Source organism: Loxodonta africana, chromosome 2 (genome assembly GCF_030014295.1).
Source record: "Loxodonta africana isolate mLoxAfr1 chromosome 2, mLoxAfr1.hap2, whole genome shotgun sequence".
Lineage (NCBI taxonomy): Eukaryota > Metazoa > Chordata > Mammalia > Proboscidea > Elephantidae > Loxodonta > Loxodonta africana.
The window spans coordinates 134206226-134494583 of record NC_087343.1 but is presented as its reverse complement, the minus strand read 5'-3'; the positions used below and the strand labels follow the sequence as shown (position 1 = coordinate 134494583).

Genomic DNA, 288358 nt, shown 5'->3' with positions numbered 1-288358 from the left:
CAATCTATAGGCACAATGCAATCCTGATCCAAACACCAGTGACATTTTTTAGTGAGATGGAGAAACAAATCATCAACTTCATATGGAAGGGAAAGAGGCCCCAGATAAGTAAAGCATTACTGAAAAAGAAAAACAAAGTGGGAGGCCTTACTCTACCTGATTTTAGAACCTATTATACTGCCACAGTAGTCAAAACAGCCTGGTACTGGTACAACAACAGATACATAGACCAATGGAACAGAATTGAGAATCCAGACATAAATCCATCCACTTATGAGCAGCTGATATTTGACAAAGGCCAAAATAAGTTAAATGGGGAAAAGAGAGTCTGTTTAACAAATGGTGCTGGCATAACTGGATATCCATCTGCAAAAAAATGAAACAAGACCCATACTTCACACCATGCACAAAAACGAACTCAAAATGGATCAAAGACCTAAATATAATATCAAAAACATTAAAGATCATGGAAGAAAAAAAATAGGGACAACGTTAGGAGCCCTAATACATGGCATAAATAGTGTACAAAACATTACTAGAAATGTACAAACACTGAGAAAGAAACTAGATAACTAGGCGCTCCTCAAAGTCAAACACCTATGTTCATCCAAACACTTCACCCACAGAGTAAAAAGATTACCTACAAATTGGGAAAAGGTTTTTAGCTATGGCATTTCCGATCAGTGTCTGATCTCTAAAATTGACATACTGCAAAAGCTCAACAACGAAAAGACAAATAACCTGATTAAAAAATGGCCAAAGGACATGAACAGGCACTTCACCACGGAAGACATCCAGGCTGCTAACAGATACATGAGTAAATACTCACGATCATTAGCTATTAGAGAAAGGCAAATCAAAACTACAATGAGATTCCATCTCACCCCAACGAGGCTGGCATTAATCCAAAAAACACAAATTAATAAATGTTAGAGAGGTTGTGGAGAGACTGGAACACTTAAATACACTGCTGATGAGAATGTAAAATGGTACAAACACTTTGGAAATTGATTTGGTGCCTCCTTAAAAAGCTAGAAATAGAACTACCATACTACCAGCAATTCCACTCCTTGGAATATACCCTAGAGAAATAAGAGTCTTCACACGAACAGATATATGCACACCCATGTTCATTGTAGCGCTGTTTACAATAGCAGAAAGTTGGAAGTAACCAAGCTGCCCATCAACAGATGAATGGATGAATAAATTATGATATATTCACACAATGGAATACTATGCAACAGTTAAGAACAACGATGAATCTGTGAAACATTTCATAACATGGAGGAATCTGGAAGGCATTATGCTGAGTGAAATTAGTCAATTGCAAAAGGACAAATATTGTATGAGATCACTATTATAAGAACTCTAGATAAAGTTTAAACACAGAAGAAAATAATCTTTGATGGTTACGAGGGCGGTGAGGGAGAGAGAGGGATATTCACTAACTAAAAAAAAAAAAAACTAGATAGTAAAAAAAAAAATTTTTTTTTAGGTGAAGGGAAAGGCAACACATAACACAGGGTTAGTCAATACAATTGGTCCTAACAAAAGCAGAGAAGTTTCCTGAGTAGAACCAAATGCTTTGAAGGTCAGAACAGCAGGAATGGGGGTCTGGGGACTATGGTTTCAGGGGACATCCAGGTCAATTGGCATAACAAAATATATTAAGAAAATGTTCTTCATTCCACTTTGGTGAGAGGCAACTGGGGTCTTAAACACTAGCAAGCAACCATCTAAGATGCATAAATTGGTTTCAACCCACCTGGAGCAAAGAAGAATAAAGAACACCAAAGACACAAGGTAAATATGAGCCCAAGAGACAGAAAGGGCCACATAAACCAGAGGCTCCATCAGCCTGAGACCAGGAGAACTAGATGGTTCCCAGCTACCACCAATCAGTGCCCTAACAGGGAACACAACAGAGGATCCTGAATGGAGCAGGAGAGCAGTGGGATGCAGATCTTAAATTCTTATAAAAAGACCAAGCTTAATGATCTGGCTGAGACTGGAGGAACCCTGACAGTCATGGTCCCCAGATCCTTAGATAGCCCAAGATTGAAATCATTCCCAAAACCAACTCTACAGACAGGGATTGGTGTGGACTATAAAACAGACAATGATGCTAGTAAAGAGTGAACTTTCTGACTCACATAGACATATGAGACTGTGTGAGTGACTATTGACTGGTGGCGAGATGAGAAGGAAGAGGAGGACAGGAGGTGGCTGAATGGACACAGGGAATAGAGGGTGAAAAGGAGCAATGTGCTGCCTCATTAAGGGGAGAGTGGCTGGGCATGCATGGCACAGTGTGTATGGCTTTTGGTATAAGAGACTGTCTTAATTTGTAAACTTTCACCTTAAAACTTAATAAATAAATTATAAAAAGAGAGAAAAGGACAAAATCAAAATACTAGCTATACAACTCTACAAATAGAAAGAAAATAACAAAAGAAGCTCACAGCCACTAGAAGAAAGGAAATAATAAAGATCAGAGCAGAAATAAATGAAATAGAATAGAAAAACAATAGGAAGAATCAACAAACCAAAAGTTGGTTCTTTGAAAGAATCAACAAAATTGACAAGCCACTGGCCAAACTGAAAAAAGAAAAACAGGAGAGGATGCAAATAACCCAAATAAGAAATGAAATGGGGGATGTTACAACAGACCCAACTGAAATAAAAAGGATCATAACAGAGTACTACGAAAAACTATATTCCAGCAAATATGAAAACCTAGAGGAAATGGACAAATTTTTAGAAACACACTACCTACCCAAACTAACACAAACTGAAATCGAAAATCTGAATAGACCTATAACAAGAGAAGAGATTGAAAAGGTAATTTAAAAAACTTCCAACAACAACAACAAAAAAGGCCTGGCCCAGATGTCTTTACTGGAGAATTCCACCAAACATTCAGAGAAGAGTGTACACCAGTACTACCCAAAATATTTCAGAACATAGAAAAGGAAGGGATACTTCTGAATTCCTTCTATGAAGCCAGCATAACCCTGATACCAAAATTTGGCCAAGACACCACAAATAAAGAAAACTACAGATCGATATCTGTCATGAACACAGATGCAAAAATTCTCAACAAAATTCTAGCCAATAGAATTTGGTTTGATATTAAAAAAAAAAATACACCACGACCAAGTGGGATTTATACCAGGTATGCAAGGATGATTCAACATTAGAAAATCAATCAATGTAATCCACTGCATAAATAAAATGAAATAAAATAATCATATGATCATCTCAATCGATGCAGAAAAGCTATTAGACAAAATCCAACATCCATTCCTGATAAAAACTCAAAACAATGCCTATAGAAGGGAAATTCCTCAACACAGTAAAGGGTATCTATACAAAACCAACAGCCAACATCGTTCTTAATGGAGAGAGGCTGAAAACATTTCCCTTGAGAACAAGAACAAGACAAGAATGCCCTTTATCACCACTCCTATTTAATATTGTCCTAGAAATCCTACGTAGGGCAATAAGGTAAGAAACAGAAATAAAGGGCATCCAAATTGGTAAGAAGGAAGTAAAACTGTCTCTATTTGCAGATGATATAATACTATACATAGAAAACCCGAAAGACTCCATGAGAAAATTGCTGGAACTAATAGAAAGATTTAGCGGAGTAACAAGATACAAGATAAACTTAAAAAAATAAGTTGTATTCCTATACACCAGGAAAGAGAACTATGAAATGAAATCAGAAAAGCAATACCATTTATAATAGACCCTAAAAATACAAAATACTTAGGAATAAATCTAACCAGGGTTGTAAAAGACCTATACAAAGAAAACTACAAAAAACAACTGCAAGAAACCAAAAGAGACCTATAAATGAAAAATATGCTGTGCCAATGTATAGGTAGACTCCACATTGTGAAAGTGTTAATTCTACCCAAAGCAATTTACAAACACAATGCCATCCAAATCCAAAGACCAACAGCACTCTTTAAAGAGATGTAAAACTAATTATTAACTTTATATGGAAAGGGCAGCAGCCCTGGATAAGTAAAGCACTATTGAAGAAGAAGAATAAAGTAGGGAACTCACACTACCTGACCTGAGAACCTACTATACAGCTATGGTAGTCAAAACAGCCTGGTGCTGGTACAACAATAGACACACTGACCAATGGAACAGAATTGAGAGCCCAGATGTAAATCCATCCACCTACAATCACCTGACCTTCAACAAGGGCCCAAAGTCCATCATATGTGGAAAAGACAATCTTTTTAACAAATGGTGCTGGCAAAACTGAACGTCCATCTGCAAAAAAAAAATGAAACAGGACCCATAACTCACACCATATTAAATTAAAATGGATCAAAGACCTAAGTATAAAACCAAAAACAATAAAGATTATAGAAGAAAAAATAGGATCAACACTAGAGGTCCTGATGCACAGCATAAACAGGGTATAAACTATAACTAACAATACACAAACATCAGAAGATAAGCTAGATAACTGGGGTCTTCTAAAAATTAATCAGGTACGCTCATCAAAAAATTTCACCAAAAGGGTAAAAAGAGAACCTACAGACTGAGAAAAAAGACTTGGTTATGACAAGTCCGACAAAGGTCTCATCTCTAAAATCTACAGGAAAGCTCAACACCTCTACAAAAAAAAAAAAAAGACAAATAATCCAATTAAAAAATGAACAGACAGTTCACCAAAAGACAGTCAGGTAGCTAACAGACACATGAGAAAACGCTCACAATCACTAGCCATCAGAGAAATTCAAATCAAAACCACAATGAGATGCCATCTCACTCCAACATTACTGACACGAATAAAAAAAATAGAAAATAACAAATGTTGGAGAGGCTATGGGGAGACTGGAACATTTATGCACTGCTGGTGGGAATGCAAAATGGTACAACCATATTGGAAAACAATATGGCACATCCTTAAAAAGCCAGAAACAATATATGATACAGCAACTCCATTCCTAGGAATACATCCTAGAGAATTAAGAGCCGTCACACAAATAGACATATGCACACCTATGTTCATTGCAGCATCATTCACAGTATCAAAAAGATGGAAACAACCTAAGTGTCCATCAATAGATGAATGGATAACAAAGTATGGTACATATCATACAATGGAATACTATGCAATAATAAAGCACAATGATGAATCTGTGAAATATCTCACAACACGGATGAATCTGGAGGGCATTATGCTGCGTGAAATAAGTCAATCACAAAAGAATATTGTATGATACCACTATTATAAAAACTCATGAAACACACATGCACAGAAAAGATTCACAGCCTTGGAAACTCTATGGGGCAGTTCTACTCTGTCCTATAGGGTCATTCTGAGTCAGAATTGACTCAATGGCAGTAGGTTTTTTTTACGCTAGAATTTTCTTATTCAGTAGGTTTGGAGTGGAGTCACCAAAATTGCATTTCTAACAAGTTTCCAGGTGACATCAACCATGCTGGTCCAGGGACCACACTTTGAGAACCACTAGACAAGAGCCACACAGCATAGAGCTATCTTTATCTGTTTAGAATGTAAGGTAAAGTAACTCAGAACCCTGAGAGTGGGAACACAACTGATGAAGCTAGTCATTTGATTGTCTGTATATATGTGCAGAGAAGATTTGGGAACAACCAAGTCCAATCAAGGTACAAAGGTTATATCTTTAATGAAATTAAATTACTAGAATGTGATGGAGACAAGAAAATCTGAAACCTAATCAGTTAAATTGCAATCTTTCTGAAGATAAAAGGTATATAAAAAAACCAAACCAAACCCATTGCTGTCGAGTCAATTCTGACTCACAGCAACCCTATAGGACAGAGTAGAACTGCCCCATGGAGTTTCCAAGGAGCACCTAGTGGATTCGAACTGCCGATCCTTTGGTTAGCAGCTATAGTACTTAACCACTACGCCACCAGGGTTTCCAAAAGGTATATACAAAGAAGAAATTGCCTGTATAGATTCTGGAAAAAGGAAATTCCCTCAAATAAAATTTGTGGGTATTCAGCTTATCCAGAAGAGAGGATACTTTCACTAGCTGATATGAATATTCAACCTGAAATATTATGTAAAGTGGTCATAATATATCAGACTTGATGGCACTGACCATTGAGAACATTTAATTATCTCTTCAATTATTATGTTTGATTTGCATATGAGGGAGAGACTGTGATTACCTGTCTATCCTGCAAACTTTTGACCTGCTTAGAAATTGCATTTTTCAATAAAAATAAATAAATCGGCACAATGTATTATATATCAGTTTTGCTAGTGTCCTGAACTGTGTCAACTCTGAGGACCCACAAAATGTAAAATTACAGGATTTGCAAGGTTGAGGGACATATTCTAGACTATCGTGAGAGCACTGGTACCTCTAGGGACTTATTGGTGTGGTCACTCAGGTTCCATACACAGGTCTTTATTTCTTCTCCATACGACAATAAGACTATTGTTTACTCATCACGAAAAACCATTCGTTATAAGCACAAAGTTTTTCCATTACTTACCAAAACTCTAGAGAAAAAACCACTATTTTTCCAAGGTAATTACCAACATCAGTATTGTTGAGAACTACAAAGGGTGTGGGATTTTTACCCTACTGGCTAGCTAACAGAAACCCTGGTGGCATAGTGGTTAAGAGCTACAGCTGCTAACCAAAAGGTTGGCAGTTCAAATTCAGCAGGCATTCCTTGGAAACCCTATGGGGCAGTTCTACTCTGTCCTATAGGGTCACTAAGAGTTGGAATCGACTTGACTGCAGTAGGTTTGGTTTTTTATCGGTTTGGCCAGCTAACAATTTAGCCTGCTACAGTTTCATGTATGCTGGTTTAAAAAACACCAGACTCCTAGATCAGAGATGAAGGACAGTTTATTACAGCAGTAGCAGTAGCCAGAGTGTCAGCATTTTTGCCCCGATCTTGTGAGTCCCATTTCCCACTGAGCAACTCAAAAAGCACACAGATGATTGTGTTACGTGAAATGAACCTTTAGCTTCCAAAAAAAACCCAATGCCGTCGAGTGGATTCTGACTCATAGCAACCCTATAGGACAGCGTAGAACTGCCCCATACGGTTTCCAAGAAGCGCCCAGTGCATCTGAACTGCCGACCTTTTGGATAGCAGCTGTAGCTCTTAACCACTTCGCCACCAGGGTTTCCAACCCTTAGCTTAGAGAACCAGAATCTTTTACAAAGGGCAGTAAACATGTCTGCCCTTTACTTTTGAGGAAGACATTATCTTACAATATTCAGAAAGCCTGTCCTTTGCTCCACAGGCTGATACTATCTCTATCTTCCAAGGCTGTAAGCAAACCTGCCTTTTGCTCTAAAGAGACACTTCCTCTATTTTCCAAGGCTGTTCACTATCCAAATAGTTTTGAGATTGTCCAGAACAAAGAACAGTCACTGCCTCACTCATGATACTTTAAGAAATGCAGGAGAAGCATGGAGAATTATCTTCCAACAAGTATGTATTATAAAATTTCTTAGTCTTCAGAACATTAATTAATGGATTAATGGTTTTCTTCTAGAAATCTTGTTCTTCCATGATTCTCTTCATATAAATTTGAGCTAGATAAAACCTATTACCCAGCCTAATTTATTTTGAAGTAAATACTGATTTGTTGCTAACTTTTGCATCTAATTGTTAAAGTCATTATATGAAATATAAAATGGCTCATATATTTTTTCATTTTCAATTCCTGTTCATTCAAATACTGATAATTTCCCCCTTGGTAGTCCCAATGATTTCCATTGGTTCAAATTTTCATAATGATTATTTGGTTCCTATTTTTGTCTTCTTTACAATTGTTAGAAAACATTCTGATTCTGATTTTATTTTTGCAAAACAACTCACTACTTTAGAGTCACTGCTAAACCTTGGAAATTTTGAAAGGTTAGTAAAATGTTATGTTGTTTCATTATTACTATGGTAGTTAAAGTTTTCTTTTTCCCTTCTGCTTTCTGTGGCTTTGTTTATGCCATGCTACAAAATACATTTGATCCTTTCTTGATATTTGTACCAGACATAATTTTCCAATCAGAGATCTGGGACTGCAGTAGAAAAGAAAATATCTGTGGTTGAATTATGGTGGTTGAAACATACTGCTTTGTTCTCTCTCTTTTTTTTTTCCAATAAGATGTAGAAAATAACTATCTTACGTTGTCTAAATTTTTAAAAAATATTTAGCATTTTACACAGAATAAGAAACTGGTTGTATTTGAAAATAGAGCAGGTAACCTTGTAGAAACTCCCTTTCCCATATGGTTAAAGTCTGAAGGAGAATTATGACAATCATTCCTAATTTTTGTAACTGTAATTGTCTATGGCAGATTCATTTGATGTGAATATTAGTTTTGTAGGGAACGGAACACTCTTAACTTGGAGTCTGGTATTCTTTATTATAAGCAAGCTGTTTGCTGTAAGAATAAAAACTGTTTTAGCCACTTCAAAAGCTCATTATTTTGAGGGGCAGGCTTTGTTTTCATAACTAGAACAAATCCTGGCTCATGGCCAGCTTTGTCTCCTTTCATACAAACGTTCAGTGATTGACTAGAATCACAGAACCTTAGTGTGATGCATCTGTCTTAGTTATCTGGTGCTGCTATAATAGAAATACCACATATAGGGGACTTTAACAAACAGAAATTTTTTTTTTTTCCATGGGTTAGAAGGCTAGAAGCCTGATTTCAGGGTGCTGGCTTTAGGGGAAGGCTTTCTCTCTCTGTCCGCTCTGGGTGAAGGTCATTGTCTCTTCTAAGCTTCTGCTCCTGGGCATTCTTCCTGTGGCTTGCTCTCTCTCATCCCCCAACTCTGCTTACTGGCTTGCTTGTTTAATCTCTTTTGTATTTCAAAAGAGATTGAATCAACATATACCCTACACAAATCCAGTCTCATTAACACAATAAAGACAACCAATTCTCAAATGGCATTAAAAGCACTGGCATAGAGATTAGAGTTTACAACACATATTTGTGGGGTGCACAGTTCAATCCATAATAGCATCTTAGTATAAAAGGTACATTAGAGATTGTCTAATTCATTGGTTCTCAACCTCTTACATGGTATAAATCTGCTAAATTCCTGAGTCCCAACATAATGGGGGGAGGAGGGGGAAAAAAGCCACATAATTTTTTCTGAGAAGTTTATGTTTACTGCTATTATGATAAAGTATAAGAATTTGGTCAGAAGAGCCAGGTATGCCATTTATGCTAGGGTCGCTCAGAGTCGGAATCAACTTGATGGCAATGGATTTTTTTTTTTACTTGTTGGTTGAGAGCACTGTTAGTTTCTAGATTAGGAAACAGGACTTGAGCAACAAGGTCTCTCAGTAGGTTGGTGGCAGTCAGGGTTAGGGCCCACATCTCTTCATTTTCAGACGTGTTTTTCAATATCCTGTCTCCTGGAACATTGTGCAGATGCTCCATTACCTTTGGAGTGATCCAACCCTGCTTTTCATTATGCCTGTACCTGTGGACAGGATGTCATTTGATAAGTGAGTTAGCATCAGACATATATTAGGCAGTTTTCATGAATGCTTGTACCATTTAGTAAATTAGAGTTTTAGTTTAACTAAAAGGCACTCTAGTAACCTGAAAGAATTTATGTAATAAGCATTGAGTGAAAAATGTAGATTCTAAAATAATTTTTGAAAGGGCAAAATTATTTAGATTATTTGCTAAATTACTAAATTAAATTTCCTCCAATCTAGTCTAATATGCTTAAACCCCCAAACCAAACCCACTCCTGTCAAGTCAATTCTGACTAATAGTGACCCCAAAGGGTTTCCAAGGCTGTAAATCTTTACAGAAGAAGACTGTGACACCTTTCTCCTGCAGAGCCCCTGGTGATTTCAAACTACCAACCTTTCAGCTGGCAGTGGATCACTTTAACCACCATGCCACCAGGCCTCCTTTAATGTGCTTAAACCAAAACCACACACGTTGCTGTCGAGTCGACCACCAGCCACTCTGCGAGAGAAAGATGTGGCAGTCTGCTCCTATAAAAATTTACAGCCTTGGAAACTTGATGGGGTGGCTATGAGTTGGAATTGACTCCACAGGAGTGGGTTTGGTTTTGGGGTTTAAGCACATTAAACTAGAACGGAGAAATTTTAATTTAGTTATTTAACAAATAATCTAAATAATTTTGCCCTCTCAAAAATTATTTCAGAATCTACATTTCTCACTTGATGAAACTTATGTCATACTTTTGTCACATATTCATGTTGGTGACTATTAATGAATCGCTGATTTGTTGCATATTCATCCACCCATGTCCACTTTTTAATAATATTTTATTGTATTTGAGGTAAAAGTTTGCACTGCACATTAAGTTCTCATTTAGCAATTTCTACACAATTATTCAGTGATATTGGTTACATTTTCCACAATGTGTCATTATTCTCATTCATTCTGTTCTGGTTAATCATTTCCAGTATTCCATTTTCCCTGTCCTCTTACCTTCTCATCTTTGCTTTAGCATAATTTTTTCCCACTTGGTCTCATATAGATGATTTTTTAAAAGAGCTCATTACTGAGGGGCGATAGTCTTCATTTTATGTGCCAGTCTGTTATTTAGCTAAAACGTTACCTCAAGGAATAATTTTGGTTTAAGGTTTAATGAATATCTTAGGGTAATAGACTTGGGGAGTCCTCTAGTCTCAACCAGTCCAGTAAATCTGAATTTTTAAAGAATCTGAGTTCTGTTCCACGTTTTTCGCCCATTCCATCAGTATCCATCTATTGTGGCTCTGATCAGAACGATAGGTAGTGGTAGCCAGGTACCAGCTAGTTCTTCTGATCTCAGTGTAGATGAGGCCATGGCTCATGTAGGATATTAGCTCTGTAGACTACTTTCTTCTCTGAGTCTGTGGTTTCCTTCTTTCTCCTTTGTTTCCAACAAGTTGAGGCCAGTAGTTGTATCTTAGATGGCTGCTCACAAGCTTTTAAGACCTCAGACACTACTCACTATATTGGGATGTAAAACATAACACTTTATGAACTATATTATGCCAATTAACTCAGATATCCTAAGAGATTATTGTCCTATGCCTTCAAATCCAGAAAACCAATCTCACAAGGTGTTTGGTTATGTCTAAGAAGATGACACAACCTTGCTTGCTGAAAGTGAAGAGTATTTGAAGCACTTACTGATGAAGATCAAAGACTACAGCCTTCAGTATGGATTGCACCTGAACATAGAGAAAACAAAAATCCTCACAACTGGACTAATAAACAACATCAAGAAAAATGGAGAAAATATTGAAATTGTCAAGGACTGCATTTTACTTGGATCCATAATCAACGGCCATGGAAGCAGCGGTCAAGAAATCAAACAACATATTGCTGCAAAACACCTCTTTAAAGTATTCAAAACCAAAGATGTCACTTTAAGGACCAAGGTGCTCTTGATTTAAGTCATGGTATTTTCGATAGCCTCCTACACATGTGAAAGCTCCACAATGAGTAAGGAAGAGCAAAGAAGAATTGATGCCTCTGAATTACAGTGTTGGTGAAGAATATCGAATATACCATGAACTGCCAGAAAAACAAACAAATCTGTCTTGGAAGAAGTACAGCCAGATGCTCCTTGGAAGTGAGGATGATGAGATTTTGTCTCACATATTTTAGATATGTTATCAGGAGGGACCAGTCCTTGGAGAAGGACATCATGCTTAGTAAATTATAGGGTCAGGAAAAAGAGGAAGACCCTCAGCAAGATGGATTGACATAGTGGCTGCAATGATGGGCTCCAGCATAACAATTGTGAGGATGGTACAGGACTGGGCAGTGTTTCATTCTGTTGTACATGGGGCCACTGTGAGTCAGAACCAACTCTATAGCACCTAACAACAACAAATAAGTATCCTTAACTGTGTCTCCTTATGTGCTTTGTCATATATATGAACATACATGCATGCACACACATGCCTGTATGTGTATATGCCTATAGATACATCTATCTGTGCACACATAAAAAAAATATGCACACATATATACCCACATATTCATACCCATACACATATACATACACCTATATACATATTTGTGCAACCACACACACATTTTTGTTTTTATTGTGCTTTAAGGGAAAGTTTACAACTCAAGTTAATCTCTCATACAAAAATTTATACACATATTGCTATGTGACATTAGTTGCAATCTTTATAATGTGACGGCGCTCTTCCCCTTTCCACCCCTGGTTTCTGTGTCCATTTAGCCAGTTCTTGCCACTTCCTGCCTTCTCATCCTGCCTCTGGACAGGAGCCACCCATTTGGTCTTGTGTACTGATTGAACTAAGAAGTGTACTCTTCATGAGCATTATTTTATGTTTTATAGTCCAGTCTAATCTTTGTCTGAAGAGTGGGCTCTGGGAACGGTATTAGCTCTGGATTAACAGAGTGTTCAGGAGTCTGGCTCCAGGGATTCCTTCAGTCTTTGTCAGACCATTAAATCTGGTCTTTTTACATGAATTTGAGTTCTGCTCCACACTTTTCTCCTGCTCTGTCAGGAACTCTCTGTTGTGTTCCTTGTTAGGGCAGTCATTGATGGCAGCCAGGCACCATGTAGTTCTTCTAGTCTCAGGCTGATGGAGTCTCTGGTTTATGTGGACCTTTTGTCTCTTGGGCTAATATTTTCTGTGTGTCTTTGGTGTTCTTCATCCTCCTTTGCTCCAAGTGGGTTGGGACCAATTGATGCATCTTCGATGGCTGCTTGCAAGCTTTTAAGACCCCAGATGCCACTCACTAAAGTGGGATGCAGAACATTTTCTTAATAAACTTTGTTAGATGACCACCAAAACCATGGTCCCCCAGCCTCAGTTCCAGCTATTCTGTCCCTCCTACTGTCTGGTTGTGTTCAGGAAACTTCTTAGCTTTTGTTTTGGTCCTATACTGGGTGTTGTCCTTCCCTTCACCTAAGATGATTCTTGTCTCCTATCTAGTAAGTGAATTCTCCTCTCCCACCCTTCTCGCCCTCATAACCATCAGAGAATGTTTTCTTCCATGTTTAAACCTTTTCTTGGGTTCTTATAATAGTGGTCTCGTACAATATTTGTCCTTTTGGACCAACTACTTTCACTCAGCATAATGCCCTCCAGATTCATCTGTATTGTGAGATGTTTCATGCATTCATCCATTGTTTTTTATTGTTGTGTAGTATTCCATAAAAAGTGTATATACCGGAGGGCCAAGATGGCGGACTAGGTAGACGCTACCTCGGATCCCTCTTGCAACAAAGACTCGGAAAAACAAGTGAATCGATCACATACATAACAATCTACGAACCCTGAACAACAAACACAGATTTAGAGACGGAGAACGAACAAATACAGGGAAGCAGCGATTGTTTTCAGAGCCTGGAGCCAGCGTACCAGTCAGCGGATTTTCTGGAAAAACTAGTTTCCCAGTGATGGCTCAGAGACAGCAGTCCATATCAAACCACATAAAGAAGCAGACCATGACAGCTTCTCCAACCCCCTAAACAAAAGAATCAAAATCTTTCCCAAATGAAGACACAATCCTGGAATTATCAGATACAGAATATAAAAAACTAATTTACAGAATGCTTCAAGACATCACAAACAAAATAAGGCAAACTGCAGAAAAAGCCAAGGAACACACTGATAAAACTGTTGAAGAACTCAAAAAGATTATTCAAGAATATAGTGGAAAAATTAATAAGTTGCAGGAATCCATAGAGAGACAGCATGCAGAAATCCAAAAGATTAACAAAAAATTACAGAATTAGACAATGCAATAGGAAGTCAGAGGAGCAGACTCGAGCAATCAGAATGCAGACTGGGACATCTGGAGGACCAGGGAATCAACACCAACATAGCTGAAAAAAAATCAGATAAAAGAATTTTAAAAAATGAAGAAACCCTAAGAATCACGTGGGACTCTATCAAGAAGGATAACTTGCGGGTGATTGGAGTCCCAGAACAGGGAGGGGGGACAGAAAACACAGAGAAAATAGTTGAAGAACTCCTGACACAAAACTTCCCTGACATCATGAAAGACGAAAGGATATCTATCCAAGATGCTCATCGAACCCCATTTAAGATTGATCCAAAAAGAAAAACACCAAGACATATTATCATCAAACTCGCCAAAACCAAAGATAAACAAAAAATTTTAAAAGCAGCCAGGGAGAAAAGAAAGGTTTCCTTCAAGGGAGAATCAATAAGAATAAGTTCAGACTACTCAGCAGAAACCATGCAGGCAAGAAGGGAATGGGACGACATATACAGAGCACTGAAGGAGAAAAACTGCCAGCCAAGGATCATATATCCAGCAAAACTCTCTCTGAAATATGAAGGCGAAATTAAGATATTTACAGATAAACACAAGTTTAGAGAATTTGCAAAAACCAAACCAAAGCTACAAGAAATACTAAAGGATATTGTTTGGTCAGAAAACCAATAATATCAGATACCAGCACAACACAAGGTCACAAAACAGAACGTCCTGATATCAACTCAAATAGGGAAATCACAAAAACAAACAAATTAAGATTAATTTAAAAAATAATAATAAAAATAATACACATAACAGGGAATCATGGAAGTCAATAGGTAAAAGATCACAATAATCAAAAAGAGGGACTAAATACAGGAGGCATTGAACTGCCATATGGAGAGTGATACAAGGCGATATAGAACGATACACGTTAGGTTTTTGCTTAGAAAAGTAGAGGTAAATAATAAGGTAACCACAAAAAGGTATAACAACTCCATAACTCAAGATAAAAGCCAAGAAAAATGTAACGACTCAACTAACATAAAGTCAAACATTATGAAAATGAGGACCTCACAATTTACTAAGAAAAACGTCTCAGCACAAAAAAGTATGTGGAAAAATGAAATGGCCAACAACACACATGAAAAGGCATCAAAATGACAGCACTAAAAACTTATTTATCTATAATAACGCTGAATGTAAATGGACTAAATGCACCAATAAAGAGACAGAGAGTCACGGACTGGATAAAGAAACACGATCCATCTATATGCTGCCTACAAGAGACACACCTTAGACTTAGAGACACAAACAAACTAAAACTCAAAGGATGGAAAAAAATATATCAAGCAAACAATAAGCAAAAAAGAAGAGGAGTGGCAATATTAATTTCTGACAAAATAGACTTTAGACTTAAATCCACCACAAAGGATAAAGAAGGACACTATATAATGATAAAAGGGACAATTGATCAGGAAGACATAACCATATTAAATATTTATGCACCCAATGACAGGGCTGCAAGATACATAAATCAAATTTTAACAGAATTGAAAAGTGAGATAGACACCTCCACAATTATAGTAGGAGACTTCAACACACCACTTTCGGAGAAGGACAGGACATCCAGTAAGAAGCTCAATAGAGACACGGAAGACCTACTTACAACAATCAACCAACTTGACCTCATTGACTTATACAGAACTCTCCACCCAACTGCTGCAAAGTATACTTTTTTTTCTAGCGCACATGGAACATTCTCTAGAAGAGACCACATATTAGGTCATAAAACAAACCTTTGCAGAGTCCAAAACATCGAAATATTACAAAGCATCTTCTCAGACCACAAGGCCATAAAAGTGGAAATCAATAACAGAAAAACTAGGGAAAAGAAATCAAATACTTGGAAAATGAACAATACCCTCCTGAAAAAAGACTGGGTTATAGAAGACATCAAGGAGGGAATAAGGAAATTCATAGAATGCAACGAGAATGAAAATACTTCCTATCAAAACCTCTGGGACACAGCAAAAGCAGTGCTCAGAGGCCAATTTATATCGATAAACGCACACATACAAAAAGAAGAAAGAGCCAAAAGCAGAGAACTGTCCCTACAACTTGAACAAATAGAAAGTGAGCAACAAAAGAATCCATCAGGCACCAGAAGAAAACAAATAATAAAAATTAGAGCTGAACGAAATGAATTAGAGAACAGAAAAACAATTGAAAGAATTAAAGCCAAAAGCTGGTTCTTTGAAAAAATTAACAAAATTGAAAAACCATTGGCTAGACTGACTAAAGAAATACAGGAAAGGAAACAAATAACCCGAATAAGAAATGAGAAGGACCACATCACAACAGAACCAAATGAAATTAAAAGAATCATTTCAGATTACTATGAAAAATTGTACTCTAACAAATTTGAAAACCTAGAAGAAATGGATGAATTCCTGGAAAAACACTACCTACCTAAACTAACACATTCAGAAGTAGAACAACTAAATAGACCCATAACAAAAAAAGAGATTGAAATGGTAATCAAAAAACTTCCAACAAAAAAAAGCCCTGGCCCGGACAGCTTCACTGCAGAGTTCTACTAAACTTTCAGAGAAGAGTTAACACCACTACTACTGAAGGTATTTCAAAGCATAGAAAATGACGGAACTCATTCTATGACCCAACTCATTCTATGAAGCCACCATCTCCCTGATACCAAAACCAGCTAAAGACATTACAAAAAAAGAAAATTATAGACCTATATCCCTCATGAACATAGATACAAAAATCCTCAACAAAATAGAATCCAACAACACATCAAAAAAATAATTCACCATGATCAAGTGCGATTTATACCAGGTATGCAAGGCTGGTTTAATATCAGAAAAACCATTAATGTAATCCATCACATAAATAAAACAAAAGACAAAAACCACATGAGCTTATCAATTGATGCAGAAAAGGCATTTGACAAAGTCCAACACCCATTTATGATAAAAACTCTCACCAAAATAGGAATTGAAGGAAAATTCCTCAACATAATAAAGGGCATCTATGCAAAGCCAACAGCCAATATCACTCTAAATGGAGAGAACCTAAAAGCATTTCCCTTGAGAACGGGAACCAGACAAGGATGCCCTTTATCATCGCTCTTATTCAACATCCTGATTGAAGTCCTAGCCAGGGCAATTAGGCTAGACAAAGAAATAAAAGGTATCCGGATTGGCAAGGAAGAAGTAAAGTTATCACTATTTGCAGATGACCTGATCTTATACACAGAAAACCCTAAGGAATCCTCAAAAAAAACTACTGAAACTAATAGAAGAGTTTGGCAGAGTCTCAGGTTATAAGATAAACATACAAAAATCACTTGGATTCCTCTACATCAACAAAAAGAACACCGAAGAGGAAATAACCAAATCAATACCATTCACAGTAGCCCCCAAGAAGATAAAATACTTAGGAATAAATCTTACCAAGGATGTAAAAGACCTATACAAAGAAAACTACAAAGCTCTACTACAAGAAATTCAAAAGGACATACTTAAGTGGAAAAATATACCTTGCTCATTGATAGGAAGACTTAACATAGTAAAAATGTCTATCCTATCAAAAGCCATCTATACACATAATGCACTTCCGATCCAAATTCCAATGTCATATTTTAAGGGAATAGAGAAACAAATCACCAATTTCATATGGAAGGGAAAGAAGCCCCGGATAAGCAAAGCATTACTGAAAAAGAAGAAAGTGGGAGGCCTCACTCTACCTGATTTCAGAAGCTATTATACAGCCACAGTAGTCAAAACAGCCTGGTACTGGTACAACAACAGGCACATAGATCAATGGAACAGAACTGAGAACCCAGATATAAATTCATCCACGTATGAGCAGCTGATATTTGACAAAGGACCAGTGTCAGTTAAGTGGGGAAAAGATAGTCTTTTTAACAAATGGTGCTGGCATAACTGGATATCCATTTGCAAAAAAATGAAACAGGACTCATACCTCACACCATGCCCAAAAACTAACTCCAAGTGGATCAAAGACCTAAACATAAAGACTAAAACAATAAAGATCATGGAAGAAAAAATAGTGACAACCTTAGGAGCCCTAATACAAGGCATAAACAGAATACAAAACATTACCAAAAATGATGAAGAGAAACCCGATAACTGGGAGCTCCTAAAAATCAAACACCTATGCTCATCTAAAGACTTCACCAAAAGAGTAAAAAGACCACCTACAGACTGGGAAAGAATTTTCAGCTATGACATCTCAGACCAGCGCCTGATCTCTAAAATCTACATGATTCTGTCAAAACTCAACCACAAAAAGACAAACAACCCAATCAAGAAGTGGGCAAAGGATATGAACACACATTTCACTAAAGAAGATATTCAGGCAGCCAACAGATACGTGAGAAAATGCTCCCAATCATTAGCCATTAGAGAAATGCAAATTAAAACTACAATGAGATTCCATCTCACACCAACAAGGCTGGCATTAATCCAAAAAACACAAAGTAATAAATGTTGGAGAGGCTGAGGAGAGATTGGAACTCTTATACACTGCTGGTGGGAATGTAAAATGGTACAACCACTTTGGAAATCTATCTGGCGTTATCTTAAACAGTTAGAAATAGATCTACCATACAACTCAGAAATCCCACTCCTCGGAATATACCCTAGAGATACAAGAGCCTTCACACAAACAGATATATGCACACCCATGTTTATTGCAGCTCTGTTTACAATAGCAAAAAGCTGGAAGCAACCAAGGTGTCCGTCAACGGATGAATGGGTAAATAAATTGTGGTATATTCACACAATGGAATACTACGCATCGATAAAGAACAGTGACGAATCTGTGAAACATTTCATAACATGGAGGAACCTGGAAGGCATTATGCTGAGCGAAATTAGTCAGAGGCAAAAGGACAAATATTGAATAAGACCACTATTATAAGATCTTGAGAAATAGTAAAAACTGAGAAGAACACATACTTTTGTGGTTACGAAGGGGGGAGGGAGGGAGGGAGGGAGAGGGTTTTTTATTGATTAATCAGTAGATAAGAACTGCTTTAGGTGAAGGGAAAGACAACACTCAATACATGGAAGGTCAGCTCAATTGGACTGGATCAAAAGCAAAGAAGTTTCCAGGATAAAATGAATGCTTCAAAGGTCAGCGAAGCAAGGGCGGGGGTCTGGGCAACATGGTTTGAGGGGACTTCTAAGTCAACTGGCAAAATAATTCTATTATGAAAACATTCTGCATCCCACTTTGAAATGTGGTGTCTGGGGTCTTAAATGCTAACATGCGGCCATCTAAGATGCATCAATTGGTCTCAACCAACCTGGAGCAAAGGAAAATGAAGAACATCAAGGTCACACGACAATTAAGAACCCAAGAGACAGAAAGGGCCACATGAACCAGAGACCTACATCATCCTGAGACCAGAAGAATTAGTTGGTGCCCGGCCACAATCGATGACTGCCCTGACAGGGAGCACAACAGAGAACCCCTGAGGGAGCAGGAGATCAGTGGGATGCAGACCCCAAATTCTCATAAAAAGACCATACTTAATGGTCTGACTGAGACTAGAGGAATCCCGGCGGCCATGGTCCCCAGACCTTCTGTTGGCACAGGACAGAAACCATCCCCGAAGACAACTCATCAGACATGAAAGGGACTGGTCAGCGGGTGGGAGAGAGATGCTGATGAAGAGTGAGATAATTAAATCAGGTGGACACTTGAGATTGTGTTGGCAACTCTTGTCTGGAGGGGGGATGGGAGGATAGAGAGAGAGGGAAGCTGGCAAAATTGTCACAAAAGGAGAGACTGAAAGGGCTGACTCAATAGGGTGAGAGCAAGGGGGAGTACAGAGTAAGATGTATGTAAACTTATATGTGACAGACTGATTGGATTTGTAAACGTTCACTTGCTAATAAAAGTTAATAAAAAAAAAAGTGTATGTACCATAATTTGTTTAGCCATTCATCTGTAGATGGGCACCTAGATCGTTTCTATCTTTTTGCTACTGTGAACAGTGCTGCAACGAACATGGGTGTGCATATATCTATTCGTGTGACAACTCTTCTTTCTCTAGGATGTATTCCAAGGAGTGGGATCGCTGGATAGTATGGCGCTTCTATTTCTACCTTTTAAGGAAATGCCAAATCGATTTTCAAAGTGGTTGTACCATTTTGCATTCTATCAGTGTCTAAGTATTCCAGTCTCTCCACGCCCTCTCCAATGTTTGTGTTTTTTGAACTAGTACCAGCCTTGTTGGGGTGAGATGGTATCTCGTTGTAGTTTTGATTAGCATTTCTCTAATGGCTAATGTCACCTTGAAGACTAAGGTGCCCCTGACCCAAGCCATAGTGTTCTTGATCACCTCATATGCATGGGAATGCTGTTCCATGAACAAGGAAGACCGAAGAAGAGTTGACGCCTTTGAATTGCGGTGTTGGTGAAGAATATTGAGTATACCATGGACTGCCAGAAGAACGAACAAATCTGTCTTGGAAGAAGTACAACCACAGTGCTCCTTAGAAGCAAGGATGGTGAGATTAGATCTCACATACTTTGGACATGCTATCAGGAGAGATAAGTCCCTTGAGAAGGACATCATGCTTGGTAAAACAGAGGGTCGGTGAAAAAGAGGAAGACCCTCAATGAGATGGATTGACACAGTGGCTGCAACAATGGGCTCAAGCATAACAAAAATTGTGAGGATGGTGAAGGATCTGGCAGTGTTTTGTTCTGTTGTACATGGGGTTGCTATGAGTTGGAACCGACTGGACAGCACATAACAATGACAACAATGGCTAACGATCCTGAGCATTTCCTCATGTATCTGTTAGCTACCTGAATGTCTTCTTTGGTGAAGTGTCTGTTCACATCCTTTGCCCATTTCTTAATTGGGGTATTTGTCTTTTTGTTGTTGAGGTTTTACAGTATCTTAAAGATTTTACAGATTAGACCCTGATCAGATATGTTGTAGGCAAAAGTTTTTCCCAGCCTGTAGGTTCCCTTTTTACTCTTTTGCTGAAGTCTTTCAATGGGTATAAGTGTTGGATTTTTAAGAGCTCCCAGTTATCAAGTTTCTCTTCTGGTGTTTGTGCATTGTTAGTTGTGGTTTGTATTCTGTTACGCCATCTATTAGGGCTCTTAGCATTGTCCCCATTTTTTCTTCCGTGATCTTTATTGTTTTAGATTTTGTATTTAGGTCTTGGATCCATTTTGAGTTAGTTTTTGTACATGGTGTGAGTATGGGTCTTATTTCATTTTTTGCAGGTGGATATCCAGTTATTCCAGCGCCATTTCTTAAAGAGACTGTCTTTTCCCCATTTATCGGGTTTTGGGCCTTTGTCAAACATCAGCTGCTCATAGATGAATGAGTTTATGTCTGGGTTCTCAATTCAGTTCCATTCTCCTATGTATCTGTTGTACAAGTACCAGAATTTTGACTACCATGGTGGTATAACAGGTTCTAAAATGAGGTAATATGAGGCCTCCCACTGTTCTGCTTCTTCAGTAATACCTCACTTATTCAGGGCTTCTTCCCTTTCCATGTGCATATGCATACTTTTTGGTTGTTGTTGGTGCTGTTACATAATTATATTTGTCATATCCTTTACCAAAAACGTCCGTTTCTCTTGTGCACTTCTTAGTGGCATAATGTACCTTGGTCAAGCTGTGTGCACTTCATCCGCAACCAATGCTACCTTTCCCATCATCAAAAATAACAAGTGTTTACTATCTCAAGAGTGCTCACCCCTCTCCCCCATGTCACAATTTTTTATTTGAGTAACTGTTAAGTGACAGAAGCTTGAGAATGGAAATAAATCCAGCACACTCCATGAACTCAAGTCACTTAAAATCTAATAAGGAATTAAAAATATATAAACAGAAAATGTTTTAAGTGCAATGATGGAGTCATTTGGCTTGAATGGAAATGCAAAGATAGTGTCATAGACCTCTTCTTTCTTAAAAATATTGTAAAATTCCTGCTTTTGCTACAAATAAAGAATATAAAGAAAATCATTATAAATTAAAGGCCACAGCAAAGAAATATAAAATTATATTTCAATAATAACTGCTCATTAGCTAAATATAAAACAGCTTTACAGTTTTCTAAGAACTTACATGTATACCATTTTATTTATTCTTCAAAACGACCCTCAGAAACTAAGTAGGATAGACAGTCGTATGTCACTTAACATCCACAATACATCCTGTGAAATACATTATTGGTTATATGTCTGTTGTTGTGTTAGGTGCTGTCGAGTCAATTCCGAATCATAGTGACCCTATGTACCACAGAATGAAACACTGTCCAGCTTTCACATGCATATGATGTGACTGAAAATACCATGGCTTGGGTTAGGTGCACCTTAGTGTTCAAGGTGACATCTTTGCTTTTCAGCACTTTAAAGAGGTTCTTGCAGCAGATTTGCCCAGTGCAATCCGTCCTTTGATTTCTTGACTGCTGCTTCCAAGGCTGTTGATTGTGGATCCAAGTAAAATGAAATCCTTGACAACTTCAGTCTTTTCTCCTTTTATCATGATGTTGCTCATTGGTCCAGTTGTGAAGATTTTTGTTTTCTTTATGTTGAGGTGTAATCCATACTGAAGGCTGTGGTCTTTGATCTTCATTAGTAAGTGCTTCAAGTCCTTTTCACTTTCAGCAAGCAAGGTTGTGTCATCTACGTAATGCAGGTTGTTAACGAGCCTTCCACCAATCCTGATGCCCCATTCTCTTCATATAGTCCAGCTTCTCATATTACTTGCTCAGCATACAGATTGAATAGGTATGGTGAAAGGATACAGCCTTGACACACACCTTTCCTGACTTTAAACCACTAAGTATCCCCTTGTTCTGTCTGAACAACTGCATCTTGATCTGTGTACTCGTTCCTCATGGACACAACTAAGTGTTCTAGAATTCCCATTCTTCCCAATGTTATCCATAATTTGTTGTGATCCACACAGTTGAATGCCTTTGCATAGTCAATAAAACACAGGTAAACATCCTTCTGGTGTTCTCTGCTTTCAGCCAGGATCCTTCTGACATCAGCAGTGATAACCCTGGTTCCATATCCTCTTCTGAGTCCGGCCTGAATTTCTGACAGTTCCCGGTTGATATACTGCTGCAGCCGCTTTTGAATGATCTTCAGCAAAATTTTGCTTACAAGTAATATTAATGATATTGTTCGATAATTTCTGCATTCAGTTGGATCACTTTTCTTGGGAATAGGCATAAATATGGATCTCTTCCAGTCGGTTGGCCAGGTAGCTGTCTTCCAAATTTCTTGGTACAGATGAGTGAGCACTTCCAGGGCTGCATCTGTTTGTCGAAACATCTCAATTGATATTCCGTCAATTCCTGGAGCCTTGTTTTTCGCCAGTGCCTTCAGTACACCTTGGACCTCTTCCTTCAATACCATTGGTTTCTGATCATATGCTACCTCTTGAATGGTTGAACATTAACTAATTCCTTTTGGTATAATAACTCTGTATTCTTTCCATTTTCTTTTGATGCTTCCTGCGTCATTTAATATTTTTCCCATAGAATCTTTCAATATTGCACTATTACAACTCGAGGCTTCAATTTTTTCCTTAGTTCTTTCTGCTACTTTACCATTATACACCTGGCAGTGCATTCGCTTTGTATACAAGACACATGAGATGCACATGTTGTATATGGGAAGCTGTTGCTTCTGTTTACGTCTGCTACATTCCATTGGGCTTTCTGAACTTTATTATAACCTTATGAGACCACAGGCGTAAATGTGGTCAGATGTTGCCCAAGCAGACATTATGTGGTGCACGACTGTATAATATTTCATAGGTGGGAAACAGAGACTCAGAAGTTTGGTAAATTCCTAGCAAGTGGAACCAATTAAAAAATTGAAAAGCCATTGGGATTTCTCATTCTTCTAAGCTACATTTGCTTAAGGTCCTGCGAGTTGCCTTGAGTTCTAGACAATATTTGGGACACTGAATACTTTCCTCCTTTGCCAATCATGGAAAGCCAGAAAGAAATGTAGTCTTTTTGCCTTTCTCCTTTAAGCCTGGAGTAAAATATAACAGAATGCAGCTCAAATTAGAAAGTTAAAGAAAATCCCTAATAGGCTGAATTCTCAAAACCCAGAGCTGACTAAGAAACCTTTCTCTACAAAGCTTCTCTGTTTCTCCTAACAGTCAAGTCAGTCCCTTCACCAATAGAATCCAAGTACTATCCTTGAATTTCGATGCTGCTGCTTTTAGAAGGTGTTGTTGTTGTCGTTAGGTGCTGTCAAGTCGGTTCCGACTCATAGCGACCGGATGCACGACAGACCAAAACACTGCCTGGTCCCGCGCCATCCTTACAACTGTTGTTATGCTTGAGCTTATTCTTGCAGCCACTGTGTCAATCCACCTCGCTGAGGGTCTTCCTCTTTTCCGCTGACCCTGTCCCTGTACTCTGCCAAGCATGATGTCCTTCTCCAGGGACTGATCTCTCCTGACAACATGTCCAAAGTATGTAAGATGCAGTCTCACTATCCTTGCTTCTAAGGAGCATTCTGGTTGTACTTCTTCTAAGACAGACTTGTTCATTCTTTTGGCAGTCCATAGTATATTCAATATTCTTCGCCAACACCACAATTCAAAGGCATCAACTCTTCTTTGGTCTTCCTTATTCATTGTCAAGCTTTCACATGCATATAATGCAATTGAAAATACCATGGCTTGGGTCAGGCGCACCTTAGTCTTCAGGGTGACATCTTTGCTCTTCAACACTTTGAAGAGGTCCTTTGCGGCAGATTTGCCCGATGCAATGCGTCTTTTGATTTCTCGACTGCTGCTTCCATGGCTGTTGATTGTGGATCCAAGTAAAATGAAATCCTTGACAACTTCAGTCTTTTCTCCGTTTATCATGATGCTGCTCATTGGTCCAGTTGTGAGGATTTTTGTTTTCTCTACGTTGAGGTGTAATCCACACTGAAGGCTGTGGTCTTTGATCTTCATTAGTAAGTGCTTCAAGGCCTCTTCACTTCCAGCAAGCAAGGTTGTGTCATCTGCATAATGCACATTGTTAATGAGTCTTCCTTCAATCTTGATGCCCCGTTCTTCTTCATATAGTCCAGCTTCTCGTATTATTTATTCAGCATACTGATTAAAGAGGTATGGTGAAAGAATACAACCCTGATGCACAGCTTTCCTGACTTTAAACCCATCACTATCCCCTTGTTCTGTCGGAACAACTGCCTCTTGATCTATGTAAAGGTTCCTCATGAGCACAATTAAGTGTTCTGGAATTCCCATCCTTTGCAGTGTTATCCATAGTTTGTTATGACCCACACAGTCGAATGCCTTTGCATAATCAATAAAACACAGGTAAACATCCTTCTGGTATTTTCTGCTTTCAGCCAGGATCCATCTGACATCAGCAATGATATCCCTGGTTCCACGTCCTCTTCTGAAACCGGCCTGAATTTCTGCCAGCTCCCTGTCGATGTACTGCTGCAGCCGTTTTTGAATGATCTTCAGCAGAATTTTGCTTGCGTATCATATTAATGATATTGTTCTATAATTTCCACATTCGGTTGGATCACCTTTCTTGGGAATAGGCATAAATATGGATCTCTTCCAATAGTTGGCCAGGAAGCTGTCTTCCATATTTCTTGGCTTAGACGAGTGAGCACCTCCAGTGCTGCATCTGTTTGTTGAAACATCTCAATTGATATTCCATCAATTCCTGGAGCCTTGTTTTTTGCCAGTGCCTTCAGAGCAGCTTGGACTTCTTCCTTCAGTACCATCGGTTCCTGATCATATGCCACCTCTTGAAATGGTTGAATATCAACTAATTCTTTTTGTGTAATGACTCTGTGTGTTCCTTCCATCTTCTTTTGATGCTTCCTGCATCATTTAATATTTTCCCCATGGAATCCTTCACTATTGCAACTCGAGGCTTGAATTTTTTCTTCAGTTCTTTCAGCTTGAGAAACGCTGAGTGTGTTCTTCCCTTTTGGTTTTCCATCTCCAGCTCTTTGCACATGTCATTATAATACTTTATTTTGTCTTCTCGAGAGGCCCTTTGAAATCTTCTATTCAGTTCTTTTACTTCATCAATTCTTCCTTTTGCTTTAGCTGCTCAATGCTCAAGAGCAAGTTTTAGAGTCTCCTCTGATACCCACCTTGGTCTTTTCTTTCTTTCCTGTCTTTTCAGTGACCACTTGCTTTCTTCATGGATGATGTCCTTGATGTCATTCTGCAACTCGCCTGGTCTGTGGTCACTAGCGTTCAATGCGTCAAATCTATTCTTGAGATGGTGTCTAAATTCAGGTGGGATATAGTCAAGGTCATATTTTGGCTCTCATGGACTTGCTTTGATTTACTTCAGTTTCAGCTTGAACTTGCATAAGAGCAATTGATGGTCTGTTCCACAGTCGGCCCCTGGCCTTGTTCTGACTGATGATATTGAGCTTTTCCATCATCTCTTTCCACAGATGTAGTCAATTTGATTTCTGTGTGTTCCATCTGGTGAGGTCCATGTGTATGGTCGCGGTTTATGTTGGTGAAAGAAAGTATTTGCAATGAAGAAGTTGTTGGTCTTGCAAAATCCTATCATTCGATCTCTGGCATTGTTTCTATCACCAAGGCCATATTTTTCAACTACTGGTCCTTCTTCTTTGTTTCCAACTTTCACATTCCAATTGCCAGTAAGTATCAATGCATCTTGATTGCATGTTCGATCAATTTCAGACTGCAGCAACTGATAAAAATCTTCTATTTCTTCATCTTTGGCCCTAGTGGTTGGTGCATAAATTTGAATAATAGTCGTATTAACTGGTCTTCCTTGTAGGTGTATGGATATTATCCTATCACTGAGAGCATTGTACTTCAGGATAGATCTTGAAACATTCTTTTTGATGATGAATGCAACACCATTCCTCTTCGAGTTGTCATTCCCAGCATAGTAGACTATATGATTGTCCAATTCAAAATGGCCAATACCAGTCCATTTCAGCTCACTAATGCCTAGGATATCGATGTTTATTCATTCCATTTCATTTTTGATGATATCCAATTTTCCTAGATTTATACTTCGTACATTCCAGGTTCCGATTATTAATGGATGTTTGCAGCTGTTTCTTCTCATTTTGAGTCGTGCAACATCAGCAAATGAAGGTCCCGAAAGCTTTACTCCATCCACGTCATTAAGGTCGACTCTACTTTGAGGAGGCAGCTCTTCCCCAGTCATCTTTTGAGTACCTTCCAACCTGGGGGGCTCATCTTCCAGCACTATATCAGACAATGTTCTGCTGCTATTCATAAGGTTTTCAGTGGCTAATGCTTTTCAGAAGTAGACTGCCAGGTCCTTCTTCCTAGTCTTAGTCTGGAAGCTCAGCTGAAACCTGTCCTCCATGGGTGACCCTGCTGGTATCTGAATACCCGTGGCATAGCTTCCAGCATCAATTGGTGGCATAGCTTCCAGCATCACAGCAACACGCAAGCCCCCACAGTACGATAAACTGACAGACACGTGGGGGTTTAGAAGGTAGAATGATTAAAAGAGAGGCAGGCTGCCACCACTCTATCCAAACTTTGGTGTTATTCTGCCTCCTTTCAGTTGTTTCCTAACTAGTCCAGTATTACAAACATTGTTTCCATGTTCCTGATGGGGTTCTTTGGAGTTCTTTTTTTTTTTTTTTCTCTCATTGACTAGAGCCTCTCTTTGAGGAAATTAGAGTGAATATGGTAGAAATTGTGGTTAAAAGATTAAATATTGAATTTGGTGCTTCTGACTCCATGTTCATGTCATTCATCAAGCTGTTTTAACTAACCTGTATATTGGGGTTTTTTTTTTTGTTATATATTTTTAATATGTACTTCACCAATTTGATAGTTATTTATGAGTATTTTGATACAATTCTCAAATTAAGACTTAAGTAATGCCAGTGTTTTTCTATACTGAGCAGCCACCCTTAAGTGAAAGAGCCATTTATCTTTCAAATCAAACTACACCTAGACATATTTCAATACAAGTAATTTATAATAATATAAACAGTCTCCAATTTTTCCTTAGGTTTATAAGGGCTAGATGACGTTCCTAAGACAGAAAATTGCATATGTAACCTGATTATTCTCAAACTTGTGGGTTTAATACTTCAAGACAGTGTAGTAAAGGGGTGAGGAATGGAGTCTGGAGTCAAACTGCCTGGGTCTTATTTTAGGCTCTACTATTTATTATTATTATTATAAATAATATTTTCTTGTGTTTTCTGTGTAAGTTTACAGGGCAAATTAGGTTCCCGTTTAATAATTACTACACAAAGTGTTTAGTAACATTTGTTACATTTTCACTTGTCAACATTCTCATCAACTCCAGTCTGGATGTCCTGTTTCCAGTATTCTAGTTTTCCTGTTTTCTTACCCTTCCATCTTTGCTTTAGAAACATTGTTGACTTGTTGGTCTCATATAGATGATTATTTAAAGGTGTGCTGTATTCATGGGTGATCCTCTCTATTTTATCAACTAGTCTGTTACTTAACTAAAAGATGACCTCAGGGGATAGTTTCGGTTCAAGGTTCAAAGAGTATGTCAGGGCAATAGTCTCGGGGAATCTTCTAGTCTCAACCAGTCCAGCAAGTCTGCACTTCTTAAGAATTTGGGTTCTGTTCCACATTTTTCTCCCATTCTGTCATGATCCATCTATTGTTGCCCCGATTAAAACAGTAGCTAGTGGTAGCGGGCACCATCTAGTTCTCATCTCATCTACTATTTATTAATGATGTAGATTATTTAACCTCTCTGTACCTCTTTCTTCTCATCTAAAAATGGGTATAATAATACGTATTTCATAAGGTTGGTAATTTAGGACAGGTAAGACACTCAGAAGAAATGTTGTCTGTGGTCATTATTGCACATGAGCTGATATTCATGGAAGAATACCCGTTCATTCCCCTGCCTAATATTGCAGCAATTCTGACTCCACTTCAGTTTGCCAGTTATGGCTCTCATGAGCTCACAAATACCTGTATTCTCCTGCTTTGATCTAAGTCACCCAGGGGCACCTTTTGTGTGTGTTTTAGATGAAGGTTTATAGAGCAAATTAGTTTCTCATTAAACAGTTAATACACATATTGTTTTGTGACATTTGTTGCCAACCCTGTGCCTGTGTCAACACTCTCCCCTTCTTGACCTCGGATTCTCCATTTCTGTTCATCCAGCTTTTCTGTACCCTGCTGCCTTCTCAGAGCCCTGGTGGCACAGTGGTTAAGAGGTCAGGCTGCTAACCAAAAGGCCTAGCATTTAGAATCCACCAGCCACTCCTTGGCAACTACAGGGCAGTTCTTCTCTGTCCTATGGGTCACTATGAGTCAGAATTGACTCGACAGCAATAGGTTCCTGCCTTCTTGTCCTTGCCCCTGGGCTGGTGTGCCCATTTAATCCGTATACATGGTTGATTTGTGTGTATTATTGTTTGTTTTAGCGGCCTGTCTAATCTTTGGCTGAAGGGTGAACTTCAGGAGTGACTTCAGTACTAAGTTAAAAGGGTGTCCAGAGGCCATACTTGGGGTTTCTCTAGTCTCTGTCAGACCAGTAAGTCTGGCCTTTTTTGTGAGTTGAATTTTGTTCTATATTTTTCTCCAGTTCTATCAGGGACCCTCTCTTGCGATCCCTGTCAGAGCAGTCAATTGTGGTAACTGGGCACCATTTAGTTGTACTAGATTCAGTCTGGTGGAGGCTGTGGTCTTTGTGGTTCATTAGTCCTTTGGACTAATCTTTCTCTTGTGCTTTGATTTTCTTCATTCTCCCCAAGGGCATCTTTTGACTCCCTGCTTCTATGTCTATGGCAAGGCTAATGTCTATCTGTACCAATGGTGCCGTTTCTAGACACTTCCAACACCACATTCTCAGCAGTCTGACTACACCAAAGCCAAAGTCTGTTCTACCCAGAAGAGAGAGGGATACTTCTCCTGCCTCCTGTTATCATGTTCTGCTCTCTTGAGTGCCTCAGGGAATTTACTTCTGTACGTCTTGCCTACTGCCTCTTTCTCCATAAACCCTACACTTGGGACCCTGGCTAGAGGAACAGTGATATCTAAAGCAAAAAAATAAAAAAGCTTTTCCCAACTACCCCCTCCCTATTTTTCAATGAAAAAGTCTCCTATAAATGGACTCATAAAAGTCCTGCCCACCAATTTCTCAAATGTGCTTGGATGGGCTTGAATATTACCTCAGGCTCAATTCAGGACTCTGACTTCCTATATATTGTTACGCAAAGGTGTTAATGAAACCCTGCAACCTTCTTTGAACAGCCAGTGGGTAAAGCCTCCTCTTGGTGCTCTCTTTTAGGCAATTCGCATTCCTGTACTATTTTCAATAAACATATTTTTTATGTGGTTGCTTTCCATATGGTTTTGTGATTTTTAGCAGACCACTAAGTAAGCAGAATAAAAACCTGAAATATGTGCGGTGCTGATAAAACGGTCTCATGTGTTTTCCTAAAACAACTTTGCATCAAAAGTGTTTCTCTGTGATATTGACTCTTAATAAAATTTTCAACTCTGTGTTATAGCAGTTGAGGCAAGCAAGTGATTTAATATTACCCAGAATAATTTTTTTTTTTAAGATTCAGAATGGTAGATAGAAGGGGAAATTAATACAATGGAAAGATTAGTCCAAGAGACTAATGGACCACATCTACCCCAGACTCCAACAGACTGAGTCCAGAACAATGAGGTGGTGCCCGGCTACCACCACAGACTGCTCTGACAGGAATTACAATAGAGGGTCCCAGACAGAGCTGGAGAAAAATGTAGAACAAAATTCTAACTCAAAGAGAAAGATCAGAGTTGCTGGCCTGACAGAGACTAGAGAAACCCTGAGAGTATGGCCCCCAGACACGCTTTCAGCTCAGTAATGAGGTTACTCCTGAGGTTCACCCTTCAGCCAAAAATTGAACAGGCCCATGGAACAAAACAAGACTAAAGGGGCTTACCAGCCCTGGGGCAGGGACTGGAAAGCAGGAGGCAACAGGAAAGCTGCTAATAGGGAAACCAGGGTTGAGAAGGGAGAGTGTTGACATGTCGTGGGGTTGTTAACCAATGTCATAGAACAATGTGTGTACTAACCATTTGATAAGAAACTAGTTTGTTCCGTAAACCTTCATCTAAAGTACAATTTAAAAAATTAAAAATAAAAATAAAAGATTCCATAAAAAAGACCAGACTTATTGATCTGATAAAGACTGGTGGAACCTTTGAGACTATGGCCCTTAGACACCCTTCAAGCTTGGAACCGAACCTATTCCCGGAGATCACCTTTCAGCCAAAGAGTAGACAGGCCTATAAAGTGAACAATAACACCCGTGAGGAACGTGCTCCTTGGAACAGTCAACCATACGAGACCAAAAGGTCAGGAAAACAAGGTTGAGAAGGCAGGGAGGGGCAGGAAAGACGGGCAAATGGAATCGGGGAACTCAAGGAGGAAGAGTAGAGCACAGCTACATTGAGGGGCTTGCAACTAATGTCAGGAAACAAAATGTGTATAAATTGTGGAATGGGAAACTAATTTGCTCTGTAACCCTTCACCTAAGCCACAATAAAATGTTAAAAAAAATTTTTTTTTAAGTAGGAGAATTTAATATGCATAAAGCTCTGGGGAAAAAATGAAAGTTTTTATGGTAATAGGAATGAAAAACCATTTTTTTTTTTTCTGCAGGACATTCCTCATTAATAATGTTTCTGTGCACAAGTATATACTCCCACTGTTACTACAGGCCTAGCAGAGGTATGACTGGCTGCAGACTGTGTGCAATAATGTGAAGGCTAGCTGCAAGCCCCTGTTCTTGTCTCTCATCAATCTGCCACACACTAGTGGTGAGGAACCTTGCTCCCATCTATAATCCTTTCTGTTATGAACATGCTGCCCTATGATTTGTGATTGCAGTTGCTAATATATCCTGAAGTGTATCTAACCTCCAGTTGATATCCTACCTCGTGGTGTTCACAGCTTGTTGAGTTTTATCTCCCAAGTCAACTTTAATAGAAAATGGCAATGTCCTGAAATATTATCAACAACTTGGTTCTGGAGTCCTATCCATCTCTGCATTTCAATAATGTACATTTTTGTTTAACTCCAGTGGGCTGGGAATGTTTAGAGAAAGCTTTACAACAGGATTCTGTAACATTTGCTTCATAGCAGCCGCTAAGTATGTGCCATTCAACTGTCTTATAAGTAAAGGGAGTGGATTAGTCTGGAGTGGGGCAATTGGAAACAAGGCAGCTTGCCTGGAACAAAGGTTAGGAAAGACTTTTAGAGACACCTGCTTGCTATCACAGCCAAATTCTACAAATAGTAGTGGTAACGTGAAACCAAAGAAATAATAAGTACAAGGTGAAAGAACTATTGTTCATGTACAAACTTTTCAAAACCACCACTGTCACCCCATTATTGTTACTAATATCACTTTGCAAACATTTATGTTTTTAAGAAATCTGTATAGAAAAATCAGAACGCTTGTTTTAACACAAAAAGCGTTTATGACATAGAGAAAGTATATATTATTAACACATTTTAAAAAGCAGAAAACCCATGAAGGAACTACTCCATTCACGCCCAGGATGGTAATGTTCCTATTTTGGTTATCTGCCCTCTCAAATACAGCTCACAGGGACTATTAGAAGCTTCAGGTGGCCTTTCTACGGCTAGGAGCTAGAGCACATAAACAAATATTCACTTAGCCTCCTATGAACAACAGAGCTAAAAACAGTTTGAAGTTTCAAAATTTTAGAAGAGACAGTCACCACCCCAGAAAACCATAATGCATCTGGATATATGCAAGGGATGCAAATTATAATCATATTTCAGTCTTGTGCAACTAGAAACGGAGGCATTGCACCAGACCTGCAAACTTCATTATTGCATTTCCATTAAAGAGGGAGGAGGGGAAGAGGGAAAGGGAAGTGAAAGGAGTGCAAAAGCTTAGCCCTTGAAAGTATGCTCATATATTTGCAAGTAATATTTTCTGTGCTTTGATGATTTCACAGGTGCCAACAGGAAAGACAGACTCCAACTTTGATATTTTTTTGTTTACTGTTTGTCCCCAGTCACAGACTAAACTGGAAGCGCCATACAAAGCATTCTATGATGCAAGCATCTTAAGCCAATGTGCTACCTTTTGTATGTGAAGATGTCTCACTAAAAGAATAACTTCTTATTTATTGAGTTTTTCTTTCCTAATGAAGTAATAGCTTTCATTTAATCATCTATATACACTCATTGTTCCTACTGGTGATAAAGGCTATAATACATGACCACATGGACAGAAATTATTCTCCATGGTGAGAGAGCAGACCCAGACCCATATGGAGAGTGAACCCTTGACCTATAGTTCATTAATGTAATATACCTGTCAACTGAACTTACTGGCTAAAAAAAATAAACCATCTGCAGTCAGGAAATAAAGATGGTTGCCCAATGCTATCTATTGAATATTAAGTTATCTGCAGAATTTTTCCACAGGTTACATAATTCTATCATTTTCCAGCTTCAAAAATATCTCACATCCAAAGACCTAACAACAAAGCACAGCTGTGAACCTTGGTTGAATCCTAATTTGAAAAAAAAAAAAAGAAAACCTGTAAAAGACATTTACATTTAGAGATTACTGAAGAAATTTAAAAATGACTAGGGAATCACTGTTAGTTTTCTGGTACAATAACGCTATTATAATTTTGTACAAAAAATATTCTTAGAATTTGCAGGTGAAATATTTAAGGGGGAAGTGTGATGTTTGTAATTTATTTTCAAATATCACACGCATACACAAATAAATATTGCAGATTATTAATATGGTGGTGAGTATCTGGGCATTCTTTGTACTATTCTTTCAACACTTCTGTATTTTTGAAGATTTTCATAATAAAAATTTGGGAAAAATAATTTTTCTTTCCCAAGTTAGGACAGCTGGATGAAAGCCAACACCCCAGGCAATACCAATGTTAAAAATTCAGTACAGTAAAATGGAGACATGAGTTACCTCTCCCAAGTTAGGTTGCAAAGGAAAATAAATTTGGTTGAATTAATTTCATTCATTTATTCAACAAATATTTATTGAATGTTTACTCCGTGTTATATAATGCAGGGCGCTCTGGTGGAGCAATGGTTAAGAGCTATGGCATAAACAGTTACTAACAAAAAGATCAGCAGTTCAAATCTACCAGCCACTCCTTGGAAACCCTATGGGGTAGTTCCACTCTGTCCTATAGTGTAGCTATGAGTCAGAATTGACTCAATGGCAATGGGTTTGTTTTTTTGTTTCTTTGTTTATGTAATGTTGGGGGAGGAGAGAGTAAAGCAATAATCAGAAATTCCTCTAGGAATTTGTGATTCAGTAGAGAAGAGCAGCACTAAATATTGTCAATTCTGCCTCCAACACCCATCCCCTTCTCTATTTAACCATGGTCTAATGTTATTTTTTTTTTTTTAATGCTATTACAAACTACTGCTTATAATCTCCGCCATAACTCAGCTGTATCACTGCAATTGCTCCAAACCTGCTTATGCTGTTTCTCTGCTTTACTGCCTTCTCATTGTCCTCAGGCCTCTTTGATTAATTAGGTCTGTACTTAACTCTCTTTACCTCAAAACGTACACTCAGTACAGACTCAAGTGCTTTCATTTTGCAGATATCCCATGTTCTGTCTCAATTATATGATTTACACATGAGATTTCCTCTGCTTGAATCATGTTTCTTTACCCCTCTCCTTCTTGATGTTTTCCTGTCTAACTATAAGGAAACCTTTAGCTCTCAGATTATATGTCACAACCTGCAGGAAGCTTTCCTTGATCTTCAAAGTCCTAACCTTGGTAATAACACCCTTTACTTTCCCTATCATTCCACTTATCATACCATATTGTAATTGCCAGTTTAATAGCCTAGTTGGTACTTAAAAATTAGCATGGTGCACTTTTCGCTATGACCACTGGTATCATTGATATGATGAGGGTAATAACACTGACTGGAAATGTATCAAGTAAATATCAGTAGAGCTTTTAGTTCTTTGTATACGGGTAACCTGAAAGTAATAGTTATTATCGTACGTTGCCATGTGAAAAATGCCTAATTAAGAATTTCCAACAGAGACTAGATGGTAATATATTAGCTACCTTTTTGTTTGGAATTGTAATATTCTTAGGAGCATGTAGGATGTCAAGACTCAATCCCATTATGCCTGGCTGATATGGCACCACGTGCTTTTAAAAGGCACACAAACACACAAAAATAATATTCAAAATGAAATGAAAACTCATGACTTGACAGTACACTTATCCATCCTCTCCCCTTATCCTCCCCTTACCCCTCTGCAGTTATTTGTTGAATGATTCACTAGAGAACCTTTCCTGGGTCCTCTGGTAATACAAAAAATTCTAATTATAGGACACGTTATATCTCACTGTGTGTTTTCTTACTGTATGCTCTCTCCTACCTTTCTCTTTTGCCTTCTGTCATGGACTATTAATGATGGTCAGCTGTGATTTATTAGCTTTCTTGCACAGTGTTTCTTAAACGTATCGACATTAGCTAATTGCCAATGCCATAACCCTGCCATAATTTCTGTCACACTGTTTTCCATTTAAACTGCTGTTTTACCCAACCTTCATTTATCAGTGATATCCTTTTAAAGACCAAATAAATATAATGCTGCCCTATTGATAGTGCTCTGATTCAACATGTTTAGCTTCAAAGTAGCTCAAATATAGTATTACATATTGGCATGCATGTGTCCTTACATATTCCTTTACATTCTTAAAAACCAACTGATTCACATAATATACCAGTTACTAGGGTGAAGTGATAATTCATTCTTATCTTAAAAACAAGAAGTTACCCTGATTTATAGTTTGTACTATACAATTAGCATGTATGTGTCACAAAAGCAGGTCTACCCAACGTTCTATTTTCTGATACTTCCAAATATCTATAGTAAGTGGTGTTCATAATGATAAAGTTGAGAAATCTACAAGATCCTAGATATTAAATCACGGTCAGTGTAGTTTTAATGTTGAATGTGTTTAATTGCCAGACTTTTTAGAAATGACAGTGCAATGATGCCCTTCTCACTACGAACTCTGGCATCATTGATATGAGGATAATAACATTGAAACATCAAACGGATATCAGGAGAGCTTTCAGTTCTTCTACACGGCTAATGTGAAAACAATGGTTGTTATCGAACATTGCCATGGGAAAATTATCTATTAAGACTTTCCAACAGAATCTAAACCATAAAACTCAAACCCATTGCCACCAAGTCGATTTTGACTCATAGTGGCCCTGTAGAACAGAGTAGAACTGCCCAGTAGGGTTTCCAAGGAGGCTGGTAGATTGAACGCTGGCCTTTTGGTTAGCAGCCATAGCTCTTAACTACTGTGCCAGCAGGGCTCCCCAACAGAGACTAAAAAAACCAAAACCAAACCCAGTGCCATCAAGTTGATTCCAACTCATAGCGACTCTATAGGGGAGTAGCACTGCCCCATAAAGTTTCCAAGGAGCGCCTGGCAGAATCAAACGGCTGACCTCTTGGTTAGCAGCCCTAGCACTTAACCACTACACCACCATGATTTCCAACAGAGGCTAAACCCACCCAAAAATCCAGTGCCGTCCAGTCGATTCCAACAGAGACTAGATGGTAATATATTAGCTAATATAACAGAGACTAGATAATAGTATATTAGCTACCTATAGGTGTTCTGGAAAACCTGGTGGTGTAGTGGTTAAGAGCTACAGCTGCTAACCAAAAGTTCGGCAGTTCAAATCCATCAGGCACTCCTTGGAAACTCAATGGGGCAGGTCTACTCTGTCCTTCCTATAATCGCTATGAGTCAGAACCGACTCGTCAGCAAAGACTTTGGTTTTTTTTTTTTTTTTTTGGTATAGGTGTTATGGAGCCCTGGTGGTGCAGTAGTTAAGAACTCAGCTGCTAACCAAAAGGTCGGCAGTTCTAATTCACCAGCCACTCCTTGGAAACCCCACGTGGCAGTTCCACTCTGTCCTATAGAGTCACTATGAGTCGGAATCTACTCAATGGCAACAGGTTTGAATTTTTTTTTTGGTAACTTTTAGTTGTGTAAATTTAATAGCAATATGTTAGCCTTGCTAGCAGTACCTTTAAACTGGATTCCCAGCCAACTGATAAACTCTAGTGGTTCCTCCCAGTTTCTGCTTTCTTCCTTTGGAGGAACTAAGGAACAAACTGTTCATGATCGTATATAATGAGAACATGGGACTTGGCTTTGCATCTTTGAGTTTCTTAACTAGTGCTTAATTTATTGTTGTTCTTGGAGCCCTGGTGGCACAGTGGTTAAGAGCTTGGCTGCTAACCGAAAGGTAGGCAGTTTGAATCTACCAGCTTCTCCTTGGAAACCCTTTGGGGCAGTTCTACTCTGTCCTATAGGGTTGTTCTGAGTCCGAATTAACTTGATGGCAATGAGTTGTTGTTGTGCGCCATTGAGTTGATTTCAACTCCTAGTGACCCCATGTGACAGAGTAGAACTGCCTTATGAGGTTTTCTAGGCTGTAATCTTTGCAAGAGCAGAACCTCCAATCTTCTGATTAGCAGCTGAGGACTCAACAATTTTATCACCAGGGCTCCTTGCTTATTTTACTAAACCAGGTACCATCATGCCTATTCAGCTCATAGTGACCCTACAGCACAGAGTAGAACTGCCCCACAGGGTTTCTAAGGCTGTACTCTTACAGAAGCAGATTGCCACATCTTTCTCCCATGGGGAGGCCGATGGGTTTGAACCACCTACCCTTTAGTTAGCAACCAAGGGCTTAAACACTGCTCCAGCAGGCTTCCTTGCTTATTTTACTAGACTCCCTATGAATCTATTCTTTAATTCACATGCTGTTAGAATTTTCAGTTGTTGTTATTGTTAGGCACCGTGGAGTCAGTTTCAACTCATAGTGACCCTATGTACAACAGAACTAAACACCACTGGGTCCTGCAGCACCCTCACAAACTAAAAGGGACCTACATAAGTGGAAAACATACCTTGCTCATGGATAGGAAGACTTAACATAGTAAAAATGTCTATCCTATCAAAAGCCATCTATACATACAATGCACTTCTGATCCAAATTCCAATGACATTTTTTAATGTGATAGAGAGACAAATCACCAACTTCATATGGAAGGGGAAGAAGCCCTGGATACGTAAAGCATTACTGAAAAAGAAGAAGAAAGTGGGAGGCCTCACTCTACCTGATTTTAGAACCTATTATACAGCCACAGTAGTCAAAACAGCCTGGTACTGGTACAACAACAGGCACATAGACCAAGGGAACAGAATTGAGAACCCAGATATAAATTCATCCACATATGAACAGCTGATATTTGACAAAGGCTCAGTGCCAGTTAATTGGGGAAAAGATAGTCTTTTTAACAAACGGTGCTGGCATAACTGGATATCCATTTGCAAAAAAATGAAACAGGACCCATACCTCACACCATGCACAAAAACTAACTCCAAGTGGATCAAAGACCTGACCGTAAAGACTAAAACGATAAAGATCATGGAAGAAAAAATAGGGACAATGTTAGGAGCCTTACTACAAGGCATAAACAGAATACAGAACATTACTAAAAATGACGAAAAGAAACCAATGGGAGCTCCTAAAAATCAAACACCTATGATCATCTAAAGACTTCACCAAAAGAGTAAAAAGACCACCTACAGATTAGGAAAAAATTTTCAGCTATAACATCTCTGACCAGCGCCTGATCTCTAAAATCTATATGATTCTGTTAAAACTCAACCACAAAAAGACAAACAACCCAATCAAAAAGTGGGGAAAGGATATGAACACGCACTTCACTAAAGAAAATATTCAGGCAGCTAACGGACACATGAGAAAATGCTCTCGATCATTAGCCATTAGAGAAATGCAAATTAAAACTACGATGAGATTCCATCTCACCCTAACAAGGCTGGCATTAATCCAAAAAACACAAAATAATAAATGTTGGAGAGGCTGAGGAGAGACTGGAACTCTTATACACTGCTGGTGGGAATGTAAAATGGTACAACCACTTTGGAAATCTCTCTGGCGTTTTCTTAAAAAGTTAGAAATAGAACTACCACACAACCCAGAAATCCCACTCCTCGGAATATACCCTAGAGAAATAAGAGCCTTTACACAAACAGATATATGCACACCCATGTTTATTGCAGCACTGTTTACAATAGCAAAAAGCTGGAAGCAAACAAGGTGTCCATCAATAGATGAATGGTTAAATAAATTGTGGTATATTCACACAATGGAATACTACGCATCAATAAAGAACAGTGATGAATCTGTGAAACATTTCATAACATGAAGGAACCTGGAAGGCATTATGCTGAGTTAAAATTAGTCAGATGCAAAAGGACAAATACTGTATAAGACCAGTATTATAAGTTCTTGAGAAATAGTATAAACTGAGAAGAACACATTCTTTTGTGGTTACAAGAGGAGAGAGGGAGGGAGGCTGGGAGAGGGTTATTTACTGATTAGTTAGTAGATAAGAACTACTTTAGGTGAAAGGAAGGACAATACTCAATACAGGGAAGGTCAGCTCAACTGGACTGGACCAAAAGTAAAGAAGTTTCCAGGATAAACTGAATGCTTTGAAGGTCAGTGGAGCAAGGGCAGGGGTTTGGGGACTATGGCTTAAGGGGACTTCTAAGTCAACTGGCAAAATAAATTCTATTATGAAAACATTCTGCATCCCACTTTGAAGTATGGCGTCTGGGGTCTTAAATGCTAACAAGTGGCCATCTAAGATGCATCAAATGGTCTCAACCCACCTGGATGAAAGAGAATGAAGAACACCAAGGTCACATGATAACCATGAGCCCAAGAGACAGAAAGGGCCACATGAACCAGAGACTTACATCATCCTGAGACCAGAAGAACTAGATGGTGCCCGGCCACAACTGATGACTGCCCTGACAGGGAGCACAACGGAGAACCCCTGAGGGAGCAGAACAGTGGGATGCAGACCCCAAATTCTCATAAAAAGACCAGACTTCATGGTCTGACTGAGACTAAAAGAATCCTGGTGGCCATGGTCCCCAAACCTTCTGTTGGCCCAGGACAGGAACCATTCCCGAGGACAACTCATCAGACATGGAAGGGACTGGACAATGGGTTGGAGAGAGATGCTTATGAAGAGTGAGCTACTTGTATCAGGTGGACACTTGAGGCTGTGTTGGCATCTCCTGTCTGGACGGGAGATGGGAGGGTAGAGAGGGTTAGAAACTGGCAAAACGGTCACGAAAGGAGAGACTGGAAGGAGGGAGCAGGCTGACTCATTAGGGGGGAGAGTAAATGGGAGTATGTAGTAAAACGTATATAAGCTTACATGTGACAGACTGACTTGTAAACTTTCACTTAAAGCACAATAAAAATTATTAAAAAAATAAATAAATAAATTGGAATTGCAATAGAGGAAGCAGAGCCAAAATGCTTTGTTTGACTTTCACTCAATGAACATTATGCCTTTTCTAGTAACAAAAGTCTTTCTTGAAACAGAAAGTTTGAAAACTAGAAAAACAGCAAGGATAAAAATATAAAATCACTTATAATCCTTGATTTCTGGAAATAACCTCTACTAATATGTTGGGTATATATATATATATATTAGTAGAGCTTATATTTTGGGTGGGAAACCCTGGTGGTATAGTGGTTAAAAGCTGAGGCTGCTAACCAATAGGTCAGCAGTTCGAATCCACCAGGCGCTCCTTGGAAACACTATGGGGCAGTTCTACTCTGTCCTGTAAGGTTGCTATGAGTCAGAATTGACTCAACAGCAGCGGGTTTTTTGGTTTTTAATATTTTGGATTGCTTTTTTTCAATCTCCTGTTACAAGTTTATATAAAACCCAACCCAGTGCCGTCGAGTCGATTCCGACTCATAGCAAGTTTATATAGCACCTAATGTTTTGTCTTTGTAATTTTCATCATGTTTGTAACGTTAGTGCAATGTTCGCTTTTCCCTATAGACTTCAGGACTCTTTGGGAATCAGGCCTGTCTCTGCCTCATACATTATAATAGCCAGAGTGCCTAGCACAGTGTCCGGCTCATAGCAGGCATTAAACAAATAATCAGAAATGAAATTTCCTGTGCATTTGTATGTATACATTTTTTATTTCCAAAAACATATTACTATACATTACATGTAGTGTGTGTTTTCAAATAAAAATCATTTAGGAACAATTTTAAATATTATTTCAGGTGATACAGTGATTGATACCTTACTGTTCTTCTAGTTTGAAAAAAATATGTTTAATTAATCTTCAGGTAAATACTTCACAACACAGTACGTGTTCCAAGTCAGAGCACACTCACATAGCACAAAATCAATAGAGCCAAGTGTGGATATCCAGCAGAAAACATTTATCTAAATATTCATGATGCTGTAGTAGCTTTTCCAAATTTATGGAAGAGTACATCTTCTTTGTGACAGTTTCTCGCTAGGAAAGCGGTTGGATGCCAATGCTCCCATGAAAATAACCTAATCTAAAGAAAATAAAACTAAATAAGGTAAATATGATAGAACAAATCACTAGCCTATTCAGAGGAGATGGAGGCTTTTAAAAAAAATTTTAAACCAATGCACAATCATAACAGTGACAGATGTTTAGCACGGAAAAAAGAGAGAGAGAGAGGATCTCTCTTCCTGTGTCTGATAGCTATAGTTTCTCAGATCTGAAACAAGGAAAAAATTAAAATAAATTAAAATATTGGATTTGATGCCTTGCATTCATTTCCTATGAGGTTACCAAGAACTCATGAATTACCAACTATAATCATCATCTCTTTCAACCCTCTACTTCATTGACCTCGTTTTTTCAATTTTAACGTGTGCAAGGCACCAAGTTTAGGCATATTCCAAATACTAGCTAATTTTATCCTTATTGAAGTGGTACTACTATTCAGGAGAAAGATGTGGCAGTCTGCCTCCATAAGGATTTACAGCCTTGGAAATTCTATGGGGCAGTTCTACTCTGTCTTGCAGGGTTGCTATGACTTGGAATTAACTCTACAATGGTGGGTTTTTTTTTTTTTTTTTTTAATTATTAATTCGATTTACAGATAAGGATATCTCTTTGCCACATTGGACTTGTTAAACACCTTTCTTTACTTTTACAATACCAGTTTGTGTTAGTTTAACTCTCCGGTCATGCTTTTTTGTCTCTTCAATGGACTGGGGCTCCTTTCTTTGCTCTGTAAATATTGGTAGTTTTTTCTCATTTTCTCAGGCTCTGCTTAGGAAGTTTCATTTACTTTCATAGTTTCAACTATAACTTGACCTCCAGAATCATATTTCCTACCTTCTGGCCACTCCCCCTTCCATGCTATGAATTTTTGGGCATCTAGCCAAAATTTGGCAACAACCTAAAAGCCCGTTCTTAACGATATTGATTAAATGAAGTGTGATATATCTGTACAATAAAATGCTATAGAGAAGTTTTAAAAAAATAGTAATATTTATCTATATGTATAGCTTATAGCATACATAGCATAGAAAGGTGTCCATAATATAGGCAAAAAATATCAAGTTACTGAAAGATGTATATGATCAAGGTTTTTTAAAAAACAAACCCGTTTACTTACCCAAAATAAAAGTATAAAAACAGACACAATGAGAGGCACAAAAATTACTTTAGAAGGACACATAATTGTCTTAGGCTGAATTCTGTAGAGAAGAGAAACCACTAAAGCATATAAATATATATAGAGAGAGATTTATGTCAAGGAAATGGCTTATGAGGTTGTAGAGGCTGGAACATCCCAGGCCAGTGGGTCAGGATAGAGGTATCTCCTGATTCACATAGCTGCAAGGACTGGGGAACCCAAGATCAGCAGGTCAGGGAGCAGGGCCCTTGCTTATAGGCTGCGATGATCAATGAATCCCAAGATCGGCAGGCAAGACTGAAGGTAAGCTGCTAGCTCAAGTCCCAAGAACCAGAGGTCAGAGGAACAGAAGCCAGCTACAGATTTAGCAAGGGCAAAAGCCCCTGAGCCTTGCCAGAATGTCCACTTATATTCAATGCAGGCCACATGCCAAGGAAACCCCCTTTCAACTGATTAGCTACTTACAGCAGATCCCATCATGGAGGTGAGCACATTATATCAAATCTCATCATGGATGTGATCACAATATCATAGGACTGCCAAACCACTGACAATCATGGCCCAGCCAAGTTGACACACAACCTCAGCCATTACAGTAATCAAATGTTAGATGCGATTGCGAGTGGAATTGTCTAGTTTATTTTTGCGAGTGAATCTTTGTCTAGTTTATTTTGTTTGTTTATATTCTCTTTGTATTTTCTAATTTTTTGGTAGCCAGTATATATTGTTCTCATAAAGAAAAAAATGTTTAAGTTTAAAAATGCAAACCTAAATAATTTGGGATAATACATACCTATGTTTCTACCTGTCAGCACACATAATGTGCTATCCATAATAGAAGGGAAAATAAATGGAAAATTCGGAGCTAAAATGAGTAAATGAAAAGCCATTTTGTGCTTGGGACACTGGAGGTTTTTTTTTGTTCTTAATGTGGTACTATGCTAAAAGGTTCTCTAGAGACTTAGAAGTGTTAATGCATCTCTCTAAGTACGTAACAGAAAGTAAGATGCAGCAAGTTAAAACAGCGCTTCTAAATTGGGAGGATGCCCACACAAAATTCAGTTAGTGGTATCCTACTCCAGACTTGTGACTAAGAATTTTTTTTTCCATTAGAGGGATCCCTCCGGTTCAGATTAGAGGTCATTCTTTTAGAAATTCAGGTCTTTGCATTATGAAACCAGCTTAGTTCAGGATTTTGGGGACCTTAGTACATAATGTACCTATGAAAGTGCCTTTCACTTAGAAAGCTCACTGAACTGAATGAATTAATAAAAGAATAATTAAATAATCATGTGGCCAGTGGAGTGGCGCAGTGGTTAAGAGCCCAGCTGCTAACCAAAAGGTCAGGAGTTCAAATCTACCAGTCACTCCTTGGAAACTCTATAGGGCAGTTCTACCATGTCCTATAGGGTTGCTATGAGTCAGAATCGACTAGATGGCATTGGATTTGGGTCTTTTCTTTGGTTGACCTAATAGTACAGCCTGAGCATCAGAAACTTTGAGAAGCTAGATATGACAAAATAATAATAATAGTTGCTACAAGGTAAGACAAATCCGTAGTTCTAATAAAAGCGAAACCAATGAAATCAGAAAAATGCCAAGATATCTTATAGAGGCAGAATTTCTCCTTGATCACATTATAACTGGTTGTACATTAATCAATGGCATCATTTTTATAAAGAAAAAAATGGACAAACAGAAGGCGAGTTATCAGCATAGAAGACTAGAAAAAAGGAGAAGAGAGTAAACCTAGGCAACGTTCAGTAGACATGTCCTAATTCGGGGTGGAGGGGTTGATCTGACACTAAGACTGCTCTGTGGCAGGTGACCCTTTTTAGAGGCTGATAATCAGGTTATTGTAGGGTGATGTCATTAGGCATTTAAATATTAAGATTGTCTCCCCTCCCGTCTCAACTATCACCACTCTTTCTCTCCTTTTATGCCCACTAAATAGCTTCTCCTTGTAATGTGCCTTCCCACACAGATTTCCTACAGGGAAGGAATGTGCTGCTCTTGCAGACTTAACCAGTCCATGGGATAGCTACATTTCTCTTCTTAGCTAACTGTCATTGTCTTTTACAAAAGCCCTCTTCTATGAGCTCATCTGGTGTATGTTGAATATCTAGAGACTAAATACGGCCTAGGAATACTAGCTAAATACGGTGAAACCTCCCACTTATTTTACTCATTCATAGAATTTGGCCTCAGGCTCATAGTCTTCTTTTTCCCCTCAATCTCTGCCATCTTCACGGGTGATTTAAATATCCATATGGATGTCCCATCCAGCAATCTGAACTCTTTGTTCTTTGAGATGCACATATTCCACTAGCTTTTCCTTCACTCCACCTCAGCCCTCTGCTCCCTCGACCTTGTCACCACCTGAAACTCTCTTATATTCCAAATCATTAGTTTAGATTTTTTGTTCCCTGACCACAACCTCTCCTCTTTCTAGCTAGTTAGTTGGATACTTTCTTGTCAACTATCTCTTTAGTTTCTTTAAGGAATCAGAACCACGCAAGAATTTTCTCACGGATTTTTATAGTCATTTTCCAGAGATTTTAACTCTTTCATCTTCCTTGTTGCTGTCTATTTCAGAGGCTCCATAGCTTACTAGTTTATGAAACAGATCAGTATTAAAATGGGTCCTTAAATATTTCCCATTTATCTTTCATCTTTGGTTTTTCTGGAAATGTAGTAATAATTCAGACCTACTTTGTGATGAAGGAGAGCTGGTAGCCCAGTGGTTAAGTGCTTAGCCACTAAACGAGAGGTTGGTGGTTTGAACCTACCAGCCACTCCATGGAAGAAAGATAGGGTAGTCTGCTTGCCTAAAGATTACAGCCTTGGAAACTATATGGGACAGTTTTAATCTGTTCTATAGGGTCAATATTAGTCAGAATCACCTCGATGGCCATGGGTTTACCTTGTGATGGTACTTTTGACTAAACTTGTTAAATGATATTCATTGATTGGATATTCTATTAATGAGCATGCTAATGTATGTTTATTGATTATCTAAAGTTATGTGGCATAACTCCTCAACAGGATTTGACTAATACTACAGTTTTTCAAAGGGCTTTCTAATTCATTCCATGGCCAGTTCTGCTCTCCTTCAGACACAGCCGTGGTGGTGAAGTTAAGTGTTAGGCTGCTAGCTGAAAGGTGGGCAGTTCTCCACCAGCCATTCCTTGGAAACCCTATGGGGCAGTTGTACTCTGTTCTGTAGGGTCGCTATGAATCGGAATCAACTTGACAGCAACCGGTTTACTCTCTGGAAACAGGAAAGGCCATGAAACTAGTTCTGGTAAACAGGTTGCAAGAAATGTGTGTCTCTTTCAGGCTACAGCAATGCAAGTTTACTACCGAGCTAAAGTGTTTATATGTTGCTATTAGATTATCCAATGTTCTCTTCTTTTGCTGCGATCAACCAAGGCAAATTGCTCTAGATGGTACAGTATAAGATCAGGAAACCTCTAGCCACATAGAAGATATTTACCCTTAGCAATTGTCCAGAACCTCAGCAGATATTTTGAAAACAAGAAATAAACCTCTGAGATTTATGGGATTCTTTGTTTCTGCAACATAAACTATCCTAACCTGACTAATATAATAAATGACTGTTTAAATAAATTGTGGGCTTTATATATCCATTAAACATGCAGCTATTGAAAGTAATTAGGCAAATATGTGTTGATGCAGATAAATTCCCAAGATACATTGACTTTAAAAAGGAAGATAACAGAATAGAGTGTATAGTATGTTACCATTTGTATAAAATACAAATATACACTTACATTTGCATTGATGTCTGTCTGAATACACAAAAAATGGTAAGAGTGTTTGCATCTGGGAAGAGGAAGGGAGCACAGATGGGTATAAGAAAGAGACATTTTACACTGATTTTGTTTTTAATCATGTGCATGAATTATTCGGTCATAAATAAACATTAAAAGCAGTCACGAAATTCTAAATTAATCCAATGGTCAGGAAATGAGAAAGATAACAATAAACTTGAGAAATCATGCAGAAGTCAGATTGACAAGATATGATACCTTGTGGGTATTAGCAATATGGGGAAGGAAGTAGTTATAGATAACTATAATGTAAGTTTCATGAGGGCAAGTATTTTTGTGTTTTGTTCGGTGATAGGATATGTGATTGACTGATTGAATAAGATATCATTGGGCTTTTTTTGTCCTTTGCAATTTTCATTATGATTAGGAGTAGGTAGTATATTTGGTTTGTATTTAATGAAATTTCAATAAAACGATTCCTCTGTTTTTGTTTTGGCATACTTGTTACCTCAATTGCAGGTGACTACTTAATGAGAATTTGTTAGCAATAAAGTCAGGCCATGGAAATAGGGAATCAAACATAATGTTTGGGGTTTATCAGGTATTTAATGGTTGGGGTTTAAAGTTTGTTTTAACCTACTTGGTCTCTACGAATTGATGACTACCTAAAAAAATGTAAGCTATGTTAAAATTTAGAAATCACTTTATGGAAAATAATTTTGCCTTTGAGTTTGAGATTCTTCATTATAAACTAATGTGTAATTGTCTGTAGGAAATTATAACAATCAAATGGTAAGAGATTAATCTTTAGAAAAGTTCTGTTTAACTTCAAATTGTTATCTTATTCCACATAATTTGCCCATAATACAGCATTGGGAAATGATTTCAATTTTCATCTGTGATAAAACAAAAAACCAAATCAAATCCATTGCTGTCCAGTCGATTCCAACTCATAGTGACCTCATCTATAGGACAGAGTAGAACTGCCCTATAGGGTTTCCAAGAAGCCACTGGTGGGTTCTGACTGCCGGCCTTTTGGTTAATAGCCATAGCTCGTAAGCACTGCTCCACTAGGGCTCCTTATCTATGACAGCATTTATATAAAATTGTTCCTGAATTTTTGTTTAGAATGAGCACACAAAAAAATAAAGCAGCGAAAAAACAAACAAAAAAAAAACCCTAGTTGCCGTTAAGTCAGTTCATGGCCACCCCATGTGTGATACTTTGTCTAACCCATCCAAGTTTTGGTTACTTTGTCTTTTCTTGTGTTTCGTTGGAATTTTGCAATGATAATTATAAGCAGCATTGCCCACAAGGAACATTGTCTTTTTTTTCTTGAAAATTTTAAAGATTTTTCAACTGTGTAAAGCCACTGGTAGTTCTGTCATATTTCACACAACAGTTTCTAACATCTCAAATGTTCAAGAGGAGAACGAATTGCTTGGTGGGGGGGAAACCCTTTACATGTAAGCAGCCCACTTCCGTCTCTAGAGAAAGGTGCCAGAGGTGCTGAAAATCCTCATGTAACCTAATGAGGCAGAGGGAATCACCTTTCTTCTTCACAGCAAAGAGCACATTGACCCAGAAAGGGAGGCATCCCCCAGTAGCAGAGCTCTGCCTCCCAACAACTGAGCTATGGGCACAGACACAGGCAATGTCATAGCTGATTCTATGAATTACTATGTTCCCCAGTAGCTGCTGTCTGGGCTAAAATCAAGAGACTCTACTATTCTAAACTGCTACCTTTAACTTATCCTCCCTGCTCTGGTCCAGAAGATTTCTGACTAGCGCCTGGTCCTGCGTTGTCTCTTTAAATTTTCTATGCCGTTCATATATCATGTAGCTGCTACTGTGGTATTGCTAGTGAACTCCACGCTGAAACATTGTTCTCCGACCCTTCCATTTTCAGATTTGTTCCTGCTTCCTCAGTGTCTGACCTCAGTCATAACTTCTGCTTTGTCTTTGTCATTCCTCCTCCACCGTGGCTTATACTCGCCCCTTTGACTATGCTGCTTCTGGCAGATTAGGGAAAACACTTCACCTTGTGCTTCTTGGCTTCTCCCTCCTCTCAGCCTTCTGCAGCCAACACCTTGCAGCATACCCTGATCCTTTGAATGCAATCTAGACAAGTAGAAAGAGAGATTTCAAGAGAATGCATTTGGGAAATCATATAATTAATTCATTAACCTCCCGCTTCGTTAAGAAATATCAGTCAATTTCTCACTGGGTTAGTCAGGATTATATGATATTCTGCTCTCAAAAGTTAAATCTCATTTTAATAAATTGTAAGGGATTGTCAAAATTCTTAAGCAATATTGAAATTATGTTGTATTGAAAGAAAAAGGCTGTTTTAAATCTAAATTGCTGTCATAAATCACAGATTTTTAACAAAAAGATTTTCCTTTTTACTTATAGGTTGACTTAATTATTTTAATAAATATGCTACATATTAATTATAGTGATACTAGGTAATTGATTTTTTTAATTACCTTTTTTTTTAGGAGGGGGTTCCAGGATCTCAACCCTCTTACTATTTGGACAAAATCCCCCCCTTGCGTGATCCTTTTCTTTTGTTACAGAAGCCATAGGAGCAACCCATCTTCATGTTCCTGGCAGCTTTTGTTCAGACATGTAACCAAGACTCTGTTTATCAAAATTTTTTGCTGACAGATATGTTGACATCTGAAAGTTATTTTTGGTGATTTCCTTGAGGAATTTATTTTACAAGAGAAAGGCAATTCTCTTCATGTTCCATCCTCATCTAAATTCATTTCTCCAAACTTGTAAAGACAGTCAGGTCCCAGAATGCTTCGGGGGAAGTTATAAGGATATGCACAGAAGGAAAGTACAACACACCAAAAGATTTGCGTGACTAGGAAGCATCTTAGGGTATTCTTTGTCTTGTATCTACACACCTCCTTATTCCCTTATGTAGCAGCATACTGACCATAATATAGTCAGAATCAATTCCCCTAACCATCCCTATAACCAGGGACTCCACTAGCCTAGATGGTGCCTTTGTACAAATTAGGAAAGGATGCCTCTTCTTTAAGATACTTTACCGACATCTGTCAGAAAATTGTAATAATATAATGATTTTGTTAGAATAAGATACTTTACTCCCAAATATTTGTCTCTTGTTCAGACGGCATATTACATTCACAGACTTGCACCCCAGCCTGCCAAGAAATTGTTTCTTAAATGGCTACATAATTAAATATTCAATAGGCATTCTGCCATTCTACAAGGCAAACTGCTTTAAGTGATGGTGCATATGATGAGACCTATGATCTCATGGCATTCATATATTGCCTTATTTCACTTAAAAGTGAACCGTTTGGTCAACAGTAATATTTTGAAAGAGAAGTTGCTAATGAATAAAGTGTCCATTAAATCCATAGACGGTGGTGCTTGTAGATGTATGGCAATCAGGAAATGCAAATTCAAATCCAAAGTAAACGCCTATTTTAATGATTGCAAATAACTGCTTCTCCACGAAGAAATGTAATCAGCCTGACACTCGGTGACTTTTGGATCCCCCTAAAACTGAATACCACAAAGGAGGTTTGTGTTTGGTTACTGCAGCTGGTAAGTTGAGCATTCAGCAGTAGCAATAGCCAGACCAGCCTCGGTGAGGGGAAATACATATTACTAAGCCCATATAGCTTCTGTTTATCCCATTGTGGCCACTTTATTCATGAGCTCAGGAAGCAAGCACAAGAGTGCCTCCAATAATGTCCAAGTTTATTTTAAATATCTTATTAAAGTTGGGCAGCTCATGAATGGAGCCCTAAGGACAGCTGGTCAGTCTCTACCAGAACTCAGTAGCAATTCAGAAGCTGTTTCAAAACCCAAAACCCAGTGCCGTTGAGTCGATTCCGACTCATAGCGACCCTATACGACAGAGTAGAACTGCCGCATAGAGCTTCCAAGGAGCGCCTGGTGAATTCGAACTGCCGACCCTTCGGTTAGCAGCCATAGTGATTAACCCTTCGGTTAATCACTATGCCACCAGGGTTTCTGCTGTTTCAAAAAAAGACAATTATTACTTAGCAAGGGGGATGTGCTTATGCTCAAACACCCTAAGGGGGTATGCTGTTGTTCTTTTATTGGAATTTCCATAGTTTTGAGAGATTATGCCAATCCGCTACAGAAAATTTGATTCTGTAAGTATAAAAGTCAAGTAGCAGAGTTGCCTACAGTGAAGCCTGTACTGCCTAGCCCTCTCCAGTCCCAGGTCCAAACCTAAGCTTGGGGCCATTTGGGTCAACCTGTAAATAAATCACAGAAGCACATCATATATTGCTTCCAAAACCAGTTAAGCCCATCAAGTGTTATGCCTCTTTATTTAATAATATGGGGTACAGGTGCAGTAACTTGTCCTTTATATTTCAGAGGATATCTTTAAGTGCTTAGATTTCATCTAAAATCACTGGCATTTTCTATTCATGTGTCTTATGAGCATGATATAATACTGAAGTAGACTAGCATGATGCCCTATGAAATGGGGAGATAATCAAGTACCCTATCCACCAAATTGTGGCTCAGAGCTCAAAAACTGATATAATCCTGAGACATAATAAGTATACTACTCTCCTTGCCAAGTAAAAGTAAACATCTCCAAGAGATTCTCTGTTTACTGAAATAAAACATTTGTCAGATCAATAGACGCAAACCAAAAGCTGTTTGATTTGCTCTAATAAAGAATCTAATCTGGATTGGCCACTACAATTTGACAAGTAGATCAAGTTTATCATAATCAATTGGACAAGGACGTTACGAAACATTTGCTGAATTCTAGGTGATTTGTACAAACAAGCTACTTATGCGTGTATTAAGTCTTTGAATGTGGCACTTAACTTTGCATCTCCTTCCCTTTTTGTCTATCACCTTCCCAAAATGTTATGGTAGAGCTCCTTTTTTTTTTTCTTAATTGTGCTTTAAGTGAAAGATTACAAATCAAGTCAGTCTTTCATACAAAAACTTATATGCACCTTGCTATGTACCCCTAGCTACTCTCCCCCTAATGACACAGCACACTTCTCCTGTTCACCCTGTATTCACCATGTCCATTCAACCAGCTCCTGTCCCCTTCTGCCTTCTCACCTCACCTCCAAACAGGAGCTGCCCACATAGTCTCATGCGTCTACTTGATCCAAAGAGCTCACTGCTCACCAGTATGATTTTCTGTCCTATAGTTAATTTTATAGTTACGGTATAGCTTTTGATTTACTCTTCTGACAGAAGAGTTCTAAGAGTTTTCTTTGATTTTTCCTATCATGATATGTAAGGTGATCATATAATTTTTCATTAAAATCAGGATACTTTTGATAGTGAAAAGGCATACTATGCTAATTATGCTGTAAAAACAGATACAAACTGGAACTCCAGGGATTAGGAATCCATTGTAGTAATTTGGTCATTTGCTGAGGTTATCTATACAATACTTCATTTAGGAACTAGGAAAATAATGACCAAATTGCTCCAGGGACCCACTGGACCTCTATGAGGTGGATTTAGATCACAGCTCCATTTACTACTTTATCTTTTTCAGCCCCCATTCTAACCAATGAGCCATGTTAATAGTTTACCCTCCCACCTCTGAAATGAGTGTTAGCTCAGAACCAGTGTTCAATGATCCTTGAAAAGTTTATGTATTTCCTTTTCTCCAGTGCACAGTTACTCTGGTAAATGACTGCAGTTTGCTTTGGGAAAAGCTAGAAAGAAAATTCATAATGCACACTAGTGAAATTATTACAGCATCTTTTCTTAAGTGTGCCCAGCCTCCTCTCAATGTTCTGGGGCTGTGTATGGACTCAAGTCTGAGAATTAGTTGAGGAGTTGTGACTGATACGGTATTTCAAGACAGGCTTCTCTAGGTCTAGGAGGATGTTGTTGTTATATGAATCCAGCAGGACCTCCATAGACTACTCTCTAGGGACTCATTATAGGCCTAGAGACAATCAGAGTTTTTGGAGGTAAAGCATGTGGACTAAAATTTCCCTTGCTTGGTAACTTCCTCAGGTAAGGCCATTACATGCTGTTCAAGCAAGGCAGGAGCAGCCTTATCCAAAAAGGGAGAAGAGACTATTCTTTGTGTCATTCAAATTCTTCCACATACCCTCATTACTGTCCTTATGGTTCCACTTATTTTTCCTCCAGTAATTGCTCTGATGTTCACACAAGAAACCTAGAGAAGTTATGGATTCAATTGATCTTATTCAGCAAGCCACTGGATCAAATTTTGAGTTCAATTTTTGGCTATTTTTAACCCAGCAACTTTAAGAAATAAAAGGTTTTGAGTATTTGCTTGTTTTTTTTTTTTTTTTTTTTAAGCACTGCCATAGAAATCTGATGTCATTCACTAACTTTAGGCTGTCTGACACTAACTGAAGCATCTACTCTACCCACCTTTCCTCAGTCTCATCATCCTAGGTTGATAATTGGATTTATTGTCCAAACCAGGACACTTCAGAGAGTGAAAGGGGATGCTAATGAAAATTATGCTGGGATAATATGTATAAACTATCCAGAAGAAAATGGGCATATAGTGACTCTATTCATGGTCTTCATATTGTCTTATGGCATTAGCCAAGAGGGTTCCCAAAGTCTTATCTTCAATTGACCAGAGACGATAATTCAATTAAATTCAAACAAATAGGCTGCCAAAGTAGCGTTCCTTAAAGTTAATTTAATAATTTTATTGTCTTTAAGCCCAACTGTATCACATCAACTAATCCCAGATTCCTTACATTTCTGTGAGAGTCTATTCTCAGAAGTTTCTATACATTCACTCATCTTACCAATTTCTTATTAGTCAGAGTAATTGGTATTAAAAGACACCTTATAGAGAGTGTTTGGTCACCTGGATTCCCATTAGGTAACTGTTTGCTTCATTGAATGGCATATTCTGTACTGTCTGGTAGATCTGATGTAGGGTTGTCTAGTTCAGTTGTATGTTATAATCAACATCAGATTTACCAGGAAGGCTGCACAATAGCTCTTGTTCAGTTACATTTTTGAAATCTAATTATTATCATGCACTCTAATGGTCTGTAGTCTATTCAAAAAATTTTACATTTTTTGGCCACTCTGACGGGAATCACAATAGAAGGTCTCAGACAGAGCAGGAGAAAAATGTAGAACAAAATTCAAATTCACAAAAAAAGACCACACTTACTGATCTGACAGAGACTGGAACCCAGCTCCCCCCAAACTATGGCCCAAGGACACCCTTTTAATTCAGAACTGAAGACACTCCCAAAGTTTACCCTTCAGCCAAAGATTACACAAGTCTATAAAACAAAGAATAACACACATGAGTAATGCGCTTCTTAATTCAATCATGTATGCAAGATCAAATGGGTAACACCTGCCCGAAAGCAATGAGGAAAAGACAGGAAGGGACAGGAAATACGGACAGATGGAAACGGAATCCAGGGTCGGAAGGGAAGAGTGTTGACACATCGCGGGGCTTGTAACCAATGTCACAAAACAATTGTGGCTAAATAGTTGGATGAGAAAATAATTTGCTCTATAAAGTTTCACCTAAAGTACAATAAAAAAATTTTTTGCTTAAAGCTTTTTTTTTTTTTTTTACTTTTCTTGCTTTGTAAATTAATGAACACACTTACTCAGCCGTTTAAACGAATGCTTTAGCCAAGGGAATGCATTTGTGTAAGTTGAAGAGCTAATTGCATAGGTTAGAGTTAAGGCTTTTTTTTAATACCCAGAATAACAGAGAGATGTAAAAAGGGAATAAAGGACAACGCTAATGGAGTATTGAATGTGGCAAAAGCAATCATTTCTAAGCTTTGGGGGAGAAGAGAACTAGGACTAATCCTCTAGCTCTAGGACAGAAATTTGTCTCATCAATAAGTGAAAAGTTGTATTAGGTGAACTCTAAAGTCATTTTCAGCTCCTTTATTCTACGTGTCTATAAAACGCCAGCATGGAGAAAATAGCTGAATAATTACATGTTACTCAATGTTAGAAAAGGATAGTTACTGTAGCTGATTAAAACGTGTATTGTTACAAAGTTCAGAGTTTTGATTTGTTTTGTTTTTCTGCTAGCAAGAGAGACGGGCAAAAGGGAAAAGACCTGTTTGGCTTATTCCATGCTTTGGCAGAAGGAAATTATTGTGGGTGAAGTTTAGGAAATTACTCTGTCACTGGACTAGAGTATTGTCAAAGGAGGCCCTTGACCAAAGGAAAGAACCAGCTGGGATAGATGGAGACATTTATGCAGACACTGCAGGTTTCAGTGTGGGTGTGGTGCTATTGGCTCTTTTTTGATGTGGACTCCACCCTTTACACCCCAGGGTGGCTTTCAAGCCTTTTCCACTATGGGACTCTCAACAATTTGCAACAAGGTGCATATTTCCTATGTGGTTACAAGAAGTTTTGCATTGCGCAAATAAGCATGACTCATCTCTTAAATGTTTTGCACCAGAAAATTAAATGATCTTTTCACATCACTATCTTGAAAAGTCCTTTGAAAGTTATTTGAATGACTTCTCTTAGTGCCTTTGACGCCAAATAATTGGAGCCTTCCTTTGGACTAAAGGCTTGTCAGACAGTAAATCTTTCCCAGAAAACACATTTTGAAAAAGAAGCTGAAGAGATGTTTAAAAGCAGACGTTGTGAGGCAGATGTAGTTCATCTTCTACCACATTTGCTTTGTGTGTGTGACTCTTGGATTTGATTAAGACCAGGAAAGCATAGATTTGTCCTCTGAAAGTCATTTTTATTGAATTACTTAAAGCTACTGAAATTACATTTATCAAATAACGCTCTGTAATTTAATGTTCCTTTATTTTGAATCCAGTTTTCCCAGTTGAAAATTTGGGCTTTGATCTTTACCTGTGAATTACTCAATATAGGCCTCAAAGTGTTCCATTTTGTAAGAAATCATTGTGTTCCACTTCTGGAATGAATGTCTCCAGGGCTTTTTTAATGGTCTATGCTTTAATGCATGATAGTTTTAAAATTTTCCAATTTGATCAATTCCTTTTAAATTTGAATGAGATTCTGCTTTTCCTCCTGTACTCAGATAATGCTATTGACTAGGGCAGTAGGGCATGCCCTTTGAGTGAATTTTGCAGCAGTCATGATGGGAATCCATCTAGACACTCTTGGCCACTTTTCCATGTGACTAAAGATGTTCCTGACTGGCTAGGATACGCACATAGTCTTTAGCTGTGGAACAGAGTAAAACCTGGAAGTTCTCAGGCTGGGTCACCTTGGTGCTATCTTCTCACCAGCAGAATTAACTGACAACAGACAGTGATTTTCACCTCTGAAGTGTATCCAGGCTTTCGCTGCCTTGTTTTCTCTTTCCATTTCCTTACATTGGAATTGCTTTATTTGCTAATATTTCCTAACTTAGGTTGAGTTTCAAGTCAAGGACATTACTGCAAGAGTGGCAAGAATAGAAAATCAATACCATATTGATTGTCAGTGAAAATGGTTATGAATAACTTCAGTAATTTCTTTGTAGTTTAATGGTCATTGTTCTATTTTCCCCCATTTATGTCTCTCTGAGTTTTTATAATGAAAGTATTGAGATTGAATTAAAGACCTATAAAAGTTTATCATCTCTGTACAAGTTTATAAATTCCTAAATGGTATACAATTTTTCTTCCTTCATCATGCACCTAAAAAGAATCATTTCCTCTTTAGCTTTTCAATGAGAAAAGTGACATTTTCTTGGGCAAATTGGTAATAAAATGGCCGTGTTCAGTCTGATCTAATTTAAGGTAAAAATCTTTACCTGTCCATAGTATTTGCACTCAATTTCAGTATGTCAAAAATATATTGTTTGTAGGATCAGGTATTTCTTTTAGATCTAATATTTTAAACTTTGAGCATGAAAGATGGTATTTAACTAACCTTAAAAATGCTTTAAATTTTAGAGAAAGCACAGAGAGCTAGGTCATGCTCTAAGCATTTTGGGGCTTAGGAAAATGTATGTTAGCTGTCAGAAAGTGGGGTGAAAGGTTATGAAGAAGGAAGCTGCCTGGCCTAGTAGGTTTCTGGAAGAATACAATTCTGTACATAGAGGGCAACTCTCTGGGGCTCCCCAAACTGCAGAATCAGGGACATTGATCCTGACTACTTTTGGGAAAGCCGATTCTGAAAAGAACCAGAATCTTGCTATATCGCTCAATGGTAAGGGTGTAAAGGAATGCCTTCTTCCCCATTTTCATCATTGCCGTCTGTACCTTTTGGTCTTGGCTGCTGCATCACATAGGATACTGTTATGGGTTGAATTGTGTCCCCCCAAAACTGTTGTTGTTAGGTGCTGTCAAGTTGACTCTGACTCACAGTGAGCCCACAACTGCCCCACAAGGTTTTCTTAGCAATAATCTTTACAGACGCAGATCACCAGGCCTTTCTCCTACAGAGCGGCTAGGTGGGTTTGAACTGCCAACCTTTTTGGTAGCAGCCCAACACTTAACCATTGTGACACCCAGGCTCCTTCCCCTCAAAATATATGTTGTAAATACTAATCCCTTTACCTATTGAAGTAATCCCATTTGGGAATAAAGTTTTCTTTGTTGTGCTAATAAGTCCATATCATTTTAGGTTGTGTTTTAAGCCAATCAATTTTGAGGTATAAAAGAAGCAGATTAGGCATAGAAGCACCAGTTGCTGTCTGACTCATAGAGACCCTATAGGACAGAGAAGAACTGCTCCATTCGGTTTCCAAGGAGCAACTGAAGGGTTAGAACTGCCAGCCTTTTTGTTAGTAGCTGTAGCTCTTAACCACTGTGTCACCAGAGCTCTGGCATAGAAGCAAGCAAGCACAAATGGGGAAAGATTGATGCCATGTGGAGATCACCAAGGACCCATGGAAGAGAAGCTGAAAGAAGCAGGGTGTTCCCCAGAGCAGACAAAGAGAACCTTCCCCTAGAGTTGGTGATCCAAATTCAGACTTCTAGAGTCCTAAACTGTGAGAAAATAGACTTGTTCATTAAAGTCACCCACTTTTCATATTTCTGTTATAGCAGCACTAGATAACTAAAACACTTTGGTTGCAAGCAACAGACATATCTATACCCTTCCCCCCGCCCCCCCCGCCAAAATTCCTTCTTTCATTTAAATTAGCTTAGAAATGACCTTAGCTAATGTAAATGAAAGAAGGAATTCTTTGGAGGGATATAGGTATTTCCAATATCCAGGAAATATTGAACACCCAGACTTCAGATAGAACAGGAACCAGAACAACTTTGGGGATTACAGTGTCCATTGAAGTCCAGGCTCAGGAAGGAAATAACATTGATCATTTTCCATCTTTGTCTTCCTTTCTTTGAGATTCAAATTCTTGGGAAGCAGCATACAATTGACCTAGCTAGTGTCTAGGGACACTCTTAAATTAGGCTGGGCAAGTCTTCTCGCTATGGGACGTGTCTGGAGGGAAACTAGGAAGCTATTACCAGAACAACAACAAAAAAAAAAACCAGATCCATTGCTGTGGATTCCTGCTCATAGCAACCCTATAGGACAGAGTAGAACTGCCCCATAGGGTTTCCAAGAAGCACCTGGTGGATTTGAACTGCTGACCTTTTGGTTAGCAGCCAAACTCTTAACCAATGCACCACCGGAACACCAGAACAAAGGCAGGAGAAAAACAACAGATATTCCTTCCAGATAGTATTTTCCTCATAGGACTTGTCTTATTCACTGTTCAAGTACCCTCCTCTCTCCATAACCTTATGCTGTTGACATTCTCCTCAGCCCTTCCTCAACCCATTGCATTATCGATCACCCCCTAGAAAGGATTTAAATACTCAAGAGGACTGTGTATCAAGGAGTTCTTACTTTGGTTAGGCTATGCCTTAAGATTAGTTCTAGCATGGGCTCTACCTGTTCCTGAATCCTAACATTCTTGTTTATAAGACTCCAGTTATAGTAACCAGGACTTTGTTTTAGTTCTTGAATCCAAGTTGAACCGAAACCCTGCTTTGCTTATTGCGAGGCCCTAATCCCCACCTGAGGCACAGATGCTTTCCTGAACTTCCAGTGGTGCCTGGTGCCCTACTATCAAATTTCCCTGGGGTTCGTTGACTGATTGCTTCAGATGTTTCCTTAGCAGGTGATTATTCCATCAGAACACTTCTGGTTTTCCTGGTGGGATCCTGTTGATGCCAACTGATTGTCTGCCAAATTTTCTCTTTTAAATTCAGGAACACCTCTTTATACAGCTCTGCTCATTCAATATTCTCGTGTCATTCTATTTTAAAATTTATTTAGTAAATATTAAATAGATTAAAAATCCTAAAGAGAATACGTGTAAGGTTTTAAAAAATACAAAATAGTGATCCCCTATGGAGCCCTGGTGGCTTAGTGGTAAAACTTTACGGTTGCTAAACCAAAAGGTCAGCAGTTCGAATCCACCTGCCACTCCTTGGAAACCATATGGGACAGTTCTCCTCTGTCCTGTAGGGTCGCTATGAGTCAGAATTGACTCGATGTCAAGGGATTTATGGAGCCCTTGTGGCACAGCAGTTAAGAGCTCAGCTGCTAACCAAAAAAGTAGGCAATTCAAAACCACCAGCCATATCTTGGAAACCCTATGGGGCAGCTCTACTCTGTCCTATAGGGTCGCTACGAGTTGGAATTGACTTGATGGCAATGGGTTTGGTTTGGTTTGGTTTTGGTGGCTCAATAGTTAAGTGCTGGTGCTTAAGGTTGGTGATTCTAACCCACCCAGTAGCTCCATGAGAGAAAGACCTGGTGGTCTGCTTCTGTAAAGATTAAAACCAAAAAACCAAACCCATTGCCATCGAGTTGATTCCGACTCATAGCGACTCTATAGGACACGGTGGAACTGCCCCACAGAGTTTCCAAGGAGAGCCTGGCAGACTTGAACTGCCGACCTTTTGGTTAGCAGCCGTAGCACTTAACCACTACGCCACCAGGGTTTCCTATAAAGGTTACAGCCCAAGAAAACCCTACGGGGCAGTTCCACTCTGTCACATGGGGTTGCTATGAGTCGAAAATCAACTCAGTGGCACCGAACAACAAAAAGCAACAGAATCTGAATAAATATTTGTTTCTGGAAATGTGCAGAGGCAAGGTAATCCTTCCCTGCCTTTCTTAAGCAATTTTGATCTAAAAATAACATTTAAGTATTACATGTTGAAAGATGCTAGCTCTAAAATTGCTGCTTTGATACTTAAAAAGAACCAATAATCAAACTTGCACGTATGATTCATGGAAACATATCATGGTGCCAAATTGCCTTTTTGTTTAAACTTAAAAGTCTTTAACCTATATTTCAAATTTTGTATTCTTTTAACATTTTCCTCTCCCTAATTCTGACTCTCTGTTTCAGGCTGGCTTTGTCTGTTCTTGATTGGGCAGGGAGAATGTTTATGTCCATCCTGAAACAGTGAGCAGGAGCTCTTAATGGGAACAGGGCATCTTCCACCTCCCCACCCCCCTTTCCCCATACCCCCCACTCCCAGTGTGCTAGGTATCACTTATGATTGTAAGGAATGCTCTATAAATGCCGCCAGACAGCACCTATAGACCCGTAAGTTAGTTAATTTCAGTTTAAATGCATATGTCCAAGTGAATTGCCACCCACATCTGAAATTCCCTGGTTTTTATAGTACTAGAATTTTTTTTTTTCTTAAAAGAGACCCCATTCTGCTAGCAATAAAAATTATTCAAAATTTCAACAATTGTGACATTGTTTTGTAAAGATCATTAAGGGCCTTTAACTCCTACTTTGGAAGAAGTCCATAAATATGTACAATGTTGCTTTCGATTAGGAAAAACAACAAAATTTAACATATCAGATTCTGAGAAGGACATAATGAGTACTTTAACAGTTACTGTGTGTGGGCGGATTCTGTAGTGGCTGAACAGCTCAGAATATTGAAAGGGCGGTATTTCTACTTGTGGGTGGTAGGCGGGAAGGGGTGTCCTATATACAAGCAGCTAAGTGGCAAACATGTTTGTGATTGCAACCCAGAAGAAAACACTGGTAAAGTTTATGAGCATAAAACAATCACAAGTAGGCTTCATGTCAGCTTGCACGCATTAAAGCAAGGGTCAGTAACCGAGAGTCCACAGTCTAATTCTGGCTTGCTTAAGAGACCCAAACAACCCACACTCCAGCTCTCACCAGTCTAAACTAGATCTGGCCAGACACATGCTGGCAGTTTGAAGTGTTGTAACATTCCTTTTTCCATACTGTCTTTGTGACCTAACCAACACAGTAGCACTCAACTCCACCCCAGCCTCCTGAATTTAGAATTCAACTGGGATTGGCTTTCTACGACTAAAAAACAGCCAGTTAATATTTTGACAGACAAATCCAAAATTTTGTTATTCTTAAAAAGATGACCTCCTAGTTTTTAAAGGTATAATGTGATTTTAGCCTTTCTTGTATTATCAGTTTATATGTGTTCAGAGGTCTTAAAAACCTGAAATTCACTTGTTTTACTTGGGGTGAGGGTGATAAAATTCCATTTTAAAGCAATTGGAGTTCTGGAAGTCATTTCAAAATGAGAATAATTGTTTTCTTGCTAACTGTAGTACAGAAAAACACAATCTGAAAATGAAAATAGCCTCTGTCATGGATGGAATTGTGTCCCCCCAAAACATGTGTCAACTTGGCTAAGCCATGATTTCCAGTCTTGTGTGGTTAGTGATGTAATTTTCCTATGTTTTTGTAAATCCTAACCTCTATGATGTTAATGAGGCAGGATTGGAGGAAGTTATGTTAATGAGGCAGGACACAATCTACAGGATTGTGTTGTGTCTTAAGTCAGAGAGAAGGAGCAGAGAAGAGGGACCTCATTACTGCCAAGCAAGAACAGCCAGGAGTGAAGGTTGTCATTGATAGGCTCAAGCCAATCACTTTATCCCATGGCCTGTGATCCTATTTAGGCTGAAGCTGTATGAAGACATATTTGGGGGGAAAAAAAAATTTTTTTTTTCCCCTAGGATATAAGCTATTAAAAGATACAACAACTAAAAGATACACTGTCTATCCTTATGTTTGATGGGAGTCTTGCTATGGTTGCAGTCATTTTGCTACCACAAAGGAAGCCAGGTGAAATTGAATTTGACATATGAAAAGGGCAAAGCTGAGTGAACAGCAGAAAAATTGAAGCAGAGCAGTGTTGTAATTGCATCTGTAACTTCAACTACCGCTGGACTTTTTAGTTATAAGAGCCTTTATTGTTGAAACAAGACTTTGATTTAGATTATTTGCAACCAAAAGACTGCTAACTAATAAATCTCTTAATTTTTTTGTGAGAATTATATAAGATTTTGGCCCAAGGCAGTGCTTGTTATATAAATATAAGTTCGAATAACATTTTTCCATTTGTTCCTTTTAAAAATTTAATTTAACAAATAAATTATTGAACACCCACTGTGTACAAGACATGGTGCTATGCTCTAGGGCTGTGAACGTAAATAGGACTACGTCTTTGTTCTTAAAGAGTTCACAAACTTTTGACTGGTGTATATTATTTTTTTAATAACTGGAAACATACAAGCAGAAGAGCTGCGCTCTTTCATCTGGAATAGAAGTTAGGTTACCTACAGCTTAAAAAATAATTCCTGAATATATTAGTATTCACTCTAGTAAATAAAGAAATCTAATCATTTCTTTAAGAACTGATAGTGTATAATCAAAGAACCTACAGACCTTTCATAACACAGGAGCATTTTTCAAGATTTCCAGTTGAACTTCTGCTGCTGCTACTAGTGTTTTCTGAGTGGAAGAGTGCTATTTTTAGAACCAAAATATAGTTGCTATTATGAGCATTTTCTTGAGAATAGTAAGAAAAAAAAAACCCATTGCTGTCAAGTCGGTTCCAACTCACAACAACCCTATAGGACAGAGTAGAACTGCCCCACAGAGTTTTCAAGGAGTGACTGGAGGTTTCAAACTGCTGACCTTCTGGTTAACAGCCGAACACATAACCACAAGAATAGTAATACTCATCAGGAAATATTACTTATAATCCAGTTGGCCTTTGTAATGCTTTAGATTTGCTTGGTAATAGTTCTGGGAACACTACCTGGTACCTTGTTATATTCCATCCAAAATTAGAAAGTTTAATACGCACCACTTCTTACACTAGCATCACTTTGAATTGCACATTATGTTATAACAATCATTTGCATAGTACAACTTTGCAAGACTGACCACAATGATTTCCCTCCATTCTCTCATTCTTCGGAGCCCTGGTGGTGCAATGGTTAAAGTGATCCACTGCCAACTGAAAAGGATGGCGGTTCAAACCCACTGGTGGCTCTGTGGGAGAAAGATGTGGCAGTCTGCTTCCGTAGAGATGTACAGCCCTGGAAACCCTATGGGGTCACTATGAGCTGGAATCAACTTGACATCAGTGGGTTTGGTTGGGTTTTAGTATCTCATTCTTAGGAGCCCTGGTGATGCAGTAGTTAAGTACCCAGCTGCTAACCAAGAGGTCAGTGGTTCAAACTGACCAGCTGCTCCATGGGAGAAAGATGAGTCAGTCAGGTTCTGTGAAGATTTACAGCCTTAGAAACCCTACGGGGCAGTTCTACTCTGTTCTATAGGGTTGCTACAAGTTAGAATCAACTCAAGAACGACAGGTTTGGTTTTTGGTAATCTTGTTCTTTACAAATGGAGAGCACCTACCCTAAAGTGGGTGAATCATTCTCAAAAATAAGTTTATGATATAAAATGCACCAATAAGGAGTTTTTAAATTATCATTGATCTATTAACTGGACAGGTCAAAACTAACAAGCACGGGACACAAACTATGTCTAAAACCACGTTCCCTATTATTTCAATGCAATCCACCTCAGCCAAAGGATGTAATACTGTCTGTAAGAATCTCACATGATAAATGTTGGCCAATTTAAATGAAGTTTCAATAAATAGCACCCAGTTTTTTTTTGACTTAGGCAGGCAGTAGTTGATAAATAATGAGTGTATGGAATGGAAGTAGTTTCTCTTAAAAGTAGAAAATCCAAGTAATGTTTCTTAAGGAAAAAAATATATCTTTTCTACAAGTAATGATTGAAAAGAAAGAAGGAAGATAAAGTAGCAAGATATGGAGCAAACATGTTACTGTTAATCACCACCCTGATGTCTCGTTTACTCTATGGCTGATGAATGATAAATGTTCTGTGCTTACCTAATAGTTTGAGCTAAACTTCTCTTTGTTTCTACTCTTTGAGCAGCAGTACAGTTGCTCCCAAAATTTCACAAATTTTTCACAATGTACAAAATAAAATTTCTATATGGAAAACTTTTTCTTTACAGTAAAAACATGAAGCAGAGAGATGAAATACCAAGAGAAAAAAGACAAGCTATTACAAAAGAAAGGCTTTTTCCCCCTTGTTTCAAATTGTTGTTGGTTTATATTTTTGTTTTCGTCCATTCGCTCTGCATGAGCTTGAAGTCAATTCCAGTGATGTAAAATCTGCCTTCTATTCTTCCTCATCTTCCTATTGAGTCCTTATCCACTTAAGTAGAATTCAAGTAATTCACAATCTTTTGGAACTAAGTGAGTCCACAGGCATCTATAATTAAAAGTGCAGGTCATTTCCAACCCAGACAGGATGGTGTAGACCTGTGTTTTTTGGCTCCTCCCTGCTAAGCACAAGTACAAATCCTGGAAAAGATGCAAAATGCAACCAAAGGAGAACTCTGAAAAGTGGTTACAAGAAAGCAAGGTGGTTTGGGACTCCAGGACTGGAGGAACAACATGCTGGCAGGACATCTTATGTACCCCTACCCAACAAGAAACAGGTCACTATATATTCAGCATTTCTCACCTCCCAACCTAGCAAGAGAAGGCAGCTCATGTAGACTCATTCTACCTGCAGATCACACAAGAATCTCTCTAACATCATCAGGTGAGCTAGACATCACTGGCAAGAGGGATCACTTGAGAACCTCACCAGAAATAAGTGACCAGGAGAGACATGTTCCTTCCCTGCTGGGCCTGAGACTCCCCCTTTCCACTGAGAGATACTGAGGAGGAAAGGCAGAGCTAGCAGGAGAGACCCAGGTATGTTAGGCAGACCAGCCTAGAAGCCTCTTTGTCATCATAGGCACAAGAATTTCCTCCCCCGCCCAGAGACACTAGGGTGAAGAGGGAAACCACCAATAGTAGTGCCTCTTTTGTTACCAATAGCCAATCTGACTTAAAGGGTCCTTGCCTTTTCTCAAGTAAAAATATAAGCAAAAGACAAATTTTATCTTCAGCAAGCTTTATTTTGCTTGAGTCAAGCAAAAGGAGTCAACAGGGGACTAAGCCTCTCTAAAAGACTGATTCGAAAAGGGAAGCAAGGCTAAGGCTTATATGGGTTCTGTGGAGACAACAGAGCAATGGATATTTAGTGGGCTTCTTTAAGGGGCAGGTACTTCTCAGAATGGTGGTACATGATAATTAGGTTTCTTGTGCATCTGGAATTCAAGATGGAACCCACTGACATTCAAGATGGAGTCCTCTCAGCAGCCCTTGGCATCACCTATTATGGAATATAGAGCAAGGGCACTGATCTTTGACACTACATCGTCAACTTTGGAGGGCTAAGAAAGGTTAAATAGCTGTCACACTTTGTTCTTCTGCATATGCAGGAGCCCAAAAGGAGGAAGGGACTAGAAAAACACTAAGAAGGAGATAGTAATTCATGGGTTGTTTCAACCTCATCTCCTGCTGACAGGGTGTGGTTCCTGTTTACTTCTAGATGGTAATCTTTTAACAGCTCTATTGCTCTGCCAGCACAGTTAATCCTATCTCACTTTCAAAGAAGAATTAACACCATTTTTAAACAATCTCTTCCAGAAAATAGGAGAGGAGGAATCTTTCTCAATTCGCTTGGTGAGATCAATATTACTCTGAAGCCAAAACCAGACAAAGACAGTACAAAAACAAAACAGAGCAAAAAACTACAGACCAATATCTCTCACGAACTTAGATGTAAAAATCCTCAATAAAATATTAGCAAACCAATTCTAGCAATGTTTTTAAAAATTGCAAACCATGACCAAGTGGGATTTATTCTAGGTATGTGTCTTAGTTTCCTAGATATTTTGCTGTAACAAAGTACCACAAAATGAGTGGCTTATAAGAACAGAAATTTGTTGTCTTACCGTTCTGGAGGCTGGCGTCTGGGATCAGGGTATTAGCCATGCTGATTCCTTCCAAGGCTTTAAGAAGGAATCTGCTCTATGCTTCTCTCCTATCTTCTGGTAGTTCTAGGCATTCTTTTGGTTGCAGCTGTAGCATTTTTTTTTTGTAGCATTACATGGCATTCCTTCCTCTTTTATAAGGAATCACTTAGATTAGACTAAGACCCACCCTACTCTAGCATGTTCTCCTATCAACTGATAACATCTTCAAAGACCCTAGTTACAAACAAGATCACATTTACTTCAACATATTTTTTTGAGGAATACAATTCAATCTATAATAGTATGCAAGTCTGGTTAAATATTCAAAAATCAATCAACATAATCCACCATACCAACAAGCTAAAGAAAAACCATAGGGTCATATAAATTGATGCAGAAAAATATTTTACGAAATCCAACACCTGCTGATGGTAAAAACTCTCAACATGTTAGCTATGGAAAGGAATTATCTCAACTGATAAAGATCATCAACAAAAACCTACAGCTAACATACTTAATGTTAGCAGGCTAATTTTTTTCCTAAGATTGGGAACAAAACAAGGATGTCCCTTCTCATGACTCCTAATCAGCATAGTATTGAAAGTTCTAACCACTGCAATAAGGTAAGAAAAAGAAATAAAAGACATACAGTTTAGAAAGGAAGAAATAAAACTATTTCTATTTGTAGATGACCTGATTGTCTACAGAGAAAATTCCAAGAAATCTCGAACAATCCTCAAACCTCCTAGAACTAGTAAGATAGTTCAGCAAGGTCACAGGATACAAGATCAGCACAAAAAAATCAATTACATTTCTATGTACTAACAATTAACTTGCAGAAACCAAAATTAAAAGCACAATACTATTTACAATTGATCCAAAGACAATTAAATACTTAAGTATATACTTTAGAAAGTGTGCATAGGGTCTATATGATTAAAATTACAAAATGCCGATAAGGGAAATCAAAGAAGACCTAAATAAATCTCTATGCATATTATATATCACACACACACACACATACATTTAAAATGTAGATAGCTACAAACTTATACTAACACCCTTCATACCTGCCCTACCTGTGGATCTTGGTTCAGGCCTTATCGGCCTGGGACCAGGCTAGCCCAACAGTGTGATGGCAGTCTCTAGCCACTTTAGAAAATACATAAAACATGTAATCTACTAGCAGACAGTAGAGAGACATTAGGAAAACCCATATTATTGAGACTACATAAGGAGATCATAAGGGGGAAAATACATTTGACTCAAGAATAAGAGGGCGTCAATTAGGACTTTGGTGGGAATGAAACGTCTATACCATGCTGTCATTTTAAACACGTTTTGTTTTTTAGGAGCAGGGATTTGGTAACCCACAATACATTTATTTATGTTCCTTAGGCTGGAGGCCTAGTGAAAATTTATGCTGATTCTTACATTATCACTTCAGACTTTACAGACTGTTGGAATCCGCATTGCTGTTAGTTTCTTTACACGTGAAAGCTCTGTATTTAGTGGAGGAAGACCAAAGTCAAGAAATAACTGTGAAGTCTTGGACTCTTAATATACTTCCAAGCTCTTTTTGTTCTCTAACTGTTCCCCTACGTACTGCTCAAAGAAGTGATGTGGTACTCACCAAAAAGGAACAAAATAAGGAAGAGTGGCAGTTTTCTCCCTCTCTTCCCACAACAAAATCATACCCTTTTATGGGAAGGCAGCCTACATGGGTAGCATTGAATAATTAGAAAAAAAGGCCCTTGCTTCACAGTCAGCATGGACTGGAATGACAAGGGAAATTCATATTCTGATTCCTCCACAGGTGATAATTTTCATTTAGCCTACTGAGAGGATATTGGCTTTTAGAATTAAAAAGGGTGTGCCATAAAACACACCCCCACACACAAATATGTTCTAACTCCAACACATCTCAGCACCTCTGTTATTCCTTCTCTGGTTCTAGCCATCATTTTATGCCTATGCTATTGTAATCGCCTCCTAAATGACTGCCTCTACAGTCAAATCTGTATATAACAGCCACAGACAACTTCAGGTGTATAACAGATATATCAAATTCCTGCTTAAATCCTTCAGTGGCTTTCCTTTACATTTTTATTTGTAAAGATGAACTTAATAATAACCAGTTGCTATGGAGTTGATTTCAACCCCTGGTAACCCCATGGGAGTCCGAGTAGAACTGTACTCTACAGGATTTTCAATGGCTGTTTTTTCAGAAGTAGATTGCTAGGCCTTTCTTTTGAAGTGCCACTAGATGGACTCAAACCTCCAACCTTTTGTCTAGCAGCAGAGTACATTAACTCTTTGTACGTCCCCGGGGACTCTGAACTTAATAATAGTACCTAGGTACTGGGGTTATGCAAGTAAACAAAATTAGGCAGGAAATGGACCTGGTACTTTGATGGCATACAGTAGGCACTCAATACATTTTAAGTAGTATGATTGTTGTTATTGTCATTAGTATATTTATTCCATGTGTAATGAGCTGGCAGTTATTTTGGACTTTGTCTTAGGCTGCGTTCTTCAGAGAAGGAAAACCAGTGAAGTATATATATATATATATATATATGTATATATATATATATATATATATAAGAGAGAAGGATTTATCTCAAGAAAATGGCTCATGCAGTGGTAGAGGCTGGCAAGTCCCAAGTCCATGGGTCAGGTGTCAGGCTGGAGGCTTCTCCTTGCTCATGAAGCTACAGGGGCTGACAAACCCAAGATTGGCAGGTCAGATGGCTCATAGGCTTTGGAGGCTGACCAACCCCGAGATCGGCGGGCAATATGGCAGACCACTGGCTCAAGTCCCAAGAACCAGAGATCAGATGATGATGAGCCAGATGCAGGATCCAGAGTGAGCAAAAGCCAATGAGCTTTGCCAGAAATCCATATATATTACATACAGGCCAAATCCCCAAAGAAACTCTCCTTATAACTGATTGGCTGATCACATCAGATCACATCATGGAAGTGATTATATTATATCACAAAATGGAGGATAACTACATCATTGCATAACTGCCAAATTACATCATTACATAACTGGCAAGCCATTGAGAATCATGGCTAAGCCAAGTTGTCTCACAACCTTAACTATCACATACTTGTAACGGTTTTTCAATTACTAGTGACTTGTTTTATATTGGGAGAATAATTAACTGTTGCTCTGCTAATATATAGAGTGCCCTTGTGACAAGTAGTTTGATATGCAAATGATTGCCTGCCCTTGTACCTTTCAAGTTTGGGCTTGTATTTAAACATATTGTTTGTGTTCTCTGACCACAAATCACCAAATTCAACAACACATTTCTCCTTATTAGTGGTCATATAGGCCTCCTTGTAGCTCAGGTTTGGCTGCTTGTTTTAGTTTCCTAGGGCAGATTCACAAACAGCTTGGCTTAAAGAACAGAAACTTATTGCCTCATAGTTCTAGAGGCTGGAAGTCCAAATCAATGTGTTAACAGGGCCATCCTCCCTCCTTAGTCTCTATAGGAATGTGCTTTCTTGTCTCTCCCAGCTTCTGGTAGTCCCAGGCATTCCTCAGTACCATGTGTCTTCACATGGCAGTACTTCCTCTGTTTGTCTCTGTGCCTCTTCTCTTTTATAGGGACATGACTCAGATTGAATTAGGACCCACACTACTCCAGTATGACCTCACATTAACCTAACAGATAACATCTTCAAAGACCCTATTTCCGATCAAGATCACCTTCACAAGTACTGGGGGTTAGAACATATCTTTTGGGGGGAATTAATTCAATTCCTAACACTGCTATAGAAGATGAATACATTTTTCCTCAAGGTGCCCCTCAGAAATTCCTAACGTGGAATTCAGGTGTGCCACTGCCATCTTTATGTCAGACTAATCCAAATTGATTCTCCCAATTTGGAAAGACACTAACGATTTTCAAGAAAGGTGATAAATAGAAAAACAGAAATTTAATTTTTTTGACATATTTTCTACACTCTGCTACATTATCCAAAGGAATCAAGGCAGTTTACAAAATACATAGAGTATAACAAAATAAAAATAAAAGGGGGAAATAAGAATAGATAAAACAAGAATATACCAGGGTGTGTTAATCAAAATGCATGTCATAACGTACATGAACTACGTAGAGATAGGCCACAAGGTTAGTCCTAGGCTTCCTACAAATCAGCACTAGAAGTAAATATAATAGTTAAATGATTCATGGCATGTGTGAGATTAAAATAAAGCAGCTGTTTAAAAGAAACATAGCTCTTTCTGGTATTGTAACTTAAAAGAAATTTGTTCTTTGTGCCCTCATGTAGAAGATAACGGTATGATATACCCAGAGGTGGATTACCAAAAAAGCAAGGCAAGCATGGGTTTACTTAATAATCTGCGGTAAGCAATTTCACACGGGTTTCACATGGGTAATCCATCCCTGTCAGGGACCGTAAATTTGAAAAGAGGCTTTGAAACTATAGGAAGGTGCTGTGGGGTTGGGAGAGAGACAGGTGCCAGCCGTACCTGGAAGCAGAATCTTTGATGTGTTGAGAAAATGTGAAATTATTCACTACAGATGATCTGGTAAGCAAGGTAAGCACTGTGCTTATCTTGACTATCAGATAATCTGCCTAATCTGCCTGAGGATATAGTAAATATTATCCTTAAAAATACTTCTACAGTAATTACTATAATGAGTTCCATAGGGTTGTTTCTTATAATGCCCCTTAATGTAGGCAGTTGTCATAAAAGAAAGGCACAGTTTGGTAAAGCAAGCCTATGCAACATGTGTTTGTTGGCGCAGTGGAGGAGACACAAAACACTGTGGGTCAGATATATCATACTGAATCTAAAGATAAATTTAGAAGTGTCCGTAGAAATAGATGGACTGCGTAAATTCTCCAAAAATATAATTTTCTAGAAATGAACTTTTGATAAACATCACGTGACAAGGTAGCTTATTGTTACACTCTTAAACAAGCATCTCTCTTGTTAATTAATGGCAGGTTCATGACTTAAATTGATATCCTCTTATCAAAGCTAAGGCTAATCAGAATACGTTAGAAGAGACCATACTGAATTTTACACAATGCAACTTCGTATTGAAAACACAAAAATAAACTAGTTGAAAAGAGTACCAGATATATACAGATAATAGCTGTACAGTTAAAAGTTGAAGAACAGTTATTAAAAATAATTATTAATAAATATGTGGGTACATATGTGGCTTAAAAGATATATGTATATGGAGCACTGGTGGCACAGTGGTTAAGAACTTGGACGCTAATGAAAAGGTTGGCCATTCTAATCCACCAGTCACTTCTTGGAAACCCTATGGGGCAGTTCTACTCTGTCCTATAGGGTCACTATGAGTTGGCATTGGCTCCATGGCAACAGGTTTGGTATATATATATATATATGTATATATAAAATAACTAAGTCAATAGCACTCAAGTAAATACTAGTTCTTTTGTTTAAAGAATCCGTTACTCTTTGGGACTTGACATTTGAAAATGGAGTTGTGTTGATGAAAAAGTATCTGACTACAGATCATAGTAATTCTCTGATGTATGCTGTTTCCTAAAGTGAGTGCCATAATCCTCAAAGCTGTGCGCCAGAAAACTCTGAATTTTCCTTCAGAGTTTCTTTCTGCTTGCCGTTCTCCACCTAATCCCAATATGCAAACTTGCAGTTGCTCTAGTTCAACTTGGGATATGTCACCAATTCAGATTCTCTTTTCCTTTTCTCCGTGAGTTCTGGTGGTATGATGGTTAAGCCCTCAGCTGCTAACAGAAAGGTTGTGGGCCGGAACCCTCCAGCCGCTCCATGGGAGAAAGATGTGGCAGCCTGCTTTAATAAAGATTACAGCCTTGGAAACCCTATGGGACGGTTGTACTCTGTCTTATAGGGTCACTATGAGTCAGAATCCACTCTACGGCAAAAGGTTTGGTTTTTGGTTTTCCTTTTCTCCTTGCTTCCCTCATTTCCTCTTGCCTTTCTTTCTTCTTTTACCCAAGTGGGTTCAAATTAGAAGAGTGGTAATATAATAAGTAATCTCTCAGTCTCATTCATAGCATATTCCAGTTAGTCACCTCTTCTATAAAAAGCAGCATAGATACATGGACTTTGGAGTCAGACGCTGTTGTTTTTGTTGTTAGGTGCTGTTGAGTCAGTTCTGACACATAATGATCCTGTCAAGTCAGTTCTGACACATATGCTGGCCTTTTGGTTAGCAGCCGAGCTCTTAACTACTACGCCACCAGGGCTCCGGAGTCAAACATACCTGGATTCAAACCCTAGCTCTATCATTTACTAACTGAATGACTTAAATTCTTTCTGAGTCTAATTTTCTCATCTATAAAAAGAGAAGAATGATATCTATGATTAAAAGACATGTTTTATAGAAAGTGCCTGATACATAGTAGGTATGCCGTAGTTTCATTCCATCCCATTTACCATTATACAAGTCTCATAGGAAATAATGATAAAATTATTCTAAGAGCCAGATGTGACAGTTGTAGGTATTTCCAATTCAATTTCAAGACTGCAGACTCTTTACTTTGTCTCTTCTTTTATTTGTGTTTACATCAGACATAGCAAATTAGAGTATCCCATAATTGCTAATTTTGCTTTACCCCACATAACAGTCTCAGAAAAATAATGTTAACACTGCCCTCAAAATAGGACTATTGAAAAGTTAAAAAAGAATGGCAATTTTTTCTATTCTTACAGTGTATCCCACTAGGAATTTACAGCCAACTTACTTTGTTGCCTTACTATGTTTTTAAGTCACTTAGAATTATGACCTTTTTAAACATCATTTAGCTTGTGCAGAATAAAATCATCATTCTTTATTTACCAATCATCATCCTGGTATCTGCTAATTATTTTCATTGCTTTGGACAATGTTTTAGTCTGTTGAGTCAACTAACAATAATAATTAACATTTATTAGCACTTAATCATAGACAATTGGGTATTCTGATACCTGGAAACGAATTCTAAAGCCAACCTCTATTTCATTTTTTGCAACCTGGATCATGACTCTGTAGAGTAAGCTGTTGAACACTACAGATAACAAGAAATAACAGATTTCCAGTGAGATAATGATGTCTTGTTTAAAGGCACGTAGGAGGAAGCTGAGGACTGCAGCTTTAGTTGGCAGCCCAAACATTTCATAACTCGATTCCATTTAATGCATCAAAATCAGGACCTAGTTAATTAAGCAGCTTGCAAAAACAATGGCTAACCCCCCTGTACCCACACATCTATAGTAAATACGGAATTTATTTCATTGCAAAGAAACCAAATTGATTTCTCTCTACTGATATTGATATGAATCAACAAGCTCAAAATAGCACAGGCGATACAGTTATGTATCATCACTTAACGTCCACACTATGTTCTGTGGAATAGGATGTTATGTAATTTGAACATGTGCGAACACCATATTATATTAAGGCAGTCCCTGAATTATGAATGAATTCTGTTCCTAAGTCTGTCTTCAAGTTGAATTTTACCTAAGTCAGAACAGTTAGGTACAGTTTGTATCTAACATGAGTGAGTCAGATGTTTGTCTTAGTATATAGTGTACCTTTCTATGCATAAAAAGCATTAAAGAAACTTTCAGATACACTAAAACATCTTTAACATAATAATACAGGAATTTACAGTAATAATGTTTCGATGCATGTCACGAAGCAGCAGCTGTTTGTTATTAACCATTGTAGGTACCTTGAATTTTTAATATAATAGGCTTTACGGGGTTGGTTCATAACTGTGGATTATAAATAAGTCAGGTGTTCATAACCCAGGATTGCTTGCACTTGGTAAAGCCTTATGGAATATCGTACTGTACTGTACAATTACACACCTGCCAATGCAATCACTTTGTATGCAAGAGACATGAGGTACATGTGTTGTGTGTGGGAAGCTATTTTGTTCATTATGTTCAGTTACGTCTGCTATGACCCATTCTCCAGTCAGGATTTCTGAACTCTATTATACCTTATGTATTGGATCATGGATAGATATGTGGTCAGACATAGACCAAATGGTCGTTATGTGACACATGAGTGTATATGTAAAAGTAGTGAGATACAGAACTATATTGGCTTTTATTATGAATATAAATTGACAAATACAGTAAAACCTATGAAAGCTGGAATCTGTGTAAGGCAGAAGACTGTCAGAGAAGAAAAACTGAAATATTTTCCACTAAAACGAATGATAGAAAAGTGGTAAGACGACACCCTGTCAAAGGCAGAAAACCTGTGAGACCCAGAAAAACAAGGCAGTTCCATCAAGTTCACAGGTTTCACTGCTAGAAAGCAGCAAGTATTGGCATTTGGTTGAAGTTTATTCCCCGTTAGATCAGGTCACTCAAGCTGGCAGAACGCAGAGCATTAGGTCTCAGTTTAAAAGATTAGTTCTGCAATTGGCAGAGTTTCGGCAGGCAGCTGAGGTACGGCTGCCTGGTGATAGGAGGTGTCTACACTGAAATACAAAGCTTTGGCAGGGTGTGGCCAACTTTGTCAATTAGGAGAACTGAAACCCGAAACCAGAGGTCCTTCTAATAAATCAGTCAGAGATTATGTTAGGGTGAAGCCAAAAATGTGGAATAGGGTTGAACTACAGCTTTGAGTTCAGATGTCCACAGAGTCACAGAGTAGACACAGAGTTAAGCCACACAAGGAAAGGATACCCAAAGGATAGACTGAGAGTTGAGCTGGACCAAAAGCCAGGAATAAGAGTCTAGTGATCAGGATTCTTTAGCTGCAAACAAAGAAATACACTCCAAGTAACTCAAGCAAAATGAAAGGCAACTGGGGTGTCTCACAATAGTGACAAGAGCCTGGAGGACCTGCTTCAGGCAGAATCCAAAATGCTCCAGAGGCTGGGAAGCAGGGTTATATCTACTGTCCTATAGCACTGGCTGTGTTTAGTCTCTGTCATGGATTGAATTATGTCCCCTAAATATCTGTGTATCAATTTGGCTAGGCCATGATTCCCAGTATTGTGTGATCATCCACCATTTTGTCATCTGATGTAATTTTCCTGTGTTGTAAATCCTACCACTGTGATGTTAATGAGATGGATTGGTGGCAGTTATGTTGAAGAGGTCTACAAGATTGGATTGTGTCTTAAGCTACTCTCTTTTGAGATATAAAAGAGAGAAGAGAGCCGAGAGATAGGCGACCTCATACTACCATGAAGCAGCTCCAAGAGCACAGCGCATCCTTTGGACCTGGGGTTCCTGTGCAGAGAATCTCCTAGTCTAGGGGAATATTGATGAGAAGGATCTTCCTCCAGAGCTGACAGAAACAGAAAGCCTTTCCCTGGAGCTGACACCCTGAATTTGGACTTCTTGCCTACTTTACTGTGAGGAAATAAATTTCTCTTTGTTAAAGCCATGTACTTGTGGTATTTCTATTATAAAAACAAACAAAAAAAAAACCCATACCCATTGCTGTTGAGTTGATTCTGACTCATAGCAACCCTATAAGACAGAGCAGAACTTTCCCATAGGGTTTGTAAGGAGTGTCTGGTGGATTCAAACTACCGACCTTTTAGTTAGCAGCCAGAGCTCTTAACTACTATGCTACCAGGGTTTCCATTTCTGTTATAGAAGCACTAAAAAACTAAGACAGTCTGTACGTCCTCCTGCACAAGATTCAAATTCTAGGGAGGAAGTGTCCAGTTGGCAGTGTTTGGGCCACATGCCCATCACCATCCCCCCCTCACCTCATACCACACCTATAGGAAAACAGAGTTCCTTTCATGAGTAGAGTTGGAAGGATAAATTCATCAAAAGGAAATCTGGATGTTATAAGGAAAAACAGATTCCGGACAACCAATATACCGTAAAAGTCCAATATAATTGATAAAACCAAGAAAAATAGGGCCTGGAACAAATTCAAATACTGTTTTGCCCCAGGGCAACCAATATAATTCTATGGGTCTTGGGCTTTAAAAGTTAGGAAGCAGTTTGGGACTAGATGTTTTCAAATTTGATCACTGTTTATGTTGATGCCAAATGTAGGTTCCTAGGGTTTTTTTTGGGTAGGAGTTACATGGTAGCTAAAAACAACCATTTGTTTAGTACTTACCATGTGCCAGATATAATGGTAAGTTCATTACATGTATATACCTTTGAACGTAACCTTCATGATATCACTATGATATTACAGATGACCCAATTAAGTTTCAGAATACTTAAATAGCTTGTGCAAGAAAAGAATATAGATGACTGAGAAGTTGTATAATACTAATTACAGGTTAAGGAGAATGAGAACTAAATGGAAGTGAGTTCTAAGGTATCCTCTCCCAGCAATTTTTACTTCTGTTGACCTTGTGATCTTGTTCCTTAAGTTAACAAGATACGGCATCAATAGCATAATGGGAACAGGTGGAAAAATGGAGTTGTGCCAGGAATTTAGCAGTACTGGCTGATGAGGAGGAGGATGAAGTTTAGACCAAGCATGACCAAGTTTCCTTGTCTAATTAAGGAAACAAAATTAGACACAGAGGCTGACCCCAACATAGTAGTTCCCTGTTCACTGTCCAAAGGCACATGAAGTTCAGATACGGTTTAGGTAAGCTTTGGCACTGGTGTGTTCTTACCCGGAAGAAGGAACAGTAAGCTTAATCAGCGGAGGATATTTGAAGAAGTTTAATTTTGGGGGTAGTCCATCATAGCGATACACTAGTCAATGAACCCAGATCTAGTCAGAACTGGGACTAGTGAAAAAAATTCCAAACCAACTTTTACAACTTTCAACATTGTTTGAGATTCTGGGCGAGGCCCCAGTCTCAATCAGGAAAGAAAACCAAAATAAGAAACCAAAAGGAGAAGTACATGCTGAGAAAACATGAGGCTGATAGGGGAGTGGCAGTGTTTGAAGTTCACACTATAATCCAGAGCTCTTATTCTACATCTTCAGCCAGAGGACTGCATCATTCCTATGGGCAGGGGCTGATGAGACACTTGTCTTGGTCAGATTTGGCTTGTCAGGTAGACTAACTAAGGGGAAGGAAATGGAGCTGGGGCTAATAACTATGATCATCTTTAAACATGATATTCATCTACTACCCAGAATTCAAGCTGCTCTTAAAACTATCACACACACACACATCCCACGGATGCAGCTAACTCTTGCATTTATCATAAAACAGCATTCTTCAGATAGCCATAATTGCATAAAAGCTGCCCAAATTCAGATCTGCTAAAGAAAAAAAACAAAAATTAAATTGCCTAGCTAGGGATTTAGCCACTCTCGGCAAGAAACTTTACCTTTTCCATGGTGTCTGTAGTTTTTCTCTATAGACTGTTTTCTTCATTGAAGTTCTTTCTGTTAAGAATGCAATCTTTTTCTTTATGAGATTTTCCCCATGATGTTGACCATGACTTGTCTTCCCTTAACATCCTGTCTAACCTTTTAAAAAAAAAAAAAACCTTTACCTTTTCTTTTATTCACAGACTCTATAATCTCTACACAGAGTATGCTCTTTTGAGTTAAACTCTTGGTTAAGAGCTATGGCTGCTAACCAAAAGGTTGGTGGTTCAAATCCACCAGGTGCTCCTTGGAAACCCCATGGGCAGTTCTACTATGTCCTATAGGGTCGATATGAGTCAGAAACAACTGGACAGCTCCCGGTTTGGTTTTTTTTTTTGATTTAGTAAATCATGTTTCTCTGTTTTGGCCCCAGGTTACTGCTACAATGTCTCATTTTTCATTCTTCCTGTTTCTACTTGACCATTTACTTTTTTCTTAATTATATCTTTCTTCCAGGCACTTTTCCTTAAAGGTAATGTTGAAATAGGAAGAAATAGGTATCATGTGGTGATGTCTCAGCCCTCATTCCTGTGTCAACTAGTAAATTACCATGTTAGGCTCCCCATTTCAGTTAAAATGAAAAAAAAAAAAAAAAGAAGAAAAATGTTCCTCCCGTTTTATCTGGAAAAATTTTAGTAAATAACTTCACACTTTTAGTATTTTATTATTTAACAGGTTGTCACTTATCACATCATCATTTCAAATAAATTCATATATCAGTCTTGTTTCTGGCACTGAATTGTATGTAACCTTGGGGAAATCATTTAACCTATTTGAGGTCATTGTCCCTCATTTCTAATAGAGGAGTAACAATAATTGTTGCCCAATTATTTCATAGGGTCATTGTTAGAATCATATGGAATAACTTAACTCAGCCATATTGGCCACATATTTAATACCAGTATAAGACATCAACAAAGTAGAGTGCTAGATTAATCTTTCGTGCTTTTTTGCATTTTTTGTTGGTTTTTTACTTTTGCTATTTCTTGATCAATTTGTGCAGAACAAGTTTGGTTTGTTGTTGTTAGGCGTGTCTTGTCTATTCTGACTCAGAGTGACCTTATAGGGCAGAGTAGGACTGCCCCATAGGGTTTCCAAGCAGTGGCTGGTGGATTTGAACTCCCAGCCTTTTGGTTAGCAGCTGAGCTCTTAACCGCTATGCCACTAGTGCTCCAAGTTTGGTTTAGGAGAGCATTTTAATAGTATAAACTGGGGTGAGAGGGAGGGGGGAGAAAATGATTATAGTGTAAACCTGTGGGTTAATGCTGTCGTATTTTTAGGGTACATTGGGAGCTTGTATTTATCAAATTTCTCTATTGACAAAATGCTTTCTCTGTATGTCCTACAAGTGCTTTGTTTGAGAGAACGGTATGTAGACTCTGTGGCAAGTAAAATTGGCCCTTTTCCGTCCTCTAAAGCTGTAAGGAAACCCTGGTGGCATAGTGGTTAAGTGCTATGGCTCCTAACCAAAAGATAGACAGTTTGCATCTGCCTGGTGCTCCCTGGACACTCTATCAGGCAGTTCTAGTCTGCCCTATAGGGTTGCTATGAGTCAGAATTGACTCGACGGCAGTGGTTTTGGTTTTTTTTTTTTTTTAAATAAACTAAGATTTTAGGTGGGAGAAAGAGGAAATGGAATTGTTTTCTTCCTTAAAAACCTAATCAAAGGCCTTAATCCTGTATTCTTTCCATGTCTGTGTGTATGTGTGTTGGGGGGCAGCTGGGTTAGGGAGCAGAGCAGTGAGAGGGAGAGAAATAGTGAAAATGAAGAAGCAAAACATGTAATAAATACAGTGGAATGTTTACATAGGCTCAGAAGTGAAGTTAAGGGATTTAAGACATTCTGCAAACCTTCCCCCCCCTAAGAACTTCATGATAATCTCAGGCTGTAGTCATTTCGAGGTAACTTTTTAAAAATTTTTATGCAAATATATGGGTAAAGCTTCTGTTGTTCTTTTTTCCTGTTTTCCATAGTAATCATTACAGTTGTTGCGTGCCTAAATGATGGAGCAAATATTTACTTATGGTGGTTAAACATTTGGCTACTAACCAAAAGTTCAGAAATTCAAATCCACCAGCTGCTCTTTGGAAACTCTATGGGACAGTTCTGCCCTGTCCTCTAGGGTCACTATGAGTCAGAACTGACTCAACGGCAATGAGTTTTTTGGTTTATAACCATTGTCGTCGAGTTGATTCTGACTCATAGCGACCCTAGAGGACAGAGTAGAACTGCCCCATAGGTTTCCAAGGAGAGCCTGGTGGACTTGAACTGCTGACCTTTTGGTTAGCAGCTGTAGCTCTTAACCACTGTGCCACCAGGGTTTATAGAGCTATAAATAAATTCAACCAAATAAAGTTCTGAGTACTAAAAAATGTAAGAACTGCTTTGGAAAAATTAATGAAAAAATATTAATGAAATATAAATACGTGAAGAATGGCAATGCCAGGTATTTGCATCTGTAATTTGTACTGTAGGAGATGGAAAAGTATGATCTGTCTGCTTATGTTGTGACATCATGGTATAATACAAAGAGTTTTGGTTGAGACGACTATAGTTTGGCCTTTCCTCCATTTACATAAACTGTTTTCATGTTGCTAATTTTTTTTCTTACAAATTAATGGAATTATATGAAAATTTAATTGGGTTCCTACCTAGTATACTTACCAATCTAATCCATAGGTGTTTCTAGGCCAAATTTTAATTGGAAAAAAAAAATCTTTACTGAGGTGTAAAAAAATGTAAGCACTTATTTCCATTCATCTAATTTTAGAATGTAATTTGATCAGATATTTATATACTCATATTTCTTAAGCATTTACCGAAATTTTGAGGGGTAGGTAGTTGTTTTTTTATATAAACAATTTTTGGAAGCAGAGAGTGAAGGATGGTTTGTTGAGAGTTGATGGCAGTATTTGGATGTTTATATATTAGAGTTCCCTGTATTGTAGACATTTCTTCATCCTGTGAGATAGGGCTAACTTTGTTTCCTGCCTAGTATTGGGGTCTGGGAGAGTTCAAAAATGTTGGAATTGCCATTTGACTAGGCAAATTATTCCCAAGTCTAAGCATGCATAAATCTTAAGTACTTTTGGGTCTGTTGTACAATGATGGGGATGTGCTAAGCACAGGACCAGTGCTCTTATTACTGCTTCCTCTAAGACTGGTGCTACCAGTTACTTGTTAACGTCCAGTTGGTTAAGAGGATTAAAAAATAAACAAACAAAAAAGGCATCCCTTCAAAGGTTACAATTTCGTAAAATAGGGAGGGAGAATGAAACAAGTCCTTTGTTATTTTAAGGTGTATTTGTTTCATGGGAGCTTTTAAGTTTTTCATCTTTGTGTGTGTGAAAGAGAATTTCAAGGCTCAAGCTTCTTGATACAGTGAGAGAACCAAGAATATAAACATATGCTTAATAAATGAATGGACATTTTTAAGAAAGCATGAGGCTATGGTTTTTCTTCACACATTCTTTAATGCTTGATTTTTGGCAAGTGTGATGGTTAGGATTGTGTGTCAACTTGGCTGGGCCATGATTCTCAGTGTTTATATGTGATCACCTCCATGACATGATCTGCTGTGAGTAGCCAATCAGTTGAAAGGGAGTTTCCTTGGGTGTGTGGCCTGCATCAAATATAAGTGGACTTTCTGGCTTTTGCCTGCTCTGGATCCTGCAGCTGCCTGCTGTTCGTCTGACCTCTGGTTCTTGGGACTTGAGCTAGCAGCTTATCTGTCAATCTTGGGATTCCTTCACAGCCTGGGAACAAGAGCCCTACTCTCTGACCTGCCCAGCTCAGGTTCGCCAGCCCCTGTGGCTATGTGAATTAGAAGAAGCCTTTATCCTGGTCCATGAACTTGGGACGTTCCAGCCTCTACAACCGCTTGAGCCGTTTTTTTTGATATAAATCTCTCTATGTGTATACTTTACTGGTTTTACTTCTCTAGAGAACCCAGCCTAAGAGCCAAATAACAATTAAAAAATACTAGTTTCAGAGTCTTCTATAATGCTTCCATAGTGGATTTAGCTTTCACAGACAAGATCTTTCAAGAAGACCTATCTTTTTTCATGCCAGTCAACCAACTACAAGGAGAAAAGGACCATAATCCGTCTTTTTTTTTTTTTTTTTACGTGGGCAGTGTGAACTGCAAAGTGGAGTCATAAAACATCGGTTCCCTTGAGTTCTACAACTTGATAACCTGAGCGATGCATAACATCTTGGAACTTCAAGTTTATCTGAAAAACTGAGATAAAGCTATCATGTTATGTAATTCAGAGGACTACCTGAGCTCACACGGGGTGTTCGCCAGACAGCAAGAGAGTATGAACACGTCAGCTACAATTCTTATTTCCAAGCAGTTGAATCCCTGATACAACACTGAGGTCACAAAAAAAAAAAAAAAGGAGGGGGCAATCTTAGTGTATATTGATATCACACTTTCTCAGGACAAGCCCTACGAATCCTAGGGACCTGGAGCCCTGTGCAGACCCTGGAAAGCTTGGGCACCTTCTGATTTGGCAGAACGGCTCTCTGCTCTGTCAAGCGGCGGATTTTCTAATCTCTTAAATCATGGGAGGATTTTTTTTCCCCAGCATTATACGTAGACCTCGGTACACGCCCCTCCCATGGGCTCATCCACGGAAACGCACCCGTACCTACTACTACTCACAAGCCCTCAGGAACTACTCGTGCGGAGCAGGAGTGGGTGGGTGGATTGGCTTTTATAGGCCTTGCCAGCCAATGAGCACGCTGCCTTTCTTCCGGTCCGGGAGCCGACCAATCTGAACAGGTCGGTGCAATCTTCGGCTCTGCTCGGCTCTTTTCGCTGATGCGGGCAGCCTGGGGGCCGCCGCCGCTAGAGAGACGCTTTCCTTTTATACATTTTTTTTTTCCATGTGTTCACTTCCGGGTCCGGCGACGATCCGGATGCCCGAGGTAGAAGGATGTTTGACCTCCGGATAAGTGAGGCGTCGCTGTGCATTCATTCTCGGCTGCATCGGTGGCGACAGCGGCGGCCCGGGCGGCGACTCTCCGGCCAGCGGCGGCGGTAGGAGGCACCGACGCGAGCGCAGAGTACGAGCCCGAGCCGAGCTGCGTTACCTCTCTAGCTGCTTCCTTCCCCCCTACCTCGCTCGCTCCCTCCCTGCCTGGCTCGCTTTCCTCCCCGGGCCGTCGGCGAATGTGATGTGCTGCCGCTGCCCCGCCGCGGCTGACTGACTGACCCAGGGGCGCCGCCCGCGCCCGGGACCGACCTCGCTCGTGGCCGCGCCTCTAAGGTAAAGCTTCCTCCGCGTTCGCGCCCGGGCGGCCGCTCGGCTGCTCCGGCCCGGCGGCAGCCTCGGCACGGCCGCGGCTTCCTCCTTCGCGGGTGGGGCTGGGTGGGCGAGGGTCCCCGGCTGGGTGGGTGGGGTGCGGCGGGGGCGGCGCCGCGGATGGGGACCTCGGGGTGGACGAGGACCCGGGCGGGCGGCGCGGAGGCGCGGACTGGAGGGGCCGCGGTCGGGGGATGAGGGCGCGGAGGGCTCGCTGAGCGGGGAGGGGGACCGGGGCGGCGGGCCGGGCTCGGTGCAAAAGTTGCCTGAGTGGGGACGGGTGGGAGGTGGGCGAGCTGGGAAAAGGCGGGGGCTACTTTCGCGAGGGGTTTGTTGGAGTGCAGCGCCCTGCGCTCCTTGATTGTGTTCAGACAATTATCTTCTGAGTGGGAGGGAGCTTTGGGAAGGAGGGGGACAGGCATCGGTGTGCTGGAAGGAGGTGACTAGGGCCAGCATTCAGTTCAGGGGTAAACTTCCCGTTGGGGTGTTTGTTTTTAAGGGGGACAGGGTCTTGCCTATTGGGTAGAGCTTTTGATTTAGCTCAAAACTTAACCAAGGCATTAGTCGGGGTTAACAAAATTACTGTGATGGTTACTGTTACAGTGCAGGTTTGTTTGTTTATCCTACATGCGGGGAGGGGGGAAGTGACAGAATTGTCCGCTCACTTGGTACACAGCCCCCACATTTCTTTTCAGCGGAGTGGTGATGGAGATTTGTGTGTGCTCGTGGGGGTATTAGGCCTATGTCATGATCATTCCAGTTCTCCCACCTCATGTTTCACGGAAGGAGGATAAGTTAATGGGTGGGAGAGGCAGTCTGGGAGATAACTACTGTTGCTACACATTGTGAACTAGCTTTAACTCTTTTGTAATGAGTACCCCAGGCTGGTCAGGCAGTGTCCCCTTTTTAACCTTTGTAAGAACATCTGCATTGAAAAATTAGAAGTCAACTTATTTTTGGTAAGTTAAGAAATTAATGGCAGGAATGACACTTGCCCACAGATAGTAAGAGATGTTGAGGTAAACTATAAGTTGCAATACTCTTTTTAATTAAAAATGTTTAATTTTTAAGGTCATGTGTGTTTCTTTGGAGAATATTGGTTTTTCTTATAAATAAATTGTGAAAGAAAAATATCGCAAAAATTGTAATTATAAATTGGAATTAGGTTTGAGAACAGTTTAAGGAAACGTTTTTCAACAAAAGTCAGATCTGGGTTGTGACATTCTTAACAAGCTGGGTTTTTGTTTGCCTTTTTTAATTTTGTTTTTTGAAAATGTGCTTAATGTATTTTATAATTGTCCCAAACTTTCCTTCAAGTGTATATCCTGAGCTAAAGTAAATGATCTTCATATTGTATATGTTAATCTTTGTAGTTGCACAAAAGGTGAAAGTTTTATTTACAGGCATTGGAAGAAAGCTGTTATCAAACACATTGCATGGCTTTGGCATAGATTTTTTGCAGAATGTATGGACACTTTTGGTTCCAATGAGCTTACATTTCCGGGTATGCATCAGGTAGAAGTAGTACTTTCCAGAGTGGGGGACAGAAAGTTTAATGTTGAGGTGTAGGAGACTTTCTTTAGAAGGGATCTTGGGAAATGATTATCTTTTACTGATGACTTATTGTACTCAGTGACATTCTCTGATACTCATCAGCTTAAACATTAATGCATTACGTAATTATTGCATTGTTAGGTTTGCAAGCATTAACACTATGTTAACAAACTTACAAAATTGAAAGTCATTTATTACTTTCTTCAAAATAAAATCGGAATTAGAATCAAGGACTAGCTTAATTCGACCAGACTTTTAATATGTGCGAGGGCCCTTTACTCCGTTGACGATGGAGGAGGGGGTAGAATATAAAGATGAATGAGACCCAGTAGCCGCCCTCAAGGGAGAAGCAGACATGTTAAGAAATAATTGCAACGGAAGACACCTGTGGGATTTATTAGAGGTGCATGGAAGCATGTGTGTGAAATACTAAGTTTTAAGCAGGAGTTTATGAACGAGTTTTGAGCTATATCACCCCAACTGGGCTTAAAATATTTTAATGTGTGTAATGGGACTGGGGAGTGAAAGTTTTCTAGGTGACTGGAAGAGCCTGAGCACAGGCATGGCGGTTGGGTATTTCGAAGCCTGTTGAACTGGGCATAAGTCTGCCGTGCTAGGAGGCCTTTGTGGAATAGAGGAAGCTGTGAAAGTAGGTGGAGATTAGGCCATGGAAGTCCAGATGCCTTGTATTAAAAATGAGTCAGTTGAAGGTGTGAAGGTGCAAGTGTATGTAGATCCTATACCCGTAGAGAGTAAGTGGAAAAATAAGGATAGCAAGGTTAAAGAAACAGAACAGTCCATTTGCTATTATTCATGCTAAAGGAGGAAAGCAGAAAAGTCTATCATCTAAACAGTTTGTCCATGGCTTTGTTTCGTTTCTTTACCTGCATTTGAATATGGGTGTGTCTGGTAATGAGTGTCTGATGATCTGATAATTGGGTTTGTATGAAATAAGCACAGACTGTAAAAACGTGACTCAGAAGAACGAAGCTCTTGGTTACTTCACTGTGTTCCCCTGATACGTTTTTTAATCCCCTTCATGCTAGAAATAGACTATAATTCTGGTATAGTTTATTGGTTCAGATTTTTTTCCGAATGGGACAGGTGATTAAGTGTTTAGTTTCAAAGCGTTTCCCAAAAGACTCCCCAGGAGGGAATGCTGAAATATTAACTAACAACACATTGGATCATTGGATAGTTACATTACTGTTAGTACATTTTAAGTGACATTTGCTGTGGATAATGTGAAATGGAAGGAGCCTGCACATGAAGAAAATTGACTATAACAGGGGGATGATAAAATGAGAAACTTTCAAATTTCCGGGTAAATATGTATAAGCTTTTTAGTCATCTTAAGTATCAGATGTCTCTAAAATAATTTAACTTAGTCATTATCAAAGGAGAATATAGAGGAATATCACCCTAACTCACCAGTTTTTAAATCCTTGTAGAATTATGTTACAAGGAAGGTTGAGTTTTTTAAAATTAATTATTCTCCCCCTATAATTCAAACAGCACTTACAACTAAATTTTGTTACCATGAACCTCCCAATAACAGCATTAGCTGTTCTGTTTACACCAGGATCATAAATGGTAGTTTTATGTTTTTACTGTTAAGTCTGTGAGTTAGGTGGTGTAACCCCATTTTGTGGGTAGGAAATAGAATCTTCTAGAATTTAAGCTGTTCAAGATCTTGGAAGTAGCAGACTGCATGCTTGAATCTGGTTTTTCAGGCTTGAAAGACTTGAGCCACCAATGATCTCCCCCCCTGCCCCCCCCCCCCCCCCCCCCGTCTTTCACTCTCCTCCTTTTTTGTCTTTTCTCAAGCAAATGACACAGGTATTGATTGGCATTGTTAATCTGTGAGTGTTGGTTCTTTAAGGTGTAACTTTTCTGAAAGTGGCAGTTTTGGGGCATTTTTCTAATTGTAGGGATTCTGCAGGAGCAGGAAGTATGGTTCTGGTAATTTAAACTACCCCAGAGTATTGTGCTGATGTGCGGGACAGAACCATACTTTGGATCCTTAATGTGTAGAAATTGAGTAGGTATCCATTAATGTGAAGGGACTTTGGAGTGTCTCTGAACTAATCAGAAAGGATATTGAATGAGAGAGCTAAGCAGGGATAGATAACTTTTAGAGACACAATGGAGGCTGCAGTTAGCCAGGCTTTTTTTAAGCTCCCTTCTCAAAGCTGAGATTCGGAAGCGATAAAAGTTTGGAATTCCCTGTTAGTATGGGACCTATGGAAGGTGCATATTGACTTCTTGTTAGGCCATAGTAAGTGATTGCTTCTCTCCTGTCACCTGCCGCCCCCATCTTAGTTATAAGAAATAATTCTTAAGAATGAACTTGAAGTGTCTGTATTTGGGAGATAAGACACACTTTTTGGACATTTTCCTTATTAGTAATATTATTACATCATTGTAATTTATGAAATTTCATGGCTAAATCATGCCCACAATTTCTATAGCTTTCACTGGCATTAGGTAAAATCTAATGATAGATCTTTTTATTAAACAAATTTGTAACCTTTTTTCTTTAGTTTAATTTCAGATTTTAAGCTGTATTTAAGTTTATTACATTTCTTTAGCTGATTTTGTTACCTTGAATTACTTCCTTTAGCTGAGCTGCATTTACAAAAAAACATGAAAATTATCTCTGCCATTATGCTCTTCATCAAGGTATTCAGGTGAAGTGCCAAGGTGTGATGCCTGGCACATATTGGGCAATGTGCAAATCATCCTCTTTTTTTCCTCCCCCGTTCAGAAGTTGATGAGGTATATGCATTGTTAGAGGATTGATTGATGGGTAGACTAAGCAAAGACTCTTCGGAAGAGCCTGTTACAGGAGAATCTCTCTTAAATGACCTCTGCTCATCCCACTCACCAGATTAAGTGATATTCTTCACTCCCTGTATAGAATTTATTGACTGATGCCCATGCTACGTTGAGTGCCAGTAGATGCTAGTTTGCTCTTGAACTTTTATCCCCACCAGTTTTTGTTTACTTACTGAGATTTATTTGTGTTTGTATCTAGCCATTTATGGAAGTTGTATACAGTGTTGTAATTACATGTTGTTGTTGTTAGGGAGCCCTGGTGGTGTAGTGGTTAAGAGCTACGGCTGCTAACCAAAAGGTCAGCAGTTCGAATCCACCATCCATTCCTTGGATGAGGCAGGGTCCCTATGAGTTGGAATCGACTCGATGGCAGTGGGTTTGGTTTTGTTTTGTTAGGTGCCATTGAGTTGGTTCCGACTCATAGTGACCCCATGTGCAACAGAATGAAATATTGCCCTGTCTTGCGCCATCCTCACAATCACTGAGGGTCTTCCTCTTTTTTTGCTGACCCTCTGCTTTACCAGGCATGATGTCTTTCTCCAGGGACTGATCTCTCCTGATAACATGTCCAAAGTATGTGAGACGGAGTCTTGCCATCCTTGCTTCTAAGGAGCATTCTGGCGGTACTTTTCCAAGACAGATTTGTTCACTCTTCTGACAGTCCATGTTTAATGAAATATTATTCAGTGAAATATAAGGCAAAATGCTGTTTGTATGAGAACTTAGTTGGCTGCTTTGAAAATGAGTATCTAAAATCAGTTGCAATTGAAACAGATGTAAGTGAAAGAACTGAAAAGAAAACAATTAGGAAAATAATACCTGAAATTCTAAAAGGATTGTACAGTAAGCTTGCACTTCCAGTGTGAGATTTTTTTCCATGTTAAAGAAATAGAAACTGGAAATCACAGGTGATGTGCTGTGCGTAGTTTTTGTAAGAAAGAAAATAGAACTTCAATCATTACTCATATTTGAAGAAGAAAAAATTGTCTAATGAATGCATATTTTTATGTTTAAGTTTCAATAAAATATTTAAGGTATGTAGGTTTATTTTATAATTCCCTTTTTTAAGTAACTGAGCAGCTACTGGTTAATACATATTAAATATGTGTTAATTTTAATAACATGTTAAAGAGGGTATCATCTTTCCTAATTTATACCCCCGCCTAGAGATTGAAATAAATAAATAAATGAATGCATTCAGGTATTCCTGAACCTAATAGCCTTTCATGCCTTAGGTTAATTATCTAATCAAGTGATCACACGTATTTTCTGATAATGTCCCTGATCTGATTCCGTGTTACCTTTCAGCTTTTATGCAGCATCAGGGTTGGAGAGGAGCTACTTTATAATTCCAGCATCTCCTGAGCTTTAGTAGGGACTGCTGGGATGAATGGTAGAGGACGTTGTCCCTTGGAAGAGGAAATGTTGCACCCTTGATGTATACCATGAACACCTGAGCTTGGTGCAAAGCAGTGCTGGTCTAACAGCTTGTACTGTCTACCCTCCTATCTTGCCTTGCTCAGCCTAAGTGGAGAGGATATGTAGGAGATGGAGGTCTAGGTTGGGGAAGGGGAGGAAGATGGTATATACTATTCATCTTAGTGTCACCACATTGCAATACCTGAAATGCATTAGATGCTAAAATGGCACATTGAACTATGGAGACAGGGTGGGTGGCTCCAGGCTAGTACTTCAGAGCTCTGGCCTGTCTTTGCAATTTTTCTTGGCTCTCCTCTGTGTATTGGATTCATTCTCAATCTGGTAGCAAAATCACATCTAGAAATGCATTGCCAAGAGGATGGAATAGAGCATTTTCTTGTTATGTATGTCTCTTTTTGGGAGACCGAGGAAATCTTTTGCACAAGCCTACCAGAGTGCCTTTCCCTTTGTGTTGTATTAGATACGCACACTTCCCTAACTAGTCATGGCAAGGGGAATGGGGTTATCATGGCTGGTTTCGACTAATCAGGATATACCCTTAATAGTGGAGATGGGGTCACATTTTTCTGAGTTACATGGTGATGGGAGAATATTTTTTAAAAGTTGTGGGAAGGAAGAATATGGGGGAAATGGATGTTAGACAATCAATAGTGACCATTACATCTACTTGTTTTGAGAGTGAAAATAAATAATGCATGCGAATGCACTTTGAACTTTTAAAGTGTGCTGTAGATGTAACAAATAAAAGATTAAAAAGCTACGTCCATGTTGCTATCTTAAATATGCTCAGGTATGAATACTTTAGGAGCCAAAAACCCTGTTAGGTTTCTTATTGACTAACTTTCAGTCAATAAAATAGGTTAACTCGGTTGTAAGCTTATACATTTTTCCATGGAATGTGTAAAGCTGTGTTAATTTGACTTAAAAATTTGTATCTGTAAATGTCTTAAAATTTTTTCTGAGTTATGTTCCTCCTTCCCTGTGAACTTGTCCATAACTTTGATCTCATCAGATTGTTCTACTCCTTATACATAAAAAAAAAAGTAGAGAATAAATGCCTTGAGGAAGTGGAGTTTGCCAAAAGAGGGGTTTATTTTCAATCATGGAGTCCCAGTGAAATGGGAGAAAAGGACAGTTTTTAGACATCTTAAAGGCAGCAGAAAGATATTTGAAGGATCAGGAAGAAGAGACGAATCATAGAATTTTAGAATTGAAAGAAATCATTGGAAGGTTGAGTGAAAAGCTCAGTCACACACCTGGTTAGTGTTGTTAGGTGCTGTCGAGCTGTTTCTGACTCATAGTGATCCATAGGACAGAGTAGAGCTGCCCCATAGGGTTTCCAAGGAGCAGCTGGTGGATTCGTATTGCCAACCCTTTGGTTAGCAGCCAAGCTCCTAACCACTGTACCACCAGGGCTCACCTGGTTAGTAGAACTCTCTTATTCTGGTTACTGGTATGGTGCTCTTTCTGACCAAGATGTAGGAGGCCGTAAACAGTCAGCCAGCCACCTTTTTGTAAAGTATCTGTGTTCTCAGGCTTTGGAAGAGTTTAGCTAGAGTTATTTATTTATTTTGTAAAGTAAAGCAAACAGATGAATCCTTTTACCTCTCTTCAAGCAGTGAACGACAATAACAGAAATGCACACTGTGTGCATGCCTGCACACTATAAATAACTTTGAACCTGATCTGGTTAAATGAAAATGTAGAAACAAATGGAGTGCATGAAACAATTTAGTTTTTATTTCCAAGAAAATTCTTATCTTCAAAATTTCTGTACCTTCAATATATGTGAAAGAAAGGAATATATGTGTATATATAACCAAAACCCAGTGCCGTCGAGTCGATTCTGATTCATAGTGACTCACATACACATATATATGTTCTTTTAAATTTGTACATTTAATTTATATAATTAATATATATTTATACTTACGTATTTTATATTTTACACGTATTGAAAGTACAGAAAATTATATACACACATGTATATTCTATTCTTTCACGTATATTGAGGGTACAGAAATTTTGAAGATAAGAATTTTCTTGGAAACAAAAATGTAAATTGTCTCAAGCACTCATTCTGCTTTTTCATTTTCCCTGGTGGGTTAGTGGTTAAGCGCTTGGCTGCTAGCTGAAAGGTTGGCAGTTCAAACCTACCAGCCTCTGCAGGAGAAAGATGTGGTGGTCTGCTTCTGTAAAGATTACAGCCTTGGAAGCCGCATGGGGCAGTTCTACTATTTTCTGTAGGGTCACAATGAGTTGGAATCAACTTGACAACAATGGGCATGGTTTTTTTTGGTTTATACATATTCATACCTTTGTGTACGTATGCATGGTTTTAAATATATAGAAATAAATCCATCTATCCTCTGGAAAGATACTCTTGTTAATGACAGTTATTTCTAAATGATGATGTTTGGAATGATTTTTATTTTTGCAGTTTTTATACTCCTGTGTATTGTTTGGGTTTTTTGCAGTGATAATGCATTATTTTTACCATCAGAGAAAAAACCTGTGTTCTTTGGAGGAAAAAAAAAAAAAAGCAAAACTCCTGGAGTGGGCATTTCTACCAGCTTTGATTTTAACATGTAAATTCTGCTTTCATTGTATGTTACCTTGATAAAGTATGCTTTGAATACATTCATATTTTGCAATTTTATTTTGAAAATTGTTTTATTAAATATTAACTATAAAATTTTAAGTTGAAACTAGATATATACTTTCTGATATAGTGTACTTTATAAAAGTAGCAGATTTCTGAACATTTTATAATTTTTGTGATATCTCTTTTTTTTAACTTGTTTGGTTTCAACTTCTGGCAGTATACTTGGCAGTGTATTAGAATGTGATATATTTGAGTTAAAGTTGTATTCAGAATTTCCTTTAGTAAAAAGGGAAGTGAAAATGTTTTTTGTCTTACATCCAGTCTGTGTAATGTTTATTTTCTATTTCTGTGAAATACATATTTTATATTCTAGCAATGAATGGTACTTTCATGGAAAGCCAGACCAGAGCTCTGAAGCTTGTTGCAAAGTATGTAATGTATACACTGTATCACCTGTCTAAAATCCCCCCAAGTACTGAATTCTAAAACATGTTTGGCCACAAGAACTTTGGAAAAAGGACTGTGAGCCTGCATTAGTTTGCATTCATCCCTTGTTTTTTGATAGAAAATATTCAGCGTCTTACTCCCCTGAGGTGGAGTTTCAGTAAGCTGCTAATACGTTTTTTTGTGGTAAATAATGTACCTACCAAGAAATACTTTAATCTGTATCCATTTCTTTAACAGTTGTTGAAAGCTTTTCTGTTTTTTTTGACATGAAGTTATAAACCCTGGTCCTATGGGCTCCACTGTGGTCCCAGAAGACTTGTGTTATTAGGTTGCTTGAGATGGAAAACTCAGGTAACTCTGGCATATTTAAGTATTCATCAAACGTTCTTTCGTCCTCTGGGAGCCCCTGTACGTGATAACTTCGTGGCAAAGTACCTGCAGACAGCCTCCTTATTACACATCCTGGCTTCCTTTTTCATAACAAAAAGAAGCAGGGGTGTGTTTGTAACGTCTCTTTTAATTTCTTTAAAAGTTTTCTTTAAAATTTTTAAAGACTTCATTGCAAGAATCTTTATTCAGATCCTGGCTTATTTTTTGCCTTTAGTTTCTCTTCCCATCTTCTCTCATTTTTTTTCTTTTTCTCACCTTTCATTTTTTCCCTTCCCTTCTCTTCTTTCATTTCTCCCCATTCCCTCCCCCCACCTTAAAAAAAATAATTTTCAGGAAGAGAAACTTTTAATTGTGGTGTTCTGTATTGGAAAAATTTCTTGCTTGCTGGAAAGGTGAGAGAAATAAATCTGCATATTCTAATATTTTCTTAAAGAGGACCTTGCTTTAGGGCATTGATTATTGCATGGCTTATGTATGGTTAGGCTGTTATGTGTATTTAGCTTCCTTGCTTTCTTTCCAGCCTTAAACACTGAAGGGTAATGGGGATTGTGCCTTGTTGAGTACTGGTGGTGCATGCCTTTTAAACTATGGTTTTGAGTTCACCAAAATACCAAGCACTTTAAGGCATAGATTATAATGGGAGCGTATGAACTGCGTAGACAGCCATTCTTCTGCACCTCAAAGGCACAAGGTTTAGATTTTGTATGTGTAGGTTATGTGCATTTGCTACCTGCTCCCAAATCACTGTAATTCTATTGTAGTATGTACCACACTTTATACTATTGCTTGTTTAACCTGTATGATGGCAGAAATTATGATTGTCTTGTTTGGCATTTGTATTTTCTCCTTCGGGCACATAATAGGCTTCTAATGATCACTTATTTGTTGATTGGATGGATTAATTATTGTATCTTTTTTTATTAGGGTATATTTTAACATAAAAGAACCTTGATTAAATACCTTCTGAGGCATGGTGCTCACCCCAAACCAATTTAGTTTGCATTGTCATAGTTGTTAGAGACAAATTTGAAACAAATAAATTGGTCTCAATTTAAATACATTAATAATCACAAGCATCTAACTTAGTTACTCAGGCTTAAAAATGGAGACATACATATAGTTTTTTTTTTAAGTGTCAGAAGTTGTACTTAAATACATTTATGGGCTAACCAGAAAAATTTTTCAAGGAAATATTCCTGTTTTGTTTTTTTAGCATTTCAGTTAGTTATGGTTTTCTTATAGAATATTTTTTATATTGAACAAGTTTTTTTTTTTTTTTAATCTTTTTCAGAATTTACATGCAGTAAATTGGGGAGCGCAATTTAATCCAATTTACTCCCTTCACATCAAGACACAAAACAGTTCCATCACCCTCCAAAATTCCCTCATACTTTCCCTTTGTAGTCAATTCCTCCTTCTACCCGTAGTCCATAGCAATCACTGATCTATTTTCTGGTCTTGAATTTTGCCTTTTCCAGAATATCATGTAAATTAAATCTTGTGGCATGTAACCCTTTGAGCCTGGCTTCTTTCACTTAGCATAATGCATTTGAGATTCATTCATGTTGTAGCATGTATCAGTAGTTTTCTTTCTATTGGTAAGTAGTTCATTGTACAGATGTACCTCAGCATGTTTATCCATTCACCAGTTGAAGCACTTGTTTCCAGTTATCTTCATTTCCTAGTGCTGCTGTACAAAAATACCATAAGTGGGTGGCTTCAATGAGCAGAAATTTATTTTGTCACAATTCTGGAGGCTAGAAGTCTGAATTCAGGGTATTTGCTCTAGGGAAAGGTCCTTCTTTGTCTCTTTCATTTTCAAGTATCTGCTGGCAATCCTTGACCTTCCTGGGCCTATCCCACAACCTAGAGGCATATACCTCTTGTCTGTCTTCCCCCTGTGTGTGTGTCTTTCCACATCCCTATTTTCTTTTTTCTAAAAACACTCAGAAGGGATTAGATTCAGAACCTACCCTACTCCAGTATGACCTCATTAATATAAGAACAACCCTGTCCAAAAAGAGTCACATTCACAGGTACAGATGGTAAGACTTCCACATATCTTTTTGGGGGGCACAATTTAATCCATAACTTTTGGTGATTATGAATAAAGCTGCCACAAACATTAATGTACAGTCTTTTGTAAACTTAAATTTTCCATTTCTATTGGGTAAGTTCTTAGGATTGGATAGTTGGGTCAACTGCAAGTGTATGTTTAACTTTGTAAGAAACTCCCCGCTGTTTCCCAGAGCCGCTGTACCATTTTGCATTCCCACCAGCAGTGTACGAGAGTTCCAGGAATAAGCAGTTCTTAAAATTTAAATGGGCTTTATTGAATTACATTGGCTTGTGAGTTTGATTGCACACCAGCAATATCATGACAATAACATAATTCTCAAAATGATATTTTTATTACTGTAGATCTGTCACCTGGAGATAGTCATTTAGGGATGCCTCACTTTTCAGTGAATGCAATCTGCAGTGTGTTATGAATCTGTTCTTTTTGCTCAGGTAACGTGGCATTGATCTCTGTAAGAAAATCTAGGCTCTTAACCCTGCTGCTCATATTGAGGATTAAGGTACCTTTAGATCAATTCTGTGTCTACCTTCAGTAGCACTTACTTTAAGATTCTCTTGATTTGGGCTGGGCAAAAGGAAATTCTGTCTTCGAAGAAATGATTGTGCTGTCAGCTTGTTTCTATCACTCACTGCATATTTCATTCTAGAATTTTGTAGTTGTTAACTTTGTTGTTTATGGCTTACTGCAGGGCTTCCAATGGTTGGTCCGGTTTGACCCTCCTGCTGAGAATTAGCGTTTTCATCTCAGATATACTGAATCTACAGTTTAACAAGAGCCCCAGGTGATTCGTATGTATATATAAAGGATCCGTAAGAATCACCTGGAGCTCTTGTTAAAATGTAGATTCTGACTCAGTATATCTGGGGTGGAAGGGTACATTCTCAGTGGGAGGTCAAACCAGACCCAACCAGTTTGAAGCCCTGGTTTATTGTCCGTTACATTACTAAGTCCTTTTCTGTGGTGAGAGTTGGCAATATTAGCTTTACAATTAAAATCCCCAAACTTCAATACCCTTGAATGGACCTTTAAAATTTGTGATATTTGCCTGCAGTAGACTATTATATGTTGTTTTGTATATATGGTTATGCACATATATATGAGTTAGAAAATTAGAATTGTAGTTAAGAAGAAAGAATGTAACTTTTTTATGAGAACTATAGGTAAGGTAGCCTCTGAATTCTGAATTTCTTTCATACTTTCTTATTTATCTGGCATTATCAGAGAATGAGCTGTATAGGTGCTAGGGACCATAGCCTTTATACCCAAAATTTTTTTATTTGTTTTTTTAAACGATAAACTTTACAACATAGTATTCCCCTCCCCCCTGTGCTTGCTAAACATATTCAAAGCTTTTCTTGATGGGTTAGAGCTCTCATTTTGGATAAAAATTATGAAATGTGTTGTTATGCAGAGAGATGTACGTTATTTATGGAGGTCTAAAAGGTTGTTTGTCTTGTTCTGTCATAGTTTTACTAGTCACCTCAATTTTTCCATTTTAATTTGAATTCCAATATTAACATATTAGAATTATTTTAAAATAAGAGTAAACTGATTCCAAATGGATGTTTTAGGAACCCTTACTACAAACATACCAGTGATCATGAACATGGCACAGGACTGTGGGGCCGTGTTTCATTCTGTTGAATGTAAGGTCGCCAAGAGTCGGAGCTGACTTAGTGACAACTAATACTGTTTAATGAACAGAATGTGGATTTTGTGACCTCTTTTAGTGAATTTTTTTTCTTTTGATTCATAGCTATATTTTGAAAGAGTTGAAATTACAGTAGAGATGACCTTTAGATTGGTGAGATGTTACTCCACTTCTTGCGGTATCTCTTAGAGCTGTAAATTGCCGACCTGTACCTCTTCCTCTTTCCTCCTTTATTTGAACAAGAGATGATCATATAACTTAGCTTTCCTAAACCTCTAAGTGATTCTTGATTCATTCTTTTGTTCATTGTCTTATTTATTCAGTAAACTTTTAATCAGTGTTTACTCTGTGCTATGTATTGTGGTAGGTACTAGGGTGACAGAGTTGAGTAAAGCATGGTCCCTGACCTTGAGGGCATCAGATTTAAAAATTGTAGTGTCTTAGGAGCGCTTTTGGTGCAGTAGTTAAGAGCTAGGTTGCTAATCGAAAGGTTGGCAGTTTGAATCCACTAACTGCTCCTTGGAAACCCTGCAGGGCAGTTCTACTCTGTCCTGTAGGGTTGCTATGATTTGGAATTGACTCGATGGCAATGAGGTTTTTTTTAAATATTAGATTAAAAAAGTGAAAACACTGTCCGTTGCCTTTCTTGTAAATTGGTAGTGAGATACAGAGGTTTGATCAGATTGTTTTGATTTTTTTTTTTTTCCTTCTATCAGGAGGATCAAAAGTTGTCTTTTTTGGTGATGTTAGCAACTTTAGTTGATCCTTGCCTAGTTCCATTAATTCATTAGGAGTTGCATAATGGTGATATTAGAATTCTGTCATTTGTTACTCATTTATTAGCTGGAATACTTTTAAAGAGAACATTCCCCTCATCAATTACTTGGTTTTCTTGAGGTACAAAATAATATCCTTTATAACCGATTTGAAAAGTACTCTACAGAAGGTTGTGGGTCATGGAAGTAGATAGCATATTAAGAGGCTTGGTGATACCTTTTCTGAGGCGAATTCACTCTTATATTGCCAGCACCTAGGACTGTGTCTGGTACATGGTAAATGCTCAATAAATATTTGTTGAATGAAAATAAATGCCTAAAATGGAACATGGCTTTTTGTTGATGACTTGCAGTTTACATTTATATCATTGTTTTGATTGGGGTTTGCAATCAAGTTAATGATTATAGTTATATGACTTGCTCATAGATGTTGGTATGGTGAATATTTCAGTAATATGAATTTAGCATGACCTCTGTTTTAATTTTTGACTCCTGTCATTCTTAAAGGGGCAGAAGATGACGGCAGTCTGTGTTTCTTTGGGTGTACATATGCTACATGCTTCTGGGGCTGGGGCGTCTTCAAATTAAACATTTCCTCCCCCTCCAGCTATTGAGACTCACTGGCTGTGATAAGGTGATTATTATTGGAAGTGTAAATTTTCTTGTGAAGTTGAAAAGAGGAGGCACAAAAGACCATTTGAAAATATGTGAAACAGTCATATCCTAGTTACTGGGAAATAGACCTAGACAATTAGAATATTTCATTAGATTTTTGGTTATGTTTATGTATACAGAAGGAAATTTGATTTTAATAAAGTTTTTTCACTTAAGATTGACTTAATTAATTGTTATAATATGAACATTCATATAAAACAAAATCTTATTAAATAGTACTTATCCTTATTTTCATAGCAAGTAATGATAATCATAAAATACAGGGTCACTATGGGTTGGAATCGATTAAACGGCAGTGGGTTTGGTGTGGTTTATCCTTATTACATGCATGTACTCCGCTTTCTTTTCTATAATACCTCATTTAAAAACTGATGCTTAAGACCTATTAAATTGATTTAATGACCCACTAATGGGTCCTGGTCAGCAATTTCAAAAACACTGCTCTAATAGAACCTGGAGGCAAATTTTAAAGCTAGAGTTTCCTGTATCTTAACAGGAGTGTATAAGTGGGCATCACTGAAATCAGGTTTCACAAATGGGAAGTGTTGCAGATGATAGTTACTAAATCTTTCTGAGACAAAGTAAGTTTTTGTAGTATGTCTTTAGAGAAATTGATGTCCATTTTTGACATTGCAGTTAATGATTTAGCTTTTAAAAGTAAATATTTAGTCTTTTCTTAGACAACCACAGCTGACCTAATGCCAGATACCAGTAACTGGGACACTCGCTGCTAATAGAAGCATGTGATGTGACAGCTAGCCATCACATCACAAATACCCTTACTCATTTAAATTTTGGAGAAACCTGAAGACATGTAATTTTTATACAGACTTAATAAAGCACTTGAAACACTGGTCATTTTATGTATTAAATATGGGTGTTTCATTTAAAACAACAAAGTCATGGGAAACCAATGCTATGGCAAGTTACATTTAAATATAAAATTTAATTTTTATATTTCTATTCCTTGTAGTTTTGTATTTGCCAAGATCATTGAATAACATGTTAAACATGAAAAGTATACCCATAGAAACTGAATATTTTCAGGGATATGTAAAAATTCCATATTTATTGCAACAATATTTTGGAAGTTTTAGGATACTAATAATCATTTGTAAAAAAATTTACAACTCCTTGTGTTTACTTAAAAGCTTTAGCTGTGTCTGCTTTTTTTTTTTTAAATGAGGTAGAACATACTATACTGGTATGTTCTCAGTCTACTTTCTGTTTTATCTAGTTTTGCAACTTTAAGGAGGTCATTTGGCTCTGTACAGCCCTATATTATTGGGCCATGCAGATTAGAGAATCTGATTTTCTATTTTATGTCCTGAAAGTTCATCAGTGGTCATCACATTAGAAGTATGCCACTGGCCTACATTTCTGCTCACATAATCGGATTACATCTAGTATTTTCTGTTTTTGGCAACTCATTTTTATTTTTATTAGTGAATCAAAATTGTGTTTGTTTATAAAGCAATTGATTATTTGTATTTATCCTCAAAGATGATTTTATAAAGTATCCTTTTCATTAATTTTTTTAGTAAAGATTTGTAAATAAGTCAGTAAGCTGAGAATAATTATAGAATCAAACAATTTGTAAATAGTCTGTGCACACTCATGTAGCTTTAATCATATTAAGTTCATGTCCATTATTTTTAGTAATGGAAGGTTTAAGGTTTCAGTTACTTCAGTTAAAGGGGTAATATATCTTATAAAAATTAAAATATGCTGGAGTAGTATAAATCATTGTTTTATCTGTGTTATAAGAAATTGTAAGCAGGGCATATTTCTGTAAATTTTTTTTCTCAGTTTATATTTGTATGGATGCCTAATTTTTAAGTTTTCTGTCTGTATTTTTTCACTTTCTTCTTCGTAATTTTTGAATTCAGAACTTCCCTAAGAGAAATTTTCAGTAATTGTTGACTGTATCTATGGATATAGTACTAGAGTTATTTGTATTTCTTTAGTAACTGGTTTAATTTTAATGGACACTTTGAATCTTGTATCAAATCATATTTCTGTTTTTGCTTGGCTACTAAAAAGGTCAGAAATAATTTATTTTGTTTACCATGTGTACTGAACAACATGGTATGTGTTTGTTATACTATTTCATAGTTTAATTTCTAAGATTATTTTACTTACTTAAAAATTTTTTTCAGTTCCTTTGTAGTATGCGGGAAACTCTGGTGGCAAAAATATATATATATATATATATATAGAGAGAGAGAGAGAGAGAGAGAGAGATTTATATCAAGGCAATGGCTCACGTGATTGTAGGGGCTGAACTTCCCAAGTCCGTGGATCAGAATAGAGGCTTCTCTCAGTTCACATAGCTGTGGGGGCTGGTGAACTCAAGATCAGCAAGTTGGAAAACAGGAGCCTTGCTCACAGGCTGTGAAGATCGATGAATCCCAAGATTGGCAGGCACGCTGATAGCTTAAGTCCCAAGAACCGGAGGTCAGACAACAGGAGGCGGCCGCAGGATCCAGAGCAAGCAAAAAGCCAGAATGTGTGCTTATATTTGAATGCAGGCCACACTCCCAATTAAACTCCCTTTCAAATGATTAGCTACTCACAGCAGATTCCATTATGGGAGTGATCATGTATAACACTGAGCATCAAGGCCCAGCCAAGTTGACACACAGTCTTATTCATCACAAAGGCTATGAAGTCTTTCTTAAGAAAATGCTCAGGGACTCTGTGGATTTCAAATTAAGAACTCCACAACAACTGTCTCAAGTATTGGTGGATTCTATTTTCATTCAAAACAAACAAACAAAAAAATAAATAAAAACTATGATTTGTAGAGCCACTTAATGCTTTACTATTCAATCATTTGACGTATTCTTAATCAGTTCGTTGTTAGTTGTTAGGTACCTTTGAGTCATTTCCTAGTCATAGCAACACTGTGTACAACAGAACGAAACACTCCCTGGTCCTGTGCCATCCTCACAATCGTTGCTGTGCTTGAGCCCATCTTTGCAGCCACTGTGTCAGTTCATCTTATTGAGGGTCTTTCTTTCGCTGACCCTCTACTTTACCAAGCATGATGTCCTTCACCAGAAACTGGTCCCTCTTGTTAACATGTCCAATGTATGTGAGATGAAGTCTCGCCATCCTTGCTTGTAAGGAGCGTTCTGGCTGTACTTCTAAGACAGATTGGTTCGTTCTTTTGGCAGCCTATGGTGTAATCAGTATTCTTTGCCAACGCCGTAATTCAAAGGCCTCAATTCTTCAGTCTTCCTTACTCATCGTTCAGCTTTCGCTTGCACATGAGGCGATTGAAAATACCATGACTTGGGTCAGGTGCACCTTAATCCTAAGTTTAACCAGTATTTTATTTATTTTTAGGATGACAATTATCTGTTTGTTGATAGTAGGATTAATATTTTTATTAAGTTAATGTCTATAAAAAACATGTATATAGATGGTAAGAAATTAAAATAATACAGAAAGGTACATAAGCCTTGTATTTCTAATCTTTTAATTTTTCAACAGATAAAACTACTTCTAATTATTTCAGTTTTCAAAGCTTCAGGTGGTTACTTTCATAATTCTTGATAATATGTGTATGCTTTTTTATTATGTCAAAGATTTAATTTAATTCTTCACCAAGAATGATGAGGTTTTAGTTCATGTATTCCCACTTCCCCTTCTGTCTTAAATGTCTAGATAGGGATTATGTTTACTTTTGCCACTTTAAATAATGTTCCTACATCTCTATTTCTTCTTCTGTCAGATTTTTATAGTATCTCTTAACTCTGTACTAGGTAAAATGCAGGTATTCCTACCCCTATAACTCCCTTTCCTCTCTTCTGAGCTTTTGTCAGTTGTAGTCTTATTTTCTAAAAGAGAAAGAAAGAGAGAATTTCAACATTGTCAGTGATTGTTAAAACTTATATTTTCTGTAATATTTATCTGTCATGTTTCTCTTTTGTTAGATTGATTCTAAAAGTTGAAAATCAATTAACAGTGCTTACGCTATTTGACTCACTACAGAGCCAAGCAGTATGCTGCGGTTACCTTTTTTTCTTCCTTAGCACTCTCTGGGCCCCTTTTTCTTCAGCTCAGGAAAATTTCCTTTGACAGTTTTTTTCTCAATTTTCTCTATTAGTTTTTGTTGGAGATACTGGGTTGGTTCTCTCTATCTCTTTCCCCCCTTTTTTTTTTTTTTTTTAAATATTTCTTTATAGTTTTGTTTTAGATATTAGGATTATTCTACTAGTTTATCTTTGATTATTCCATTTAATGCAGCATTGTTTTATTTTGTGGATATATTATTGTACTTCTCAAAAACCTTTGAGGATACTACTTGGCTTTTTTATTTTGTTTGTTTTTAAGTTCTCTTGAATGACCTGTTTCCCCCAGATTTTTTTTTTCTATTTGATTATTTTATTTTATATTGTTAGCTTTCTTCATATATCTAGTGATTCTTAATTGTCAGTTCATATTTGTGAATGAGGGACTAGGTTAATATTTCTGGGTGAATGGTTTGGATTTCCTCTGTTGTTGTATATATATAGGTCTTTTTCTTTATAAATCTCCTGGAGCCCTGTGTACATGGATGGGGCCTGTTGACTGATGGGTTTCCCCCTTTCCTGCCCCCCTACCCACCCCCCCCCCCACACGTCTCTTTCTATCTCTTTGTATAGTAATTCTAGGGCAGTGTTGGCCAGGTTGGTCCAAAATGAGGATTCTGGTAACATTGAGTTCTTGGATATACTTATAGCGTAGGCTAGCAAGAGGGAGCAGGTAGAAGCTAGGTCCAGATGGAAAGGCACAGACCACAGATTGGGAGGTCAGAAAAATAGCAAGAACAATACTAGAGGTAAAGTGGTTAAGAATCATGCCCTCTAATCATATTCTCACTATACTACTTAGTTACTTTGTGATACTGGTCAAGTGATATAATTTTTCTAAATTTTAGTTCCCTTACTGGTAAAAAATAGGGATTATAATAGTACTGTCTTAGTCATTTAGTGCTGCCATAACAGCCATACCACAAGTGGATGGCTTTAACAAAGAGAAATTTGTTCTCTGACAGTCTAGTAGGTTACAAGTCCAAACTCAGGGCGTCAGCTCCAGGGGAAGGCTTTCTCTCTGTGTCGGCTCTGGAGGAAGGTCCTTGTGATGCATGTCTTCCCTTGGTCTGGGAACTTCTCAGTGCAGGAACCTCAGGTCCAAAGGACGCACTCTGTTCCCGGCACTGCTTTCTTGATGGTATGAGGTCCCTATGTCTCTCTGCTTGCTTCTCTCTTTTATATCTCAAAAGAGATTGGCTTAAGACACTGCCTAATCTTGTAGACCTCTTCAGTGTGACTGCTGCTAATCCATCTTATTACATCTTAGTGATAGGATTTACAACGTATAGGAAAATCACATAAAATGGTGGACAGTCACACAATACTGAGAATCATGGCCCAGCTAAGTTGACAGATATTTTTGAGGGACACAATTCGATCCATGACACATGCTGTCTTTTTTTTTTTTTGTAATGCTTTTCTTACTCTATGCCGTATTTCCATATATTTTTTCCCCTCTCATTTCTCTATTCTTCTTCTGTCTTTTCCCCACCCCCACCCCCCAAAGATATGTTTTTAATTTATATTTAGCATCTTATCATGCCCTGACATCTTGCCATTCCTACATTACTTCTTCTTTTTTTTTTTCCCCCCAACATTTTCTTTTTCCTGGCTCTTTACATTTTATTTTGCCTGGGGGAGTAACTTGATATGTGTGTGTGTATATGTCTGTGTGTGTGTGCATGCGTGTTCTACTCTGTCCTATAGGGTCGCTATGCGTCGGGATTGACTCAACGGCACTGGCTGGGTCTGGGTGTGCATGCGTATGTGTTTGTGGGGTGTGCTTGTGTACGGTATGTGCTTATCAGGCTTTGACATGAGGATTTTGTTGGCTTTCTAAAAAGAATTACAAAACTTTCCTTCATTCTTTGTATCATGTAACAGTTTACATAGTATAGTATTTTAAAAAGAATTGCATGTGAAACTGTGTGAGCCAGGTCCTTGTTTTTTTGTGGGAAAGGGAGGGTTAGTTCTTTGATATCTTTCTCCATTTTATTCATAGATACTATTGTACTTAAATTCTCAAATTGTCCTTGAGTATATATATATATATATATATTTTTGTTAGTATATTGTGTTTTCTTAGAAAATTGTCTAATTTCATACAGGTTTCCAAGTTTATAGAGTTGTAGAATTTCTTCTGTAAGTATGCTTTTTCCTAATATTTGGTTATTTGTGTTTCCTCCTCTCTGATTGTTCTCCTATCCTCTCTCTCCTTCCTTAATCTTGTTTTGTTTAAAGACTTAGGATAGGGCTAACTCATAACTACTTTTTAGCCTTTTTATTTTGAAATAATTATAGGTATGTAGAAGTAGCAAAAATAGCACAGGGTTCCCCTGTATTCTTCATTCAACTTTTCCCAGTGACAATTTTATATAACCATGATGCAATGATCAGAACTAACTAGGTAGTTGACATTGGTACAGTACTATTAACTAAATTACAAACTGTGTTTTCCCAGTTTTGCATGCATTTTTTTCCTTTTTTTGGTGGTGGTGGTATAAAAATGCTATGGATTCGAATAACCACCACCACAATCAGGATACAGAACTGTGTTCTGTCACCCCAAGAGAAAATCCCTCATGCTGTCCAAAGCTTTATGGTCACACACTCTTCCCAACCGTAAACTGTTAGACCACTGCTCTGTTCTTCATCAGTATAATTTTGTCACTTTGGAAATGTTATGTAAAGGGAATCATACAGTGTGTAACCTTTTGAAATTGATTTTTTCACTCAGCACAGTGTCCTTTATATCTAACCAAGTTGTTGCATGCATCAGTGTTTCATTGCTTTTTATTGTTAAGAATATTCCATAGTATGATGTACTGCATCATGTTTAGTCATTCACCTGTTGAAGGACATTTGTGTTGTTTTCACTTTTTAGCTATTACAAATAAAGGTGCTATAAATGTTTGTATATAGATTTTTTTGCGTGTATCAGTTTTTTTTTTTTTTTTTAGTTTTTAATTTGTTTTGTCATCCTTAATGTCTTCTTTTCCTTTTTTTCGGTTTCTTGAATTTTTCTTCTAACTTTTTGAGTTGTAGGCTTTATTTTCATATTTTCTTCTTTAGTAATGAAATGTAGAAGGTTATGGCATTAAAAAATTTTTATTATAGCTTTGGCTACATCTAAGTTTTGGTATAATGTTCTTTTTAATATAAAATATTTGATAGATGAGCGTGTGTGTATATATATTATATACATAATATATATTGCATGACATGTAGTAATAAAACAAAAACCTGTGGGCAGACTTAAAGCCTAGAACATAAAGACTAGAACGTTTAGTTCTAATTGTGTATACCTTCGGTGTTCCTTCCCCTTGCCTCTGCTCTAGAGGTGATTAATGCCCTGAATTTTGTGTTTATTATACACTTGTCATTTTTGGGTTTTTGCCATTTTTTTGAGTTCGATCACGTGTCTATATCCCTGAACAATACATTGTTTAATTTTACTTGTCTGTGAGCTTTATGAAAATGATCTCTTGACACATGTGTTACCAAGCAAACTTTTTTATTTGACACCATTTTTGCACTTTGCTGTGGTTTAGTTAATTTTTATTGCTGTATGGTAGTCTGCGGAAACCCTGGTGGTGTAGTGGTTAAGTGTTACGGCTGCTAACCAAAGGGTTGGCAGTTTGAATCCGCCAGGCGCTCCTTGAAAACTCTATGGGGCAGTTTTACTCTGTCCTACAGGGTCGCTATGAGTCGGAATCGACTCAACCGCGCTGGGTTTGGTTTTATGGTAGCCTACTGTGTGAATATAGGTAAGTCTATTTTTTGTTTTTTGACAGAATGTTGCCAGTTTTATCTCAGCCATTATAAATTATATTGTGGTAAGCATTATTGTACATGTCTCCTGGTACATGTCTCCTGAGTCACAGAGTATGCCCACTACATTTTACAATGTAACATCAAATTGTTTTCAAAAGATGTGTCAGTATTTATTTCTAACATTAGTCTACTTTGTCAACCACTGGTATTGTCAGCTATCTTAAATTCTGCCAGTCTAGTGTGTAAAGTGGAATCTCATTGTGGCCTTAAGTTATATTCCCCTGATTATTACTAGGGTTGAAGATCTTTTTAAATGTGTATTGGTCATTTGTGTTTCTTTTATGAAATGCTTGCTCGTATTTTTTGCACATTTGGCAGTTGAGCTGTTTAACATTTTCTTACAGATTTTACGTATCTTTGTAGGTTATATGTGTTACAAAAATGTCTATTCTTTCTTTTTGATGTCTATTGACAAATAGAAATTCTTAATGTGAGGTAGTTATATTTACCAGTCCTTCCTTTCTTGCCTAACTCTTTGTAAGTTGATGGTCATAAAGATAATTCTTTTGTATTTTCTATATTTCCTTTTAATTTGAAAGTTAAATCTTTAATCCATCTGCAGGTCGTTTTTGCTTATGATGTGAGGCAAAGATCCCATTTTTTTTTTTTCTCTTTTCTATATGGGTAGCCAGTTGCCACAGCACTATGAATTGAATCATCTTTCTGCAGTGATCTACAAGTTTCCACGTATGTGTAGGTATGTTGGTAGGCACTTTATTCTGTTCCTTTGGTCAGGTTTGGCTATAAAGATACCAAACCAAACCCACTGCTGTTGAGTTGATTCTAACTCATAGTGACCTTACAGGACAGAGTAGAATTGGACCATAGGGTTTCCAAGGCTGTAAATCTTCATAGAAGCAGACTGCCATTTCTTTGTTTCTTGGAGCAGCTGGTGGATTAGAGCCACCGACCTTTCGGTTAGCAGCTGAGTGCTTAGCCATTGTGCCACCAGAACTCCTCAGTTTGTCTACACATGAACCAAATAGCCACTGTTTTAAATACTGTAGCTTTATGATAAGTTTTAATATCTGGTGAGACTGGTTTCCTTTTTTTTTTGTGTGTGAGTTTCTTGACTATTTTTAGGCCTTTGCTTTTTAATATAAATTTTTGAATATATTTATCAATTTTTTTGAAAAATTAAATTGAGGTTGTGATTAGAATTGCATTGAATGTGTAGATCTTTTTTTTTTTTTTTTTGGCGGGGGGAAGTGAGATCTGTCTTATATTGAGTCTTCCGGTTATACTGTGGTTGTTATTAGTTGCACTTGAGTCAGCTCCAACACATAGGGACCCCATATACAACAGAATGAAACTTTGCCTGGTCCTGTGCCATCTTTACAATCATTGATATGCTTGAGTCCATTGTTATGACCACTGTGTATTTTGAGTGCCTTCCAACTTAAAAGGCTCATCTTCCAGCGCTATAGCAGACAATATTCTGTTTTGGTCCATAGAGACTTTTGGCTTATTTTTTAAAATAGTTTGTTAGGTCTTTCTCCTAACCTTAGTCTGGAAGCTCTGCTGAAATCTGTCCACCATAATATTTGAAATACTGGTGGCATAGCTTCCAGCGTTATGGCAACACTAAAGCTACCACAGTGTGACAGACTAACAGACATATGGTAGATGTGGTATACAGCTCCTTCTAAGTCTTTTTAAAGCTTGTTTCAACAAGGTTTTAGAATCTTTTGCATATTTTGGTTGATTTTTTTTTTCTTCCTAGGTAGCCTAATTTTGTTGTTGTTACTATAAACGATGTATTTGTTCTCAACTTTTTATTTTGCAAATTTAGAAAAACCAGAAAAATTGAAAGAATACTATAATGAATACTCATATAGTTGCCATTTGGATTTAACAGTTGTTAACATTTTGCCACATGTGCTCGCAGGCTTTATCATTTACCTATTTGTCTTCCTGCCGTCTGACCATCTATCTTTTTGCTGAACCATTGGAAAGTAAGTTTTTCTTTTGTGACTGACTTATTTCACTGAGCATAATGTTTCCACAATTTGTCTATATTGCAGCATGTATCAAAACTTCATTTCTCTTTATTAATATTCCATTGTATGTTTTTGCCACATTTTGTTAATCCATTCGTCTGTTGATGACGTTTAGGTTGTTTTTACTTTTTGGCTATTGTGAATAGTGCTGCAGTGAACATTGGCATACAAGTTTCTGTTTGCATTCTTGTTTTCAATTCTTTTGGGTCTATGCCTAGGATATGTATCATAATGAATGAAGAAAAGATTGATTTAGTTTTACTTGGATCCACAGTCAACACCCATGGAAGCAGCACTCAAGAAATCAAACGAGGCATCGCATTAGGCAAATCTGCCACAAAAGATCTCTTTAAAGTGTTAAAAAGCAGAGATGTCACTTTAAAGGACTAAGGTGCGCCTGACCCATGGTGTTTTCATTTACCTCATATGCATGGGAAAGCTGGGCAATGGATAAGGAAAACAGAAGAAAAGTTGATGCCTTTGAATTACGGTGTTGGCGTAAGGTATTGAATATTCTATCTTGGAAGAAGTACAGCCAGAATGCTTCTTAGAAGCGAGAATGGCAAGACTTCATCTCACATACTGTGGACATGTTTCAGGAGGGACCAGTCCCTGGACGAAGACATCGTGTTTGGTAAAGTAGAGGGTCAGCAAAAAAGAAGGAGACCCTCAATGAGACAGACTGATACAGTGGCTGCAACGACGGCACGTAACAACACAATAGCAACCTAGGATTGGAATTGCCGGATCTTAACGGAAATTCTTTGTTTAACTTTAGGGAACTGCCAAACTTTCTACAGCGGTATACCATTTTACGTTCCCACCAGCAGTAGATGAGGGTTCTGGTGTCTCTTCATCCTTATCAAATGCCTCCATTTTTTTGATCATAGTTATCTAGTGGGAGTCAAGTGGTATCTCATTATGGTTTTGATTTGGAGTGACTAATGCAAATGAATTATGGTGTTGGTGAAGAATATTGAATATACCATGGACTACCAGAAGAATGAGCAAATCTGTCTTAGAAGAAGTACAGTCAGAATGCTTATGAGAAGTGAGGATGGCAGGACTTTGTCTCATGTACTTTGGACATGCTATCAAGAGGGACCGGTCCCTGGAGAAGGCCATCGTGCTTGGTAAAGTAGAATGTCATCGAAAAAGAAGGCGACGCTCAGTGAGATGGAGTACAAAAATGGCTGCAACAGTGTTCTCAAACATAGCAACCATCGTGAGGATGGTGCAGGACCAGACAGTGTTTTGTTTTACATAGGGTGGTTGCTGAGTCAGAAGTGACTTGATGGCATGTAACAACAACAGCAGGGGACTGATGAAGGAGCCCTTATGGCTCGATGGTTAAGAGCTACTAACCGAAAGATGAACCCACACAGTGACTCCACAGGAGAAAAGATCTGGCGATCTGCTCCTGTAAAGATTGCAGTCTAGAAGACTCTACGGGGCAGTTCTACTCTCTCACTTGGGGTCACTATGAGAGGGAATCAACTTGATAGCTCCTAACAACAACAGCTGACTAATGACATGGGACATCTTTTTATGTGCTTGTTGGCCATTTATATATCCTCTTTGGTAAACTGTCTGTCCAGTTTTTGCCCATTTTTTTGATTGGGTGGTTTGTGTTTTTGTTGTTCCCTGTATTGTTTTATTTCATAAATTTTTATTGTATGCATTTAGGTCTCATAGATTTACAGCTTATTCATGTGTTTGGTGTGAGACCTGGATCCAGTTATCTTTTTTCAAATCACTGTCCAATTGTTTTAACACAATGTACTCTAAAGCCCTTCTTAGTGAATCGAGATGCCACTTTTTATATCAAATTAAGTCTTTTTGCCCATCTTTTTTATATTTTCCCAGAGCTGTGGTTTCTGTATAGTAATACGATGTATTTTCTTTATGTTGATTTAATATTTAGCTACTTTGCTAAAAAAATTATTAGAATTACTAATAGTTCCAGTAATTTGTAGCCTGTTTTGAATTTCTGGGTAGACATTTATGACTTCATGGTGTATGACAGCTGTTTTTTTCTTTGCAATCCTAATATCTATTTCTTTTTCTTGCCTGTATTGGCTAGGACTGATGATAATGCATTGTTAAATAAATGAAATACATGTTGTTATAGTGCGTGCTCTTGTTTTATTCCTGATTTTAAAGGAAACTCTTCTAACATTTCATCATTCTAAAGATTTTTTTTGGCAGATATTTAGCAGACAATTAAAAAAAAAAAAAAGGTTAAGGATGTTCCCCTTTATGTTTCTAGTTTGGTAAGGCATTTATTTATTTAAAATAATGAGTGCATATTGAATCTTTTGAGATACTTCTGGTTTTATTGCATTTTCTTGCTCTTTTTTATTCACTATTAGATTGGCTTTGATAAAAGTTTAAGATTTTTGCATTTATGTTCATGAGTGAAATTGGCTTGTAATTTTTTCAATATTATACTGTTTTTCTCTGCTATTGGTAGCCTAGTTATACTGACCACATAGAATTAGTTTGAGGTATTTTTAATTCTATTTTCTGGAAGAGTTTAATGAGATTGGAAAGATTTCTTCCTGGAAAGATTGATAAAGCATGTAAAGCTATGTGAATCAGATTTTTTTTTGTAGCAAGATTTTTAAAAGTGCTATGCTATTGACAAAAAGGCCAAATTCTCTGAAAAATATAATTTATTGAAACAGACACAAGTAGAAATAGAAACTGAATAGTCCTCATTTTTGGAAAAAAAAATGTGGGAGTCTTGAAAAACAATCTGTTCAATATACAGTCTCTTTTCTGAATCTAAATCATTCAGGTTTTTATTCTTTAATTGCCTTAGTTCTTCCTCCAGGCCCAACTACGGAAAATTTTGAAGGCTCGTAGCACATCTTAACAGTATAACATCAGTTGCAACATATCTTAGCAGATTCTACTTGACGTTTTACTGAATTAGTGTTTCTCAATTTCTTTGAAACTATTCTTTCCTGTAGTTATTAGCCTGCTGGCGATAGTTTGCTGACCCCTGGCAAGATAAACATATAGGCAATTCTAGTACTATTTGGTAGGTGTTATGATAGGGAAGTGGGGGCAGTGGTGCTTCAGTGGCAGGATTCTTGCCTTCCAAGAGGGAGACCCGGCTTTGATTCCCATGCAGTGAACCTCATGCCCAGGCACCATCCATTCGTCAGTGGAGGCTTACCTGTTGCTATGATGCTGAACAGGTTTCAGAGGAGTTTTCAGACAAAGTTGGATTTGGAAGAAAGGCCTGGTGATCTACTTCTGGAAAATCAGCCAGTGTAAACCCTATGGATCACAATGGTCTGAGCTGCAACGAATCATGGGGATGGTGCTGGACTGGGAAGTGTTTCGTTCTGTTGTGCTTTGGGTTGCCAGCAGCTAACAACAACACGATAATGGAAGTACTAGCACTACCAGAGACTCTTAATAAGAAAATATTTTAATTAGAAATCTGGTTTATTAAAAAAATTTTTATTGGTTAATGACAGTTAGCTTCTCATGACTGTTTTTAAATATATTCTGATTATCCCTCCTCCCGCCTCACAAATGACATCTTATTCAGTCATTGCTTTCTTGTCATGTATAAGAATAAATTGTAACCATGGACTCATTTTGAGGTATTAAGTTTTTTCATTCTTGCAGTTTGATTTTAAGCTAATTCATTACTTCTTCTCACCTCTGTTTCCCTACCTCACACTTTCAAGGTTGGCCTCTGGCTCTGGAACCACTATTTGGAAATTGAGTTAGGGCTATTTCTTGACTCTTCTTCCCCTATTCATTGTGCTGCCATTTGCTCCTCTATGGTTCATGTGGGATGGAGAGGTATTAAAGGGAAAGGGTAAAAGTTCTTCAGTGAACTCTGTTATGATACGTTTTCAAATACTGTTGCTGTTGTGGGGCACAGTTTTAGTACTACAGTGGCTTCTTATTGACCTATTACATAATTAAAAAAAGACAAAAAAACCCAAATCTTTCTGAAATTTATAGGTGTTAAAAAAAAGTCTGGAGTATACACACTAAACTGAAAGTAATGGTTATATCTGAGAAGGGACGGGGGTTTGGGGACAGTAGGTATGGGCATCTAAATGGTATTTTTAATTTATCTGTATTATTTACATTTTCATTATACGTAGAATGTGTTTTTGAATATTTGATTAAATTAAAATAAGTAAAAACCATATATTAAAAATAATATGAAAAATTACAAAAGGAAAATTACTTTTTCCTAAATAGAAGGAAGTATGGAAGGGCTCTTTTAAAAAAGCTTCTAAAATCAAATACTGTTACGTTCTTTAACTGTTTTTACAAAAGTAACGTTTTATTTTCAGGTAAGTTTTATGGTAATGTTATCATGGAGGAAGAACATGTACTTTGAGATAAAGCATTCAGGGTTTGTTTTTTTTAATCAAACATTTAGGTGTTGTCTTAGTTATCTAGTGCTGCTATAACAAATACCGTATATGGGTGGCTTTAACAAAGAGAAATTTATTTTCTCACACTTAGGAGGCCAGAAGTCTGAATTCTGGGTGCTGGCTGTAGGACTTTCTTTCTCTGTTAGCTCTTCCGAACATCTGCTCCTGGGTGATCTTCATGTGGCTTGGCATCTCTCTTCCATCATCTCTTCTCTGCTGCCTTGTTTAATCTCTTTTATATCTCAAAAAAGATTGAGTCAAGATACACCCTATACATAACAAAGACAACCCATTCCCAAATGGGATTATAACCACAGGCATAGAGGTTAGGATTTACAGCACTTATTTTTGGGGGACATAATTCAATCTATAACAAGTGTAATTTACATACAATAGAATGCGTAGATATTCAGTGTAGTTTGATGAGTTTTGACAAATGTACATACTCATGTAATCTCCCAATCAAAAAACTGAACATTTCTTTTCCTAAGAAAGTTTCTTTATGCTCCTTTCTAGTCAAATCTCCCACTGCCCCAGGCAGCTGCTGATCTGATTTCTGTCACCACAGACGAGTTTTGTCAATTCTAGAACTTTTTATAACTAGAGTCATATAATTTACATTCATTTGTGCCCGACCTGTTTTACTCAATCTCACGTCTAAGAGATTTATTCGTATTATTGCATGTATTATTGCTGAGTAATATTCTGTGTGGATGACACAGCCTTGCTTGCCGAAAGCGAAGAGGACTTGAAGCACTTACTGGTGAACATCAAAGACTATAGCATTCAGTATAGATTACACCTCAATATAAAGAAAACAGAAATCCTCACAACTGGACCAATAAGCAACATCACGATAAATGGAGAAAATATTAAAGTTGTCCAGGTTTTCATTTTACTTGGATCCACAGTTTACGCCCATGGAAACAGCAGTCAGGAAATCAGACGACATATTACATTGGGCAGATCTGCTGCGAAAGACATCGTTACAGTGTTAACAAGCAAAAATGTTACTTTGAGGACTAAGGTGCACCTGACCCCCCAAACCATGGTATTTTCAGTTGCCTTATACGCATGTGAAAGCTGGACGGTGAAAAAGGAAGACTGAAGAAGAATTGATGCCTTTGAATTGTGTTGGTGAAGAATATGGGATATACCAAGGATTGCCAGAAGAACAAACTCATCTTTCTTGGAAGAAGTTCTGCCAGAATGCTCCTTAGAAATGAGGATGGTGAGACTTTGTCTTACATACTTGGGAAATGTTATCAGGAGGGACCAGTGCCTGGAGAGAAGAACATCATGCTTGTTTAAAATAGAGGGTCATGGACAAAGAGGAAAACCCTCAATGAGATGGGTTGACACCTTGGCTGCAATGGTGGGTTCAAACATAGCAACAATTGTGAGGATGATGAAGGACTGGGCATTGTTTTCGTTCTGTTGTACATAGGGTTGCTATGAGTCAGAACCGACTGAATCGCACGTAACGACAATAGTATTCTATCGTATGAATATACTACAGTTCATTTATTCTTCTTGTGTTTTCGGATTGTTTCAAATGTTTGCTGATTTTGAGTAAGCCTGCAATAAACATTGGTACAAGTCTTTGTGTAATGTGATTGTTAATTTTATGTGTTAACTTGGCGAGACTGTGGTACCCAATTATTTGATAAGACACCCTAATGTAGCTGCTGATATAAAGTAGTTAAAAAAAAAGTTGCCATCTAGTCAATTTTAACTTATGGCAACCCTATATGTGTCAGAGTAAAACTGTACTCCATGGGGTTTTCAATGGCTGATTTTTCAGATGTAGGTTGCCAGGCCTTTCTTTTGAGGTGCCTCTGGGTGGATTTGAACCTCCAACTTTTTGGTTAGCAACCAGGTGCATTAATCATGTGCACTGCGTAGATATTCCATTGTTGAGGAAGACCCTCAACAAAATGGATTGATGCAGTGGCTGCAACAGTGTGCTCAAATACAGCAACGATCATGAGGATGGTGTCAGACCTGGCAGCATTTTGTTTTATCGTACGTGGGGTCACTATGAGTCGGAACTGACTCAGATGGCACCTAACAACAACAAAACCAAAACCAAACCTGTTGCCGTTGAGTTGATTCCGACTCATAGCGACCCTATAGGACAGAATAGAACTGCCCCATAGTTTTCAAGGAGCGCCTGATGGGTTTGAACTGCGGACTTTTGGTTAGCAGCCCTAGCTCTTAACCGCTATGCCACCAGGGTTTCCTAGCAACAGCAGGTACTCCATAACTTAGTTATATGTGATTAAATCAGGTAAAGCAGATTACCTTTTATAATGTGGGTGGGCCTCTATCAATCAGTTGAAGTCCATAGGAACATAAAGGGACTTCCCCTAGGATGTGTTCTGCCTCCAGAGTGTAGACATTTTTCCAGAACACTCTTATTCTTTAATTCTCCTGTTGGCTGACTTACGGATTTTGTATCGGCCAGGTCTTCAGAATCACGTGCAGCAATTTCTTGAAGTAAATCTTTATGTGTATCTCTGGTTCTGTTTCTCTTGAAAACCCTAAGACATGTAGGCGTATGTTTTTATTTTTCTTGCCTAAATACTTAAGAGTGGTATTGATAGGTGCATATTTTACCTGAAAATAAACTGTCAAACTTTTTTCCAAAGTTGTGCTGCTTTATACTCTCACCAGCAATATGTAAGTTGTAGTTGATCCTCATTCTTGCCAACACTTGATATTGCCAGTTTTTTAATATTAACCATTCTAATGGGCATGAAATATTTTGTTTTTTTAATTACTATTTCTTTGATAAGTGATGATATTCAGCACTCCATTTGTTTATTTTTTGATAAGCAGAGGTTTTTAACTTTGATGAAGTTCTAATTATCAGTTTTGTTTTTGTTTTTTTTTAATGGCTCGGGCTTTTTGTGCCTTCTAAGAAGTCTTTGCCCACCGCAAGATTGCCAGATTTTCTTCTTTAGTATTCTAGCATTTATGTGTAGATCTGTTATCCATTTTGAATTTTTTTTTTGTTTACAGAATGAGGTAGGGGTCAAGTTCATTTTTTTCCACCAGACAGGTATGCAGTTGTTCTAGTGCTATTTGTTAAAAACACTTCCTATTCAATTTACTTGGTGCTTTAGTAAAAATGAATGGATACGTGTAGGTCTGTGTCTGGATTCTCTTTACGGTTCCATTGATCTATATATCTATCTTTATGCTAGTTCCACACATTCTTAATTATTTACTTCTTTAGTAAGTCCCTGCAGTCAGGTAGTGTATGTCCTCTGACTTTTTCTTTCGGAGATTGTTTACCCTAGATTCTTTACATTTCCATGTACATTATACTCATTAACGTTGAGTCGATTCTGACTCATAGCAACTCCATAGAGTTTCCAGGGCTGTAAATCTTTACGGAATCAGACTGCCACATCTTCCTCCTGAGGAGTGGCTGGTGGTTTCAAACTGCCGACCTTCTGGTTAGCAGCTGAGTGCTTTAACCACTGCACTTCCGGGAGCTCTCATATACATTATAGAACTGGCTTTTCAAATTAAAAAAAAAAAAAAGCCTGTTGACATTTTCTTTGGGATTGTGTTGATTCTGTATATCAACTTGTGAAGGATGGACAAAGTAACAATATTAAAATTTTTGATTCAATAACATGCCATTTATTTGTGCCTCTTTAGTTTCTCTTAGCAGTGTTTTATGTTTTCTGTGTACCTGGTGTTACACATGTTTTATTAAAATTTTACAGTTTTTTAAAAAGAAAATTTGCTTTAGATTTTTATTAGTATTTAATAATATTCAACTTTTCCACTGTTCTTTACGTAGTTTTTGTTTTAAAGATTAATTTTAAAACTTCTCACACAAATCAGACATGAATAAAGCTTTTATAATGAACCTCTTAAATAATCCTTCTTGGGATGATAATAGCATTATTACAACAGTATTAAATTTTCTTATTCGTACTAAAATTAGCTGTTTTCAGTGTTAAAAATAGCTAAAACTTAAAGAAATTGAAACAAAATTTATTCTGAGCAGTTACCTTATATGTTTATAGGAAGACCATTCTGATTCTAAAAAAAAAAAAAAAGTAAATATCTGGAATTAGGCTAGTTACAATGAGGCTTATAAAGAGAAGAGGAAGGAGCAAAACAGAAGACTAACCATTGGCTAATCTTAACATGATTGATGGAACCCTGCCCTCCCTCTTGTACTGAGATCTGCTGGTAATGAGATTACTAGGTGGTCTGTGGCCTGACTGCTAATAATTTTGCTCTCCACTCATGATTTTTTTTGAGATTTACATGAACCTGGAGTCTTTTTCATTAAAACCATAAGGCAGTGCTTTTCCTATTGCGTGCTCTTTGAACAGGAAAGTTGATTAGCAACTCTGGAGGAAAAAAACAGGCCAGTGAAGCTGAAGCTGCATGCAGGATTAATTCTGGGTCAGGAATTCTTAGGTTCATCGATAAAAAGATCTCTTGCAATAAAAGTAAAATATCTATTTTTAATAAAAAAACATATTTCACATCAGGATTAAAGGTTATTCAGAAACCTTGACTTTTATTACTCTGCTAAGGTGATATAGAAACATGATACTTTAACTTTTCAATTTCATATGAACTATTTGACAGTTCAGAAAAAACTATTTGGACTGTAAAGGGTGTTTCTTTGTGTGTATACCTTCTCCAACACACACAGACTGTAAATCTAACTGTAAATATCCTCTCCAACACGAACTGCTAATGTGGTACTTCTTCTGATCCTAACTACCCTCTGGAGCCAGGTCAGTCATATCTTACAGGTTAAAGATCATAGTTCTCCAGATTGCTAAATTTGCCTGTCTTAGTTTCCTGGTGCTGCTGTAACAAATACCACAAGTGGGTGGCTTTTAAAAGTCAGAAAATTATTTTCTCGCATTTCTGAAGACTAAAAGTCCAAATCAGGACTTGTCAGTTCCTTCCTTGTAGCTAGCCTAGTGTGTTCGTTGGTTCTTTGGCTTGTAATCATCATCATGTGGTGGCTGTCTTACACGCCCCCCCATCTGTGAGTGTGTCTCTGTGTCTAATCTCTTTTTTAAACTCAAAAGTGATTAGTTTTAGAACCCACCCTACTCTGATATGATCTCATTAACATAACAGAGAAAGTCCTATTTCCAAATAGGATTGTATCCTCAGGTATAGGAATTAAGTTTCCAAGACATATTTTGTGGGGACACAATTCAGACCTATTTAGAAGTAACTAAATCTAATTTCTTTTCTTTATTTTGTTAGATTTTTGTGATCTGTTTGGTTTTAAAGTGCAAAAATACAGGGTAATTTAAGAGTGTTGTGGCTTGATTTCAGTGGGCATCTATAAATAGCAATAATTTATTGTCTAAATTTGTTACCTAATTTCCCAAACATTTTTTTTAGTTAGTTGACTAATTTTCTTTTCTTAATATTCTAGCTCTCTATCAGCATCAGCTAACATTGAAAGGAGCGTTCTGAAGACATGTTTTGCTGAAAAGACAACTGAGAAAAATCATTTTACGAATGGGATGAACATGTGCCAGTTAATTGACTACCTACTGCAATTTGAATGTTAACATTGCGCACCTGGTACAGTTACCTAGTGATGTACCTGTTCTCAGAGTACCCCATTTCAGCGTGCTTGTCTTGATTAAAGAATTCAAAGTGGAGTACCGCAAACTTGATATGGATAATAAAAAGAAAGACAAGGACAAATCAGATGATAGAATGGCACGGCCTAGTGGTCGGTCGGGGCACAGCACTCGAGGAACTGGATCTTCATCCTCTGGAGTTTTAATGGTTGGACCTAACTTTAGAGTTGGAAAAAAAATTGGATGTGGCAATTTTGGAGAATTACGATTAGGTAAGACTATTTTGTTTATCACATTATGCTAGAAACCTTTTTTTTTTTAACGGAAGATATTTTTTAAATGAAAATCATTTAGTTGTTTAGTTGCTTAGTTGTGGTAATTTTAAAGAATAAAGATGTTGGATGTGTCTTCTTGTGTACTTGTTTTTTTATTTTTAAGAAATTTCCTAGTATGGGAATGTCTAGTTACTTGAGATTAATCCTCCAAAATCTGAGAAAATAAGGAAGTAAATGAAAAAAGCCTACATAGCCATAGTAGCTACCAGAAATCCCTTTACTGCAGTAAAGCCTTTGTAGTATGTATCTTAGGAATGATATTCAGGTGGTTTTTTTCAGACTTGAAGACATTTACTAACTTATCACCTTAGAAACGTGTGGTTTAAAGTCAAGGCAATCTACTGAAAGTGCATAAAATGAATGAAATTCACATTTTTGTAATTTAGCTCTCACTGTCTTCAGCAGTGTGTCTGGATTGGGGCTGAGGAATCTAGTTTTAACAAGGGACTCAAATTATTGATTCAGCTTATTCTTATAATCAAGGAGCCCCAGTGGCACATTGGTTAAGTGCCCGGCTACTAACAGAAAAGGCAGTGGCTTGAACCCACCAACCCTCTGCAAGAGAAAAGACCTGACGATCTGCTCCCTTAAAGATTACAGCCTAGGAAACCCTATGGGCCAGTTCTGTTCTGTCACATTGGGTTGCTATGAGTTCAAATCAACTCGATGGCACACAACAACAGCAACAACAACAATGACATTCTTATGATCAGGCAAATTTGGGAAACACTGGTTTAATTTAACCTCCTATCTACATTTAATGCAGTTGAAACTCAGATAGGAAAGGTTACCTGCCAAATGTCACTCAGCAATTTAATGACAGATTTAGGGCCAAAATCCATGTCTTTGAACTCCTAGTGCTGTGGAGATGTGGCTGTTTCCATTAAAATGAAAGGAGGAGGAGTGGCATGAATATATAGTGGTCAGCATACAGGTCGGTTGACCAGAGTGGGAACTTCAAAAGTAAAAACAACAAAACATGGCTTCACAATTTTCCTTTTATCCAACCTTGCCGTTATAAATAAATTCAGTTGTATGTTTATTTACTCAAATACTTCTTTTCATCTTGCAAAACACCTTAATTGGTAGTTACTTCTTTATTTTATGATTGTTTTGTGTAGTTATTTCATTATTTCAATAAAGCAAGTCAGTAAAAGGCAAGGACATACTTTGTACATAGCTATAACATGATATGGCTGGCAGACTCTTTTGCATTTAGCAAGAATGCAAATATTTAAATGGATTAATGTTTTACATTTTATTCTTTGAGGATATTGAGCTAGATACTTTAAAGTTATTAAAGTGTTTCTGACTTTGGACTTAGAGAAATTGGAATGTTTACTGTTTAACCCTGAGCAGTATCATCCATGCATCCATCCATCCAGTTTTTCTTGCATGTTCATCAGGTACCAGGCATGATTAAACCCACTGCCATCGAGTTGATTCTGACTCATAGTGACCCTATAGGACAGAGTAGAACTGCCCCAGAGGATTTCCAAGGAGTGGCTGGTGGATTCAAACTGCCAGCCTTTTGGTTAGCAGGTGAGCTCTTAACCACTACACCACCAGGCATGATTAGGCACTGGTAGCATACTGGAAAAAACAATATACAGTCCCTGCTGTCATGAAACACGTAAGTCGCTTAACCACTTGGGGCTTTAATGTCCTCAGCTGTAAAATGGAATTATTTCCACTTTCTAGGTTATTATGAAGGTTAAATTGAGACTGTAATATAAAAGAGCCAGCACTGTACCTGCATATATCAGTAAAATAATGATCGTTCTTTTAAAAAGATACCAAGATACTTATTCTTTTTTGTGTGTACATAAACAAACCTGTTGCCATTGAGTTGATTCCGACTCATAGCTACCCTATTTGACGGAGTAGAACTGCCCTATTCAGTTTCCAGGGAGTGGCTGGTGAATTTGAACTGCTGACCTTTTGGTTAGTAGCTGAGTTCTTAACCACTGTACCACCAGGGCTGCGTTATGTATATGTATATATTTATTTAGATTTACGTTGTATATAAATTAGCTCTACAGCTGTGTATTATTTTATACACACACAGAGTCATGCACCACAAAACATCTGTTTGGGTAGCATCCAACCACCTATACATCCGTGGTCCCATAAACTCAGAAATCCCAATCGGAAAATGGAACATAGCAGATGTAACTGGATGTAATGAACACAATAGCTTCCTGTGTGCAAGATAGCGCCCGTTCGTTATTAGAAAGTATTGTATGTACCTTGAATTTTTATTATACTTGGCTTTATGGGGGTTGGGAGTTGTTTTGTAGCTATAGTTGTATGTAACAGATGTTCATAACCCAGAGACTGTATAATACGGTGTTCGTACAGTATTCAAATCACATATAGTCCAAGTTCATAGAATGTATTGTGGATGTTAAGTGACACATGAGTGTATATACACTGTGTCTTTTGCTCTGTCTCTTTCTGTATGTAACTATAGTACTTTAGCCATTTTTTAAATTAAAAATTGGTTTCATATTGTAATATTTAATTTCAAAATAACCACATATATAGAGATCTGTGGAAACCCTGGAGGCGGTTGGTTAGGTGCTGCGGCTGCTAACCAAGAGGTCAGCAGGTCGAACCTGCCAGGTGCTCCTTGGAAACTCAGTACGGGCAGTTCTACCCTGTTGTATGGGGTCGCTATGAGTCGGAATCGACTCGATGGCAGTGCATTAGTTTTGGTTTGTAAATATATATGTATACATGCATATGCATATATATTTCTATAAAACCAAAAACCAAACCCACTGCCTTTGAGTCGATTCCGACTGATAGCGACCCTATACGACAGGGTAGAACTGCCCCTATAGAGTTTCCAAGGAGCACTTGCTCGATTTGAACTACTGACCTTTTGGTTAGCAGTCATATCTCTTAACCACTACGCCACCAGGGCTTCCATATATTTCCAACAGAAAATAGACCTAGTGGACCATTTTTGCCAAGGCAATATGAGAAACTGTGTATGTTATAAACTGAAACTGTATTTGTTAAATACTCAAAAATGAATAAAACATCCTTTTATTTTGCAGTCTGAATAAGCAGAAAGATGACTAACTTAGCTGTACATGCATCCATTCATCCATCCAGTTTACCTTTCTGTGGGTGTGTGATGTATATAGATACACACACATGTTGTATATATATTAATATTTATTAATGTATTTATCTGAATCCATATATGTGTTTTGTGTATGTGTAAACATACATGCGTATATATGTAACTGTAAACTTAATTTGGTCATCTTATTCCTCTTCCTGCCTTTTTTTTAGGCTGCTAAATAAAGGGTAATTTTACTTCTTTTTTTAGGCTCCACATGGTTTCTCTGTTTAGAAAAAGTTATTCTAAGCATTATTCTTTCTATACTTGGATAAACAAATGGTGCTGTTCAAAGCTGGTTTAGGTCCTTACAGTACTTTCTCTAAAACTGCATTAATAGGTACATCTTGAACCTTTGATTCCTGGTACTGAAATTTTTTGTAGTTAGCACTTGGTGGGAAAGAATAAAGGTGTACATGTTATATAGGTAAGTGATTTTCAATAAGAGTGTTATTGGCATTTTCTAATGGGTGTTTGGTATTTCTTTTTTTGTGGAGGATTGTCCCACAGCATTGCAGGGCATATAGAACTTGAGACCCCTTGGGTACTAAACAGGAGTTGTACCCCCACACACAACCCAGAATGCTGCCCCCACATATTTAAATACCCAAGGAGAGACAGTATTACCTGCTGTTGAAACCACTTTTAAAAGTAATTAAAAAAAATGAGTTGGACATAAGAAGATTGGCTGTGAAGTATTTTAAAAACTGGTAAAAAAATTATAAACAATAATTTAAAACTAAATGTAAGTGAATGTTATTTATTTTCATTTTTATGTGTTCTCTTTTTATATTGTGAAGTGAAACATTGGTGTATTTGTGATTTTATTTTACCTTCATGCATTGGTGGTAAGGCTCTCATTTTGCAAGTTGGTAAACTTAATTCTAGCTTAGACAGTCAACTGAAAGAAACCCCAGGAAATGTTTTTGGCATGCACTGAATGAAAGCAAATACGGTTAACTAAAATACAGAGTGTTATATATTGCATTATAAATTGCCGTATCAGAAATAAGGTAGTCTTGTAATTTATGACATTATTAAATATACCTCAGAAGTTGCTATAACTTCTATTATTTTTGTCTATTCTCTTCCTATTCCTATTGGCTCATAACTCTCCTTATCTTGTTTATATCTGAGAATTGTTTTGTTGAAAATTCTGCATGTCTTACAATATATATCAAATAAATATGCAGATTTTGATGGGTTCATCATATTTCAATTTATTGATTTTCTACTGTTTCTAGCTGAAGCATATTATAAAACTTATCTGAAAAATTTAATAACTAAGGAATAGGCTACGATACTGTAACAAAGAGATGCCACAATATAGTGGTTTTAAGCAAAATATTTTATTTTTCTTTCACATAACGCAGACCACAGGGAGAGAAACTAGGGCTGTCAGGTTACCTTTGCACCTCAATATATGGCTTTGCCCTCTGTGTCCAGTGATTGCTCTAGTTGTTGCCGTCTTCCAGCCAGCCATCAACAAGAAGAAAAAGGACCAAGACAGTACGTGTTCATTTCTAGAAGTAGGGAGTAGGGACATGACATGCTTCATGTTCACTTATATCTAGAATTTAGTTACGTGACCACATCAAGTGGGGAGTGACATATCTCACATCCACTCCTATCCAGAACTTTCTCACATGGCTACACCAAGCTGAAAGAGAGACTGGGAAATGTAGCTTCTAGCTGGGCAGCCATGTTAAAACGTGGGCATTCTTTTATTGTAAAAGGGGGAAAATGGATACTGCTGGATAAGTAATAGTCCTGATATAAACATTTAATGTACAGTTTCACTAGAACATAGTTTTCTGTGATCTAAAAGTAGATATTTTGCCATATAAAGAGGAACAAAAACAGTACTATGAGAAGTATTTGGTGTATTTTGGTTGTATAGCATGGATATTTAACCTAACTTCTTGTTCTGTGGCTTTTTTTCTCTTGTGTACTTTTGAATAAATGTCATATACAGAATAGTTACAAATAGATGCTATTGACTTAAGGAAATACAAATTCTATCTCTGATCTCAAAACCAGGATTGTTCCTTTGTTAGACACCAGTTTCTCAAGATTAAGTTTCTTATTGTGAACACTTGTTCACTATAAGCTTACCAGAGGAAACCTAAAATTTCATACATTCAGAATGTATATGATGGCAAATCTAAATGCTGAACTACTGACTATAAAAATATGAAGTATTCTGTAATTTAAAAAAAAATATCTATACTTAGTTTAGTCAGTAACTGGAAACAGCTTAAGGTTCAACACTTTCGGTATTACTATTGAGTTTCATCTATGTGTCAATAATGTGTTTATGAGACCTTGCTAGATAGAGGAATGACATCACATTCGTCGTCAGAAAGAACATTTCAAGATCTATCCTGAGGTACAGTGCTGTCAGTGATAGGATAATATCCACAAGCCTATAAGGAAGACCAGTTGATATGACTATTATTAGAATTTACACCAACCACTAATGGCAAAGATGAAGAAACTGAAGATTTTTGCAGTCTGAAATTGATCACACATACCATCAAGATACATTGATAATTACTGCTGATTGAAACATTAAAGTTGGAAACAAACAAGGCTTGGTAGCTGGAAAATATGGCCTTGGTGATAGAAATGATGACAAAGACTGCATGATAGAGTTTTGCAAGACCAGTGACTATTCATTACAAATACCTTTTTCAACAATATAAATGACGATTACACTTGTGGACCTTGCCAGGTGGAATACACGGGCATCAAATCGACTACATCTGTAGAAAGAGATGATGGAGAAGTTTAATATGAGTCAGAACAAGGCCATGGGCAGACTGTGAAACAGACCATCAATTGCTTATGTTCAAGTTCAAGTTGAAGCTGAAGAAAATTAGAACAAGTCCATGAGAGCCAAAGTACGACCTGAATTTAGAGACATCTCAAGGATAGATTTGATGCATTGCACACTAATGACTGAAGACCAGATGAGTGTGGAAGGATATCATACATGAAGAAAGTAAAAGGTCATTAAAAAGACAGGAATGAAAGAAAAGACCAAAATGGATGTTAGAAGAGACTCTGAAACTTGCTCTTGAACGCAGAATAGCTAAAGCGAAAAGAAGAAATGAAGTAAAAAGAGGTGAACAGAAGATTTCAAAGGGTGGCTTGAGTAGACGAAGTATTATAATGAAATGTGTAAAGACCTGGAGTTAAAAAACCAAAAGGAAAAACATGCTCGGCATTTCTCAAGCTGAAAGAACTGAAGAAAAAATTCAGGCCATGAGTTGCAATAATGAAGGATTCTATGGGCAAAATATTGAATGGAGCAGGAAGCATCAAAAGAAGATGGAAGGAATATACAGAGTCACTGTAAAAAAAGAATTGTTAGGCATTCAGCCATTTCAGAAGGTAGCATATGATCAAGAATCGATGATACTGAAAGAAGAAGTTCAAGCTGCTGTTGAAGGCACTGGTGAAAAACAAAGCTCCAGGAATTGAGGGAATACCGATTGAGATGTTTTAACAAACAGATGAAGTGCTGGAAGCGCTCACTGCACTATGCCAAGAAATTTTGAAGATAGCTACCTGGCCAACTGATTGAAAGAGATCCTTATTTGTGCCAGTCCCAGGAAAGGTGAACCAACAGAACCTGGACATTATTGAACAGTATCATGAATATCACACATGAGTAAAATTTTCCTGAAGATAATTAAAAAATGGTTGTAGCTGTACATTGACAGAGAACTTCCAGAAATTCAAGCTGGATTCAGAAGAGGACATGGAATGAGGGATATCATTGCTGATATCAGATGGATCTTGGCTGAAAGCAGAGAATTTCCAGAAAGATGTTTACTGTGTTCTTTGACTATGCAAAGGTATTCGACTGTGTGATCATAACAAATTAAGGATAACATTGCAAAGAATAGGAATTCCAGAACACTTAATTGTGCTCACAAGGAACCTGTACACAGACCTAGGAGCGATCGTTTGAATAGAACAAGGGAATACTGCGTGGTTTAAAATCAGGAAAGATGTGTGTCAGAGTTGTATCCTTTTGCCATATTTATTCAATCCATAGGCTGAGCAGATAATCTGAGATGCCGGAGTATATAAAGAAGAATGTGGCATTAGGATTGGAAGAAGACTCAGTAACAATCTGCAATATGCAGATGATAGAACCTTGCTTGGTGAAAGTGAAGAGGACTTGAAATACTTACTGATGAAGATCAAAGAGTACAGCCTTACGTATGGATTACACTTCAGCATAAAGAAAACAGAAATCCTCACAACTGGACCAATAAGCAATATGGCGATAAATGCAGAAAACATCGATGTTATCAAGGATTTCATTTTACTTGGATCCACAGTCAGCGCTCATGAAAGCAGCAGTCAGGAAATCAAATGACGCATTACATCGGGCAAATCTTCTGTAAAAGACCTCTTTAAGGTGTTAAAAAGTGAAGATATCACTTTGAGGACTAAGGTGTGCTTGACCCCAGTCATGGTATTTTCAGTTGCCTTATAAGCATGAGAAAGCTGGGCAATGAATAAGGAGGACTGAAGAAGAACTGATGCCTTAGAATTATGGTGTTGGGGAAGAATATTGAATATACCATGGACTGCCAGAAGAACGAACAAATCTGTCTTGGAGGAAGTTCAGCCAGAATGCCCCTGGGAAATGAAGATGACGAGACTTTGTCTTATGAACTTTGAACATGTTGTGAGGAGGTACTGGTCCTTGGAGAAGGACATCATGCTTGGTAAAGTAAAGGGTCAGTGAAAAAGAAGACGACCCTCAATGAGATGGATTGACATAGTAGCTTCAACAGTGGGCGCAAACATAGCAATGATTGTGAAGGTAGCACAGGACTGGATGGTGTTTTATTTTATTGTACACGTGGTCCCTGTGAGTTGGAGTCGACTGAACCACACCTAACGGCAACAACACACTAGTTAGCATTAATATGAATTTTTTCACTAATTTCTACAAAATACATGGAAAGTTGAGGAATGTATCACAATATGCATATGAACAAACACTACTATTCAAAGATGACAACACATCTAATATGAAATGTTGCCTGGATGTCCTACTGCCATTTATCAGCTGCTGTATAAAAGGAGACTGAGGGTATTATGCTGGAAAATAATGTGTAAAAGTTGATGATTGCCTGTTATGTGTTTCGTAGCCAATGCAGCCAAGGCCATTTGTACTCAAACAGGTTATTATGAGAGTAATATAAATTTATTGAAAAAATATTGGAAATTCAGAAGTCACAGGTTGCTGTTTCTTTTATTTAAATTCTTTTTAATTGTAAAGATATACATAAATTTCTTTTATATGTCAGATTACCTTAATATATTTATTGATTCCAAAATTCGACATAATATTCTACTTGGGCTGTAGATTGGAATTCTCATTGAAATTTTCTAGATCATTTTCAGTTTGTTGGTGCCAAAGACTGTTGTAATTGATTTGACGTCTTTATGTAGTAGGTGTGCTAAATCTCTGTTGTGGTTTGTCGTTCAGCTGTTTTTTGTATATGGTAAATTTTTTCCACATACAGAAGCTTAAAATTTTTTCTGCAGTCAAATCTATATAGAATCTTCTTGGTCTTCTTTTTTTCTTATTTTATTGTCTTTATGCTCAGAAAGGGCTCTATATATTTGGCTGATATTTTTTCTTGTTTTATAGTTTATATTTAAGTTTAAAATATCAGGAATTTAATTTGGTCATGAGATGAGGCACTAATAATCCCCCTTTTCCCTTAAAGTACTTAGCTACTTTATCAATTATTGAATAATAGTTTCTTATTTTAAATGTGTTCCAGGTTTTTTTCCTATGTATTTGCTATATTTAGAAGATTAAATAATGAGTTCTAATAATAATTTACAATGAAGTGCTGCTTGGGGAGAAGAGTCTTATATTCCTGTGTTCATACACCAGTTCTGGTTTTGAAATTTAGCGTGTATTTGACATAGTTTTCTAAGTTGTATACATTATTCCAACAAAATCAGAATCTCTGCATTTTTGTAAGCAGATTAAAGTATCATTTGTGACTTTAAATCCAGATGGAATACTCAGCCAGTCATTGAGTTGATCATAACTTTAAATATTTTCTTGTCGTTGAGATTTTTGTTAGTTAAAAGGGAAAACCAGTGCTTTTTTTTTTTTTTTTGCCTTTTTGACCTTGTAGTTTCACATAATGTATCTTTAAAAAATAATTACTGGCAGAATCTGACATTCTTTCTTTTTCCCCCCCCCAAGGGAAAAATTTATACACGAATGAATATGTGGCAATTAAGCTGGTAAGTTCATGTTTCTTACTTTTCTTATTTTCTTGTTACTTCCTTAATTATTAACTTATATTTTAATTATCTTTTATTTTCATGTTACTTATAACTTGGCTGTTTATTTGAAGAGAAAAAGTGATGCACATAGCTGATCTTTTGTTATTAAGCTCATCACGTCATCTGGTCCCTTAAATATATGACAACTCAGTCCTTTTGCCTTGGTGACATTGTATAGTGAGTTTTTGAATTTTGGCACCGTTTTTAATTTAGGGAAGCTAGCATATTTTCATTTTTAATTAGATAAAAATTAGCAAGATTTCTCTTTCTTGATCCAAGCATTTACATTCAGGATTATACTCTTTGAAAACATATTTTCAAGTAGCTTCCAAAATCTGTTTTACTATTGATACTTCATAGGTGATAAAGCTGGCTATGGCTTGACCTTTAGGGATTCAAAAATGCTTGATGTAGATAGGGGATAGAAGGGGAAGCAAACTCTTATGGGACTATTCTAAAGTCCTAAATATGCCTGGTAAGGCAGCTGTAAGACAGAGATACCTCTTTTGGAAGAGTTGGGATCTGGAAGTTGTTTCCATAAAATATAACTTTCTTTCTTCTGGTACAACTTTTCTATCTGGCTTGCCAGCTAGTTTTCCCTGAGGTTAAGCAGGGTTTGGTTTTCCCAGTCTGTCTGTCCTTTTCAACCTTGACTCTGCCATTATAACCTGTTATCAGGACAATGTGAGATTATTATTATTAAACATTAGTTAATCCATTGAAGGAAGAGGCAAATGGAAGGATATAGAAAAACTTGGAATGAGATGGAAAAATTGCATTACTTGATTTTAAATATTTTTGTGAGTATAGACCAAGCTTCACTGCAACCAATGCAGTTTATTTTCCCTGGGAAATGAAGATGCATGGTGAGATCGTGGTGCCACCAGGAAAGACTGGCTGGCTGACATTAGACTTTGGACTATTATTTATCTAGTTGAGTTCACCATGGTTTTAAGGTCTGGACCTTGGCTTTATGACACAATATCTAGTTAGGTCATCTCACCTAGGTTACCTCTTTCTCAGAGGTATAAATATTTACAAAGGGTTAATTTCTAATAATTTATAATAAGGTATTTTAGTATTATAGGTCTAGAATGCTGAAATTGGTATAAACAGCACGTTTTCTTTCTGTAGGCTAATCTACATGGAAAGCCAAATTAAAATTACCAAGTTCTTTTGTGAGCGTGGTATCAGGATGAGGAAAGTTAGTTTGTGTGACTCACTATAGGAAGGGCCCAGAATGCAGGGACTGGGCAGTATTTGAATGGGCACTGCTGACTGTCATTTCTTTGGAACTCTTCCTTCTTCTGTGTTTTTAGGCCAGTGGTCTAGAATATAGTTTGGGTATTGGGGAAGGGAGTGGTGCACAGTGTGGTAAAGCCCATCTTCTGTGTTACTGATGCAGCAGCCTATAGTGAGCAACTTCTGGGAGTATGTCTTGCATGTGAATGATATTTATCTGGTATGTTTAGGCAAATAAACCATTGTGTCAAGGCAAGAGCCATTGCTCTAGGCTGACCACATCTTGTCTGCTTCAGTAGTTAAATGGTACCCTTGGGTCCTATTATTTTCAGTTTTGGAACTTATTTATTCTGTCCATACCATTGCTGCCTTAGTAAACATTTGTCATGGCATGTTTTAGCCTTCTTTTTTATGTATACATATGTATCACTTTTTTCATCTTATCTTTGTGCCCTATCACTCTATCCCTTTAATTTTCTCCTCTTTTCCTTCCCTTCCACTTTTTTTCCTGTTCTGATTTGCCTTTTAAAAGCACAATGATCAGCACTACATATAATTATCATGGTTTTTCCGGTGTTCTTTGGAGGAACTGGGAATATTTTTGGATCTATGTCCCTAGCATTTTGAGATTGAAGCGTAGTATGCGGTTCTGTTCTCCTCATATCAGTCCCAAAGGCTATATTGGGATGTCAGAAAAATTTTCACATGAACTGTGTTGGAGCATAGTTTGGTAGTTTGTAGTTTCCTTATATATTTTTGTTTGTATCTGTTGTACCTTTTTGCAACGAATAACATAAAATTTTGTTCAGAACCTGCCATAAAAGTAATCACTTGAAAATATTATGTTTCCGTGATGTCCGTGCTGTCTGATTTTTGTACCATGGTACAAATGAAAGTGTTATTTGATAACATGGTGTTCAGGGAGTGGATTTTATGACTGCTTTCGGCTTTGCTATCTTTTATAAAGACTTTTACATTCATTTAATAATGTTACCCCTAGTTTAGACAGTTGTTTTGTTTCAGGATATTTTGTTAATCTGACCTTAGTCATTACCCTCATTTATTGTTATTTATGCTTATATAACAACCTGTTGTCCACGAATAATTAAAATGTTATCATGAGGTAGGGAGATTTTGTTATATGGTAGTATAATAAAATTTTACTGCTAGTAAAGTACTGGAGTCAATTTGAACTGACTAAGCTAAGTTAGATCTGAGTTTCTGTTTTTACCTAGGCAATATTATTGAGTAAATGATGTATTTAATTTCACTTGTGATTGCGTAAGTGGGCATCTTTTATTGTATCTTAAGTTTATGTACTTTTAGATAGTTCACTGAAGGAGCATAGGTAATATAGCACTCACTATGTGGAAAGTAAGGAGCCCTTGTGGCGCAGTGGTTAAGCGCTTGGCCGCTAACGCAGAGCTCAGCAGGTTGAACTCACCAGCCTGAACTCACCAGCCACCCCATGGGAGAAAGATGTGGCAGTCTGCTTCCGCAGAGATTACAGCCTTGGAAACCCATGGCCAGTGTTACCTCTCCTGTAGGGTTGCTATGAGTCAGAATTGACTTGACAGCAATGGGTTTAGTTTTTTGGATGTGGAAAGTACTATTTTAAGTACTTTATATATACTTTGAGAAAAATACAATTTTTTTTATCCCTGTTTTACAGATGAGGCAACTGAAATACAGAAAGGTTAAGTAGCTTTTTGAAAGTCACACAGCTAGTAAGTAGTAGAGTCAGGATTTGAACCTAGTACAATCGAATTCAGTGTATATGCTCTTAACTACTGTACTGTCCTGCCTCTCAAGAACTAAGCTGAATTGTTTTCTCATATAATAATTCTTAGGGTTATAATTGTTCTAATTGGATTTTTAAAAAATTGTGGTAAAATATAATAAAATATTTGCCAGTTTGACACTTTTTACATGTGTAATTCAGTGACATTGGTTATGTTTACATGTTGTGCAACCATTACCACTATTCTATTCCAAATTCTTCCACCAACATTAACAAAAACTCAGTGCCTCCTGAGCAATGACGCCCCCTTTTTCCCTTCCTCCCATTTCTGGTAACTGCTAATAAACTTTGGCCTCTATACATTTGCATATTTCATATAAATGATGTCATATAATATTTGTCTTTCTGTGACTGACTTGTTTCATTCACTGTAATATTTTCAAGGTTCATTTTTGTTGTGGCATGCATCAGGACTATTTCTGGTTATGGCTGAGTAATATTTCATGATATGCATGTACTATATTTTGTTTATCCATTCATCTGTTGATGAACATTTAGATTGTTTCAACCTTTTGCCTATTGTGAATATTGCTGCAATGAACACTGGTATACAGGTTTCTATTTTTGTTCTGCCTTCTTTCAGGTATATACCATGGATTTGGATTGCTGGGTCATATGGTAGTTCTATGTTTAACTTTTAGAGGAACCACCAAACTGTTTTCCACGGTGGCTGTACTGTTTACATTCAGCAGTGGAGGAGGGTTTTCCACTTTCTCACCAACACCTGTTATTTTCCGTTTTTTTTTTAAATGATAGCTATTCTTGTGGTAGTGAGGTAATATCTTATTGTGGTTTTGATTTGCATCTCCCTATGAATTGGAATTCAGTTGATGGCAGTGGGTTTTGGAGTGATTAAGGGGAGTTTCAGAATGGTGCAAATAGTTAATGTGCTTGGCTGCTAACCAAAAGGTTGGAGGGTGAAGTCCACCCAGATGTGCCTCAGAAGAAAGGCCTGATAATCTACTTCTGAAAAATCAGCCATTGAAAACCCTGTGGAGCACAGTTCTACTGTGACACACATGAGGTCACTATGAGTTCTGTGGCAGCTGGGGTAATGATTAATGACATTTCTAAACAGATTTTAATAGTTCCTTTATCTGAATTCTTTGTAGTTGATCATAGTTTCACTATCATGTGTCTAGCTAAATTTATTTTTAGTTATCTTGTTTGGAATTCACATTTCTCTTAAATCTGTGATTTGTTGTCCTTTATAAATTCTTGAATTGATTATTACTTCAGATATTACTTCTGCCCACTTTTCTCTCTAAGACCCTTATCAAATGTGTATTAGACTCTGTAACTCTATTATATGGGTCTCTAATCTTTTGTGTTTTCCATTTTTCTCTTCCTTCATGATGCATTGTGCATAATTAAAAAAAAATTTTATTGTGCTTTAGGTGAAAGCTCACAGCTCAAGTTAATTTCTCATTCAAAAATTTATGCACATGTTGTTTTGTGACATTGATCGCAATCCCCACAATGTGACAACACAGCCTGCCTTTCCACCCTGGGTTCCTGTGTCAGTTCGTCCAGCTCCTGTGCCTTCCTGCCTTCTCTTCTTGCTTTTGGGCAGGAGTTGCCGATTTGGTCTCCTGTATTTGATTGAACTAACAAGCACATTCCTCATGTGTTGTTCTTTTGCTTTATAGGCCTGTCTAATATTTGTCTGAAGTTAGCAGAGTGTCCAGGGGCCAGTGTCAGGGACTCTTCCAGGCTCTGTCAGACCACTAAATCTGGTGTTTTTTCCACGACTTTGAATTTTGTTCTACATTTTTCTCCCATTCTTTATGGGACCTCTGTTGTGATTCCTGTCAGAGCTGTCATTGGTGGTAGCCGGGTAACACTGAGGTCTCAGGTTGGTGGAGTCTCTGATTCATGTGGTCCTTTAGTCCTTTGGGCTAATATTTTCCTTGTGTCTTTGGTGTTCTTCATTCTCCCTTGCTCCAGATGGGAAGGGACCAATAAATGTGTCTTAGGTGGCCGCTTGCAATCTTTTAAGACTCCATACACTACTCACCAAAGTGGGGTGTGAAACATTCTTTATGAACTGTGTTATACCAAATGACCTAGATGTCCCCCAAGACTGTAGTCCTCAGCCTTCAGCCCCAGCTACTTGATCCCTCAAAGTGTTTAGATGTGTCTAGGAAACTTCTGTGCTTTTGTTTTGGTCTTGTTGTGCTGACTTTTCTTGTATTGTGTGTTGCCTTTCCCTTCACCGAAGTTGACACTCGTCTACTATCTAGTTAGTGATTTCCCTTCTCCTTCCCTCTGTGTGTAAACTTTTCTTGAGTTCTTATAATAGTGGTCTCATACAATATTTGCCCTTTTGTGACTAACTGACTTATTTCACTCATCGTAATGCCCTCCAGATTCATCCATGTTCTGTTTTGTGGATTCATCATCGTTCTTTATCATTGCGTAGTATTCCATTGTGTATATGTGCCATAATTCGTTTATGCATTCATCTGTTGATGGGTACCTTGGTTGTTTCCATCTCTTTGCTATCGTGAATAGCGCTGCAGTGAACGCAGGTATGCATATGGCTCTTATTTCTCTAACATATTCCCAGGAGTGGGATTGCTGTATTATATAGTATTTCTATTTCTAGCTTTTTAAGGAAACACCATATTGTTTTCTAAAATGCTTGTGCTACTTTACATTCCCACGAGCAGTTTGTAAGAGTTCCAATCTCCCCAGAACCTCTCCAACATTTATTTTATTTCTGGATTAGTGCCAGTATTGTCTGGGTGAAATGGTATGTCATTGTAATTTTGGTTTGCATCTCTCTAATGGCCAGTGGTCTTGAACATTTCCTCATGTGTCTGTTGACTGCCCGAATGTCTTCTTTGGTGAAATGACTGTTCATATCCTTTGCTTATTTTTAAATTGGATTGTTTGACTCTTTGTTATTGAGGTTTTGCAGTATCTTGTAGAGTTTAGAGATTAGACCCTTGTTGGATATCGTAGCCAATTTTTTTTCCCGGTCTGTAGGTTCTCTTTTTATTATTTTTTTGTGAAATCTTTTGATGAGCATAAATGTTTAATTTTTATAAGCTCCCAGTTATCTAGTTTCTCTTCTGGTGTTTGCATTGCTAGATATGGTTTGTGTACCATTTATGCCATGTGTTAGGGCCTCTAGCATTGTCCCCATTCTTTCTTCCATGGTCATTATCATTTTAGATTTTATATTTAGGTCTTTGATCATATGGAGTTAGTTTTTGTGTATGGTGTGAGGTGTAGATCTTGTTTCATTTATTTACAGATGGACATCAAGTCATGCCAGCACCATTTCTTAAGAGACTGTTTTTTTTCCTCATTTAATGGACATGAGGCCTTTGTTAAATATCAGCTGCTCATAGGTGGATGGATTTATGTCTGTGTTCTAGATTCTGTTCCATTGGTCTATGTGTCTGTTGTTATACTAGCATTAGGCTGTTTTGACTACCGTGGCTGTATAATAAGTTCTAAAATCATGTAGTGTGAGGCCTTCCACTTTGTTCTTCAGTAATACTTTACTTATTCAGGGCCTCTTCCCTTTCCGTATAAAGTTGGTGATTTTGTTTCTTCATCTTGTTAAAGAATGCTTTTGGAATTTAGATTAGGGTTGCATTGTATCTGTAGATCTCTTTGGGTAGAATTGACGTTTCCACGATGTTAAGTCTTCCTATCCATGAGCAAGGTATGTTTTTCCACTTACGTAGATCTCTTTTGGTTTCTTGTAGTAGTGTTTTGTAATTTTCTTTGCATGGGTCTTTTATGTCCCTGGTCAGATTTATCCCTAACTACTTTATCTTTTTGGGGCTATTGTAAATGGTAATTGACTTGGTGATTTCCTTTTTGAAGTTATCTTTGTCAGTACAGAATGAATCCAAGTGATTTTTATATGTTAATGTTGTTTCCTGGTATTTTGCTGAAATCTTTTATTGGTTCCAGTAGTTTTCTTGTGTTTTACTTATGGTTTTCGTTGTATTACATGTCATCTGTATAGGAATAGTTTTACTCCTTTGGATTCCCTTTGTTTTTCTTGCTTATTGCTCTAGCTAGGACTTCCAGCATGATGTTGAATAAGAATGGTGATGAAGGGGATATTTGCTTGGTTCCTGTTGTCTAGAGGAATGCTTTCAGCCTCTCTCTGTTTAGATTGATGTTGACTGTTGGTTTTGTATAAATGCCCTTTATTATGTAGAGAAATTTCCTTTCTCTTCCTATTTTCCTGGGAGTTTTGTCAGAAATGGGTGTTGGACTTTGTCACATGCCTTATCTGCATTGATTGATATGATCATGTGATTCTTTTCCTCGTTGATTGATTTTCTAATGTTGAAACATCCCTGCATACCTAGTATGAATCCCACTTGGTCACGATGTATTATTTTTTTGATATGCCATTGAATTGTACTGGCTAGAATTTGTTGAGAATTTTTGCATCTATGTTCATGAGAGATACTGGTCTGTAGTCTTTTTTTGTGGTGTCTTTGCCTGACTTTGGTATCAGAGTTATGCTGGCTTCATAGGATGCGTTTGGAAGTATTCCTTCCTTTTCTATGCTCTGAAATACCTTCAGTAGTATTGGTGTTAGCTCTTATCTAAAAGTTGGGTAGAATTCTGCAGTGAAGCCATCTGGGCCAGGGCTTTTTCTTGGTTGGGAGGTTTTTTTTTAAATTACGTCTTTAATCTCTTTTTGTTATGGGTTTGTTTAGTTTTTCTACCTCAGCTTGTGTGTGTTTAGGTAGGTAATGTGTTTTTAGAAATTTGTCCATTTGCTCTAGGTTTTCAAATTAGTTGGAGTACAATTTTTCGTAGCGTTCTCTTATGATCCTTTTTATTTCAGTTGGGTCTATTGTAATATCACCCATCTCATTTCTTATTCGGGTTATTTGCTTCTTTGTTTTTCTTTTGTCAGTTTGGCCAGTGGTTGATTTCCTTGAACTTTTCAAAGGACCCACTTTTAGTCTTGTTGATTCTTTTTCTGTTCTCTATGTCATTTATTTTTGCTTTAATTTTTATTTCCTTTCTTCTGGTGCCTGAGGGCTTTTTTTTGCTGCTCTCTTTCGATTTGTTTGAATTGTAGGATAAATATTTTTATTTTGGGCCCTCTTTTGATGTCTTCATTTATTGCTATAAGTTGACCTCTAATCACTGTTTTTGGTGCATTCCAAAGGTTTTGGTAAGATATGTTTTCATTCTCATTTGATTCTATGATTTTTTTTTTTCCATCCTCGATCTGTTCTATTACCCAGTAGTTTTTAAGCAAAGTGTTGGTCAGTTTTCATGTCTTTGATTTTTTTCCTTGCTGTTTCCGTTTATTGATTTCTACTTCATGGCATTATGACCCGAGAAGATATTTCGATGTTTGGATTTTGTTAAGACTTGCTTTGTGGCTTAAAATGTTGTCTATTCTGGAGAACGTTCCATGTGTGCTGGAAAATAATGTATTCTTTGCTGCTGTGGGGTGGTGTGTTCTCTATATGTCTATGAGGTCAAGTTGGTTGATTGTGGCATTTAGATCTTCTCTATCATTATTTAGTTTCTTTCCAGATGTTCTGTGCTTCACTGAAAGTGGTGTGTTGAAGTCTCCTACTATTATTATGGAATTGTCTATTTGTTTTCAACGCTGTTAAGAGTTCGTTTTATGAATTTTGGAGCCCTGTCATTGGGTGTATGTATATTTATTATGATTATGTCCTCCTGGGGTATCGACCCTTTAATCATTATGTAGTGTCCTTCCTTATCTTTTATGATAGATTTTGTTTTAAAGTCTATCGGAGGTTAATATTGCTACTCCTCTTTTTTGGTGGTCTTTTGCTTGATACATTTTTTCTCCCATCCTTTGAATTTTAGTTTATGTCTTTGTGTCTAAGATGTGTCTCTGGTAGACAGTGTATAGCTGGGTTGTGTTTTTTTTTTAATCTATTCTGCCTCTCTTTGTGTCTTTACTGGTGGTGCATTTAGGCCACTTACAGTCAGTGCAGTTATTGATAGGTATGAGTTTATTGCTGTTATTTTGATTTTTTTTTGTGGCATTGACAGTTTCGTTGTTCTGCTTAGTTTTCTGTGCTGAGTTCTTTTTATGTATTTTCATCTCCTTCACTGTTGTTGATTTTGTGGCTCCTGAGTCTTTATGTTTTCTTCTTTTTATTTTTGATGGGTGTAGGTTTGTTAGCTTCCTTTGTAGTTACCTTGAAATTTACCTTTATTTTTCTAAGTTTTAACTGATCTTTTATTTCTTGATATTGCCTTAATTTCCTCTCCGTATGCAGGCTCTTTGATTACACCATTTATTCCTTCTTTTTTGTTTTGATGTCATCATTTGCATATTGACATCTCTGGCTCCCTATTTTCAGTCTTTTAGCTTTGATTTGTTTTTGTGAATTCCCTGTCTGGGTTGGTAACTGGTTGGTATGTCCTGTGTCTTGGATTGTTGTGTGATATTGCTTCTCTGATCAGAGGACTCCCTTCAGTATTTCTTGTAATTTTGGTCTGATTTTTACAAATTCCCTTAATTTCTGTTTATCTGGAAATGACCTAATTTCACCATTGTATTTGTGAGACTACTTTGCTGGATATGTAATTCTTGCTTGGCAATTTTTTTTCCTTCAAGGCTTTATATATAGTCATCCCATTACCTTCTTGCCTTCATGGTTTCTGCTGAGTAATCAGAGTCTAGCTTTATTGGTTCACTTCTGTAGTTGACTTTTCATTTATCCCTAGCTACTGTCAAGATTCTTTCTCTGCCTTTGGTTTTGGCAAGTCTGATTATGATATGCCTTGGTGACTTTTCTTTTGGGGTCTGCCCTGTATGGGGTGCTTTGAACTTTTTGGATAGATATCTTCTCATCTTTCATGATGTTAGGAAAGTTTTCTGCAGGCGAATCTTTAGCAGTTCTCTCTGTATTTTCTGTTATTCCCCCCGCCCCAGTTCTGGTACTCTGATCATTCATAGGTTTTTTCTTCTTGATAGTATCTCACATAATTCTCAGGCTTTCTTCATTATTTTTTTCTGATTTTTCCTCAAACAAATGATGTCAAGGGATTTATCTTTAGTCTCATTAATTCTTACTTCCATTGTCTCCTTCCTACTCCTCTGTCTTTTTATTGAGTTGTCTGATTCTAAATTTTACTGTTAATCTTTTGGATTTCTGGTTGCTCTTTTTAAGATTCCTAGCAATCTTTTTATTCTTTTGTTTTGTCGTTGTGTTGTTTTACTGAATTCTTCTGTTGCTTTTTCTGTGTGTTCCATGACTTGGTCTGCATTTTGTCTGATCTCCTTTCTGATATCTTGGAGAGCTGTATATATTAGTCTTTTGAATTCTTTATCAGGTAGTTCCATTGCCTCTTCTTCCTCTGGAAGAGTTTCTGGTTCTTTATTTTAGTTGCTTGTTGGAGTTGCCTTGTCCTGCTTTATGTGATTCAATGTTGACTGTTGTCTCTGAGGCGTCAAAAGGTTATTACATTTATTTATTGTATTTGTGTTTACTGTATCCTGAATTTCTTTGTTTTGTTTTGATATGTGCAAATAGGCTGGGCATGTGTGCTACTCTGTTTGTTATTCTGGCCTTGTTGAAACTCTCACCTACTCTCTCCAAGTTGCCAGAGCAGCTACTAGGTGCATGTTCACTGTTTTTGCAGGGGTGCTGAGGATGTAGGTGGTGTTTTTGGTGAGGTGATGAATCTGTCCTGCTGGTTACCTGGCCGTGAGTACAGGAAGTGTTCTCCCAGGTCATCGGGTTGGGTATTGTGTGTGTGTGCTCCACTGCTTGCCGTTTGGTCAGGGCACAGGTCAGTCACTGAGTGCATGGTACGGAGACAACCACATACAGGCTTGGGTGGACAGGGTTGCGTGGGGGTGTTTGGAGCAGGCACGTGTCTCTGGTAGTAGTGGGGGTGATGTGGAGGGCAAGGCAGTGGGCTGTCAGCTGCCTCCAGGTGCCTGGTTAGAGGACATGCACCTGACTGCTAGAGCATGTAGTGTGTTTGTGCAGGTACCAAGTCCTTAGGTGCTTGGTGCCATCGCCTGGAAGGATTGTGGGGTGCCACTAATTCTCAGGCCCCTGTCATGGGCAGCTATACGGAGTAGGTGGTACTGCCAGGTCTCTGGTGTGGGTGGTTGAGGCCCCTTCTTAGGAGGCAGGATGGTGTTGAATGTCACAAATATGTAGCTCCCACTTGGATGCTGCAGGTGAAAATGGGCTTCAGGTGGAAATCTTGTCTGTTTTGTCCTAACGAGGGCGTGCCATGTCAGGATGGCCAGCAAGCTACTGGTACAGGTGATCGGTGGAGGTGAAGGATGCTGCAAGTCTGTGGACCTCCTAAGGCAGTGGCTGGGTGAAGGGGTGGGTGTCTCTGAACCTGGCAGTGAGTTCCTGGGTTAGGGGTAGGGAGCGTGGCAGTGGTGAATGCTACTAGACGAGTGTTGTAGTGGGGAGGGGAATGGATGAGGAGAAGGGACTGCTCCCCAGCTGCGAACCTTTGGTGTGGGATATGTTATGGTACACACGTGGTGGTTTGGGAGCTTGCACTTTCTCAGGTCTGATGTTGCTCCTGTTTGGTCCTGGAGATGTATGCAGAACCGCTGCTGCTTAGCTGCACCAGATGGGGGGCGGGTTTCAGCCTGGGATGTTGCTGCTTGCTTCAACCTGTGTGGGCTGTGTAGATTCAGCTAACAGGATGCCGGTGATCCAGTGAGCCGTAATTTCCCATACCCAGTGTTTTTGAATTGCCTCTTCTTCCACCTGTCGCTCATTCTAATTCTTCAGCTTTGTCTTTGATGCTTTGGGTTCCTAGATTGTCATATATATATCTGATTCATGTGTTTTTTCGAGTATTTGTTGTAAGAGGGACGACACAAAGCATCTGAGTATTCCACCATCTTGGTCCAGCCCTGTATAATTTTAACCTACTTTCCGGTTCCCAAGTTCTCTCTTCTGTTATGCTAATCTGATGGCAAACTGAGTTTCTAATTTTTGGTTATTTTAGTTCTCAAATTTGTGTTTTATTTAAATTTTGTTACCTTGTTATGCTCTCCTATTGGCTGTTGTTCAGATTTCCTGTTATCATGTCCTTTCCTGTTCTCTGAAGATAATTTCACATTTATTATTTATTGCTAAATCTGCAATCTATATTGCTTCTTTTTATGTTGTCTCATTGTGTGTGTATACATGCCTGACTATCTTTGGCTGCTTGCGGGTCATTTCCCTTAAAAAAATTATTTGTGGGGATTTCCTGAGGCTTATAATGGACATGCCCTTTTCTAGACATTTTCTGCTTTTGCTCCTGCTAGGAGCTTGGGACGCCAACCATAGAAACCCTTCGTACAGCTGCTGGTAAATTTTTTTTCTTTTTCTTTTTCTTCTCTTACACTGTTCAGTGCCAAGAAGCTTTTCCTTTAGTTTTCTGGGGTTAGGGAATGTGAAGCTGCTTACTTTGATGGCCTGGCCCTTTGGGGTCCCAACTTAAGATGAAGGAGGTTTTCTATAAGACAGCTCACCTGTGGAGGCATTGGGCCTTGGTTTTAGAATCGCTTGCCCAGTTTGGCCTGGGAACCCAAGTGGAGCTTTGGTGCTCCAGTAGTTTGGTGCACCAATACTTTGTCTGTTCCAGGCTTTTTTTAAAGAAAAAAAATCTACAAGTTGCAAGTATCGTTTTAGATCTTTAATGCTTTAAAGTTTTTTGTTTTTATTAAAAAAATCCAGCATTTTTTCTCTCATCTCAATGGAAGGATTGATAGGAATAATGAATAACCTAGCCTGTTATTACTGGGAACCAGAACTCACTGGCAGTACTTTTTCACTCTTTGAACTGCAATTTATGATACATTAAGGACATCGTTTAATCCCCATAACGCTCTGTTTTCGTAGTTTTAAAACTAAATATTGATCCAAGGTCAGTTGTCCTTACCCAGAGGTAGCTCAAAGTGGTCCCTAAGAAGCTTTGCTTTTCAAATCTCCAGCAGGTTTTCCTTTTCCTCTTTAGAGGGAATACTCACCCTCTTTCCTGGTTCACAGCCTCCTCCAACCCTCCTGGTCATGCCCAGGTCAGTTAAGGACTGAGGGGTTGTTTGCTGCAGAGCAGGATCTCTCGAGGTTTTTTCGATTTTTCTACTCTGCCATCGATGGTATGATGGTTTTGTGTTTACGCTAACATCCTTCCTTCTTAGTCAAAAGGTAGATGTCGAAGACCCAGGTTTCACATATACTTAACGCAATGTCCAACTGAAGGAAAAGGAACTCATTTTTTCATCAGTAATTTAAACACTCTTAAAAGCTCTCCAGCAGACTTCCCTTTAGTCTCATTGGTCAGTTTTGTTACGTGGTGTTATTGTTGTTATTGTGTGCCATCGAGTTGTTTCCGACTGATAGTTACCCTGTAGGACAGAGTAGAAGTGCCCCATCAGAATCAGCTTGATGGCAGCTGGTTTGGTTTGGTTTTGAAATCTTTATGGGAGCAGATTGCCAGGTCTTTTCTCCCATGAAGCCACTGGTGGGTTCAAACCACTACCTTTTGGTTAGTAGCTAAGCACTTAACCCTTGTGCTACCAGGGCTCTTTGTTTTATTACATACCCATATCTAAACTAATCCCCCACAAATGTACCAATCTGGAATCACACTAGGTTTCAGGCCTCTCAGCTGGAGCTGATGGCTGTTGGAGAAGGGTGGATCCTAGGACCACATTAGGAGTTTGTTAGAAAGAATTAAAGGTGATAAATCTTAGTGCTCACTACCTGTATAACATTATCTATACCCATGATTTTCGAATTGGGTTATTAGAGCAGTATCTTCTAGACTTGTGCAGGGATAGAGGTAGTTTAGGGGGCATCGGCCTATCCCTTACCTCTTCAAGTAGATTAGTATCATTTTTACCTTGTCTTTTATGTATATATTTTTAAATGCTTCTGTGCAGGATTTCATTTGGAGGAGAGAAAAAAAGTTGTGCTATCTAAACAACCTTCTTTCCCCAAATGAAAAATAATTTGAAAATTATTGCTTTCTCTGCTTTCTTTTATTTTGTTTGTTAGTTTGTAACCAAATTTCCTTCTTTATTGCAGTTGTGATTGTGTCAGTTACCTGAGAGGCTGGATATTATACTGATTGTTGGGCGCCTTCTAGTTGATTGACTTATAGTGGCCCCATGTGATAGAGCAGAACTGCTCCATAGGATATCCTAGGCTGTGATCTTTATGGAAGCTGACTGCCAGGCCTTTCTCCTGCAGAGCTGCTAGGTGGGTTCAAGCTGCCAACCTTTCTGTTAGCAACAGAGCTCTTAAGCGTTGCACCACCAGGGCTCCTTAGCATAGTGATTAAGACTATGGTATTAAAAATTACAATTAGATAAACCTGGTTTTAAGTCCTAGTTCTACCACTTACTATTTATGATACATTAAGGATGTTATTTAATCCCCGTGGGCCTCTGTTTTCTTATTTTTAAAACTAGAACACTGTATCACAGGATTCTTAGAAAACAGTAATAATATAAAACACTTAGCATAGTACCTGGCACATAGCAAGCTCTTCTTAAGTGGTCTTATGAATAACAATAATAAATTTTTGATTGAGTGGCAGTTTAAAGCTTACAGAATAGTCTCTATTCTTTAGCGTGGAATTCAAGATTTATCTCATTCTTATGCCAATTTCCCTTACTAGTTTTACTAACATTTCGTTGTATACATTACTCCTTTGAATCAAATAGTTCATTTATACTAGATCATGGGAACAGGAAAGGCAGCTACAGATAGGTCATAGTTTGATTTTTCACATTATTTTTTTATCTGTTGTTTGACACTGTTTCTTTCATACTTTTTTCTCTGTCACTCCAATGGATAATACTTTCCATGGTCTTTTTGATAGAACAGTTCTCTAGAGGCAGTTAAGTGGTCTCTAAAAAAATTTACACAGCTATCCTGACATCAGAACTGTTCACACTTTATATATAAGATAAAAACATTTTAACAGCGTTTTCCCTTCTACCCTTAAATAACTTACATTGCAGTTCCCGTGTACTTATGTAATGCTCTCCTTTCAAAATAAGCATAATGGCACAGCAGGGAAGATTCCCAACAAAAAATTGCTTCATATGGAAGGTATTATTTCTTTATCATAAGTTAATAAATGTCATATTAATAATATTTGAAATATCATTGCGTTTATAACAAGAATAATTAATTCACAATGTCTTTGTAAATAAGAAACCTCTGCCATTCACATCTTTATTCAAAATATTTGTTCTATTTTCGGCCACCTAAGATACTGCACTTCAGGAGCAAGGGAGAATGAAGAAAACTAAAGGTACAAGGGAAAGGTTAGTCTAAAGGATTAATGGACCACAACTAGCACGGCCTCCACCAGACTGAGTCCAGTACAACTAGATGGTGCCTGACTACCACCACTGACTACTCTGACAGGCATGACAGAGCTGGAGAAAAATGTAGAACAAAATTCTAACTCACAAAAAAAAGACCAGACTTTCTGGTCTGACAGAGACTGGAGAAACCCTGAGAGTGTAGCCCCGGGACACCCTTTTAGCTCAGTAATGAACTCACTCCCAAGGTTCACCCTGCAGCCAAAGATTAGACAGGCCCATAAAACAAAACAAGACTAAAGGGGCACACTAGCCCAGGGGCAAGGATTAGAAGGTAGGAGGGGACAGGAAGGCTGGTGATAGGGAGAGTGTTGACATGTCCTGGACTTGTTAACCAATGTCATAAAACAATATGTGTACTAACTGTTCAATGAGAAGCTAGTTTGTTCTATAAACCTTCATTTAAAGTACAATAAAAAAAAATTAGCTTTATTTTATAAGCTTCAAATGCTTTTGTTTTACTGATGAGAAGTACATTTGGTCAGTTAATTCTTACAAAATATTTCCTGCATATTTAAAATGTTGTAATTTGATTCCTGAAATATGTCAAGTATATCTGTATAAATTTAAATTAATGAAGAGGGTATCAATGAAATACCCAATTGGTGTTCTAAGATTCTGGTTATTAGCTATTTGTGGTTTAATCACTAGTTGATAATTGATTGACTTTGAAAAGAAGGTTAAAGCGATTATAAGTTTGGTTAATAGGGTAGATGGTTATGCCATTATCTTAAAAAGCCTTATGAATTTGATTTTAGATAACTTCGAAGACATGCAAATTATCTAGATGGGCATATCCAAAAGGTAGTTGCGTGTAAGAGATTGAGACTCAGAAGTTGGTGTTGCCAGTAATAGAATTTAATGTGGGGGAATTTTGGTTCCGTATCTTGTTCAGCGTAAAATTATACTTAGAGGTGTGGGGTGCCTGTATTTGGAAACATGAAACTGTTATTTCTGACGGCTTTACAGTGTCTGAGATAGTGATAGCTAGTTTAACTGTGATAGTCTGTAATGGAAGGTTCCCAGAAGGACTTGCTGAGATGCCCCTGTGATTGTAAGTTTCTGCAGAGTAGATTTTTTTTGTTTGCTTTTAATTTCGTACTTTTTGTTCCTCGCTCATTGGTTTGTATTGCAGCCCTGCTCCAGATGTAAATGTTTTGTCAAATTTTCTGTGTTGTGAAACTTAACTTAGCTAATTTAAACCTACCATGGCCACAGAAGAACTTTACTTCAGCTCAGTGGGAACATGCAGCATTTAGAAACAGATTAGCTCGGTTTGTTTTAGATTAGCTAACAATCTTATTTTTCTTAACTAAGGAGGAATTAAAAAAACCCGCATTATTGGCTTTTTCAGCATAGAAGTTATTTTTCAATTAAAACAAGTATAAACTAATAGAATTGTGAATTATCCAGGATCACATGTCCTCTGTTTTTCTGTAAGTGAAAGGTTTGAGGAGAATTACAAGCAACAGAAGTAGAATGAAAAATAGCCACCTATATAGCAAAACTTCTCTTTCCTTCCTGTTCTCCTGTCCATAATTATTGTCTTGAAGAAGAAAGCTGGCAGGCTGTGTATAGATAATTATTGACTGAGAGAAAAAGAGATCTGGCAACTCTAGAACTTTGTAAGATTGGGTTGACTGTTTCCTTCTATTGCACTAAATGGAATAATAGGAGAATGTATTAGTTTTAATAAACTGTGGATTATCAATTCTTGAAAGTTTTTTTTAACCAGTGCTCATAATGTATATTCATTTTTTTTTGTGCTTATGTAAATCCTGTGGTGTATTTTAAAAAGTCTAGCTTTGTAATTAAAATGGTACTGTTGTGGAAGACAAAGATTTCTTGGACAGGATATTAAAAGAGCTATCATAAAAGAAAAAAATGATAAATAGGACCTCATAAAACTTTAAAAATTTCTGCTAATCAAAAGATAACATTAAGAAAATTAATAGTCAAGCCATGTGCAGGAAGAATATTCATAATATATATATCTGACAAAGAACTTACATATAGAATATATATAATGAATTCTTATAAATTAATAATTAAAAAGATGAATAACTCAATAAAAAGTAGACAAAAGTCTTAAACAGATACTGCACAAAAGAATATATGTAAATGGCTAGTAAGCACATGAAAAGGTGCTTTTAACATCATTTGTCATCAGTAAAAAGTAAATATCACAATGAAATCTCATTTCACACCCACTAGAGTAGCTAAAAATACAGCTGAAACTCTCATACATTGCTGGTGTGAGTGAAAAATGGCATAACCACTTTGGAAAACTGACAGTTTCTTAAAGCCCGCAACTATCCAGCAGTTCCACTCAATAGCAATGAAAGTTAAGACTTGCACAAGAATGTTCATAGCAGCTTTATTTATAATAGCTACAGCCTGGAAATCCAAATGTTCCCAATAGGAAAACAGATAAATTGTGTGTATTCAGTCAGTGGAGTAATACTCAATACTAAAAAGCAGTAAATTATGGCAACAGCATGGATGAATCTCAAAAACATTATGTTGAGTGACAAAGGCCAGATACACACATACAAAACATGTACTGTGTGATACCATTTATGTGAAATTCAAGAACAAGTAAAACTAATCCAAATGTATTAGAACTCAGAAAGTGATTACCTCTGAGGGAGGGAAATGTTCTATAGGTTGTTTGGGGTGGTCAAAACAAAACAAAAAACAAAACAAAACAGAAACCAAACCCTCTGCCTTCGAGTCAGTTCCAACTTATAGCGACCACGTAGAATTTCTAATGCTGTAAATCTTTACGGAAGCAGACGGCCACATCTTTGTGCTGCGGAGCCATGGTGATTTTGAACTGCTGACCTTTTGGTTAGCGGTTGACAGTGGTTGTAGGGATATATGCAGTTAAAACTGGTGAACCTAACAAGATCTGTGTTTTTTGTTATATGTAGCTTATACCTCATTTTAAAAATTAAAAAAGACATGTTGCTGCTATCATAGTGTTCCTATCTCCATCTTTGTTCTCTCTTACTTTTCTCTGACTTGATTTTGACCTTTACATCAGAAATACACATGTTCAGAAGACAATTTCTGGGAATGGGTGAAATGGGATAAGGGCTGCCATATCACAGTCATGAATGTTTGGAGTGTACTTTTCTTGAGGGGCAGTGAGTCAAACAGAATTTCCTAATGCTTGATCTAGTAGCCACTTAACCATGTATATATTTATGGCATCAGTTTATTTTACCCTAAATGTAAAAATGATTTTTATATAGCTCTAAACTTAGAGCAGAACCCTGGTGATGCAGTGGTTAGGAGCTACAGATGCTAACCAAAAGGTTGGCAGTTTGAATCCACCAGCTGCTCCTTGGAAACCCTATAGGGCAGTTCTACTCTGTCCTATAGGGCCGCTATGAGTGGGAATCAACTCTACAGCAATGGGTAGGTAGGTAACCTTAGAGAGACAAAGATGCTTAATGGAATATTATAGTCTACAGATTTGACACCAGGATTTTGAAATCTGAAATGAGGTCCTGGTGATCTTTTAATAATTTAAATATTCTCTCTCTTTTTTTAAAAAATTAGGAACCCATGAAATCCAGAGCACCACAGCTACATTTGGAATACAGATTCTACAAGCAGTTAGGATCTGGAGGTAAGATCTTATAATGAATTTTAAATTTTCAATAAAATGGATTGTCATGATACTACCTTTTTAGCTTCAAGGAATAGTATTCTAAATTTGTTAAGAAGAATCACTTTTTAAGGCTTTGCTTACTAGACGTTTTCTTTCTAGAGTCTTAATGTTGTTCCCTTTTTACTTTAAATATTACATTTTTGGAGCATCTTATTTATTTTAGTGCTAATGTAAAAAAATTAAAAAAAAATTTGAGATGAAATGTATATGATTTCCATATTTTTAGCCTTTTTGGCAAGATTATAGCTATTGAAATGACTTACGGTATTTTGGTAGTCTGAAAATAGCCCCCGAAAAGATATCTGTAGCATAATCCCTGGAACCTGTAAATGTTACACCTTATGGCAAAGACTTTGTGAAAAAAATATGGTTAAATAAAGGATTTTGATGTAGGGAGATTATTCTGGATTATCCAGGTAAGTCCTAAAATGCAATCACAAGTGTCTTTATAAAAGAGAGGTAAAGGGAGATTTTACACACACACAATAGGAGAAGGCAATATAACCATGGAGGCAGAGATTGGGGTGATGCGGCCATAAGCCAAGGAATGATGGTATTCACAAGAACCTGGAAGAGGCAAGGGACATATTCCCTAGAGTCTCCAGAGGGAGTGCGGCCCTGCCAACACCTTTTTTTGACCCAGCGAACTTGATTTCAGACTTCTATTAAAGAATACATTTCTGTTTAAGCCGCTAAGTTTGTGGCAATTTGTTAACAGCAGTGGTAGGAAACTTAGGTATGTTCACATAAACTCTAAATCTAAGTGAGAGTGGCTATTTTGTGCTAACTGAAAAAACTAATGGAAACATTTTTTGTTGTATATTTCCTTCACGTTAAAGCTTTTTACGGTTTTGCCTCTTTTTTGTTCATGCCTATCGTACGGGTTCCTACAAAGTAGAAGTATCTTGTTTGTACAGGTTCCTACGAAGTAGAAGTATTTTGTTTTTGCAAGTGTGATAAAATATAATCTTCTCATGTATCTTTTTATAAGCACATGTTTGCATTCTAATTGCTAGGACTGTTTATTTTTTAATGGGTTATTGCTTTTGCTTCCCGCCCCTGCCCCGAGAATGTACTTTCCAAATGAGTAGTCAGTATGTTTGAATTTTGTATTAATGCATTTATCATTGTATAATTTTTATAGTGTTCATTTATGTCATATCAGACAGCCTCAGAGATTTAGCAGGATTATCACTGGTAATTCATTACTGTGCATGAATACTTCTGGACCTGAGAATGGGGGAAAAATCATTATTTCTCTTAATGATACACTTAACTAATACCCACATATAAGCAGCAGAAGTACTTCAAGATCTTCAAAGGAAGATTCTGGCACAAAGCACTAAGCAGTGTTTAAGAGTGCTAGACTTTCTGCCTATGTGTTGTTTTGTGGTTTAGAGTCACTTAAATGGAATGCTGAAATAGAAAATGAAGTATTTGGTGAAATTAATTTTGGAAGAGTTAAAGGGTGAGATAGTATTTTTAACTAATACGTGAATTTTGTATTCTTATTCATTCTTGAACTTTTCTTGAAAATTAGGATGCTAGTGAGCATTTCTGGAAAGTAGGGATTTTAGAAATTATTAGAATTTATTTTCATGAATTAATGGCGAAATCCTTTTTAAAGTAGTCTCAAACAAAAATAATTTTAGAACATTGAGAGTCAACGGGTTGGGGGTGTGGATAAGTTTATACTGTAGATGTAGATTACTCTGGATTTAAGAACAAATACATGCAAAAGCTTGCCTTTGCCCACAAGTAGAATTACACCACAAAATAGCTGAATACTTTGATCTGTAGACACAGCTAGTAATTTGACACCCTTATTACCCTTCCTCTGAGTGGCTCCTCTCTTGCCCTCTTTTATTTCATCTCTCCAACTTCAAAAAAAAAAAAAAAAAAAACTCTTCCTGTGGCTTTGCCTACCATATTTATGTTGCTGTGGTGGTTTTGTTTTGCTTTGTTTTGCTTAGGGTCCCCTCCTTCCCTAACAACAAAGTTTGCTCGTTGCAACTTTTCCAACTCTTAACAATTTAATTTGTTTGCTCAGTGTTAGAAAACTGCCGTGACTTGTCCTGGGAAATGAAATTATACTTTGGTCTTTATAATGTTTGCTTTACATTCTTGACTTTTTTTTTTAATATCTCTTGAGTCTATACTTCAGTGACACTAAATTTCTCTTGAAATACTTAATAATCATCTAAGAAGTTACTGCAATTATCAATTCATAAAACAATCTGGATCTCAAAGAGTGATTTAGAGTTAGACTACCTTTTTTTATTTTATTTTTTATTATTATTTTATGGTACTTTAGATGAAGGTGTACAGAACAAACTAGCTTCTCATTAAACAATTAATTAGTACACATATTGTTTTGTGACATTGGTTATCAACCCCTTGACATGTCAACGCTCTCCCTTCCCTTCTCGAACTTGGGGTCTCTGTTACCAGCTTTCCTGCACCCTCCTGCCTGCTAGTCGTTGTCCCTGGGCTGGTGTGCCTCAATAATCTCATTTTGTTTATGGGCCTGTCTAATCTTTGGCTGAAAGGTGAAAATCACCAGTGATTTCGTTACTGAGCTGAAAGGGTGTCCGGGGGCCATACTCTTGGGGTTTTTCCAGTCTCTGTTAGACCAGTAAGTCTGGTGTTTTTTTTGTGAGTTAGAATTTTGTTCTATATTTTTCTCCAGCTCTCTCTAGGACCCTCCATTGTGATCTCTGTCAGAGCAGTCTATGGTGGTAGCCAGGCACCATCTAGTTGTACTGAACTGAGTCTGGTGGAGACTATACTAGTTGTGGTGCATTAGTCCTTTGGACTAATCTTTCCCTTGTGTGTTTGGTTTTCTTCATTGTCCCTTGCTCCAGATGAGGTGAGACCAGTGGAGTATCTTAGAGGGCTGCTCATAAGCTTTTAAGACCCTAGACGCTACTCAGCAAAGTAGAATGTAGAGCATTTTCTTTATAAGCCGTGTTATGCCAGTTGAACTAGATGTTCCCTGGGACCATGGTCCCCACAGCCCACAGCTCAGTAATTCGGCCCCTCAGGGAGTTTGGATGTGACTATGGAGCCTCCCTGACCTTGCCTCGTAAAAGTTGTGCTGGCTTCTCCAGTATTGTGTACTGTCTTACCCTTCACGAAAGTTACCATTTATCTATTGTCTGTTTAGTGTTTTTCCGCCCCCACCCCATCCCTCCCAGGTAACCATCAACGATTGTTTGTTTGTGTATGTAAATCTTTTCATGAGTTTTTATAGTAGTGGTCTCATACAAAATTTATCCTTTTGTGACTGACTTTTTTCGCTCAGCATAATGCCCTCCAGATTCATCCATGTTGTAAGATGCTTAGCAGGTTCATCATTGTTTTTTGTGTAGTGTTCCATTGTGTGTATGTACCATAGTTTGTTATCCATTCATCTGTTGATGGGCATCTAGGTTGTTTCCATCTTTTAGCTATTGTGAACAATACTGCAGTGAACATGGATATGCATATGTCTGTTCGTGTGACTGCCCTTATTTTTCTAGAATATATTCCTAGGAGTGGGATTGCAGGATCATATGGTATTTCTATTTCTAGCTTTGTAAGGAAGTGCCGTATCATTTTCCAAAATGTTTGTACTGTTTTTCATTCCCACCAACAGTGCATAAGGGTTCCAATCTCCAACATTTTGATATTTTGTTTTTTGATTCATGCCAGTAATGCTGGGGTGAGGTAGTATACCATTGTGGTTTTGATTTGCACTTCTCTAATGGCTAGTGATTGTGAGCATTTCCTCATGTGTCTGTTAGCTGCTTGAATGTCTTTGGTGAAGTGTCTTTTCATTTCCTTTGCCTGTATTTTAAGTGGATTATTTGTCTTTTTGTGGAGAGGTGTTGGATTTTCCTATAGATTTTAGATATTAGAGATTAGAATTTTGTCAGATTTTTCATAGCCAATTTTTTTTCCCCCAGTCTGTAGGTTCTCTTTTTACTCTTTAGATGAGCTTAAGTATTTATTTTTTGAAGATCCCAGTTATCTAGCTTATCTTCTAAAGTTTCTCTGTTGCTAGTTATGGTTTATAGCCTGCTAATGCTGTGTATTAAGGCCTTTAGTGTTGATTCTGTTTTTTCTTCTATGATCTTTATAGTTTTTGGTTTTATATTTAGGTCTTTTGATCCATTTTGAATTAGTTTTTGTGTATAGTGTGAGGTATGGATCCTGTTTCTTTCTTTTTTTGTGTGTGATGGACATCTAGTTTCGCCAGCACTATTTGTTAAAAAGACTGTCTTTTCCCCGTTTGATGGACTGATCCTTTTCGTTTGGTGAATGTATCAGTCATTGTGTCAGTTCCACCCTGTTTTGACAACTGTAGCTGTATGGTAGGTTCTGAGGTCAGGTAATGTGACTCTTGCTACTTTATTCTTCTTCTTCAGTAGTACTTTACTTATCCGGGGCCCCTTCCCTTTCCATATAAAATATAAAGTTAGTGATTAGTTTTTCCATCTCTTTAAAGAATTCTGTTGGTATTTGGATCAGAATTGCTTTGTATTTGTAGACTGCTTGGGATAGAATTGACATTTTTACAATGTTGAGTCTACCTATCCGTGAGCATGGCATGTTTTTCTATTTATGTAGATGTCTTCCGGTTTCTTGCAGTAGAGTTTTGCAGTTTTCTTTGTATAGGTCTTTTATATCCCTGGTTAGATTTGTTCCTGAATATTTTGTATTTTTAGGGGCTATTATAAATGGCATTGTTTTCCTGATTTCCTTTTCATCCTTTATTGGTGTATAGGAATCTAACTGATTTTTGTATGTTTGCCTTGTATCCTGGTACTCTGCTGAATCTTTCTATTAGTTCCACTAGTTTTCTCATGGAGTCGTTTGGGCTTTCTGTATATAGTATCATATCATCTGCAAATAGGGACAGTGTAACTTCTTCCTTACCAATTTCGATGCCCTTTATTTCTTTTTCTTGCCTTATTGGTCTAGCTAGGACTTCCAGCACAATGTTAAATAGAGGTGGTGATAAAGGGCATCTTTGTCTTGTTCCTGTTCTGAAGGGGAATGTTTTCAGCCTCTCTTGATTAAGAATGATGTTGGCTATTGGTTTTGTATAGATGCCCTTTATTATGTAGAGGAATTTCCCTTCTATATCTATTTTTTTAAGAATTTTTATTAGGAATGGGTGTTGGACTTTGTTGAATGCCTTTTCCACATTGATTGAGATGATCATGTGATTGTTTTATTTATGTGGTGGATTATGTTGATTGATTTTCTAACGTTGAACCATCCTTGCATACTGGTATGAATCCCACTTGGTTGTGGGAGACATTTTTTTTTTAACCCCATCAAAAAAATCAGTGCTAATGAGTCAAATTTTAGTGTAAAATTATGTTGAATGATAAATCTTAGGCACTTTCATTAAAATTGGAGATTAAACATTCGTTTAATTTACTCAATTGAATGTAGTGCTATTTATGGAATTTCAGCTGTGTTGGATGAGATCAAGATACCTAATTTTGAGAGATATCGAAATCATTTAATGAAAATAAATTTTGGAGAAAATTGGAACATTTCCCTTTTGTTTCCTTTAATGATCTTTCTCACCATTATTTTAAGAACCCAAAGGTATATTATGTATATAATTTGAATGTGCCATATTAGGTATACAGTAATTCTTCTTCTGAAAATGAATCTGCTTATTTGAAAGCCTGCCATAAGCAGATTACTCATGCATACCAGTTCCTTACCTGTGAGAATGTCAGTGTGAATGTTATGAATTTTAAGTCATGCTTATTGGGGATAGTTTGAAAAGTGGAGACTTGAATGTTGAGTAAAAATAAAAAAAGTTGACAAGTTGGATGACAGTGGTAGGGTAGAGAATTTTCAAATGTAACATTAGAATAGCTTAAGCAAAGTGAGGCAGAGTAAATCTGGGCCTTAGAACTAATCTATTCTTCTGTTAGAAAGGTGTGGTGGGGAGGGAAAGGAAGCCAGACTTTCATAATAGATGCTCACAGAGTCAGGGATAGTATTCTTTGTTCCTAGGAGCTTCAGAATGAAAATAGGTTCATAAGAGTAGAGATAAGGCTATGTAACTTTGAACATTAGTTTCAGAAGTAGCTGCTCAATTAAGGTTGTTATACGGAATCAATCAATTGAATTTTTCTAGTTTAAGCTTTTATTTGTGGTTCCAGAAGAATTTTCAAATGTGCTTTTCCCCCTGATTGTATAAATAGTATGTGTTCACCATAAAAGTCTAGAAAAGTTAAAAACATATTAAACAGTAGAAATCATCCTCTAGGAATCTTTGTTAGCTTTCTGGTTTTTCTTTTTAGTATTTTTTCTATTCATTTGTTCATTTAATAACTTATTTAATGCATTTTATTTTAAAAATAATGTATGTTTGTTATACCCAGATGAGCAAAGTCAGTTCAGAATTATAAGACATAAATAGTAAAAATTTATCTTCCGCAGTTTTCTCCAAAGGTAAAGAGACTGTATTGTATTCCATAGAATGGGTGTGATATAATTTGTTTAGTCCAGGGTTGATGAATACTTAATTTCCAGGTTTTTTTTTTTACTGTTAGAAACAGTATAGCTTGAACATCATGTTATGCATATTTTTGCTTGCTTTGAAAAATATAGGGCAATTTTCCTCCAAAAATATATCAGTTTATATTCTCAGAAACAAGATTTTAACTCACAGCCTTGTCAACCATGGCTAATTAATTAACTTACAAATTATGAATAATACGACACCAGAACTGAAAGGTTGCGTACATTGTAGAAACGGAATCTCTATCAAGGAGGTTTCTCCATTCTAGCGTTAAAATCCATTGTACTTTGAATGGATCATTTAGCTATGTGTGATTTTGTAACAATATTTATTTGTCATTTAGAAAATACTGATTCACTGAGTTATATAGATATTTCAAATATTGACACATTTCATTATACAAAATTAAGTTAGTATACTGCTGATCTTAGCAAAGTCTTTATTGGGAAGTTGTTGATGTCATGGTACCATATACAAATTTGACAAAATTTTAATTTCCACCTGGCAGCTTGAATTTTATTGTTAGTAACAAATAATTGTCAATTTTTCTTTGAAGTAACATCTTTCTTCATTTTAGAGAATGTCTTTTACTTATTTTTCTTGCTTCATTGTACTGTTAAGCAGAAGAAGTGAGAGTAGGAGAGGCTTGCTCTCAGTTACAGGGGAGAAGCATTCAATCTTTTGCCATTAAGTATGACATTTCCATTACCTGTTGCCACTGAGTCAGTTCTGACTCATAGTGACCCTGTAGGACAGAGTAGAACTGCCCCATAGAGTTTCCAAGGAATGCCTGGTGGATTCGAACTGCCAACCTTTCGGTTAGCAGTGTAGCTCTTAACCACTATGCCACCAGGGTCCAAGTATGGCATTAGCTGTAGGTATTTAACAGATACTATTCAGAATGAACAAGTTACCCTCTTTCTTAGTTATCTAGTGCTGCTATAACAGAAATACCACAAGTCTGGGTGGCTTTAACAAAGAGAAATTCATTCTCTCACAGTCTAGGAAGTTACAAGTCCAAATTCAGGGTGTCAACTCCGGGGGAAGGCTTTCCCTCTCTGTCAGCTCTGGAGGAAGATTTCTTGTCCTCAGTCTTCCCCTGGTCAAGGAGCTCATCAGGTGTAGGGAGCCCAGGTCCAAAGGATGTGCTCTGCTCTTCGTGCTGCTTTTTTGGTGGTATAAAGTCCGCAACTCTCTGCTTGCTTCCCTTTCATTTTCTGTCTTGAGAGAGAAAAGGTGGTGCACACCACACCCCAGGGAAACTCCCTGTACGTTGGATCAGGGATGTGACCTGAGTAAGAGTGGTGTTATAATCCCATCCTAATGCTCTCAACATAAAATTACAATCACAAAATGGAGGACAACTACAGAATACTGGGAATCATGGCCTAACCAAGTTAATACACACATTTTTTGAGGGGGGACATAATTCAATCCATGACACCCCCTCTATTCCTGATTTGCTAGAGTTTTATCAGATGCTTTTTCTGCATTAAGGTGCTTAAGGTCATCATATAACTTTTCTTCTTTAGCCTGTTAATATGATGAGTTACATTGATTGATTTTAAAATGTTAAACCAACTTCGCATTCCTAGACAAATCCCCGTTGGTCATGGTATGTTGTCCTTTGTATATATTTCTGGATTTGATTTGCTAGTGTTTTGTAAAAGGATTTTATTCTGTATTAATGAGGCATAATGGTCTTTAGTTTTCTTGTAATATCTTTGTCTTGTTTTGATACAATGTAATACTGGCAAATAAGATGAGTAGTAAAGTTTCCTCCTCTTTTGTTTTCTTAAAGTGTTCATATAGGAATGGATTGGTATAATGGCTGCAACAATGGGCTCAAACATAGCAATGATTGTGAGGATAGACCAGGACTGGGCAGTGTTTCGTTCTGTTGTATGTAGGGTCACTATGAGTTGGAACTGACTTGATCGTCCCCAACAACAACGATAGGATTGGTGTTACTTTTTCTTAAATGTTGAATAGAATTCACTAGTGAAGCCATCTGGGCCTAGAATTTTCTTTGTAGGAAGATTTTTTATTATGGATTCAATATATTTAGTTGCTATAGGGCTATTCAGATTTCTTATTCTTATATAAGTTTGGGTAATTTGTACCTTTCAAGAAGTTTTTCCATTTGATTTATATTATCAAATTTATTGCATCAAATTGGTCATGTTATTGTTAGGTGCCATGAAGATGGTTCCAACTCATAGCAACCAAAAGGACGAGAATGAAACACTGCCCTGTCCTGTGCATCCTCACAATTGTTGCTAATGTTTAAACCCATTGTTGCATCCACTGTGTCCATCCATCTCGTTGAGGGTCTTCCTCTTTTTCACTGACGCTCTACTTTACCAAGCATGATGTCTACTCCAGGAACTGGTCCCTCCTGATAACATGTCCAGAGTATGTGAGACAAAGTCTCACTGTCCTTGCTTCTAAAGAGCATTCTGGCTGTACTTCTTCCAAGACAAAGTGTTCGTTCTTCCGGCTATCCGTGGTATGTTCAGTATTCTTTGCCAGCGCCATAATTTAAATGCATCAATTCTTCTTTGGTCTTCTTTATTCATTGTCCAGCTTTCGCATGCTTGTGAGGCAATTGAAAATACCATGGTTTATGTCAGGCCCACCTTAGTCCTCAAAGTGACATCTTTGCTTTTTCTAAACACTTTAAAGAGATCTTTTGTAGCACATTTGCCCAGCGTAATATGTTGTTTGATTTCGTGACTGTTGCTTCCATGGATGTTGATTGTGGATCAAAATGAAATGAAACCCTTGACAGCTTATCATGATATTGGTTGTTGGTCCACTTCTGAGGATTTAAAAAAAAATTTTTTTTTGTTGAGGTATAATCCATACTGAAGGCTGTAGTCTTTGATCTTTAGTGGTGCTTTAAGTTCTCTTCACTTTCAGCCAGCAAGATTGTGTCAACTGCGTGTTGCAGGTTGTTAATTAGTCTTCCTCCAATCCTGATGTAGCATTCTTCTTCATATAGTCCAGCTACTTGGATTATTTGCTCACATACTGATTGAATAAGTATGGCGAAAGGTTGCAGTGACATCAGCAATGATATTCTTCATTCCACATTCTCTTCTGTACCTGGCTTGAATTTCTGGTAGTTCCCTGTTGATGCTCTGTTGCAGATGTTTTTGAATTATCTTCAGCAAAATTTTACTTGTGTGTGATATTAATGATATTGTTTGATAATTTCTGCCTTCTGTTGGATCACTTTTCTTTGGAATGGGAACAAACTTGGATCTCTTGCAGTTGGTTGGCCAGGCAGTTGTCTTCAAAATGTCTTAGCATAAATGAATGCTTCCAGCATTACATTTGTTTGTTGAAGCATTTCAGCTGGTATTCCACCAATTCCTGGAGCCTTGGTTTTTGCCAGCACCTTCAGTGTAACTTGGACTAATTCCCTCAGTACCATTGGTTCTTCATCGTATGCTGCCTTCTGAAGTGGTTGAATGTTGGCCAGTTCTTTTTGGTACAGTGACTCTGTATTCCCTCCGTCTTCTTTTGATGCTTCCTTCATCGTTTAATATTTTCCCTGTAGAATTCTTCAGTATCGCATCTCGAGGCTTGCGTTTTTTTTCTTTAGTCCTTTTAGCTTGAGCAATGCTGGGCATGTTCTTCCGTTTTGATTTTCTAACTCCAGGTCTTTGCACATTTCATTGTAATACTTTACTTTGTCTTCTCTAGCCACTCTTTGAAATTTTCCGTTCAGATCTTTTACTTCATCGTTTCTTCCTTTTGCTTTAGCTATTCTACATTCAAGAGTAAGTTTCAGAGTCTTTTCTGACATCCATTTTGGTCTTTTCTTTCTCTCCTGCCCTTTTTTTTTAATGACCTCTTGCTTTCTTTATGCGTGATGTCCTTGGTGTTGTCCCACAACTTGTCCGGTCTTCAGTCATTAGTGTTCATTGAGTCAAAAAATTGGCTAATTTGTTGACTTTGTCAGTCTTTTATTTCATTGTTTTCTGCTTTTATCTTTATTATTTTCTCTTCTCGCTTTCGGTTTTATATACTCTTTCTTTTCTAACTTGTTAAGGTGGATACTTAGGTCATCGATTTTAACCTTTTCTTCTTTTCTGATCTAAGCATGTATAGCTATATATAATCCTCTAAGCTCTACTTTAGTTGAGTCCCCATAACATGCCTTCTGCTTTAGTAGATAGAACATATGGAATTTTCTTGATGGCTTGGGGTCATTATATGTTTTAATTACATATCATTTAGTTGTAAATAACAGAATCCAACTGTACTGATTTAAGCCAACAAGAACCAGGAGAATCTGAGGAATGAAAGGGCAGGAACATAGCAGGTCCAAAGGTAGAGTAACTTTGGCAGCTGCTGACTTTCTGGTATCAAATGGCCTCTTATTTCCTGCTTTCCTGGCATACACTCGTACCTCTTCTTTCTTGGCTTTTATGTACACATGGTTTCCCTTGTAGCTACTTATTATATTTCCTTTCATTACAATTATTTGCACAGACTGTGTGATTGCCTTTGAATCCCAGCTGTAGATTCCTAGGAGAAGGAAACTGATAAGCCTAATTTGGATCAGACCACACCCTTTCCCCTATTCAGTCAGCTTTAGCCAAGGGGTAGGGGATGGTCATTAAAAACATGGCTGCAGGGGCCCTGTTCCCTTATATATATAAACGAAGGGCATTTATCTGAGAAAGAACCATTATGAGACCAGTAGACATCTCTAATTTTTTATGTTCTGGGAAAATAGATTACTCACCTACCTTGTTAGATTTGTCAAATGTGAGTAAATAGGATTGATGTGGAAATACCAGGGGCATTCCTCTAGCATAGTGATACATATTAAAAAACCACTGCAGTGAAGTCGATTCTGACTCATAGCGACCCCATAGGATAGAGTAGAACTGCCCTATTGGGTTTCCAAGGAGCGGCTGGTGGATTAGAACTTCCAGCCTTTTGGTTAGCAGCTGAACGCTGTGCTACCAGGGCTCTGTGATATTCATTAGTGCTTGCATTTTTGAGAAATCTTTTTCTTCTTTTTGCTGCCCACATACTGTTCTTGTATCTTTCCTGGTTTTGATTGCTGACTTTAAACCACCCAGTATTCCCTTGTTCTGTTTGAACAGCTGCCTCTTGGCCTATGTACAGGTTCCTCATGAGTACAATTAAGAGTTCTGCAATTTTCATTCTTCTCCACACAATCCATTATTTGTTATCATCCGCATAGTCGAATGCCTTTGCATAGTCAGTAAAACACAGGTAAACATCTTTGTGATATTCTCTGCTTTTGACCATGATCCATCTGAAATCAGCAATGATATCCCTCGTTCCATGTCCTCTTCTGAATCTGGCTTGAATTTCTGTCAGTTTCTTGTCGATGTATTCCTGCAACCACTTTTGAATTATCTTTAGCAGAATTTTTCTTGAGTGTGATATTAATGATATTGTTTGATAATTTCTGCATTCTGTTGGATCACTTTGCTTTGGAATGGGTACAAATATGGATCTCTTCCAGTCGCTGTCTTTCAGATTTCTTGGCATAGAGGAGTGAGCACCTCCAGCGCTGCATCTGTTTGTTGAAACACTTCAGTTGGTATTCTGTCAATTCCTTTAGTCTTGTTTTTCGCTAGCATCTTCGGTGCAGCTTGGACCTCTTCCTTCAGTACCCTCGATTCTAGATCATATGCTGTCTCCTGAAATGGTTGAACGTAGACCAATTCTGTTTGGTATAGTGACTCTGTGTATTCCTTCCACCTTCTTTTAATGCTTCTTTTAAATTATTTGGAATTGTCTAGCTTCATAGTTTTTCTATACTTTATGATTGAGTAGTGTTATTTACTCATACACTAAGGATATACACTAGTGATAGAATTTGGACATAGTTTTAGTCTATTTTCCATTTTTGTATTGTGTTGTGAATATGAGTTCACTGAAGAAACTTTAAATACGTAGGAGGAATAGTAACCAATCAGTTTACTACTGGTTAATTTAGTTTCCCTGACCAAAGCAGAGATAGTGTTCTGGGGGGGAAAAAAGTCAAAATTTTTCTTACTTTTCTCTAGTTCTTGATTTTGCTTGGTGGTGTAGTGGTTAAGTGCTACGGCTGCTAGCCAAAAGGTCGGCAGTTCAAATCTGCCAGGCGCTCCTTGGAAACTCTACGGGGCAGTTCTACTCTGTCTTGTAGGGTTGCTATGAGTCAAAATCGACTCCATGGCAGTGGGTTTCGCTTTCCTTTTCTGATTTTTCCAAACCAGAAAGCAATATTGAAGGCATATAAAAGATTTTCCTTCTTTTTTAAAATTATTATTATTGTACTTTAGATGAAGGTTTACAGAACGAACTAGGTCCTCATTAAACACTTAGTATACATATTGTTTTATGACATTGGTTATCAATCCCTCAACATGTCAACACTGTCCCTTCTTGACCTTGGGTTCTTTATTACCAGCTTTCCTGTCCCCTCCTGCCTTCTAGCCCTTGCCCTTGGGCTGGTGTGCCCCTTTAGTCTTGTTTTGTTTTATGGGCCTGTCGAATCTTTGGCTGCAGGGTGAACCTCAGGAGTAACTTAATTTCTGAGCTAAAAGGACATCCGGGGCCATACTCTTGGGATTTCTGCAGTCTCTGTTAGGCCAGTAATTCTGGTCTTTTTTTGTGAGTTAGAATTTTGTTCTGCGTTTTTCTCCAGCTCTGTCTGGGACGCTCTGTTGTGATCCTTGTCAGAGCAGTCATTGGTGGTAGCCAGGCACCATCTAGTTGTGCTGGTCTCAGTCTGGTGGAGGCTGTGGTAGTTGTGGTCCATCATTTCTTTGGACTAATCTTTCCCTTGTGTGTTTGGTTTTCTTCACTGTCCCTTGGTCCAGATGAGGTGAGACTAGTGGAGTATCTTAGATGGCCGCTCACAAGCTTTTAAGATCCTAGATGCTACTTAGCAAAAAAGAATCTGGAACATTTTCTTTATAAACTGTGTTTTGCCCACCGAACTGCCTGTTCCCTGAGACCACGGTCCCCACAGCCAGTACTTGGGTTCTTCAGGGAGCTTGGGTGTGTCTTTGGAGCTTCTATAACCTTGAGAAGGTGTATAAAATATTTTAAATATTAGATATTAAGTATGTCACTGATTCCTCAAAGTGCCAGACATTATCTAGTTTCAGAATTTTTTTAGCTATGAGTACATACTTAAGGTAACTGTCAAATGACTACTCAGAGTTGAGAGCCCAGCCTGAAACTGTAAGTTGCACATGCGTGTTGCAAGCCTACTCAGCAGTGATGTACGGGAGCTCTCTTTTTCAGTGGGACTGTGACCAGTTTATATTCTATTAATAATATAGGCACTAATGTGTGGAAACCTGAGAGACCTGGCACCATATTTTTAATTTATTTCAGTAATTTTTTAAGCAGCTCTTACTGTTGTTTCTAAATGTTGCTGTTTCTCAGGGCTTTATCCTGAACCCTTTGCTCTTCCACTTGAGGACAAGTTTTCCCTGAGTATTTTATTCATTATCCTATTTTTAATTACCACCCTTGAGATGGTGATTTAGTCCATACATATCCCTGTGTAGACTTCCTTCTTAAGTTCCAAAACTACTCTGTAACCTTCTACTGGATGTTCCCACCTAGTTATTCCTTCTAACTCAGTGCACTTGAAATCTGTGCCCCTCAGATCTTCCTTTATTTTGTGTTTCCTTAAGTCATCCAAGCCAAAACCCAGGAGTTGTCCTACTTAGCTTCTTTGCCTCCCGTAGGGATCAGTGAGCAAATAATCCCTCAGATCTTTTTACCTCCTAAACATATTCATGGGCTTTTATAGTTTACAGTCTTTGTGACTCTGCCTGAAGTGCTTTCTTCACTCACTGCCCTTTCCTCTGCATCTATCCAGTTCATATTACCTCCTCTATGAAATTTTTGTAGGCTGCTTCCTCTCTCCTGGTAGCATTAATTTCCAGCATCTCTACTTGCGTACCACTTGTATATTGTCTTTGTCATAGGTCTTCCCACATCATTTTATAATTGCTTGTCTTTCACCTCTTATTAGACTCTGAGGTTCTGAAGGACAACGATCATGTCTTGATTCATCTTTGGATCCCTGGCGCTTAGCATGGGTCTTGACTTCTCAGTGATAACTATAAGAATTCATCAAAATGATGAGTTATTGCATAAAATATGTTATAAATGTTGTGTTTTCCTATGAATGATTCTTAAAGAAAAATGGCAGGATTACAAAGTAAGAAATTTTATATTGTAGGATTTTATTTGAAAGTCCATGTTTGAAATTTGAGTTCTGGAGTTTTCGTTGTACATAAAACAAGTTGTGACGATAGGGCCTTAGAATAAAATATGGTTTACTTCAACTGGATTTTGTTAATGAAAATCTGAATGTAGAAAACAAAAGAGGAGATAATTCATGTTATGAACTAAGTTTTGCATTGCCAAGAATGTATTTAATTTACTTTAGATTTTCTTAAAATTAAAGATCTGAGTACACTCAAGTGTGTATTTGGAAAATGCAACTTATTTAACAGTTTAAGGGGCAGTAAAATATAACATATTATTAGCTTCTTCTAACTGAAGGGGAGTTAATTGACAAATATAATTTGTTCGGCTGTAATAAACTAATGCACATACTTTAGGAAAATATATATTGTCTTCTATGATATGTGTTTTCCACAGAATAGATTTGTCTTATGGTATGAGTGGTTAAAAAAAATAGTCGTAACTTCAAAATAGTGACCAAGAATCCAACAGCTAATAATTGATGACTGCATTGCTAGCCACTCTGTAATGCAGACTCACAAAACATTTTAGGTGTATATTTGCATGTGTTTTTGCACATTTGTGTAAAATGTTTTCATTCCACACATCTATATAAGCAACCTTTTATCAGCTGGAGTCACTCTATCCTTTTTATAGCAACACGTAAAAAAGTTGGCATAGTGGTGCTTACAAAAATACTTTGGGGTGGGGCGCAGTTGGCAAACAAACGTAAAAGATGTGCCTTATTTACATAAAAATATGGTAGATGAAATAGATTTAAATGTGTAACGCGTTGTTTTATTTAACAGTTAGTGAAGCTTCTTATTTGAAAAATATGTTTAGATGTAAAGCATCTAGCATGTAACTGCAGGAAACATTATCTTATACTTGCATGTGGAAATATGACTCTGCTCAAAGAATAAATCATTAGTTATACTAACACTAATTAATATCCAGAGCTGGATCTGTATCCTGGCTTGTTCTCAGAGGCCTAACTCAGCTCTCATTACATTGTCTTTGCGTCAGTGAAGCAACAAACAAGCACAGTATTCCTATACCTGGGAAAATAATTTAAATTTCTTCTGAGTTTGTGATTAAAAATAGGTAGCTCAGTATAGATTTGATCTTAGGTTTGCCACTGACTGTAGGAACTATGGAAACCCTGGTGGCGTAGTGGTTAAGTGCTATAGCTACTAACCAAAGTGCTGGCAGTTGGGATCCACCAGGCGCTCCTTGGAAACTCTATGGGGCAGTTCTACTCTGTCCTATAGGGCGGCTGTGAGTCAGAATCGATCCGACGGCACTGGGTTTGGTTTTAGTTTTGTTTTTGGTAGGAACTATTAAGGGAACCACTTTCATTTTGAGGAGCCCTGGTGTCACAGTGGTTCAGAGCTTGGCTGCAAACCAAAAGGTTGACTGGTCGAATCCACCAGCCAGCCACTCCTTGGAAACCCTGTGGAGCAGTTCTACTCTGGCCTGTAGGGTTGCTATGAGCAGGAATCAACTCCACAGCAATGAGTTTGTTTTGGTTTGGTTTTGCCGTTGATTATAGGAAGTATTAAGGGAACAACTTCCATTTTGATACTAATCTTTGGAATTTGACAGCTATGTGCTGTTCTTAGTACTTATTAGCTAAAAATATCCATAAATAACTTAGCTGAAAGGTGCCAAAATAGTTTCTGTTTTAGGTCTGACAGAGATGACTTTTAGAAGTCGTCATAAGATATAAATGAACTAAACAAATACATGCATACATACATATATATGTAAAACAAATATGTTTTTAAAAAGTAATAAATTTACCTCTACTTTAAATTTTGATTTGCCATTGATATAATCAAGTAGCTTCATGGTTATCCTTTAAACTGTCAGGTTATTGAGGTTCTTTTTCTCTGTACCAGTCATTGAAGTTATGTTTTTATATTGAAGATTGTATGAGGCTAGCAATTGCATGTTTTTCTTTCTTCTTTTGGTTTTTGATAGTGGCAGCAACCCAGACTTACAAAAAAAAGAGAAAAATTCTCATAACTCTAAAGGTTGCTTTGGGGTGGATAGGCACATTGGATGAGAGAAGTAAGTTCTGTAATCTCATGTAATAAGTTCTGTAGAATTATTAAAGTTCTTTGTATGAATTGTTTGAGAAGATTATAACTGGCATTTTGCTAGACTAGGAGGGGCGCCTTTATGGAGAAAATCAGGGTGCTGTGTGGTTAAAAACAATTAATTACATAGATTAACTACCTCTCCACTGTTGCATATTGCAGTCTTGTAACTCTTTTATTATTATTATTTCTCCCTTTAATCTACAGTATGCATTATTTCTTAGAGTTTCTAACTGTATTAAAGTATAATTTCTTTCATGTCATTTACTTTTCTGCAAACAGTCAGTAGCTCCTTTCCCTCTATCTACTGCATCGGGTTGATACCACAGTCTGGTATCAACGTAGTTCTCTAGCACTCTGTGTTGTATCCGAACAAGATTACTGATTACTCTCTACTGTGCTGTGGTCTTCTCTGCCTTTGGTCTGGCTTTTTCCCCATATCTGGAATTTGCTTAACTGACCCTATTGACTTCTAGAATCCTACTGAGTTTTTAAAGCTCAGCTCGAATATCATCTTCTCATGAACCCTTTTATGATTCTCCTAATTCACTGCCAGTGTAATATGTATCTACTATAAACTTACAGCAGTGTTACATTTGCCACTTAAAAAATTTTGTATTTTAGTGTGGTTATTGGAATGGCTTGTTTTATCTTGTTTAAATTGCAGGACATCAGGAGCAGGAACTTTAAGGAACTATTCATTAAATATTTAAAAGGAAGAAGGAACTTCTCTAATTCTGTTCTTGGTTCTCCTGTATCCCCTCTCTTGTGTGCCACCCTCTTACCAAGAAAAGATGAGGGAGTCCTATAGCTTTGGTAACTAGGTTTTGCCTACTTTTATACATCATAACATTAATGCATGTTTGTTGTTTAAAGCTCACTGATCTATTTTGATACCTCACATTATTTAAAAAAAAAGGAACCTTTTCTTGTTTACTATTAAACACTGATAATGCTCAGCTCAGTCCCATAGACATGTAGTAGATGTTCAGTAAATATTTGTTGGATTACTTTGGATTACTTAAGACAGTGTGATTCCTTAAATGGTTTTCCCAGTTTTAGTGGAAGAACATTAAAAAAAAAAGTCCTTAAAATAAACAAAAATATATTGCTATCTTATTCAGAGATTATTTCTCAACAACTTCAGCTACTAGTAATGTAGCTGGAGACTCGGAAGGAACTACATTTGATAGTCCATTCATAGAGGAAGCCCTGGTGACGCAGTAGTTAAGCGTGTGGCTGTTACCTGAAAGATCAGAGGTTGGAATCCACTAGCCAGCTGCTCTGTGGGAGAAAGATGTGGCAGTCTCCTTCTGTAAAGTCTGCTTCTGTACAGCCTTGGCACAGCTTGACCAGAGCAAAGTCATAGAAGCTTCACAGACATATCAAAACGCCCTGAGAGACCGAGCTACTGAGCTAAGTGCTGGGGACCATGGTCTCAGGGGACATTTGCCTCAATTGACATAACATGGTCTATGGAGATGTTCTGCATCCAGCTGTGCTGGGTAGTGACTAGGGTCTTGGGAGCCTGCGAATAGCCATCTAGGATACATCTGCTGGTCCCATCTACCTGGAGCAAGGGAGAATGAAGAAGACCAAGGACACGGGGAAGGGTTAGTCCAGGGGACTGGTGGACCACAACTACCACAGTCTCTACCAGACTGAGCCTGGAACAACTGGATGGTGTCTGGTGCCACCACCGACTGCTTTGGTGGGGATCACAATGGAGGGATCGCGGACACAGCATGAGAAAAATGTAGAACAAAATTCGAATTCACACACACAAAAAAGAAGACCAGGCTTAATTGACCTGGCATACTGGAGAAACCCTGAAAATATGGCACCTGGACACCCTTTTAACTCAGTAAGAAGTCACTCCTGACGCTCACCAAGGCGGGGGGGAGGGGGGAATTATTATAGTCTTGGAAACCGTTTGGGGCAGTTCTGCTCTGTCTTATAGGGTCACTATGAGTTGGAATCGAGTTGATGACAATGGGTTTGATTTTGGGTTTTATAGAAGAACCTCAGAATCTGTCATGTGTGTGTATTTTACGTATGTGTATATGTGTATATATATGTATAGATACACATATATAAAACAACTTAAAATTAATTTGAAGCAACAAATTATAGAGTGGATATGAGTTATTAGAGATTGCTAAATGGAGAGCATAAGAAATTTAAAACTTTCACTAGTACAGAGAAAAAAAAATTTAGAATTTTAAAAGCTTAGTAGCCAAGAACTGATTATTAGTCTTAAAGCTTCAGGATCTTGATTTATACAGCACAGTAAATAAAAGCAGAATTTCAGAGTTGCAGTAAACTTTAGAGGACCTCTCATATCACTATTTCTTTGAACCTTTTTTCTGCCTTTACACATGTGAGGGGTAGATATGACACATAAGAGTGGTGAGAGTGGCCCTGATGAGAGTGGCTTGCACCAAGTGATTCACTGAGCAAGGGGAATGGGACAAGTGGATGTGAGTGTGTGTATGCATGGTGGGTGCCGACATATACCCTGGAGGGCTCATACAAAGATCTCTGTTTATGGGAAGGGAGCCAAGCATGCAGTTTGAACTTGTCCCCTTTCCTCTGCCTCTCATGATGATAATATCTTACCTCCCCATCCCCAGACAGTCTTTTGTCTCACTGATATTCACCTGGGAGAAATCTGGTCTTAATATGAGACATAAGCAAACTGAGGCCCACCAGAGAGATTGAATGACAAGGCAGCCCCAAAGCTGGTGGTTATTGTCAGAGTAAGATTATTGTCAGATTAAGATCTCAGTTGTCTTGGGTTCTAGTTCCATATTTTCTATTCTGCCCATGTAATTAAAAAAAAAAGAAAATCTTTTTTTCATGCAATAATTTATATTAAATATGATAGGGTAAACATCAAGAGTAATTTTTTTTTTAAATTGTACTTTAGATGGAGGTTTACAGAACAAACTAGCTTCTCTTTAAACAATTAGTACACATACTGTTTTGTGACATTGGTTACCAGTCTCATGACATGTCAGCAGTCCCCCCTTCTTGACCTTGGATTTCCTTTTACCAGCTTTCCTGTCCCCTTGTACCTTCTAGTCCTTGCCCCTGGGCTGGTGTGCCCCTTCGGTCTTGTTTTGTTTTATGGGCCTGTCTAATCTTTGGCTGAAGGGTGAACTTCAGGAGTGACTTCATTACTGAGCTTAAAAGAGTATCTGGGAGCATCCTCTTGGATTTCTGCAGTCTCTGTCAGGCCAGTAAGTCTGGCTTTTTTTTGTGAGTTAGAATTTTGTTCTACATTTTTCTCCAGCTCTGTCTGGGACCTTCTATTGTGATTCTTGTCAGAGTAGTCATTGATGGTAGCCAGGCACCATCTAGTTGTGCTGGACTCAGTCTGGTGGACCATTAAAGAGTAAAGTTTTGTTCCCTAAACTCTTTATTAAAAAGAATAGGAAGTGTATATTATAATTTGGAAAGATTTTTTGTGTTAAAATTGCCAAGACAGACAAATACAACAGCCACATCCTTGGAAGTTAAACTGAGACATTTAAGGTAGAAGAGTTCATTCTCTCGTGATGAGTAAATACATAAATGCAGTGTTAAGGTAAATTGATCACCTATTAGCTCTTAGTTTACTGGGAATCTTTTATGCACAAAAATAAAATACAGAAGACTTCTGGGCATTTAGAGTTTATATTTGTATTCTGATTTTATGTTAGTTTTCTGTTGCTGCTTAATGAATTAGCACTAGTTTAGTGGCTTAAAACAAGAGACTTTATTTATCTCACAGTTTTTTTGGAGCAGGATTCCAGGCATGGCTTAGCTGAGTCCTCTGCCGAGGGCCTCATCATGCTGAAATCAGGTGTTAAGCCAGGACTGTGATCTTATCTGAGGCTCAGAGACCTCTTTTAAGCTTACTGGTCGTTGGTGGAATTCAGTTCCTTATGACTATAAGACTAAGGCCTTAAGTTCCTAGATGCTGTTCTTCCCTGGCATTTGCCCCTCTCCACAACATGGCTGTTTGCTTCTTTTAGGCCAAGAGGAGAAGCGTCTGTAATGCTTTGATTATCTGATCTAGGCCCTCTCTTTTTTTTTTATATATATATAATTTTTATTGTGCTTTAAGTGAAAGTTTACAAATCAAGTCAGTCTTTCACACAAAAACCCGTATACACCTTGCTACACACTCCCAATTACTCTCCCCCTAATGAGACAGCCCACTCTCTCCCTCCACTCTCTCTTTTCGTGTCCATTTCGCCAGCTTCTACCCCCCTCCACCCTCTCATCTCCCCTCCAGGCAGGAGATGCCAACATAGTCTCAAGTGTCCACCTGATGCAAGAAGCTCACTCCTCACCAGCATCCCTCTCGAACCCACTGTCCAGTCCAATCCATGTCTGAAGAGTTGGCTTTGGGAATGGTTCCTGTCCTGGGGCAACAGAAGGTCTGGGGGCCGTGGCCACCAGGGTCCCTTCCAGCCTCAGTGAGACCATTAAGTCTGGTCTTATGAGAATTTGGGGTCTGCATCCCACTGCTCTCCTGCTCCCTCAGGGGTTCTCTGTTGTGTTCCCTGTCAGGGCAGTCATCGGTTGTAGCCGGGCACCATCTAGTTCTTCTGGTCTCGGGATGATGTAGTCTCTGGTTCATGTGGCCCTTTCTGTCTCTTGGGCTCGTAATCACCTTGTGACCTTGGTGTTCTTCATTCTCCTTTGATCCAGGTGGGTTGAGACCAATTGATGCATCTTAGATGGCTGCTTGCTAGCGTTTAAGACCCCAGGTGCCACTCTCCAAAGTGGGATGCAGAATATTTTCTTAATAGATTTTATTATGCCAGTTGACTTAGATGTCCCCTGAAACCATGGTCCCCAGACCCCTGCCCCTGCTACTCTGGCCTTTGAAGCATTCAGTTTATTCAGGAAACTTCTTTGCTTTTGGTTTAGTCCAATTGTGCTGACCTCCCCTGTATTGTGTGCTGTCTTTCCCTTCACCTAGAGTAATTCTTATCTACTATCTAATTAGTGAATGTCCCTCTTCCACCCTCCCTACCTCCCCCCTCTCGTAACAACAAAAGAATGTTTTCTTCTCAGTTTAAACTGTTTCTCAAGTTCTTATAATAGTGGTCTTATACAATATTTGTCATTTTGCACCTGACTAATTTCACTCTGCATAATGCCTTCCAGGTTCCTCCATGTTAAGACTTGTTCCACAGATTCCTCACTGTTCTTTATCAATGCGTAGTATTCCATTGTGTGAATATACCGGCCCTCTTTTTTAAAGGACATGATTAGGCTACCAGGATGATATTCTTCCTTTTAATTAACTCATAGTCAACTGATAGAGACCTTTGCCATATAGCATTAACCTAATCATGGGAGCAAAGTCCCATGAATCTTGCCCACACTCAGGGGAGGGCATACTGTTACTCAAGAAAATGGAGTCAATAAAAATGGTGTCTTTCCTATGTGCTAAGCATTTCCTTAGGCCATGGAAATACATGACTAAAAAGCCCATTTTCTTTCTCTGGTGAAGTGGTATAGAGACGAACAGGAAAATACAGGTATAGTGTAGTTTAGTAAATGCCATGTTGGAAGTGTACCCAGAGTACAGTGTAAACATCAAGGCTAAGATATTGTGTTGGAAATTTGGTCAGGAGTGTTTGTTTTGTGTATAGAAAAAGTAAGCAGTTTGCTGTAGTGTTAAAACTACCCTTTTTTTTTAGGAAGAAAAGTTTGGTATTTAAGTTGATGGAATTATTAAATGACTTTTTCTTTTCCCCTAGATGGTATACCTCAAGTTTACTATTTTGGCCCTTGTGGTAAATACAATGCTATGGTGCTGGAACTGCTGGGACCTAGTTTAGAAGACTTGTTTGACTTGTGTGACAGAACGTTTTCTCTTAAAACAGTTCTTATGATAGCTATACAACTGGTAAGTAAAGCAGAATGTATTGTAGTTGTTTGAACAACTGTGTAGTTCATTTGGTCATATAATTATATTAAAAGTTCAGAGTTTTATGACATTACCTCACAGAGCATTCAACCTAATAAAAATGCTCTGCTTTTCATATATTGTCTTTTAGGGTGTATATAACTTAAAATAGCTGAATCAAGATATATATGTTATTTACATGAGAGAATATATGATTTGTGTAAGATCAGAATTTTCAGCTTCAGAATTGTTTTCAGCCCTTTCTTGATGCAGAAGATGATTACTTGGAAAGAGATCCTTCAGAAACATGGATTCTTAATCTTGATAATAGTCTCTAGTAGCCTAGAAGAAAGAACAAACCAACGAGAGAGTCTTAACAAATTGTTTAAATTTCATAGTTTGTGAAAAAGCAGTATAGAGAGTGATTTAAAGTGGTTTTGAAATAAATGCCAATAGGAGTATGCTGCAGAAGTCATAAAAATGTTTTATCTTTTGACTCATCAATTCCACTTCTCCACTTCCATATCCTATGGAGGTATTCAGAGATACTTAAAACTTTTTCTCCAAGGATGTTTATAATAAAAAATGGGAAACAACTCTTATGTACAGAAATAATAGGGTTAGCTTGTATAAATTTTGAATAGCACTAAAATAATATGCAGCCATTAAAAAGTGTATATTAAAAGAATGTTTTGTGACCTGAAAAATGTTCATGTCAAGTAAAAAGTATGTCTTAGAAGATTACGTATCATAAAAAAAAAAAACCAAAATTTGTTAGCAAACAAACGAATTGAAGTGACCTGTGTAACTGTATGTGTATTGCATTGTTAATCATGATTATTACTAAATTAAGAGGTTTTATTGGTAATGTTCTATTTTTTGAAGTTTTTACACTGAACGTTATTCAAGAACCTGTAACAAAAAATAGTTATTAAAAACGTACAGTATTAGAGTTGAATTTCAAAATTTTGTAATTTCAGGATCTTTTTAAGCATTTAATACCTGAGGAAAAAGTAAAGAAGTTATTAAAAAAAAAACCCAAAAAACTGAAAGTTGCTTTGCTAATTATTTTATTTAATAATTTAGACTTATGTTTCTCTAATATAATTGTGAAAGTTGCTTGATTACTGAACTGATAAATTGTAACAGTATAAATGTCCATTTACACTTTTGAGTTCAAGATTTTATATCAGTAAAGCTTTTTGATTTTATGTAACATCATCTAAAAGTATTGATTGGCTCAAGCTTACTGATGTAAAAGGAATTTATAAAATTCAGACACTTTCATTTGCCAGTGACCATAATAGTAAATGCTTAGCTTTTTAATTATAATTGGGTATATATTTGAGGAACTATAGACTGACATGTTACTTTTAAAAAACTAAAATAATTTCAGATGATTTTTCTATTTAATGTTGTTTTCATTGTGAAAATTCTGTTTTTCCTCTAGCATGCTTTCTCATGCTATTTTAAAACCTAAAATTTGTCTTCTTTTTTCTTGAATCAAGATTTCCCGTATGGAATATGTCCATTCAAAGAACTTGATATATAGAGATGTAAAACCTGAGAACTTCTTAATAGGACGACCAGGGAACAAAACCCAGCAAGTTATTCATATTATAGATTTTGGTTTGGCAAAGGAATATATTGATCCAGAGACGAAGAAACACATACCATACAGAGAACACAAGAGTCTTACGGGAACAGCTAGATACATGAGCATAAATACACATTTAGGAAAAGGTACGTGTTCCTTTTGTAAGTATGGAAGTTTGAATTCAGAAACTATGCTAACAGTGTGAGTTTTTATTTGTTATTTTAGTTCAGTTTTTGCAGATTACAGTTTCTTGTAATTTTTATTTATCACATCTAGTTTGAACTTATTTCCGTTTATTTTATGAAGACTCTTAAAGTAGATCTAGAGTAAATGACAGCCATCCTTACATTCACTACATCTTTTTTTTTTTTTTTTAAATATAATTTGAAATGTTCAACTTTTATCTATGTAGGGTGACATTTGTTTCTATTGAATATGAGAGAATGCCTAATTTTAACTGACTTTAGTACATGTGAAAAATTCTGACTGAGACTGTAGCTCCCTGTTACGACTAGCCAGGGACATAGCAACTTGCCTGCTAAGCATAGTGGTAAGAACACGTATTGCTGAAATGTGCAGATATGGGTCCTAATCCTGATTTAGCTATGGACGACCTTTGTGAATTTGGGCAAGTCGTTTACCTTTTAGAGGGGGTTTCTTATTTGTGTAATGGGTAGATAATATCAACCTTACAGGGTTCTTGTGATGATGCATTATTAAAATACATAGTAAGCACTCAATAGATACTGGTTTAATAAAAGATCTTTAAATAAACATACACATTCAAAACCAAATATCAGTTATGATTATCTTCCTTAGAAAAAGAGCTGTCACTTAAAGAGACCATTTCAGAGAACAAGCTCTTCTAGAATATTTAAACTATATGGACAGTCTGCTGCTTTTTTATATGATTTACTACTAAAAATGTTTGAAAGGAGTTGTGCAATATTTAAACAATAAAGTTCCCTGTTTCCAGAGAGCTGAAAATACAAAATTCTTAATTATACCCTTTTTTGGTTAGCCTGTAACCATTAGGTTGAACCTTTGTAGAATATTGACAGTTGCTTATAATGAACCTAATATTTATTTCTGGCATTTCGTACATGCTTGTTTATTCATTCACTTCTCAGTTGGTTAGCCAGCTTAAATCCAGTGAGTATCTTATGCTAAAGAAACAAGTTTTGTCTTTCCATTAGGTAAACAGAGTATACTGTCATCAGTGGAATTAGCGCTTTATTTTCAAATTAAAAATTTTAAAGGTAATACTTATATATGGTCAAAAACATTTAAAGGGTGTATAGTTAAAGGTAAGTTTCCCAGCCACTCAGCCTCCTGATCCTCTGTAGGCAACATATACAAGCCTGTTTGTATTTATTAGTTGTATGTCTCCTCTTTTACTCAGATGGTTGCATCTATAAAAAAAACAGCAGCATATTAATTTTCCTATCATTTAATGTTGGAGTAAAGTTCAATGAATTATTCAAGTGATTGTGTAGAAATTACAGTACAGAAAAAGAAAATGCTTTATGATATTGAGCTGTTGTCTGCCCAGGAGCACCACCATGTGACTTAACTCACAGCATCATTCACGACCAAGTACATGTGATACATGTTGGGAGGTACTGATGTATTAAAGCACACATTAAAAAGAAAACTAAAGGAATAACTCCAGAAAATAAATTGCAGTGGTGATAATAAAAGCAGATATTTATTCAGTAAATTAAATATTTTTTTTAACCTTTTTTTATGTCCCAGACTCTGTGTAAGCACTGAGGATATACCTGTGAAGCAACCACAAAAAATTTCTTGCCCTCATGGGACTGATAATCTAATGAGCAGTGAGGTAGGGGAATGGGCAGATGGTAAAAGACTTGAAAAGGTGAAAAGTGCTCTGGAGATCAGTAAAGCAGGGATGGGAGCGAGGGAATACTGGGGAAGTGGGCAGGTGCACAGTTTTAAACGGAGCGGGCCGAGAAGGGTTCAGCCTAGCAGTTCCCATCTGAGAAAGGCTTGAAAGAGGCGAGGGTGAGGACCAACAGTTATGTCCGGGAAGAGCATTTCCAGCAAAGAGAACAACAAATGTGGTGGTTCTAAGGGGGGCGGGGTAGGCCTTGTCATGTTCAGAGAATAGCAAGAAGTAGGTCCTAGTGGCTGACTCGAGAGTGTGTTGGGGGGAGCAGGAGAAGATGGAGTCAGAAAGGTGAGGGGTGGGGATGGGGTTACAGATTGTGCTTGCTTTGTGCCAGACCACATATCTCAGATGTCACATTTGTTCTTCACAACATCCTTTGAGGTAGGTATTGTTCCTATTTTATAGATAAAGAAACTTAGAGTGTTTAAGGGGCCTGCTGCAAGATGCATGGCTAAAAGTGGTAGAGCCAGATTATAAATCAAGGCAGCCTGATCTGAATCCCTGCACTTCACCGCTCCGCTATACTGCCTGCCCTAAAGGTAGTCACTCTTTGGCATTGTATCTATTGTATAAATCAAGGTATGTGCACAGTGTAGGATTTTTCCCTCTTGCCATTGACTCTTACATAGGCCTCTAACCTATGTTGTAAATAGGGAGGTGTTTCTTCTTCGAGACATGTTAATAACCATGTCACTGTGGTTTGGATTTAGTATGGGGGCTTTGGTTTGGCACTGCCATTATGTTTTTTAAAACTGTGCAGCTATGTATTATTTTTACTACATATGGAAATTCATCTTTTTGGAAGTCCAAATAATGCCAGGAAAGGGGTGACTGCTGCCCCACTGTAAGATGCTGATAAGCAGAGCAGAAATAGTTTAAAAATGTTAGTGACATATCACTGTAATACCTAAGTGACTCATTCGCTGAGATTGATATGACTTACTAAGGCAGAGGGCAAAAGAGGACAGAGCTAAGAAGGTGAAGACAGGTATAAGAAGGATTTAGAGAAACGAAATACCAACTTCATCTTTTGTGGAAGAAAAGGAAATTTTTCTTCTGTTTGAGCCTATACGGAGATGTTAGAGGTTTCAAGTATTGGAGTACGGTTGGTAAAGCCAGATAACTGGGTTTGTCAAATAAACTATAATTTGAAAATTGATCTAACAGAAGGATTATCCATCATTCTATAATAAGGTTAACAAAAATTGGGCAATCAGTGCTACCTGTCAATTGTTAATAGTATTAAACATGTGTATTTTTATTTTATTACTCTACAATTCAGAGTAGAGTAAGTACATAGCAAAAGCCTAAGTTATCTGGGCTGTTGTAATTCAACTTCCTGTTCCTTGTGATATACATTTAACTATTACTCTGTCTTGGAGTAAGCTTTATAAAAGTGCTAGAGCTATATACTTTCTTAAAAGTATATGAGATTTTTATGTACTTCTGCTGGTGGCGTAGTAGTTAAGAGCTACAACTGTTGGCCAAGGGGTCGGCAGTTTGAGTCCACCAGGCACGCCTTGGAAACCCTGTGGGGCAGTTCTGCTCTGTCCTGTAGGGTCGCTATGAGTTGAAATCAACTTGGTGGTAACGGGTTTGATTTGCTTGGTTTTCTGCTTTGTATGAAATGTGGTCTTTAAATTTAATCAGAAATTAAAATCGCCTGCATTTGATTAAGTACTTACACAGATATATAAATTAATGTTTAGCCCAACTTAGTGTTTGATGTGTTGGATATATAAATTAATGTTTATCTCAGCCTTAGTATTTGATGTATTTATCACTGAAACACTGTTGTAATATCCTTTTCTGTGTGTGTGTGTATTTTCCCCTCCCCAGATCATTTGAGGGTAAGTTAGAGACACCGTAGCTCTTTACTCCTAAATACTTCGGTGTACATTTTCTAAAAACGGGGATAGTCTCTTACATAACCACATAACAGCCATCAAAATCAGAAAATTTCATATTGAGACAATGTTATTATCTAATCCACAGTCAATATTCACATTTCATCAGTTCTAATAATGTTTGTTATAGCTTTTTTTTTTTTTTTAAATCTGATCCAGGATCCAATCCAGGATCACACATTGCATTTATTTGTCAAATCTCTTTCTTTTCATCTGGAACATTTCCTTAGTCTTTCTTTGTGATTCATAATCTTAATATTTTCTAAGTAAGCAAAAGCTTTCCTTTTTTGCCTCATTTATTTACTTATATTGGCATAGACTCATAGATTCTTATTTTATATACGATAATGCATTACTATTATTATTTATTTTGATGCTGAAATTGTTCCAGATTTGATCACTGGTTGCTTGGTCAAGCAGGCTCCTCTGTCCTTTTGACATGTTCCCATGTTTTTTGAGCAATTCCTTACTTTCTGGTGCAACAAGTTGTTCTAAGCTCACCTTGTAGTTTCCCTGCTCCAGCCCTGGAACCAGTCATTTCTCTAAGAACGTGTGAGTCCTTTCCTTACAGAATGGTATTTAGAAACCAAGAATTGGGCAGTTGGTAGGTTATTGCTTTTAAGCCCTTTCTTCAGACAGAACTAGAAAATTGGGTGTTTATGTACATATACATAAATATACACACACTATAAAATATACCTGCAGGTATATATACATATATTAAAAATCAGGAATTTACACCGGTACTTCTACTTTCAGCCTACCACCACAAAGTGGTATTTCCCTTTTCTGTTTTTTTCGTTCTCATCCCTTTTCTATATTTGTACCTCCCTTTGCCAACAATGAGAAATCTGGCTACTTCCACTCCCAGTATTTTTACTTATTTTTGGAAGGCTAGGATACTCAAAGTTTTTCAGAATTGCTAATTGAGACCACTTTGTATGGCAAACATACAATTAACAATATTTTCAGAAACTCTTATTTTATTGAAGAGCTTTTTAAAATTGAAGTAAAATTCACATTGAGTAAACAACACATTTGAGTATATAATTTGTGAGTACTGACAAATGCACACACCTATCAAAATTTAGAACACTACCAGGATTCTGTAAACTTCATTCTTACTCCCTCCCACTCAGTCCTCTCCTACTCCAGAAGTAAGCACTGAGTTGATTTCCGTCACCATAAATTAGTTTTGCCGATTTTGCTTTTTCATATAAATAGAAGAATTTGTCTTCTTTTGCTCAGTTATCATGTCTGTGAGATTAATCTGCGTTGTTGTAGGTGTCAGTAGTTTAATGCCAGGTAGTATTCAGTTATATAAATACATTCCTAATTGTTTATCCATTTTAATATTGTGAGACATTTGGGCTGCTAACAGTTTTTGACTGTTATGAATAAAGCTGCTGTGGCATTCTTGGAAGAGAATGTGTGGGCACACGTTTTTTCCATTCTTTTGGGCAAATACCAAAGATTGGGATTGCTGGGTCATATAGTAGGCTTTTGTTTAACTTTATAAGAAACCATTAGCCGGTTCCCCCATATTGTTTGTACCGTTTTTTATTTCACCAGCAGTGGACGAGAATTCTGTTTGTTCCACATTCTTGCCAATATTTGGTGGTGTCAGATTTTTTCATTTCAGTCATTCTAGTAAATATATAATGGTGTTTCATTTTGCTGTGACTAATGATTTTGAGCTTTGTTTCTTGTTGTTTATTGGCCATTTGTATACTTTTGAGAAGTGTTTGTCATTTTATTACTTATTTGGGGGTTCTTTACGTATTCTGGATACCAGCCCTTTGTCAAATATATGCATTGTGAATATTTTCTTCCAATCTGTGGCTTGCCTTTTTATTTTCTCAATGATATCTTTTAATGAGCAGAACTTTTTAATATTTATGAAGTTCTGATTCCTCAGTTTTTTTATGATTATTGCTTTTTGAGTCCTAAGAAATCTTTACCCACATGTGACAAAGACATCTTAGGTTTTCTCTAAAAGCTTTATAGTTTTAGCTTGTATATCTAAAAGTAAATTCTATCTAGAATTTGTTTTTTATGTAGTGTGAGATAAGGGTTGAGGTTCTTTTATGATATCATATTCTTTCCTCATTAAATTACTGTTATGCCTTCGTAAAAAACATCAGTTGATCATATAAGGGTATGTCTATTCTACACTCTTTTCAGTTCCGTTTTTTTACTTCTCTATCCTTTTGCTATAAGTACAGTCTTACTGTCTTGATTTCTATAGTTTTATAGTAATTTTATAACTTTGAAGTCAGGAAATTTTTAAACTTTATTCAAGATTTCTTTTTTTGGTGCTTTTTTTAGGCCTCTTGCATTGCCATATAAATTTTAGATTCAGCTTGTCCATTCTATTTAAAAAAGAAGCTTATTGGAATTATGATCAAGATTGTGCTGAATTTACTGGTCAATTTTAGGGAAAATTGATATCTTGACAATACTGAATTTTTAATCCTTGAACATGGGCTTTCTCCCCTTCTATCTGCAGTTTTTCTAATTATTCTCAACAGTGTTTTTGCAATGGGTTTGGTTTTTGGTTTATAGAGATTGTGTATATTTTTTGTTCAGTTTGTATTTAAGAGCATTATAATTTTGATCCTATTATAAATGGAATTAAAAAAAAATTAGTTTTCCAGATTATTTGATGCTAGTATATAGCCCATTCCAAACAAAGGTGACCCAACAGAGTGTGGAAATTATCAAACAGTATCACTAATATCACACATAAGTAAAATTTTACTGAAGTTACTTCAAAAACGGTTGCAGGAGTATTATCAAAAGGGAACAACTAGAAATTCAAGCTGCATTCAGAAGATGATGAGGGGGATATCATTGCTGATGTCAAATGGATCCTGGCTGAAAGCAGAGAATACCAGAAAGATGTTTACCTGTGTGTTATTGACTATGCAAAGGCATTTGTGTGGGTCATAAAAAATTATGAATAATGTTGTAAAGAATGGGAATTCCAGAACACCTAATTGTGCTCATGTTGAACCTGGACACAGACCAAGAAGCAGTCATTTGAAAAGAACAAAGGGAAGACTGCATGGTTTAAAATCAGGAATGGTATGGATCAGGGTTGAATCATTTCACCATACTTATTTAATCTGTGTATGCTGAACACATAATCTGAGAAGCTGGACTATATGAAGAAGAACGGGACATCAGGATTGGAGGAAGACTCATTAACAACTTTTGATATGCAGTTGTCATTACTTGCTTGCCAAAACAGAAGAGAACTTGAAGCGCTTACTGATGAAGATCAAAGACAGTAGGTAGCCTTCAGTGTGAATTATACCTCAATGTACAGAAAACAGAAATCCTCACAACTGGACCAGTAAGCAATATCATGATAAATGGAGAAAAGATTGAAGTTGTCAAAGATTTCATTTTACTTGCATACACAATTAACGCCCATGGAAGCAACAGTCAAGAAATCAAATGACATATTGCATTGGGTAAATCTGCTGCAGAAGGTCTCTTAAGTGTTAAAAAGGAAATATGTCGCTTTGAGGACTAAGTGCACCTGATCGAAGTCATGACATTTTTAGTCACCTCATATGCATGTGAAAGCTGCCTTTGAATTATTGTATTCACAAAGAATATTGAATATACCATAGACTGTCAGAAGAATGAACAAATCTGTCTTGGAAGAAGTACAGCCAGAATGCTTCTTAGAAGTGAGGATGGCAAGACTTCATTTCTCTTACTTTGGACATGTTATCAGTAGGGACCAGTCCCTGGAGAAGGATGTTATGCTTGGTAAAGTAGAGGATTAGTAAAAAAAAAGGAAGACCCTTAGTGAGATGGATTGACAAAGTGCCTGCAACAGTGGGCTCAGATCTCAGCAACAATTGTGAGAATGGCTCAGGACCTGGCAGTGTTTCGTTCTGCTGTTCGTAGGGTTGCTATGAGTCAGAACTGACATGATGGCATCTAAGAACAACAACAGTATATAGAAATATAGTTTATTCTTGCATATTGGCCTTGTGTCATGCAACTTTGCTAAATTTACTTATTAGTTCTCACAGTTTGTTTTAGTAGATTTTATAGGGTTTTCTATGGATACAGTCCATTCTATATGAATATTGAGTTTTTTTTTTTCCTCTGAGCATTATGTCTTTCATATTTTTTCCTTCCGTTATTGCGTGGCTAAGTCCTTCAGTCCAGTGTTGATTAGGAGTGGTGAGAGAAGTGTAATTTTGAAGTCAGGTAGTTAAGTTTTTCAGCTTTATCCTATTTCAAGATTTGTTTCTTTATATTATAGGCCTCTTGCATTGCCATTTAAATGTATTGTCATTTTCATGTTTGTAACATCTCTGTCCTCTTTTTCATTCTTGATATTGGTGATTTGTGGGGTTCCTGCTCTCTTTTCTTTTTTTTTTTTTTATTAGTCTTGTGGAGTTTATCAATTCTATCAGTCTTTTCAAAGAACCAATTTTTGGCTTTGTGGATTTAGTGTATTTTTTGGTCTGTTTGCCATTTTATTGATTTCTCCTTTCATTATTTCCTTTTTTTTTTTTTTTTACTTTGGATTTTCTTTGCTTGTCTTCTAACTTTCTAGGTTTTTTAGATCATTTGAATCTAACATTTAGATCATCGGATCAATGATTTTAAACCCTTATTCTCTTTCAGTATAGGCATTTAAAACTTATATGCATTTTAATGCATATAAATACAGCATTGTGCTGTGTCTCATAAATTTGGATATGTTCTTTTTCATTATAATTTTGTTTGAAATATCTTTTAATTTCCCTTGTTATTTCTATTTTTGAGCTGTCAATTATATATAAACGAGTTGTTAAATGTCCATTTATGTTAGGTATCTGATGTTAGATATGCTAAGTATCAAATATGTTAGATACCTTATTATTACTGATCTCTGATTTCATTTGATTGTGGTTATTCTTTGGAAATTTTTTGTGACATTTTAGGACCCAACATGTAGCCTGTGTTGGTGAAAATTCAGTATGCATTTGAAAAGAACATGCATTTTGTAAAAAAGTGTTCTACAAAAGTCAGTTAGCTGAAGGTAGTTGATAACTAGAAACCAATTGTTGTCAAGTTCATTCCTACTCATGGTGACGGCGTTTGTGTCACAGTAGACAAGTACATTCCTACTCGTGGCGATGGCATTTGTGTCACAGTAGAACTGTGCTACATATGGTCTTTTTTTTTCATTGTTGTGAATATATCACACAACTTTTGCCAGTTTAACTTTTTACAGATGTACAACTTATTGACAGCAATTACAATAATCAGCTATGCAACTCTATCCTTAATCAATTGGATTTTCCCATCACCATTAATCCCCGCTTTCCCCATCTTCCCATCCCTGGTAACTACTAATAAACTTTGGTCTTTATACATTTGCTTTTTCTTGTCTTTTTATGTAAGCGAGGTCATACAATGTTTGTCCTTTTGTGATTGACTTATTTCAGTCAGCATAATATCTTTACGCCCCAATCTTATTGTTGCGTGTATCAAGCCTTTGTTTCTTCTGCTGGCTGAGTAGTATTCCATTTTATGTATGTACCACATTTTGATTATCCATTTGTTGTTGGGCATTTAGATTGTTTCCACCTTTTGGCTATAGGGGGTTTTCACTCTCTGATTTTTCAGAAGTAGATTGCCAGGCTTTTGGTCTGATGTGCCTCAGGGTAGACCTGAACCTCCAACCTTGTGGTTAGCAGCTGAGCATGTTACCCATTTGCATCACCCAGGTAGGTGATCCAACCAAACAAACCATTGCTGTCAAGTTGATGCCGACTCATAGTGACCCTATAGGATAGAGTAGAACTGTCTCATAGAGTTTCCAGGGCTATAAATCTTTATGGAAGCAGATTGCCACATCTTTTTCCTGCAGAGCAACTGGTAGGTTCTAACCACTGACCTTTTAGTTAGCAGGCATGCTCTTAACGACTTGTGTCACTGGAGGTCCCTTAGGTAGTTGATGGTGTTGTTCAGATTTTGTCTATCTTTATTAATTTTTTTGTCTACATATCATTTATTGAGTGAGAAGTTTTTAAATCTTCAGCTATGATTGTGGACTTGTCTACCTTTCCTGTTAGTTCTTTCAGGTTTTGGTTTGTTTATTTGGAAGATTTGTTTTTAAGCACATACCTATTTATGATTGTTATGTCTTCCTGATGAATTAAGCCCCCCACCGTTTTTTTTCCAAATTGAAATATCCTTCTTTATCTCTGGTCATACATTTTTTATTGAAATCTAATTCTTCTGATGTTAATGTAGTCTTCTAGCTTTCTCGTACTTGTCATTTAGTATATTTTTTCCATCCTTTTAATCTATTTATAATTTTGTTTTTTCTTGTAAAGTACATCTCTTGTAGACCATATCTAGCTGGATCTGCTTATCTAGTTAATCAAACTCTGCCTTGTAATTGGACTGTTAGTCTATTTCCATTTATATAATTTCTGATATGGTCAGATTTAGTCATGCCATTTTGTTAATTATTTCTGCCTCATCTGTTTTTTTGAGGCCGTTCCTTTTTTCCTGTCTTTGGGTAAATTGAACGTTTTTGAGTATTCCATTTTAATTCCTCTACTGGATTTTCAGCTGTACTTCTTTGCATTATTATTTTTCCCAGTGGTTGCTCTGGGAATTACAGTTTGCATTCTTAATTTAGCACAGTCTCCTTAGAATTAATATTGTATAAACACTACAACTTCATATAAAATATAAGAATCTTATGACAGTATAGCTTAATTTATCCCCTTGTCCTATTATGCTTTTGTCATCTGTGTTATATGTATACATATACCATGATGCAATGTTATGTTTTGCATTAAACAGCTGTATGCCATTTTTTCCCACTGTGCTTTAAGTGAAAGTTTACAAATCAAGTCAGTCTCTCTATACTCCTAATTGCTCTCCCCCTAATGAGGCAGCACACTCCTTCCCTCTACTCTCTTTTTTTGTGTCCATTCGGCCAGATTCTGACCCCCTCTGCCCTCTCATCTCCCCTCCAGACAGGACATACTAACAGTCTCACGTGTCTACTTGATCCAAGAAGCTCATTCTTCACCAGTATCATTTTCTATCCCATTGTCCAGTCTAATTCCTCTCTGAAGAGTTGGCTTTGGGAATGGTCCCTGTCTTGGGCTAACGGAAGGTCTGGGGACCATGACCTCTGGGGTGCTTCTAGTCTCAGTCAGACCATTAAGTCTGGTCTTTTTACAAGAACTTGGGGTCTGCATCCCACTGCTCTCCTGCTCCTTCAGGAGTTGGTTCTCTGTTGCGTTCCCTGTCAGGGCAGTCATCGGTTGTAGCCAGGCACCATCTAGTTCTTCTGGTCTCAGGCTGATGTAGTCTCTGGTTTATGCGGCACTTTCTGCCTCTTGGGCTCATAATTACCTGTGTCTTTGGTGTTCTTCGTTCTCCTTTGCTCCAGGTTGATTGAGACCAATTGATGCATCTTAGACGGCCACTTGCTAGCGTTTAAGACCTCAGAGAGCTCTATGCCTTTTAAAAAAAGTTAGAAAATTAAAATGCAATTTTTTTTGTCATTATACATGTATTTACTATTTTTGGCACTCATTCTTCCTGTGTATCTGAGTTTTTATGTGCTGTCAGTTTCTCTTCAGTCAGCTAGCTGTGGATTCTTTCAGGTTTTGTTTTTCTGTATTTGTATTTCTTAGTTATCTAGTCCTGCTATAACAGAAATACCATAAATGGATGGCTTTAACTAAGGGAAATGTATTCTCTCACAATTCAGTAGATTAAAAGTCCGAATTCAGGGTGTCATCTCCAAGGGAATGCTTTCTTTCTCTGTCAGCTTTGAAGGAAAGTCCTTATCATCAATCTTCCCCTGGACTAGGAGCTTCTCTGCACAGGGATCCTGGGTCCAAACGATGTGCCTTTTTACTGGCACTACTTTCTTGGTGGTGTGAGGTCCACCTGTGTCTCTGCTTAATTTTCTCTTTTATATCTCAAAAGAGACTGATTTAAGACAAAACCTAATGTTGTAGATTGAGTCTTGCCTCATTAACATAACTGCTGCTAGTCCCACCTCATTAAAGTCATTAAAGTAGGATTTACAACACATAAGAAAATCACATCAGATCACAAAATGGTTGACAGTCACACAATACTGGGAATCATGGCTAGGCAACTTGACACACATTTTTGGTGGACGCAGTTCAATCTATAACAATGTGTTTATTTCACTTTAGTTTTGAGTAATGTTTTTCCTGGATGTAGGATTCTGGGTTTACAGGATTTTTTTGGTATTTTTTTCTCTTTTTAACACTTTAAAGATGTCATTCGTTTGTCTTCTGGGCCCCCTTATTATTTATTGTGATAAAATACACATAAAATACAATTTACTACTTATGACATTTAGTACATTCATAATGTTGTACAACCATCACCACCATCTAGTTTCAGAACATTTTCATCATTCCAAAAGGAAACACCTTGTCTGTTAAACAGTCACTCCCCGCTTCCTCTTCTCCCCAGCCCCTGGCAACCACTGATTTGCTCTCTGCCTCTCTATGGGTTTGCCAACTTTGGATATTTCATATAAATAAGAATCATACAGTATGTGGCCTTTTGTGCCTGACTTCTTTCATTTAGTATAATGTTTTCAAGGTTCATCCATTTTGTACATGTATCAGTACTACATTCTGTTTTGTCATTGAATAATATTCCAGTGTATTGACATACCATATTTTATCCATCTATCAGTTGATGGACATTTGGGTTGTTTCAACATTTAAGTTCTTGTGGAAAGTGCTGCTATGAACAGTAGCATACAAGATTTTGTTTGCATACTTGTGTTCAGTTCTTTTGGGTACATACCCAGGAGTGAAATTGTTGGACCCTATGGGTTATGGTTATTCTATGTTTAACTTATTCATGAACCACCAGACTATCTTCCACAGCCGTTGCACCATTTTACATTCCCACAAGCAATGCAGGAGGGTTCCAGCTTTTTCACATTCTCACCAATACTTATTATTTTCTGTTTTGTTTCTTTTTTAATAGCCATCTAGTGGATGTGAAGTTGTATCTCATTGTAGTTCTGATTTGCATTTCCAGTTTCTAATTTGCATTTCTGAAATTTACAGCTTCGGAAACCCTATAGGGTCACTGAGTTGGAATCGATTCGATGGCAAGGAGTTTAATGGCTTTGCAGCCCTGGTGGTGCAGTGGTTAAGAGTTTGGCTGCTAACCAAAAAGGTTGGCAGTTTGAATCCACCAGCTGCTCTTCGGAAATACTGTGGGGCAGTTCTGCTTTGTTGGTTTTAATGGCTGCTGGTGTTGAACACTTTTTATGTTATTTATTGGCTATTTTTATATGTTCTTTGGAGAAATGTTTCCTCAAGTCCTTTGCCCATTTTTTAATTGGGTTGTTTGTCTTTTTGTTATTGAGTTGTAAGAGTTGCTTCATATATGCTGGATATTAACCAAAAAACCAAATCCACTGCTTTCGAGTCAATTCTGACTCATAGTGACCCCGTACAGTTTCCAAGGCTATAAATCTCTATGGAAACAGACGGCCGTATCTTTCTCCCGCAGAGCTGCTGGTGGTTTCGAACAGCTGACCTTTCGGTTAGTAGTTGATCTCTTTAACCGCTGCACTGCCAGTGCACCTTATTCTGAATATTAGATATATGATTTACAAATATTTTCTCACATTCTGTGGATGTCTTTTTTTCCCCTTGATAGTGTCCTTTGGTGTACAAATGTTTTTTAATATTGTTTTTATTGTTGCTTGTGCTTTTGGTGTCATACCTAAGAAACCATTGCCTAGTCCAAGGTCACGGAGATTTACACTTAAGTTTTCCTTTAAGAGTTTTATGGTTTTAGCTCTTACATTTATATCTCTGATCTGTTTTGAGTTAATTTTTTGTATGATGTGAGGTAGGGAGTTCAACTTCATTCTTTTACATGTGGATATCCAGTTGTCCCAAAGCCATTTGTAGAATCTATTCTTTCTCTATTGAAGGGTCTTGGCACTCTTGTTAAAAACCAACTGACCATCTGTGTATGGGTTTATTTCTGGAATTCTCAGTTTCACTTTATTGATCTATATGTCTGTCCTTATGACAGTACCACAGTTTTTTGATTATTGTAAGTTTTGGAATGAGGAAGTGTGAGTCCCCTACCTTTCTCCTTTTTCAAGATTGTTTTGGTCCCTTGCAATTTCATGTGAACTTTGGTTTTTCCATTTGTGCAAAAAAAGGCCAAAGGGATTTTGATCGGGATTCTGCACTGTTTTCAATTTTTTTTTTTTTTTTTGGTTTATAGTGGTTTGATTACAGTGTAAAAGAATGGTCTTTTTAAAGAAAGCTAAATTTTTTTTTCTTGGTTTTTGCTGAGTGTCATAGATCTGTAAGTTGGCATTTTCTGCCAAATTAGGCTATTGTTTCTTCTAATGTTTTGTTCTGCCCTAAATCTATTTTCTCATTCTGGAACTCTAGTTACACAATATTAGACTGCATCATTGTCTCATAGCTCAGTGAATATCTGTTACTTTTTCTCCAATATTTTTTCTCTCTGCTCTTAGATAATTATATGGCTGTTTCCAAGTTCACTGGGCCTTTTTTTCTTCTGACTCCAATTTGCTGTTAAGGTCATCTAGTGTTTTTTTTTTTTTCATTTCAAGATACTGTACGTTTTAGTTCTAGAATTTGTTTGATTTTATCCCTCTTTTCTTTGTTGATAATTCTAACATGTTATTTCATTATGACCATATTTTTCTTTAAGTCCTGGGGACATGATCATAATAGGTACTTTAAGGTCCTTGTCTGCTCATTCTAACATATGGGTGATCAGGAATTCATTTTCCATTAACAGTTTTTCTGGTTATTGGTCACATATTTCCTCTTCAGCTGTCCAGTAACTTTTTTTAAAATATGAGCTCAACATTGTGGATGCTACATTTTAAAGAATCTGGATATTGTTGCTTTTCTAGAGAATATTAAGCTCTTTTCTGGTAAGCAGTTAATTTCCTGGTAGATGAGCCTGATTCTTTGAAGGTTTGTTTTTAAGTTGGTTAGCACTGAGTTTTGCCAGCAATCAATAGTGTTGATTGCCCCTTTTATCAGTACAACCAAGGTTCAGATGTATGGTACCTCCTTTATCATAGTATTGACATTTCAGTATATTTCTATCCCTGAACTGGGGTGAAAACAGTCACCTGGCCCTTCTTTGGTAGTACAGTTTTTTGGGAACATATAATCAGATTGTCAGTTCTAAAGTTGAAATCAACTTTCTAAATTGTATTTCAATTTTTTGTTTTTCTCATTTACTTACTGGCACGTTCTATAGAGAATGATTTTTGGGCTACTGATGTTATTTTGATTTTAAATGATGTTTTTCTTCCTTGCTTTAATAAATAATGAATTATACAAAGTTGTATTTTCTTCTACAGTTTAGATGTGTTTTTGTTGTACATTTATAAGATTTGGGTCATGCTATTTTTAATTATGCAGGTAAACATGTTTGAATTTTATGAAATAAAAATTCACCTTTCAGGATTTAAGAATTGCACTTCCAAAATTGTACTTTAATGTTTTTAATAGCTTAAACATTTCAATAACATTTCAGATGGTTTCTGCCTATTTTCAGGAATGTTCTTTTGTAATTTCTTTAAGTGCTATGACTGCTAACCAAAAGATCAGCAGTTCGAATCCGCCAGGTGCTCCTTGGAAACTACAGGGCAGTTCTACTCTGTCCTATAGGGTCGTTATGAGTCAGAATCGACTTGACGGCAGTGGGTTTGGTTCTTTTTTTTTTTGAATCCACTTCAGACTTCCCTTTTATATGCTAAGAGAAATGATTGTTTTAAATAATGATGAATTTAATGTACTGAGTTGTAAATACAATTTATTTTGGGGCACTTTTAATGCATTGTTATTCCTCTTGTCACTTAAAATAACAGAAAACAAAAGGTAGTTTTCAAAATGCACAAAGTAAAAATTGGTATGCTGAAGCTGGCCAGGTAGAAAATGTAGATTATACTTCTTTTGATGATCAATCTAATGTTTTTAAAGAACAAAAGAAAGCTCCCTTGATTATAGTTAATACTCCATTGCTGATTTGATAGTGGAAACTCCTCCAAAAGTTATTTTACATTTTGAGATGAGAAAATTTATCTTTCTTGTTAATGTTTTTCTTGATTTACATGTACTAGGTGTTTCTGGTGTATGGGGCAGAGAGAAAGTTCATGTAGTTAATGAAGGGTGCAAGGCAAATTCTGAGAGCTAGGCATGGACCAGATTAGGAAACGCATTTTATGCCAGGGTGAGTAGTGTGTTTTAAGTGAAGTGGGAAACACTGAGCTTGTTTTTTCTTTCTTTTTCGTTTTACCCTGGTGCAGTGATGTAAGAGCATTCTGGCTCCTCTAAAGCAAGTAGATGTTAAGAGAGGAGGAATCAAAGCAGAGAACCAGTGAGGAGACTCTTGTTTTTTTTTCCAGGAGAAAAATGAGATGGTGGCTGGACTAGAGTGTAACAGATGCGGAGAGAAGTTCTCATATGGGATGTGCTTTGGAGATAGATTTGGCAGGGGCTGCTGATGAATTGGATGTCCTGGGTGAGAGACAGTGAAGAGGAAAGAAGGTCTTCTAGAATTTTGAGGATCTAGTAGCTTGAGCATCTAGTTGGATAGCAATGTTGTTTGTTGCAAAGGGAAGGAACAGGTTATGAATGGAAAATAGCAGCAGAGTTAAGAATTCTATGTTGTCCCTGTTAAGTTTGAGATTGCTGTGACTAATCCATGTGAAATTGTTGGGTATGCAGGTGAATATAAGGTTCACATTATGAGGAGATTTTAGGTCTGGAAATACAGGTTTAGGGGGCATCTGCATATAGTTGGTATTTAGTTTGGGGACTAAAGGAGAAGAGAAGGGAAGGCTGTATAGGATCGAACACACATGTTGTACCATTACCCTCAGCAGTCTGTCTAGTTCTAGGTTGTATTTGTAATGGTTCATTCTTAAGCCACAGTCAGTGTTCAATATCAGAGGAAGTCCAAATTTAATTTTCTGCTCTTAGGTTCTTTTCCTGACATCTCACTCATAAAGGAGGATAGACAAGAATATAAATCAATCAGTGTATATATTCATCATCACTGCTCAAAAGTACTTTCAGAGGTCTGAACAGCTAGAAAAATGCAATTTTGCCTTTCTTTAGAAACACCTAGTACGTGTAAAATCTAAACATCTGAAATCATAAAACACAGGCCCCCCCAATAATATTTTGCTATATCCCCTTTCAATTGCAAACTTTCCTGATAGATTTTAAATATAATTGGGTTTATATACAATTTCTATTAAAACCAGACACACCTATATTTACATATATAGTGTCTGTGAAAATTTTTCATTTCAGAGTATTTGTTAATGAATTATTTTATAACAATTAGCAAAGGTTCAGCATTGTTTTATTGTGAGACATGAAGTTACAATTTCCCTGTGGCCTTGTGTTCTTTGTCTGAACAATGGTAAATGTAAGGGCATTCTGTTTGTAGAAATGGCAGAATGAGGGTGTGTCTGATGTTAGTCCTTGTTGGGAAAAGCCTTCATAGCTTTGGAAACAGCATTTAAGTATTGCAATAATCTCTTTACTTCTCATGCAGAAAGAAAACAAACAAAAATAATTTTTTTTCTTTGGAAAGTACTGCAAACAGTGACACCTTTAATCATTACTTTCCCTGATTTAGAAAATCCCTGCTTCTCAGATGTATAGCTTGAGAGTAAAAAAACAAAAACCCAGTGCCGTCGAGTCGATTCCGACTCATAGCGACCCTATAGAACAGAGTAGAGCACCTGGCGGATTCGAACTGCCTACCCTTTGGTTAGCAGCCATGGCACTTAACCACTATGGCATCATGGCGTAGATGGATAATATTAACAGTGAGAGAATCTATTTGCCAGATTATATGAATTTTTTTTTTTTTTAATTTAGAGTAAGCTAAAATAATATTGGCTTGAGTGCTGAAGAGTTTAAAGCATTCTGTACACTTGTGGCACCTGTGAACATGGATTATGTAATGATGTTTTGAGTTTAGAGTACCGGTACTTGGCTCTGTGAGCAATCAAGAAGAAATAAAAAAGAAAAAGAAGAGAAAATATGACCTTTTAATGGTGATTTTAATTTGTGCATATGTAATTTATTGTCTTCTTTTTGCCTGAACTTTGCGATTGCTTTTAAAGCCTTATTCATTCATTTGCCCTTATTATGCATCCAAAGACTTTTTGCTCACATGAACTTTTCAAAATAGAGAATTAGAATTTGTTTAAAAATATTTTTCCTTTTTGAAGACTGATACCGTATCAGATTTGAGAAGAAAAAGATGTCCCTAATTGGAAACTCTGGTGGCGTAGTGGTTCAGAGCTGTGGCTGCTAACCAAAAGGTCAGCGGTTCGAATCCATCAGGCACTCCTTGCAAACTCTGTAGGGCAGTTCTACTCTGGAATCGAACTCGATGGCAATGGGTTTGGTTTTTATGGGTTAATGTTATAATATGAAAAAATAGTGTAAAATCGCATGGTAGGCTTTAGCATCTTTATTCTTGTGGTATGTCTGTTGATCTTAACTGGGTAATTTATGTACGGAGGAGAGATGTAGTGATTATTTGTTTGTACAACTTTTACGCATCTGCTTAAATCAGTGTCCAAGTTGAAATCTGGATAAAGCTACATGTGGCAGATGTGAATTTCCTTAGTCAACTTTAATAAAGACTTTTATTAAAGTATTGTCATGTTGAAATGCTATTTTTAATTGTCTGATCAAGTGTCTTCTTTTTGATATCCCTTTAAAGGTTCCTTTTTTGTTGTTAAATATTTTGAATCTCATGATATTCCTTTGGATCACTTCTTTTTTCTTTTTGTCTTCTCTTTGTGAAGTCATTTTAGATTAATTCTGTATATTCCTCTCTGGTAAATAGACTTGAAATAAAAATCAAGTCTTTTATTTTTAATTATTATTGAGTATTCAAGAATAAAGAGACTTGGATTTGGGGAATAAATTGCCAATTGCTTGTAAGTAAGTGTTAATAAAAATCTGTTGATATTGATGTTGAAGAAATGATGTTTCAAGCCTCTAAATGGTGAGCTCTCTGAATAGGAGAGAAGGTATCACAGAATTATGGTGCTACACAAACGCCTTTTTCCTGTGGTATCATTCTGTCCTGTGATTTATATAATTCAGCGTCTAGGTTAGTTGTCCATATACCTTAGGCCTGCTCTTTAAGCTTCCCAGTCAGCATTTTAACAGTTTTAAAAAAAGGTATTACACAATTCCATGCTTGCTTAAACAGAGTATGGATGAATGTGATTTATCTTTTCTTGGTATTTCTGGATCAAAATTTTTTGTATAATTACTGTTTATAAAGCGATACCTTCAAGGTAAATTGGAGAGTATTAGGATGTGTAGCTTTTTCTAAAAGACTTTAGAGAAAAGGCTAGTCAGACATTACTGTGCTTTTTAATAGTTTTTTGGGCAGGGGTTTGCTTTTAAGTCTATTTTCTCTCACTTTTTGATACTGTATGTAGTACACCTACTGGCAGCACTTTGCTTTTTTCTGCAACTGATATGCTTCTTCTAACCTGATAGCTAAATTTAGTGGAATTATGTCTAAATTAAGAGACTTAGATACAAGAAAACACCTTTAGGAATAGAGCCAATATCTGAATTGGATACAGTTACTCAGAAAATTTTTTGCTTACTCTCTGAGTTTTATTGATATTGGTAGGTTAGATATCTTTGGATTTGTGAGCTGTTCCTGTAAACTATCTTGCATAATTGTGTTTTTTTCTTTTCCTTTTAGGTTTGTGTTCTCATTTAAAAAATCCATCTTAATTATGTTACTTTGAAAAACATACATGAGCTCAATGAATATTGAGGAAGATGTATTTTTGTTTTTGAGGGAGTCCAGGAAAACCAAACCCATTGCCACTGAATTGATTCTGACTCATAGTGACCCTATAGTACAGAGTAGAACTGCCCCATGGGGTTTCTAAGGAGCATCTGGTGGCTTTGAACTGCCAGCCTTTTGTTTAATAGCCATAGCTTGCCATAGCGCTTAACCACTGAGCCACCAGGGTTCCATTAGCTTTAAGAAGTTTAGAAGGAAATATTAAATGAAACTTTCACTTGTTTGAAGTAGATTGTTTTTGTATTTTTTTTTTTAATAAGGAATGATTCAAACTTTCTTTAGGGAGAATTTTTGTTGTTGAGTTCTCTTAACATGCCTATACTTGGTTTTATTAACATTTCTTTTGACCTTGCTTTTCATTTTGGCAGAGAAAATGATGCAGTAATAACTTTATTTTTGCAAATATACATATAGTAGAAAATTTTCTACTTGTAAGTGAAGTATTTTATGTATTTTTTTTAAAGCTAAAATTAGAGTTAGTAGAAAGAGAGTAGGTTTCTGTTGTTGAAAATTGAATTGAAATTTTAATTGAAATGGAAACAGTGATAGTCAAGTACGGAATGAAAGCATATTTTAAAAGAGAAAAATAATGTTGAGATGGAATAGTAAAATTTTTAAAGAGAAGAGCATTGCAGAAGGTTTGCAATAGACATTTGGTTAATTAGTGGGTTCCCTGAAGTAAAAAAAAGTACACATATGTGGGTTGAAATCCTCCCTTCCACCTACTAGGTACATAGTTTTCGGTTAGTTAACTTTTCTGAGTCTTGTTTCCTTATTTTGGATACTAGTAGCTACTTTTCAACATAGCTACAGCTTTAAAAGATCATGTATATGAAGCCCTGACACATACTAGGCTCTTAATATGTGTTGGTTAAGTTTATTTTATATGATACACATATTCCTCAAGAGGAAAACTTTAATTGATTCTTCATGTATCATTTAAGTGTATTTGAAGAACTTATTTACAGAAATCTTTAGTTATACCTATTGCAAAGCAAGTAATCACTTTTTAATTTCTGTAGTTGCTTATAGCACATTCCCTATAGTAAGGATTCTTGACTTTGAGGAAAAACATCCATTTTCAAACAGGCCTTTGTAGTTAGTGCTTTAAAAAATGTGAAGAGAGTTTAATAAGGGCCAAATTACCTTTGGGAGATTTTATTTCCCGTAACAAAACTGTTAAAAGACCCGAGGGGGTGTTCTGTAGTTACTGAGTTTAAAAGTGAAAGCCTTCCTTATGACTTCTATTACTTACTACATGGTGAAAGAACACAAAGAAAATTAGGAGGATATGGAGTTTTTCAGACTAAGTTTCAGTAATTAAAATGAATAGGTTTATTTTACTAGCTGATATTTTTATGACTTTAATTTTTAAATACTGTGTGGATTATGAGACTAATACTGTTCTCTGAGACAGCCATATAGAGGAAATCATCTTATGATCATGGCTCGTAGGCACTGTGGTGACTAAAGCTCCTCTTGGATGGAATTCAAAGGGAGAATTGCCTTTTATACAGAGTTTCTCTCTTTAACAAAGAGCCCTACTATAGGACTCAGGATATTTTTATGTATCACTTAGCGTTTTAAACTATATGCTATAATGTAGTTAAATATGCATTGATAAGTTTATCCCTCTGTTTTATGTTTTTGATTTGTCGTAAATAGTATTGCTTTCTAAATTCAGTTTCCAGTTATTCCTTGCTAGTAATGGAAAACCTGATGGCAGAGTGGTTAAGAGCTATGGCTGCTAACCAAGAAGTTGGCAGTTTAAATCCATCAGGCGCTCTTTGGAAGTCCTGTGGGGCAGTTCGGCTCTGTCCTATAGGGCCTCTGTGAGTCAGAATTGACGGCACTGGGTTTTTTGGTTTTGGTATAGTAATGCAATTATATGTATGTGTGTGTGTATCTCTCTCTCTCTCATCTATCTATCTAATATCATATAACCTAGGTAGACTAATTAGTTTAATTGAAATTTTTAACAGTTAGGATTTCTACATACACAGTTACATTGTCTGCAAAGAAAAATTATTTGTTTTATTTATTCCATTCTGACCTGACTACCTTTCATTTCTTTTACTTGCTTTTTTGTACTGGCAAGAACTTCCAGTACAGTATTGAATAGAGAGGGTGAGAATGAACATCCTTGTTTTATTCCTAATCTTAGTGGTGATGCATTCAGTTTTTACCATTTAAGAATTATATTAGTTGTAGGTTTTTCATAACATATCACTTACCAGTATGAAGAAGTTTCCTTCTATTCCTAGTTTGTTGAGTGTTTTTATCGTGAATGCATGTTAGATTTTGTCAAATACTTTTTCCATATGTTTTGAGATAATCATACAATTCATTCTGTTAATATGGTTAATTACATTCAATTTTGAAAGTTAAGCCAACCTTACATTCCTAGGATGAATCCAGCTTGGTCATAGTGTTATTATCTTTTGAAGGATCTTTTTGCCTGTATACATGAGGGATATTTCCTGTAGTTTTCTTTACTTGTAAAGTCTTTGTGTAGTTTTAGTAACAAAATTGGGAAAGGTTCTCATCTCTAATATTTCCTAAAAGAGTTTGTATAGAATTGGTATTGTCCCTTAACTGTTTAATAGAATTCACTAAGCACGCCATCTCTTCCTTGGATTTTATTTTGGAAAGTTTTGAATTATGAATTCTGTTTCTTTAATTGATAAAAACTATTCACTTTTTCTTAAGGCAGTTTTGATAATTTGAACTTTCAAGATATTTGCCCATGTCATCTAAATTGTTCAATTTATTGGCACAAAGTTGGTTTATAATATTCCCTTATCACTCTTGTAATATCTGTAGGATCTGTACTGATACTGTTTCTATTGCTGCTGATATTGATAATTTGTATTTTCTCTCTTTTAGCCTAGTAAGCGGCTTAATGATTTTATTGAACTTTTCAAATCACTAGTTTTGATTTCATTTTTTTTTCCTATTAATTGTCCATTTTGTGGTCATTGATTTTTCTCATTTGTCATTATTTCTCCTTTTTTCTACTTATTTTGGGTGGTATTGGCATAAAGATAGACATAGATAAATGGAACACTGAGTCCAGAAATAGACCCATAGAGGTCAAATAGATGGTCACTTAATTTTCTGGGGCTGGTGCAGAAGTAATTCAAGGGGGAAGGATAGTCTTATCAAGACACTGTGAGGAAGTAACTAGATATCACCATTAAGAAAAATGAATCTATACCTTTACTCCACACTAGAATCTCCCAAAAAATTACTTCAAAATGAGTCATAGATCCAAATATAAGAACCCAAACTACAAAACTAAAAAAAAAAATTAGGAGAAAATCTTTGCAGTCTTGGGGTAGTTAAACATTTCCTAGGTAGGGCACAAAAAGCATGAATTGGGCGGGGGGGATGCGTTGGATATCATCAAAATGTAAATGTCCTGTTCTTTGAAAGACACTGCTAAGAAAAAGAAAAAAAGAAAAGTATTTGCAAAACTTTATCTTAAAACAAACTTGTATCTAGAATATACACCAACTCCTTACTTATTGACATTGTTAGGTTCCAAAGATCAGGTCGTTATGTGAAAATTGTTGAAGATGGAGAATGACTCCATCAGATCATGAAGTGGATGATGACTACATCCTTACGTAACTACCAAATCACATCCTTACGTAACTGCCAAATCACATCATTACGTAACTGCTAAATAACATCATTACATAACTGCCAAACCACTGAGGATTATGGCCCAAGCCAAGCTGACACATCTCCTTAACCATCATAGTCAGCATTACTCTCGCCTTGTACCTTGGCATTCGTTACTGCCAGACGTGTGTCATTAATGTGCAGAGTAGTAGGACAGTAAATTTTTTACTATTGTTGTAAATGCTAAATGTTGGATAGTGAGATAGTTGATAACTGAGAAGATTTATAAAAAACTGTCACAGCTTTGTATTAAGAATATAAACCACCCAATATTAAAAATGCAAAATGTTTGAGTAGACACTTCACAAGCAATTAAATTGTACATAATGAAAGATGTATAAATGACCAACAAGTACATTACAAGATATTCAGCAACTTTAGTCATGAGTGAAATGAAAATTAAATGCCAATGAGCCAATACTTCACAGCTATAAGAATGCCTAGAATGAAAAAGACTGGCCAAACTAATTGTTGGACAGGCTCTAGAGCAACTGGAATGCTCATAACGTTGTTGGTGGAAATATATATGTTACAACATCTTTGGAAAACAGTTTAGCAGATTGATATAAAATTAAACCTCCACTTTCAGTATTATGCAGCAATCTCACTTCCAGATTTTACCAAAGAGAAATGAAAACATATGTCCCCACAAAGACTCATACAAGAATTTTCATAACAGCTTTATTCACAATAGCGCTAAACTAGAAGCAACCCAAATGCACATCAGCAGGTAAATCAATAAAAATATTGTGGTTTATTACATAGTAATAAAGTAATGAAGTAGTGATGCATGCAACAATGTGGATGAACTTTGAAAACATGCTGAGCAAAGGAATCCAGACACATGAGTTCATGTTGTATAATTCCATTTATGTGAAGCTCTATAAAAAATCAGATCTAATCTATAGTGACTGAAAGCAGATGAGTGGTTGCCTGAAGCCAGGAGTTGGCTGAAGGTGGTAAGAGAAGGGGAAGAATAAGGTACATAATGGAAGCTTTTGGAGTATTGGAAGTGCATCTTGATTGTGGTGGTAATTATACAAGTGTGTATGGTACCAAACTCATCATACTCTGCCCCTACAATGAGTATAGTTTATTATATGTAAATTATGCTTCAGAAAAGAATAACTTTCTTTTTCAGTGGTTATCAAATCTGCCTACACTTCAGAATCATCTGCTGAGCTTTTTTAAATGCACATTCCTCTACTCTACTTCATACTCAAAGAATCAGAATCTCCAGCAGTAGTCCTGTTCGTCTGAATTTTTTAAATCTTGCGGAGATAATTCTGATTCTCAGCTGGAGGTCAGAAATAGTGTTTTCATTGCATGACCTCTCATTCTTAAGCTTCTAGGACCTAATGAAGTAAAATTTTAGTTATAAAAGACATTACTTATTTTTTTCATGTTATTCACATTCCCACTTGCACAAAACGATTTAAAAGAAACTTTAAGTACACTAAATTATTATGGAAAACTTTGTTGTTTTTCATAGCATATACATTATTATTGTTTTTATACATTATTATAACAAAAGTACAAGAAAGAAAGAAAACTTTCCTATTTTTGAGTATATGAAATGTGAAGTCGAAGTCCCCTTCCTGTTCTCCCAGCTCTATACCCCTAAAAAAAAAAAATTTTTTTTTTTTAATGAGTAATAATTTTGTCAATATGATTGTAGGTATTTTTCCTATGCTTATAGAAAAGGCACATATATCTGGTATTATGAATTGTCAAATATTCATTTATTTAAATAGTATATGCGGAGTTCTTGCTCTTTGCCAGCCATTATCGATTAAGTAACAAACATGTTTTTTAACTGTGAGAAGTGTTAAAAAAAGGCAAGTATAGAATGTTACGAGAGTACATACATAGTAGAATTTAAAACCTTTTCTGACCCTTTCACCCTAGTTGAGATCCATGCTTTGAAAAGTTTGTTTTTTTGAAAGCATTTAGTTTTCCTCAGTATAGTGATTAACTATTTAATTGAGTAGTAAAACTTCTCACACATGAATATCCTCTTATTATTTTTTCTTTCATTGCTTGTCAGCGCTTTTGTATTATTTTAAAACATATCAAGAAATCTTTAATTGCAATGCCAAAAAATATGTCAGCAAGTATTTATAAGTATCTCTCTGAGCCTTAAAAAAAAAAAAAATTTTTTTTTTATTTCTCTGAGCCTTAGTCTGTGATTGTCAGTATACGGTATTTCATTACTGAAACAACAGCAGCAACTTGAAAGCGGCAATATGTTCTAATAGTGGAGGGGTTATTAATGTTGGGATGAGTCAAACACGTGTTTCTTGAAATATGGAAAATATTAATTGTGTATAATGTTAATGGAGAATATGTGGGATAGACATTTTGTGCTAATTTAAGTTTAGGAGATACAGGGTCAAATGACTGTAAGCACTTTGAACTCTAGGGCCTCTTGTTGTTAGGTGCTGTCGAGTTGATTCTGACTCATAGCGACCCCGTGCACAACAGAATGAAACTATCATTGCTGTGCTTGAGCCCATTGTTGCAGCCACTGTCAGTTCATCTTGTTGAGGGTCTTCCTCTTTTTCGCTGACCCACTGCTTTGCCAAGCATGATGTCCTTCTTCAGGGACTGATCGCTCCTGATAACATGTCCAGATTATATGAGGCATAGTTTCGCAATCACTGCCTCTTAGGCCCTTTAATATGTTGTGAATCTTTAAGAGGCAGCTGTAGTACACAGTGACTCTGACCTTGAAACTCTGTTTTATGCCTTATCTTTCCGTGAGTAGATATGTAGGGGAAGAAATCTGCCAGAAGTATCTAAAAACTCATAATTATTATACAACTTAAATTGTATATTAATTTTAAAGTAAAAACATTATGGTTTAGCTAGGCATGATTTTGTCATTTATGGGCACTGGATCTGTATTTTGTGTTTGTATATTGAACTTTTGGGCATTAATTTACACATAATCAGAATCAGTTCTCCCTTCTTACATCCTTAACTGGTAGAAGAAAGTGAAATTTATGTTTCTCTTATATTTCAGAACAAAGTAGAAGAGATGATTTAGAAGCTTTAGGTCATATGTTCATGTATTTTCTGAGAGGCAGTCTTCCTTGGCAAGGTTTAAAGGTAATTGTTTTTGTTTCCTTATTGAATTTTATAAAATGCTAATAAATATATATTTTTTACCTTTTTTTTGTGCTTTAAGTGAAAGTTTACAAATCAAGTCAGTCTCTCATTCAAAAATTTATATATACCTTGCTATGTACTCTTAGTTGCTCTCCCCCTAATGAGACAGCAAACACCTCCTCTCCACCCTATCATGTCTGTGTCCACTCAGCCAGCTCCTGTTCCCCTCTGCCTCCTCATCTTGCCTCCAGACAGGAGCTGCCCACAGCCTCACGTGTCTACTTGAGCCAAGAAGCGCACTCCTCACCATTATCATTTTCTTTCTTATAGTCCAGTCCAATCTCTGTCTGAAGAGTTGGCTTTGGGAATGGTTCCAGTCTTGGGTTGACAGAAGGCCTGGGAACCATGACCTCTGGGGTCCTTCTGGTCTCAGACCATTAAGTTTGGTCTTTTTACGGGAATTTGAAGCCTACATCCCACTGTTCTCCTGTTCCATCAGGGATTCTCTGTTATGTTCCCTGTTAAGGCAGTCATCGGTTATAGCCGGGCACCATCTAGTTCTTCTGGTCTCAGGCCGATGTAGTCTCTGATTTATGTTGCCCTTTCTGTCTCTTGGGTTCATAATTACCTTGTGTCTTTGGTGTTCTTTGTTTTCCCTTTGCTCCGGGTGGGATGAGACCAATTGATGCATCTTAGATGGCCATTTGCTAGCGTTGAAGACCCCAGATGCCACTCACCAAAGTGGCATGCAGGATGTTTAAAAATGCTAGTAAGATATTAAGGTCCTCTCTTCCAACTAAATACTTTTAAAATTTTTACCTTCTCAAGATTTTTTTTTTCTATTTTAGGCAGATACATTAAAAGAGAGGTATCAAAAAATTGGAGATACAAAACGAGCCACACCAATAGAAGTGTTATGTGAAAATTTTCCAGGTAATGAATAATGTCATATTGATACATGTACTTGAACACTGGAAACCAGAACTGTCAATTTTCATTGCTTAAGTTTATGAATACATTTTTTCCATGCCTTAAAAAAAAATGAGTTCAAAATGTGATTTAAAAGATGCCGTTATTTTATCCATAGACCACAGGGGAAATTTGTGCATTTGATTTGCAAGATGGTAGTAGAAGAAAATCCCATTTTTTAACAGTTTGACTGGTACCACCTGAAGTAATATTTTCTCTGGGGACACACTTGTAGTAAGTTAAAATACTCGCTGTAAAGTTTTGGTGTACAATGTTAGTCATTTAGTTCTTAATGTCAAGCTCAAAAGAGGTATGTGAAGTGTGATTTAGTTTACTTTTCAAAATACAGTAAAATCTAACTAACCTTTTTCATTTTAGGCTAATTTTATTTTGGGGAGCAGTATGGATTTATGAAAATAATTCAGTTTTCAAGTATGATAACAAACTAAGAAAAATTTACTTAGTAAAGGTTCTGAATAAACCAAATAAGAATAATTTGCTCTTCATGTAATAAAATACCTGCTGTGTATTGTGTGGCTATGTAAAGTGGAGAGAACTGAACTTTAACAAAGAAGACTGAGTTTCTATCTCATTTTGATATTAACTGGGTCTCCTATATAATGCCGGCATTATTATTGTAATAATAATATCCTTAGCATAATCTCATATTTGCCAATATTATTCATTGACAGCAAACTTTAACCCCCCCAAAAAATAAGTACAAAGAAAATTACCACTTAAACTATCAAACATTTTGAATTACTGAAGTTGCATTTTACAATCAGTGCCCTTTTTTAATTTCAGTATTTTTATTTGCTCTTTAGTTAGCTTATCATTCTCAGAGAAGAAACTAGGATTCACATGAAAAAATTTTTATTTATGTATGCGTTTTTCTTTTCTTGCTCTAACATCTAGAACTGAAAGATTTAAAGAAAATCAATAGCCCTAGTGGTTTATGTGTTATGGGGGTGCCGAAGTAAATTAGCCAGGTGATCAGCTGCAAAGTGGAATAGTGACTGGGTCAACATATGAGGAAGGGCACTGGCTACCACTTTTGTTTCCCATTGGACTGTATGTGATCCCGTTCTTACTGGCTACTGTGAGTGAATTGCAGCAGAAAAGCAGCTAGGTATAACCTACCATCTCTTTCTGTGGTGATGATCTGTGCACTGATGGTAAAACACTCCGTTGTTCACCATTTTGCCTGTTGATTTTTATGGCTTTTTCCTTCTTTCTGGAAAGGATGGCTAAAAAAAAAAAAGAGCATTACAGTGGTGTACAGAGATTCGTATATTACCAAATAATTGTTAATTATATGACCAGAAGATAAGACTTACACTGTGTTCCTGTATTACTTTGGAGATCATTTTTTAGCTTTATTTAGCTAGCTCAATTGATTAGAACACTGCTCACAGCCAAAGTTAGGAATTTGAATCCTGTATTGGTCAGTTAGTGTATGTCACTGGTTCTAAAGGGATTCCAGCAAGCCAGTGTGAATGCTTTCATATAAATCATTTCTCACTCATATTTTAGATTTTTAAACTTATGGACTGATTATGGAGCTTTGTAATTAAGTAATCATGCATTTTAAGTTGATAATTAAACCCCTAATACTATGAAAAGTATTAAAAAATAACACTAATATGAAATAAAAACTTTAACCTTTACTAATGAAGTGAAGCAAAAATAACAGTTATTAAATGAAACTTCTCATTTCTCTTTTGTTCCTATTTTCTTCCCTTCTTTTTCTCTTTTTAATTTCATTATATAAAAATTCAGAGAACTTTAAATTGAATTTTGCTATTTTTTCATGCTTTTAGGCATTTAAAATGTTATTATTAATGAGAATTATAGAAGAGTATGATAAAAATAATTTTTAATTTCCCTTATAGAAGAAATGGCAACATATCTTCGTTACGTAAGAAGGCTAGATTTTTTTGAAAAACCGGACTATGACTACCTAAGGAAGCTCTTTACTGACTTGTTTGATCGAAAAGGATATTTGTTTGATTATGAATATGACTGGATTGGTAAACAGTTGGTGAGTACTCAGATGTATAATAAACTATTATCTATAGTATTCATTTTCTTTGTAACAGTACAGACCCCCTACAGACCCTTCAATTGAAAAGAGTTGTGAACAAATCATTTTTAAAAATGATTCATTTTATTTCCTTTGTATGAACATTTCTTAACGTAGTACAATGCTAAAATTATCCTTTGAATTTTGTTAAAACTCTGCGTTTGGACTGCCTGCATTTTGAATAAGTTATTTTGAACTTTCTATTCCTGGTTTAGTTCTCATGTTAAATATACTTTTTTTGCATAATGTTCTAATGATTAAAAGGTTAGCTAATTTTGCTTATTCTGGCCATCTTTTAAAATATTTGTTGTTTATTTTTAAAAATAAGTTTTAATTATTACAGCAGTCTTAATAAGACAACGGTGATACTATAGGTAGTCTTTTAGAATAGATTGGTACTTATAAATTGGAGCATGTTTAAATTTTTAAAAAATGCACTCAGTTTTTACAGGTTTTAAAAAATTGTCATAATTGTAAATGTGAGATGGGTGCTAATCACTTAAAGGCATCTCATTAAATTCTTTCTTTGAAGAGGTGATCCTTAAAAAATCAAGAATTTACTTTCACTATTTTTTTTTTTTTTAATATGTAAGGGTATCTTATAAAATTTTCTTTAATTGTGGCTTAACTTGTTGGCGTCGAGTCAATTCTAACTCAGAGTGACACTATAGGATAAAGTAGAACTGCCCCATAGAGTTTCCAAGGCTGTAATCTTTATGGAAGCAAATTGCCACATTTTTCTCTTGCTTGCAGAGCAGCAGGTGGATTCGAACCACAGACCTTTCGGTTAGCAGCTGAGCACTTAACCACTGTGCCACCAGGGCTCACTTGTGGCTTAGCATTAGTGTATTTTTATCCACATTTGGAACTGCCGAAGTCTCAAAATCAAGTGTTTTTGACAGTTGATTTATTCAAGAGTTTTATCTATATTTTTAAGTCCAGAGTGATTTGAATATATGTTGTATCTATGATGTGAATCTAGATGAACTTTGATTAAAGTATTTATATTAGGTTTTGAATTATTGGAAATTTTTCATAAGCCTCTTCTTTGAGTCAGAATGTTGACAGTAGCAATTTTGTTAGTTTATTTTTCAAAGTTAATTCTCCTTAAAATAATTTACTCTATGTGTACGTTAGCTTTGGAAACAAGAGCCATTAAGAAATAAGTTTTCATTGTTCTGATATGAAAAAGTGACCTAAAGTAGTGACAGCATTAGAAGGTGCTTCTGTAGGTATAAAAATATTAAAAATACTTTTAAAGTAGCTATGTTCTCTTTTCTTAACTTGTTAGCTTTAACAACATATTTTGAGAATCTTTTTTTAGGCTTTAAATTATTCAACCATGTCTTTAATTTTTTCCTTTAAGTAACAAAATGATTTTAAATAAGATGTTTGCAATAGAATGTATCAATACCAATTATTATTGCATTGTAGCCTACTCCAGTGGGTGCAGTTCAGCAAGATCCTGGTTTGTCATCAAACAGAGAAGCACATCAACACAGAGATAAGATGCAGCAATCCAAAAACCAGGTTTGCTGTTATTTTAGATATGAAATTTCTTTGTTTCTTTATTGCCTTCTGAAAATTTATAAATATATTTCATGTACAACCATATCGAGACGGCAGCTTTGTGTGTGTGTCTGTATATACACATGTATACATATTAGAAGATTGAAATACATATTTTTTTTCAGTTGATAAAATAGATTATACACACACACATATTGAGAGGTTGAAAATACAAATTTTTTCTGTCAATATGTTATTTCTACTTATTTTCACTATTTAATAGCCTAAAGAAAAATCTTTTTACAAGTTGAGAAATAACAAACTATAACCAATCTGTATCTTTTTAATCATAAATTCCTGATTAATGGTATAAATTAGTATAAACTTTGAGGAATATTTGATATTCTATTAAAAAAAATATTGGGATATCCTGTTGGAATGAGTTGTAGTAGCAGTTGATTGTTCTAACCATAGTCTCGTTTAGTTCAATAAATTATGTGTTGAGTTTCTACTATTTGAAAGCTACTATTCTGCATACCCTGGTGGCTTAGTGGTTAAGTGCTACGGCTGCTAACCAAAAAGGTCAGCAGCTCGACTCCACCAGGTGTTCCTTGGAAACTCTGAGGTGGTTCTACTCTGTCCTATGGGGTCGCTATGAGTCGGAATCGACTCGACGGCAACAGGTTTAGGTTTTTTTTTTATTCTACATACTGCAGAAATGCAGAAGTAAAGGAGATAATACAAGAAATGATTTGCTAATGAATAGCTACGAGCAGTGTTGGAGTCGAGAGTTCACTCAGTCTCAGTCAAATGTACCTGAATGTGACTTGACCCTGGGCAAGTTAATTAATCTCTCAAAGCCTCAGTTCCCTCACTATAAAATATAATAATTTATATTAGTTCCTAGCACATAGCAAACTTCCAGGAAACCCTGGTGGCATAGTGGTTCAGAGCTATGGCTGCTAACCAAAAGGTCAGCAGTTCAGATCCACCAGGCACTCCTTGGAAGCCCTATGGGGCAGTTCTACTCTGTTCTATAGGGTCGCTATGAGTCAGAATCGACTCAGTGGCAATGGATTTTTTGGTTAGTAAACTTCCAGTGTATCTCAAATGTTGTGGCTGGTGTTACTATTGTAATGATTATTACAGTAAGTACTTACAAACTAGAAAGAACTATATCGTGTGAAAAATATTAATAAAGTACTTTGGAGAACCAGGATTATTGGAGTGTATATGGAATTATAAAGACTTTAGGGAGCAGGTAACCTGAAGAATGAAGGGCATATTTAAAGGAAGATTAAGGAATAAGGGCATTTTGAGGAGAGTGAACAGTAACATATGAAGCAGTAGTTTTAAAGAGCAGAATTTGTTTAAGGACTAGCAAGGAGTCCAATTTGGTTGGAGCAGAGAGTAGGTAAAGTAGATTGAAATATGGCGCATAAGATTGATCAAGAATGAGGAGTTGGTGTTTCCTGGGTAAGGTAATAGAAAGCTGTTGAAATTTTTGATCAATATTTTCACCTTTCTCTTTTTTTGTAAAAAAGAATCTTTATTGAAGCTATCTTTGGCATAAAAAAATCTGCTATCACCATGAGTTAAAAAGTGTCCTCACAGAAATTTTTGGTCATAACACTTTTTGGAGAGGGATAGTGTACTGTCCTTTTTCTGTTGCTACAATTATCCTGTCAGAGTTTAAGTGAGGGTTATAACAAGAGGTGAAAACCAAAAGAAAATACAGCACTTTTTAAAAACTGCAGCAAAATAAAATGCTACACTTCAGGAGGCATTTAACCATATTATGGTATAAAATACAGCCAGTTTACAAAGATCAGTTTTAGAATTTTACCTTAGAAAAATTGGGACAGTAAAGGGTCTCACAGATTGTTGTGTGCTGTTGAGTTGACTCCAACTCATAGCAACACTATATGACAGAGTGGAACTGCCCCATAGGGTTCTTTACAGAAGCAGATTGCCAGGTCTTTTCCCCTATGGAGCTGCTGGTTGGTTTGAACCTCCAAACTTTTGGTTAGCAGCTGAGCACTTAACCATTTCTCCACCAGGGCTCCTACAAATAAATTACTTCAAATATAAATTATACTTAGAAATGGCTCAGAAATTAAGAACCACAGTTTCTGGTTTTGTAAATCAGAGTTAATTTCTCAAATGTGCTTGGAAGAAGATCAGTTGTTCTCCAAAGTTCTGCGCTTGAGATGTTTGGTATTGTAATAAGTGAAACACTTATTTTATTTTGAATTAAGTTACAATTTAAGTATTTTGTAGTTTACCTTTTAGGTATTTCAGACTTGTCTTGGTAGTTAGCTTATAAGCTCATTGAAGATGAGAACTATATTTGTATAGTCTTTATGACACTAAATGTAGGGATTCAGTAAATATATATGTATATTTTTATTTTAGGAAATCCTTTAGGATAGGCTTATACATTGAATTTGAGACATATTGGTTACATGATAGAAAAGTTGTATCTGGAAAAAACTCTTCTTAACTATCAATAATGCATTAAATAGTTTTAAGTTTTATGAGAAGCTCATAATTCAGTCATAAAGAAAAAAAAAGTTATTTCTTTCAAATGACTCAATCCTTTGTAATATCTCCAGATAAAGGATTGTTAACTTACAGTCAACCATTGAAGTTCAGGGGATCCCGAAATTGTATATAAAATGTTGGATGTATGTATATGTTTTTTTCTGAGGAGAGAGTTCATAGCCTTTACCATATTTTTAAAGAGGTCCATGACCCCAAAATATTGCCTGTTGCCCAAGATATTTGTCTCTGTTAAACATTATTTTTATTCTTTTATCTTGTCTAGATTTGATTTCATTTAATTTATTTCAGTTCTGAGTTACAAATCTTCTAAGTTCTGGTTATGAATTCAGAGGGTTTAATGAAAAGGCATTATAGAACTATCATAATTGCTTTGATGATGTACTTTTAACAAATTAACAAATTTCTTCATGGTACAGATTATGTAATTTTGCATTGTACAGTTTAGTGTAGCTTAGTGCCAGAATATTTATTCATTGTGTCCACTTGAATTTAACATCTCTTCCCCAAAAGGTTACTCTGGCCACCATCGTGCTTGGGCTTCTCATATAGCATAAATCAACTTGCTGCCTAAACTCCTTGCTGTAGTACAGATCCATAGCTGTCCCTTCAGAAACACAAAAAATAGAAAAAAACGGAGAACCACCAGATTGGATATCCCATATGTACTGTCCCCAAAGCACTTTCTGATTCTGTATGAGAATTCACTGCAAAGCAAATGCTTATTTTTTTCTTATATGGTGTTTAGCTAACCTTCATCTAGTGGAGAGGCCCACCACCTACTTCTGCAAGTGGACCATACCCACTCTAACCCGTGCTCTGAACCTTGAGCTAGATCTCCTGTAGCCCTGTGCTCAGGAGTGGGGTGGGTCCTTGAATCTCCATGCAGATCTAAAAAGTCAGAGAAACATAGAGCTCTGTGAGGAAACCATAGTGGACTGTGCACTTGGGTGTCACTGAGGCAAGAGATCGTTTGGGCTTTCAGAACCAGCTGTGACTTAAACCTGTAGGTTGTGCCCAGCAGCTTTAAAATATCCAGAAGAAAACTTTGTTGGGGAATCTTGTTACTTTGCACTTGTGGCAAGTTTTTCCAGACTTAGGTTGGAAAAAAAGAAGGAAAGAAAGGAAAGAACAGTGAAGGCTTTAGAATATATTCAGTTGTGGCAAGGAGCCAGGTATATAGTAGGGAGAACATCAGGCTCTGAGTTTGATCTCTGCTGTGCTCCTTGCTAGCTCTGTGACCTTATGGAAGTGTTTAATGTCTCTAGTGCCTCAATGTCTTCATTAGTAAAAGGGGGATGATACTACCTGTCTCAAAATTAGACAATGCATATAAAGTAGCTAATATAGAACCAAACATGTAATAGGAACATAAATATTGTGTTCTTACTCCTTCTTTATATTAGTGCTTTCCACATTCCTGAAACGTAGAAATTGACACCTATTAAGCAACTAGTCCTAGTTCTAGCTAGTAGGTTATTATTAGTTTGTGGCTATTGCCGTGCAGACTTATCAAGGGAACTAAAAACATAAAGAATTATCAGCCTGTTTCATGGAAATCAATTTCTTAATTTGAACCAGATAAAAAGAAATAAAAAAATCAAAGGGATTCGTATATGTAGGATTCCTTTTTTTTAATTTGCCTGTTTTGTTATATCCTCATAGTATTTTATTTAGATCTCAGCTTTCAAAGAACTTTTCTGTTTTCTCATATTATCTTCACAATCGGAAACAGGATACTAAGCAAGAGTGAAATTTTTTCTAAGTTTCTAAGTAAACTATTTAAGGACTATCTTTTTTACCTTGTTAAAAGTAGATCCTCATCAGAAAACCACTGGGGACCTCTACTGTAAGAAAATAGAGTAGATAGCTTTTTAATGTGCTGATCATTTATTTGGAACTCTCTCTTGAGCACCTCCTGGGTTCTTTAACTTCATTTATAAAGTTAGAAGGTGGTGCCTGTGATCTCTAAAGTCCTTTCACTTCTAAAATTCTATGGTTCTATTTTATTTTTACTGTTGCTCATTACATAATTGTAGTGATTTTACTAAAATCTCTCTACATCAGTATGCAAAGATAACTGCATCTGTGTTTCAGAATAGTAAGGGTATTTTAAATTTCCTTTTATACATTTGTTTTAATACATTATAAGGATGAGATGTTTAATAACGTATTGGGTTTCTCTTCTTCCATGCATGCCACATGCATTAAATAAATGGCAGTCGGCAGACCACAGGGCAGCTTGGGACTCCCAGCAGGCAAATCCCCACCATTTGAGAGCTCACCTTGCAGCAGACAGACATGGTGGCTCGGTACAGGTATTTTCTGATTTTTGCATGAGTGATTATTTCCCAAATTTATACAACTAACCCCTTTTTTTGGAACTCATGGCATGATTTCATCCCCTAATGAAAAGCTTGTTGCTGAACTGTATCCATAATCCTATTCCTTTGTTATTTAACCAAAAACCAAAATTAACATGGTCAAAAAGACCACTAGAAACATTAAGATTTTGCCTTTGTTCATTTTTGCAAGTATATGCCACAGTATTTAAGTATGTCATACTCACAGCAGGTTAGAAAAACAGGTGGTATTATTTGCAATACGTGTTCAACTTGATTTTCGAATAGTAAGGTCGGTCTTTTTTAATGCTTAAATGGTTAAGTGCTTGTCTGCTAACTGAAAGGTCAGCAGTTCAAAGCTACCACCTGCACCATGGGAGAAAGATGTAGCAGTCTGTTTCCATAAATATTACAACCTTGGAAACTCTATGGGGCAGATTTCCTCTGTCCTATAGGGTCACTAGGAATTGGAATCGACTTGAAAGCGACAGGTTTTTTTTTTTTGTGGGGTATGAAGTAATAGAATATTTTTGTATTTTTCCCCTTTAATTGATTTTGTCTCCTTAATTCCTTAAGTCAGTTATATAGATATCTAACTGTCTTCACCCTTAGCTGATGTCATCCTTCCTTCAGTCCGTGTGCTCACTCATGTCTATTCTTTCCTCAAAATGAGTTAGGACCTCTCAGTGTACTTTCAGATTAATTGGTCAAATAAACATGACCCTAATTTTTATAATGATTTATTTGTGCTTGTAGAAAATACCAGGTGGAGAAAATGATCTTAATGAGAGGAATTCAGCAATCCCTCAATAAATTTTGTGTATATTAAAAAAAAAAAGCAATCCCTTATTTTTTGATTTGCTCTTTTCTCTCTCTTTTTTTTTTTTTACTGTATTCTGTACTCTCAGCCCCCCTAAATTTTAATCTTTTATATTATATATATTGTAGAAATAGGGAGAGATTGCAAATCTCTTATGTCTTTTAAAATGCCTGTTCAAGGTAATCTAAATGCCTGTTTGAGTTAACAGATGTTAACTCAATCTATTTTAATTAAAAACCTTTCTTTAAATCTTGATTTTTTTCCCTCCACGTATCTCCAGTTGAATATTTTTTTCCATTTTTACTGCATTTTAATTTTTTCTTTGTATTTTTAATCAACTGGATTTCATTCTTTATTTGAATTATAAAAATCAGTTTATGATCATAATCTTTACAAGCTGTCATGTTTTTCTCACAGTTAAATTTGAAATAATTTAAATCATGTAAATCAAGTATTCTATAAAATTCTGTATTCAATAGAATTTTTAGTAGTGTGTAGCAGAAGCATTTGAATAGTTCTGTAAAGCCCTAGAGTGAGGGACTCAGAGGCTGAATTGTAAAATTTTAAATGACCTCGATTCATTTCATTGGAAGAGCTAATTGAGCAAACTGTATTTAATTTCCATAATACACACTGGATTACGTATGTATCTATATATTAAGTGTGTCTGAGTTTGTGTGTATTATAGCAAGAGTTTGCTCAGTGCTCAAGGAAATCTGCAGCAGATAAGAAATTATCAGAAAGATTTTCTACCACTTCTGTACCATTGCCACAAACTTAATTTCTTAACCTCTCGTTGTTATGTGATTCCCAAAGGTGGCTCATGGGATCCCTTTGAACTGTCAAAGGATGAATGAGTTTGATTATTGCCTCATCGCTCTAGTACCTCATGTTGTATTTTGTTAAATGTTTTTGAAGAGGTATTTGAACTTTTCTAATTTCTCATCGTTTCTGATATAGAGACTATATCTGTTTTCATTCTAAATTTTAATGATAAAAATTACTAGAATTTTAGTAAAGCATAGAGAAAACAAAAAATTGTGCACTATTTTCATCGATTTGTGTTTTACAGCATTAACTGACCTGATGTGATGGTCATTAAACAAGTTTGACTCTCATGAGAAATTTAGTAATAGCCTAATAATTGAGCTCATGCTTGAACCTTGTCCCACTCCAAAATAAAGATTGAATTCATTTAAAATTTATATTTTACCTACTTTGAAAATTCTTTGAAAAGCTATGATACTTGTATAATTAAAGAAAAAAGAAAAAAAATCTTTTTTTTTAATTTTTAATTTTATTGTATAATTAGAGTAATATAATTGTCATTTAAAACCAGTAATAATAATGGGAGGAGGAGGAAAGAAAAGAGCCTAAAACCTCAGCTAATATGGCTATTATAATTGGGTACTAAATTTGATTCTGAATGAAGGCAGAAAGGGAAACAATGTGTTTTATTGTTCTCATCATCTGATAAAGGGAAGAGATAAAAAGAAGCCTTACTGATGTAAAAGTACAAGAGGAATTTTCCTTGAAGTTCTTTGTGCAAAGATCATTTAACAACCTATTAGGCAAAGCTTCCAGCATTGGTTTTGAAGGGGCTGCAACAACTTTACATGGCAATTAAAAAAATTATTCTCAACAAGTACTAAAGGCATATCATCAGATATTTTCTCAATAAAGACCTTTCCTTGTAGTTTCATAATGAGTAGGTAGCTATCTGGTAATAAAATGTGATACAGGTTTAGGATACTCAGAAGCAGAATCAGCAATTACCAAAGAGCCATTCTGGGCCTACGGCATTCATCCTTCGTCTATCACTGCCCTTTTTTACATGGAATTGATAATTGTTCTCAGTGCAGCACCACACAGCATTCCAGGTGGTTTGGAGTTGATATGCAAGATGAAACTTCCTGCCATTTTAATCTACCTAAAGATCCTCAGGTATTCATTATTTCAGATGTGCTTTTAATAAGAACTGAACAGCAGATGGTTTGAACTACATTTGAATTGCCTGGTAAGAACCTTTCTAGAATTATTATATATGTATTACAGACCAGGCACACAGGTTACCAAGTTGATGACATTGTGGTTAAGAGCACAGGCTCCGGGGTCAGATTTGAATTTAAATTCTGTGTCTTAGATTATTTAGCAGTAAAATGGGAATATTAATAACACTTATGCCTCATGGTTTTATTGTATTAATAATAAAAAAGTATTTAACGTAGAACCTGGGGCCTAGGAATGGCTTGATAAATAGAATCTATTCCTTTTGCAAATTGAGAAACTTGACTAGTTTTTTATTCTCTCTGGTAAGTGGCATATAGAAGCATAAGCAAAAGAAAGCATTATCAGTGGAATTTATCTAATCCTTTTCTATCTCTTCAGTGAAGTCAAATTGATTCACTAATCAGAAGGGTATAGGTGTACATTTGATAAACTTTTCCCATTCAAGAAACGAAAAATACTCAAAGTCCACCTTTCAGCCAAGGATTAGACAGGTCTATAAAACAATAACACACTTGAGGAATGTGCTTCTTAGTTCAGTCAAATATATGAGACCAAACAGTCAACACTTGCCCAAGAGCAAAAATGAGAAAGGCAGGAAGGGACAGGAAAACTGGATTAACGGACACAGGGAACCCGGGATATAAAGGGAAAAGGGGAGAGTGCTGACACATTGCAGGGATTGCAGCCAATGTAACAAAACAATTTATGTATAAACTTTTCAACGAGAAACTAATTTGCACTGTAAACTTTCACCTAAAACACAATCAAATTACAAAAAAAAAAAAAAAGCTAAGAGTAATATTCATATATCTAAAATTTTTATTTTGAATGTGTTGTTGACTTGCATGTGTTTTGGAAAAGCTCCCAGGGGAATCAAGTGTACCCCTCTCTGTTCCTCCTTAGAATCATTGATAATAAATGTGGCTGAGAACCTTAGACCTACCACATTCAATTCCTTGCCCTTTTATTATTCAGGAAATATATATGAATGTCTACTACATACTAAGTACTGAGTTAGGTTCTTTGAATCAAAGGAAGAATAACAGGAATGTACTGTCTATCTCTATGGAGCTTTCAGTCAATGGAGGGAGAGTAATAAACAGGCAGTGTGTTAAGTGGACAGAGTACAAGGTGCTATGGAATATATTGGAAAAGCACCTAATATGGATTTAGTGGGTCAACGTTTCCCGGAAAAAGTGATATCTAAACTGAGATCTAAAGAATCAGTGGGAATTAATCAGTTGAAGAAGTTAGAAGGGGTCAAGAGAAGAGTGTATCAGGCAGAAAAAACAATATGCCTAAAGTTGTAGAGGAGAAACGGACATATTGAGGAATGGAATACAATTCAGTCAAGCTGGTGTGTGTTAAGAAATGAGACTGAGAGGAAGACAGGAGACAAGTCATGACTTTCAGCTATAACTTATCTATAGTTTTTAGAATATATGAAAATTGGCTTCATATAGTAAATGTGTACCCTGGCACAGGTCCAGAATACTCATTGGAAATCATTCTTTTAGCTGTATCTCATTTGTTGGTATTGTTTCTTGTAGATATCTTTTAGAAAAAGTCCAGTGTGTAAATAAAACAATTTGTAAATATTTCTAATATATTTACTGGATAAAAACAAAACCCATTGCCATCGAGTCAATTCTGACTCATAGTAACCCTATAGGACAGAGTAGAACTGCCCCAAAGGCTTTCCAGGGAGCGCCTGGTGGATTTGAACTGCCAGGCTTTTGGTTAATAGCTCTAGCTCTTAACCACTGTGCCACCAGGGTTTCCTTACTGGATAAAGATCTAGTTAATTGATATAATGTTTAGTCTCTGCTTTGTACTTGGTAGTCATCCTTACAAGAACTCAAAGAGAAGTTAGGAAGATAATAGTATGACTAGTATGAATTCATTATATTTGGCAAGTATATTAATTGATGTTTTAAAGTCATTGACACTAAAAACCATGTGTTACCTTTGACTGTACTTAGAAGTCTATGAGAATGAATTCTGTTAAACTTAGGCTTGGCAGGCATCTGTTAAGTAAAGTTATTATCTCCCACACTTCCCTGAGTGCTGTTCACCCCTTCCCCTTTAAGGCTGGTATACTAGTAGTAAAGCTGATTGCCCTCGTTTTACCTCTTAGAATAAGAGCTGTACTCGTTTCTTGTCGGAGTGGAAATGTTAAAGGAAATTTCTTCAAGAAGAAGGAAAACAACAATTAAAAACAAAATGAAACAAAAAAACCAATGTGTAAGATACTTGAATTAGTTTTTTGAAATAGCAAATCTCAGATCATCTGTTGTTTTAATATTTGCATTAAGAAAATCAGCCTGATGAACATTAGTATTTCAGAGACTCGTGTTCCAGTTCAAGTCATAATTGTAGAAAATATCACCTAAATAAAATCATTCTTTTAGTTGGCTTGTAAAAAACAATTTGTGTATGCTTGATTGATTGATTTAGCTTCTAGGAAGGTAGTAACACAGATTATTTATAATATTATTTCTTTGTTTCTCCTTGTAAAATCCCATTGCACAAAGACCACTAGTTTTATTTGATGAAAAAAAAATTTTTTTAATTGTAAAATGTATACAACATAAAATTTGCTATTTTAACCATTTTCAAGTGTACAATCTAGTGCCATTAATCACATTTATAGTAAAAATAGTTTTAATACTATGATAAACTCTCAAATCACCGGTGTTAAGTTGGATAACAGCAGTTATCACCATCTCTTACCTCTGCTACTAAATTGATTCTATTCTGATCCTGGGATATTGGCCTTAATTTAGAGGGTTAGGGAATCTGGGAATCTCCAGAGAAATTAGATGAAGCAAGATGTTACTTTCTTCTGGCCTGTTTCTGGTCAATCAGGCAGAATGGGATTCGAAGGATTTCACTAAAATAAAGTTTATAAAAGTCGGGTTCAAAAGTCTTCCTCTGCAATACGAATCATTTTATTTCTCTTGCAAATAATTTCCCAAAAGCCCAGGTCAGTAAAGTTTTATTAGTCTTCTGAAATGGCCATAAACTTGACAAGCAGTTCTGAGTAAGCTGTGCCGAAAGTGACAAAGAGAAAGTAATGCACTTTGTGCTACTCTTTGTTGCTAATGTGATTAGGCCAAGTCTTAGGGGCTATGCAGACCCTGTTTCTGTATTATTTTCATGCTCATGTTGTTCAAATGTTATATTTTAGGGATTGCAATAGCATCTTAATTAAAAATATGTTAAAAAAAAGTCTTCTGTGAACTGAAGTCAGCTTATTACAATACATATATAGTTACTGCTGTTGGAAAATATCTGAAATTTAGAATACCTGAGTTTTTAATTTCCAATTATGCTGCTTAGAGCTAGAGAAGATATGAAAGAAGAGCAGCCTGTAACTCGAGATAGGGTCCAGCTATGTAGGGCTATTGAACAAAAGGGAGAAAAAGCAAATCTGTTGGGTATTATGTCATGGGAAGAGTAACATAAATTGTTCAGTGAAATGTACTGATCATCTATTGCATGCAAGGCACTCTACTAGTTAAAAATATTAGAGAATATAAAAGTGTAAGGTAGGAATTCTGGTTTCTAGCTTCTTTCCAGTTCATTGTAGGAGTTCTGATATTTTAAAAGCAGAGAATAAAGAACCAAATTATGTTCAATATAATTACTTTTAAATGTTTTCAGAAAGGGGGAAAATACAGAGAAGAATGTCCACAGCGGTCAGCATAATGACAGACGGGGGAGTGCCTGTGCCCCAGAGGCAGAAAGGCAGACTTAGATGTATGAGTGTTCTTTGGTGACTCCCTGGGTTGCCTCTACAGATCGTCAAGGCATTTTCGTGTTTTCAGCCGTATGTACAAATGTGAAGTTGATTTCTAAGTACTTGGCCCACATAGGATAGAGGAAACAGAATTTCCATTATTTTGAATTAACCCAGAAATATTACTTTTCTTGGGGTGGGAGAGAGGGGCTTATTTCTCCACACTAGAATATAAGGTCCACAAGGGCAGGGATGTTTGCCTCTCTTATTTACTGAGATATCCTAGGTACCTAGAACAGTGTAGATCCTCAGTAAGAACTTTTGAATTAATTTTTAGAAATATGAGATTGTATAGAGCCTCTGGTATTCTTTAGTAGTGAGCTATTAAATCTAGTGTCATTAACTTTTTTTTTTTTCTTATAAAGAGACTAGAGAATAGCTAGGAGAAACATCAAAGATGATTCTTAGAATTTAAGCTTTGAGGTCAGGCAGATGGTAGGTCTTTAAATAGAAATAGGAACCAAAAGAAGAGTAACAGATTTAAGAGGGAGGATGATAAATTTGGTTTTGAGAATACTGAGCTTGAGGTGTCAAAGGGAGATGTCTGTCTGACCAAAGATGTGGGTGAGTGGTTAGGCTCGGGGAGTCCTTTACATGGAAGTGATAGTTTAGGTAGAGACCTGAGTGTGGTTACAGGTTGAAGCGAAGGCTCTGTCAGAAGGCGAAGTACTGAATTTTTCAATGAGTAGTAATAAATGATACAGAAAGGTACCAAAGGAGATGGGTATACAGAGACCACTGATTGAGACACAAGTGTAGGAGTTAATCTTAAAAACCAGAAGGAAAGAGTCTGAAGACAGAAATGTCAAGATGGAAAGAAAATTGAAAAAGCTCGTATTGGATGATCTTGGTTGTTAATAAAATGCTAGACTTCTTAACTACATTCAGTTACGAACAACTACATACTAATTGTTTTATGTTCCTCATGTTAGCTTTCTAATTTGAATACTTTAAACTTAATTATGTTTATTATTATATAACCTGTTACGTAGTACATATATATATATATATACTTTTTTTTTTTTTTTCCAGGTTGTAAGTTCTACAAACGGGGAATTAAACACAGATGACCCTACTGCAGGACGTTCAAATGCGCCCATCACAGCCCCTACAGAAGTAGAAGTGATGGATGAAACCAAGTGCGTATTCATTTTGCTTGTTTTAGTGACATTTTTTTCTTAAGCTCTGCATGTGTGAGATTTATAGTCATGTACAATTGCAGGAAATTTTTTTCAAGAATAGGTGCATGCAGAAGTGTTTAGTGATTTTTTTTAGGTTTAAGATAGTGCTACTTCAGTAAATACTTCAATAATTAAAAGTTGTTTTTTACAAACTGCTCAAATTCTTATTTAGAATTAGCAGCATATTTTTAGCTTTTGATTTTTAAGAGTGTTTATGCATGGAGGTTATGGCTGTATGATAGACATTCATTTTTTCTGTAAGCATAAGAATAAATAAGTATTGATTTTATAGTATCCTGCATGCTTTATTATTAGTTTTAAATTAGCTTTTTTGTGAATGTAAGTTACAGTATGGCTGCTTGGAGAAATTAAGCATGAAAAACAATGTGATCATTTCAGTGTGGGCCGTTTTCTGATGATCTCTCTCTCTCTCTTTTTTTCCTTGTATTTTTTTTTTTTTTGTGTGTGTGTGTGTGTAGCTGCCAGAAAGTGTTGAACATGTGGTGAGTTTTCAAGTGTAGGCAGGCAGAAATAGCTCCATTAACTGTAATTTCAAAGATTTAGAACCATTTTGTATTTTAAAAAACAAACCTCTCAATGTAGTAATTACAATTGGTTTATTCAAAAGTATTTGATGTCATTACCATACGCTGTGAACAACAAGAAATAATTGCTCAAGGAGCTCTTTTGCCTGCTGCAACTTTTTTGCTTCAAGTGATAGAGATTTGGGAGCACTTCTTAAATGAGTAGATGGTTCACCGACCCTGCTTGTGCTTATGCATTTGTTGTGTAACACAGAGGCTTTGTTTGCTATTTTAAATAGAAAGACAGGTTTTAGAGTTTTCTTTTCCCCTGTTCGAATATACATTGTTGCCTGCCCCCTTCTCCCCCCAACCCCAGTTTACTAGCCGATTATCATTGCCACTGAATATACATGAGAACTTTTATGATAAACTGTAGTGACATAGCATTATGAAAAATTCTCATCTAAATAAAAAAAAAATTATTTGCTGATGTTGTGAAAAATAAAATTCCTGTTAGTAGAAATACGAATTGAAATTATTCTCTAACATCTACTTTTAGTTGTAAAGCTGTGTTTAAAATGCTTAGTTTCAGGACAATTTTGAGTCAGCCTTAAAAAAAATTGCTTAAAGGTTTGAAATGGTTAAAGTGCTCGGCTGCTAACTGAGAGGTCAGAGGTTCGAACCCACCAACAGCTCCAAGGGAGAAAGCTGTGGTACTCTGCTTCCAGAAAGACTGACAGCCTTGGAAAGCCTATGAGGCAGTTCTACTTTCTTAGGTAGGGTCGCTGTGAGTTGGAATAAAGACGATGGCGGTGGGTTTGGTTTTTTGGTACTCCTATCCAAAATGAATCTTATATAATTTCTAAAGTAATGTTCATTTACTAGATATAAAATGAATAAACTTTTGTGACTATTTCTTTTTAAAGAGCAATGGTCAGTTTTGATTATGGAATTTATTGACACTATGACTCAGTTTAGTGGATTTCAGGATATAATTAGTAAGCTATATGCTGCTGTACATTTAAAAATAAACAATGGCTTATGCTTATTTATGAATTTTAGGTACAATCCTAAGCTCATTTATAAAAGTAGGAGGCAGAGTGTGGCAGATCAGAAAGCACATGTTCTTTGCAGTTAAACATAGATTGTAGAATCCTACTTCTGCCACTTCAGGCTTGTTTCTTTTTCTGTAAAATGAGGCTAATAATATCTGTGTCATAGGTTGTCGAAGAGATTAAATGTGATAAAGAACAAGTATTTTGTCTGGCACACGGGGGTGTTCAACATCTATCGTTACCCCTGTTTATTCTCCACTTCCAGCTGCCAATGGCCTTTCTCCTCCATGTTCTTCCGAAGCTTGCGCTTCTTTCATCAGTGTCCAATGGACTTTGATACCCACACCCTTCACTAAAACTGGGCTGTTCTATGTTTGCATCCTCCTAAAGACCTGCTTTCAACCAAATCTATTACATTTATCCATTTAACATTTACAGTGCTGAAATTCCAGATACATCTGATGTTGTCCTTGCCCTTAAGTAAATTACAAACTAGCGGGGGGGATTGCAGTTGGATTAGCATATATCTGTATATGATAAATATGATGAAAAAGGTATAAACAGAGCTTGTAAAGAAAAAGCTTACTTCCTGATAGGATGATCAGAGATTGCTTTATGGAGGTGGCTTTGAAGAATGGCATAGTAATTTATTTAGGTGGGATGAACGTGGATGTATATGTCTCATATGGTTCGGTCTTTATTTGTAGGCATTGGGGGATGAGAAAGGAAGAAATGGTGGGAAGGCTTTTCCTGAAGGAGAGGCTCTTTGTTGTTTAGCGCATCAGTCTAGACTCCTTGGCAAGGTGGCCCTTCACCTTTTCCAGCTCTGTTTCCCTCCATTTTCTATTCTGAACCCTATATTCCATTGATTCCTTAAACCTGCCTCTGTATATATTTTCTTTATCTACTCACTACTTAACTGTGAAACTCTTGGAAACGAGGACGCTACATTTTCTTCTTATCTATAGTGTGTAACACAGTGTGCCTCAATAAATGATTACTAAATAATTGACTCTTTACCAGTGTAAACCCCTGCTCCATTTTGTAGTCAAGCTTCTCAGAAGTGTTTCTTTTGAAGGAGTATGAGACAAACTCTTCTTCTATCATTTTATTATAACTGTTCTTGTTAAGAGCATCAGTTACTTCCATTATCTCTAAATCTAGTAGTCTCTTCAGATTGATCTTCTAGTAATATTTTCGGGTCTTTCTTTGCTCATGTCTGTTTGTTTAGCAGTGTATCCCCAGTGCCTAGCTTGGCACATGGTATGTACTCAGTTGATTTTTTTTAAAAATTGTTTTTGTTCAAAACATACACCAGTTCAACATTTTCCACATGTACAATTCAGTGACATTAATTACGTTCTTAGAGCTGTGCAACCATTCTCACCCTCCTTTTGCGAATTGTTCCTCCCCCATTAACGTGAACTCACTGCCTTCTAAGCTTCCTGTCTGCCCTTGCCAGTTGCTGTTATCAGTTTAATCTCATATAAATAATTTTTCAAAAGAGCATGACGTTCCAGGCAAATATTCTCAACTAAATAAGCTGACCCATTTGGTTTTAAATAAGACTTAAGGGAATATTTTTGATTTAGAGGTTAAAGTTTCACGATTATCTCAGGGCAACAGTTTCGGGTTTATCCAGCCACAGTGGCTCCAGAAAGTCTGGATTCCATGAGAATTTTTAGTTCTGTTTTGCGTTGTTACCCTTTTGATCAGGATTCTTCTGTAGAATCTTGATCAAAACGTTCATTAATGGTAGCTGGGTACCGTCCAGTTATTCTGGTCTCGTGGCAAAGGAGGTGTTTGTTCATGGAAGCAATTAGGCATACGTTCCATTTCCTCCTCTTGGTCTTGACTTTCCCCCTTCCTTTCCTGCTCCAGGTGAATAGAGACCATTTGTTATGCAATTGGTCCTCTAGATCTACAGTTTCTACATCTGTGGATTCAACCAACTGTGGATTAAAAATACTTGTAAAAAAAAGTCCAAAAAACACAATTTGAATTTGCTGTGCACTGAGCATTATGCTGAATCTATGCGAATGGAATGTTGTGTAGGCATACCCTGCTGTAGCCTCCCACCATTTCACAGATCCTCAGTCTCTCTCTAGCAGTCATTGTTTGAGCATTGTTTGCCTCAAGTCCTGTCATTATTCCCTAAACAATACAGTACTGTATAACATCTATTTAGATAACATTTGCATTGTTATTAGGTATTATGAGAGATGATTTTAATGTATAGGCAAGGATGTGCATAGGTGATGATACGCAAATACTATGCCATTTTATATAATGGACTTGAGCGTCCTCGGATTTTGGTATCTGGAACCAATCTCTTGTGGATAGCAAGGGATGACTGTATCTTGGATGGCTGTTTATAAGCTTTTAAGACCCTAGGCATGATGCAGCAAACCAGAAGGTTGAGCAGAAGAACTGAAAATAATATTAGATGAATTACGTGGAATTCCCATGATGCCATGACCTTAAACCTCCATACCAAAAAACCAAATCCCATGAGGTGTTTGGTTGTAGTTAAGCAGACTCAGCAGCTGCTCTCCCTCTCTCTCTCTATTTTTGGCGAAAGCTCAGTTAATATTTGCTGGATGAATGAATTCTCTCAGTCTTTTTTGTTGAATTCTTCTCCATCTTACTCAGTGTACCAGTTCTTCAGATTTCAACCTTAGGCCTGTTCTCATCTCACTGTTAATTACACTTGCTCTCTAGACAATCTCATCCATTCCCATTGCTTTAAAAACCATCTTTGTATTGGTAACTCCCAAATTTATGTCTCCAGCTTACTCTTCTCTTCTACTCACAAATCCAGCTGCTTATTTGGCATTGCCATTGAGATGTAGCTGAGATATTTTAAACATCATGTGTGGAAAACTGAATCTTTGCACCCCCTCCCTGCCTCCACGCACACCCCCTACCTTGTTCTCCTCCCTGGTATAACCCCTGTCAGTGAGTGGACCTTCTGTTTATCCAGATGCTGAGACCAGACATTTAGATGTCTGGGACACTCACTATACCTGAGCCAAGTCCTATAAGTTTTGTTTTAGGGAGAAAGACATCTCTCAAATCATCTGCCCTGCTGTTTTCTTTGGCTCTTAGCAAGGTATCTAGCATATAATAATATAATAGGTTTTCAGTAAATACTTGTTAAGAAAAAAATGAATGTATGGATATTGAAAAAAAAAAAGCTTTACAAAAATGTTTTCATTTTTCAAGTGAAACATTTTGTGTTTTTGAGAGAATAAATATTTAAATAGTAATTGAAAAAAATTAGTGCATAACGCAGTGCTGTTATGCAATAGCTGTATGTATTACTATTGTGTAGACTTTGAGATTACAAGCTTGAAAAAACTGTTCCTTTGGGGATTGACCTTATGCAGTGAAGACACCAGAGATAACAGATACTCAGATGTGATTATATAATTAGAAGCTAAAATGTAACTTAAAAAAAGACAAAACCAAATCCACTGTTCCCGAAGTCCAAACAAATAAGCAGAAAGATTCTTGTGCTTCTGTCTAAACTGGATGGTGAGGGTTGGGGGTGGGGCACATTCTTACCAAGGAGCTCCTGTTAGAATGGCCTTCTCAAGAAGCTGGTGTGATCTTTTGATTTGTTAGAAGCTCTTTAAAGCTGTCGTATCTGATATCATGAGAAACTTTATGGCATAAAGATATTTATTGCAACATGTTTTGCATGATGTTCAACATGATTAAGTCATATTGTTGCTTTGGGAAAGAGGCAACAATTTAGACTTTAAAAAGAAAAAACAAAACCAAAAAACTAGGTTTATTTAGAGCAAAACGTCCAGCTGCCTGGATGTAATTAACTCTGCCCCCAACAAAAATGGCGGTAGTATATACTGCAGGTTTGAAGGCAGGCTGCTTGGATTCAAATCCCAGCAGCATGAGATGGAGCAGCCTTTCTGAGCCTCGAGTTCCTTCTCTATAAAATTGTGTAATTCGTAGTAGTTGATTCATACTCATAGTACTCTTAGTGATATTGTGAGGATTAATTGAGATAATGCATAAAAAATGCCTAGACCATTATAGTAAGTGGGTATAAATTCTCAATAAATTGGAGCTATTAGTGCTTGTGTTATTAGGTGCTACTTATTTTCAAGCTCCAAAACAAAAACCCATTGGAGTTGAGTCGATTCTGACTATAGTAACCCTATAGTACAGAGTAGAACAGCCCTATAGGGTTTCCAAGGCTGTAAATCTTTACAGAAGCAGACCGCCACATCTTTTTCCTGTGGAGCAACTGAGCGCTTAAGCCGCTGTACCACCAGGGAACCTTATGCCTTGCATAGGGTTCACATATTCCTTTGCCCTTTTCCACCCCAGTTTTAGACATACGCCTCTTCATAATGTTAGTGGTTAAACTGTAATTGTTTGATTTGCTTTACTTACTTGTTAACTTTTCACTAGAGAAGAGAGCCCTTAAACATCCCTGTGGTGCTTTGGAAGTGTTTGTAATAGTGTCCTCTAACTGTACATAGCTCCTAGTTTCCTAGGTGATTGAATGAATAATTGAGTAACAGTGTGGTCCTACCTTCAGATCATGGGTTTAAATCAGATGATACAGTAATATTTCAATGTAATTTAGCTTTTGATTCTTTACAGTTCATTTAGCTGCTTTAACCTTACCTTTTTTTAGTCAATATAACTTAAACTAAATGTCTGAAATTTTTTAGTTTGGAAAATACTAGTAAAAGATTTAGTTTTTCAGATGTGCTCTCTTTTTTAACTGTAAAAGATTTATATATTGATTTGTTGTATTCCTTTTACTACAGCTTTAGTGCATTTAACACACAAGATTTTTTTTAAGCCTGAGAGAATATCAAAGTTTGATTTTGAGATCTGCACACAATAAAACCCAAAAGCCAGACTTGTTGCCATCAAGTCGATTCAACTCATAGTGACCCTGTAAGACAGATAGAACTGCCCCATTGGGTTTCCAAGGCTATAAATCCTTAAGGAAGCAAACTGCTACTCTTTCTCTTGCAGAAGAGCTGGTGGGTTTGAACCCCGACCTTTCAGTTTGCAGCTGAGTGCTTAACTAGGACGCCACCAGAGTTCTTTTCTATGCATAATAATAGTATTCAAAATTTGAATAATCTCCAAGTGTATTATTGTATTTGATGGAGTATGGTAGTGTTTGAAAATTACTTTAGCTATTGTTGATGTACCTTGCTTTAAGCAAACATGATACATTAAATGACAGCAAGGATGGTGGTGTTAGTATTATAAAAGTATTCGTATATTCTGTAGAGCACCAAATGCTTCTCAATATTTATATATAGACAATTAACTTTTCAGTTACTTGAGTGGGCTAGGTAGGAATTGCTTTTCTTTAGAAAAACAGTAAGTGAATTTAAGTAGATGTTCAATCAAGAAATATTTTTGGATGCTAGGTAGGTGCTAAGTATTTTGGGGTATGAAGTATTTAATCATTAAAAGAACCTTCGGGAGAAAAGAGAAACATAAGTGGAAAATAATGGATAGTACCGGATTAGTGTGAACAAATAGCCTGGAAAAGTCTAAAGCAGTGATTCTCAAGCTGTTTTGAGAATTATGAAAGACCCCAGTGTAGAGCTGTCCCATAGGGTTTTCAAGGCTGTAAATCTTTATAGAAGCAGGCTGCCACATCTTTCTCCCATGGAGCCTCTGGGTGGGTTTGAACCGCTAGCCTTTTTTGTTAACAGCCAAGCATGTTAACCACTGTGCCACCAGGGCTTCTTTTTCTAAGACCAGATTATTTATTGCTGAAATTAACTTGTCCACAATATCTGTGAGAACCTCTGTATGTGCCAGTTCCCAGAATCTTTGCTATTATTTGCAGTTCTTATGACTAATAACTGCTTTTCCCCCTTTCACCTGTTGTACCAAGTACTAAAATTACTTTGTGTTTTTTTGTGCCTTCACTCATATAAATTGAAGACATGGAGCCCATTTAGTATCTGTAGTGCTCAGCTCATAGCACTTAGGACCAAGAGACGATTAGAAATGGTGAAGCAGGAGGGCTGACTGGGCGGTACACCTAGAGAACAGTGGTTCTTAACCTTGGGGATTCAAACTCTTTAAGGGCCTGGTATAAAAAAAAAAAAAGCTGCTTTTCCCTAGAAAGCCTTACATAAAAATAAAAAACATTTTTTTTTTTTGCCCTTAATCTAGGAGTTAGCTGCATTTATGAGGCAAATTTCATCAGTTTCTGAAGTTTTGGGGTTTATGAAGTAGCACATCATTTATTTACTCAATAAATATTTAATGAGTACCAACTTTGTGCCAGTTTATGGGAATGTCTGCGAGCAATCCCTTATGAAACTTACATCCTAGTTTGGAGGCAGATAAACACAATTTCGTAATAGTGTAAAGTACTGAGAGGAAAGTAAAACAGTCCTGATAGAGTGGCTGTATGGGGTGACACTATTTTGGATTGAGTACTTAAGGACAGGAGACAGTTGAGATGAGACCTGACTTCTTAATCTCCAACACTGTAAATCAACTGTTCTGGTAATGATTTTTACCTTAAAAAATCAACCACAAGTTGTTTGAGTGTGTGTCATATAGCTTATTGTCAAAAATGAAAATGACTGTTAGCCTACCAAATGTTTTTTTTTCCCCCCTAGAAACTCTAAAATATCAATTTACTCGTAAGTGTAAGTAATTATACTTCTGACAGCATATCATTTTGAGCATCTCAGTTTTTTCTGTATTTAGGTGCATTCCTAGCATATAAAGCAATGCTGCCCTCTGGTGGCAAACAGCTTAGTGTACTGGCTTTTGCAATCTCTTTCAAGGGTTTACTCTTTTTGGTTTTTTTAGTAGAACTTATTTCTGAAACAATCAACTAAAACCAAACCAGTTGCCGTCTAGTTGATTCTGACTCACAGCGACCTTATAGGACAGAATAGAACTGCCCCATATGGTTTACAAGGAGCACCTGGTAGATTCAAGCTGCCAACCTTTTGGTTAGCAGCTGTAGCTCTTAACCACTACACTACCTGGGTTGTCTTTTTTAGATTGTGTTTGAATTTAAGAGGCCTTTACCATGAAAATTCCTTTGAAAATCTTTATTTAGTCTCAGACCCTTAATATGATTTTCTGTGGCCACTAACACTTAAATGCAGTTGAAGGGCAGGTTACATAATAAATGGGAAGCATTCAAGTCCCAGAACTGAAAGCAGGTTAATAGTACTAGAAAAACAGATCACACGAGGTGAATTGCCAATACAAGCATGGAAAATCCTGGACTTTAACTTGGTTTGCATAGCCCTCAAAACACCTTTTGAGTAGAAATTTCTTAAAAGTATATCCATTGGAATCTGAAAAGAAAAATCATGGTATTTAGGAATAGTGAACATTATTAGCAGAACTTTAAAAAATTCCTTTGAAATATGACCATATCCTTTAATTTACAATTCTGAATTTTTGGCCTGCTTCCTCTAAACACCAATTTTATTATGTTTCACTTTTTGCCGTATGGACACTTTTCTGAACCCATAATCAAGTCTTTGATTCTTTCCAAAGTATTGGTTTTCATCTCTTAGAGTAACTTGACATGAAATTTTTTTTTTTTTAGAAAATTTATATAAATGAGAGTTACATAAATGCAAAAGCATCAGAGTTAAAAATAAATTTCACGTATTTTTCTAAATAGAGGAAAAAAAATTGCTGCATCCTGAATCTTTTGATTTTGTAGTAGCAGCCTCCTAACTGGGTAGTTAATTCTTTCTGGTAGCCACTTTAATGAGAGTAAAATTCAGAAAGATTGATAATTGCACATATTTCTAGTTGAGTCTTTATCAGCTGATATGCAAAATTTTTAATTACTCACGTTTTATGTTCTAGTCACTAAGTGCTGTTTGAGTGTACTTAAAGAAATGCAATTACATATTTTGGTTTTGAATACCCCATCAAAATAATCAGACCAAACCTGTTGAGGTTGAGTCGATTCCGACTCATAGATACCCTATAGGACAGAGGAGAGCTGTCCCATTGAGTTTCCAAGGCTGTAAATCTTTCTGGGAGCAGACTGCCACATTTTTCTCCCATGTTGTGACTGGTGGATTCAAACCGCTGACCTTTTGGGTTAGTAGCTGAGTGTTTAACCACTGCATCACCAGGGCTCCTTTGAATGCCCCACCCAAAACCAAACCAAACCCACTACTGTCAAGTCAATTCAAACTCATAGTGACCCTATAGGACAGAGTAGAACTACCCCATAGGGTTTCCAAGTATGTAAATCTTTACAGAAGCAGACTTCCACATCCTTTTCTCTAGGAGCGTCTGGTGGGTTCGAACTGCTGACCTTCTTTAGCAGCCCAGCATCTAATCACTGTGCCACCAGGGCTCCTAGATGCCTCATCGTGGTTTTATAATCATGACAAATCATAATAAATGGTCTAAAATTATTTTTGGCTAAAGAGAATGTGGTTGGACAAATTGTTTAATTTAATTGGGTAAGGTGAATTTCTGTTGTATTTGTTTCACAGAAAGCTATAGACCATATTTAGCAGTTGTTTCATCATCTGTAATCTTTTGTCTGATAGGACATTTGAAGCCATATGGTTTTTATTATACTTAGCTTAAAAATATTGAGTTAATATCCTTTTATGAATATGAGTTGATATAAGTTACGGGAAGATCCTCATAGATCATATTATACAGTCTTTTTATTGGCAGCATTTTGATGATGGATTCACCATATATAAATATACCTTGCTTTTATTACAAAATATGATTTACACACGCACGCACACACACACACACACACACACACACACTTTCAGTGGACAGCCAGCCATGCCTGTTCCAAATCAAACTCAACCCTAGGAATTAAAGGTGACTGTTTGAACGTTTTCTTTTTTTTAAAAAAAGGAGCTTCAGTCTATGTGGTAAGTCATTTGGGATGTTCTGATAGAGTGCCTTTCTGAAAAGGGAGAAAAGGTGTACCTTTTATGAAGGAGTGCTAGACTTTTACACAGACTTCTGTGGAGCTGATTAGAGCTGATTAGTGATGTCTCATTTAACTCTTTCAGCTTCCACCAGCCTCAGCATTGTTCTACAGCAGCCACGATGTGTTATATCTTCTCAGGAATGGAAGAATTTGCATGAGGGAGACTAGCTCTCTCAAGTATCATATCTAGATTTTTTTTTTTTTACTTTGGAATAAAAATCAGGGCTGTCTTCATAGACAATAAAACTGAATCATCGAACCCTGATTATTTTAAATGTTAATCACAATTTTTACCTTAAGTAAAATAAGGTTGAGGAAATTCTTCTAAATAATTAAAAAAGGGCTAACTTGACATTCTTTTGAACATATTTCCTCTCTTAAACTTGTGATTATGGTAGGAAAATGCTTGTAGAAGAGTGTATTTTGCATTTCTCTTTTTCCTTTTGGAATCTAAACTGATTCTTAGTGAAGATAATATCCCCCATGTGAGGATCGTTATTGCATTTCTAACAATGGCTTTGACAATCGAAAGTAAATAGCAGAGAGAAAAGGAGAGAATACATAAGACGAACTTTATAAAAGCACACCACTTCTGGAAGTGTTTGAGCATCCTAAATAACATGTGGTGGGTCAGTGAGGGTTCAGGACTCCGTAGCTCCTCAATTAGTCTTGATGCAAAGCTTTTTCAGTTAAGTGGCTCTTTTCTGATGCTGCACAGAATGTCTTGCTATTCCTAAAAGTCACATTGATGAAACATGATAGTGATAACTCTGCCATAGTTTCACTAATATGTATGCTTTATTGGTGTGTCCACTGATCGTCTTGCACTAGCCTGTTGCTTTTTATGACCATTTAAATTAATGTGGTAGATTTAGCATTACTTTGTGACATTTTAATACTTTTATAATAAGAGAAGTATTTCCTTCCATCTGCAGGTGCTGCTGTTTCTTCAAACGAAGGAAAAGGAAAACTATTCAGCGCCACAAATGACTTTGGACATAGACAAACCATGGGGAGTTACTTATGTGTTCATCTGCTGTCTTGTGATTAAAATCATCTCTGTAGTGACCACATATATTTTCAAGGACTGACTCTTAAAAACATCATACCTTCACACGTCATTTTGCGATTGTCTTACATTCGTATTTTTTTCTAATTTAACTTTTATGGAAGCTTTAAAGTTTTGTCAAAACATGAGTGCTTTGCCCATCAATGAAAGGAATGGACCAGTTTGGTAGTACTGATGAATACAGTTCTATAGAACATTTTGCAGAAGCTCTTCTGTTGTAGAAAGCATACAATATCTTAAATGTCAGCCAGTTTTATACCTAATCTGATTTTTTGTGAGTTCTGTCAGAGCATAATCAAACGGGAATTTTCTTGCCAGTGGATAATGCAACAGAGAAAACAGTCTCCCAAATGTTTAAAAGAAGTGATTCCTGAGAAGTTCATATTTTGTGTGACATCTGCATTGATTTCAGTATTACTGATGGTACTGCTATTCATGAGTCATATTAACAATCTGTGTGAAATCATGGTACAGTCACTGCCCAGAGGTACTGAGGAAAAAGCTCTATGGATTCTGCAGATGGTAGTGATAAAATGAATCACAAGTCATGCGGTTTATACAAGTTCTGCTTTTGTTGCACCACTATGTGAAGTGCAGTGTTGCAGACGTGGCAAAAGCGCTTATTAAAAAATGCAAAATATTTGTATAATGTAACTTTATGCTTCCAGATAATAATGTATGTTAGACAGCAGGAAATGAATCCTTTGAGAAATGGGATATGTTGGAGTTTGAAAAAATAGACTAAGGGGAAGAAATAAATGTAAACCTCACTGAAATGTATTAAGGTTGAAGTCTAAGGTGACCCCACTGAGACCTAGTGCTGAATGATTACATTCTCCCTTAAGCAGAAAACTTCGGATGTGCCATGCAGTGGTGTTCTGTTTATTAATTATTTTGCTCTTTGATAACAAAGACCCCGAGCAATAAAAATTGGGTCACTCTGTTCCCTTTGTGCACATTAGTCTCTTGTATTCAACTTTGCTGGTTCTCTGGAATTTTTTTACTGTTTAGCGTAATTGTGATGATTGAAAATGGTTTTAGAGAGGATGGGTCAGGTGCTTTGCCTCCATAGTCTTTTGAAGTGCCTGTATATGAACAAAGTAACAGTTCTATGAAAATGGAAACCCATTCCACTTTTCAAGTATGCTTTGTTTTAAGCCATAAAAGACACAGTGTACTTTTGTCACATATTAACTAGCCAGAATTTTCAAGAAGGGTTAAAACAAAATGACTGGCTGCAAAGATGATTATATTGTTCAAATCTCATACTCACCTTTCCTTTATAAATTGTCACTTATTCCTTCCATTCAGTCCCTTCTTTGTCTGAGTGCATGCCTCCAGGCATGCTTATTTATTTTTACTGTCTCAAGGTAACATTTGAAATATGTATTAAAGTAAATAAATCCACATTTTTGATTTCATCATTGCATTTACAGAGATTTAATTGTACTTTGTAATTTATTATTATTTTTATTAGCCAAAAGTTCAATGCATTGTTTTTGATGAATTAGGCATCTGTATGAGCACCATGAATCTGGACATTGTTTATCAATGTTGCTATGAATACTATGAATGATATTTTTAAATTCTTGATTTTAAAGACCTAGAAAACATTTGTTGTATAATTTGGTCAACAGTTTTCCATTCTATTTGTATATTGTCATGATGTCTTAAACTACAGGAGTTAAATACTGAGTTTTTATTTTTGTTTGCTTTGAGCAAAGTAGATGGTTGTTTTGGCCTTTATAATGTGAAACCACTTCATCTTTCTTTACAGTATTTGACCAAATTTGTGTGTCTATGATATTTGTAAATACATGCGATATCTGTTTTTCTTTCATAAGCCTATTTAGTTTTATTCTCAGTAGGGTTTTTTGGACTGTACAGTGTTTATATGATCTGAACTCCTTATACATAAGAAGGTGTGTATATTAATCCAGTTATGGACTTAAAATATTTTAAAAAGTATAAATACCCTTATTTGCTGCAAAGACCAGTGTGTAGACATTTGCTTTTTAGCAATATTTTTAAGTGCTCCGTTTTAATGCCAAGGAAAAAGTCTTTTGGCAACTCAAACTGGTCAATAATAGGTGATGCAGGTATGTTCAGGTTAAGCCAACAATGTTTTGCATTTATATGCTTCTTTTCTGTCAACACTAATGCAGTCAACGTTGCCTGAATGTCTGAATAATGAAACACATCCCTGTTTAAAAGTATGTAACTGAAAAAGAAATAAAAAATAAAGGTAGTTTTTTTAAACTTGCTTTTTCCCCTTTCCTCTAATCATGGGTAAAATAATTTCACTCATTAATTTAAGATAGGAGTTAAATCGTTTAATTCATTCAGCCTGTCATGTGAGAAGTAGAACTAAAGAAATACGCTTTTGTTATTTTGTTTTGCTTTGTTGCAACCCAGTTGAAAAGAGCCCATAGCAGCAAGGATCTAAGCTTTCTTTAATGAAGGTTTTGGTATTTTTCTTTACATTTCTCTGAACTATTTAATAGAGCAATTAATTAAAGTTAATGTCTTCTGATAAACTAAGGGAAAGAAGCTGAATCATTTTATTCCCTTTCTGAAATAATATTATTACTATCATAATACAGAAATTAAACATTATTAGACTGGTGTTAAGTGAATGGCTTTAAAATTTAGTTAATTGCAGATGGCGAACATGTGTTCGTGGCAGTGTCTCACAGTTCATTGTTGTGCTAAGTACTTGGAAGCATTTTGCAAAATGACATTAATGATGCTCTTACTTATTAAAGGGAGGTCCCTGGGTGATGCAAATGCTTAACACTCTTGGCTGCTAACCAAAATATTGGAAGTTTGGGCCCGCCCAGAGGCACCTCAGAAGAAAGGCCTGGTGATCTCCTTCCAGAAACTCAGCTATTGAAGACACTGTGGAGCACAGCTCTCTTCTGACACACATGGGCTTGCCATGAGTCGGAACTGACTTGACAGCAACTGGTTGTTTACCTTCTGAAGGATGCTACAGGTAAGATTAGGCAAAGGGGCATGCACTTAACCTACGAATAGCATGTCCATTAAGCAGCAGAAACAGAAGCAGGAGAAAGATCTGGAGATGACACAACTGTTATGAGATTGGAATTCCAGTCTGAATGATTGTATAGTTGCATTTGTCAGAACACTTTGAATTCCAAGTGACAGAAATTTAACCTGGCTTTAAGCAATAGGAGTGTATAGTGGTTCATTTAACTGAAAAGTGCAGTGGTAGGACATGCTTCAGGCATGCTCAGTCTTGGTGCTAAAACAGGAAATCTGATTTTCTCCATATTAGTTTTGCTTTCCTCCCTGCTGTTTTCATTCTCAGGTAGGCTTTCCATGTATGATGGTAAAGTGTCCACCCAGCAGTTTCAGACCTCTACTCTGTCAGCTTAGTAAGCAAAAACAAAGGGCCACTTTTCCCAACAGTTCCAACAAAATCCTAAGGCTGATAATTTATTGCCTCTTTGGTTCACATGTTTATTCTTGAGCCAATTACTATGGCCAAGGGAATGCTCTTCTCCCAGTGGCTGAGCCTAAGTCCATGGGTCCACCTTCAGAAGACTTAGTGGACTAAGAATGAGGCAGAAGGAGTGCTACCCAAAAGAAAATTAGGATATTGTTACCAGAAGGAGAGTGAATGATTATTGTTACTGAGAATTTAAAAAATCTGGACACAATGTTAGTATAAACGAGTATATTTGAAAAATGCTTTGGACTTAGGTTAGAAGGGAATTTCAAAAGTACCTTATTTGGCATGTTTTTGTTTAGCTTTTCAGGGTTTTCATGACAATTAGGTTTGAAGAATTAATTGTTCTACTGGGCTACAAATAAACGAATTATTATAAAGTTTTGCTAATGTTCAGGCTGAGTAGCTTTTTCCCTGGTCATCTCTAACACAGACCCAAGTAAGTTATTTTCCTGTGGAATTTACTACTTTTTTTTTTTTTAATAGTGGTAAATATGTATATGTATATGTGATGGAACATTTACCTGAAATTTACTTCTTCATAAGAGTACATAGATCATAACCAAAGAAAGAACTGTACATAGAACAAGTATCGGGTAATATTGGCAGGATATGAAAATGGTTTTCTTAGAAAGAATAGTTGCTCATAGGGATATTTACCATACTATGATTGTACTTAAGTGGGAAAACACTCCTGTAATGCTCTAGACCTGGGGTTCGCAAACGTTTTCTGTAAAGAGCCAGAGAGGGAAAAGTTTAGACTTTGTGGGCCAAGACGCAAAATAGAGGCTATTATTTATACTTATATAACAAGAGAAAACAAATTTCTACAAATATTTTGTTGATGAAATTAATGAGTACATTTTTTTTGTAATACAGGTCTACTAATGATAAAAATTGAATTATTTTGGAGGGGATATTTCACTTAATTGGGGTTGAAAATTGAAAATAAATGTTCATGTGTTAATGCTGATCTGTAATTCAGTTTTATTTCATCTTTGAAAATGTGTTTTCACATAGATACTACCAAATTCTGTTATTAATCCATGAGTGTATGATTTTAATTGAGCATATTTGTCATTTGAAAGGTATTTGTAGAATTCTATTAGATTCTATTGTTGTTTGCCTTTTAGTATGTCATTACATTGCATATTAGTCACTTGCAGTTGAAAATTAAGTGCTACTTTCAGTTGTACAGTTAAATGGATTTTGAAGTAAAGAAATTTCCTTTACACTCGCATTGAGTGACTGGAACTGTAGTTGAATTTGGAAAATATATCCAACGGCATGGTAGTGGAGATCTTGCTTTGTGTTTTAACTTGACAGCATGGGAAGTGTAAAAATCAGCTTGACATTACCGGTGATTTAAACAACATTAGTTGTTATTAAATTACTTAGCCTCAGTATAAAATTCACATATGAGTAGTACTATTTTGCCTTGTAATTTTAGGTTGAATTTATTAAGAAGCATTGTTAAGTCTGCAACAAAAACTAATTTCCAAAGCCATTTAGTGTCTGATGTTAGTGGTTGAGGGTGTTTCTTCTTGTTCAGAAAGATAAAACTTTACTTGCTAAGCCATCAAGCTGCTGTGTAGTTGGGCAAACTGTTGGGATATTTAACTTCTATTTCTGACAACATTTAATGGAATTGATGATAGTTAAAACTACAAGAGTGAATGAAATTCACCCTTGGTTCAATAACCTATGATAGATTAAAGTATTTTCTGGAAAATGCCTGCTAATGGTTATACAATGTATTGAATCATTGGCTTTAAACATCATCCATTTTCACAAGCTTTGTAAATTTGTCCAAATTAGCTTTTTTTCTGCTTCACACATGTGTTTACCACCATCAGTTGCAACACATCTTAGCAGATTCCACTTCAGGTTGCACTGAATTAGTGTTTTCTCAACTTCCTTGAAAATTATTCCTACATATAGTTAGTTCCATACAGACTATTCGTAGACACTAATTTTTCAGTCCAAACTCGGCATTGACTCAAGTAAAGAACAACTAAGTAGTATGGGTACTGCCTGTTGGCTCATCAAAAGCCAAGGACAGTAACTCTAACGTACTTGCCTTGGTTTTTAATTGAGGTCAGTTTCAGCCCAGTGTCCTCGACTTTTCCAGCAACTGTTCTTGCTGAAAGGCTAATAGTCTTAAACAAATTTATTTTCTCTAGACACATTTTCCAGCTGGAGCAATCAAACACAGTTTAATTAACTCTAACTCTAACTCACCATCAATAAATAACTTTCCTTGCTTAACTAACAAATGAGCCACTCGGAAAGTTAGTTTGGTTGTACCCTTGTTTTCATTTTCCACTTTGGTGAATAAATTCTGCTCTGATGAGATACTGTGTTTTAAATTTTTTGATTCATCTGACTTGCTTTCCTGTGAGTTGGGAATATTGTGATTAGTGCTTACTCTGGTGATGTTGAAATATATTGTATTCTTTTAGCATAGCTATAGTGTTATTGCATAATAAACACAATGCTTTGGCATCTAAAGTTAATAACAAAATAATCCTTACTCCACTGTGCCTTAAAAACACACCATTCAAAGTTTACTTCTCTTAGCTTTTTTTGACATGATGAGTATGCACTGGTAATAAAATAATAATAAAACGTTTCCGTATGATGATATACCTGGCACTTGAAATGCTGTTGAGCTATAACTGCACCAGTGCGATTTGGAGTGTGTTGAGTAGCAATGCCAAGCAATGAGAGCACTACATATGGTCTCTGTGTCCACTATTTAACTTTGCCTTTGTACCATGAGAGCAGCCGTAGGAAATACGTTAATGCATGAGCATGACTGTGTTCCAATAAAACTTTATTTATGGACAATGAAATTTGAATTTCATATAATTTTTATGTGTCACAAGATATTAATTTTTTAAAAACCATTTTAAAATATAAAAACCATTCTTGTCTCCAGAACTGTACAAAAACAAGAGATGGGCTGGATTTGGCCTGCAGGCCATTCTGCTCTAGGCCAAATTGGAAGATTTGAATGAGGTAAATTATTTTTCATCTAATTGAATGAAAGCATTTACCAAGAGATGGCCTTTTTTCTCTTTATAAAAGGAGGGGACATTTGGAAATAGCATCAAGAATTGATTTCTTTTTTAACGTTGCACAACACATATGGGAGTTAGAAATAAAGCATATTTGTCTCACTCTCATGTGAACTTAGATGTTGAAGCAATGTGGGGTGTTGGAAACAGCATGAATTTGGGGATTAGACAAATTTGATTTGAATCTCAACTTCTTCCCTTAACTTGTGAGAATTGTGGCAAGTTATTTGACTTCTTAGCCTCAGCTTCCTCATTGCAAATTAGAGATGATGCCTACTTTGCAGCATGGTTCTGAGGACTAGGGATGATATTTATAAAACTGCTCAATAAAAGATACCTTTTACCATTATCCTCACAATAAAGAACATTTTTAAATGTAGCAACACCTTGGTTTCTCATGCAGTGTGTGCTTCTGCTCTTTGAGACAAGAGTAAGACTTGGTAATTATTAAACTTTGTCTTCTTAGATTAAGGCCACCATTCTTATCTGTTTAAAAATAGTTGGATCCTAATTCCATCATATTCACATTGACTTTTTTCATTAAGATCATTAATTCTATACTTTCACTGATAAAAACGACGAACAGAAGAGGGTGACAGCAAAGCCCTGTGTCAAGCTACTGTAATCCTATCTTAAGGTCAACATCAATTCATTGAACCCCTAACAGGATGTCTAAGTGTTCTATTTTATGATAATCCTTTTCCACCACTCAAATACTGTAGACATTTATTAGATGCTTTGCTGAAATCCAGATAAAAAAGTCCATTTCTTTGCCCTGCCATTCTCATTTTGTCAAAAAATGAAATCGAGGTTAGTTTCACATAACTTTTTCCTGATGAATCCATGTTTACTCATCAAGATCACCATTTCCCTTTCTAATACTTAAATTACTTTTAAGTAATTCAGTCTAATGTTATGTGAATGCGACATTATGTTTACCAATCTGTAATTGTATGATCCACCTTTTTTTTAAAGAGCAACTCTCATTTTTTGTATTCATTTGTTATGAGCACTATATTTCAGTTCTCGTATCCTTTTAAAAGCTAAGCTTGTCATAGAGAAGAGACATTTTTTGCAAGCCTAATCCTTTTTTCCCTTATCAAGATCCTTTTTTATTGTACAAATATATATAACAAATTATTTGCCATTTCAGCATATTTTACATATATAAATTCAGTGACAACGGTTATGTTCATCATGTTGTGCAACCATCACTATATTCGTTTCCAGCTTTATCACTCAGGATCATTTTTCATTGCAGAACTGGATCACAGTCTTGAGTTCCCCTCACTAGTTCTCAGAGCTTAAGGTGCTCACATTCTCTTAGGCTCTGGACATTTCCTTTTTATCAGTCAATTCATTCTGGTCATTACTGTGCTCCAGAGAAGTAGCTTTAATTTTTGCTTTCTCTGGTTTCTCGGAGATTAGATTTGTGATATGTAAAGAATTGTCAGGTGCTCTGGTTTTTGTAAAATTGGAGGCTGGACAACTGGCGCCCTGTATCTCACTAAATTTTACTTTTCCAAGTTTTGTGATAGTTTAATGCTCATGTATGCCACAATTATTTTTTGAAAACTTTATGCCAGGCAAGGGTCTGTGTGCCTAAATCTCTCTTTTTTTTTTTCAATCTGGACTGTCACTCTGTAATAGATTTTTGGGGTAGTATCTCAGCTTTTCCTCTCTTTGCCCAAATATTTTCCACAGTGCATTTTACCTTGGGTGTCCTAAATTCTAATGTAGGTATAAATCTTCTCAGTTTGCTTTCCCCTTCTCATATGTGTGTATTCCAATCAGTAGTCTCATCATACCCAGTGCCAGCAACTTCTGTATACTGTGCTGTGTTATTAACCTAAGTCTTCTTGTTTATAGGTCTGATCTGTGCCTTACTGTGAAGTCTTCTAGGTCTTGTTTTCAAACTTCCTGGCCAGTTCTCTTCTGGAGTGAATTCCTTGCCAAAAGTGTTGTTTTTCGAGATGCCCTAAATATTCTATCGTCATATTTTTTTCAGTAGGTTACAAAAATTTGTCAATTAGAGCTGTTTTTCTCCATAGTAATTGGTGATTAAATCACTTATATGGCCACACCAGCTGAAAATCATACCTCCACAAATAAAGATCTTGGTTATCTCTTATGGTCCTACAGGTTTGGCTGAGGGAAGATCAAAGGAGGGAACTATGAGTTTAGAGCTAAGACTACTTGTTTTTCCTATTAAAAAATGGAAAAGATTATTCATTGGCCAAAGTTCCAAGTGATGAGCAAGTTGTTGGGTGCTATCGAGTTGATTCCAACTCAGTGACCCTATGTACAACAGAATGAAACACTACCCGGTCCTGCACCATGAGTTGTTGCTATGCTTGAGCCCATTGTTGTAGCCAGTGTGTCAGTCCATCTCCTTGAGGGTCTTCCTCTTTTTTGCTGACCCTCTAGTCTACCAAGCGTAATGTCCTTCTCCAGTGACTGATCCCTCCTGACAACATGTCCAAAGTATGTGAGACATAGTCCCACTCTCCTTGCTTCAAAAGAGCATTTTGCTTGTACTTCTTCCAAGACAGATTTGTTCGTTCTTCTGGCAGTCCATGGCATAATTCAGTATTCTTCACCGACACCACAATTCAAAGGCGTCAATTCTTCTTCAGTCTTCCAGCTTTCACGTGCATATGAGGTGATTGAAAACACTGTGGCTTGGGTCAGGTGCACCTTAGTCCTCAAGGTGACATCTTTGCTTTTCAACACTTTAAAGAGGTCTTTTGCAGTTGATTTGCCCAATGCAATGCATCTTTTGATCTCTTGACTGCTGGCCTCCATGGTTGTTGAGCATGGATCCAAGTAAAATAAAATCCTTGACAACTTCAGTCTTTTCTCTGTTTATCACGATGTTGCTCATTGGTCCAGTTGTGAGGATTTTTGTTTTCTTTATGTTGAGGTGTAATCCACACTGAAGGCTGTGGTCTTTGATCTTCATCAGTAAGTGCTTCAAGTCGTCTTCACTTTGAGCAAGCAAGGTTGTGTCATTTGCATAATGCAGGTAGTTAATGAGTCTTCTTCTAATCCTGATGCCTTCTTCATATAGTCCAGCTCCTTGGATTATTTACTCAGCATATAGATTGAATAGGTATGGTGAAAGGATGCATCCCTGATGCATGCCTTTCCTGACTTTAAACCATGCAGTACCCCCTCGTTCTGTTTGAATGACTGCCTCTTGATCCATGTATGGATTCCTCATGAGCACAATTAAGTGTCCCGGAATTCCCATTCTCCGCAATGTTATCCATAATTTGTTATGATCCATACAGTGGAATGGTCAATAAAACACAGGTAAATATCTTTCTGGTATTCTTTGCTTTCAGCCAGGATCCATCTTATATCAGCAGTGATATCCCTGGCTCCATGTCCTCCTCTAAATCTGGCTTGAATTTCAGCTGGTTCCTTGTTGATATATGGGTGCAGCCACTTTTGAATGATCTTCATCAAAATTTTGCTTGCATATGATATTAATGATATTGTTTGATAATTTCCACATTTGGTTGGATCACCTTTCTTGGGAATAGACATAAATATGAATTAGTAACCACCATTAATTCGGGATAACTTCAGATTGATACACAAGCTATGTAAATTAGCCAGTCAGTGACACCATTACTCCAGTGGCCATGCTTCTGAAAATGAGCTCATCAACAACAGCCTCATTCCAGGTTTCTGAAAGTGTGCAAATCAGTGAGATCCCATCATTTCTAGACAACAGCCAATCAGCAAATGCCTCACTGCAGTGCCCCTGCTCCTGAAAGGTGGCCAGGAGCAGCCTTCCTCCAGTGACCACACTAGCACAACTGGAAGTCTCTCACTGTACACACTCCTGCTTCTGAAAGTCCACCAGTCTCTGAAGACAGGGTTCTCAAGACTTTGCATAAGATCAGTGCTGGCTTTGTTCCAGAGTGTGCCTTACATGTACAACTTTCTCTTGCAGGCAAATAGGAAGATTACTTTTTTTTGCATCAGATAGCGAGCTAACTTTATTGTTAGTTCCCAAGTTTGCAACTCTTTCAAAGGTTCAACCCATGTTTATGGTTAGTTCATACTTATGATGTGTCCATGGGATTACCAAATTTAGTGGGGGACATTTAAACGATGAAAAGTCCTTTTGAAGCTGTTTGTGCAGTACGTACTTACCTATTCTATATTGAAAATGGTGGATAGCTGGATATACACCAGCATATACTAACTGCTAAGCATAAGAGGTGTATGATTTTTCAAATAGTACTAAAAGAAGTGATAAAATGGAACATCTTTTTTTTGACTAAGAGAAATTTAGACAAAATAATTGCAGCAGAAGCTGCATTGGCCTTCCAAAGTGTGTATCATCAGGTCAAATGAACATACATACTACCCAGAAGTATTTTCTGATTCCAAAACTGTAAGCCAATTTCGGAGTGCCAGTATAAAATCTAATGCAATAATAATAATAAAATAATAATAATAGGTCTGTTTACCCTTACAGAGATTGTCAAAGATCTAAATGTCTTAGCTTTTTATGGCACAGCCATGGATGCAAATAATTGCAGTGCTGAAAAGGTTTTCCTGTTGCTGGTGCAATATTTTTCTCATGAAAAAGCCTTGCTTATAAGGCTGTTGTGAGTAAAGTCCTCCCAGATAAGACTTCACAAACAATAGCAAATGTTTACAGAGACTCTCTTACTGAGTTATGATGAATGAGAAAAGTTGTACTGCTTTTGGTGGACAGAGCACAAATACAGTGAAAACCTGTGAGAGCCAGAACTAGATGGGACTGATTTGTTTTTCTGGGTCTTGAAAGTTTTCCACCTTTGACAGGGTGCAGTCTTACTATGTTTCTATCGCTCTCTGTTAAGAGTCCAGCCTCGTAAACACTCAGAAAGCATTTATTTTCAATTTTATAGGACTGGAAAAGAAACTAAACCATTTTTTATGATTTACTTGTTTATCCAGATTTTGTACACGTATGCAAACAATGATACGGGTAAAATTCACTTTTGAATAAAACATCTAATGTCAACAGTTTTGGTTTTTTGATGAAATTATTTTGAAACAAATTTCTAAGTCCTTATTAAAAACTCTTGATATCCTTTAACTTTTCTGAATTCCTTCAAAGCCTTTATATAGATGAAAACTTTTGTTTGACTTAAAGTCTTAGGCACTTGTAATGGTCGGTCTTCCTCATCTTCATCTTTAGATTGCAAGTCCACAATTTTTTGCATGTTTATATCACCCATTTCTGTGGCAATTTCCTTGTTGATATCAACGGAAGATATGGCACTGACCTATTTTTCTGAAACACCGTTGTAAATGTCATTTATTGCATCCTGAATATGCATATAATTGGGCTTGGTAACTGTTTTGCTTTGTATACTGTCGCCACTGCCAAATAAGAAACCACAGTTGTTAAGGTATTTTCTTACGGTTTCTTCCTCAATCACAGGGGCTAGTGAACCCAAGATCAGCAGGTTGAACAGCAGGGCTCTTGCTCACAGGTTACGAAGACTGATGAATCGCAAGATCAGCAGGCAAGATGGCAGGTAGGCTGCTAGCTCAAGTTCCAAGAACTGGAGGTCAGATAAACAGAAGCCAGCTACCGGATCCAGAGCAAGCAAAGCCAGCAAGCCTTGCCAGAGAGTCCACCTATATTATATGCAGGCCACACCCCCAAGGAAACTCCCTTTCAACTGTTAAACTACTCACAACAGATCTCATGATGGAGGTGATCACATTATATCACAAGTCATCATGGAAGTGAGCACATCATCATTAAAAAAAAAAACCTGTAGCCATCAAGTCAATTCTGACTCATAGTGGCCCTATCGGACAGGGTAGAATTGTCCCATAGGGTTTCCAAGGAGTGCCTGGTGGATTTTAACTGCCGACCTTTTGGTTAGCAGCAGTAGCTCTTAACCACTACACCACCAGGGTTTCCCACATCATCATATAACTGCCAAAATAAAAGAAAACCCATTGCTGTCGAGCCGATTACGACTCATAGTGACCGTATAGGACAGAGTAGAACTGCCCCATAGCATCGCCAAGGAATGCCTGGTGGATTCCAACTGTCAACCTTTTGGTTAGCACCCTTAGCATGTAACCACTACACCACCAGGGTTGCCAAACTACATCGTAACTGCCAAACCACTGTGAATCGTGGCCCAGCCAAACTGACACACAACCTTAATGATCACAGATGGTAAGCTGCTATTATGAAAACTGACCCCGTGAGCATTTTTCCCTCTTCATTTTCAGGGTCTTTATTAGGCATTGTCTTGTAGAACGGAGCAGTCTCACCAGCATTTGCAATGTCTTCAGGATCATATCCCGTTATGATCTATTAATTTTGTGAACCAGTTTTGAACAACTTTGTTCACCTTGTTTGACTCTCCAAAAGCTATATTGCAAGAGATTCTTTTTTTTTTTGGAAACTTTGAAGCCACCTGTTAGATGTTGTGAATCCATCAACTTTTAAAAGTTCCACTGTTTCCTTCGTCTTTGCTTGCAAGATAGGCCCTGAAACAGGAAAATTTTGGTGGAGGCTTGAAGAAACCACTCAAAAACAGATTTGTTGATTTCTGCATAATTTCCATTCCTTCGTTTCTTGTCGTTTATATTGGTGCTGCTCACATATTTTGAAATTATTCTTTTATTTCATAATTGAGTAAATTTGAGTTTTCCCACACTTGAACTTAATTACAGCTTCTTTGACAGTCTTTTTCTCTTCAGTTATCATCTTGGCAACATCAAACCTTTCAGAGATAAATTTCTCAATCTCTTGTTCATGGCTGTGAAGGAGTAAGCTTTCTAAAAAAGGAACAAAAAGGAAATAAGTTTATATAAAATTAAGGAATTTATGATCTTGAAAATGAATATCTCAAAGAAAAAGAAGGAAAAGTGTCAACATTATTATATGATAAAGTTAGCACACTTCAGTAAAATGTTCAAGGAAAAAAGAAACCACGTGAGAAGAATGTTTTTGCTTTTGTGCACTTGTTGAATGTGTTAAGTGAGGAAATGCCTCTTTTTGAGCAAAACAAGAAATTTTGAAGGAAAGAATTTCAAGGAAGTGAAGGAGTGGATTCTGAAAATTGTAATAATGTGCATCAAAATTACAAATAAAGCAAAAACTAAAAATTAAGGATAAGAGTAAAATCTCTCAAGACAAGTAAAAAAAAAAAACTATGATTTGCTAGATTTTAATGAAAATAAGGAAAGTTATCGGTATCTCTTACCTTCTTCCAAACTTACGGATGCTGTTCTTTGCTGGGAAAAATTTATAGGCAGAACGAAAAGGGCAAAAACATAAAGAAGAGAGGTACTCAGAGTATTAGTGATGCCTAGTACTCACACGCATTGACAATGCAAAAGGAAGTGGAAAACCAAAGCTTCATCTCTGACTCTTGTACTTGGAAATATTTCCAGCTTTCACATCTGTACTTCCTTGTATTTGAGTTGCAATACCGATGATTTTCTAATTTCGTTCATGTCATGCAGATTCTGGCTTTCAGAGAATATTTATTAGGCTAAAGTAATAGTTTTAGTGGAAAATATTTTGAGTTTTCCTTCCCTGACTGGTTTCTGCCTTATACAGGTTTTGGCTTTCTCAGGTTTTACTGTATAAACTTTGGTGGATGTTTGTGTAAAGATGTAAATACTATTTATTCAAAGTTGAAGCAAAGCATAAATGAATGTATGGAAGATTTTGACCATCTTGCCCATGTTCTACATAATGCTACTCAAGCAGCATCTGTGTCCTTTCTATTGACATTGAAGTCATAGTCATGAAATCGTCTTGTTACTTCAACGTTAATACTGCTCACAGAGATTCAAGGATTTTTGTGATTTTTGTCGGGGGGGGGTGTCTCAGTATCCTTCATTTCTTTCACATTCAAAAACCCATTGGCTCTCTAATAAGATGCCCTAGACATGACCTTTTTAAGGAGCTCTGGTGCCTTACTGTGGAGAGATGGTAAAAATGTGGGTGTCTGGGTGCTTCTGAGACTTGTTCTGTAGGCATGCATTGTTCCAGCCATGTTAGTGGATAGCTAGAGGAGAAAAATAAAACGAGTTCAAATGGTTGATTTCTCAATTAACTTTCGCATTATTTTGTACCATACCTATTAAAATATATACTTTATCCAAAGTATGATCTTAGTTCCTTTTTAATTTCCTGAGTAATGCAATCCTTCTAACTATAAAACTTGATATGAAAATCAAATTTTAACATAATTTATATTTTACCCGTTAATATGTCCTTTGCTATTTCTATGAGTAGACTATTAAGTAATTTTATTGGAATCCACATATATATTACTTAAAGTAAGCTCTTAAATATAGATTTTTGTTCATAAATATCAATTTGTGCTGAAGCTAAGGGCCTCAGAAAATGTAATAAGAAATAAGTTATATAAGCTTATTGTTTATGTTTAGATGAGTTGGAATCGACAGCAATGCATTTGGTTAATTTAACTCTAATTTTACTAAGCCTTTTGTGAGAGATTTACAATTTTTCTTCTGAGCTACCAGAATAGTAGCTCTTATATTCAGTTCTTATCTGTTACATTCAATTTTCTGTAACCATCTTGAAAAAATCATACACACACACACACCAAATGTTTAAAACAAGAATCCTTGTTTTTAAAACATGATTGAATATTATTAAGCATATCACAAGGTGGGATGATCTGGGATATATTATCTTACCACTTTAATTTTGGTTTTATGAAAAAAGCAAAGTGTTTTGCAGTGTGACAAGAATACATAGGTAGAGCACACATGGACATTGTGTGGCAACCACGTATCCTTATCTCTTAATTGTTTTGAAATTAGGGCTACGTAATTGCATTTGTCCAGATCATTTCTTAACACAGCAATAAGTATCTGAAAAGAATTCTATGCTACTTTTAGAAGGCCACCAATGAGAGTATCTAATATTTCAAAACAATATACCTGTGTGATTATAAGGGGTGACCAGACTATGGCCAACGGGCCAAATACAGACCCCCAACCTAACCAAACCAAACCTGTTGCCGTTAAGTAGATTGCGACTTATAGTGACCCTGGTTTTTGTAAATAAAGTTTTATTGGAATACCACCACTCCTTTAGGCAAGTTACTTAAACTCCTCAAGCCTCAGTTTAATAAAACATTTTATGGAGTTCTGGTGAAGAAAATGTGGTATGTTGTTTAGCAAAGTTCTAGGCTCGAAGTAGGTACTTAGTAAATGGTGACTGTCTTGGCTATTATTATTTAAGCAGTACTGGAGACTAGAGCTGCTGAGGAAAAGATGATGTGGTGGAAACCCTGATCATATTTAGTCAGTGTGAAACCAAGGCGTATGTTTGTTGCAATGAAAATCCCTGCAAGTAAGCTGTTTGTGGGGAACAACAAATGAATGGAGAATTTTTTTGAGAAAACAGAAAAAAGACTACTGAGAGATACAGTAGTAATCCCACTGACTAAAGGTTAAGTGCTCTCTCCTTCCTCCTTTCTCTTCTCTTCCTCCTCCACCTTGGTAATGACAGAGTAGCCTCAGAGAAAAGAGCACTGGATTAGGAAATCAAAAACCTATACTACTCAGCACCCAGCTACTCACTAGCTGTGTTATTCAAGACACGTCACTTAATCTTTCTGGGTCTCAGTTTCAACTCTATAAGGGAACTCTGGTCAAGAAACCTAACTCAAACATTCTGTGAAGATAGTTCTCTTAACCTTTGACATCGTCATAGGGTGCGATAATCAAATGAAATGGTGAATTTGGAGGACTTTGTGACATCTAAGGCAGAAGTTTCCACAGCTAGCCGGGTGTCAGAGCCACTTAAAGATGTTACTTTTTAAAATGAAGATTCTTGGGCCCTGCTCCCGTGATTTCAATGGCAGAAGGAGGAACTATTTTTATTTTATTGTACTTTAGATGAAAGTTTACAGAACAAAGTAATTTCTCATTAAACAGTATACACATTGTTTTATAACATTAGTTAACTCCACAACAAGTCAACACTCTCCATTTTCAACCCTGGATTCCCCATTACCAGCTTTCCTGTCCCTTCCTGCCTTCCAGTTGTTGCCCCAGGGCTGGTGTTCCCCTTAAGTCTCATTTTGTTTTATGGGCCTGTCCAATCCCTGGCTGCATGGTGAACCTCAAGAGTGACTTCATTACTGAGCTGAAAGGGTGTTTGAGGGCCATACTCCCAGGATTTCTCCAGTCTGTCAGGCCAGAAAGTCTGGTCTTTCTTTTTGAGTTAGAATTTTGTTCTACATTTTCCTCCAGCTCTGTTCAGGACTCTGTTTTGTGATCCCTTTCAGAGCAGTCAGTGGTGGTAGCCAGGCACCATCTAGCTGTACTGGACTCATTCTGGTGGAGGTTGTGGTAGATGTGGTCCATAAGCCCTTTAAACCAATTTTTCCCTTGTATCTTTAGTTTTCTTCACTCTTTCTTGCTTCCGAAGGGGTGAGACCCGTGGAGTATACTAAACGGCCACTTACAGGCTTTTAAGACCCTAGATGCTACTCACCAAAGTAGAATGTAGAACATTTTCTTTAAAACTATGTTATGCCAATTGAGCTAGATGTTCCCCGAGACCATGGTCCCCACAGCCCTCAGCCCAGCAATTCAGTCCTTCAGGGAGTTTGGATGTGTCTATGGAGCTTCCATGACTTTGCTGTGTATAAGTTGTGCTGGCTTCTCCAGTATTGTGCACTGGGTCACCCTTCACCAAAGTCACCGGTTATCTGTTGTCTATTTAGTGTTTTTGCATCCCCACCCCTCCCCTCCCTCATAACCATCAAAGATTGTTTCTTTTTGTGTTTAAACCTTTTCAGTACAGTAGTAGTCTCATACAGTGTTTGTCCTTTTGTGATTAACTTATTTCACTCAGCGTAATGCCCTCCAGATTCACCCGCGTTATGAGATGATTAGCAGATTCATCGTTGTTCTTTACGGTTGCGTAATACTCCATTGTGTGTATGTACCACAGATTGTTTATCCATCTGTTGATGGGCATCTAGGTTGTTTCCATCTTTTTGCTATTGTGAACAATGCTGCAGTGAACATGGGTGTGCACATGTCTATTCCTGTGACAACTCTTATTTCTCTAGGATATATTCCTAGGAGTGGGATTGCTGGATCATATGGTATTTCTATTTCTAGCTTTCTAAGGAACCCCCATATCATTTTCCAAAATGGTTGTATCATTTTGCATTCCCACCAGCACTGCATAAGAGTGCCAATCTCCCTGTAGCCTCTCCAACATTTGTTATTTCCTGTTTCTTTTGATGTGGACCAGTAGTGCCAGGATGAGATGATATCTCATTGTGGTTTTGGTTTGCATTTCTCTACTGGCTAGTGATTGCGAGCATTTCCTTATGTGTCTGTTGGTCACTTGAATGTCTTCTTTGGTGAAGTGTCTGTTCATTTCCTTTGCCCATTTTTTAATTGGATTGTTTGTCTTTTTGTTATAGAGGTGTTGGATTTTCTTGTTGATTTTAGAGGTTAGACCTTTGTCTGATTTGTAATAGCCATTTTTTTTTTTCCAGTCTGTAGATTCTCTTTTTACTCTTTTGGTGAAGCCTTTTGATGAGCATGTGTTTAATTTTTAGAAGATTCCAGTTATTTAGCTTATCTTCTGGAGTTTGTGTGTTGTTGGCTGTGGTTTGTATCCTGTTATTGCCATGAATTAGGGCCTCTAGTGTTGATCCTGGGAAACCCTGGTGGCGTAGTGGTTAAGTGCTACGGCTGCTAACCAAAGGGTTGGCAGTTTGAATCTGCCAGGCACTCCTTGGAAACTCTATGGGGCAGTTCTACTTTGTCCTATAGGGTCGCTATGAGTCGGAATTGACTCGACGGGCACTGGGTTGGGTTGGGGAGTGTTGATCCTATTTTTTCTTCTAATAACTTCATAGTTTTAGGCTTTATATTTAGGCCTTTGATCCGTTTTGAATTAGTTTTTGTATGTGGTGTGATGTATGGGTCCTGTCTCTTTTTTATGCAGATGGACATCCAGTTTTGCCAGCACCGTTTGTTAAAAAGACTGTCTTTTCCCCATTTGATGAACTTTGGACCCTTGTCAAAGATCAGGTGACCATAGGTGAAAGGATTTACATCTGGGTTCTCAATTCTGTTCTATAGGTCAACATATCTGTCGTTTTACCAGTACCAGGATATTTTGACTACTGTAGCTATATAGTAGGTTTTTTTTTTTAAGGTGAGGTAGTGGGAGTCTTCCTGCTTTATTCTTCTTCTTCCATAGTGCTTAACTTATCCAGGACCTCTTCCCTTTCCATATAAAGTTAATGATAAGTTTTTCCATCTCTTTAAAGAATGTTGGTATTTGGATCAGGATTGCATTGTATTTGTAAATCGTTTTGGGTAGAATTGTCATTTTCACAATGTTGAGTCTACCTACTGATGAGCATGGTATGTTTTTCCATTTATGTAGATCTCTTTTGGTTTCTTGAATTAGTGTTTTGTAGTTTTCTTTGTATAGGTCTTTTACATCCCTCGTTGGATTTATTCCTAAGTTTTTTTTTTTTAGGGGAAGGAGGAACTATTTTTAAAGAATTCTTCTAATAATTTCAGTGGACCACCAGGTTTAGGATGCATTACTCTGATGGATTATACCTAAAAGTCCTTGAAGGTGATGACTTACATTTGGTAAACTTCTGGGAGTTGGCTAATGAGGTGTTCTTTTTTAAAACCCTCTTCCCTGATGTGGTGTCATTAGTGCTGTTTGTCAAATATTTCTGGTTCTCCCCTCATCCCATCTTAGGATAGGATTTACTTCCTGCTTCCTTGTGATTAGGTGAGGCCACATGACTAATTCTAGTTAATGAATGCTAAGTAGAAGTAGCATGTATCACATCTGGGCTGGAGAATGTAATTGCTAATGAAAAATATCCAAAGCTTTCATTTCCTTCTGATGGAGCAACTAGCAACATTTGAGCTAGTGGCTGTCTCTATCATCCTGGTCTTTGAAATATTAAAATAAGGACAGTCTCTCTGCTAATCAGTAATGGACATATAACATAAGTGTGAAACAAAATTTTAGTCACTGAGATTTTGTTTTTGTTTTTAAGCGTATTTTATTTTACCAAAACTGATACACTTACTTCTTTGTGACAACTATTGATTGACTTCTTTTCCTTTACTACATACTACTTTACCATATACTACTTTTGTTTTGGATTGAGAGCCTTGGATAACACAAGGTTTCTGCCCAATCATGACTTTTTCTCCATTTTCCTCTCCCTAGTCTCTGTTCCCATTTTGTTCATTTTGACTCCACTTTTTCTTTAGGGAATGCTGGGACTGTGGAAAATAGGGACCTAGAAAAAGAGAGGATCTAACAAGCAGTGTAAAAATCTAAAAATATATACAGTGTAGTTTTTTATTCTGATTGAAAAAGATGATCAGTGTAGGATAACCCATCACTCCACTTTACTTACCCACTTTTGCATTTCTTTGGTTGTGTTGATATACATGAGGTTCTATCTATCTGTCTGTCTAGCTATCTGTCAATCACCTACCTACCTACCTACCTACTTTGTCCATATGTCTGTCTATTCATTCAAAGGAGTAGGGACAATATTAGTCCATAGATATCTAAAGCAAAGATGAAAGGGGAGATGAAAAACAGAGGTAAAAACATCATCTGGTTTCTAGCTGGGCCGAAGGTCTGATCCCCATAGATGAGAAACAAACAATACTGTTTCAAGACCCAGGTGCTGAAGTGAATGATGGAATAGAGACTATTTTCCCCACTTCTGAATGGGGCCCATAAAACAGCTCTAGCCTTGAGTTCTCTAGTCTCCACAGTGCATTAGTAGAGCAGAGCTCTTGCAGAGCACCATGTGTATGAAATGCTTCCTTCAAAGACTTGTAGGCAGTTGGCTTCACCAAGGAGTTAGATCAAAGTTTATTCATTTAGTCAGTCACTCATTCACTCCACAAATATTTATCGAATGCATACTGCGTACCTGCAATAGAGAATAGATGAGTGAACCCACAGCTGATGCTAGTTTACATGGAGCCTTTATACAAATGGGAAAAAGCCTCCATTTCCTGACAAACAGTTCCTTCTAGTCTCCTTGGCTGGGCACCCTCTTCCACAGCACAACCTGCATAGTTATTTGCAGTGGCCATGGGTGAACCAAAGAAATACGATTCTGCCATCATCGAGAAAGAGAAAGCAAAAACACCATTCATTATGTAATATTTACAAGTTAAAGTCATACATGGAAGTTTCCCTTTTTTCCTGAAAATATAAAAAAAATCCCTCCCTTCCAGAAATATGTATCAGGGGAGCCTTGGTAGAGGCCTAACATCTTTCATTCAAGTAGGGATGAGCTGAATTGCAACACGATTCTGGCATTAATATTGATGTGACCTCATTTGTACCCAGTGGATGGTGAGTCCTGGGAATAATCAGGTATAAAATCCGATTTTAGGAAAACTTGGAGCCAAGATGGCGGAATAGACACACGCTTCCCTCGAGCCCTCTTTACAACAAAGACCCAAAAAGACAAGTGAAACAAGTATATTTGTGACAAGCTGGGAGCCCTGAGCATCAAAGGCAAACTTAGACAATGAACTGAGGGGCAGAGGGAGAAAGAGGCCAGTCAGAAGTGGAGAGGACCTACCAGACCTGAATCACGGGGAGCCCTCAGGCACCATTCCTGGAGCAGCGGTGGCAGCAGCGGCAGCAGGCTGGTCCTAGTGTTCGGCCACAGTTTCCTCAGGGAGAAGCAGCCAGGCACACAGCCCACTCACACCTCTGGAACTTGAGGAGAATGGCGCTCTCGGCAAAAGATAAGTACTTGCGTATATTTTACCACACCTCCCCACCCCCAAGCCGGCCTCAGCGGCTGAATCCCTGGGCCTGAGATAGACCCTGGTGATTACAGCCATCCTCCTGGCCTTGGGGAAGGAAAAAAATTGCAACTAGGGGGAAAAGATAATTTGCTAGTTCCATTAACCGGGGGAGCTCAGGACAGAAGTAGCTCCTGTCCAGGCATAAATCGTCCATGGACCTTGAGCACCTTTCCCTTCTGCATGGAGCTTTGTGGGCCTATTTTGGGAGAATAGACCCTTGTTGGCAAACTCCAACCACTTCAGTTGTGTGGTGGAGAGGTGAGTGTTGGATGTTTGATGTTGCTTTGCCTATTAAACAAGGTCCTCACCTACCCACATCGGGGACCTAAGGACTGGTAGCTCCACTCAGGTCACCCAACCACCTGTGACAGGGGTCCAAAGATAACTGGTATCTCCCAGTCCTTACAACAGAAACTTTGGGTGCCCATGGTCCCTCTGCAGAACCCACCCACCAGCACACACTAGGGAACAGAGATGTGTTGGTCAGAGACATTTGGGGGTCAGCTCTCAGCCCCCTGCCTTGTTCAGATCATGACCCCTGCTGCAATCAGATACCAGTGTATACGCCAATCACCCCTTCCCCTCTAAGACTGTAGGACAGAGCCTGTACCACACACTTGATATCAGCTACCTGGAAACCTGAGCTGAATTCACACAAGAAAACTGAATGGACTCCTAGACTGATATACCTGGTAACAGCTCTAGCCAGCTGGGGACAGGACACCAGAGCTCCAAAGGTGAAGATAATCAAGCTAGCTCACTCAAGGAACCCATAGGGGTATACCAAAACAAAACAAAGCAAGCAGCTATGACACAGTAAGCAAGCATAAACTAATACAATAACTTATAGATGGCTCGGAGACAGCAGTCAATATCAAGTCACATAAAGAAACAGACCATGATCACCTCAACAGGCTCTCAAATCAAAGAATCCAGGGATCTTCTAGATGAATGTGCATTCCTGGAATTACCAGATGCAGAATAAAAAAGGGTTTGGGTTAGAATACAAAAGTTTAATATACAGAACCCTTCAAGACATCAGGAAGGAAATGAGGCAATATGCAGAACAAGCCAAGGAACACACAGATAAAGCAACTGAAGAAATTAGAAAGATTATTCAGGAACATAATGAAAAGTTTAATAAGCTGGAAAAATCCATAGACAGACAGTAATCAGAAATTCAGAAGATTAACAATGAAGTTACAGAAGTAGATAATAGAAAGTCAGAGGAGCAGAATTGAGCAAGTAGAAGCTAGAATTTCTGAGCTTGAAGATAAATCACTTGGCACTAATATATTTGAAGAAAAATCAGATAAAAGAATTAAAAAAAATGAAGAAACCTTAAGAATCATGTGGGACTCTCTCAAGAGAAATAACCTACGAGTGATTGGAGTACCAGAACAGGGAGGGATAACAGAAAATACAGAGAAAATTGTTGAAGATTTGTTGGCAGAAAACTTCGCTGGTATTGTGAAAGATGAGAAGATATCTATCCAAGATGCTCGTCAAACTCCACATAAGGTAGATCTGAAAAGAAAGTCACCAAGACATATTATAATCAAGTTTGCCAAAACCAAAGATAAAGAGACAATTATAAGAGCAGCGAGGGTTAAAAGAAAAGTAACCTACAAAGGAGAGCCAATAAGAATAAGCTCGGATTACTTGGCAGAAACCATGCAGGCAAGAAGGCAATGGGATGACATATTTAAAAAATGGAAGGAAAAAAATTGCCTGCCAAGAATCATATATCCATCAAAACTGTCTCTTAAATATGAAGGTGAAATTAAGACATTTCCAGATAAACACAAGTTGAGTGAATTTGTAAAAACCAAACCAAAACTACAAGAAATACTAAAGGGAGTTCTTTGGTTAGAAAATCAATAATATCAGGTATCAACCCAAGACTAGAACACTGGGCAGAGCAACCAGAAGTCAACCCAGACAGGGAAATACAAAAAAACAAAGCAAGATTAAAAAAAAAAAAAAAAAAAAGCCCAACACAGAGTAACGGCAATGTTATTATATAAAAGACGACAACATTAAAGTAATAAAGAGGGACTAAGAAATTTAATCATACACCTTCCATAAGGAGAGGAAGATACGGCGATACAAAGAAATAAAAGTTAGTTATAAATTTAGAAAAATAGGGGTAAATAATAAGGTAGCCACAAAGAAGACAAACTATCCTACTCATCAAAATAAAATACAAGGGAAAAATACAGACTCAGCAGAAACAAAATCAACAACAACAAATATGAGGAAAGGACAATATATAAAGAAAATCTACTCAGCACATAAAATCGAATGGGAAAAAGAAACTGTCAACACACAAAAAAAGACATCAAAATGATAGCACTAAATTCATACCTCTCCATAATTACCCTGAATGTAAATGGACTAATGCACCAATAAAGAGGCAGAGAGTGGCAGAATGGATTAAAAAACAAGATCCATCTATATGCTGCCTACAAGAGACACACCTTAGACTTACACAAACTAAAACTCAAAGGATGGAAAAAAATATATCAAGCAAACAACAATCCAAAAAGAGCAGGAGTGGCAATATTAATTTCTGACAAAATAGACTTTAAAGTTAAATCCATCAGAAAGGATAAGAAAGGACACTATATAATGATTAAAGGGACAATACACCAAGAAGATATAGCCATATTAAATATTTATGCACCCAATGACAGGGCTGCAAGATACATAAACTCTATCAGCATTGAAAAGCGAGATGGACAGCTCCACAATAATAGTAGGAGACTTCAACACACCACTTTCGGTGAAGGACAGGACATCCAGAAAGAAGCTCAATAAAGACACAGAAGATCTAAATGCCACAATCAACCGACTTGACCTCGTAGACATATATAGAGCACTCCACCCAACAGCAACCAACTATACTTTTTTTTCTAGTGCACATGGAACATTCTCTAGAATAGACCACATATTAGGTCATAAAGCAAGCCTTAGCAGAATCCAAAACACTGAAACATTACAAAGCACCTTCTCTGATCATAAGGCCATAAAAGTGAAAATCAATAACAGGAAAAGCAGGGAAAAGAAATCAAACACTTGGAAATTGAACAATACCCTGCTCAAAAAAGGTTGGATTATAGAAGACATTAAGGATGGAATAAAGAAATTCATAGAATCCAGTGAGAATTAAAACACTTCGTATCAGAACCTTTGGGACACTGCAAAAACGATGCTCAGAGGCCAATTTATATCAATAAATGCACACATCCAAAAAGAAGAAAGGGCCAAAATCAAAGAATTATCCCTACAACTTGAACAAATAGAAAGAGAGCAACAAAAGAAACCCACAGGCACCAGAAGAAAACAAATAATAAAAATTAGAGCTGAACTAATGAAATAGAAAACAGAAAAACAATTGAAAGAATTAACAAGACCAAAAGATGGTTTTTTGAAAAACTCAGCAAAATTGATAAGCCACTGGCCAAAATGACAAAAGAAAAACAGGAGAGGAAGCAAATAACCCCAATAAGAAATGAAAGGGGCGATATTGCAACAGACCCAACTGAAATTAAAAGAATCATATCAGATTTCTGTGAAAAATTATACTCAAATTTGAAAACCTAGATGAAATGGATGAATTCCTAGAAACACACTACCTACCTAAACTAACACAAACAGAGGTAGAACAACTAAATGGACCCATAACAAAAGAAGAGATTGAAAAGTTAATCAAAAAACTCCCAACAAAAAAGCCCTGGTCCAGATGGCTTCACTGCAGAGTTCTATCAAACTTTCAGAGAAGAGTTAACACCACTACTACTAAAGGTATTGCAGAGCATAGAGAAGCATGGAATACTACCAAACTCATTCTATGAAGCCACCATCTCCCTGATACTAAAACCAGGTAAAGACACCACAAGAAAAGAAAATTATAGACCAATATCCCTCATGAATGTAGATGCAAAAATCCTCAACAAAATTCTAGCCAATAGGATTCAACAACATATCAAAAAAATAATTCACCATGACCAAATGGGATTCATACCAGGTATGCAGGGATGGTTCAACATTAGAAAAACAATTCATGTAATCCACCACATAAATAAAACAAAACACAAGAATCACATGATTTTATCAATTGATGCAGAAAAGGCATTTGACAAAGTTCAACACTCATACATGATAAAAATTCTCAGCAAAACAGGAATAGAAGGAAAATTTCTCAACTTAATAAAGGGCATTTCAGCCAACATCACCCTAAATCGAGAGAGCCTGAAAACATTCCAATTGAGATTGGTAACCAGACAAGGATGCCCTTTATCACCACTCTTATTCAACATTGTGCTGGATATCCATCTGCAAAAAAATGAAACAAGACCCATACCTCACTCCATGCACAAAAACTAACTCAAAATGGATCAAAGACCTAAATATAAAATCTAAAATGATAAAGATCATGGAAGAAAAAAGAGGAACAACTTTAGGAGCCCTAGTACATGACGTAAACAGTATACAAAACATTATAAAGAATGTAGAAGAAAAACTAGATAACTGGGAGCTCCTAAAAATCAAACAGCTATGCTCATCCAAAGACTTCACCAAAAGAGTAAAAAGACTTCCTACAGACTGGGAAGAAGTTTTTAGTTGTGACATTTCTGATCAGCGCCTGATCTCTAAAATCTACATGATACTGCAAAAACTCAAATGCAAAAAGACAAATAACGCTATTAGAAAATGGGCAAAAGATACAAATAGACACTTCACTAAAGAAGACATTCAGGTAGCTAACAGACATATGAGGATATGTTCATGATCATTAGCCACTAGAGAAATGCAGATCAAAACTACAATGAGATTTCATCTCACTCCAACAAGGCTGGCATTAATCCAAAAAACACAAGATAATAAATGTTGGAGAGGCTGTGGGGAGGTTGGAACACTTCTACACTGCTGGTGGGAATGTAAAATGGTACAACACTTTGGAAATTGATTTGGCGCTTCCTTTTTAAAAAGCTAGGGAAACCCTGGTGGTGTAGTGGTTAAGTGCTACGGCTGCTAACCAAAGGGTTGGCAGTTCAAATCCACCAGGCACTCCTTGGAAACTCTATAGGGCAGTTCTACTCTGTCCCATAGGGTCACTATGAGTCAGAATTGACTTGATGGCACTGGGTCTGGGCTGGGTAAAAAACTAGAAATAGAAGTACCATACGATCCAGCGATCCCACTCTTTGGAATATATCCTAGAGAAATAAGAGCCTTTACACGAACAGATATATGCACACCCATGTTTATTGCAGCACTGTTTACAATAGCAAAAAGATGGAAGCAACCAAGGTGCCCATCAACGGACGAATGGATAAATAAATTATGGTATCTTCACACAATGGAATACTACTCATCAATAAAGAACAGTGAGGAATCTGTGAAACATTTCTTAACATGGAGGAATCTGGAAGGCATTATGCTAAGTGAAATTAGTCAGTTGCAAAAGGACAAATATTGTATAAGACCACTATTATAAGAACTTGAGAAATAGTTTAAACTGAGAAGAAAACATTCTTTCGTGGTTATGAGTGGGGGGAGGGAGGTAGGGTGGGAGAAGGGCAGCCACTGATTACATAGTAGATAAGAACTACTTTAGGTGAAGGGAAAGACAGCACACAATACAGGGAAGGTCAGCACAGTTGGACTAAACTAAAGGCAAAGAAGTTTCCTGAATAAACTGAATGCTTCGAAGTCCAGAGTAGCAGGGGCAGGGGTCTGGGGACCATGGTTTCAGGGGGCATCTAAGTCAATTGGCATAATAAGATCTATTAAAACATTCTGCATCCCACTTTGAATCATGACATCTGGGGTCTTAAATGCTAGCAAGCAGCCATCTAAGATGCATCAATTTGTCTCAACCCACCTGGATCCAAGGAGAATGAAGGACACCAAGGACACAAGGCGATTACGAGCCCAAGAGACAGAAAGGGCCACGTGAACCAGCGACTACCTCATCCTGAAACCAGAAGAACTAGATGGTGCCTGGCTACAGCGGATGACTGCCCTAACAGGGAACACAACAGGGAGCAGGAGAGCAGTGGGTTGCAGATCCCAAATTCTCATAAGACCGGACTTAATGGTCTGACTGAGACTAGAGGGACCCCGGTAGTAATGGCCCCCAGACCTTCTGTTGCCCCAGGACAGGAACCATTCCCAAAGCCAACTCTTCAGACATGGATTGGACTGGACAATGGATTGGACTGGACAATGGATTGGAGAGGGATGCTGGTGAGGAATGAGCTTCTTGGATCAGGTGGACACTTGAGACTTATGTTGGTATCTCTTGCCTGGAGGGGAGATGAGAGGGTGGAGGAGGTTAGAAGCTGGTGAAGTTGACATGGAAAGAGAGAGGGGAGGGAGAAAGTGGGCTGTCTCATTAGGGGGAGAGTAATTGGGAGTGTGTAGCAAGGTGTATATGGGTTTTTGTGTGAGAGACTGACTTGATTTGTAAACTTTCACTTAAAGCACAATAAAAATTATTAAAAAAAAATCTGATTTTATATCTAAACTCTTATTCCAGCCTTGGTCATATGAATGCAGTGAAGTTTAGCTTCTTTGACCCAGTGACATCCATCTCTCCCAGAAAGCTCAGTCTTGTATGAAAAATATCTGATAGAAAAAGCAAGTTTGCAGAGAATGTCCCAGCAACATCTCTAGCCTTTTAAAAGATGTTACCATTCACCAGTTTTCTAAAAATTGGTTCTCAACCAGTTTCCAAGTATTTCTAAACACCTCCTCTAGCCCAGGCAATGTCCTGCTATAAGGAAAAAAGGGAAAATCAAATAATTTATTGATGATTCTGGGATTTTGTAACTAATCTCCTCTTGTTCAATATAGTTGTAATGGGTAAGATTTTTTTTTGCAACTTTGCAACTAGAGGTACGGAGTGGGAGCAGAAGTTGGCGTGGAAGGGAGACTGGACTTGAATCTCTTCCTGTCTCTGCCTGTAATGCTTGTGTGGCACCCTTCAGAGGTCATCTGACATTGCTGGTCTTCCTTTTTCTCCTTTATAATATTAATTATTTTGGGTCCTTTGGAATTTTTAAAGGAGTTATAAAAAATCTGAACTATAGCAATGTCATGCAGTTTACTTGGCTTTATCTGTACTTCTCTGTATCAGACACATCCTTCCACACCATCTCCAATTTCCACTCCCTGTCCCCAAGGGGAAAGAGCATTAACACCTTGGGAAGATGTGTAGATGGTTTCCCTAGGAGCAGCCTCAGACCTCTTACAGAATGAGTCTGACCTTGACTTCTGACGAGCCCAAAAGCTAAAGTCTGATTAGTTGATTGACTTAACTCAGAGTACCAGTCAATGTTGCAATGACTTTGTGAATGTGATGGCCATGAGAATGCACCTTCAGACTTCTGACTTCAGGGAATATAATTGACCTGAAACCCCTCTGATGCAATCTGAAATTCATCCTAGTGTTTGTATCCAGGCCATGATTGCTGCAGGCTTTTCCCTGCAAATGACTGAATGAGACGAAGATACAAAGGCAGACCCATGCCTAGGAAATAGACTCTCAAAGGGCTTTGCTGAACCTTCCTTAGACTGTACAGTCATCCAGAAGGTTTCTACCCAACCTTCTCTCCCTCTCGCCTTCTCTGGGACCATGCTTTGCATCATGGCTTGGCAGGCCTCCCAGCCTTCCTCTGCCTTCTTCCTGTTTCCTTTCAACAGATATTTCGCCTAATAAAATATGTGCATATTTAATCCTGTTTTGGCTTCCGCTGCTTGGAGGGCCCAGATTAACACAGTGATACACAGTGAATTGTATAAGACAGCTCTATGCCCTCAAGATTATTATTTGGGAAAATGGCATGTGTAGGAAAAAATTACCAACTGTCAAGGTAACACAATGACTGGTAGTGCTAATAAGCATAATAGAAAATTTGTGTAGAGAAAAATTCTCTTTTTCAGGCAGATTCCTTTGATAGCCTGATGGAAAGAAAGCAGCCTAGCTTAGAGTAATAACAAAACCACTAAAGTCTAACGGGGTAGAAGGAAATAGGATGTGAAAACCCTAAGTCCCCTCATCTGGAAAGAGGTATCAACACCCTTTCTCTACATTTGTTTATTCAGTCAACAGTTATTCATTTGCTCATTTACTCTCTTCAATTCACATTAAATTACTCAGCACTGACTATGTGCCAAGCAGTAAGCAGTCCCTGGTGTTGGAGGCAAATCAGACTCTACCTTCAGGAAGCTCAGTCCAGACTCTTTGAAAGTGTAAATGTCCTCTTATAGTAAATGTGCCCCAAAATGTAAATTGATAAGTGCTGATTCTAAAGTTAGGTATGAAGTGTTAAGAAACCTCGTTCCAAATACACAGATTGCATTGAATAGTATAAACCCAGTGTTGTCGAGTCGATCTTGACTCATAGCGACCCCATAGGACAGAGTAGAACTGCCTCATAGAGTTTCCATGGAGCGCCTGGCAGATTTAAACTGCCAACCCTTTGGTTAGCAGTCTTAGCGCTTGACGACTACGCCACCAGGGAAGACAGTGATCTTATCTGGAGTGACTTGACAAGTAGAAATCCATCTCATAGTTCCTATCTTTGCACTTCAAAATGGTGCTTGCACATTTGGAGGTGCATGACTTTATGAGACTTAGAGATACTGTGCAGTACCTCCTAACATATTTAAATGCCAGGACTCTTGATTTCAAAGAACACCTTTTGGCCGTAGGCTGCCAAGGAACAGACTTTTGGGAACATGGCTCTAAATTCATTGCTTTCCTGACTCTGCTCAGCTGTCCTTGTATTCACTGTTTTAGCTTCTGATTCATGCCTCCCTCCCCGGACGTGGGCTAACACCTTCCCAGTCTCCTGTCCTATAACGTTCTAGGGTATGAATCAGTGTGTAATTCAAACCACTGCCTGACCCCTCCATGCCTAGTCTCTACCTGTTCTTCTTTGGGGGCAGGGACTGTGGCAGTACAAGCCATAGTACTTAGTTCATTTGAAATACAATTCTTTTTTTGTACATGTGAACACCCATAGATAAGTCTGAATAAATGCAAAGACAAACAGAAAACTGTTAGAAGTTACATGGTGTGATGTTTTAGGGGAATTATTGGTTAAAATCCTTTTCCAGACCAGGCTGCAAATTAATTAATATGTTCCTTTTATAAGACAGTGAGTGAAAGATTCAGAACATCAAGGGATAGATTCGGCCAGAAGGGATCTTAACAAAGACCGTTTTATTTTCTGTTTAAGATAATTAGATATTACCAACACTAGTTTCTCAATAGTATACCATCTGTATAGGTAGAAAGGAGGAGTCCCTAGATGGTGGGATTGGTTAACTAAAAGGTTGGAGGTTAGAGTCTACCCAGAGATGCCTTGGAAGAAAGGCCTGATGATCTACTTCTGAAATATCAGCCACCGAAAACCCTATGTAGCATAGTTCTGACATGCATGGTGTCACCATGAGTTTGAGTCGATTGGATGGCAACTGGTAAAGGCATGAAGAAAACAAATGGATGGCTGTTTACACTACTACCAATGACATTTTATCAGCAGTTGTCTTTGGGGGAAAAATCCTTTCAGACACATGTTTTTAATTTTGGACAAATATTTATTATATTTGTCCCCTCCTTGCAAAATGTAGGTATTAATGTTGTCTTTTAAAAATCTTTCATAATGAATTAATCCAGAAACACCCTAGAAAAGTTCAATCTTTTTTTTCCTTAATGACAAAACAGTAAGCTAACTCTGGGGACTAAGTGAAAATGGATTCAGAGCTTCTCAGTGTTTTTAAGTCTGATTGATTAAAAAAAGAACATTACATGCTTGTTATTTTGAAAAAGAAACAGGCAAACAATTTCCTTAGAGAATGTAGTCTCTAATCTTGCTAGTTATAAAAGCAAAGATAACAGCTTTCCTGGAGTAAGGTTCTGTAACTGTTATAAAGGGAATGGATGCTAAGAAAATACAGGACTCCTGTATCTATCTTATACAGTATATAAGAGTATCTTACACAGCTATCATTACATGTTTTATATTTATGATACACATTTAATAAAATGTTTATGTCCTTATAAACTATTCTTTCTAAAATTCAGGGTTGTATTTTTTCACCATACCTATTCAATCTGTATGCTGAGCAAATAATCAGAGAAACTGGACTATATGAAGAACAGGGCATCAGGATTGGAGGAAGACTCATGAACAACCTGCGTTATGCAGATGACACAACCTTGCTTGCTGAGAGTGAAGAGGACTTGATGCACTTACTGATGAAGATCAAAGACCACAGCATTCAGTATGGATTACACCTCAACATAAACTAAAAATCTTCACAACTGTACAGTAACATCATGATAAACGGAGAAAAAGATCAAAGTTTTCAAGGACTTCATTTTACTTGGATCCACAGTCAACACCCATGGAGGCAGCAATCAAATCAAACAACGCATTGCATTAGGCAAATCTGCAGCAAAACACCTCTTTCAAGTGTTGAAAAGCAAAAATGTCACCTTGAAGACTAAGGTACGGCTGACCTATGCCATGGTGTTTTCAGTCACCTCATATGCAAGCAAAAGCTGGACAATGAATAAGGAAGACTGAAAAGTTGATGTGTTTGAATTATGCTGTTGGTGAAGAATATCTAATATGCCATGGACTACCAAAAGAACAAACATCTGTCTTGGGAGAAGTACAGCCAGAATGCTCCTTAGAAACAAGGATGGCGAAACTATGTCTCACATACTTTGGAAAAGTTATCAGGAGGGACCAGTCCCTGGAGAAGGACATCATGCTTGGTAAAGTACAGGATCAGTGAAAAAGAGGAAGACCCTCAATAAGATAGATTGACAAAATGGCTGCAACAATAGGCTCAAGCATAACGATTATGAGGATGGTGCAGGACTGGGCAGTGTTTTGCTCTGTTGTACATGGGGTCACTATGAGTCTGAACCAACTTGACTGTACCTAACAACAACAACAACAACAAATTGCATGTGGTTAGTACATATGCCAATAAAATTATTTTCAGTTGAGGCAATTTTTGAAAATAATGTAACTGGAAGTGAAGAAAAGAAATCTCTTGTGTGACTAGGGTGGGAACAATGACATGCATAGAATTTTAACTATATGTAATTAACCATGTTGTGTGTTGTGAAGTCAATTCTGACTCATAGTGACTCATTAGGACAGAGTGGAACTGCCCCAAAGGGTTTCCAAGGCTGTAATCTTTACTGAAGCAGACTGGCACATCTTTCTCCCATGGATTCAAACCACCAACCTTTGAGTTAGCAGCCAAGCACATGAGCAGTCCAAAGGGACAATCTAAAGGGAAAAGTATAAGTAAATAAGTACACTAATTTCTGCCTAGCTCCAGCCACTCCAGAGAAGAAATCTTATACTTCCTTGCCTTGATATAACATAACAGCTTCAGAAATTAAGCACACCTTACCCTCTTCGGGGTTCTGTAGGATCAAGTGGTCCTCATATTGCCTACATCCCTCTCTTTGATTACTTAAGGTTAAGAATCACTCAAATCTATATATATTTTTTTCATCTTGTTTTACTGTTCTACTGGTTTACCTCTATCTCTTTGTCTCTCTCTTGGTTTTAATGGCAGATCTACCATCTTAGTGGGATCTCAAGAAGGGAGTCTTATGGTTATTTTACAATTTCTTATTGGAAGTCATCAGTGATTAAAGCACTGGTCTTCAAAACTAGACAGATGTTCTCTCCACCTTTAACGAATCTTGATGAAGGTTCTGCCATCCACTACTGCTTTCAGATTTGAGAAAGAAGGTTCAAAATTTTCCTCTCTTTCTTTAAGAAATTGAGAAGTCTCAGTGCAGCCACTAAAAGCAGAAAACTTATATTTATTGCTCATATACTTTCCTATCTCAAAACCCTGCCCAAAAGAAGAGAAAATGAGAGTAGTATTGCCCTCTATGAACAGAGCTTAAACTGTCCTTAGGCATTACTTCCATGATAAAATTTGAAGTCTTGGAGAAAATAGATTCTGATTTTATGAAAGCTCTCAGACTGGGAAGGAAAAGTTTCATGAGTCACTGGGAAAGGTTAAGGGTCTCTGAGAATGGTTGGTCACTTTATGTCCCATGAGAAGTACAGAGGATTCTTGATTGCCTGGGTGATAAAATAGGGGAAGGTTAATCAGGAGTTATACTTAATGCATTTATTTACCTGCCTTGCAGGTGGATTTCTGAAGTTTCCTGCTTTCTGTGGCTTTGCTTTGAACCTGAAGATTGCAGTTTTGATTTCACGAGGAAAAAATGAATGGTGCTTTAGTTTTCTTTTATTCAGCGAGCTAGAGATCTAGACCCATGAATATGCACCTATAATCCTGGTTATTTTACCTGCTGGCAAACAGATTAGGAAACAGTAAAAAAAAAAAAAAATGCAAGTGATACTTTTCTTCATTTTCCTCTTTCTTGAGACATGAAGATGAAGCAGATATTTTTCTAACCATGTCTTTCCTACATATCCTTCCTACATATATGCTGGTCTTCCAAGGGTATAATACTTATATTCTTGCTATATTTTCTCTATCCCTAATAAAACATTTCTTTGTGAGCTATGGAGAAGTATTAAATATAGCCAAGATGTGAGATTTTTTAGAAAAATAAAGCTAAGTCTCAAAATTGTTTGAAAATCCAAATGCAACAGTTGCATACCATTTGACGTATTTCCTTCTAGTGGTCTCACCCCCTCAACCCCTTAGGGAGTTTTAAAAAATAGTATATCCCAAGTATTCTGTGCTATTACTGATTTTATGAATGTCCATTTGAAGTGCAATATAATCCCACTGATTAGGTATTCTATAGTCTTCTTAGTCCTCATTGTGGGACCTGTTTTTTTTTTTTTTGCTATGATAATGCTGTGATGAATATCTTTGTCTGGAACACTTTGCGCATATTTAGCACTACTCTCTTGGGATAAATTTCTGGAGTAGAATTATTAAGAAAAATGAAAGTACACATTAAAGCTTCTTGAAGCATAAACCAAGATGTAAAAATGTTGTATCAAATTCACATCTAACAAGACTATTTATTTAGTGCTGTTACTTCACTGCTTTCCTCTGTGAACTGCTGCTATTCTCCCATCCTTACCAGATAACATGCACAATTCAATTCTAAATGCCAGGAGCCCACTCGAGCCTGCCATACCCTGAGCTCAGACTATCCCTCCCCCTTTAACTGTCCGAACCAGTATCCAGAGATCTGTTTGCTCAGTTAATTCACACAAAGATGAATTAGACAGATTGGCTTGGTTTTAATACTGCCCTTGGGATTTAGTCTAGTTCAGTGTTCTGTTTTAGCTACATCCTGATTTACTTCTTGCCCATTAACAGCCAAACGTCTTGAAGAGTTGTATACACTTTCTGTCTCCGCTTACCTTCTTCACTGCAGTTTAGCTACTGCACCCCCTGTTATACCAAAACTGCTCCCATAAGGTTGTGTGTGACTACCTTTGCTACACTTTCTTTTTTATGTTCCCTGACTTTTTTTTTTAATAACTTTTATTAAGCTTCAAGTGAACGTTTACAAATCCAATCAATCTGTCACATACAAGTTTACATACATCTCACTCCCTACTCCCACTTGCTCTCCCCCTCTTGAGTCAGCCCTTTCAGTCTCTCCTTTCTTGACAATTTTGCCAGCTTCCCTCTCTCTCTATCCTCCCATCCCCCCTCCAGACAAGAGTTGCCAACACAATCTCGAGTGTCCACCTGATATCATTAGCTCACTCTTCATCAGCATCTCTCTCCCACCCGCTGACCAGTCCCTTTCATTTCTGATGAGTTGTCTTCGGGGATGGTTCCTGTCCTGTGTCAACTGAAGGTCTGGGGAGCATGGCGGCCGGGATTCCTCCAGTCTCACTCAGACCATTAAGTTTGGTCTTTTTATGAGAATTTGGGGTCTGCATCCCACTGATCTCCTGTTCCCTCAGGGGTCCTCTGCTGTGCTCCCTGTCAGGGCAGTTATCGATTGTGGCCGGGCACCAACTAGTTCTTCTGGTCTCAGGATGATGTAGGTCTCTGGTTCATGTGGCCCTTTCTGTCTCTTGGGCTCTTAGTTGTCGTGTGGCCTTGGTGTTCTTCATTTTCCTTTGCTCCAGGTGGGTTGAGACCAATTGCTGCATCTTAGATGGCCGCTTGTTAGCATTTAAGACCCCAGACACCACATTTCAAAGTGGGATGCAGAATGATTTCATAATAGAATTATTTTGCCAATTGACTTAGAAGTCCCCGCAAACCATGTTCCCCAGACCCCCGCCCTTGCTCCGCTGACCTTTGAAGCATTCATTTTATCCCGGAAACTTCTTTGCTTTTGGTCCAGTCCAATTGAGCTGACCTTGCATGTATTGAGTGTTGTCTTTCCCTTCACCTAAAGCAGTTCTTATCTACTGATTAATCAATAAAAAACCCTCTCCCACCCTCCCTCCCTCCCCGCCTCGTAACCACAAAAGTATGTGTTCTTCTCAGGTTTACTATTTCTCAAGATCTTATAATAGTGGTCTTATACAATATTTGTCCTTTTGCCTCTGACTCATTTCGCTCAGCATAATGCCTTCCAGGTTCCTCCATGTTATGGAATGTTTCAGAGATTCGTCACTGTTCTTTATCGATGCGTAGTATTCCATTGTGTGAATATACCACAATTTATTTACCCATTCATCCGTTGATGGACACCTTGGTTGCTTCCAACTTTTTGCTATTGTAAACAGAGCTGCAATAAACATGGGTGTGCATGTATCTGTTTGTATGAAGGCTCTTGTATCTCTAGGGTATATTCCTAGGAGTGGGATTTCTGGGTTGTATGGTAGTTCTATTTCTAACTGTTTAAGATAACGCCAGATAGATTTCCAAAGCGGTTGTACCATTTTACATTCCCACCAGCAGTGTATGAGAGTTCCAATCTCTCTGCAGCCTCTCCAACATTTATTACTTTGTGTTTTTTGGATTAATGCCAGCCTTGCTGGTGTGAGATGGAATCTCATCGTAGTTTTAATTTGCATTTCTCTAATGGCTAATGATCGAGAGCATTTTCTCACGTATCTGTTGGCTGCCTGAATATCTTCTTTAGTGAAATGTGTGTTCATATCCTTTGCCCACTTCTTGATTGGGTTGTTTGTCTTTTTGTGGTTGAGTTTTGACAGAATCATGTAGATTTTAGAGATCAGGCGCTGGTCGGAGATGTCATAGCTGAAAATTCTTTCCCAGTCTGTAGGTGGTCTTTTTACTCTTTTGGAGAAGTCTTTAGATGAGCATAGGTGTTTGATTTTTAGGAGCTCCCAATTATCAGGTTTCTCTTCATCATTTTTGGTAATGTTTTGTATTCTGTTTATACCTTGTATTAGGGCTCCTAGGGTTGTCCCAATTTTTTCTTCCATGATCTTTATCGTTTTAGTCTTTATGTTTAGGTCTTTGATCCACTTGGAGTTAGTTTTTGTGCATGGTGTGAGGTATGGGTCCTGTTTCATTTTTTTGCAAATGGATATCCAGTTATGCCAGCACCATTTGTTAAAAAGGCTATCTTTTCCCCAGTTAATTGACACTGGTCCTTTGTCAAATATCAGCTGCTCATACGTGGATGGATCTATGTCTGGGTTCTCAATTCTGTTCCATTGGTCTATGTGTCTGTTGTTGTACCAGTACCAGGCTGTTTTGACTACTGTGGCTGTATAATAGGTTCTGAAGTCAGGTAAGATGAGGCCTCCCACTTTCTTCTTCTTTTTCAGTAGTGCTTTGCTTATCTGGGGCTTCTTTCCCTTCCATATGAAATTGGTGATTTGTTTCTCTATCCCCTTAAAATATGACATTGGAATTTGGATCGGAAGTGCGTTATATGTATAGATGGCTTTTGGTAGAATAGACATTTTTACTATGTTAAGTCTTCCTATCCATGAGCAGGGTATGTTTTTCCACTTAAGTATGTCCTTTTGAATTTCTTGTAGTAGAGCTTTGTAGTTTTCTTTGTATAGGTCTTTTACATCCTTGGTAAGATTTATTCCTAAGTATCTTATCTTCTTGGGGGCTACTGTGAATGGTATTGATTTGGTTATTTCCTCTTCGGTGTTCTCTTTGTTGATCTAGAGGAATCCAAGTGATTTTTGTATGTTTATTTTATAACCTGAGACTCTGCCAAACTCTTCTATTAGTTTCAGTAGTTTTCTGGAGGATTCCTTAGGGTTTTCTGTGTATATAATCATGTCATCTGCAAATAGTGATAACTTTACTTCTTCCTTGCCAATCCGGATACCTTTTATTTCTTTGTCTAGCCTAATTGCCCTGGCTAAGACTTCCAACACAATGTGAATAAGAGCGGGGATAAAGGGCATCCTTGTCTGGTTCCCGTTCTCAAGGGAAATGCTTTCAGGTTCTCTCCATTTAGAGTGATATTGGCTGTTGGCTTTGCATAGATGCCCTTTATTATGTTGAGGAATTTTCCTTCAATTCCTATTTTGGTAAGAGTTTTTATCATGAATGGGTGTTGGACTTTGTCAAATGCCTTTTCTGCATCAATTGATAAGATCATGTGGTTTTTGTCTTTTGTTTTATTTATGTGATGGATTGCATTAATGGTTTTTCTGATATTAAACCAGCCTTGCATACCTGGTATAAATCCCACTTGATCAGGGTGAATTATTTTTTTGATGTGTTGTTGGATTCTATTGGCTAGAATTTTGTTGAGGATTTTTGCATCAATGTTCATGAGGGATATAGGTCTATAATTTTCTTTTTTTGTAATGTCTTTACCTGGTTTTGGTATCAGGGAGATGGTGGCTTCATAGAATGAGTTGGGTAGTATTCCGTCATTTTCTATGCTTTGGAATACCTTTAGTAGTAGTGGTGTTAACTCTTCTCTGAAAGTTTAGTAGAACTCTGCAGTGAAGCCGTCCGGGCCAGGGCTTTTTTTTGTTGGGAGTTTTTTGATTACCGTTTCAATCTCTTTTTTTGTTATGGGTCTATTTAGTTGTTCTACTTCTGAATGTGTTAGTTTAGGTAGGTAGTGTTTTTCCAGGAATTCATCCATTTCTTCTAGGTTTTCAAATTTGTTAGAGTACAATTTTTCATAATAATCTGAAATGATTCTTTTAATTTCATTTGGTTCTGTTGTGATGTGGTCCTTCTCATTTCTTATTCGGGTTATTTGTTTCCTGTATTTCTTTAGTCAGTCTAGCCAATGGTTTATCAATTTTGTTAATTTTTTCAAAGAACCAGCTTTTGGCTTTGTTAATTCTTTCAATTGTTTTTCTGTTCTCTAATTCATTTAGTTCAGCTCTAATTTTTATTATTTGTTTTCTTCTGGTGCCTGATGGATTCTTTTGTTGCTCAGTTTCTGTTTGTTCAAGTTGTAGGGACAGTTCTCTGCTTTTGGCTCTTTCTTCTTTTTGTATGTGTGCATTTATTGATATAAATTGGCCTCTGAGCACTGCTTTTGCTGTGTCCCAGAGGTTTTGATAGGAAGTATTTTCATTCTCGTTGCTTTCTATGAATTTCCTTATTCCCTCCTTGATGTCTTCTATAACCCAGTCTTTTTTCAGGAGGGTGTTGTTCATTTTCCAAGTATTTGATTTCTTTTCCCTAGTTTTTCTGTTATTGATCTCTAGTTTTATTGCCTTGTGGTCTGAGAAGATGCTTTGTAATATTTCGATGTTTTGGACTCTGCAAAGGTTTGTTTTATGACCTAATATGTGGTCTATTCTAGAGAATGTTCCATGTGCGCTAGAAAAAAAAGGATATTTTGCAGCAGTTGGGTGGAGAGTTCTGTATAAGTCAATGAGGTCAAGTTGGTTGATTGTTGTAATTAGATCTTCCGTGTCTCTGTTGAGCTTCTTACTGGATGTCCTGTCCTTCTCCGAAAGTGGTGTGTTGAAGTCTCCTACTATAATTGTGGAGGTATCTATCTCGCTTTTCAATTCTGTTAAAATTTGATTTATGTATCTTGCAGCCCTGTCATTGGGTGCATAAATATTTAATATGGTTATGTCTTCCTGATCAATTGTCCCTTTCATCATTATATAGTGTCCTTCTTTATCCTTTGTGGTGGATTTAAATCTAAAGTCTATTTTGTCAGAAATTAATATTGCTACTCCTCTTCTTTTTTGCTTATTGTTTGCTTGATATATTTTTTTCCATCCTTTGAGTTTTAGTTTGTTTGTGTCTCTAAGTCTAAGGTGTGTCTCTTGTAGGCAGCATATAGATGGATCGTGTTTCTTTATCCAGTCTGTGACTCTCTGTCTCTTTATTGGTGCATTTAGTCCATTTACATTCAGGGTAATTATAGATAAATAAGTTTTTAGTGCTGTCATTTTGATGCCTTTTTATGTGTGTTGTTGACAATTTCATTTTTCCACATACTTTTTTGTGCTGATACGTTTTTCTTAGTAAATTGTGAGATCCTCATTTTCATAGTGCTTGACTTTATGTTAGTTGAGTCGTTACGTTTTTCTTGGTTTTTATCTTGAGTTATAGAGTTGTTATACCTTTTTGTGGTTGCCTTATTATTTACCCCTATTTTTCTAAGTAAAAACCTAACTTGTATTGTTCTATATCGCCTTGTATCACTCTCCATATGGCAGTTCAATGCCTCCTGTATTTAGTCCCTCTTTTTGATTATTGTGATCTTTTACCTATTGACTTCCATGATTCCCTGTTATGTGTTTTTTTTTTTTTTTAATTAATCTTAATTTGTTTGTTTTTGTGATTTCCCTATTTGAGCTGATATCAGGACGTTCTGTTTTGTGACCTTGTGTTGTGCTGATATCTGATATTATTGGTTCTCTGACCAAACAATATCCTTTAGTATTTCTTGTAGCTTTGGTTTGGTTTTTGCAAATTCTCTAAACTTGTGTTTGTCTGTAAATATCTTAATTTCGCCTTCATATTTCAGAGAGAGTTTTGCTGGATATATGACCCTTGGCTGGCAGTTTTTCTCCTTCAGTGGTCTGTATATGTCATCCCATTCCCTTCTTGCCTGCATGGTTTCTGCTGAGTAGTCAGAACATATTCTTATTGATTCTCCCTTGAAGGAAACCTTTCTTTTCTCCCTGGCTGCTTTGAAAATTTTCTGTTTATCTTTGGTTTTGGTGAGTTTGATGATAATATGTCTTGGTGTTTTTCTTTTTGGATCAATCTTAAATGGGGTTCGATGAGCATCTTGGATAGATATCCTTTCGTCTTTCATGATGTCAGGGAAGTTTTGTGTCAGGAGTTCTTCAACTATTTTCTCTGTGTTTTCTGTCCCCCTCCCTGTTCTGGGACTCCAATCACCTGCAGGTTATCCTTCTTGATAGAGTCCCACATAATTCTTAGGGTTTCTTCATTTTTTTTAATTCTTTTATCTGATTTTTTTTCAGCTATGTTGGTGTCGATTCCCTGGTCCTCCAGATGTCCCAGTCTGCATTCTAATTGCTCGAGTCTGCTCCTCTGACTTCTTAGTGCGTTGTCTAATTCTGTTATTTTATTGTTGATCTTTTGGATTTCTACATGCTGTCTCTCTATGGATTCTTGCAACTTATTAATTTTTCCAGTATGTTCTTGAATAATCTTTTTGAGTTCTTCAACAGTTTTATCAGTGTGTTCCTTGGCTTTTTCTGCAGTTATCCTAATTTCATTTGTGGTATCATTAAGCATTCTGTAAATTAGTTTTTTATATTCTGTATCTGATAATTCCAAGATTGTATCTTCATTTGGGAAAGATTTTGATTCTTTTGTTTGGGGGGGTTGGAGAAGCTGTCATGGTCTGCTTCTTTAAGTGGTTTGATATGGATTGTTGTCTCCGAGCCATCACTGGGAAACTAGTTTTTCCAGAAAATCCGCTAAAAAAAAATGCAGTCAGATCCCTATCAGAGTTCTCCCTCTGGCTCAGGCTATTCAGATGTTAATGAAGCCACCTGCGTCCAGTCCAAATCCCTGCGGGACGGTTCCCCGGCTCGAATGCTGCTCTTTCTGCTCCAGGACCAGTCACTGCCTCCCGGGGACTTCTCCTACCGGCTGTGTCCCACGCCGCCCGTGGAACCGGCTGGTCCCCCTCCCGGGGTTAGTTCAGGGGGGTGGAGCAGCTCTCTGTGCTTGTGCCGTACCTGACTGGTACGCTGGCTCCAGGCTCTGGAAACAATCGCTGCTTCCCCGTATTAGTTCGTTCTCTGTCTCTAAATCTGTGTTTGTTGTTCAGGGTTCGTAGATTGTTATGTATGTGATCGATTCACTTGTTTTTCCATGTCTTTGTTGTAAGAGGGATCCGAGGTAGCGTCTGCCTAGTCCGCCATCTTGGCTCCACCCCTGTTCCCTGACTTTTTACCACTTTCACTTGACTTTTAAGAATTTTTACTTGATTTTTGACCACTTCTGCCTTAAATCATGTCACCATATATCAGATTGGTTAAGCCACAAATCCAGGAGTCATTCCTGAATTTTTCCTTTCCCTTTTCTTCCATCTCTAATTTGTTACCAATTACTGATCATTATACCTCTCTAATATCCATCACATCTGCCCACTTACATGCATTCTCAATGTCACTTCCTTATATCAGGGCCCCTTGATGCTTTCTATAACTTCTAACAGGTTCCTCTCCCGTCCTCCTCCTCCATCTATTGTGCATAATGTAACAAGAGTAATGTTATAGAACAGTGGTTCTCGATACAACTATTGGTCTACTTGTATGAAGCAAAAGAGAATGAAGGAAATTGTCTTAGTTATCTAGTGCCACTATAACAGAAATACCACAAGTGGATGGCTTCAACCAAGAGAAACTTTTTCTCTCACAGGCTAGTAGGCTACCAGTCCAAATTCACTGGATGAGAAACTTTGGCGATAGGGACCAGCAATCTATGTTTTAACAAACTCTCAGGTGATTCTGTCGTTGTTACGTGCGTAGAGTTGGTTCTGACTCATAGTGACCCTGTGTACACCAGAATGAGACATTGCCTGGTCCTGCATCATCCTCTCTATTGTTGTTATGCTTGAGCCCACTGTTGCAGCCACTATATCAGTCTATCTTGTTGAGGATCTTGCTACTTTTTGCTCACCCTCTACCTTGCCAAGCATGATGTCCTTCTCCAGGAACTGATGCCTCCTGATAACATATCCAAAGTATGTGTGTTGAAATCTCGCCATCCTTGCTTCTAAGGAGCACTCTGGCTGTACTTCTTCCAAGATTTGTTCATTCTTTTGATAGTCAATGGTATATTCATAATTCAAATGCATCATTTTTTTTTTTTTTTTTGGTCTTCCTTATTCATTGTCCAGCTTTTGCATGCATATGAGGCTATTGAAAACACCATGTCTTGGGTCAGGTGCACCTTAGTCTTCAAGGTAACATCTTTCTTTTTAACCCTTTAAAGAGGTCTTTTGCTGCAGATTTGCCCAATGCAATGCATTGTTTGATTTCTTGATTGCTGCTTCCATGGGTGTTGATTGTGGATCCAAGTAAAATGAAATCCTTGAAAATTTCAACCTTTTCTCCGTTTATCGTGACATTGCTTATTGGTAGAGTTGTGAAGATTTTTGTTTTCTTTAAGTTGAGGTGTGATCCATACTGAAGGCTGTGGACTTTGATCTTCATCAGTAAGTGCTTCAAATTCTCTTCACTTTCAACAAGCAAGGTCATGTCATCTGCACATCATGGGTTGTAAATGAGTCTTTCTCCAATCCTGATGCCCCATTCTTCTTCATATAGTCCAGCTTCTCTGATGATTTGCTCAGCATACAGATTGAATAAGTACGGTGAAAGGATACAGTCCTGACACACAGCTTTCCTGACTTTAAACCATGCAGCATCCCCTTGTTCTGTCCCAACGACTGTCTCTTGATCTATGTACAATTTCCTCATGAGCACAATTAAGTGTTCTGGAATTCCCATTCTTTGAAATGTTATACATAATTTGCCTTAGTATAGCCAATAAAACACAGGCAAACATCTTTCTGATATTCTCTGTTTTCAGCCAGGATCCATCTGACATCAGCAGTGATACCCTTGCTTGAATTTCTGGCCATTCCCTGTCGAAGTAAGTCTGCAACTGCTTTTGAATGATCTTCAGCAAAATTTTATTTGCGTGTAGTATTAATGATATTGTTTCATAATTTCCACGTTCAGCTGGATCACCTTTCTTGGGAATAAGCATAAATATGGATCTCTTCCAGTTGGTTGGCCAGGTAGTTGTCTTCCAAATTTCTTGGCATAGACAAGTGAGCACTTCCAGTGCTGCAACCATTTGTTGGAACATCTCAATTGATCTTTTGTCAATTCCTGAGGTCTTGTTTTTCATCAACACCTTTAGTGTAGCTTGGACCTCTTCCTTCAGTACCATCAGTTCCTGATCTATGCTACCTCCTGAAATGTTTGAATGTCAACCAATTCTTTTCGATATAGTGACTCTGTTTATTCCTTCCATCTTCTTTTGGTGCTTCCTGTATCGTTTAATATTTTTCCTGTGGAATCTTCCAATATTGCAACTCGAGGTTTGGATTTTTCTTAAGTTCTTCTAGCTTGAGAAATGCTGAATGTGTCCTTCCCTTTTAGTTTTCTAACTCCAGGTCTTTGCACATGTCATTATAATACTTTACTTTGTCTTCTTGATCTGGCTTTAGGAATCTTCTATTCAGCTTTTTCACTTCATCATTTCCTACGTTCAAGAGTAAGTTTCTACATTCAATAGCAAGTTTAGAGTCCCTTCTGACATCCATTTTGGTCTTTTCTTTCCTGTCCTTTTAATGACCTCTTGCTTTCTTCACGTATTGTGTTCTTGACATCATTCCACAACTTGTCTGGTCTTTGGTCATTAGTGTTCAACCTGTCAAATCTATTATTGAGATGGTCTCTAAAGTCAGGTGGGATATACTCTAGGTCGTACTTTTTTTTTTATTGTACTTTAGATGAAGGTTTACAGAACAAACTGGCTTCTCATTAAACAGTTAGTACACATATTGTTTTTGTTTTATGACATTGGTTAACAAATTCACGGTATGTCAACATTCACTCGCCGACTTTGGGTTCCCCGTTACCAACTTTCCTGACCCCTCTTGCCTTCTAGTCCTTGCCCCTGGGCTGGTGTGCCCCTTTAGTCTTGTTTTGTTTTATGGGCCTGTCTACTCTTTGGCTGAACTGTGAACCTCAGGAGTGACTTCATTACTGGGCTAAAAGGGTATCCAGGGCCCATACTCTTGGGGTTTCTCTAGTCTCTGTCAGGCCAGTAGGTCTGTTCTTTTTTTGTGAATTAGAATTTTGTTCTACATTTTCTTCAGCTATGTACGGGACCCTCTATTGTGATCCCTGTCATACCAATCAGTGATGGTAGCTGGGCACCATCTAGTTGTACTGGACTCAGTCTGGTGGAGGCCATAGTAGCTGTGGTCCATTAATTCTTTGGACTAAGCTGTCCCTTGTGTCTTTAGTTTTTTTTTTTCCATTCTCCCTTATTACAGAAGGAGTGAGACCAGTGGAGTATCTTAGATGGCTGCTCAAGCTTTTAAGACCCCATATGCTACTCAGCAAAGTAGAATGTAGAACATAGTCTCTATAAACTATGTTATGCCAATTGAGCTAGATTTTCCCCATGATCAAGGTTGTACTTTGGCTCTCATGGACTTGTTCTAATTTTCTTCAGCTTCAGCTTGAACTTGCATATGAACAATTGATGGTCCGTTCCACAGTCAGCCCCTGGCCTTCCTCTGACTGATGATATTGAGCTTTTCCACAGATGTAGTCAATTTGGTTCCTGTATATTCCATCTGACAAGGTCCATTCCTTTGTTGGCATCTGAGCATAGCTTGGCTATTTCCTCTACTTCAGAGTCTCTTATAGGCTGAAATCAAGGTGTCAGCTGGGCTGTGATCATCTCAAGGCCAGATTCAGGAAGGATCCTCTTTCAAGCTTGTGTAGCTCTTTGCAGAGTTCAAATCCTCATAGGCTGTTAGGCTGAGGACCTAAGTACCTTGATGAATGTTGGCTGAAGGCCACCTTCAGTTCTTTGCAGTGTGGGCTTCTCCAAACTGTACCAGCTGAGAGAGCCAAAAGAGAGGATCTGCTAACAAGATAGAAATCACAATCATTTGTAATATAACCATGGAAGTAATCTGCCAAAACATTTGCATTATTCATTAGAAGCAAGTCACTAGGTTCAGCCTAAACTCAAGGGAAGATTAGCCAAACTCAAGGGTAGGAGATTGCACAAGGACATGAATACCAGGAGTAAGGGATCTTGAGGAGTCATATCAGAAGCTGCCTACCACACGATGGGAGTAGATGTTAGACAGGAGGGAAGACCAGAGAGAAAATAACAAAGCCAAAGCTTGGAAGAAATAGGAGAGACCAAATATAAATTTTTGGCATAGGAGAAAGATCTTAAGAGGCAAAGCTAAGACTCAAGGAGCAGATCAAAGAGAAAATTGGTTGGGAATATGCCTGAAGTCTAAAATGTTGCTGTCTAAATTCCGGAATACTCATCATTGCCTTCATGAACAGCAATGCTTCAAAATGTCAGATGGACCTGAAAGTGCAATTCCTCTTTATTTGTGCTGAAAAAAAAGCCACTTAGTATGAATTTGAATAAAATGTGGACCACAGTTTTATAATAAATAGTGATTTTTAGTAGCTGGGTATGTTTGATTGGTCTTAATTTTAAAAATGAGACCCCCCCCAAAAGAAAGAAAGTTAATTTTATTTTTAGCAAAATTTAAGCTATAATTGCAAGTATGTATGTATCGAAGAAGGAATTGATATTTTTAGTCATGTTTCTAAAAAAAAATTGCTTGATGTCACAATATGACATTTTTTCCTTTGGTTTTGCAGCATGGTCATACAATAAGTCAGTTTTGTAAAATTATTATTTTACAATTATTTTAACTCTTTCATATTTAATTTAAACCTTTTTATTTGAAACATATATCCTCAAGTTTTACTTTCCATGTGGCTGAACAAGCTTCTACTAGACTTGACCCTCCCACCGATAACAATAATAAACTCTGGCACTGAAGAGTGAACAAAAAGCAGGAAGACACTGGAGGGTATTCAGCACTTGGAAAAAGGGATAATATAGGGTGACTCATCCATTTTTATTGCTTTAAGCCTGAGGGCAGGCTGCAGGTAGTGTGTGGTATGGCTAATATTCTGCCTGAAAACCTGCACTATTTCTGCACTGGATTACCAGATAACAGGGTTTGGGGATTCAACAGGCACTGTAAAGTGAAGAGGCAATTCCAGAGAGAAGGACAGATATAGCTAAGGATACATTTAATGAACTGAAAGTTGAACAACCTCCTCAAAGACAGAATTTGTAGTTTGAATACAACTAAGTTAATTGCCTGTTAAACAAAAACAAAAATCAATAGTCTTCATCTTCAGAAGAATATAATAGAATCTACTGTCTCCACAGCTGAGTATTCATAATATCCATGATATAATACAAAATTACTCAACATATTAGGAAAAAGAAAAATGTAACCCATTCTTACAAGAAGGGTTGATCAATAGAAACCAAACCTTCAATGACACAAATCTGGAATTAGCAGATGAGAATTTTAGAGCAGCTATCGGAGGCTTGAACCCACCAGCCACACCACGTGAGAAAAGACCTGGTGATCTGCTCCCGTAAAGATTACAGCCTAGGAAACCCCATGGGGTAATTTTATACTATCAAATAGGGTTGCTATGAGTCAGAATCGACTTGGCAACACACAGCAACAACAACATGATTTCAATGAATGAAAAGGTAGAAAATCTCATTGAGGGAATAGAAACTATAAAAAGAGAAGCAAATGGAAACTCCAGAACTGAAAAATAAAATATCTAAAAAAAAATTATTGGGTGGGCATAACAGCAGAAAAGAGATGACAGGTGAAAGAATCAGTGAACTTGAAGATAGAACAATAGAAATTATCTAATCCAAAGAACACAGGGAAAAATGTTGTTGGCATTAGGTGCCGTCGAGTTGGTTCCGACTCTTAGCAACCCTATGTACAACAGAACGAAACACTGCTGGGTCCTATGCCATCCTCACAATCGTTGCTATACTTGGGTTCATTGTTGCAGTCACTTGTCAATCCATCTCGTTGAGGGTCTTACTCTTTTTTGCTGACCCTCTACTTTTCCAGGCATGAAGTCCTTCTCCAGAAACTGACTTGTCCCTCCTGATAACATGTCCAAAGTATGTGAGATGAAATATCTCCATTCTCCTTTCTAAGGAGCTTTCTGACTGTACTTCTTCCAAGAGAGATTTTTCATTCTTCTGGCATTCCATGATATAGTGAATATTCTTTGCCAACACCGTAATTCAAAGGCATCAACTCTTCCTTGGTCTTCATTATTCATTGTCCAGTTTTCACATGCATAAGAGGCAATAGAAAACACCATGGCTTGGGTCAGGTGCACCTTAGTTTTCAATGTGGTATCTCTGCTTTTCAACATTGCCGTCGAGTCGATTTCAACTCATAGTGACTCTGTAGGACAGAGTAGAACTGCTCTACAGGGTTTCCAAGGAGTGGTTGGATAGGCTAACGAAAATCAGATGGTTATTAGACTCATGTTATAGTAATCTGTTTCCCTTACAGTTATAATGTACTTATATTCCCTATTTTATACTTAAAACAAATATGTCATGTGTTTCAAGTAACATTATTAACAGTGGTTCTAGCACTATTTAATAAAATGCTTTTAAATGTCCTTTGATTTTACAGCATGTAACTCCTAGAATGCCTTCACTAAGTGTGTTTTGAAGTTAGTGACTCTTCTCCCTGTTTTGTAAGAAGAGTAAATGAAACCTGTAGTCCAGTTAGGAAATGACATGTAGTTAACTTGTGAGAGTTTTTCAGGAGCCTTCTTGATGGATAAACTACATCTAAATTGCAGTGATACCCTGAACTCCTCATTATTCACCCTTCACCAGGTTGAAAGTACTGTAATCACATGCCTTAAAAAGTTAACTTTTTCTTCGGCTGCAAATGCTTTCAGAACTACATAATATGAACCCTTTTATTTGACTCACAAAAAGTCACTGAGTGATTGGGTATGTTATTTTCATGTATGCTACACTGTAGGCCTCAATTTCTTTTTGGCACAAATAAAGTTCCTGTAAAATTATGGTTCCATTTTTGGAGTGCTAAAACTTAAGAAGTTATTGCAAAGAACATAACAAAGTCCTGCCTTTAACTGGAGATGTTATTTTCATGAAGTATTTGTAAATTCATTAGGAAAATAAACTTTCACAGTAAACAGGGCCACAAAGTATTTGACTATAACCCTCGTGTTTGGGACCTCAGATGTCACTAAATATTTTTCACAATTTATTTTAATTGTGTCTTGAAATCAAAGAATCTGCCTTGAGTAAAGGAGATCAGATTTTGATACAGAAGAAAAGTTCCATTGTTTTCCTAAACCATATTATATTGTCTAGGATATAAGTAATTAATAAAATCTTTCTATCGTCACAACTTGATATTAAAATCATGTTAGACCAGTGACTACCTGGGAATTAGATGATCTGTTAACGGCAGTATACTGTCACTCTGACTATGCATCTTTCAAGTTTGTACTGCTTTCAATTAACCAAATGTTTTATAACTTGCATCAACATTGCCTATAGCTTGTGCAGGAAGTTCATTGTTCTGGGATCCCAGGATCCTAGGGTCCTAGGAAGTGTAGTTCTGTACCCAGCTTGTCTGGCAGCTTCTGCTGCCTGGGATTTTTAAATGTCTTTATTAATTCTAAAAGCAACATATGCCAGTGATAGAAATCCCTACAGTACAGGTGGTTAAAAATTGAAAGGAGAGTCTCCTTCTGATGCCAGATACTCAGTTCATCAGTCCTCCTCCCCAGGAACAACCATTGTTAAATTTCTTGCATATCCTGGCTAGAAATTTTCTCTGCATGTGTAAACTTGATTTTACACACACACACACACACACACTAGAAGTGTTTTGTGCTTTTTTTTTGTATTTAAAAGTATATCCTAGAAATTCTTCTATATTAACACACAAATTTCTTATTGCCAAAAACCAAACCCGTTGCAGTTGAGTCGATTCCAACTCATAGCGACCGTATAGGACAGAGCAGAACTGTCCCATGCGGTTTCCAAGGAAAGCCTGGTGGAATCCATGTAGTATCCCCTTGTTCTGTTCAAAAAACTGCCTCTTCACTGGGGTCTTAAACGCTAGCAAGTGGCTATCTAAGATGCATCAATTTGTCTCAACCCACCTGGATCAAAGGAGAATGAAGAACACCAAGGACACAAGGTAATTACAAGCCCAAGAGACAGAAAGGGCCACATAAACCAGAGACTACATCAGCCTGAGACCAGAAGAGCTAGATATACCTGGCTACAATCAATGACTGCCCTGACAGGGAACGCAACAGAGAACCCCAGAGAGCAGTGGGATGCAGACCTCAAATTCTCATAGAAAGACTACACTTAACGGTCTAACTGAGGCTAGAAGGACTCCAGTGGTCATAGCCCCCAGACCTCCTGTTGGCCCAGGACAGGGACCATTCCCAAAGCCAACTCTTCACACAGGGATTGGACTGGACAATTGGTTTGAGAGGGATGCTGGTGAGGAATGAGCTTCTTGGATCAGGTGAACACTTGAGACTATGCTGGCATCTCCTCCCTGAAGGGGAGATGAGAGGGTAGAGGGGGTTAGAAGCCGACAAAATGGACATGAAATGAGAGAGTGGAGGGAGGGAGCAGGCTGTTTTGTTAGGGGGAGAGCAACTGGGAGTATGCAGCAAGGTGTATATAAGTTTTTGTGTGAGAGACTGACTTGATTTGTAAACTTTCACTAAAAGCACAATAAAAATTAAAAAAAAAAAAACTGCCACTTGATCCATGTACAGATTTCTCATGAGCACAAGTAAGTGGTCTAGAATTCCCATTCTCTGCAATGTCATCCATAATTTGTTATGATTCACACAGTCAAATGCCTTAGCATAGTCAATAAAACACAACTAAACATCTTTTTGGTATTTTCTGCTTTCAGCCAGGATCCATCTGACATCAGCAATGATATCCCTGGTTCCACATCCTCTTCTAAACTTGGCTTGCATTTCTCCCAGTTCCCTGTCGATACACTGCTACAGTCGCTTTTGAATGATTTTCAGCAAAATTTTGCCTGCATGTGATGTTAATGATATTGTTGGATAATTTCCACATTCAGTTGGATAACCTTTCCTAGGAATAGGCATAAATATGGATTTCTTCCAGTCAGTTGGCCAGGTAGCTGTCTTCCAAATTTCTTGGCATAGACGAGTGAGCACTTCCAGAGCTGCATCCATTTGTTGAAACATCTCAACTGATATTCCATCAATTCCTAGGGCCTTGTGTTTTGCCAATACCTTCAGTGCAGCTTGGGCTTCTTCAGTACCATCGGTTTCTGATCAAGTGCTACCTCTGGAAAGGGTTGAACGTCAACAAATTCTTTCTGGTGTAGTGACTGTGTATTTCTTCCATCTTCTTTTGATGCTTCCTGCTTTGTTTAATATTTTCTGTATAGAAGCCTTCAGAATTACAACTCAAGGCTTGAATTTTTCTTCAGTTCTTTCAGCCAAACGTGTTCTTCACTTTTATTGTTCCATCTCAAGGTCTTTGCATGTGTCATTACAATACTTTACTTTGTCTTCTGGAGCCACCCTTTGAAATCTTCAGTTCTTTTACTTCTTCATTTTTTCCTTTTGCTTTAGCTACTCGATTTTCTAAAGCAAGTTTTAGAGTCTCTTCTGACATCCATTTTGGTCTTTTCTTTCTCTCCTGTCTTCTTAATCACCTCTTGCTTTCTTCGTATATGATGTCCTTGAAGTCATTCCACAGCTTGCCTGGTCTTCAGTCTTTAATGTTCAGTGCATCAAATCTATTCTTGAGATGGTCTCTAAATTCAGGTGGGATATACTCAAGGTCGTACTTTGGTTCTCGTGGACTCGTTCTGATTTTCTTTGTTTCAGCTTGAACTTGCATATGAGTAATTGATGGTCTGTTCCGCAGTCGGCCCCTGGCCGTGTAGTGACTGCTGATATTGAGCTTTTCTGTTGTCTCTTTCCACAGATGTAGTTGATTTGATTCCTGTGTATTCCACCTGGTGAGGTCCATGTATAGTCACCGTTTATTTTGGTGAAAAAAGGTATTTGCAATGAAGAAGTCATTGGTCTTGCAAAATTCTATCATGAGATCTCCAGCATTGTTTCTATCACCAAGGTCATATTTTCCGACTATGGATCCTTCTTCGTTTCCAACTTTCGTGTTTCAATCACCAGTAATTATCAGTGCATCCTGATTGCATGTTCCTTCAATTTCAGACTACAGTAAAAAAACAGAAGTTGGTAAAAATCCTCAATTTCTTCATCTTTGGCCTTAGTGGTTGGTATGCAAATTTGAATAATAGTTGTATCCACTGGTCAGGCTTTGAACTACCTGCTCATCTGTGGCCCTGTCTTCAAATGGCCTTCTCTGTGTCTCTGTCTGTAATAAGAGCACTTGTCATTGGATTCATGTCCCACTCAATTAATACAGGATGATCTGATGTTGAGATCCTTAACTAGATTACATCTGCAAAGATCCTTTTTTCGAATAAGTTCATATTCACAGGCTTTGGGTAGATATACCTTTTGGGGGGAGCATAATTCAACCCACTACACTTATAAAACACATATTAGGTAACACTCCCATGTACGAAACATATACACACCCATCAGTAATAGTAATAAGATGATATACAGGAAAGCCATAAGTTGTGATTTACCGGAAATTCTTGAGGAGTTAGCTACAACTCAGCCTCCTTCTTGCCTCATGATCTCTAACAGTGAATTGTGCAGTGCTGGTTGAGAATCAGTGGACACTTGGAAAGCCATTTATATGCCTGTCTTTGAAAATAGTCAGGAACTTACTTATTGCTGTGCATCATTCACCAGGCTGGGCTTTTCCGACATTGATACTTGTCCTAACCCTATCTAAGTTTGCTCTGTCCTTTTTGCATTATGCTTTGATTGACTTTGGGTGGGCCCAGCCTCTGATACCCTGCTGTACCTGTAGACCCCCCCCCCCATTCTCAGCCATATTGTGGTGGTTGTGACTGCTGAGTTAGTACATGCTGGGTTTTCAATGAAGAGAATATTTTCAGATTTTGCAATGGTACCTGGGCACATTTCACTGCAGTTCCGTAAGCAAAAAGTAATAACGGTAGAATACTGAATGCTCAATTTGTTGACTGTAAATCAAAGCAGGTTAGGCAATCTGCCTACATTCACATAGCAAGTAACTGGTAGAACTAAGTTTCAAACCCAGTCTTTCTGACTCTAGAGCCCAAGCATTTAGCCTCTATGCTGTAAGGCTCCATTAGAGAGCAGCCGCTTACCACAGGGCTGGGCTTATATTACAATTGTGTGCTATGCTACTTTAATAAAAATTCAACAGTAGGCAATCTCTATGGGGTCACTTGACTCCTCAAAATAGTGTAGAGAATGAAATAAATTACTTTATCCAAGGGATTAATTACCTGATTAAAAACCCAACAGAACTATTCCATTAATATAATTTTTCTTGCTTTCTGGTAACAAACGCTGCTTTTAACTTAGAGTTTCAATAGCTATGGATGTAACATAATTCCTATAGGGGATAGATCATTAGAAATAACCTTGCTAAGTTAAAAAGGCATGGAAGGGAGGGCAAAGGAGAACAATAGTGCAAACGGTAAAATGAGGAATAGTGGCAGGCTCTACCATAAACAGCAAAAGAACCATTTAAATTATATACCATACAACCTAAAGACACAAAACATGTCATTTCCCTTTGCATAAAAGTGGTCTGACCTTCACAGTTCTGAAATAACAGGAAATATTATTTCTCTGGTAACTGTACTGCATTTTTGGCTGGTAGTTAAACAGAATGCTCAGCATGAATAAAATACAGTTAGAAATTGTTAGGGCAGATTTCTATGAAGAGTGCATGTTAAACAGTAGTATAAATGTAAAGCTTACAGTAAAATGAAATTCAAAACGTAAAGGTCAAACCTGCCTAAGAGAGGCTTTCAGGTAAACTATTAGGTTGAAAAGCTGATTCCCATTTTGTTTTAATAAATAGTAACATATGGTGGCTGAGGTGATGTGTTTCAGTTGAGTGGATCACGCAGCATTATCTTGTGCCTGGTTCAGCAGAAATGTGTATGAATTCTGCAGGACTATGAGAAATGGCTGAATTCCCTCTTCCTGACTCTGAAATGAATGGCCAAAAATGTTATCAATAAGGTAAGTTGTAAAAAAAAAAAAAAAAAAGTACAGGTAATCTATCTAGAAATGGTGTGTCTTTCCTTAGATAAACACCCAAAACTTTATGGGATCATTTAGGAGAAATTTATATAGTTTTGAATTTAGCCACAGCATTAGCTAAAAACAATGAGACTAACAATAATAACAAAGACTCGTAGCTACCCTATGGGCAACAGAACAAAATACGACCCGGCCCCGTGCCATCCTCAGCATCATTGCTATGCTTTAGCCCATTTGTTGCAGCTACTATGTCAGTCCATCTTGTTGAGGGCCTTCCTCTTTTTCACGGACCCTCTACTTTACCAAGCATGATGTCCTTTTCCAGGAATTGGTCCCTCCTGATAACATGTTCAAAGTACATGAGACTAAGTCTTGCCATCCTCCCTTCTAAGGAACATTCTGGTTGTACCTCCAAGATGAATTTGCTCATTTTTTTGGCAGTCCATGGTATATTCAATATGGCCTGCCAACACCACAATTCAGATGAACTAATTCCTCAGTTTTCCTTATTCATTGCCCAACTTTCACATGCATATGAAGTGATTGATAATACCATGGCTTGGCTCAGGCACACCTTAGTCCTCAAAGTGACATCTTTGCTTTTTAACACTTTAAAGAGGTCTTTTGCAGCAGATTTGCCCAATGCAATATGTCATTTGATGTCTTTCTTTTCTTTTCTTTTTTTTTTGAAGCAATTCTTTAATGTCATCAAATATCCAGTCAGTGTTTAAATCTCCAATTATCTAGTAAATGTCGTAATTCTTTTTACAGTTTTTTTCAGGGCCCAAATAAGGTCCACGTGTTGCGATTACTTAATATCTCTTTTAATCTAGAGAGCGAAATGAGTTTTTAACTTTGTAAAGCCAGATGATCAATTCCAATTTATTTGGAGCAGTAGATATAAAAAAAACACCACCACCAGTTGCCATTGAATTGATTCTGACTCATGGTTTTCCCATGTGTGTCAGGGTAGAACTGTACTTCATAGGGTTTTCTTTTTTTTTTAAATAATATTTTACTGTGTTTTTGGTGAAGGTTTACACAGCAGTTTAGGTTCCTATTCAACAATCTCTACGCAAATTGTTCAGTGACATTAGTTGCATTCTTCACAATGCATGAACATTCTCATTGTTTCCTTTCTGTTGTTCTGTTTCTATTAATCTAGTTTCCCTCCCTAGATTCTTTACATTCTCATCTTTCTTTTTTTTTTTTTGTATTTTAGATGAAGGTTTACAGAACAAACTAGTTTCTTATTAAACAAATAGTACACATATTATTTCGTGCCATTGGTTGCCAACCCCACGACATGTCAACATTCTCACCTCCTCGACCTTGGGTTCCCTATTACTAGCTTTCCTATTCCATCCTACCTTCTCATCCTTGTCCTGGGGCTGGGGTGTCCATTTAGTCTTGTTTTGTTTTATGGGCCTGTCTAATCTTTGGCTGAAGGGTGAACTGCAGGAGTAACTTCATTACTCAGCTATTAAGAGTGTCCGGGGGCCATATTCTTGGGGTTTCTCCATCCAGTCCCTGTTAGACCAGTAAATCTGGCCTTTTTTTTTGATGGGTTAGAATTTTGTTCTACAGTTTTATCCAGCTCTGTATGGGACCTTCTATTTTGATCCCTGTCACAGCAGTCAGTGATGGTAGCTGGGCACTATCTAGTTTTGCTGTGCCGTTTGATTTCTTGACTGCTGCTTCCATGGGTGTTGTGGATACAAGTAAATCGAAATTCTTGACAACTTCAGTATTTTCTCCATTTATCATGACGTTACTTATTGTTTCAGTTGTGAGAATTTTTGTTTTCTTTATGGTGAGGTGTAATCCATACTGAAGACTGCAGTCTTTGATCTTCTTCAGTAAGTTCTGATCTTTTTCATTTTCAGCAAGCAAGGTTGTGTCATCTGCATATCACAGGTTGTTAATGAGTCTTCCTCCAATCCTGATGCTGAATTCTTCATACAGCTCAGCTTCCTGGAGTATTTGCTCAGCATACAGAGTGAATAAGTATGGTGAAAGCATACTACTTGGAAGCACACCTTTCCTGATTTTAAAATATGCAGTGGCTGCTTGCTCTGTTCAAATGTCTGCCTCTTGGTCTATGTGCAGGTTCCTCATGAGCACTATGAAGTGTACTGGAATTCCCATTCTTCACAACGTTATCTATAGTTTGTTGTAATCTACACAGTCCAATGCCTTTGCATAGTCAATTTAACACTGGTAAATTATTCTCTGCTCTCATCCAAGATCCATCTGACATCAGCAATGATATTCCTCGTTCCACATCCTCTCCTGAATCTGGCTTGAATTTCTGGCAATTTCATGTCAATGTACTGCTGAAACCATTTTACTTGTGTGTGATACTAATGATATTATTTAATAATTTCCTCATTGCATTAGATCACCTTTCTTTGGAATGGATCTCTTCAGTTAGTTGGCCAGGTAGCTGTCTTCCAAATTTCTTGGCGTAGATGAGTGAGCACTTCCAGTGTTGCTTCCCTTTGTTGAAATGTCTCAATTGGTATTCCATCAATTCCTGGATCCTTGTTTTTGGCCAATGCCTTCAGTGTAGCTTGGACTTCTTCCTTCAGTACCATTGGTTCTTGGTCTTATCGTACCTCCTGAAATAGTTGAATATTGACCAATTCTTTTTGGTGCAGTGACTGTCTATTCTTTTCATCTTCTTTTGGTGCTTCCTGCGCTGTTCAATATTTTGCCCAGAGAATACTTCAGTATTGTAACTCGAGGCTTGCATTTTTTCTTCAGTTCTTCCAGCTTGAGATAAGCCAAGTGTGTTCTTCCCTTCTGGTTTTCTAACTCCAGGTCTTTGCACATTTCATTATAATACTTTGTCTTCTTGAGCTGCCCTTTTAAATCCTCTGTTCGGCTCTTGTGTTTCATCATTTCTTCCTTTCACTTTAGCTACTGTACCTTAAAGAGAAAAACAATATATTTTTTAATAGTTCTTGTGGTCAGAAGTCCACAATGTATTTCCCTGGGCTAAAATCAAAGTATTGCAGGGCTGATTTCTTCTAGAGGCTCTAGGGAAGAATTTGTTTCATACTTTTTCCAGTTTCTAGAGGCTGCCCACATTCCTTGACTTGTGGCTGCATCACCCTGACCCCTGCTTCCATCCCCACATTGCCTTCTCCTCCCTTCTCCAGGGTCTGATCCCTCCTGACAACAAGTCCAAAGTATGTAAGACGCACTCTTGCCATCCATACTTCTAAGGAGCATCCTGGTTGTACTTCTTCCAAGACAGATTTGTTTGTTCTCTGTCAGTCCATGGTATATTCAATGTTCTTTGCCAACACAATTCAAAGGCATCAATTCTTCTTCAGTCTTCCGTATTCATTGTCCAGCTTTCACATGCATAAGATGCAATTGAAAATACCATGGCTTGGGTCAGGCACACCTTAGTATTCAAGGTGATGTCTTTGCGTTTCAAGACTTTGAAGAGGTCCTTTGCAGCAGATTTGCCCAATGCAATGTGTCCTTTGATTTCTTGACTGCTGCTTCCATGGCTGTTGATTGTGGATCCAAGTAAAACGAAATCCTTGACAACTTCAGTCTTTTCTCCATTTAGCATTATGTGGCTTATTGGCCCAGATGTGAGGATTTTTCATCTACGTACAGGTTCCTTGTAAGCACAATTAAGTGTTCTGGAATTCCCATTTTTTGAAATGTTATCAGTAATTTGTTATAATTCACACGGTTGAATGCTTTTGCATAGTCAATAAAACACAGGTAAACATATTTCTGGTATCTCTACTTTTAGCCAGGATCCGTCTGACATCAGCGGTGATATCCCTGGTTCTACGTCCTCTTCTGAATCCGGCCTGAATTTCTGGCAGTTTCCTTTTGATATACTGTTGCAGCCACTTTTGAATAATCTTCAGGAAAATTTTGCATGTGTGTGATATTGATGATATTGTTCGATAATTTCCACATTTGGTTGGATCATCTTTCTTGTGAAAAGGCATAAATATGGATCTGTTCCAGCTGATTGGCCAGGTAGCTATTTTCCAAATTTCTTTGCATAGATGAGTGAGCATTTCCAGCCCTGCATCCACTTGCTAAAAAGTCTCAATTGATATTCCCTCAACTCCTGGAGCCTTGTTTTTCACCAATGGCTTAGTGCAACTTGGAGTTCTTCCTTTAGTACCATTGGTTCCTAATTTTATGCTACCTCTTGAAATGGTTGGACTTTGACCATTTCTTTTAGGTATAATGATTCTGTTTATTCCTTCCATCTTCTTTTGATGCTTCCTGCATCACTTAATATTTTCCTCATAGAATCCTTCACTATTGCAACTCGAGGCTTGAATTTTTTCTTCAGTTTTTTCAGCTTGAGAAATGCCGAGCTTGTTTTCCCTTTTGGTTTTCTATCTCCAGCTCTTTGCATGTGTCATTATAATACTTTACTTTGTTCCTGAGCTGCCTATGAAATCTTCTGTTCAGTTCTTTTACTTCATCATTTCTTCCTTTTGCTTTAGCTGCTTGACGTTCAAGAGCAAGTTTCAGAGTCTCTTCTGACATTCACTTTGCTCCTTTCTTTCTTGTCTTTTTAATGTCCTTTTCCTTTTTTCTTCGTGTCTGATATCCTTGGTGTCATTACGCAACTCGTCTGGCCTTCGGTCATTAGTGTTCAATATGTCAAATCTATTTTTGTGATGGCCTCTAAATTCAGGTGTGATATACTCAAGATTGTACTTTGACTCTCATGGACTTGTTCTAATGTCTTCAGTTTCAACTTGAACTTGCATATGAGCAATTGATGGTCTGTTCCTCAATTTGCTCCTGGCCTTGTTCTGACTGATGATGTTGAGCTTTCCCATCCATTGTCTCTTTCCACAGATGTAGTCAATTTGATTCCTGTGCATTCCATCTGGCGAGATTACCGTTTATCTTGGTGAAAAAAGGTATTTGCAATGAAGAAGTCATTGGTCTTGCAAAATTCTTTTTTTTTTTTTATTTTTATTGTACTTTAAATGAAGGTTTACAGAACAAACTACTTTCTCATTAAACAGTTAGTACGCACATTGTTCTATGACATTGGTTAACAACCCCAGGACATGTCAGCACTCTTCCTTCTTAACCTTGGGTTCCCTATTACCAGCTTTCCTGTTCCTTCTTGCCTTCTAGTCCTTGTCCCTGGGCTGTTATGCCCCTTTAGTCTCATTTTTTTTAATGGACTTGTTCAATCTTTGGCTGAAGGGTGATCTTCAGGAGTAACTTCATTACTGAGCTGAAAGGGTGTCTGGGGGCCATACTCTTCAGGATTACTCCAGTCTCTGTCAGGTCAGCAAGTCTGGTCTTTCTTTTTGAGTTAGAATTTTGTTCTACATTTTTCTCCAGCTCTGTTTGGGACTCTCTATTGTGATCCCCATTACAGCAGTCAGTGGTGGTAGCCAGGCACCATCTAGTAGTGCTGGACTTAGTCTGGTGGAGGCTGTGGTAGATGTGGCATTAGTCCTTTGGGCAAAATTTTCCTTTGTGTCTTTAGTTTTCTTCATTCTCACTTGCTCCCAAAGGGGTGAGACCAGTGGAGTATCCTAGATGGCCACTTACAGGCTTTTAAGACCCCAGACACTACTCACCAAAGTAAAATGTAGAACATTTTCTTTATAAACTATGTCATGCCAGATGAGGTAGATGTTCCCTGAGACCATGGTCCCCACAGCCCTTGGCCCAGCAATTTGGTCCTTCAGGGAGTTTGGATGTGTCTATGGAGCTACCATGGCCTTGCCTTGTACAGTTGTGCTAGCTTCCCTAGTATTGTGTAGTGTCTTATCCTTCACCAAAGTTACTGCTTATCTTCTATTAAGTGTTTTTCCATCCCCACCCTGCCCCCATAACCATCAAATATTGCTTCTTTTTTATGTAAACCTTTTCAAGAGTTTTTCCAGTAGTGATCTCAGGCAGTATTCGTCCTTTTGCGATTGACTTATTACACTCAGCATAATATCCTCCAGATGCATCCATGTTACGAGATGCTTCACAGATTCATCATTGTTCTTTATTATTGAGTTTATTGCTGTTATTTTGCAGTGCTTTTTTGGGGGGGGCGGTGCTAACATTTTCTTTGTTCCTCTTACTCTTCTGTGCTGAGTTCCTTTTGTTTGTGCATTTCTTTTGTTTTTGTAGATTTTGTTTTTATTGAGACTTTATGTTTTTCTTCTTTATTTTGATGAGTAGGTTTATTTACTTTCTTTGTGGTTACCTTGAAATTTACCCTTATCTTCCTAGGTTTGAACCAGTCTATTATTACTTGGTATCACCTTGCTTTCCTCTCCATTAGAAAGTTCTATACCTATATTGTTTATTCCCTCTTTTATTGTTCTGACTTTGTTGTCATTTACAGATTAACCTCTTGGTTTCTTGCTGCAATTGTTTTGGCTTTCAGTAGTCCTTGAGAGTTCATTTCCTATGTTGGTATCTGGTTGGTACAATCTTGCATCCTAGATTCAGGCTGTTGTCTGATGTTTGTTCTTAGACCGAAGGACTCCCTTTAATAATTCTTGTAAGTTTGGTTTTGTTTTTACATATTCCCTTAATTTCTGTTTATCTGGAAATCTCCTAATTTTACCATCATATTTGAATGAGAGTTTTGCAGGATATATTATTCTTGGTTGGCAATTTTTTTCTTTCAAGGTTTTATATATGTTGTCTCATTGTCTTCTTGCCTGCATGGTTTCTGTCAAATAATCAGAGCTTAGTCTTATTATTTCTCCTCTCTATCTGACTTTTTGTTTTTCTCGAGCTGCTTTCAGGATTTTTTCTTTGCCTTTGGTTTTAACGAGTATGATTATGATATGCCTTGGTGTTTTTCTTTTGGGGTCTATCCTATATGCAGTTTGTTGAGTTTCTTGGATGGTCAGCTTTTCATCTTTCATGATATTAGGGAAGTTTTCTGTCAGCAATTCTTCAATGATCCTCTCTGGGTTTTCTGTTTTCTCTCCCTGTTCTGGAACTCCGATCACTTGCAAATTTTTGCTTTTGATTGTATCCCACATAATTCTCAGGGTTTCTTCATTTTTCTTTGTTCTTTTTTCTAAGTTTTCCTCAAACAGAGTTGTATCCAATTGTTTGTCTTCCATTTCGCTGATCTGTCTTCCATCATTTTAAACCTACTCCTCAACCCTTCTATGACACTGTCCGTTTCTGAAATCTTGCTGTTTATCTTTTGGATTTCTAGTTGTGAATTTATTTTGGCATTTTGTTAGAGTATTAGTTTCCTGAATTGTTCCATTTTTTTGGTCTGTATTTCCATGAATTTATCTGCCTTTTCCAAAAATTTGTCTATTTTGTCCTCATTTTTGTCTGTTTTTTGCTTCAACTCTTGGATTGCTCTGAATATTAGAGATTTGAATTCCCTGTCAGGTAGTTCTAGTGCCTTTTCTTCTACCAGAAAGTCATCTGTTGTTTTAGTTTGGATGCCTACTGGACCTATCCTGTCTTTTTTTTTTTTTTTTTTAATATGTTTTGATATTGTCTGCTGTCTTTGGAACATTCAGTAGTTATTTTCTTTGTTTCTTAATTGTAGATTTGTTTGTTTTGTCCTTTTTTTTTTTTTTTTGCTTTGTTTGCTTATGTCTGAGCAGGCTGGTTGTGCGTTCTTTGTTGTTTGCTTGTCTGTAGTCACGATACTTTTCACCTCCTTGTCTGATGGGTAGGGCCAGTCATTCAGCTATGGTTCAGCAGGGCAGGTCAAACTGAAGGGGAGAGGCTGGGATGTTTTTTTTCTGGCATGTACTAGGGCAAACAGGGCAGACCAGCAATCAGTAGGCTGTGCCTGTGCTGCTCAGAGATGTGATGTTCAGTGCACAGTGCAGGTAGGCAGGAAAGAGAGGGGAGGTTGTGATGTGTGGAACTAATAGGGGTATGGGAAAGAGGAGAGAGAGGAAAGAAAAATAGGAGCCACAAACAAACAAGCAAACAAAAGAGAGAGAGAGAAAAGAGTGCTAAAGGAGTGGAGAGATGAGAAACTGAGAAATGGAGAAAAACAAAAGAAAAAAGAAAAAGGGAAAAAGAAAGAAAAAAAATAACTAGATAAAAATTTTGAAAAAGAAAAAAAGAAAAGTCCCGGAGTCCCGCTGGTGGGGCTACTAAGACTGGTGAAGTGGCTCCTAGGCTGTGCAGTATAGCCTGGCTAGAGGGGGTATAGATGTCACACAGCACCAGACATTCAGGAGACAGGAAAAGAAGATAAGCGTAGAAAGATGAGAACTGAGAAATGCAGACAGACAGAAAGGGAAAAAGAGAGAAATAAAAAAAAAAAAGAAGAAAAAGAGAAATGCCCCCAGGGATCCACTATGCAGCTGCGCAGATTGGGAGAGTGGGTGTTAAACCATGCAGTGCAGCCCAGCTAGGAGGGGTTCCCAAGCTGTGAAAAGAAAAAGAAATCAAACACACAAAACAGAAAAAACCAAAACAAGGAAAAAATAATCCCCAGGGATCCCACCAGTGTGGGAATGGTTCTGCAGTTGAGCATGGCTTCACAGCCTTTCAAGAAGAAGCAAGATGGCACACAGAGTCAGATGTTCCAGGGAAAGGAGTGGAAGGTGGTAGGAGGAACAGAAGAAACCAAAAGAGACAGAAAGAAGCAATACCAGCTCAGGGGCCTGGCAGTGTGGGCAGGGCAAATCCAAGCAGCCTGAGGCCAAAGTAGTTGCCTCCCAGCCAAGAGACTGAGGCTAGTGGGAAGCAGAGGAGGCCAAAGGGGGAGGGGAAGAAAGTGGGGGCTAGGAAAGTGTATATTGTTCGTTATGGGGTGGTCTGTCTCCTGCTGGGAACTTAGCGAAGTTGCTTTCCCATACTCCCTGTCCAAAGATCTGCGATGTGGGTGGGGCAAACCCAAGCAGCACAGACGCTGCACTGCCCAGCCGGCCTAGCCACCACCGCCAGCCAGGAAGCTCGAAGATAGAGCAGTAGGGAGAGAATAGAGGGTGGGAAGGTGTGTTTCGCTGGCTACTGGGTGCTCTGTCTCCTGTTGGGAGTTCCATGAAGCTGCTTTCCCATACTCCCTGTCTGCCAATCCCTGACTGGAGTCCAAGATGGCGAATCCATGCTGCTTTAGCTGATGGGGCCCTCCAGACGTACCTCTCCTCACTCTCCATCCTCTGTCAGTTTCTTATTCCATTTGGTGCTTGACCAAGTTCTCTATCTTTTCATTTGGCACTTCAGCTTCCAGGAATGACGTTTGTCTGTGTTTTACTTAGTTATTCGGGTCTTTGTTGTGGAGAGACGGCATGGTGCTTCTGTCTATGGCATCACGTTGGCCTGAAGTCCCCTTTGCCCATTTTTTAATTGTATTATTTGTCTGTCAGTTTATCATACTGTGGGGGCTTGTGTGTTGCTGTGTTGCTGAAAGCTATGCCACTGGTATTCAGATACCAGCAGGGCCACCCATGGAGGACAGGTTTCAGCTGAGCTTCCAGACTAAGACAGACTAGGAAGAAGGACCTGGCAGTCTACTTCTGAAAAGCATTAGCCAGTGAAAACCTTATGAATAGCAGCAGAACATTGTCTTATATAGTGCTGGAAGATGAGCCCCCCAGG

At 37.3% G+C, this 288358-nt stretch overlaps 1 protein-coding gene across 10 annotated transcripts; it reads left to right on the top strand.

Moving 5' to 3' along the window:
• Positions 1-80344: 80344 nt before the first annotated feature.
• Positions 80345-225045, top strand: CSNK1G3 (casein kinase 1 gamma 3). Of its 10 annotated transcripts, XM_010590352.3 has the most exons (15): positions 103600-105078; positions 106270-106336; positions 116234-116659; positions 126112-126152; positions 145157-145226; positions 167918-168066; positions 169575-169809; positions 196122-196207; positions 197056-197140; positions 199069-199217; positions 200694-200789; positions 205553-205648; positions 213337-213443; positions 213965-213988; positions 224968-225045. In XM_010590352.3, the coding sequence occupies exons 3-15, from the start codon at positions 116482-116484 to the stop codon at positions 225020-225022; spliced, it is 1371 nt and encodes a 456-aa protein (XP_010588654.2). In that variant the 5' UTR covers positions 103600-105078; positions 106270-106336; positions 116234-116481; the 3' UTR covers positions 225023-225045. The 10 variants fall into 10 exon arrangements, 9 of the variants coding, with proteins under 9 accessions (XP_064131889.1, XP_064131879.1, XP_064131901.1 ...); XM_064275819.1 differs by lacking the exons at positions 103600-105078; positions 106270-106336 and adding an exon at positions 80345-81973 and having other exon boundaries at positions 199072-199217; XM_064275809.1 differs by lacking the exons at positions 103600-105078; positions 106270-106336 and adding an exon at positions 80347-81973.
• The last annotated feature ends 63313 nt before the right edge of the window (positions 225046-288358 follow it).

Excerpts from the sequence above, each read along its gene's own strand:
- CSNK1G3 (XM_064275809.1), top strand. The coding sequence starts at position 116,482 with ATGGATAATAAAAAGAAAGACAAGGACAAATCAGATGATAGAATGGCA. Across the intron at positions 126,153-145,156 it reads AATATGTGGCAATTAAGCTG|GAACCCATGAAATCCAGAGC; the intron begins GTAAGTTCATGT and ends TTAAAAAATTAG. Across the intron at positions 205,649-213,336 it reads GACATGGTGGCTCGGTACAG|GTTGTAAGTTCTACAAACGG; the intron begins GTATTTTCTGAT and ends TTTTTTTTCCAG.